Source organism: Typopeltis vanoorti, chromosome 15 (genome assembly GCF_054136105.1).
Source record: "Typopeltis vanoorti isolate ZY-2024b chromosome 15, IOZ_Tvanoo_1.0, whole genome shotgun sequence".
Lineage (NCBI taxonomy): Eukaryota > Metazoa > Arthropoda > Arachnida > Uropygi > Thelyphonidae > Typopeltis > Typopeltis vanoorti.
In genome coordinates, this window is record NC_143563.1 from 43588166 (window position 1) to 43860711 (window position 272546).

At 36.4% G+C, this 272546-nt stretch overlaps 2 protein-coding genes and 1 non-coding gene across 5 annotated transcripts; 2 read left to right on the forward strand and 1 right to left on the reverse strand.

Annotated features, from left to right (window-relative positions):
* The first annotated feature begins 32502 nt into the window (after positions 1-32502).
* Positions 32503-192933, forward strand: LOC150098713 (uncharacterized). Of its 3 annotated transcripts, none has more exons than XM_090404805.1 (8): positions 32503-32575; positions 52659-53197; positions 77416-77617; positions 90936-91222; positions 112527-112606; positions 141854-142170; positions 166319-167891; positions 192392-192933. In XM_090404805.1, exons 1-8 carry the CDS (start codon positions 32567-32569, stop codon positions 192409-192411), a joined length of 3027 nt encoding a protein of 1008 aa, XP_090260931.1. In that variant the 5' UTR covers positions 32503-32566; the 3' UTR covers positions 192412-192933. The 3 variants fall into 3 exon arrangements, with proteins under 3 accessions (XP_090260931.1, XP_090260929.1, XP_090260930.1); XM_090404803.1 differs by lacking the exon at positions 32503-32575 and adding an exon at positions 32653-32957; XM_090404804.1 differs by lacking the exons at positions 32503-32575; positions 192392-192933 and adding an exon at positions 32653-32957 and having other exon boundaries at positions 166319-168110.
* LOC150098714 (signal recognition particle RNA) lies at positions 98569-98859 on the forward strand. Its single transcript, XR_016549556.1, has one exon.
* A 3-nt stretch (positions 192934-192936) lies between the features above and the next one.
* LOC150098715 (carbonyl reductase family member 4-like) lies at positions 192937-236858 on the reverse strand. The gene is made up of 6 exons (XM_090404807.1): positions 236423-236858; positions 231180-231294; positions 223697-223843; positions 214994-215128; positions 209493-209632; positions 192937-193022 (listed from the first exon to the last, which is right to left on the reverse strand). Exons 1-6 carry the CDS (start codon positions 236573-236575, stop codon positions 192984-192986), a joined length of 729 nt encoding a protein of 242 aa, XP_090260933.1. The 5' UTR covers positions 236576-236858; the 3' UTR covers positions 192937-192983.
* Between the last annotated feature and the right edge of the window lie 35688 nt (positions 236859-272546).

A 272546-nucleotide genomic window follows, 5' to 3' on the forward strand; every position in this document is an offset into this window, starting at 1 on the left:
TTCTTCCCAATTCAAGATCTAGACTATGTACAAGCCTATTTTGGCTTTTTTTTTTTTTTTTTTTTATGATGGGCCTATATACGAGAGGCCGGCTGGTCAACGTATTTCCTTCGGACTCCTTGGAGGTATATCCTGATACCTCCAAGGAGTCCGAAGACTCATCGCGGGAGGACATCTTCAACTGTCTCTACACCTTACCTCTACTACGAATCAACGCCATCTACCGCCCACCTCCAACACCACCACAACTAGTAATTTTTGTCTGTAAATTACGTGTGTTCTGAAGGGCCGGTTTGTATGTATGCCGGATGAAAAACCCGAGTTTCCGGGAGAAAAAACCCTGCTACCTCCGTATGAGATCGGCTAACTCACCATCGATTGAAATCGACCAGATAAAGATTCCTCCCGTCGCGACGAGAATCGAACTATATCTTTCCTTCCCTTCAGGTTTGTATTTAATTAGTTGCATTAATTTTTTTTTCTCTTCCATTCGTTGTAGATGAAATTTCTTAGTATTTAACTTAAAATAGTTAAAGGATGCACAAGAATTGACAGAATATGAATTGGTAAAATAAATAATAAATTTAAATATTTAAATATTAAATTTCATTTCAGCTGTGTATATTCTACTTTCTTTTTTTTCCCCCTTTTCTTTACTGACAAATGTCCGAACCATATAGTATTGTTGGTATTCACCTTGATTTTATAAATTTAGTATTTCCTTTCCCTCCCCCACCTTACATTACCATAGACTGCTTGAAAGCAGTGTGATAAACTGTATTATCTACATCATCTATTTTAATTCTGAATATTATTATCAATTTTCAGTGTCTACATTTTTACATGAAAATGTAATTATATTGCGGATTCAGCACGTGCATTATGTCTAGCCAAGTAATGGTGTAATTAGCAAATTTTGTTTTATTAGCATTCATGTTTGATTAATCTAGTTTATTCCAGTTTTTAAATAGCGTTAAAATTTTACTATTTCAGAATTCCAATTTGAATTTAATTTAGAAAAAAAAAATTCGTTTTGTTATTTCTTTCTATTATAAAAATATAGAAGTCACCCCATTGTGTGAGAGTTCTATAATAGTTGCAGCCGACAAGAAAATGTTGTACATTAATAATTACATAAGTAAATTATATTTTATTAATGTAATTTATTTTAAATACCGACATTTAAAAATATTACTATTTCAAAACTTGAATTTACATTTTTTTTGTTTTAAATCAGCTAACGCCTTTTTATTCCCATATACGTGGAGTAGGCGAGGCTATTTAGCCCTATCTAACTTTTGGAGACTGAGTGGGCAGTTCAATCTCCACTGGTACCTATTCAGAGACAGATGGCCGAAGGCTATCACTAATTAAGCGGTACACAGTGAAGAGAGACGGCTCAAATGTGCCGCTATCTCGTGGTCCCTAACCCTAACACAATATATTTAATGTCTGAAATAAGATGGGTTCTACGGTCGATTTTCTTGAGTTTACAGGACGAAAAACCCGCTTGCCCGTGCCAGAGATCGACTAACTCAGGAACCGGTCGAAAATTGGCTTAGAAAAATTTCCTCTAGTCGCCGACCAGACTCGAAACCAGGTCTTCCTTCGTGCGGCCAAGCGCCGTGGTGTGCAGACGCCACATCCACTGAGCTACACAGGCTCTTTACATTTAATTCAGAAAAGAAAGAAAAAAAAAGATGGATTCGTTTTTGTTAGATTATTATTATAAAAATATAATAGTCAAGCGAAGTCCGCTAATTCCAAATCTGCAACATTGCAACTGCGACGTAATGCTTCTTAAGTAATACTATAAACTTGGTAATTTTTTTACAATAGGACTGCGTTCAAATATTTGAACATGATTATGTTCAACTCGTATATGCACAGTATCCAATTCAGAAAAAAAGAACATAATCTAAAAGCAAAGTACTGTATTTGATTTCGAGAAACACGTTTCATTATTGACGTCAAATATTCCACCAAAGATATTAAAATGTAAGTCAGTCAAACTTTTTACAGATGGCATGTAATTAAAATAGTGCAAACACCAGGAAATATGAATGAAACATAGTTAAAGAAACGTTGGCGAACAGGGACAGTAATCTAGTAACTTAAAAAGATCAAAATTTTGAGCTCTGATTTTTGGTTGTATGAAAAAAATTGCACTAGCTCTTCCCACCCACCTACGGTACCTCACTGGTTAGGCTATTGCAGGTGACTGATGCATGAGAATCTCTCTGTCAGCAGTAGCATCAGATGAGCACGAGAGCAATTTATTTTGTGAACTTGCATATCATTGTTATTGCTGAGATTACAAAATATATAATAAATTTTCTCAGAACGAAAGTGTGCAAGAACAAAATTTCAATTAATTCTGTTCCCAATAAAGACGGATATCACCGTTATGGTTATCACATAATTCCTCCATGGAGCCCGAGGTCTCATCGCGGAAGTCCATTTTACATTATACGATACTTCATCATCCACCATACACGTACAAAATCCATTCTTTACCACCAACTGTATTTTTGTTTTTTCGAAAAACAAAAGCTGTAGTTGGCAGACTGCCAAGAAGAGTCAATTCATGTTGAAGGGGAGAAAGAATAAGGTGATGTACGAACTGGTTACCGACACGCGAAATCATGTGCTTTATACGAAAAATTTTCAAACTGTTATACAAGCAAAATTGTTATCACAATTTTGTTGAGACAGTTGTAGGTGTCCTCCCGCGATGAGTCTTCGGACTCCTTGGAGGTGTCAGGAATAATAAAAATAATCATAATCACTTTAAAAACTACAATGATCATAAAAGATAAGTTAATTTTCCGACGTGTAATAAACGCTCATCCCACAATACGGATTGATTACCCTATAATCGGAATGGATTCTCCTTCTTTGGACATGCGCAGAAGTGTCGAAGGGTCTCGTATCTGTGGGCGTACTATAATTATGTATGACACCAGCTAACTCACCTTCATTTGAACAGTTCGTATGATAAAATGTCCTTGTAAGGAAAATCGAATTAGATATCTTCTGGTCGAAGACTGCGTGTCCCGTCGTTCTTCCAGTTGCACTAAGGAGCGCTTAAATTATAGGCTTTATCAAATATTGATGTTTGAATAGCCTAAAAATTAAATTAAATAAAAAAAGAAAGAAAGTTAAGTAAGTTTTATTCATATGAGACTTATGACCACATGTCACACCTTCCTAGAGTTGCTGTAGGTACAGAAGTCGAAGCAACTTAGGCTATAAAGCGATGTATTTTGTTTGTAAACTGCGTGCATTCTTTTATACGGTTTGTCAGTTTTACGGGATGAAAAACCGAGTTGACGAGAGGAAAAACCCTGCCACTTCTGTATGAAACTGGATAACTAGCGTGATATTATTTAATTAATGATCAAAATATTAATATAAATAATTTTAATAATTAAAATTATTTATAAAATAATTAAAATCAGGTCTGCATGCTCCATTTTTGGATTTAATTAAATAATTAATCAACGCACGTCACAAACTGTTGCTATTATTTGATAATTATGCGTTTTGAATTCAACTGGATATGGTTGTTGATCAATGGCTGCTCTTGTTCTTTCCTAATTAGAGGAAGCGGGTGGTGGCGGTGGTCATTCGCTGAAGAGCAACACCCATTTAAGTGTCAGGTAAAAGAGCATTATTCAGAAACAGAACGCCTATGAGAAGTGATTGGAGGGAATCTGTGAGATAGTGGCCATCTGTTTGGTGGATTGGCCACCTTTCTGGATACATTCCAGGATTGTTAAGGAGATTTTGCAATCACCATCCAAAATGTAAGAACAAGATTCTGAGGTCTGTTGAATATGGGATTTATGAAGTGTTAGGTGTTGAGAAGGAGAGAGAAGTAGTGTTCTGGACGAAAAACAATATGAGTTTTTTTGTCTTTTTTTGTGACTGAGAGAACTATGGATGTGATATGTTCGTGCCATGTTAATGTCAATCCAAGAAGAGAAAAACGTCTTAACTGAAGATCAGAACATCGTCAAAAGTAGGAGGAAGTGAAATAGGATATTTCTTCTGGCTAATTAGACAAGAACTGTGTTTAATAGCTTTGAAATTCACTAAGTTATCTTCACTTCACTTGAAAATGGTGAGGTGATAAGTGCTTAAACACTGATTATAGAAAATCTTGAAGATTTGAAAAACATTTGAGCGACTTACAAAAAGGGAAGTCAAATTAAATGATTGGCTTGGTTGGTACAAATGATTTGAGAGGCGAGAAGTATTCTATGAGGGAGGATATAAAGGAGTTGTTAGAAGAGGCAAAACTGAAGAGTGAGAAGGCGAAGATTGTAAGTCTCCTACTACGCTATGATAGAAGCAAACTGAGGAAGAGGGCATTGATAGCCAACGAGTCTAATCGTAGATTGTGCAGAAGGAATGATGTAGAATTTATGGATCTGTGGTCTGTATTTGACGGAAAGAAAGAATTATAAAATGCTGATGGACTGCATCTAAATAGTTTTGGTATTGTGTCTAGAAAGAGCTTTGGTCACCGAGCATGCTGTAGTGCAAATTCAGGAAAACTTAAGCAATTAGGTGGAAGCAAGTGAGTTTGTGTGACCCATGAAGCGAGTGAGTGTGAGAATGACCAAGTGAGGAATCTAGTCTCTCAAACAAAAATATTCAGTAGGGTAGTCAATTCAGGATGTAAAGGTGGGTGAGGGCCTGAAGGGATGCTGCAGATCTTATAGACTAATCTACATATTACATTATATTCCACATGGCTCGGGGGTCCCTGGCGGCCAGGTCCGACACCCGCTTCATCCGCCTCTGAGGATACTGGAGACAATTTATCTTTAGTAGATTGTAAGAAGGAAGACAACGTTTTTTTTAAAGTAGTGTACAGTTGTATTTGCAGAAAATGCTCGCTGTTTGTTCAGAAGTCCCTTTAATAAGATTGTAGCTTGGCTGAAGGATGAAAATTGTCAATTATTTTTTGGGTGGTGATTTCTTTATTTCCATTAGGCAACAAAGTAAAGGTGTCAGGAGAACAAATTGAACGTGCTCTGTGTACAAGACTTTTGAAAATTCCTGTCTTGTGTGAAGGATGATGATATGAAACTGGGTAGATATACATGCCAGTGAAAGAAGGCTTCCTGTAGATATAAAATTCAATATTACCTGCCGAGTTACGGATTACCATGGTATCCAAGAAGGGAAGACCGCTGTTAGATCCACATTCAATAGCGAACTTGATTGTATGTTAATCTAACGTTCTTTCCCTCTTGGATACCTTGGTAATCCGTAACTCTACGGGTAATATTGAATTTAAATTGAATGGAATATCTACAGAAACTGAAGTGATTCTGTTTCATAATGTACCCGTGGCCTTTCCTTCTATCTGCTGATACAATTTGTTCAGCTATGTGAAATATCTTGTTTTAATAATAAATTTAATCAATTTAACAACGTTCTCAGGAAAATCATCTTGTAAAAGCTAAAAAGTTTCTTGGAGAGGCATCTTTGTAAATAAAGTAACTACATCAAAAGATACCTTAATTTCAAAGTCCAGCCTTTAAGTTTCATCTTGAAGTGAATATTGTTTTCACTCTAAGAACTGGTTTAGCCACTAAGGTTTCAAAGACGGTTTGAAAGGTATTTAGCTAAATAATAAGAAGTGATGCAATCAACTGTCGGACGTAGTGGATAACCAGATTTATGTACCTTGGTAAAGACATAAATCTTACATGGGGGTCGATCACGATGAATTCGCAATTTTTCCACTGTTAGCATCTAAAAAATATATTTGGCCCAATAATTTATTTAACTTGTTTATTTGGCTTTAAGTACGAGGAACTGCTAGGATACTAGTAGGATATTGCTAATTATAGTATACATTGATCTGTCTCGTAATAAAACGTTCATTTTGCGATTATACTCGATGGTATCCATCAAAACAAAACAGCGGCATTACGTTTGTTAGCTTTCATAATGATGACATTGTTAGTATTTCTGCCAAGGGAAGGAAAATCATGTAGTTCCGATAATGGAATATTCAAAGAAGGAAGTTTAGCTTTATATAAAATCTGTGCAATTTCGATCCGAAATTTGTTAGCTTCATCTGTATGTAAGTCTGTAATTCCTTTTTCCACATCTACCATGAAGTCTAAATAGGGTATGGAATAATTAGCAGGGATCCAGACGATTTTCACACATTATCTTAAAGGGTTTTCTGAATTAATAGCAAAGATTCTCTGCAAATACAGTCTGTACACTACTTTCATACCAGCACAAAGTTATCTTTCTTCTTACCATGTACTAAAGATAATTTACCTCCACTATCCTTACCTGGTCTTTATCAAGTACTGTGTTCATGTCGACTTTGCTTTTTGAGCAGACTGGCCATACTTCTGGAATCAGAATCGAAGAACACCAAAATTACATATGATTTCTAGAATCAGAGGATTCAGACCTTGCTTCTCATGGCATCGACACTGGAATTACGCAAACATGTTACACTATAACAGATTTAAATTGGATCGTCTATTCCTTGAAATGTGGAAAAACACTACGTCACTGTCCTAATCTTAATCAAACAGACTGCATACATATATTCAAGTTTTGGGAAGTAATGGCAATAAGCTGTTCTGTTCATAATTTTTATTATTCTTTTTTGTTTTATTTCAAAACTATACCTGACCTGGTTCCATGGAACTTGAATAGTGTTGGCTCCTGTTCACTCAGCTGCAACCGAAACACATGAAAGTATGACTGTCTTTTTCTCATTCTTGTGTTAATATTTTGAATGTTGTAACCATTCTTTTGGTTTCTCCCTAAATGATGCTCATGTTACAATGAGCGAAATGCATATATGAGTTGTAAATAAATTCTAATTTCCTTTGCATGTGTTAAACCATATTTTAAAAGATATCACGATGTCTACCACAAATGTTTCTATAAAAAGTCTAGAAAATGCTTCAGATCATGGGTGGAGGAGGAGGAATGAAAAGGGAATGTTCCAAAAATAGTGCTACTCCTCCAATCTGAAGTTACGTTGGGTTCCTTTGGAGACCAGCACAAAAGCAAATGCAAGAACAAGTCAGTGGTTGAATGTGGCACGCCAAAGAATTAAACATCAATTGCTCTCTAATTAAGTAAACTCATTTTTATTACAATGACAGTATTTTAGGTGGTAGACAATTTTCATCATCCTTTGTGAAACCATATAGCGCTTTCTGGAGTCCCAAAAAGTGACATGAAAGTAGTGTTTTGGTCTCTAGAGCAGGATTCCAGTTATTGAAGCCTTAGTGCATCAATTATTAACGTACCATACGTTTACAATCTTTTGTGCGTGGAATTGTCATAAAAATATTACATACCTGTATTTCTATGATAGAAAAGTACTTGGTGAACAATCAGAACTAAACAATGGGTTCATAAGAAAATACAGTACAGCACATTTTAACCAATAGGTCCATTCGAATATGCTACACGTCCTTGACCGCCCTCTGTGAATAGATACGATGATTAGGAAATACTCCAGAGAGATCATTACTCCTTGTGAAAAATTGATATGTTTTCTCTTCATTGATTTATCATCCTTGTTTCCTTAACTTCCTATCATATTTTATCGTGGCCATAGACTTCGAAGTTAAAAAAAAAAGCAATTAAAGATTTTTACTGTTATTTGCAGTTTACTTTATAACATACGTATTATAAGAAATTTTTTGCACTCCCCACCTCCCCTACACAAAAAAAAATTCACGAAGTACTTAGTTTATTGTAACGCGACTCCTTTTCCGGCCACGTTATTGGAGTGATATTCGTGAGTCAAAGCAATCACGGAAGGCAAATTGTTAACCTTTGAACCTTTGTAACTGCAATCTGATGAGGGAGGTTCTCATATCTCTATGTGAGAAACTGAGCCAGAAAACAAACATCATGCATTCATGTTGTGTTAGCGTGCTGACCTCTCTTCATGGGAGAAGAGAACTTCAAATTAAAGACAGATGTAGTTTGAAAACCTGTAATATTTGTTATTTAAGAGTAAGGCCACCTACTCATACAGTATTTAACAATTATTTTAATCCTCCACTGTGTGACAAAAGCTTCCAAAGCTTCCTTTTTATTAGTCACTTACAAGAGAAAGAGTACAATAAATATCTCAATTTAAGATAATATACTAGTTTGTTATTATAATGAACTACTATTACATACTGCATATATGAGTGGCGGATATTTCCTTTATTAATGTTCTGAAACAGCTTTATTTTATAGGGAACGGTGTAAATTTTCTCAGAATCTTCCAATGTTGAATGTAGCAACATTTCATTTATATCTAGACGACTGATTAGCAGAAATAACAGCTAAATATACTGCGAGTAAAAAAGATAAAATAAAATAATATGTAAAAATGTATATGTATTTTTTATGTGGCTTCCACCCAAAAATAAAGATTTTTTTTTTCTTTTACAGCCAATGTCTTAAAATCATCCATACTAAATACGAGTATTTAGTGTGTACATTCATGTGAATACGTATCTTTCCAAAATAATTATGAATAGTAGATACTGAAAGAAAGCAATCGAAGAAAATAAGGAACAAGTTTTAGCCCTACTCATCTATCAATTTTCAATAGATAACACCAGTCATCTTTCAGAGAAAAAGTACAGTAAATAAAATAAACAATAAATCCGTTGAACTCTACTAGCATGAACTTTACTCACTTTTTGAACTTCTCCTAGTGGTATAGGTTTATTTCTGTATGTCCTCTATCGGCACATTTTTGAAAGAAAGAACGTGTTGTGCGTAATTTAATTCGCACAACACTTTCGAATTAAGTTAAACGGCGATTTAGGAAGAGTGTTCGAATACACTCCTCGAAGTTCTATGAGTAATAATGAGACTTTAGATAATCGTTTATGGTGAGTGGTGAATGAGTGAACTGCATTACCGGAGGTGGTGAACACTCCAACGCCGAATATCTTCAATGTTCGACCGCCCGGATGACTTTCTGTCTCCAGTAAGGATTGGAAGTAATGCTACTAATGAAATCCATTCTGTGTAGGACAAAGTTGGTTTTTAGGATAAGAAATCCGTCTTAGGACAAGAAAGAAGCTAGATAAGCAAGATAAGCAGATAAGCAAGCAGCCGAAACTGACCTTATGCGTGAAAAAGAGTGGAGTGAATTGGTAAGATAGTCATTAATCAAGAGTGATGCTACAGTTATCCTCAATCGCTATGATTGTGATTAAAAGTTGTCACTCCTGCTCTGAGGCTGACCTACCTATCGTTAAATTTGACTCTCTGATGATATCTAAACACAAAAGATCTCGCTTTAAGTTCCTGAAATTATTCAAGCTATTACATATGTAGAATTAAGTTTTCCATATTTTCATATTTCTATACCAGAACCATGGATGGATAAAAAAGTTGAAGAGAAAGAAGAATAAACAGTGGATTTGAAGACTACACTTGTCAAGAAATCCACAAGATTGGAGATTGTTTCAAAAGGCAGTAACAGAATGAATGGTTGAATGAATCAAGAGGAAGAAAATATGTTCTGTGAGTTTGAAGTTGAACTGTGAAAGAGTTGAATAGCTGCTACGTGTTTTATCAGATTAAAAGGAGAAGGGAGGAAACATCGATGCCATTCCTGAGGAACATTGACCATGGAAGTATTTGTAGATAAGCAAGCAGCCGAAACTGACCTTGTACCTGAAAAAGAATGGAGTGAATTAGTAAGATAGTCATTAATCAATCCAGTTGATCACTCTTCTGTACTGACCTAAATATTTTAGGGATCGCTTAAGGGCAAACAACCCAGAGAAGAGTATTACATAGTTGTATGTATTTGCAATTTGTACATAGTTAATACACTTAATTGTTTAGATGGTGAGGAGGCCATATTTGTAATTGGTCGTTTCAACGATACTTGTTGTCATAAGGTTTCACAAATTAACCTAAAAATATATTTAATAGGCATATATTTCAAGCTGCAAATGACAGACCATCATCAGTGGCATCAGGCAGTTGAATGCAAAGTAGAACACGAACTATGGATTACTTAAAACAGTAAGAGCCGGGTGATGTACGCTGATTTTACTTTGCCATTCACATACGTTATTTTCTTTGACAGAACAGAATCTACAGACAAGTTGAAAGGACCACTATGGGTGGTCCACTCTCTCTCACGCTCTCGCCAACTTTTATTTGGAACATCTAGAAGAAATCGTTTTCACAATGGAAATAGAAAAACAAAGCAAACTGCTTTCCTAGATACCCTACTCTCCCGCTCCTCGTCAGGTGAACTAATTACTTACGTTTATCGAATATTTACCTGTTGAATATGGACACTATATTCAACAGCAGTCTGCTTACCATCCTTCAGAAGATTAGAATTATTAAAACTGTTATATGGTGCTCACATTATATGCTCTAAACTGCAACAAGTACTTCTGGACATCAAACGGCATATGCGTCTATTTATGAAGTATTTGTAATATGTTTATTACAAATATAAGTATCGTTGAAACGACCTATTACAAATATGGCCTCCTCACCATCTAAACAATTAACTGTGTTAAGTATGTGTAAATTGCAAACCCATACAACTACGTAATACTCTTCTCTGGAATATTTTATACCAAGAAAGATTGTAGGTTAGAGCTATCCCCTGAAGAGAAATCTCCTCTAATTCGGAGATTTAAGGATGCTATCAAAAGTACAACTGGAAGAAAGATTTTTTTTCTTTTTGGAAAGAAATAAGACAGGATTTGGTTTAACTTGCATTGAAATGCATTGAACAAATTTATCAGCACTCTATTGAAGAATAGAAGTTTTGGGACCCATTTCTTTCAAGTGAGAAAGACAAGCAGTGCAGCGTACTCTCATCAGCAAACCGTGGATTGGATTTGCAGTTAACTGTTGAAGGTAGCTGATATACATATAAAATGGAGACGAGGGAAAATGAACAGAGCCTTGCGAAACCCCATCATCTGTTGCAAAGTCTGAGGATAAAAATCCACCTCATAATTATATGTGTGCGGTCCAGATAGAAAGCTGGAAGCCTAGTTGCTGAAGTTTGTAGATAGACTATATTGTGCGAAACCTGATGAAACGCCTCAGAGATAAAAGCAACTACTTAATATTTCCCAATCCTTTCCAAGCACTCGCCCAAAGGTAGGTGACATTAAGATCGACAATGGCAGAATTCATACTGGCGACAATTTTTTAGTTGAGAAACTCCAAGATAAAGTAAAAGTTGAGTGGTAATGTTTTTCTCTATTATATCAGAAATTAAGTGAGACAAATTGAATGATAAGTTGACGGTAAAGAATTGTCTCCCTTCTTAGGAATGGGCTGAATATGAGCTAATATTCCCAGACTAATATTCAGACTGTGGAACAGATACCAGTAAAGTTGGGATGAATAAAAACGCAACATAGAGCAGGAGGGAGTCAACTCAGAAAAACAAACCTTCAAAACAACTGGAAGGATGTCATAATGACCAGAATTTTTAGTATCCAGTTTGCGCAAGATTTTTTTTATCTCTCTATAGTGAAAATTCAAAGGGAAATTTGATAATTATGTTGTTTATTTGGAATTATGTTTAGATATTTACCAATATAATCAATGTAAAAACTGGAGGGAAATTAAGAAGCAAGAATATTTGATTTTTCATGAATGAAGATGCAATAGAACCATTCGACTGCAAAGGTGAAAGCATGGTTGGACAAAAATTACAACAAATAGCGAAAGCAAAAAAACAGAAAGCATCATTGTCATTTGGACATGATGTTGAGTTTTTTTGCTTTGAGCACTTTAACCCAGTTTTGGATGTTAGTAGTTTGACTTTGCTTGCAGCTATTTTAAGCTTTAAACAGAAAAGAAATATGAAGATTTCGACGAAAGCCAGTTAATAATATGCTTAGTTCTTCTCTTCGGAACACTTCTTGAAGAAGTAAGGCCTAGATAATGGACGAGAATTTCAATGGAACAGGGAATGAATTTTTACATACTGCTAAGAACTGCTTCAGCGATACGTTCAGTGAGGATATTTGAATCAGAATACTGACAACAATGGAGGGGGGGGGGTCATATATGGCAAGTGAGCTACGATAGAGTAAATCAAGCTATAAAAGATCATCAATTTTTAAAAAATAATAAAACTAAACGACAGAAATGCAACTATTGTTTATCCAAGTTTAGTAATATGAGCTTATTAACGCAGAGAGAGAGAGAGAGAGAGAGAGAGAGAGAGTGTGTGTCCATTGACTAAGCATTTGTGAAGCTTTTTTTTTCTCATTTCCCAAACTTTAAATAACTAGGGGCGTTTATTTTATTATTATTTTTTTTTTCCGGTTTGGTTTGGAGTTTGGTTAATTTTGTAATGCTGGCAAAAATATCTAATAGTTTTACTTGTCTCTCAACGAACCCGAACTAAACCTGTATTCTCTTATGTGTACGAGCTTGAATAAACGATAGTCATACATTTCTGTCGTCATTTGATTTGATTTTTTTTTAAATCATTTATAGCTTGATTTTCTCTATTGATGGCTGATATATTCATATCAGCCACCAAAAAACTCCTGCAGAAACCTGCCGAATGCTTAAAGGCGCGTTTGATGGCCACAAGGAATTGTCTACAAGGAATTCTTCCTCCCCAGTTAAACTGGTAATGGCAAGTTTTACTATGAAGTTTTGAAGCTAAGGGGAGCATTCAGAGAAAATGTCCAGACAATTGGAAGAACAATGCCCGAGTTCTATACCATGACAACTCCTCAGTCACACATTACTCATTGTTCGACAGTTCCTGATTTCCGAAAACAATAGTCATTTTCTATTACCCTATTCACTAACCTCCCTCCTGAGACTTTTTCCAGTTCTCCAACATGAAACATTCCAGCAGCAGTTGCTTCATTTCGACACGATCGAGGAGATCCAGGCAGAATCGCAGGAGATGCTCAACACAGTCACACTGGAGGATTTCCATGGGATGCACGGCATCATGGAAAAACTTCTGGGATCGATATATACATGCCCAAGGTGAACTACTTCGAAGGAGATAGTGGAAACTGTGTTAGGGCAAGTAATTTTTTTTATTGTCAGATAGCCCTAACTTTTGGGTAGCACCTCGTATGGATTCTACCACCTCGTTCTATAGTAGGTCTCCTAGTCAGCCTTACTAACTAACCCTTCAAGGCATTTGAATATCATCTCATTGTATTATTCTTCTTTCCCTTTGTGAATAGGTTTTCGGCTTTCTTTTATCTGATTTTTCAGTCAGTGCCACTGTAACCCAATGCTCTGAGCTTTCACCTACACCCTTCCCATGTACATCAATATTCTTTTCTCTGACATCCAATCATTGCTTTGTTGATGATAGCAGTCTTCACTCTTCTTTTTCATTTGCAAAATCTCGTAGCGTTCAGGTAATTCAATTTTTAACCAATGCCTTAAAAATGGATATCCATGACATTCTTAAGTATGGTGAGAATAACCTGATAAATGTTAATGCCACCAAAACGCAATCCCTCATTTCTCACAATATTCAACTGAACCAAACAGGATCAGTTTTCTCTTCTTGACATTAGAACTTAACGTTCTAATGTCGAGAAGATAGTATAAGTCCTCTTCAGCCTCCAAAAAAGTTTGCTTTTTTTTTCATTACAAACAGTACTTTTCTCCTGCTCTGCTCCTGACACTTTAGTTCCCATGTTTGGGATTGTATAGCACAGTCTTCCTCAGAATGCTTGATTTTATTCAGAAGAGAGCAGTTTGTTTGACTGATGACCCTCTCATTCTCGCCGACTTCCTATATATATATATATATATATATATATATATATATATATATATATATATATATATATATATATATATATATATATATATATATATATATATATATATATATATATATTGCTCCATTGAACTAGTCACTACTATCCCTCCAATTTATTCTAATCATGTGCAAACACCAGCGGCTACTGATCAACACTCATATACAGTTAAGCTTCCAAGTTATTAAACCAACTTCTCATCCTTCGTCTTCTTTCTACACATCTCTTTTCTTTGGAACAGTCTTCCACATTTGTTTTCCTCAATTATTTCAACCGACAGGTCTTCAAGAAACATCAATAAATTTCTTTCCTCTTTCTAATCACATGCTCACACACAACACTGTTGTGTCATAGATCTTGGGAGCTCTCGTGTGTAGTGTTAATATTATATTAAAATAAATATACCAGTATACTGTACTTTAGGGCTTTAATACAACACTTATAAGACGTCATATAGATAGCATCAGGGACCATCTATGCACACACACACACACACACACACACACACACACACACATTGGTAAGCAAATTGACTCGGTTTTCAGTGTTAAATATCATTTAATGACTAAATCCGAGATATAGGGAAACAAGAAAATTTAATATAACCACACAACTAATTTCGTCGGAATGCCGACTTCGTCAGGTGTGATAACATAAACACCAAATAAAAGACCGTAAAAAACATTGCACCATTACAACAACAGAGCATTAAAAACTGTAGTTATGTTTGAATTGAGTCCGAGCTACAGTTCTAGTGTTATGTACATCCGAGCGTATGACTTCGCGAGTTCGCCAATACCGAATAGCAGAGCTATGTGAGTCTGGGAGACTGTAACTGAGATTGCTGTTCATGTTGGAAGAGTGAAGGATTATTTCTTTTGATTCCAAGATCCGACGTTCTAATTAATCGTAACATATGTTAGAAGTTGAATTCCAATCTATTTGATGTTGGCAGCCTTCATCATTGGAGTTAACTGAGAACAAGACGTGGCTGGAGAGGGAGCTGGCTCTGGTTCTATTGTATGAGATGTCGCTCTTTTGTTCTTCGAGACGTAGAAACATACTTTTCAGTTTGGCCGTAATGTGGTTTCTCACAGTCGCATATAATTTTGTAGACATTTGAAAACTGAAGATGGTGATGATTTTTTTGGTGATGGCTTAGAATTGACCGGAGTTTAGGTATAGTAGAGAAACACGTATTGATATTGAACTTCTTCAAAATTGTTGCCAGTTTAGAGGAGAGAGAAGTGATGTAAGGTAAGGAAATGTAAGCTCTGGGGTTGGTGGAAGCCTCAACAGTGTTTTGATGACGGTGGTATAGTAGTTTATTAATACTTTTGGAAGAGTAACCATTATTTGTGAAGGTCCTTTTAAGATGTTTTAGTTCATTTTTGAGTTCTTCCTCGTCTGACACTGACCTGGCACAATGAGGGAGAGTGGATATGATGCCTAATTTTTGTGCTGGATAGTGGTGAGAGGACGCATGCAGGTATCTATCTCTGTGTGTGGGGGGGGGGGGGGGGGGGGCTTCAGAAGATTGAAATTTTTAAAGAATCAGACATCCTGCTAAGTTTGATGTCTATAAAGGGCAGAGAATCATTTACATCAAGTTCGGCGGTAAATTTGATATCTGGATGGATGTTGTTCAAATTATTTAGAAAAAGGTGAAGGTTGTTTATGCAGTGCTCCCAAATCAGAAAAATATCTTCTGTATAACGGAGCCAAATTTTAGGTTTCAGTGTAGCAGAAGAAATGGCTTTTTCTTCGAAATCTTCGAAAAAAATGTTAGCTAGTATCGGAGACAGTGGCATACCCATGGCCAGTCCGTTATTTTGTTTGTAATTCGTGTCTTCAAAAAAAAGACTAGTAGCCTGAATTAATACAATGTGAAAGTAAAGAGAACATTTTTTTTTTTTTTTGAAATCTTGTTTCTTAGAAGAGTGAGAACATCTTGAGTGGGAACATTAGTAAAAAGCGCTACTACGTTGAAACTTGCTACGATATCTGAATTCTTGAGTTTGAGGTTTTTAATCTTGGAAAGTTAACTGAATTTTTGATGTAAAAAGAAGATTTCCCCGTGAAGCCTTTCAAGGAGCTAGAGAGATATTTTGATAAATTATATGTAAAAGAGTCAAAACTTTCAACTATGAGCCTCGGCATTCCGACGAAACTAGTGTGGAATTCAGTCATTAAATAATATTTAACATGTCTAGAAACCAAGTCAATATGCTTACCAATAATCATATTCCTTATAACGAGGATAAATACCAGTTTATAAAAGTACATGAGAAGACCCTAGGGAGCATTGGACTTTTCATCAATCGGCTTATTTTCTTAAAACGTTGTAAATTTTATTCAATTATTCCCAATTTCCTACAATTCAAAGAAATCATAACAACAAAAAGGGCACATAGAAATTACCGAAAAGCAAAACTAGAACTCTTATCGGAAAGGATGGTTGATACGAAACGCAGTTTAGCTTCTCTTTTTACAAAAAAAAAATCAACTTTAGAAAGCCGTTTAGAGGTATCCTTAGACAATGTGTCATGGAACAATATTAAAGAAATAAGCATACGTTTTGCTTCGAGAACACAAAACATCAATAAATCTAAGCTTATTAATAAACTCAATTCTCTCAAACTTGTACAAGAACGATCCTCCTATACTAATCATCCTCACGGGCTCAAAAAAGTAGTCGTAACAAATCGTCCTATATCCTCAGTTCTGGAGAAGAAAATATCCCTTCAAAAGGTCTCAATTTCGTCCTTTCGCCAAAATCGATCCCTAGAGAATTGTTTCTCACTAAAATAGAAAAAGCTGCTTCTCTACTACTAAATTCGCATGGAAGCCATATTCGCGATCAACAACGCAAAACCCCCACAGACACCATTTCCCCTGGTGAAAGACTAGTCATTAAACAACTTAAGAAGAATCGAGATATTATCATCTTCCCAGATGACAAAGGAAATGCAACCGTAATCCTTAATAAAACAGAATACCGCAATAAAATCTTAGATTTGTTAGAGTCAGATACGTACTCTCAACTAGAGAGAGAGATCCCACAAGAGAGATACATAATCGGACCAACAATCTTCTTAAAACGATCACGGAACTACCAAGAAATATCCGTCTATCTCTACGTTCTCTTCATCAGCTAATTTCACGATTGTACGGCATTCCAAAGATACATAAAGAAAATATTCCTTTAAGGCCTATAGTTGAAAGTATTGACTCTCCTACGTATAACTTATCAAAATATCTCACTACCCCCTTGAAAGGATTTGAGAGAAATTTCTTCTTACATCAAAATTCAGCTGACTTTGTTTTCAAGATAAACAAACCTCAAACTCAAGAATTTAGGTATCATGACAAGTTTCGACGTAGTAGCTTTTTTACTAATGTTTCCACCTAAGATATTCTCCCTCTTCTAAGAAGCAAGATTTCAAAAAACAGATGTTCTCTTTACTTTAACATTGTATTAATTCAGGCTACTTCAAGTTTGAAGACAAGATTTACAAGCAAAATAACGGATTGGCCATTGGTACGCCACTATCTCCGATAATGGCTAACATTTTTTTTAGAGGATTTCGAAGAAAAAGCCATTTCTTCCGCTACACTGAAACCTAAAATTTGGCTCCGTTATATAGACGATATTTTTCTGATCTGGGAGGAAAGCATGAACAACAATCACATTTTTCTAAATCATTTGAGCAACTTTCATCCAGATATCAAGTTTACCGAACGTGAAGTAAATGGTTCTCTGCCCTTTCTAGACATCAAACTTATCAGGATGTCTGATTCTTTAAAAATTTCAATCTTCAGAAAACCCACCCACCCACACCCGCACACACACACACAGAGATAGATACCTGCATGCGTCCTCTCACCACTATCCAGCACAAAAATTAGGCATCATATCCACTCTTCCTCATTGTGCCAGGTCAGTGTCAGACGAGGAAGAACTCAAAAATGAACTAAAACATCTTAAAAGGATCTTCACAAATAATGGTTACTCTTCCAAAAGTATTAATAAACTACTATACCACCGTCATCAAAACACTGTTGAGGCTTCCACCATCACCAAAAAATTCATCACCATCTTCAGTTTCCAGGTGTCTACAAAATTATATGCGACTGTGAGAAACCATATTACGGCCAAACTGAAAAGTCTATGTTTCTACGTCTCGAAGAACACCAGAGCGACATCTCATACAATAGAACCAGAGCCAGCTCCCTCTCCAGCCACGTCTTGTTCTCAGTTAACTCCAATGATGAAGGCTGCCAACATCAAATACATTGGAATTCTTCCAACAAATGTTACGATGAATTAGAACGTTGTATCTTGGAATCAAAAGAAATAATTCTTGACTCTTCCCACATGAACAGCAATCTCAGTTACAGTCTGCCAAACTCACATAGCTCTGCTATTCGGTATTGGCGAACTTGTGAAGACATACGCTCGCATGTACATAACACTAGAACTGTAGCTCGGACTCCAATTCAAACATAACTACAGTTTTTAGTGCTCTGTTGTTGTAATGGCGCTTTTTATGTTATCACACCTGACGAAGTCGGCATTCCGACTAAACTAGTTGTGTGGTTATATTAAATTTACTTGTTTCCCTATTATCTCGGAATTCGGTCATCAAATAATATTTTAAGATATATATATACTGTATATATATATATAGGAAGATTGATTTGCTCGATTGATATACATTTTTATTTTTATTTTTAAATTGAATGACTAGAAACCGAGATAAGTGAAACAAAGTTTAATAGCACAACTAGTTTCAGTTTGTATCAGCCTTCTTCAGGTGCATATTAAAAAAGAAATAACCTATAAAAACATAGAGGAAATAACTATAAACACCAGGAAAAGCTAGTGTATATATTTCAACGTTGAAACCTTGAAGTCTGTGCATTCAAAACTGTTCTCTCTCGTTGGCTTCATTGTTGGGCGTATGCATGCGTATAGCATCACGTGAACGCCAGTATTTGATCTACAGCAGAATGACAGTCTGAAAGGTTGTGATTCAGGTTGTTGTTGAGATGTAGGGGGTTTAGAATGATTTCTTTAGATTATATTATCTTCCTTTCTAATTCATCGTAGCAACGGGAAATGTTATTAGACTTGTCCCATAGAACTGTATGGCGAAGGTTTTCTTCATTAGGACATTAAACTGACCCGTTTCTCAGAGAAATTAAAAATCTCGATTTACAGAAAACCTACCCACACCAACAGATATCTCTATGGAAAATCTCATCATTATCCTCCTCAAAAGTTTGGAATCATTTCTACACTAAGACATCGTGCTCGCTCTCTTCTTGATGATGAGATAGAACTTCAAGAATTCGATTTTCTCAAGTCTACTTTTCAACTGAATGGTTAGTCACAAAAAATAATTGACAAATTCCTATTAAATCCACCCGCTCGCCATAATGAAGAGACCAATACTGTGAAATGTAACATTTCTATACCATACATAAACTCTGTCTCAGCAAAATTAGCCACGGTTCTTAGGAAATACAACATAAGAACTTTACTTCTTACTGAGCCGAAGACGGGAGAACACGAGACAGTGCTCTGTCTAGTCATGTTCTGTTCCAGGGGCTGCTCGTGCATAGGCACTGTGGAACTGCAGCACCCCCAATTTTTCTCGATATATAAATATATTTATTAATTTATTTATATTTGCTAGTAATATTTAATTTTGTCATCAACAATTCTCTTATTTTGTATAAAAAAAGAATAAAAATCCATCTTGTAGCACTTAGGAGGGCGAAGGACGCTAGCAGCACTATATTTACAACAGTATCATATTGCTAGTATTTTCTACGAGCGCAAGCATAAGTACGTCATAGTGAGATACGAGCTATTAGCGTAATGCGGCACTGTCCGTAGCGCAGTTCCACTGTTGTTTATATGTAGTTTGCGCCAGTAGTAGTGTTCGTAGTACTTATCGTGTTTATTCCGTCTCTTTACATATTTGGAGATTACAATTAAAGACATAACATTCAGTGGTGTAGTCGGGCCAGGGCGCACCAAGGCGACGCCCTGGTACTTTTTTAAAACTATCAAAATTTTTAAATTCATTATAATAAATTAAGAATTATAATAATGAGACTTATAATGCATTTCCAGCTTTCGGTCAAAAAATAGCAGCTTGTCGCTCTTGTCATTTTCGTTTCAGAAAATAAGGCAATGCCGTCTATGTTCGGTTTAGAAGTTTCAAAATCAAAGAAAACTGACAATACTGCACCCCCCCCCCCCAATGCTACATTGCAGTTGGTCGTTTGTCATCCCTACACCCCTAACAAGTTCAATGGACCTGACAAGTTAAAACGTGTATAATCCGGCCACAGTATAGTGGTTGGCAAGCTGCCAAGAAGAGTCCATTCATGTTTAAGGGAAGAAAGAAATGAGGCGATGTACGAATTGGTCACCAACACGCGAATTTACGTGCTTTATACTTGTGACTTAAACTGGTGTGATGGAGATCCAAGCCCTTGGTTCTTACTCCCTTTGTCTTGTATGTGTGTGTCTCTTGAGGGAGGGGGGAGAATAGTTATTGAGCAAGTGCTCGCCCTATTCGGCCTGTGTGGTTTATGGTTAGCTTTGGAATAGCAGGATTGTTTTGGGGCGTTTGTGTTTCATTTTATCCTGTTCATTACAATCTGTCGCTGTCCTTATTAGTTGGTTTGGGTGGGTGGCTGCTTGTGTGAAGTAATTTGTGGCCGTTTGTTGGAGGTATGTGAGAATTGTCGGTATATTTGCTTCTCGATGGAGCTGTATGTTTCGTATGAACCATGGGGCGTCAAATGACATTCTTAAACATTTGTTTTGTATTGTTTGGAGTTTTTTGATGTTGTAAGGTGCTGTGTGACTCCACGCGGGTGATCCGTATGTTATTATGGGTCTTATGATTGATTTGTAGATGAGTAGTTTGTTGTCTATGCTTAAGCAGCTGCGTCTGTTGGTTAGTGGGTGTGTTTGGGCTATGACTGTGTTTGCTTTGGCGCATGTGTGTGCAATGTGGGTATTGAAGTGTAGTTTTTTGTCAAGTTGTATTCCTAGGTATTTCGTTGTTGTTACCCTTGGGATTATTTTGTTGAATATGTGTACTGCGTTGTGGGGCGATTTTTTCCTCCTTGTGAACAGTATTACTGCGCTTTTATCTCCGTTTACGTCGACCCTCCAATTTTTGAACCAGAGTTCGAGTTCATTTGCTGCGGTTTGTAGTCGTTTTGTTATCAGTTTTGGGCATAGTGATCTGGTTAAAATGGCTGTGTCGTCTGCGTAGTAGGCAGAAATCGTTGTTTTGTTCTGTGGGATATCAGCCATGTAGATGGCAAATAATAGGGGGGAAAGTAGTGAGCCTTGTGGAACTCCCGCTGTGACTTTGCGTTCAGTGGATATTATTCCTTGTATTTTCACTCGGAATTTTCTGTTTTTTAAGTATGAGCTGATCAGGAGGACTAGGTGTATTGATACTTTTGCTGTTATTAGTTTATGTAGGAGACCGATGTGCCATACTTTGTCGAAAGCTTTGGCTATGTCGAGAAAAATGGCACCGGTTTGTTGTTTCCAATTGAAACCGTGTGTGATGTATTCTGTGATTCTTTGTACCTGTTGTACCATGCTGTGGTGTGGTCTGAACCCGAATTGTTCGTCTGGGATGATGTTGTTCTTGGTGGCTATTTCTTGTAGTCTGGTCAGGATTACTTTTTCGGATATTTTTCCGACATAGGAGAGGAGACTGATGGGTCGGTAATTTTGTGGGAATTTCGGGTTTTTTCCTGGTTTGGGGATCAGGATTATGTCTGCAGTCTTCCAACGGTTTGGGAAATAGCTAAGCCTGAGCATCGCGTTTGTGATGGCAACTATGTGCATGAGCGCTTTGTGTGGTAGGTGTTTGATTAATTTGTTCGTGATTTTGTCTGGACCCGGCGCTTTTTTATTTTTAAGGTGTTTAATTATTTCGCGCATTTCTTTTGGGGATGTTGGGCGGATATTCGGTTTCTGGTTGTGGTGCCTTAGTGCATATCGCGTCTGTCGGTGTATTTTTGTGATAAATGTTAGGTCTACGTTCTTGTAGTTGGGGCTGAATTGTAGTTCTAGGCTGTCGGCGAAAGCTTCCGCTTTTTCGTCATCGCGGTAGACCGTGCCGCGTTCCCCATGAATGGGTGGTACGTAGCTTGACGTGTTGCGAAGGCTTTTGAGGAGTTTCCATAGTGCTTGGTCATTTGGTTGTATAGATCGGAGTGTGTTTTCCCAGTGTTGATTGCGGAAATCTTTGATTGCATAGCGGACTAGTTGAGTAGCTTTGTTGAGTTCTTGTCGGTCTTGTGGCGCTAGTGTTTTGTGATATTGTCTGCGTATTTTATTTTTGTGCCGAATGAGTTTTCTGATGTCTTCTGGGAGTTGGTTTGGTTTCGTGTTGGATGTAATCGAGGTTACTGCTGCTAGGCTTAGCGTTATTTGTTTTTCTAGGTTGGAGACTGCAGTTTCGATATCTTGTTTCGTGGAGATGATAGGTATGGGTCCTATGGTGTCCTTGATTTTTGTGGGTAGTTGTGTCCAGTTTGTGGTGGTAGGGTTTGTAGTTGTTTCGTCCGGTGTAGCGCCCAGCTGGAGTAGGACTGGGTTATGGTCTGAGCTTAGATCGTTTATTGTTATTAGCTGGTATTGATGGTTCACGTTTTTCATGATAACTATGTCTAGTACGTCTGGTCGCCCTATCGTGCCGTAGTGTGTGGGTTCGATCGGTCCTGCGACTACAATGTTCCTGTTGGCGATGAAATTGTGTAGGATTTTGCCGCTTTTGTTTGCAATCCTGCTGTTCCATGCTGGGTGTTTAGCGTTTAAGTCACCAGCTATTATTATGGTTTCGTTATTGTCTAGTAGCTGTGACAGGTCTGTGGTAGATATGTGTTTGTTTGGAGAGTTGTATGTGGCGTAAATTTTGAGGCTGTTTGTGTTGGCTAGGTGAACTTGTAGTCCTGTGACTTCTAGGGTTGTGAGCTGGGGGGGTTTTATTTCGTTAAATCTAAGTTGTTTCCTGATGAAGATAGCTGTTCCTCCACCTCTGGCTGTTGTTCTGTCGGTTCTGAATAGGGGGTAGTTTCTTTGTTTTGGGTTGTCTGATGGGCGTAGGTGAGTTTCGTTTATTAGTATTATGTCTGTGTCTATGCGTTGTATGAATTCTCTTAGTTCGTGCATTTTGTTGAGTATGCCGTTCGCATTCCAATATATTATCTGTAGTGAATTGTTGGTGTTGGTTGTGTTATTCATGAGTGAGGGTAGAGAAGATTACTTGTGCGTTTTTCATGAAGTGTTTTGTTGAGTCTTGGGTGGGGTTTGTCTTACTGAATGCCAGTAACATTTCGCCTAGGGCGGCTGTTATTTTGGCTGAGTTGGGTGGTTGGTTGTGGGTGGTGGGTTCTTGGTTTGTTCTTACTATGTCAGCATATGTTGTGTTTACTCGGGTAGTTGTGGGAATTGCTGGTTTTGATGTGGGTGGCGTGTGTTTGTGTCTGTTGTGGAACTTGGATCTCTAGTTTTCCGTGTTGTCACTTCGTTGGTTGGGTGTTTAGGACATCCCTTATAATTTGCAGGGTGCGGGCCGTCGCAGTTTGCACATTTTGCTGGAATTGTATGGGGTTTAGTACAGGAAGCTGTGGGGTGTTTGGCTCTACACTTCAGGCATCTGAACTCTGCCTTGCATCGGCTCTGGGCGTGTTCGTACTTTTGGCATCGGTGGCACTGTCCGGTTGATGCCCTCCTTCGAAGTGGTTCCATTCTGATGATGAGGTCGCACACTGTTCTTATATTGTATATTTCATGTTTGTCTTTATCTATCTCGATTAGGATTAGCGGCATCGGGGTTTTGTCTCCTCTGTGCATTCTCGAGTTTTATGGGTGCAAAGCCCTGTCTTGTGAGGTCTGCTTTAACTTCTTCTGTTGTGATTGATTCAACTACTCCTCTTATTACAACTTTCAAGTTTTTCTCGCTTTTTAATACGAATGTATGGTAAGGGATCAGTGAGTCGTCTAGTTTTTTAGTGAGGTTTCTGAAATCTGCTACTGTTTCGGGTTGTATTCGTATTCCCTCTGCTGTATTTCTTGCTGTAGAGAACTTGATCTGGCTGTGTTTCATGATATTTGCTGTCTCCGTCCATTTTTCCTTCGATCGGAGGATAACTGGAGGGATGCGTTCTTTTTTTGTGTTGGTTGATGCGTCCATTGGTGTTTCCTGTTCTACTGTGTCCGTGACCTTTCGTCGTTTGTTTCTGTTGTTTACTTCGAAATCTTCCGTCTTGTCTTCTGCGTTTGAGTAGTGTTCTTGTGGGGTAGGTTCTGGTTGTTCAATTTCTAAGTCGGTGGGGCCATGAGTTCCTTCGTCATTTGGTGCTGATTGTATGAGTGTTACAGTGCCCGGATATCTGGTTTCCAGTTCTGAACCTATCTTCCTGAAGAGTGTTATTAGTTCATAGCTAAAGTTTGTTAACGTTAATTCCTCCATTTGGTTCTGCCGGTATGCTAATGTGAGTTGGTAGTGGATGGGTAATAGTAAATAGAAAATTTACTTACGGTGTCCGGATTCTCTTCCATGCACCTTCTTTAGTTGCTTCGTAAAGACGATCCTAATCCACTTGTAGATGCGAATTAATTCACACACTCTGTATACTATATATCCTATTTGACTATCGATCATCCAAATTTTTCAATGCTTCAAAACACGTTAAACTGCTGCTAGAAGAAAACACAAACTCGATCCACATCGATATCTCGTCCAGCTCAGTACTTCTAAAAGCCTTGAACTGCTATACTGCTGCGTGAAGGACACACTCAAAACTCGTCCTCGATGCCGTGCTTTATACGTAAAATTTTCCAACTTTTATACAAGCAAAATAGTTATCGCTTTAAAAACTACAATGATCATAAAAGAGAAGTTAATTTTCCGACGTGTAGTAATAAACAACCCATCTCACAAGACGGATTGATTACCCTATAATCGGAATGGATTCTCCTACTTTTCACATGCGCAGAAGTGTCGAAGGGTCTCGAATCTGTGGGACTACTATATTGTGCTCTGTGTAACTGTGTCCTCACTATAGTTTGCCATATGCTGTTGAAGAAAGTATTTTAAGAAGAAAAGTGTAATAGTCTATCAACAATATGAAGAGAACTAATGAAAACAAATTAACCAATTACTTCTCAAAAATTGAAAAGAATGAAAATTCTAATACGAGTGCGGAATACGATGCCAAATTTCTGCCGAAAATTAAGAACAATGAGTGCGAGCGTGTTCCTTCTTCGATGCTTTCAGAAAAACCGGAAATGCAAGATAATTTGTGCAATGTTGCGAGTGTATCTTCAGCTATCACAGGACATCAAGTACATGCAGGTAATGCAATTGACACTAATTCTATAAATGTAGAATACACGGCAGTATGGTCAGAGCAACAGTGGCTTGACCGCAAGGACAAACATAAGTGGCTCATAGCAAATAATGGATATTTAGGTTGTAGGGATTGTTCAATAGTAGGGTACTTAGGTCTTCACAAAACCCAGGGGTTATCTCCCAGTAACGAATGGGTGAATTGCACAATTATATTTAACGGTACAGAAAAACTTTAGCCGAATCTAAAAAATCTCAGTTACAAAGTTTAACATTATAACAAAACGAGCATCATATCAGTGCAACAGAAAAAATTTTTAACACTGCTTATCACTTGGTTAAGAAAATGATCGACCATTCAGTGACCATGAAGATTTAATTCAATTGCAAAAGAAAAACGGACTTGATGTTGGGATAACTCTTCATTCACGTTACAGTGCAGCCGAAATAATCAAACATATTGCATCAGACTTTAAAAAGAGACTGATATCAGAACTTACAGGTGCTGATCATAAAATTTCCATTTTAATAGATGAGTCAAGAACATTAGGCAAGCAATCTGCTTTAATAGTCTATATTAAAACTTTCATACATGGCAAAGATAAAATTATATTTCTTGACTTAATTACTCTTGCAAATCAAAATGCTGAAACAATCACTAACGAACTTCTTAAATGCCTTTGCTCATACGGTTTCACTGAGTATTACCTGAAGAGAAACCTGATTTGCTTTGTATGTGACGGTGCAAGTGTCCTAGTTGGTAGATCCTCTGGTGTTGGGAAATTGCTTCAGAATAAACTGCAACAACCCAATATTATCATTTGGCACTGTCTTAATCATCGTTTGAAGTTGGCTGTTCTTGACTGTATTGCTGCCATGAATGTTTCAGAAGGTTCATTGACACTATTTATGCCTTATTTAGTCGATCACCAAAAATTATGACAGAGTTGCAAACAGTAACCTCAAGCTTGAGTGTCTAGTTAACTAAAATTGGAAGAGTCCTAGATTGTCGTTGGGTTGCTAGTAGTTTCAGATCTGTGTCTGCAGTATGGAATGCATATATAGCATTAATTGCTTATTTCAAAGAAGTAGCTTCTGATTCTAAACGAACAGCCAATGAAAGAAAAAAATTCACTGGGCTTTATAAACGCATGGAGTCTATCCAGTTCCTGAAGGACTTAGCATTAATGCATGATGTTTTGGAAGAACTGAAAAACTTGTCTCTTCAAGCTGCAGAGACAAATTGATCAAAAGAACAATTCAGTATATAGGATCACTGAAGGAAAAGCCAGGAGAAAAGGAAACAGAAGCCGAGAAATCATCAGAGAGCATGAATTATCTTGGGATCTCTTTGACGAATAATAAAAGAATAATAAGTATTGATAGACTTCAGTTCCTTACAAGCATTATTAATAATCTTGAAAGACGTTGCTTTACCACTGTTGCATCACACATCGAAAAAGTAAAGATGGCAACTACGAAACTGAAAGTTATAAGCAAATGTTGGCTGACTTTGAAATTTTAAATCCTGACACATGGCCTGAAGATGAAAAAAAAACTTACGATATGGCGAAGAAAATATTAGAAGAATGTGCACAAGATTCCGCCTTGAAAATGTGCGATCCATTTTACATGAATTTCGACGGAGGGAAGAAGATGCCCGTTGCTTTGGCCCTTTGTCAAATGCAGTTACAACTATACCATGCAGCACGGCTGAGTGTGAACGAGGATTTAGTGCTATGAACGTTATAATTACAAAGTTACGCACAAAACTCTTAATGAAAACGTTTCTGCTGCAATGTTTATCAAGCTTAATGGACCACCACTTTCCACATGGAGTGCGCTTCCTTACCTCAAGTCATGGCTAGTGCATCACCGCTCAGCTGAAGATCGACAATCGCGACATGTAGCAGAGAAGAAAGACGAGAGCAGGGAAATTTGGAAATTATTTTGACAAGTTAAGCCTAAATGTTAATAGTGTATTATTTACAATTTTAATTGTAATTGAAGTAACGCCTAAATGACCATCAATGCAGGCTACTGGGTGATTAAAATTATTCCAATGAAAGAATTACATAATGGCATGGTGTAATTTTGCATAATAATAATAATAATAATAATAATTTTTGTTTATGTACGGTACTGTCTGGGTTCTGGATAACCATGTGTTTAGGGTAATCCTTTGCCCACTATTATTTTGTTTGTTATTCTCTGTTAGTCTGTCAGATTATCCCACCCAGTTGGGTCGGGCCTTAACCACACGATCTCTCTCATCTCGTAGGGCGTACCACAAGCCTTCTTCTCCTCTCAGATCCAGGCCCACTACTCTGCCTTATGGCCGTCGCAATAATAATAATGCCGCACTTCGTGCTATGGATTTTTGTTTCCAAGGTAGAACCCTGGCACTATTTCTTTTAGGACTACACTCCTGATAACATTTGTTATATAGCATTTTAGAACATTATTGGGGTTATGATAATAGATTTTATTTTTTAAATAATTTTGAATTATACTTTTGAACTATAATTTTATCGATAATAAGCAATATTTTTTTTATGTTTAATTTTTTTTTAATTTTATCATAATTTTAATATTTTATCCAAACACGTATACACTGTATTTACAGTGTGTATGTATATTTCGAAAGTTGCAGCACACCCACGATTTCAAGCCACGAGCCGCCACTGTTCTGTTCTCGTCCAATCCTAATGAAGAAAACTTTAGCCATACAGTTCTATGGGACAAGTCTAATAACATTTCCCGTTGCTATGATAAATTAGAAAGGAAGATAATATAATCTAAAGAAATCATTCTCAACTCCCTACATCTCAACAACAACCTGAATTACAACCTTTCAGACTGTCATTGCGCTACGATCCAATACTGGCGTTCACGTGATGCTATACGCCTGCATACGCCCAACAATGAAGCCGACGAGAGAGAACAGTTTTGAATGTACAGGCTTCAACGTTTCAACGTTGAAACATATACACCAAATTTTCGCGGTGTTTATAGTTATTTCCTCTATGTTTTTATTGGTTATTTCTTTTTTAATGTGCACCTGAAGAAGGCTGATACAAGCTGACTAGTTGTGCTATTAAACTTTGTTTTTACTTTTCTCGGTTTCTAGTAATTCAATTTATATATATATATATGTCAACTTTTTTGAGAATGACGTAGTTTTTCCATACCAACAGGTTCCATGTCGAGTATCTCAGCCTAAAACACATGCTATTACCAAACGTTTTAAGTTCCAGTTAGCCTTTTTTTTTTCTTGAATTAAGAAAAAAAAAAAATAGAGCTTTACGCCACACCTTGGACTAGTTAGGGAATAATTATTAATAAATAGCCTGATAGGACAGTAACGTTGATTGGGTTATTTAGAATAAATGCAGACTCAAAATAGGGTAATTAAGATGGTATATTATATCTGTCAACTGCATGCGTTCATTAGCTAGTTTGTTTTTTTGAGAATGAAGCTCACCACTTCCACTAAAATCATTGATTCAGCTTCACTGAAAGTAAAGTGAGGAGAAATTCCGTTTGCTGAGAATAACAGACATACTACTCATTGTTTTTAGCTACACCTTCAGGAGTATATTCCACTGAGGATTTGTTGTTCACTAGCAGACGAAACAGAAAAATTCTACATAAGTCCTGTTTTCTGGCTTCTGATTCTGTTTCCTTTCTACGCATATCTGCAGTATTCATTACCTTCGTCATGTCTGTCTATCTATCAGTCCATCTGTATGAAACAACTAAAGAACAGATGACCTGATGAAACAATATTTAAAACATGCAAAATTATACGAATTTTAATATTTTCAAAACTGAACAAGAATAACTATGATTTTACACATGAAAATTAAAATGCATTTTTCTACGCCAGAGAAGAGGGCGACATACGCACTTAGGGCACGGATGATCTCAATAGTGTCCAGTGAACATAATCACTTCCTTGTCTTCTTGCCACTCATTTGTTAACAGTCACAAAACACGAACGCTATTACAACGTTACATTACATTAATTTCCTAACGTGTCATAATACTGATATTATTATTCAGGTGGCATTGGAATGCAGATTTTGAGCACAGCCGAGGTGATACTATCTATGCCATTAGACTTATCTGTTATCAGACTATTAAGGATTTTTCTGATGTCTTTCTGGAGGAAAAATCAGAGGAGCAATCAGTAAGATGTTTTTCTCTGTGAGAGGCGACTTTCCTTGGTCATCTATACAAAAGTAGAAGATCGATGATGCCAAAAGGTCTACCTTGTCTTTGGATGATGTGACCAAGTGGATGTGAGAATCCTGAAAGCAGAAAAGAACAGAAATTGCGCATAACCTTGAGTAGAGACCAGAAGACTTGAATGCCGTTCAAGCAAGAGGCTTTTTTTTGCATTTCGTTTCTTATAAGTTCGAACTGAAACTGCAAATTTATTTTTGTTTTTTCACTAGCTTCTGTAAGCTTATACTCCAGGCTGCAACATCTTCCAGACATCCAGGGTGGAGTGTAGGGAGAGTTGAAATGTTTGACTTGAATCCTTTGAGGTATGCTGAACTTTTGTCTTGGATTGCTTTGGCACACTTGTTGGTAAACAAATGCTTGGATAGTGGTCAGAAGTTTTGAAAGAGGTCAAGGCCCTTATTCCATGAAGGATTATTTCAGCTATTCGGCCAGAGAGTTGTTTCCATTAGGAGAACGGAAACAGTAATCAAATCACCAGATAAAGCAGGTATAGAAATTACGGAAGCTATCCTATTTGGTACTACGGCAGTATCAAACACACGAGAGTGACAATGGCTGAATGAAGATAATTCTGTAGAAAAGGACACGTGGGCAAGCTATGGAATGAATTAGCGAGAGAGAGAGAGAGAGAGAGAGAGAGAGAGAGAGAGAGAGAGAGAGAGAGAGAGAGAGAGAGAGAGAGAGAGAGCTAATATCTATATAGTTTGAAGGAGAACTCGTTAAGAAAAAGGTCCAGAATGCAAGAACGACAAGGATTTTCGGTATTCTGATGAACAACTGGTTGATTTGTGTTACATCATTCATAACAAATACCTTAAGCATCTTTTTACAGCTTGATATATTTAGTTATTAGAGAAAGAAGGTCGGATTCAGTTATGAGCATCAGTATCTAAAGAATATGATCTTAATGTTTAGATAATTAGATTTCGGAAATAAACCTTTACAAAAAAATAATGAGATAGGTCTGAGTAGTTATTAGAATTTGGAGAGTGTTGAAGACAACTCATGAATAATACAAAATTGTGGTTGAGTAAATTTGAGCACATTATAACGAGCGGATTTTAGTTTTACCAGTCTCTGACATAGATGTTAAATACGAGAAATGCACGTGTACCGTGCTCGTATTGTGTGTGTGTGTGTGGCTCCGATAGTTGAAGTTGACAATGTTGTAATCACCAGTCGAAGTTATTTGAGAAATTTCACCACGATTACTGGTGAAAGATGTGTGAAAGTTTTCTTCCCCTCAAGGATTTTTGTTGCTTTGTGTGATTTTTAGGATCTTTTTTTGTCATTTTTGGGGAAAATATTTTTTCTGATCATCAATATCAGTAAACATTTTAATGCTGTTTTCATGATTGGTGATGTCAAAGTTACTGAGTAAGACATGCAGCCTAAGATGAAGTAAATACATAAAAATGTCCCCCATTTCATGGATCCCTCATTTCCCACGCCATCAAAAGGATGAATCATCTCCCATGTTTCATCGGCAGATTGACTGTAGGGATCTTTGTAGAGATAAAGCTATATCCCTACTTTCCAACAGGAAGGTGGGGGGAGGGCTGAGATTTCGCGATAATTATGTCAGTGCTAATACGTGATATAGTGTGTGCGAGTCTTCGTAACCCACGAAGGAACTAAGGAAATTTCTAAGAGCGGCAAAATTTCACTGGAGAAATTGAATCTTGCATATAAAATAACTGTTATTTTTTTTATTTTATTTTACATATTTCCTTGAATTCGGGAGTGACAAAATATTGTTTGCCTAGAGGGGCATACACTCTTATAACAGGTCCTCTACACTCTATAGTCCTTGATTTACGACGGTCATCTCATTAATACATCCACCGAAGACCACCTCACACCTGCAATCCATGAACCAGGGTGTTATTACTATCTTCAAAGCTTTTTTTTTTTATTTTTAAGAACTACTTTTTCTCGTGTTATTTCTGTTATTGAGAACTACTTTTTCTCGTGTTATTGAGAACAAGAAAGCACTCAGAGACTTTTGGAAGGAATATAATAGTCTACCGTTCATGAAGTAAGGTGACAGCAGAGTGTATGAATGTTTGGAAGAAGCTGCTGAAAACATATGTTCATATATTCACAGGATTCGACTAAGCTTTACGAGGACTGGCAACAAGAGATAGTGCTGCTAGCTAAACAGTTGGAGGCTGACAATGGAGATAGAGAGCATTAGTTGGAAGCTGTGGAAGAGGAGCTCTCAAATGAAAATCCTATAGAGCTAGAAGCACAGAAAGTTGCAGGGGGGGGGAAGAAGAGAAAGTTGAGTCCTCAAAAATCTACAGTGAAAAACAGGTGGAGGCATTTGCCTCTTTTAATAAAGAAGCATGAAGAGATTTAGCAACGCAGAGAGGATGATGCATTTTGCAATACATGCAATACTAGTACTTCTGCAAGAAATTTATGCAAAAGAAAGAAAGAAAAAGTGTGCAAACTAAGTCAGACAAAATGTGCCACTTTTTAAAGACGTCTACTCCTGCTGTTACCTCCTTGGAAGATGAACCAAGACCTACAAGTTATGCATCTGGTGAACCATCCCCAGAACGCTTTGTTGCAGCTGCGTAAGAGCCATGCCGCTGTGCTATATTAAGTCTGTTAATTGCGCTGGCCCGTTTGCTTATTTTACGGAATGAAAAGCACTATCACCTCTCCGTATGATTGTGTTTCATGCATATTTTTTTATCCTTGTGGTTTTGGAGTAAACAAATCTGCTGTTCAGAACTCTTTATCGTGCTCAGACAGCTTTACTAGCAATAAGATATTTCTAATGACTGACGCATTTTATCGAAGAAGCATTCTTCATCTTATCAAAGGATAAACATTCCCACCATCTGGGATATGTATTTACAATATCTTCGAGATAGACATAACAACAAACGCTAGCATCCTCACGTATATGCCTCATTCTTAACCTGAATGAGAGTGACATTCTCAAATGTACGAATAAATAACCCTATATCGTCCTGGAAGTGTTGCTGTGATAGCGGGGGGAGGGGGAGGAGAGAGAATTGGTCCTTTTATTTATTCCGTTTTTATTTTTAATTCGTTAAAACTATAGTTGGAAAAATGATTAATGTAAGTAGCACCTTCAGTATTTTGCATGTCTACGCATTAAAGAAGGAAGAATAATTTTAAACGAGAGAGAGAGAGAATGATCACAGCATATGAAAGGCGAACTTTTTTCTTTTTTTGAACGAAAAGCTGAGATTTGATTGTTGCTTTCGCTAGATGTTTGCCACATGTTTATTTTTTTATGAGCGAAAATGCGATCGAATTAAAAAAAAAAAAAAACACCTTGTGCTTAACAATGTACTAGAACGTTAAACTCGTGACACGTTCACGCGTATAAATTGAAATCACTGATGTTTAAATTGCAACAGTTTGAAGTAAAGTTTTATTCAGCTAATAGAAGGTTCTTCCACGCCAATATTTCAAAATTATGGATTCAACAAATAAGGTAGTAATTTTCTTCTATGCTATTCTCCCCCCCCCCCATGTCTACGTTATTATTATTATTATTATTATTATATTTAGAAAAAAAAACTATACCGATCTGTATATTTAAATAAAATTATTTAACGTTCATGTTTATAATGTAGCACATCATTACTACTAACGATAAATAATGATCATGTTTTCGTACAATACTTTTTTTGTATAACGAATGTATAGCTATAGTTATTGTTCGGATTATATTTTGTGATTGATTAAATAATATCAGCTGTGTGCAGTCAATTTAGTTAATAAACACAGAGAAATAGACTGTGTATCGTAATCAGTAGTTTCGTGTATCTCACGTGTTCACGGTATTATATCATCGAGAAAATAAATAAATCCCTTCTGCTTTTTATTCTCCAAAGAGAACAGAGGGAACGCTTTAGTCATAAGATTTGAAACTGGTAGACAGACAAACTCAGTAAGTTGTGGTCGTCAGTAATTGAGCTCGTTGCAATTAACGGTTACAAGATAGTGATGAGTGAATTTTCTCCATAGTTGGAGAAAAAAGAAATTCCTCTAGATGGCGACTGGAATTGAACTTATAACGACTCTTTCTTTGGAGTTATGGACGCAAAAGAATGACTATAAGGTTAAGCAGCCACTCTTCCTGATACAATATAATGATTTCTGCTTACTTATTTTAAAACCTACAATAGCCAGAAGCGTTTCTGTTAGCATATGAAAAAAATATAAATAATTACTAGCGACCACCCACACACACACAGAGGAGAATCGTTCCAAGGAGATACACATTTTACATTTATTTTAAACCACTAATTTTACTTTTCAATGTACACGAACAGTGAAACAGCCAGAATCTTTTCTTTCAAAACTTACTTCTTTGATGTGAAAAATTCTTCATAACACTGGCACTGCTACTCACTGTCCTATCTCAGTATCGCGGAGTGTAGACGCAATTAATAATAAGAAGAAGATTTCGCTGCATATTGTACGAGAATGTGCTGATAAATTGACATTTTCAAATAATTGTTAAAATTGGAGATCCTTGGCCAATTATTTCTTGCATAAGTGTGGAAGCAAAAAAGCTATGTTAAATTACAGACTATTTGCATTTCTGGAGAGGTAACTGTGGTCTTGAAGAGATTACTAACCAATCTCCTCAATATTTTTGTATAGACTAAAGGATTAGCACATATTAGATTGATATATTGATACATATGCTGCAGCAAGTTGGTTTGAATTATCGTTCAGTTGACTAGATAGGCAGCTGTCTAATATAAATCCAAGGTTTGGATACAGAGCAGCTACCTTTGAGAAGAGGTCTCAGTAGAGTTTCAGAAAGTTGTCCTTGTATTGCTGCTGTAGTTAATGATATTGAGATCTGTAGTTAATGATATTGAATGTTTTCTTGCAAATCTATCGATTTGCAAGAAAACATTCAATTGCTTGCAGTTAACATAGAGTTGGGAAAACTATACATGTTGTAGTTGCTATCACAACGATTTGAATAGATTTGCTATGTGGGAAGAAGAATGGGGGATATATCAGTTCAACATCCATAATCGTGAAGTTTTACTAACGTCAAGCATATTATATCCACTAAAATTTCACAGCCGGATTAAACTTTTCCTGAGAGCTTATGAGAATATACCTTCGGCATGAGAGTCACCTTGACTTTCACTACTTAAAAGACACGAATTCAGTTCACGAACCCATATATTAGCCTTTTAGTAGTGCGTTTAGGTTTCACTGGCCTGACAGCTGTTTCAAATTGTTTCGTTCTCACCAGAGATCAGGAAGAAACTTAAGAGGTAAAAATCCACATCTAACTGTAGCAATCATATCATGTGGGAAAGTTATAGTTTTCATAAGTGAATTCTCGATAGCTGCGATCACAAATTACTAAAATAAAGTGCCTAAAAGACCCCGAAAGTAAATTATTTAAGTACAGAATATTATACCCGTTTAAATTTCGCAGCCAGATTAAAATTTTCCTGAGAATTTATAAAATGGCTGTGAAATTTAAAGGGATTCAACATCTTCTAAGCGAATAATTTATTTTTGCGAATGAAACCTTTAGGCTCATTATTTTTAGTATAGTTTCATATTTTCGAAATCGGAAATTTATATTTTAAAACATGGAAAACTGTGCCCCACATTGGTGGTGATGTGCTACGGGAAGTAGAAGAGACAAGGGATTTTAAATTAATGGTGAAATAAGGAGTTGATGTTCGGAGAATATATTGCAAAAACTGTGTAAATCAGAAAGTACTACTATAGTAAGAAAATGGAAATTCATCTTCCCTGAAAAAAGATAGAAGCGGTCATTTTAATCTGTAAGGCTTTGATTAGACTACATGGAGACCGCTTGAGCACAGATTTGGTTCCAGAATGTCGAAACCACGAGTAATGGTACAAAGGCGGACAAATAAGGACAATATTGGGCATGAGAATTTTGACTCTGAATACGTTTAGGTATTGTAATTCCAACAACGTTTCCTAGAAACTGTACAAAAGTGTGGTGATTAAGATAATGAGGTATATTTATTTATTTTATTTTATTTTTCCAGTGTGGTGGGTGAGAGGAATGTCAGATAAACTTATTTTTTGGAACTACGGTTTAGGCAACTAAGGTTATGAGAGTAATATATTGTCTGCTAATGCATATACTTCGCATCCTAGACGGAATTTCAATATAGGGCTTTCCAATCAAAGGATTGAGCTTTCATACATCAGTCGATACTGATTGAGCTACAGAAGCTCCTCTGGCGAGTGCAAATTGTGAATCAGTTTAAGATAATGACATATATGGAAATATGACCTGCACTAGTTCAACCTTGGTATCGCTTCTGGGTCTGGCTCCCTCTGATCAGGCCTTAATAAAGGTCGGAAGAACCGGTCTGGGTAGTGACCCTTCCCATAATGCATAGCATTATACATGTCCCTAAGGAGATGTGCTTTGCATTATGGGATACTGAAGTCAATAGTCAATAGTTTGATGATATTCAATAAGGATACTCACTAGAATTTCTTACATACGAGTATCAGTTTTGGTTTAAATCGAACGACTTTTAGTCATAAAATTATGCAGAATGATATTAAATTGATACAAAATTATGTACTGCATGCAATATTGCAAAAAAAAAAATAAAAATAAAAAAAAAATAAAAGACAGTGGTAATTTAAAAGTCTTCATCGTGTGATAATAAATTCTGTCACAGCACAAGAATACTGTTCAATAAACTGAGGATACATTAATTCAAAGTTTCAGTACAAACGAAGAAGTAATAGGCCGGTTATGAATTGGTAGTAGTAGCAGCAACTAATGTAGCCTCGGTAAAATCTGATCCTGGTTTTAACATCTACGAAAGGTTAAAATCCTGGCGCGAAGGCCAGTGCTAAAATTTTCGCCATCGTATGGAATCCATCAGTATTTTTTGTCTGTTCTTTTTCATACAAATGTCAAAAAAAAAAAAAAAAAAAAATCAGCTAACGCCTATTTGTTCCCGTATAGGGAGTAGGCGGGGCCGTTTACCCTAAACTCGGGTTTTTCGTCCCGTAAACTGAAGAAAATCGACCGTCGAACACACACACTATTTTCAGACATTAAAACTATTGTGTTAGGGTTATGGACCACGAGATGGCGGCACTAGCTTGCCGTCTTTCTCACTGCGTACCGATGAATCAGTGATAGCCTTGGGCCAGCTATCTCTCTGATTGGCTACCAGTGGAGACTGAACTACCCACTCAGTCTCATACAAATGTACGTTATGTATATATTTTTTTCTTATTGTATAACAGAGCTATTTCGTGAATATCCACTATTCCTTTACTTGTTTTTGGCATTAGCTGGATGCACTCTAAAAATATGACTTCAACTGGAACACATTTTAGAATTATTATTAATACCATCGTGGGAGATCATACTATTCTACTTCGCTAAATACATCTCATCATCTACACTACTACTTAATTCTCCAACTACGACACTACCACCATCAACGCCATCATCACCAACAACAGTTTTTTGCCTGTAAATTGCGTGTGTTCTGAAGGCCGATTTGTCTCTAAGCGGGATGAAAAACCCAAGTTTCCTGGAGAAAAAACTACAGTGTGAGATCGGCTAACTCACCTTCAACTGAAAAAGCCCATATAAGGATTCCTCCCATCATTACAAGAATTGAATCCAGGTCTTTTCCAATCGAAGAGCGCAATGTTCCACTGTTCTTCCAATTGCGCTACGGCGGCTATTTATTTATTTTTTTTTTTAATCAGCTAACGGCTTTTTTTTTTTTTTTTTCCCGTATACGGGAGTAGGCGAGGCCATTTAGCCCTATCTAACTTTTGGAGACTGAGTGGGCAGTTCAATCTCCACTGGTACCAATCAGAGATAGATGGCCCAAGGCTATCACTAATTAAGCGGTACACAGTGAAGAGAGACGGCTCAAATGTGCCGCCATCTCGTGGTCCCTAACCCAAACACAATATATTTAATGTCTGAAATAATGTGGGTTCTACGGTCGATTTTCTTGAGTTTACGGGACGAAAAACTCGAGTTTCCGGGAGGAAAAACCCGCTTGCCCGTGCCAGAGATCGACTAACTCGGGAACCGGTCGAAAAAAGGCTTAGAAAAATTTCCTCTAGTCGCCGACTAGACTCGAAACCAAGTCTTCCTTCGTGCAGCCAACCGCCATGGTGTGCAAACGCCACATCCACTGAACTACACAGGCTACTTGCTATGCAGCTTCAATTATAAATTATAATTAGAGCATATGCTTTTAGCGGGCTTACCTACTGATCATTTTTAGGAGAATTTCTCACAACGCATAGGATTCGTTTCGTCCGTTTTGCTCAAATGTTCGTTTATATGCGAGTTACTCTACGGTAGGGGTTCTCAACGCGTGGTACGCGTACCTCTTGGGGGTACGTGGTAATTTTTTTGGGAGGGGAGGGGGTACGCCGCGAGAGCTCAAAAGTCGGGAGATCTAGTAACAAAGTCGCTTAGTTGGTACGATTATTTGTTGTCTGATGTCTTCAAAGTCTGCAATCGTTTGCTCATTTTCTTTAAGAAATGAATCTAGTCGCCGAAATTGGTCACAGCTGTTCTTTTTAATTCCGTTTTCCCAGAGATAATATATAGATATTTTTTTACTATGGCCTCTATTTTCTTCTCAACATAGAACACATCAGTAAAATATTTATAATTTTATAAGATTTGTTAAATTATTTATGCCACTTTTTGTGTTTATTGATATATGTAATTTATGAATACAAAATTTAATATGTATGCATATATGTTTGATTTTATTTCCATTGTTATACTATAACTATAGTTTTATCTATCTATACAAGGGGTACGCCAGCTGCATACACATTTCCAGGGGGTATGTGAAGAATAAAAAGTTGCGAACCACTGCTGTAGTGTTCTGTCTAACCGGATTTGAAATTGGTATTTAGAATTTCCAGAACTTTGTTGAGCCACTTCAATTTTTGTTTTGACCAAACCATTTGTAGGAACAAAATCTGGCAAAACATTTGAAAATTATATAAAGAGGATAAGTTACCAAGCCTATAACATATGAGTATCGTTTGTGGAGAATGAGAAGGAATATACTGTTTCCTTGAAGGATTTGAGATTATTATTATTATTATTACATGACACCTCTAAGGAGTCCCAAGACTCATTGAGGGAGGGCACCCGTTCCACAGCTCTTCTCTGTCTCCATAATTCAATCTACCAACTATCATCATCATCTACACAAGTGCCACCTACTGCCCACCACTAGTATTTTCACAGATAATCAAAAACATCCATGCCCATGCTGGGATTCGAACCTGCAGCCTTTTGGCTGGAGAGTGGATAGGCTAACCACTTTGCCAACCAGGCTGGCATTATTGTTCTTCAGAGATAGAATGTAAGGTTGTTGTTATTGTTTTGGAATTACAGACCAAGACTATATTATATCCGAAATTTAATGTTTTTCTGACCGGTTTCCTGTTTTACAGAATATAAAACTCCTTCCCCATATGAGACTAGCTAACTCACTTTCAATTGAAAAGCCCTTCTTCTCTCCTCTCCTCAACCTAATGGTTGATGGGTAGCAATGCTGCTTTATAGATTAAACAAGCTTTTCTTGCCTTCCTTGCCCAATAAGTATTTTTTATTTATTTATTATTTTTTTTTTTGTGTGTGTGTGTGTGTGTGTGTGTGTGTGTGTGTGTGTGTGTGTGTGTGTGTGTGTAGATGTGTTTACAGGGCCAGTTTGCAATATGAAAAACCTGAGTTCCAGGGTGAAAAAAACCTGTCACCTGCATATCAGACTGGCTAACTCACCTTCAGTTAAAATGCCATGATAAAGGTTCTTTGGGTCCTAGATGGTATTCAAACCCAGGTCTTTCCAACCAAAGGGCTTTGCTTTGTCTATACAGACTGAGCTATGGACGCATGTGAAAAGCCTGTATACGAGGGTTGTTTGATAAATTTCCAATAGATGGCGACACAATTCGTTCATTCATACCAGTGTCGGCACGTATTATCTTTTTCATAACCCCTGACAAAATTTTAGCCACGTGCGACGCATAGTTCTCGTTTGGCAAACATTTGCCGGCAAAGGTTGGTAGAGCCTCTGCTACTAATGGCTCAGTTAAGTAAGTTTGAGCGCGGTTAGTAGTTGGAAGGGTCCAATTGTTCGATGCTGTTGGCACACTCTCCCTCGATGAGTCTTTGGACTCCATGGAAGTGTCAAATAATAATATCATGTCAAATTTAAAATGACCGTGTTCGCATTTTTCATAAAAATGGAGAAAAGCGAGTTTCGTGCAGTGATAAAACACTTTTATTTGAAGAAGTGGACGGCCTCGCAGTTCAAAGCCGAGTTAGATGCAGTTGGTGGGGACTCTGTACCAGCATTAAAGACTATTTATTTTTGGATAAATGTGTTTAAACGTGGTCGTAAGTCCATCGAAGATGAAGCGCGCTCCGGACGCCCGACTGAGATCACTATGAAGGAAATGATTGACAAAATCCATGGTATTGCTATGGAAGACCGCCGCGTGAAATTGCAGGCATCTGAACGGGTGTGTAATATCCTGCACGAAAAATTGCACATGAAAAACCTGTGCGCGCGATTGCTGACTGTCGATCAAAAACGCATGCGAAAAGACATTTCAACGCAGTGTTTGGCGATGCTTAATCGCAATTCGTAGGATTTTTTTGCGTCGATTCGTTACTATAGACGAAACTTGGATCCACCACTACACACCTAAGTCCAAGCAGCAGTCAAAACTGGACAATGCGCGGTGAAATTTCGGTGAAAGAGCACCGAAAAAAGCGAAGATCGTTTGGTCAGCTCGGAAGGTGATTACCGCTGTTTTTTGGGATTCCCAAGGAATTATCATGATAGCTTATTTGGAAAAGGGTAAGACAATAAATAACATGAGTCTATTATGCGTCATTGCTGGACCTTTTAAAAGAAGAACTGAAGATAAAACGGACAAGACTGGTGCACAAAAAAAGTGCTCTTTCATCAAGACAATGCACCATCCCACACATCGGAAGTCGCAATGGCAAAATTGCGCGAATTGAGGTTCGAATTGGTTCCACATCCGCCGTATTTTCCGGCCTTGGCCCCGTGTGAATTCTTCTTATTCCCAAACTTAAAAATTTGGCTCGGTTGGAAAAACTTTTCTTTGAACGAGGACATCATCAAGACTGTCAATGACTATTTTGCACAATTTGACAAATCTTACTTTTTAGATGGGATGAAAAAATTGGACACTCGCTGAACTAAATATGTAGACCTCGATGGAGACTATGTTAAGAAATAAAGGTGATTTTTTCCAAAAAAAAATGTGTTATCAAACTTAGATGGGGATAAAAGAGAGAGCAACTGAGCTGTGGGGGCTTTCAGAATGTGAGGAAGGTTATTGCAGAAGATAGAGCCATATGGAATGAAATCGGAGGACAAGAAACTGATTCAGTTGGACAGCAAATGGATATTGACTAGCAGCTGCTCTTGTTTTTACAGACTTAGGGGAGAGTGGAGGAATGCTGGAAACCACACTGGAAGAGGAACTCCATGAAAATTACAGAAAAGGCTGAAGACAAAACCAGAACATATATCAGAAAGCAATTAGAACAAACCTTTGTGTGTGTGAGAGAGAGAGGTTATCAATTAGCTGGATTGTCTGTAAATTAAAGATGCTGAGAAATTATATTCTTGGTTTAATCCTTTATCCAAGTAAGCAAACAAAGTTTGCTCCTGAAGTATTTGCAGGACAGGGCAACTCGTTTATAGAGGCTAATGACTTCACACCACTTGCCTTAGTATCCCATAATGCAAAGCACATCTTCTTAAGGACATGTATAATGCTATGCATTATGGAAAGGATCACTATCCAGATTGGTTTCAACCTTTACTGAGGTCTCATCAGTGGGAGCTTGGAGCCAGACCCAGAGGTGATGAAAAGGTTGAAGTATTGAAGAAGTCATATTCCCGAGTAGCCAAAAGGTGTCACACCTTATTATTAAAATACTCTGGATTAGAGATAGTTGGAAGTTTTTCCACTTGGTTATATTATAAATTAAAGATGCGAAGAAATTATATTATTATTATTACCGCCCCAAGACCTCATGGAGTAAGACTCATTTGGGAGGTCCTTTTATCACACACACAGCTCATCATACCGTGTTTTAAACACATTCAAACTCTTTGCAGACACCACATTCTCAGGCAAGGCATTCCAATCATTCACAACTCTACATGAAAAAAACCTGCCTCTCACTCCCCTACTCACACCCTCTTTATAGAGTTTCCAGGGATGACCTCTGGTTCTCCCCTGATCTCCCACTATTCTCTGTAAAACTTCTCCAACATTGATCCTATAACAACCCCTTACCAAATTGTAGGTCTCTATCATATCTCCCCTCTTCCTCCTGTCCACCAGACTCTGCAAATTACATCTTCTCAATCTTTTCTCATACTCGACATTCCAGAGGTCAGAAACTACCTTAGTCAGTCTCCTTTGGACCCTTTCCAACATCTCTTCATCCTTCTGAAAACCTGGTGACCAAATCTGGGCACAAGAGTCCATGTGTGGCCTAATATCAAAGCCTTATACAACGGAACAAGAATCTCCCTACTTCTACACATCAGTGTCCTCCGCATCATTCCCAGAAGCCTTTGTGTTGTCTTCACAATTTTGGTGATGTGTCCCCTAAATTTTAGATCCTTATCCACTATCACCCCCCAGATCTCTTATTTCCTCTACCTCCAACAATATATTCTCACCAAGCATAATTTCTACATTCCATCTTTGTTTTCCAAATTTTAAAACCTTACATTTTGCAACATTGAACTCACATTCCCATTTCTGTGTCCAATCACTCAATCTATCAAGTCTTCCTGTAAGGCCACAACATCTTCACTACACTTCATGGTTCTTCCCAACTTCGCATCATCTGCAAACAACTGAATATCTCCATCCAAATCTTCACCTATATCATTAATATACAAGTTAAATATTATAATATTAAATATTAAATATATTATTGGTTTAATCCTTTATCTAAGTATAAGCAAACAAAGTTTTTGCCTAAGTATTTTCAGGACAGGGCAATTCGTATATAGAGGCTAATGACTTCACATCACTGCCTTTACACATCACATCACTTGTCATTAGCCTCTATATATGAGTTACCCTGTCCTGACAATAATTCAGGTGCAAACTTTGTTTGCTTTCACTTGGATAAAGGATGAAACCAAGAATATAATTTCTTGGCATCTTTAATTTATAGTATATTCAAGTGGAAAAACTTCCAACATATCTGAATTGTCCTTTACAGCATAACATCAGGAGGTCTTAGGGAAGTTTTTGGTTTATTGGTGTACTACCCCGAATTGCCTAGATTGGCAATTTAGATAGATAGAGTGATGAGAGCGAGAACGGTCAATGCGTTTAAGGAGTGGTATGATAGACTTTGTGTTTCCTCCCTCGATGAGTCTTGATAGACTTGTGTTTTTTAGAAAGGACCTCCCACGATGAGTCTTTTGACTCCATGGAGGCCTGAATAATAATAATTTAAGGAAGGTGTGAGTTTTTAATGTTTGAGCACAACAGTTCACCAAATGAAGAAAGGAAATGGAATATACTGTCATCAAGAAACAATAGACCGGATATGAAATCAGTAGAATAAAGCTGTTATCTTCTTGTTATATTTTTATGGATTTTCATTTAATTATTTCCTTCTATATAAGAGAAACAGATTCATTTTCAGATAATAATGTAATTTTTCTCATCAATGCACTGTTAAACTTGATCTTAGGTTTAAATAATAAATAATAATAAATAATGTACAAAATTAGTTACTTTACAATGAAATAACTACATAAAAATTTACCACTATGAAAAGCATTAGCCAAATACACATTTTAGTATAGAGTATTTTTCAATATATTACTTATGAGACTCTTAGCTTGCTTAGTCTTTGAACTTAAATAATAACATAAAAAAAAGAATTCTAACACTCTCTCTCTCTCTTTCTTTCTTTCTTATGCAGACTTTTCTCCTTTTAACAAAATTCAGATCAAGAAATAATTCTCTCTCTCTTTTTTCTTTACATAAAATTTTACAAGCTGTTCCAGTCACGATGTGTCAGAAGGCAATTTTAAATTCTTTTCCTACAATGGTTGGAAATTTCAATTCAACAAATGCCTCATTTATTATTAAAGTTCCTTAGATATATATATTTTACTGTTTAACAGTGAAATACCCTCTCTTATTTCAAAAAAGATGAATTTTTTTAAAAAAATTTTGTCTCTTAAAGCAAAATAATATAGTCATCTAATCTAACTTACTTTCTTTTTTTAATATGCAGAACAGTAAATTCCTTGTAGTCTGAGCTTGGAGTGGTTTGCACAAAGATAAATAAACTGAAGATCAAAATTTCAAATTCCTTCATTTCACCCTTTTCATAAAAGAAAAACATCCTTATTAACTGAATCTTCCATCTTTTGTACAGCTATATGTTATATACCAGCTCGTGTCGTACGTGAAGCGGCCAAAGAATTGTCAGTGCCCTTGACCATTATGTTTAATTTGAGCCTCAGGACTGGGTCAGTCCCAAGGGGGTGGAAAGAGGGGAAAATAGTTCCACTGCACAAAGGTGGTTCCAAGGCTGCTGTTGAAAATTACCGGCCAATCAGCATAACAGGAATCATTATCAAGGTCTTAGAGAAAATAGTCAAGAGGAAAATACAAGATTGGATAGAAGAAAATGGGATACTGTATCGGGGACAGCATGGTTTTGTGAAGGGTAGGTCATGCCTCAGTAACTTGCTCACGTATTATAACACAGTGACGGCTGAACTGGATAAGGGTAATGGGTTTACAGTGATTCTGCTGGACCTTGCTAAGGCCTTTGACAGGATACCACATGGAATTCTAATCAGTAAATTGCAGCATATGGGAATGGACATAGGGTTGGTGAGATGGATAGGAGGGTGGTTGACGGAGAGATATCAGAGAGTGGTTTACTCAGGAGTAGAGTCCACTAGACGGCCTGTGACTAGTGGTGTACCACAAGGATCTGTTCTTGGACCACTGCTGTTTAATTTGTTCATAAATGATATAGGAAAGGATCTGAGAGGAACAGTTCATTTGTTTGCAGATGATGCGAAGTTGGGTAGGGCAATAGTGAATGCAGATGACGTCAAAATTTTGCAGGATGATTTGGATAGATTGGAGGTCTGGGCTAGGGAGAATGGATGTCAATTTAATGTGGCAAAATGTAAGGTTATGCATTTTGGGGTGAAAAGATGGGAGGCAGTTTACTGCATTGGTGGAACCGTGCTCCAGGAAATTGATGAGGCACGAGATTTAGGAGTGTTGGTGGATAAGGAATTGAAATTTAGGGGACACATTGCAAAAGTGGCCAAATCAGCTCATCAAATCACTTGGTTGCTGAAGAATACGTTGACAAGCAGAGACAAGCAGGTTATTGTTCCTCTGTATCGAGCCTTGATAAGACCCCATCTAGACTACTGTGCTCAGATTTGGTCACCTAGGTTTCTTTTTGATGGGGAGGAGGTGGAGAGGATCCAGAGGCGAGTGACCAAGATGATAGCAGGTCTGTGGAATGAACCGTATGAGAACAGGTTGAGGATTTGTGGGTTGCAAAAATTGGTTGATAGGCGGAGGAGGGGAGATATGATTGAGACATTCAAATTACTGAAGGGTTTCTATAAAATTAATTCAGAAGATATTTTTGAGAACAGGGCTGGTTGTGGGAGGACTAGGGGACATCCATGGAAACTGGGCAAAAGTGTGGTTAGTAAAGGTGTTAGAGCTGGGTTCTTTACTTTTAGAGTAGTGAATGAGTGGAATGCGCTCCCTGAGTCTGTGGTGGATGCTGTGACAGTGAATGAGTTTAAGGCGAGGTATGATAGATACTGTATGAATGTCGAATAGTTGTGATGAAAATGATTTGGGGCCTCCCTCGATGAGTCTAATGACTCCCTGGAGTTGCCCGTAATAATAATAATAATAATAATAATAATAATAATATATGTATATATATATCCAAGTTATAAGCAAAATTGGAGCAGATGTTTGTATCTAAACCATTTAGGGGTCTTTTGATGTTTTTCCGGCAAAGAATGGTGGCATGTCAACTTTATCACTGGATGATATTTCAAGGATACCACCTGGATGTGAGAGATGTAAGGCATGGTAGGGGAAGAAGTTGAATGAGGTGGCAATGGCAAGGGCTTAAAATGCACAAATGCCTTTTTAGCAGAGCCATACTTATGCAAAGGCTCTAGCTGAAGGGCCCCAAGAAATTAGTGTCAATTTAAGGGGCCCTGAACAATGAGGGAGGGGCCTAGAGCACTCTAGCATCTCAGGCTCTGGCTGCCTTGGGAAAAATGTAAGTACGGCCCTGCTTTTTAGTTTAGTAAGAGATATTACTACACTATTCAAAGTCAAATTTGTTTTTTTTTCTCCTATTGCAAACTATGTTGTAGGCTGTGTGAAAGTGGAGTTTTGTTTCAAGCCAGTTCTGGTATATTGACTCGGGTGCATGAACCATCCAGGCACACTTGTTACAGAACTAAGGCTTGGTTAGTGGTGGGTAAGGATCATTAATGGAATACATTATGAATATACTTCATGCAGGCAAGAATTACTTCAGTTATTCCATCAGAGAAAATATTTTGAGCGTTAATTGTAGAAATATGGATTTTTTAATAGTATTTATGTATAATGACACCATTCATTATCACTATAACTGAACCTAGAGCTTATTTGATACATGGTAAGAGGAGCTGAATGGAAAGGAGACAGATGTTGTTTGGGCACAGATCAAGAGATATTTAAAAGCAGCAATGTCTCAGTACATTCTAAAGGGGAAAAGGTTAAAAAAAATAGGAGTAAAAAAGCATGATATCTGAAAGGAAGAAGGCACTGTGGAGGTAGAACAAGATGAATATATAGTTATATGAAGAGTACAAAGAGAAGACCAGGCAGGCGATTTGGTTGGTAAAGACAGCAGTGAGAGTGTAGAATGACCAGAAATTAGACAAGCAAGCCAAGAAAAATCCTAGTGAGTTCTTTTGTTATATAACAACAGAAAAAAGAATGATTATGGGAGGATGATGTTAGTGGATGACAATGATAGATTGGCAACTGCTGCAGATAATATAGTTGAGGTATTCATTGGACAATTTATCAGGATATTTCATCCAGATGAATGTGACACTGTGAGAAGCTTGAGTGTAGAAGATATTATGGAGAAGAGACTGGGTAAGCAGGAGGTATATGAGGTATTAAGTAAACTGGATGTTAATAAGGCAGTAGGACTTACATATCACCACATGTCTTAATGGAATCCTCCAGGGAATTAACAGCATGCTTGACACACACATGTTTAACATGAATTTTGTAACAGGACAAGTACTAAAGGAGTAGAAGGTGGATAAATTACTCCACTTCACAAAGGTGGGGGAGGGATAAGAGTAAGGGATACAAATTATAGGTTAATCTGTGTGTCTTGGATTGTGGTTAAGGCATTACAGTATGGGTTTGTCATGTTTTAGCAACCTGCTTACAACAAGGTGACGAATTCACTGGATAAGTGAGATGCATATAGAGAGAGTGTACATGGATTTTTTTAAAAGTCTTTAATAGATTACCACATGACAAGCTTGTAGCTAAAATGAAACAAATGGGATCGGATAAGCAACTATTGACTTTGCTGATAGGCTGTCAGATAGGTATCAACAGATTATGTATGGAAGAGTGGCATCCCCAAAGAGGAAAGTAACCAGAAGAGTGCTGCAAGGATCCGTTTTGGGGGGTCATTATTGTTTAACTTATGTGTTAATGATATTGGAACAGGCTTTACATGAGGATCTGAACAAACTGAGTGGGAAAGTGAGTGGAGCTATCTGTTTCAAAGTGTAAGGTCTTGAAATTTGGTGGGCAAGGATGGGATGCAGAGTATACAATTAATGGGGAAATTTTACAGGAGGTAAAAGAGATGACTGGGAGGTGGCAGAGAGAGAGAGAGAGAGAGAGAGAGACTTGATATTTAGGGATCACATTGCTAGAATTGTGAGAACATGACATGGCAATGATGAGGACCTTGACATGCAGAAGCAAAGATGTTATGGTTTCCTTGTAAGGTTTTTATCAGACTGCACATGAATGACTACTTAGCTCAGACCTGGTTTTCAAGGGGGATATCTTAGAGACAGAGTCCAGATCTATTCGCAGCCTTGTAAACAGAAGAAGGAGAGGGGATATGATGGAGATGTACAAGTTGGTGAGGGATGTTATCAAATTAATGTGGAGGAGATTTTTCATACAAATAGGGACAAAAGAGTAAAACAAAAGGTCATCACTGGAAGCTGTATAAGGAGAGTGTAAACAAGGGAGTGAGGAGGAGGTTCTTTGAATGGAGAGAGCCTGGTGAATGGAATGCATTGCCTGGGAGTAGTGCCATAACTAGCTTTTCATGGGCCCTGTGCAAGATTTTATTTGCACAGAGCCCATGAAATGTATAATGTTAAGCATTAAGAATTGGCCAATCCCTTAATGCTTAATATTATACATATCTGCAAGGAGATGTGTTTTGCATTATGGGAGATACTAGGATAGGAGTGTTGGTATCTTGCTCCACCTTTGCTATGAGTTGCCTGGTGTTGTACTACTTACCCAGGTAAGGTAGTACAACACCATATTCAGTCCTGAAGATATTTTCAGGCACAAACTTTGTTTGCTCTCAATTGGATAAAGGATTAAACTAAATTTATTATATTTTAATTTAGAGCTGACACACAAACAATGACATGTAGCCATATACTGCCACACAATGTTGTGAAACTATATAATTGAGGGAAAGGAAAGAAAGAAAAAAGAAAGAGAAGAGAAGAGAAGAAGAAGAAGAGAAAGAGAGAGAAACAAAACTCAGTGAATCCGAAAATATGTGCTACACAGAGAGTGCCTCCATAATTCTGGACCAGAGAAGAAAGTTATAGGTGTACAGAATAGAAACATTGAGTGTACATTCACCATGCTGGCAACTTTTTAGCATTCACTGCTGCCATTAGATATTTGTGAAAGAAACCAAACTATCCTATACTTGTGATTGTTATCTCCATCTTGGTACTGCCAATTCTAAAATTATGTATAATTCAATTATACATTATGTGAAGAATGCCAATCTTAATTTCTGTTCCAGTTGCATATGTAGCCATGTGGTAGTGACATTTGGCACCTATAGCACTTGGCTGGATAAAGAAAGACCATCTAATGCATGGGAAAACCATCTAGAACCTCATATGCCAGAGATCCGTGTATGGGGGTTCTCTGGCACAGGCATGTAGTGTTTTCTCTCTCAGAAACTCTGATGTTTAACCTTGCATCAGAAAAAAAAAAAAAATCAACTGTAGAACTCACACTACTACTACTACAGACAGATAGATAGTAATATGAATGTTAGGGTTTAAGGCTGCAAGGTGGTGGTAATTGTCTGATGTACTCTTCCAAAAAGCTTTGATTCATTAATAGACTGGGCTTACTTTAGTGAAGGCTTGAAGCATGGAGACTGGGTGCTGACTGGTCTTTAAAAAATTTAGGGCTAAAGGAGCTCTGCCTACTCATAATTTTTTTTATATTAATTTCTATTGCTTAAATACAGTCAAGTATCTTTTATCTGAGAATCCATGGTTTGCTAATTTTTTAAACTTGTAAAAAAGGTGAAAAAAATTAGCTGTGGAGAAAATTTATTATGAAAGGTATTACTATGTTGGCAGCACATTTTGTCATTTCAGGTGCTCACATCTTAAGTTATGTTTAGATTTTCTATAATATGGAAACATGAGTTGCAAGTAGTTGATGCAATATGAGATTATCATACTGTAGGAAAAGAATATAGGTATCCCTGCTCTAGAAATACACATACTAGCTACTGAATTAGAAACTTTTATTTAACACCATGTTGGGCCTCCTTTAGCCCATATTACAACATATATGTGGTTTGGCATAGATTCCACAAAGTGTTGGATGATCACATCTATATCTACAACATATCAGGCATTCACTAGACAGTTCTTTAACTGGTTCAGACTTGATGGAAGAGGACTTTGCTCCCAGATCTGTTTATCTAACATGTCTCATACATTCTCAATGGGGTTCAGATCTGGGCTTTGTGATGGCCAGGGAAGATGGTGAAAGTCGCTGTTGCTTGCTGAACCACTGCTGCACAATTCTTGCATGATGGACAGTAGAACTGTCATCCATGAAACAATCATCATCTTCTGGATAAAAAGTCAACATTATAGGATGGACTTGATCGTCAACAATGTTTGGATATTCCTTGGAGGACACAAGAATTTCCAAGAATATCATGGGACCTGTTCTGTACCAACAGAACATGCCTCACACTATGACACCACCTCAGAACCTTCAGCTGTAAATAAATTATTATCATTATTATTATTATTATTAACATTTGACCTCCATGGAGGTCAAATGGCAGAGACTCATCATGGGAAGTACTCACTATTGCATACAATGTTCATCCAACCATGTCTTAAACTAATTCAATGTGTCCACATCCACAACACACTCAGGATGCATTCCACTCACCAACTACCCTCCATGCAAAGAACCTGCTTCTCACTCCTTTGCTCACACCCTCCTTATACAGTTTCCAGCAATGGCCTCTTGTTCTGCTCCCCTCTCCCATTCTATGAAAAATCCCTTCCATGTCTACCTGATAACAACCCCTGACTAGCTTATATGTCTCAATCATATCCCCCCCCCCCCTCCTCCTTCTCCTCCTATTCACGAGGCTCTGCAACTTACATTCTCTTAATCTGTCCTCGTACTCCACATTCCAAAGACCACTGACTACCTTTGTGAATCTTCGCTGCACCCTTTCCAACATATCCTCATCACCATGAAAACCTGGCAATCAAATCTGTGCACAATAATCCATATGAGGCCTGATCAAGGCCTTATACAATGGAATCATAACCTCTCTATTTTCTGCGTGTCAGGGTTCTCCGCATCATTGCCATTATTCAATGTGATTCAGGGGCTACATTGCACAAGTTGTGCAATGTAGCCCCTGAATTTCAGGTCCTTGTCCACCATCACTTCTAGATCCCTCATCTCCTCTACTTCTATGAAACTTTACCCACCAAGTGCACACAAAGTGTACAAAGTACACCAAATGTATACTTTGCATCCCATCTTTGCTTACCAATCTCAAAATTTTATACTCAGCAACATTGAACTGATAGTTCCACTTACCTGCCCATTCATGCAATCTATTCAAGTCCTCTTGTAAGGCATTAACATCAGCCTGACTGTGCATTGCTCTCTCTCCAGTTTTGTATCATCTGCAAACAGCTGGATATCACTAGTTAAACCCAACCCAATATCATTAACATACAAACTGAACAACAATGGCCCCAAAACTGACCCTTGCGGCACACCACTGGTGACCTTTCTCGTTCGAGATATTGCACCCCAAAATACAACTTTCTGATACCTATCCGACAGCCAGTCACTCATCCAACACAGAAGGCTGTTATCCAATCCCATCTGTTTCAATTTATTTAAGAGCTTGTCATGTGGCAGTCCAACAAAAGACTTTGCAAAATCCAAGTACACCACTGTATATGCATCTCCTTTATCCAAGGTATTTGTCACCTTTTTATAGTACATAAGTAAGTTAGTGAAACATGATCTCCTCTTAACAAACCCATGCTGATAACCACAGAGAATACTGTTGTTATCAACCCATCTCTGTATCCTACTTCTCACCAATCTCTCCAGGACCTTCACCACAACTCCAGATATACAGACCATCCTATAATTTGAAGCTACAGCCTTTATGCAGTGGAACAATTTTACCCTCCTTCCATTCCCTTGGAACCTGTGCTGTTGCAAAACTCTTATTAAACAGGCATGCCAATGCTACTGCCAGTTCCCTGCAACATTCCCATTAAAGATGCCAAGAAATTATATTCTTGGTGTAATCCTTTATCTTGAGTTGTAAATGTAAATCCTTGAGTTGTGGAGTTGAGTTGCAAATCCTTACAACTTGAGTTGTAAATGTAGAAAGTAGAAAGAGATGTGCTTTGCATTAAGGGTAAATATTAAGATTAGTGATCAGAGCTTATTCTACTTTTACCATGAGTTGCCTTGGTCTTGCACTACATGTAGGATCAGCTAGACTTGCAACACTTGCAGGTGCAAACTTGACTTGTTTGTCTGTTTGCTTACTTGGGAAATGGAGTAAAACCAGGTTTAAAATAGCTTGGTATCTTTAACATTGAGTTGTAAATGTTTACAAGGCAAGCTGGGTTCATTGCTTCATGGAGCTCTGCCAAACTCTTTGCCTACCATCACTATAGAACAAGGTTTATTGTGACTCATTGGACCACATGACTTTCTTCCAGTGTCCAGTTATAGTGATCCTGATGATAGTGTAGACGAACTTTCCAGTTCTTTGCAGAAATCAGTGGTTTCTGTATAGGCATGTGACTGCCAATCCCAATCCTCTTCAATTCCCTGCACATAGTTTGGTGAGATATGGGTTGAGAACAGTCTTCATTAAATGCTTTAGTCAATTGCTGCACACAAGAGGTCCTGTTTGTCCATACAAGCTTTCTAAAACAACAGCAATCTTGTTCCTGCAGACTCTCTTAGGACCACAATTATGTCTCTTAAATAAGCAATGCGAGTTATTTTTTCACTGAAAAACCCAGGATATCTCAGCAACATGGCTCCAAGGACATCTTTTGAGATATCCCAGGAGCCATGATTTTGAAAACAGCTTTGCTGTTTTTCAAAATTGTGGTTCCAGCCAGACAGGCACCCACAATAAGCTCTTTATCGAACTCCAAAAGATCCTTTGTTTTTCCCATTGTCATCAGCTATTGATTATTACTGACAGTAGCATTTTTAAATATTTGCCTAGAACATAAGATGACGCATGTGACTAAGTATTATATGCTGTGCATGTGACGTTTACATACACATGCATAAAGGTTTCTAATTCAGTGTTCAGTATGTGTAGCTATGACCTGGAACATCCATTTACTGCCATACTAAATATATATGAGCATAATAATGTAAAGGAGAATGATTTTGTTAATCGTGATACTTTTTTTTTTTTTTTGAATAGATTATTTGTGAGGAGAAAACCATTATCAGTGATACAGCTTCCAGTATCAATAACAATGCTGTGGTGGACATCAGTTACTCCTTATATGAAATAGCAAACCACCATATGTTTCTGCTCTCTATACCCGGTTGGAATAAAGGATGTGAGAATAGTTATAACAAGAAAGTACAGGAAGAGTTTGTGAAGTTCCATCGTGTAGAAGGTGCAATGAAAGAAACCACAATTGCTGATGTGATTGGCAGTGTTCGGTCAGTCATCCCTAACAGTCGGTTGGCAAGTTATGGTGATTATAAGTATGACTTTGTTGCTGAGTCCAGATATGCAATATCACCTACTGTTGATTCCAACAGCAATACAGAAAATACAGATGTGAAAAAAATGAACACTTCTAGTAAAGAACCTAATGAAGAAGAAGGGAAGCAAAAAACAATAACAATGAACAGAAACCAGACAGAAGTAAAACCGGAAATTTTTGAGTTACCCGAGGTGAATGATGTCATGAGAAAAATGGCAGAGAAAACAAAGACTTGCTGTGTAGTGTAAGTTTTTAAGATATTTTTCTAAAATAAGTTTCTCATAACAACTTTTAATTAACGTGTTACAAATCTTGATTAACAGTATAACTTAAAAAAAGTAATAATTGAAATACTTACATCATAAGCATAAAATAAATTTTGTAGACATCTCTTGTTTGGTTTACTGAATTTCAAACTATTTTTCTCTTGCAATTGCTTTTTGTTTCCTCATAATATATCCCATTAAAAATGAACATCTGCTTTTGAAACACACTACAGTCTGTTATACTCATTTTGTGTTACTCCTACTGAATTATTGGAACATATGATTCAAACACTGGGATGGTCTTGGATGAGTAAATGTTTTGTGTGACGAGTAGGTTTTGTATAATTTGTGGAATTTTGAATATTCTTGTTCACAAAAAAAAAAACAGTAACAATTAAAACACTTGCTTGGTAAGCATAAGAATAACTTTGTAAACATCTCTTGTACCTGAAGCTTAAGGTTAACAATGCACAAGTTGTGAAGTCTTCACATTGGATTATGGCAATGATGCAGATCTTGCCATGCAGAAATAAGCAGGTTATGATTGCATTGTATAAGACCTTGATCAGGCCTCATATGAATTATTGTGCATAGATTTGGTACCTGGTCTTCATGGGAGTCGGGATATACACATAAGGGGTCAGGTGGTAAAATGGTCTTTGGATGGTGAGGTATGAATACAGATTGAGGGAATCCAATTTGCAAAATTGAGTAGTTTGAATAGGTATTAGTAGGAGGAGAATGGAGAATATGTTGGTAAGGGTTTTTTACCAGATTAATGCAAAAGAAATTTTTCATAGAATAAGAAACAGGACTAGAACAACAGATCATCCCTAGAAACTACATAAGGAGAGCGTCAAGCAAAGAGTAAGCAGCAGGTTTTTTGCATGGAAAGTACTTCTCAGATAAGTCTTTTAATTCTATGGAAGTCTGGTATAATAATAATAATAATAAACAATTAAGAAAATGTTCATGCATTTTGTAATAGCTTACAGAGGCACTGTTTCGTTATCAGCCAACTGAAACAAAAAAACGTTTTGAGGTGCATTTCTCAAAATTCATATGCACTTTGATCTATTATCAGACAGACAGATGAAACGAATCGATCAGATTTGTTTTATCAGTCCATAAGCATTATATTAAAGAATCATGAATCGTCATTGTATACTTACAGCATACATTAATGGGCATTCATAATCATCTTGATATTTTCATGATTTGTCCCATGATCAACAGAAATACATAAAATTCATCACTGCAATTGAAAACCAGAATGCACTTCCTTTTATGGATATACTTGTCACACGTCTTTCATCAGGTTATTTACTCTTACTGCCACACACACACATGCATGTCATTAGCACTTGAAAAACAGAGACGTAACAATTTGCTACAATGAACAAGCTTTTAAGAATGAGTTACACAATATCAGCAGAATATTTTAAACAAATTAGCTACAAAAAAAAATAAAAATCCTTCACAAGATCACTAAAAGAATTAAAGTAAACCCATAGCCATTCCATATATTAAAAGCATATCAAAAAAACTGAGAAAAGAATATGAGAAAAACTGCAAGTATACTCTATTTGATCACAAAAGAAACGAAGAAATTATGAAAGAATTAAATCAAGAATCAGTAATAGAAAAAATTAAAAAATATAAATATAAATGGATGGAACACGTTCAAAGAATAAAAATAGAAAGATTACCAAAACAAGCCTTAAAGTACAAGCCATTAGGAAAAAGAAAACCAGGATGTCCTCTTAAACGATATCATGCTATTATCATGCATATATATACACACACACACTGTCATCCTTCGACTTACATCCGGGTTCCATTCCATCCGGCAGGACTTAAGTCGATACATTAAATCAACAGAGTTATAAGGGTTGGGGACTTAACCGTAATAAGTATACTGTCATTTTAATTTTTACACCTTATTATAAAACTGTACTGTGTGTTACTGCACTGCCACTATAAAACAGGAGAATAATCACCCAAATCTTTCTCCACAATCACATCTTCAATAGCTTTCCTGTGTGAACGATCAGGCTGTGGCTCTTCTGGTGTAACTTTTGTTTTTTTGATGAAAATGTCCAATGTGCTTTGCTTATTCCTCTTCTTCTTTTCATCATAAATTTGTTCATAGCAAGCAAATGCATCATGTACTTTCGTTTCTATTATTAAGTAGCATTCGACATTGGGATCCTTGTCTTCAGCCATTTTGAGAACATCGCAAACTGCAAAGAACATTTCTGCAAGACCCTTCACTGTAAATTGTTTAACGACCTCTTCCTGTTTCTCTTTTCCCTCTTCCTTTTCTTGTTTTTCCTCTTATGCAACAGTTGTTCCTCCAGTTCGACCAATTCTTTGTTGGTCAACTCTTCTTGGGAACTTTCTATGAGTTGAATTATGTTGTCATCATTCACTTCAAGATTCAGATTGTTTGCTAGGCCCTCTATTACAAACTTCCAAAATCATGCACAAACCATTTTAATGTCTTTTTCCATATGCCACTCATACATTGAGAGGTCACTTCGTCCCAAGCCACAACAATATTTTTAATTGCGTAAATAAAAATTAAATTCTGTGTGATGATACTGCATTTCCCCTTTTTACGGGAGTTCACAGTACCATTTAGTTCCCCCAAATTTTATCCGGGCTCTGGAACTGGCATAGGTTGGCGAATCAGACCTATGGCTGGGTGAGTATTCCTGACTATAATCGGTGTGTCCTCAGTCCGGTTTGCCTGCTTGCGGGATGAAAAACACCAGATAAATTGCCGGGAAAAACCCTGCTGTCCACACTCAAGACTGACTAACTTGGCTATGGCTGAGGAAGATCCTTAAGCTCCTCACGTCGTTGATGGGAATCGAACCCAGGCCACTCCTTTCCCAGGCAAATGGTTGTGAAGCGCAAAGCCACTAGGCTAACCACACAGACTTTAATAGCATGATAAATATTGAATGTTTTCCAGAATTGCATGAGAATCTGGTCATTTCATTCAGTGGCAGAAATGGCTTGAAAAGCCTTAAACACTGCAAGAACTCCCTGATCCATCGGTTGAATCAATGAAGTAGTGTTTGGAGGGAGAAACATGAACTTGGTGAAGATCACCACTATAAGACGTACAAGATGGATGACCGGGAGCATTATCTAGAATTAATAAAATTTTAAATCCACTCACATAACAGTTAATTAAGGCATCCTCAAACAATTTTTGAGTAATCCACGACTTCTTATTGCTCCCATAATGAAGTGGGAGTATGCTTCCTCAAATGGTTTCAGTTTATATCCAGCCACATTACCCGTAATAGAATCATAATATGGACATTAAGAGCTTTTAGGAATCTGCTTCCATTAAATGGAAGCAGATCCTTTCATAGCCTCTACGACTTTATCCTTATTTTTCAAAGTTCGAAGTCGTGTATCACATTGACGGGTTTACCAGCTTCATGTTGCTTTATAACTCTGTTTTAAGATCAACTGCTCACTTCTTTTACTGTGATTCTACACTAGGTTTTTTGATTTGATATGTAGGGGCCATGTTGCACAAAACATCACAAAATATTTAACGATAAATACACAAATAACCCATTTCTCAAACACAAAATCAACAGAAGAACTGTTCAAGACACGTGCTGACTGCCGAGGGAGGTTGCCGCTGAAAGCGTTGTTGCCATTGTGTATGTTGTACCTTATGCTCGCTTGCATCTTGTTCGAAAGTATAGCTGAAAATATAATTTATTCCCTTATGGGATCACGGCGTATCTTTGAAAGGATGTAACTCGAACGGACGTAAGTCGAGGGATGACTGTATATAATAAATAAATAAATAAATAATACAGCCTTGCTGTGACCTTTAAATCCCCTACAAAATTAAAGTATTTATTCATCTCCTCAAATCCTCTTCTGTCCTCTCTCCATGGGGAGTAGCAAATCCAAAGGACAAGATAGCAATATGAAAGTGCGATACAAAAGACATCACATTCAATAATTAATGAAACATCCGACCTTTCTGATCATACCCTGGATACATTCCAGACTGTTAACAAGAGAGGTGCCAATTTCTTATATTGTAACCAAAACCTGATACAACTTGCAGAAGCTTGTGAGATTCCAATCAACCACTGTAATCTCAACAGTAATGATGGTTTAGAAATCTCATGAATGTGGGCAGCCAGGGGCATGCCGACAATATGTGCAAATGTGTGCAATGCACACAGGCGCCAGGATAGTAAAGGCGCCAAAGATTTCAGGCGAGGAGGAAATACTTAAAAAAATATTATTCATTAATTATATCAAAATAAATTACATTTTTGTTTAAATTTTAATTATATTTTATGGATTTGTCTTAAACAAATTATTTATAATCACTTATTTGTTATTATTCCTTAAGATCTTATTTTATTCTGATCCTAGTTCTAACAAGTAGTTTAGCGTAAACAAGTAAAAACTTGAACTTGCATGAGTTTACTGTTTACAGAATGACATGCGTATGAATTTGTTTAATCTTGTTCACACTCGCATTTGCTCTAAACATATATAAGAAAATCTGCTGCAGTTTTTAACTTTATTCTATATTCTGCTGTTATCAGCAGAATATAGGCAACATCCTGCAATGTACCTGAATCATCATGAGAAAAATTTAAATCATTTGAACAATTACAAAAAATGGACAGAATTAATTACATCCTTAAAAAATAAAACTTGTATTGATGATTTGCAACAAACAGTTTAAGATAATGAAAGGAAACATTGTTATGAAGTTATAAAAAGAATAATTTTTGTAGTACAGTTTTTAGGCAAACAAAATCTAGCTCTTTGTGGTAAAAGTAATAAACTTTACGATCGCAACAATGGCAATTTTTTAAAGTGCATTGAGATGTTAGAAAAGTTTGATCCTTTTATATCGGAACACACACGTGACGTGTAGCTAATGATCCTGATTTTAAAAATATGCCCTCCTATTTAGGAGATAAAATTCAAAATGAAATACTCACTTTATTGGCATGAAATATTAAAAATAATGTTTTTATTTTGCAGAATATTTTTATGGGGGGGGGGTATAGGGGTGCCAACTAAAGTTTTGCACACAGGCACTGGACACTACTGGTGTGCCCCTGTGGGCAGCCCATATAACTGCTATTTCTACAGGCTAACAATGTTTCTTTTCAATTAATAGACTCTAAGTCAACCTAGTCAAGATATAAAATGTATGTTATGGGATATTTTAACTAAGGCAGTATAAACTGGGAAGAGGAAAATGCATGTAGTGAATAAGGGAAAATGGAATTTCTAGAATACTTGAGGGATAAATGTCTTCTCTTCCCAGTTGGAGAGAGTGACCATGTGGTTTTGACTTCGAAGATGAAGAGACATGCAGGAGTATCAAACAGAAGGAAATATATGTGGAATTATATAAGGTGGGTAATTATAATAGTCTTAGATATCAACTTAGGGCAGTTTCATGGAGGGAGAAATTGGAAGGACGAGATATCATTAGTGCTTGGGAAATTGTGAAATAATATTTGTTAGCAACAATAGTAAGCTGTATTCTACGAGTGAAGAAGAAGACACAATTTGGTTTAAAGTGGATGACAAACAATATCAAATAGGAACTGAAGGTGAAAAAGAGGTTATGGAAGAGATATAAGGGGATGGGAGAGGAGCAGATGCATGAAGAATATGAGACTCAGGCCAGGAGATTGACTAGTATGGTAAGGAAGACGAAACTGGAATATGAGAAGAGACTGGCCCTAAGATCCAAAGAAAATCCTAGGGAATTTTTTAGCTATGTGGCCAGTAGGATAAGAAATGATTGTGGAAGAATGACATTGTGGGATAAAAATGGGAACAGAGTGACTCATGCACAGGACATAGTGGAATTGTTCAATGAACACTTTATTAGAGTATTTGATCCTGGAGAAGTAGGTTTTAATACTAGAGGGTTAGGCAGGTTGGAGGTTTAGAAGTGCAAGAGGAGAGCGTGTTTCAAATACTGAGTATTCTGGATGTTAATAAACCTGTGGGACTGGATGGAATTTTGCCACAGGTTTTGAGAGAATGTGCTAAAGAACTGACAGCTCCATTGACCTGGCTTTTCAATGAAAGTCTAGCCATGGAAAAGGTACCAAAAGAGTGGAAGGAGGGTAAGATAGTGCCACTGCTTAAGGCTGGTAGCAGACTGAAGTGTAAAATTATAGACCAGTTAGTGTTTAACCAGTAGTTGTTAAGATCTTGGAGAAATTAGTGAGGGACCATATACATCGTTAGGCAGAGGAGGGTAATGTTATCTGTGAGAGTCAACATGGATTTGTTAAGGGGTGCTCTTGCTTTAGTAATATGATTGTCTTTTATAATAACATGACAAGAGCAGTTGATGGAGGAAAAGGAATATTCTGCCATTTTTTTGGATTTTGCAAAGGCATTTGACAGGGTGTCACATGATAAGCTGATATTTAAGTTGCAGCACATGGATTTAGATGTCAGGTTAGTCAACTGGATTCAAGATTGGTATCCGAGTGTTGTGTATGGCGGGGATTACAAGTGGTGTCCAACAGGGCTCAGTACTGGGACTTGTATTGTTTAACCTTTATATCAATTACATTGTCAGTGGATTGCAAGAGGATATTCAGTTGTTTGCAGATGATGTGAAGCTAGGAAGGGTTAGCAGTAATAGTGCAGATGTGACAGCCCAATCAATTTAATGCAGCAAAATGTCAAGTCTTGAAGTTTGGGATAAATCAAAGGGAGGCTGCATACTGTGTTGGAGGAGCTGCACTGTAGAAAGTAGGGGAGGCAAGAGATCTGGAGGTAATGATTGATAGAAACCTGAATTCAGGGAACATATTACAAAGGTGATGGTAACCCAGAGAATTGCTGAGAACACAGAGAAGGATGGTGACCTGCAGAGATAAAAGAGTTGTCATTCCATTCTATAAAGCCCTGATCAGACCACACTTGGACTATTGTTCTCAAATTATGTTCCCAGGATTTGAAAGGGACAAATTAACTGTGGAAAGGGTACAAAGGCAGATAACGAAGATGGTTTCAGGACTGTACAATGTTAACTGTCAGATTTTAGGGAAAGACAATGTATACTAGAACAGTAATCAAAAAACTCTTTAATTGTGCTCATACAATTTACGGGCCGCACTACTTAACACATAAAATATTCAGCCCACTTTAAAGCCAGTATAGAAAACCTCCCACTTCAACACACTGACACGATGGTCAGTTTTGATGTCTCCTCCTTATTCACCAATGTTCCACTCAAAGATACCTTAGACCTTATCCAAGCCAAATTTCCTCCCAATATCTCAGCCCTATTTCAGTTCACCATGAACTCAGGCTATTTCGTTTGGCAAGGAAAATTCTACAAACAGATAGAGGGGACAGCCATGGGTTCCCCACTCTCTCCACCCCTGGCTAACTTCTTTATGGAGACCTTTGAAGAAAATGCCTTAAACTTGGCCCCATATAAATTTACCATTTGGCTATGCTACATACATGATGTGTTTTCTATTTGGCCGCATGGCTTGGATACACTCCACGACTTCTTAACACACTTAGACAATCAACACCCCAGGATCCAGTTTACCCTGGAAAAGGAAAACAATAACTATCTCCCTTGCCTAGACACTCCGATTACACACCAGTCTGATGGATCCCTGGCTTTCTCTTTTTGCAGAAAACCTACACATACAGGTATATACATTCACTAGCAATTCCCACCCCTCCTCCCAACAATATTATTATTATTATTCAGGCCTCCATGGAGTCAAAAGACTCATCATGGGAGGTCCTTCCTAAGAACATAAAGTCTGTCAAGACTCATCAAGGGGAGGTCACCCCCCTAAGAAACACAAAGTCTATCATACCACTCCTTAAACTCATTGACCGTTCTCGCTCTCACCACTCTATCAGGCAATGCATTCCACGGTTCAACCACTCTCCATGCAAAGAAACCACTCCTCACCCTCTTGCTCACAGTTTCCTTTCGTAACTTCCAGGGATGGCCTCTTGTCATCACTCCCTCCTGCTGTTCAACCAAGCGAAAGAACTCCCCAGCGTCAACCCTGTAACCACCTCTCAACAGTTTAAAAGTCTCAATCATATCACCTCTCCTTCTTCTATCCACCAAACTCTGCAGTCCACATTCCCTCAGCCGATCCTCATAACCAAAATTGTACAGTCCTGAAACCATCTTTGTCATCCATCTCTGTACCCTTTCCACAGTTAATTTATCCCCTTCAAATCCTGGGGACCAAATCTGAGAACAATAGTTTAAGTGTGGTCTGATCAGAGACTTATACAACGGAATGATAACCCTTTTATCTCTGCAGGTCAGTGTCCTTCTCATAACTGTAGCAATCCTCTGTGTTACCTTCACCACCTTTGCAATATGTCCCCTAAATTTCAGGTTTCTATCAATCATCAACCCCAGAAAATATGGGATTATCTCTCTCTCTCTCTCTCTCTCAGATCTCCTCATGTCTGAGGACTTGTGATCTTCCTGATGATGCTTGGCCATTTCTTTCTCTCCTGTGCTTCTCTTATTGCTTGTTTAAGTCCAGTGATTCTTGATATTTGGTCAATCCACCTGTTGGGAGGTTTTCTTCTTTTTCTTTTCCTACACGGTTTACCCTGGATGATTATTTTATATGTGGCCAAAATATTGCACTATTCTCTTGTCAATTATGTTTATCAGTCTTGTGTGGATATTCAGTTCTTCTAGGATACTTTTGTTTATTCGTTTTTCTGTCCAAGACACTCTTAACAATCTTCTCCAGCACCAGAGCTCAAACACTTCAATTCTTCTTCTTCTGTCATCTTTTGTCATTGCCCAAGACTCAGAAGCATAGAGAAATACTGAAAAAAACTAAGATTTCTACAAGCTTAAGTTTGGTCTTTTTGGAGATGTGCCTGTCTTTCCAGATCTTAGTTAAATCAGTCATTGCTTTCTTAGCTAGTGCTATTCTTCTTTATTATCTCTTTTCCACATCCATCTTATTTTGTTATTATCACTCCAAGGTAGTTGAAATTGTCAACAATTTCAATTCCTTCTATCTATCTCTTCTGCATTGTTTTAAAATCATTATTTTGGTTTCATCTTGATTTATTTGTAAACCATGGCTAAAGCTTTCCCATTCAAATTGATTTAGGATGGATTTTAATTCCTGTTTGTTTGTTGCTATTATCACTGTGTCATCTGCTAATCGTAGGTTAGTGGTTGTTCAGCCACCTAATTTAATGCCTCCATTCCACTTTTCTGTAGATCTTTTCAGTAGCGTTTCGCTGTAAAGGTTGAATAGTAATGGTGAGAGTATGCATCCTTGTCTTGATCCTTTTTCAAATTGGAATGAAGTGGACACCGAGTTTTCAATTCTTACTGTTGCTTGATTTCTTTAATATAAGTTCTTTATGAAGGTTATTAGATGGTTTAGTATTCCTGACTCTTGCATGATATCCCATAAAATATCCCACCTCATATAGTCAAAGGCCTTAGAGTAATCTAGTTGAATTCCCTTGCTTTTTCGATTATTCGTCTGACATTAGATATTTGATCTCTAGTTCCTCAAACTTTTCTGAATCCTGCTTGTTTTTTTTGAGATCTGATGGTCTATAAAACTTTGTAATCTTCCTTAATAATGTGTAGTAAATGGAATTATAAAAACCCTATTTAACAGGCAACATTAATCAGCTTAGATAACAGTGCCCTACCTACTGAACTAACCATATTCTTAATACCTTCGTAGCCAATGACTATTATTATTATTATTATTCAGGCCTCCATGGAGTCAAAAGACTCATCGTGGGGAGATTCCCCCCTAAGAAACATAAAGTCTATCATACCACTCTTTAAACTCATTGACCGTTCTCGCTCCCACCACTCCATCAGGCAATGCATTCCACGGTTCAACCACCCTCCACGCAAAGAAACCACTCCTTACCCTCTTGCTCACAGTTTCCTTTCGTAACTTCCAGGGATGGCCTCTTGTCATCACTCCTTCCCGCTGTTCAACCAAGCGAAAGAACTCTCCAGTGTCAACCCTGTAACCACCTCTCAACAGTTTAAAAGTCTCAATCATATCACCTCTCCTTCTTCTATCCACCAAAGTCTGCAGTCCACATTCCCTCAGCCGATCCTCATAACTATCCTTGTACAGTCCTGAAATTATCTTTGTCATCCGTCTTTGTATCCTTTCCACAGTTAATTTATCCCCTTCAAATCCTGGGGACCAAATCTGAGAACAATAGTCCAAGTGTGGTCTGATCAGAGACTTATACAATGGAATGACAACCCTCTTATCTCTGCAGGTCAGTGGCCTTCTTATAATTGCAGCAATCCTCTGTGTTACCTTCACCACCTTTGCAATATGTCCCCTAAACTTCAGGTTTCTATCAATCATCAACTCCCAGATCTCTTGTCTCCCCTAACCCCCTCCCCAAAAAAATTAAAACCAATCTCCCCCCCCCCTTCATAACATAGATTACTCTAAATCTATCACCATTCCTTATATCTGGGGTACTTCTGAAAAGCTAACAAAAATCCTAAAAAAATATGACCTCACAACTTGTTACAAACCATATAAAAAATTGGCATCTCTTATCCTCTCCACCAAAGACCAGTGACTTTCCCTAGAGCTACCTGGAGTATACAAGGTCCCTTGTAGTTGCAAACTGTCCTACTATGGCCAAACAGGCAGGACAGCTAATATCAGGATATCTGAACATAAGGACTATATCTGGTTCCACCAATACAGCCAAACAGGACTTGTTGACTATGCTTTGCAGCAAGTATAAATGACATTTTATTCCTGGAATCAGCCTCAGCTCTAAAAAACCTCCCAAACCTCAACAAATTTTGATACATGAGACTGCCCCAAATATGGGAAGCTTGCATTCTAAGAACATCAGCCCAATAGCTAAGACAACACCCAATTTAACCTACTAAGGGACCTTTAGGACCAACTTCAGTTGTTTTCTTCAGCCATATTTGCTTAGTGTTAGTGCCTGCATGCACATATCATTATTTTGTGATCCCTGAAGATGGTAATGTTAGAATATTAATTAAAGCTTTTTAATTGAATAGTAATGGTGAGAGTATGCATCCTTGTCTTGATCCTTTTTCAAATTGGAATGCGCAGCAGACAATGAGTTTCAATTCTTACTGTTGCTTGATTTCCTTGATATAAGTTCTTTATGAAGGTTATTAGATAGTTTAGTATTCCTGACTCTTGCATGATATCCCATAAAATATCCCACCTCATAGTCAAAGGCCTTGGAGTAATCTATAAAGCACAGGCTGGCTGGCTGAGTGGTTAGCATATCCGCTCTCCAGCCAAAAGGCTGCGGGTTCGAGTCCCACCGTGGGCATGGATGTTTGTGATTGTCTGTGGAAATACTAGTGGTGGTGGTTGGCAGTAGATGGCATTGGTGTAGTTGCAGTCAGTTGTGGATGAGTAGTGGAGACAGAGTTGTAGAGCAGGTGCCCTCCCTCGATGAGTCGTTGGACTCCCCGGAGGTGTCGTGTAATAATAATAATAATAATTAATATTCTAGTATATTGTCTTTTCCTAAAATCTGACAGTCATGTATTACCAACGTATAAGTGTATCTACAAGAATATACAATGTTAGTTATGAGGACAGGTTGAGAGAATGTGGACTGCAGAGTTTGGTAGATAGAAGGAGAGGTGATATGATTGAGACTTTTAAGTTGTTGAGAGGTAGTTATAGGGTTGACACTGGGGAGTTCTTTTGCTTGGTGGAACAGGCAAAAGGGGGGGAATGAGTGGGGACAAAGGGGCCATCCCTGGAAGTTACGAAAGGAAGCTGTGAGCAAGAGGGTGAGGAGTGGTTTCTTTTCAAGGAGGGTGGTTGAACCGTGGAATGCATTGCCTGATAGAGTGGTGAGAGCATAAACAGTCAATGAATTCAAGGAGTGGTAAGATAGACTTTGTGTTTTCTAGGAAAGATCTCCCACAATGAGTCTTTTGACTCCGTGGAGGCCTGAATAATAATAAGAAGAAGAAATAAAAGCATAAAGAGAGCTGCAAAAGCTGATGAGAGAAAATATATTGATGAATTAGCCAAAGTGCAGCATACTGCAGAAAATGAACAACTTTATCAGATATAAAATGAATTAATGGTAACAAAAAAAGCAACTCTGTCCTCCATTAGAGACAAACAAAGAAAGTTATTGACAATTGACTCCAAAATCGAAGCAAGATTGAGAGAGAATATTTTGATGAATTCTTGAATGTAAAGGTAGATACAGGAATCTCAGCAGGCGCAAAATATCACAACTAGTGTAATACCCACATTGAACATTTCCGAAAACGAGATTTCATTGAGTGAAGTCAAAGATGCCCTGAGGGCACTGAAATCTAACAAAGCTTGTGGAAATGACAATATCAATGCTGAAATGTTAAAAGTTGATCTTAACACAACTACTACCAAATTACAAAGATTATATAACGAAATATGGAAGACAAAAATTTCCCAACAATGGAAAATCTCCTTTTTGGGAAAAAATTCCCAAAAAGGAGATTTGACCAAGCGAAAATGGGAGAGGAATAAGTATGCTTTCAATTCCCACAAAAGTTTTTACAAAAATTTTAATTAATAGATTAAAAAAGGAAATTGAAAATTTATTATGAGAAGAACAGACAGGTTTCCAAACTGATTGCGGAACCATCCATCAAATATTCACTCTTAGAAATATACTCGAACAATGTATAGAATTTCAAGGCCCACTTTACCTAAACTTCATTGATTTTAGTAAAGCGTTCGACTCAGTAGACAGAGAGAAACTTTGGAAAATATTAAAAAAGAATATGGAATACCTTATAAATTTCTTAACGTTATCAAGAATATGTATAATGGCATCAAGTCTTGCGTGAAAGTAGATGGAAAACTTACAGACTTCTTTATCACAGAAACTAGAGTTAGGCAAGGTTGTGTTTTATCTGGTCTATTATTTATAATCTTAATTGATTGGATTATGAAAAATTCAATTAATCATCAAAAGAGAGGAATATGTTAGAACTTTACATCCACACTAGAATATTCTGATTTTGCTGATGACATAGTGCTCCTGTCCTCCATTTAACTTGGAGGACAGGAGCACTATGTCATCTGTGGATCTTCATATAAATAAGAAGAAAACCAAGGTCATATGAATAAATGAAAAATCAAATAAAAAAATGAAGTTAAAAAATGAAATAATTGAAGATGTTGATACTTTTACATACCTTGGATCAATAATAAATAAACAAGGAGACACCAAAAAAGACATTCTACAAAGAATTGTTAAAGCACAAAATTGTTTCAAGTCATTAAATAAATTATGGAAAGCATCAAATATTAGAGTTAAAGTGAAAATTAATATCTATAAATCTATTGTGCAAGCAGTACTGCTATATGGCTCTGAAACTTGGAAACTTACCAAGGCACAAAGAAATAAATTGGACATTTTCCAAAACAAGTGTTTAAGAAGAATTTTAAATATCTTCTGGCCAAATACAATCACTAGTGAGGAACTTTTAAAGAAAACTTTCTCCAAGTCAATAGATGAAGAGATTTGCCTAGGAAAATGAAAATGGACTGGACATGTTCTTCACACGAGGATAAACAGAATTCCCCAAGTAGCAATGAGTTGGACACCAGAAGGGAGACACTCTAGAAGTCGCTCAAAATTAACTTGGAGAACAATGATGGAATCCGAAATGAAGGAGACAAAATGGGCGAGCTGTGCAGAGGCAAGAGCAGCTGTGAGGGACAAGGGCAGATGGAAAACCAGCATTGCAGTCTTATATGCCAGTAGGCACAGAAAGATTTGATGATGAACCATCTACATACTTTACACACCAATGTACATAATATGCATGATGTATCTAATGACACGCATGACTAATTACCCTATCATCAGTTGCTTTCATTTAAAAAAAACAAAACAAAACAGTTATTAATATGTTCAGATCTGGTTGTTCTTGATGATGCCATTTACTAACTGATGGCAAAACATCCTGGTCTGTTTAATCTTCTAATAAATCTACAAGCTCTATCTCACACTGTTTCTTTTTTTAACATTAGTACTTCCACCGTCAATCCAGAACTTGCTACCAACACCGTAATCAACCTTTCTTCAGTCACCCTGAAGCCTGAAGCTCTCAACGTGCTTTCACGTGGCCACAACTTCGCCATTGCTCCCAAAAAAATACCAAGTGAGGATATTATGATCCAGATTGAAAGAGGAATCCGCCACCTTCCACATCAAATCGCCAACAGTGTAAGACTAGATGTAGCTTGTGTCCTTTCCATAGCAAAACCACCCAAAACCAATATATCCAACAAGGAATTTGAAGCCCTACAGGAATTGAGAAATAATAAAGAATTAGTTATCACCAGAGCGGATAAAGGGAATGCAACTGTAGTACTTAACCAAAAGGACTACAAAGGTAAGCTGAATGCTCTCCTATTAGATCGGGCTACTTACCTCCCTATCAATTACAATCCCACCAACTCACAAATAAGAAAACTTCACAGCCTCCTTAAGAAAGTCACTTCTTGGCCTGTAGAAGTTACCAACAGATTAAAACCGTTTAACTCTATACCCCCCCCGTATTTACGGACTCCCAAAAATACATAAAGAAAATGTGCCATTACGTCCCATAGCGGATGGCATTGATTCCCCCACATACAAATTAGCTAAACATTTAGCCAAAGAGCTCACACACTATACTGGCAACACACCATCACACATAAAAAACTCAGCCCACTTCAAAGCCAGCATAGAAAACCTTACACTCCAACATAATGACATAATGGTCAGCTTCGACGTCTCCTCCTTATTCACCAATGTCCCACTCAAGGAAACTTTAGAGCTAATCCAAGCTAAATTTTCTCCCGATATCTCAGCCCTATTTCAGTTCACAATGAACTCAGGCTATTTCGTTTGGCAGGGAAAATTCTACAAACAAATAGAGGGGACAGCCATGGGCTCACCACTCTCCCCACCCTTAGCCAATTTCTTTATGGAGACCTTTGAGGAAAAAGCCTTAGCCTCTGCCCCACAAAAACCAACCATATGGCTTCGCTACGTTGATGATGTGTTCGCTATTTGGCCACATGGCTCTGAAACACTCCTCTCCTTCCTCACACACTTAAACAACCAACACGCCAGAATCAAGTTCACCCTGGAAAAAGAGGAAAACAACTGCCTCCCCTTCCTAGACACACTAGTCACCGGCCAGCCTGATGGAACTTTGGTTTTCTCAGTTTACAGAAAACCCACCCATACAGGCAGATACATCCACCAACAATCTCACCCCCCCCCTCACAACAATATGGAGTGGTAAAAACACTATACAACAGGGCTAAACTAATCTGTTCTAACGACATAGCCCTTAACACTGAACTAAATCACATCCTAAACACTTTCTCAGCCAATGGCTACCCCCCCCAAAAAAATCCAAAAAATATTAAAACCTACAAACCACAGCCCCCCTCCTCCCCCCCTCCACAAAAAAGATTACTCTAAATCCATCATCATCCCCTACATCCGAGGCACCTCAGAAAAAATTACCAAAATTCTAAAAAAACATGACCTCACCTCCTGTTACAGGCCTTACAGAAAATTGGCATCCCTTATCTGCTCTACCAAAGACCAACCACTTCCCCTAGACCTACCTGGTGTATACCAGGTCCCTTGCAGTTGTAAACTGTCGTACTTTGGCCAAACAGGCAGGACAGCGAATATCAGAATTTCTGAACACAAGGACTACATCCGGTTTTACAAATATAGCCATTCTGGTCTTGCAGACCATGCTCTGGATACTCGCCACAGAATACGGTGGAAGAAAGCAAAAATAATACACCGGAGCAAATATAAATTCGAAAGATTATTTATGGAATCAGCCTCTGCCCTAAGAAACTCTCCAAACCTCAACAAATTTGGTTGTATGTGACTGCCCCAAATTTGGGAGGCATACATCAGCAGACCTTCAGCCCAACGGCCAAGAATGCCTACTTAGCCCGCCAGAGGGCACTATCAGGACTTCTAGGAGAAAGATAGCTTCATATCTTCATTTCCAGTTATTAAAGTATTATTTAATTTATATTCAGATCTACGTTGTTTTAATTCCCTAAGTTATTTAGAAAAGGATAGCAGACAAAATGAAATGGATCTTATGCAGTTGTGAAATAAACCATAAAACAGCTCTACATTCAGTAGTTTTAACGAATAATGCCACTATACACACTTTGTGCCACTGCACAAAGGTGATACAAAAAGTAGACTGAATTACACGCTACTTTGCTGAAGTAATAATTCAAGTTTGGGAGAAATTAGTTAAAATTTGAATTTGTTGCAAGGTGGATGGAAACATGATTCTTCATGAAAGGAATGATGATGTTTAAGCAATCTAATTACTTTTTATAAAAGGGTAATGGCAGAAGTTGATAAGAGAAATCTATAAGGTGATATTTCTGGTTTTTGCAAAGGCATTTTGACAGACTAGCAAATGGCATATTAGTCTTTTAAAATGTTACAAATGTGCAGATAGTGGTTGGGGACTGATTATGAGAAAGAGAGGAGCTTGTCATATCGTTTCATATGGCAGACCATCATCTGAAAGGAGAAGAGTAACCAGTGAGGTATCATGGGACTCTTATATTATATTTAAATGATGCTGTGAAAAGATAGTTGTTTCCCAAGGATGTTAGGCCGGGGAAAGTTATGTTATCTGAAGTGTGCTTTTAATATACTACATTTTATCTAAATCACGTGGTGGTCTCTCAAGAAAATGTGAATGGACTGGTAGTGATGAGCAGGGAAATACCAGTTCAGTGCAGCTAAATGTAAGTTTTTAAACTTTGGAATTCAGAGATGGAAGGCTGAATACTGTATTGATAGGCTATGCAGCAGGGAGTAGAGGATGAAAGTGATCTTGATGTAATGGGGAACATGATGTACTGCTGTTTTGAGGAAGATGTTGGCATGTAGAGTCAAAATGGTAAGAGAAATTGTTTCCCTGGCTTGCTTTGATCAGACCACATCTGTCTACTGTGCACAGAATTAGTGACTTAGTTTTCATCATGATATGGAAGTCCTACAAAGAGTATAGAGATTCAGGTTATGAGGATAGATTGAGAGAGTATAAACTACTCAGCCCGATAAACAGGAAAAGAAACGGGGATGATATGATCAAGATATAATAAGTTACTGAGAGGAGCTTATCAAATTTGTAGGAATTTTTGAAAGGACTGAAAGAGTAGTAATGAGAGATTAGCTCTAAAAACTGCATAAAGATGTCATAAGAAAGCATGTCAGGAGTAGGTTTTCAGCATGTAATGCATTCTTGTACAGTTTTTTCATATGATTACAAAGTAAATTATAGCAGACAAGAAATTATATATTTTTTTTAATGCTCTACTCAAGCATAAGCCAACAAGATTTGTACATGAATTATCTTCACAAGTAGGCCACTTGTATATAGAGACTGTTGACTTCACATCAATTGCCTCCATATCCATAATGCACAGACACTCCCTTTTGAATGTGTGTACTGAAATGCATTATTATAAAGACCTAGACTGATTTCAACATTTTATGAGGTTTCATCAGTGGGAGTGAGATCCAGGAAGCAATAGATGTTTGGAATGCACTTATTATTATTATTATTATACACTTCCAGGGAGTCCAAAGACTCATCAAGGGAGGGCACCTGCTCTACGACTCTCTCTCCACCCACTGACCACAACTACACCAATGCCATCTACCACCGACCACTACCACTAGTATTTCCACAGACAATCACAAACATCCATGCCCACGGCGGGATTCGAACCCGCAGCCTTTTGGCTGGAGAGCAGATACGCTAACCACTCGGCCAACCAGGCTTATATAGAGTGTCAAATAAAAAATAATAATAATAATAAAGCTGAGTAAATTTAAGTGGTAGTACGAGCATCCCTTAAAGAATTCTTTGACTTATGACAGTAATAGTCAATACTAAGCCAGAGTATAATGGTTTGGATAACATTTTTTGTGAAAGATGATGTATTCAGGATATCGAAGAGATAGAAATGCTACAGCTTTCTGAATATGATTAAGATATTCTACCTTTTCTGTTTATTTTTGCACAAGATAACTGGTTCACAATGATAATTCATATGTGCCAATACTGTGAGGAAAAATTTGCAGATTTTACTCACCTTCCTGGCCAAGTGATTCTTAAGATTTAAATCTCACTTAAGAACCTACAGAGTCATCTATTTTGCTATTATACACTTATTATATATTAACATTCTGAAGAAATGGTTGCAAATCATTAGAAAGAAAGATAATCTGTTCACTTGATGGATTTAATACTTTGAGGTAGCTAACGTGACATTAGTAAATTCTGTAATTTTCTGTTAGGGGTATGTATATTGATATTTTTATTATTATTATTTATATGGGCACTCCAAGGAGTCAAAAGACTCATTGCAGGAGACCGACCCAATCTATTATTGAACTAATCTATTCACTTGGGGGTGCTCACAACCACCTCGCAATCCATTCCACTCATTCACCACTCTCCAAGAAAAGAACCTAGTCAGCACACTCTTAGACAGCTTCCAAGTGTGATGCCTTGTTTTCAACCTACTCCACATGTATTGAAAAATTTCTTCTGTATCAGTCTTATAGTGTCCCATTAGTAAGTTATAAGTTTCTTTCATATCCCCTATCCTCCACCTTTCAGCTAAACTCTGCAACCCTCACCCCCTCAATCTATCCTCATAGGGAACATTTTGCAGAACCTGTCACCAGCTTGTTCACTCAACTCTAAATCTTCTCCACCACCTCCTGATTCCCAAGAAACACAGTTGACCAAATCTGTGTACAGTAGTCAATGTTTGGCAGAATCATAACCTTATAAAGAGGGATAATAACCTCCCTATCTTTATTTGTGCTCTTCAGCATTCAAGCAATCCTCTGATCTATTTTGCCAACTCTTGAAATATGTCCTCTGAATTTCAAATCCAGGGCAGCTCGTGCATAGGCACTGTGGAACTGCAGCACCCCATTTTTTCTCGATATATAAATATATTTATTAATTTATTTATTGCTTGTAATCCATCAACAATCCCATACAATTCTCTTATTTTGTATAAAAAATAATAAAAATCCATCTTGTAGCATTTAGGAGGGCGAAGGACGCTAGCAGCACTGTGTTTACCACACTGTCATATTGCTACGCACGCAAGCATATGCACGTCATAGTGAGATGCGAGCTATTAGCGTAATGCGGCACTGTCCATCGTGCAGTTCCACTGTTGTTTATATGCAGTTTGCACCAGTAGTAGAGTGTTTGTAGTGCTTATCGTGTTTACTCCGTCTCTTTAAATATTTGGACATTACAATTAAAAACATAACATTTGTTATAGTTTTTATTTTAGAACATTATTGGGGTTTTTATTTTTATTTATGGATTTTATTTTTAAGTAATTTTGAATTATACTAAACTGTATAATTTTATCGATAACAAACAATATTTTTTCATTAAACAAAACAAGAAGAATATATTTTATTTATAAGTAATTTTGAATTATACCAAACTGTATAATTTTATCGATAATAAATATTTTTTCATGTTTAATTTTTTTTTTTAAATTTTAACCATAATTTTGATATTTTATCCAAACATGCATACACTGTACTTACAGTGTGTATGTATATTTTGAAAGTTGCAGCACCCCCACGATTTCAAGCCACGAGCTGCCACTGTTCAAATCTCTAGCCACCACCTCCAGATCCCTAGCCTCATCAATTTCCTGTAAACTGGTACCACCAAAGATTACACACTATGATACAAAGTGTGTAATCTTTTTCATCCAGAAGTGCATTACTTTACATTTTACAACACTGAATTGACAACCACTGCCCTTTTCCCACACTGCCAATTTATTTAAATCATCTTGTAAGATATCTACATCACCTTTATCAGCTATTACCTCCTTAGTTTTGCATCGGCAAACAGCTGAATGCCCCCCCCCTTCAAATCTTCTGCTATATCATTAATATACAAATTAAAGAGTAGAGTAGTAGTACAAATTAAATAGTAGAGCCCTGGGGCACTCCACTAGTCACCCTCATTTGCCTCAATTCCACTCCACCATCTATCAGCCACACCACTATCCATGCCACCAGAATTATGTCCATTCCTATTTGCTCCAACTTATGTTGGAGCAAATAGGAATTTGATCCATGCAGTATTCTGTCAAATGCCTTTGCAAAGTCCAGCAGTATGGTATATCCACTTCCTTTATCCAATTCTGCTGTCACATTATTATAAAATGTGAATAAATTACTGAGGCAGGACCTACCTGTTACAAAGCCATGCTGCTCTGTAAAGTATCATATTCCTATCCATCCTATTGCTGAATTTTACTTTTAATTCAGCAACTTTTCCAGTACTTTAACCACCACTCCAGAGATACTAATTGGTCTGTAATTTGCTACTTCTGTCTTGGAGCCATCTTTATGTAGTGGAACTATCTTACTTTCTTTGGAACCTTGCTAGAGCAGAGACTTAGATTAAACAACTTCATCAGAGGCACTGCCAGTTCACTTGCAATATTCTCATAGCACACGAGCAGACATACCATCCAGGCCCACTACTGTATTCACGTTGATAATTTTCAATATACTGAGTACCTTCTGTTCATCTACCTCAATGCTCATATCAGTCTCTGTCACCTTGGTAACTGCAAAGTCATTATCTAGATCAGTGCTTCCCAAACTTCTGGATGTCAGGGCCCCCTTTGCAAAAATTCAAATATTTCACGGTCCCCCTCGAAAAAAAATCGTAATAGAGAGATATATTATTATAATATTTATTGCATTTATATTCAATACAAAACATACACAGTGAATATTGCAAAAATCAAATGCATATATTACATTTTTTGCCTCTTACCGTTTGGTTCTGAAGACGATGTGGGCTGTTCTGGTAAAATATGAAATACTGTCCTTTTTTTTGAGTCTGTTTCTGCTTCTTCTGATTGTTCGCGGGATTTTTTTTTTATCAGCCACTTATCCATCTCAGGGTTAAATTTTTTAACGTAGAATAGATCAAATAATATCACCACTTACCGATACTGGCACACCACAGACTGATAACATGAAATTAGTGAATATTACCTGAATAAGGGAATCCCCGGACCAGGAACATTTTTCTCTTTTGTGACTTTTCTCCCTTTACAGTAATTAAGCCTAACGTGAAACAGACAGCAAAGGCAGGTTATTAAAATGTACATATGATTGGTGCGGTATTAACAAAAGATCGCGCAGCTGAAAGATAAAAGCATAACTGACAATTGAGTTGAAATGCTAACTCTCTTCAACCGAATTCCATATGGAAACTGCCATAACATTCATTATATATATAGATATATATATATATATAATGATTATATATATATATATTACTTAGTTTTAACACTTTTACGAATTTTAACACGTTCAGTGAATTTTATTGCTGCCTTGGGAAATCGAACTCACACACATCTAATTAATAACAATAGTTTTTAGTTAGATACTGTGTTTGCCCATGCAACATATGGTTTTGTTTCAGTCTATACAGCATAGTTTCTGTATGAGGGGACATGTAATTCATTAATTAGTGTGTTTTTATCCCAGTTGTCTCTAATTGCACTATTTGTTGAGAAATATATTACACAGACTCCTCATATCTTATTCACTGGCATAATAAAAGTACTTGTTTTTATTGCCTCTGCAGTATAGTGGCTGTTAGGGAGGGCGTGTTGTTTACCACTGCAAGCGAGTTACTATCTCCCCACATGAACTTGTTTAAGTTTTTTTTCATGTGTGAAGTACATGCGAAATTTTTATTAGTAACAGAAAACTAGCTCGGATGACAGTGGTAATATAAAACGAGTTTTGATATGTATATAAAGTCAATTTCAACAGTCCCTGATTACGAACGCCTGATGAAAGGGACAGGAAGATTTGGAGCTTCCCTGGAGAGCATTCGAAGTAAATACAATTAACCACTGCTTTGAAATGAAACATACGAATAAGCAATATTTACTAATATTCATTAAGTGCCGAAATACGCAGGAATCAAAGTTTGTGAACCGACACCAATTTGTGAATTTTTCCATTAAAATATAAAAAATAACAAAAAGGAAATAATAAATAATAAAAGTTAAATACGTTTCTTTTAAAATAAAAAAAAATCTACTTAGTCTTAAAACATTTTAAAATTGTTTTCATTATTTCACCCCCCCTCAACAAAACGTACGGCCCCAAGGGGGCCACGGCCCACAGTTTGGGAAGCGCTGATCTAGATGATGGATGATGTACCCTTACAAAGTGAACACTTAGTAACTGAACTACTTCTGCTTCTGTCACTTTCTTACCATCAGCAGAGAGGAAAGTTATTGTTTCATAATCATTCTTTCTCTTACTTGCTACGTAATGAAAAAACTCTTTTGGATTTACTTTGCCATGCTTAGCTAATTTTCTCTCAAAATCTGATTTAGCCTTCCTTACCATACTAATTAAACTTCTTGCTTATGCTTTATACTGTTCATGGGCATGCTGATCACCTTGCTATTTATATTCTTTCCACAACGCTTTCTTTTTTTGCAGCTCCTGCTTTATATTGCTAGTCATCTGCTTAATCCCTACTCTATTTACCCTCTTGACCCTGGGTATGCACTCTGATACTGCCTTGTTCAAACAATTCCTGACCACTTCCCATGCACTAATGACATTCATTCCATGTAGTTTCTTATGCCATGGCACTGCTCCAAGATGCCTCCTAACTTTGTCATAATCACCAGCTTTTGTAGTTCTGCATAAACTCTTTCTTGACTGAAATTTCCACCTTAAGCAACTTTCCAGGACAAGACTGCATGGTCACTTTTGCTGATTGGAGGTAGAATTGCTACTGGAGTTATAGATAGATCTTTTGATGCTATTACCAGATTCAACACTCTCAAACCACTGATCCCTTCTGTCATGTGCTGTTTCAGGTAATTATCCTTTAGTAACTGTATAAATTCCATTTCCATTTTACAATGGGCACTTTGTTCTTTCCAATGTATATCATCATAGTTGAAGTCTCCCATGATAATTGCTCAGCCTGCACTCATTGTGCTAATCTGCTGATGCGTGTTGTCCACATTTTCTTCTAGCAACCAACAATATATTTTGTCCAATTGGCCTCTATCTCACACACCATCAGATGAACCATTTCCATCAGATCCACTTCCTACAATCCTCCTTAACTTTTATTTTGTTGGTTGATGTTCTTCAGCTATCATTAATAATACCCTTCCTCCTGCCCTATTTCTTCTGTCTTCTCTGAAAATACAATATCCATTACATGCTCTGACAACTAGGGCTCGCTGATGCCAATAATTTTTGGCCAAGTTGAGGTGACCAGTGCTAAAAACTGCTCTCCTTTATTTCTGATGCTTTGGGCATTCATGTACATGCATTTCAACATTCCTTGGGCTCACAGTTATCCTTACATAATGTCATTACCTGCCCATTCTGATTTGAAATTTGGGAAACTGCATCCAGCTTTTCATAATCATTCCTGCATTCATACTTATCTATCTCAGGGGTGAGTAGATACATGCTGGATTACTTCCTCCCCTAATATCTTTCTCTAGTTTCTCTGGTTTGCATCCAAACTATCATTGAACAACACTTTCTCCTAACTCTAAAACCATTTAAGTGCAGTCCATCAGTCATATACAGGTCCTTACATCCATCAAATTCACCCCACACATCTATAAACTGCACACCACTCCTCCTGCACAATTTTCTCATTGACAATCATGGTCCTTCTTAATTCCATCCCATCATACTGAGGCAGCAGACTCACAATCTTTACTTTCTTACTCTTTACGATATAAAGAAATAAGATATTAAGGCTATCTTATGTTCTTCATTACTTACTGTATTCTCATAACTTTTTTTCAATCTAAGTTCACTGTAAAATCTTAGCAATGAATGGTGTAGAATAACAAAATCTATTCTACAAGTTGAGCTACAGTTTTGCGAAAAGTATAATAAAAGATTAAATGAATTTTAAAGTAAAAAAAAAAATTCAAGAACGAATAATGAATTTAATATATACATATATTTTTTATATTTACAACAGAACTGTTAATCACTGGCTAAAGAAAATAAACAGTTTAGTTGTTAAACTAAAAAAGGCAACTAATAGAACCAGAAGTAAAAAAAATGAATGGAAAGATAATCTCTTGCTGATGTGTGCTAGGTTTCTTGATGCAGTTCGATGGAATCCTCAACTTGGCATGCTGCTTGATCCTAACATGTCTTTAATGATCAATTTTGATCAGGTAAGTAATTATGCTATTAATTTCAGATTTTCATGAAATTTATTAACTCTTATGGTTATAGGTAAATTTGTATCATTATGTTTTTTTTAAAATAACAAAATGTATTAAATTTAATTTTAAATTCATTAATTAAATTAAGGGGAATTAGATCCCACATTGTTTTAAAACCGAATAAGAAACTCAAAGATTGGAATGAGAGAGTTTCATGCCGAATATAGTATAAAAAACTATAAAAGTATTGGCGAATACTAGCATGAGCTAAATACAAGTAGTCCTAGAACGTAGTACAAACACGGGCAGCTCGTTGCAAAGGTATTATTAAAGTCACCCATGTCCACTCTCCTGTTAGTCATCAGCCTGATTCACCTTAATAATTATTTAAAATCATCCTGCTAACTTCAAACTCACACCAAATGGGCTTGCCAAGTGGTTAGCATATCCATGCTCCAACCAACAGGCTACAAGTTTGAATCCTACCATGGGCACACATGTTCGTAATTATTATTGGTGGTAAATGAATTTCATCACCATATAAGACCACCACACCACCAGCTGGCTTATTGCAGGCGCCTGAGGCTTGAAAGTTCCATGTTTGGTCTCTAGCCAGGGTTTCTGAACCAGGTAAAAATAAATAAATAAACATACAAAAAAAATAATAATAATTAAATAGAATAAAAATTAATAAAAAAAATTTTTTTTAGCCCACCTACAGTATTAATGTACTATAGGTATACAGCCTTTCGTATACAGGAATTATTATTATTATTGTTATTACGTGACACCTCCAAAGAGTCCAAAGACTTATCAAGGGAGGGCACCTACTCTACAACTCTCCATCTCCACCACTCATTCCACCAACTACAGCAAACTGTATCATCTACACCAACACCACCTACTGCCCACTACCACCACTAGTATTTTCACAGACAATCACAAACATCCATGCCCATGGCAGGATTTGAACCTGCAGCTTTTCAGCTAGAGAGTGGATACACTAACCACCTAGCCAGCCAGGTGGCAATTATATAAGAAAAAAAAAATCTTCACTACTGCTTCCTTGAAGTTTCACATCAAGGAACTCAACTCTTCTCAGATCATCAGTAATACCTTCCCCCCTTTATTTTTTCTGTCTTTTTGAAAAACGCTATGACCATTATATTCTATTCTGATCAGTATGTCACCTATATTAACCATGCCTCACTGACACCAATAATTTGCAAACTAACTGTGTTGGTTGGCCAACTACTTTGTGGAGAATTTTGAACAGAACATCTTTTTGACAACATTCATCCCAAGCCTTCAGTGTGATACAGATATTATTATTATTATTATTATTATTATTATTATTATTATTATTATTATACATATATCTCCATGAAGTCAAAAGAGGTTCCAGTGAAAAGTGAATGAGTTTAAGGAGAGGTATGATACAATGAGTCGACTACAATGAGTCTTCTGACTACATGGAGATACTTGTTTAATAATAATAATATTAAACTTATAATGCAGTTAAGAACAGTCTTGGTATAATTGCCTCTGGAATTTCTTTAGTGTTTCTATTCTCATTTAGATAACCAGATCTGTGCATAGCGATCCAAATAATCCAATTGACCTGATACAATACATTGTTTCTTCCATATCACCACAACACCTTATTCTTATTTGGATTCTCTGATAATGATGTTTGTTGTTGTCAATGTTAAATTGATTCAAATATACCTGATCAATGCTTATACAGGCACAGATTCCTTGCCTTGACTGCTTCACGGAGCCAAATTTTATCAATATAATAGACTTCATTCCATCTCGACTTACTATTGTATATATGCCTGTAAGTGGCAACACTGAACTAGTATTTATATGCCCACAACACAATATCAACCTATTCAAAGCCTCTTTGCAGAACATTGCAGTACATCCAAATTTTCTGCCATTACCCTTCCAATTTAGTATCACCTACAAGCAACTTATCTCCCCAAAAACTCTAAACTATATTTATATATATATATATATGAATTGATTCTTCTCTGAGACATTAAATCTGCTGCACATGACTCACTAGTATCTATCATTCACCCATCTGGTCTCTTCTCAACTTTAACATTAAATTGTCAGGTGGTATTCTATTAAATGTGTCAGAAAAAGCTAAAAATTTAATATACATATGCATTGTATTATTACTACTTTGCCCATTACATTAAAGATGCCAAGAAATTATATTCTATTTTAATCTTTTGTTTACTTGCACTTGGATAAAGGATTAAACAAGAATATAATTTCTTGGCATCTTTTCACATATGCAAATAATATATTGCATATGTGAATTAATATTTTAGCTTTCTCTGACACATTTAATAGAATACCACCTGACAATTTAATGTTAAAGTTGAGAGTATGGTGATGGATAAAAGAGTGGTTGGTTGGTTGAATGATATGATACCAGTGAGTCATGTGTAGCAGATTCTAATGTCTCAGAGAAGAATTAATTGTGCATGAAGTATCTTTGTGATACTTCACACACTTGTATGTAGACTTCACATTATTTGCCTTAGTATGACGATTAACATTTCTGGCTAGATGGGTGAAGCAAAATTGCTTTTCATATTCCCCTTTGTCTGTAATGAAAGAACTTGGAATGGAGTGTTTGTGAGCTATATGCTCGCCCATTGTGGGCAGTGAAGTTAGCTGTGTTCAGCTGAACTTAAGATAGATTTTGGTGTTTTATATTTGTAACTTTCCGCTTCACTATATTCCGAGGCTTCCTTGATTAACAGGTTAGGATGAATGCTTGTCTTGATAAAGAACTTCTCAGCTAGATTAAGGAGAAGGGAAGAGATATAAGGGATATTAACTTCTCTATGGATCTGGATGTTTCTTATAAACCAAGGGGCATCCAGAATCATCCTCAGGCATTTATTCTGTAATCTTTGAAGTTATAGAATGTTTGAATTTACAGTGTGGCTCCATGCTGGGGATGCGTAAGTGACGACCAGTCGAATTACCATCTTGTAAAGTGTTAATTTCGTTTGCATGTGCAGTTTACTTTGTCTGTTGATCATAGGGTAGAGCTGTGCTAAGACTTTGGATGTCCTTGAGGTAATGTAACTTATGTATTTGCTGAATAGGAGTTTACTATCAAGAATCACGCCAAGATATTTAACTTCAGTCTGCCATGGAATCTTTACTCCCAATAAATAAATGTCCTCCATGGTATGGATTTTCTTTCTAGTAAACAATATAGCTGAGCTTTTCTGGGGGTTAACTTGGATCCTCCAGTCTGCCATTCACTTTTCTAAAGTGTGTATGCTGGTTTGAAGTCTTTTAGTTGCCAGTTTTGGGATCAGAGATCTTGCCATCGGTGCAGTATCATCTGCGTATAATGCAGTGAATGTTGTTCTTGGGTTCAGATGGATGTCCGCTACGTAGATTGAGAAGAGGAGAGGGGCCAGAAGAGATCCCTGAGGTACGCCTGCTGAGATCCTGTGTCTGGGCGAAACTGTTTCGCCGACCCTGACCTGCATATATCTGTCTTTCAGTGTATAATATTGAAATACAAAGCAAGTGATTATGACAAACTTAGGAGGAAGCTGAAGCTGTGTCATGGCATAAAGTCCTGCAATATATATTGAATAAGATAGTTACTAATGCATAGGAAATAGTTAAGGGGAATCTAGGGGAAGCAATACTAAATTATATACCTATGGTAAGGAGGGTATATCAGGTAGGAGTAGATGGATGAGTACTATTATTAAGCATGAGCTGCAAAAAAAGAAATTGTTGTGGAGGGTATATTATTATCTGAGACCTCCAGGGAGTCAAGGACTCATAGAGGGAGGCTATAAATCATCCAAACCAACTGTCATACCTTTCCTTAAATTCATTCACACTAGATGCACTCACTATTCCTAAAGGTCAATTATTTCACTCATTCACTGTTATGAGAGAAAAACCTAGTTCTTACCTCTTTCTTGACTGTGAACAAACTTAACTTCCATGGATTATCCTGTGTTCTCTCCACACCTTCCATATAATAAAAAATTTCATCAGACGATATCCTATAACTCTGGAGGTTTTTGAAGAGGCATAGAAATGGAGGAAAGAGTGCTGTAAAAGAAGTTAGAGATGATAAAGGTGACATGAAAACAGGAGAAAAAGATATCCTTGAAGTATGGAGTAATTACTTCGAAAAATTGCTAAATGAAACAAGCAGTGATAGCACAGTAGTAAAAAACACTCAACAGGCATACAGTCAGGAATACATATTCATACTTGAAGTAGAAAAAGTCATCCAAGGCTTGAAATGTGGAAAGGCAGTAGGAGTAGATGATATTCGACCAGCAATGCTGAAGTATGGTGATATAAAAGTCTTACAGTGGCTGTAAGACTTTTATACACTGCATAGTTCAGAAGGCCTGGACAGAGGGACGAATTCCTTATGATTGGAGCAGAGCTCTAATAGTACCCATATATAAAAAGGAAAATAAAACTGAATGTGAGAATTACAGAGGTATTTTCCTACTGAGTGTTCCTGGCAAGATCTATGCAAGTATACTTGAGAAACAGTTGAGAAGATTTGTGTGAAAAAAAGCTTGGTGAAGAACAAGCTGGATTCAGGCCAAATACAGGCTGTCAGGATCAGTTCTTCACTTTACGACAAATAGTTGAGAAAGCATGGGAATATAACAAAGATCTGAATTTAAGTTTTGTCGATCTGGAAAAGGCATATGACAAGGTGCCAAGGGAGAAGCTATTCAATATGCTACAGTTATATGGTGTCAATGGGGCATTATATCAAGCAATACTTAGTATGTATTTGAGTTGTAAGTCTGCAGTTAGAATTGAAGGAAGTACAGGAAGATGGTTTAATGTTAAATCTGGTGTGAGACAAGGATGTACATTATCCCCTCTGTTATTCATTATCTATATGGATCACATTATGAAGGTAAGTGGTATTAAACATGATATCAGAATTGGAGATGTTAATGTCAGCTCTTTGCTTTATGCAGACGATGTTATATGTTATACTTCTAAATAAATCCACTACAAGTTTGCAAGATTCCCTGACTAAACTGAATAACTGTTGTAATAGATATGGTATGAAGGTCAGCATTAAAAAGACAAAGACAATGAAAATAGGTAGAATTGTTGAAAATGTCAACTGTGTTGTGAATGGAGAACCTGTGGAACAAGTAAAACATTTCAGCTACTTAGGCACGATTTTTACTGAAGATGGTAAATTAAATATGGAAATAGACAACAGAATCAACAAAGCTGATATGGTGGGAAGTCAACTGAATAAATTCATATGGAATAAGAGAGAAATTAGTCGGAATACTAAATTATTTGAACACTGTATACAAGACAGTGTTCACACTAGTTTTATCTTATGGATCTGAGAGCTGGGTCAGAAGTAAAACACTTGACCAAAGACTAGCGACCGCAGATATGAGAGTCCTGAGAAAGATTAGAGGCATGAACAGATGGCATCAATGGCAATATCATATTAAAAACGAGGATATTAGGAAAGAACTTGACATTGTCGGCATCCAGGAATGTGTTAGCAAAGCTAATCTCAGGTGGTATGGTCACTTAAATAGAATGGGCGAGGAAAGATTAGCAAAACAAGTGTTCTCTGCCAGGTTGGCAGGAAAACAACCCAGAGGAAGACCAAGATATAGATGGATTGATACGGTACAATGTGCCTTAGACAATAGAAATATAAGATCTGATAATGATAATATTGGAGTCTTGACAAGTAACAGACTGATTTGGAGGAAAATTGTAGATAGGAAGTTAATTTTTCATGTAGTACTATCATATCCTGTACACCTCTTGAGGGTACATGTCAGGAATTTGAAGATGATGATATCCTATAACACCCATTCAAAAGTTTATAGACCTCTATCATATCACTCCCCTTTGTCCTATTAACAAGAGTCTGTAATCCACATACTTGCAATCTGCCCTCATAATCTAAATCCCATAATCTGGATATAATCTTTGTAACTCTTCTTTGCACCCTTTCCACAGCTTCTTTATCCCCTTGGAATCCGGGAGACCAACTTGGCACACAAACATAAGGAGAAAGCTGATCAGCAAGCATATGAAGAGTATGAGGGGTCAGGCAAGAAAGGTAAGCAGCATGGTAATGAAAGCAAAATCAGATTACAAGAAGAAACTAGCCAAGCAGGTCAAAGGAAATCCCAAAGAGTTGTTTCATTGTATGGCAAGTAAGAGGGAAAATAGCCATGGAAGAATAACCTTAATGAGTGCTGATGGTGATTAGGTGATAGAAGTAGATAAAATAGTTGGGTTACTGAATGAGCACCGTGTAAGGGTATATCATCCAAGTGTGGGTAATGCTGACATATGACAGGGACTGATGTGGGAGCAGAGGTGGATGAATAGGAGTGAAGGTTCTTAAGCTATTGCAGATTCTCATTGTAAATACAGCTGTGGGGTTAGACAGGATATCAGCTCGCGTTTTGAGAGAATGTACAAAGGAACTTGGCAATACCTCTGACTATAGGCTTTTTAATTTAAGTCTTAGTTCTTGTAGAGCTCCAAGGGATTGAAGAGAGAGGGGGAAGCAAAATAATTCATTTGCATAAGGAAGGTTCTAGGACTGCAGCAGCATATTATAGACCAATCACTATCTCAAGAGTGATTGTAAAAGTATTGGTCAAAAAGAGAATTCAAGAATGGGTGGATAAGAATATGGTATTCCATGAGGGGTAACATAGCTTTCTGAATGGTTGGTCATGCCTTAATAATGCATGACTGATCCTTCACAAAGCTATGTGAAGTAAATCAAATCCAGTAGAATCACCATGTAGCCATTCCTTTATCCATCTGAGTTGTCACTCTTTTAATAATAGAGCAACAGCTGAATTGGATAAAGGAAATGGCTATACGATGATTCTATTGGAATTTTGCAAAAGCATTTGACAGAATACCACATGAAACTTTTATGCAGATTAAAACAAATGGGGAAAGATATGACACTGTTTATGTGTATAAGAGGGTGGCTGACGGACAGATATGAAAACATGGTATGTGAAGGAGCAGAATGCAGTAGTGGCATACCACAAAGTTCAGTGCTGGGACCATTGCTGTTTAATTCGTACATAAATGATATAGAAAATAACCTGACAGGAAATATTCAGTTGTTTGCTGATGATGCAAAGTTAGGAAAATAATAGTTAATAAAGGTGATGTGGAAATCTTGCAGGATGATTTAAACAGGCTCTCAGTGTGGACAAAAGATAATAGGTATCAGTTTAATGTGAAGAAATCTAAAGTTATGTATTTTGGGAAAAATCTACTACAAGCTGTGTACCACATTGATGGAGTTGCACTCCAGGAAATAGATAAAGCTAGGGATTTAGGGGTGGTGGTGGTAAGAGGGTTGAAGTTTATAGGACATACCACTAAGGTTGCTAAGGTAGCTCATAAGATTACTTGTATATACTGAAGAATGCACCAACAAGTCGAGATAAGGAAGTTATTCCTTTTATCAGGCTTTGATATGCCACAACTGAATTATTGTGTTCTGGTCTCCAGGGTTTCTTGGGGATGTAGAAGTGGTGGAGAGGATTCAGAGATGAGTGACCATGATGGTGAGTGATTTGCATTCTGTGAGCTAAGGCCTAGGTGCTGGGTGAAACGCATGTCAAAGGCTTAATGAAACGAAACAGCACTGAGAAAGTATTAAAAATATTTAATTCTTCCACTATTTCATCTCAGTCACTGAGACATCATTGGAACAAAGGTTATAGGCTCTACTGGGTTAGTGTTTTAATGATACCATATTGTTGATAGGCAGGGAGGGATGGGAAAGTTTGTGAATGTATCTGCCTGTGTGGGTGGGCTACTTGTATATTGAAAAGGACAGGTTACCATTGGGTAGCAGAGCTTAATCACATTCACCACACCTTATCTAATGGCTACATTCCCACAGTATAAAAATAAAATAATCAATCCTTTCCAGAATCCTCGATCTTCTTTTCAGAAAGATTTTAGTAATACTATCAGTACCCCTATGTCCAAGGCACTTCAGAAAAAATAGCCAGAGTCTTAAAGAAATACAGTCTCTTCATGGCTTTCAAGACTCACCAAAAGCTTGCTACCTTTATACGTTTTACTAAAGATTAATTCCCTCCTCTCTGTGTGCCTTGAGTATATAAAGTCACCTGTTCCTGCAAGTTGGCTTACTATGGACAGACAGGAAGATCAGCCAACAGCTACATGGAAGAGCACAAAAAAACATCTGCAGTTATGACTATGGAAAATCAGGCCTTGAGGACCATGCTTTAGATATGGCTCAGAATCAGTTGGAAAAAGATCACCATGCTCCAATGCAGTAATTTAGAAGAGAAAGACTGTTTTTGGAATGTGCATCTGGTCTCAAAAATCAGCCTATTTTAAATAAATATGGTTGCATGAAACTTCCCAAAATATGGAAAACACTAGTACTTCGAAATCCCAGTTTACATCCTAGGCTACCAACAGGTGTCCACAGAGGGTGCTCCACCTAGTTAGGACTCTAGTCTTTTGTCCATGTGTTTCACTTAGTTTTGTGTTGCCTTTGTGTGTGTGGTGTTACCAGTATCATATTGCACTCCTTGACAATGTCCCAGTAACTGAGACAAAATATTGGAAGAATTAAATAATATTTTAAATCCTTTCTCGCTGCTGTTTTTCGTTCCATTAAGCCTCTAACATGAGTTCCCTATGAGGATAGATTGAGGGTGTGTGGATTGCAGAAGTTGGTTGATAGGTGAAAAAGAGGGGACATGATAGAAACTTATAAGTTACTTAAAGGATTTTATAGGATTGATGCAGGGGAAATGTTTCAGAACTTGCCTAGAGGCAAAACAAGAAGTCATCAAGTAGGGGGTGTGAGGTCTAGATTTTTTGCTTGGAGGGCAGTGAATGCATGGAATGGGTTGCCAGTATCAGTTGTGAGTACTCTGAATGTTAATGGGTTCATGGAGAGGTTATGATAGATTGTGTCGATAGTTTGGGTCTCCCAAGATAAGTCTTTGGACTCCATGGAGGTAGAATAATTGTACAATAATAATAATAATAATAATAATAAATAACTTTGTTCGATTACACTTGGATAAAGGATTAAACAAGAATATAATTTCTTGGCAAACTTTAATTAATTTAATTTATAATCAAGTGAAAAAATATCCAACTGCTCACTATAGTTGTTACCCTACTATATAACAATTATAGTGAGCAGAGCTCTCTATGTTGCTATGTAGCATAATGTAATAACAATACATAACTAGAATAAAGAACTTTTATTGTTAAAAGACCAGAAGATAAATGATAAAATATACAAAAAGCCAACAAGTTTCACTAGCTGTTTTCACCAGTTCAGCCTTGAAAATGCTAGACAGTGGCTAGTGAAACTTGTTGGCTTTTTGTATATTTTATCATTTATCTTCTGGTCTTTTAACAATAAAAGTTCTTTATTTTAATACATCAGACCAAATATGTACAATTTAAATACATAACTAGATTACTGAAATAAGACCATCCTCTAACAAACCCATGTGCTCCTTTGCAAAGCCTCTTATTCTTATTTATTTTAATTTTAAAATGATTTTAGTAAGTTTCTTTAACACCTTTAATAAATGATCTTTCAATATAGCAATTGCTATTATAACAAACTCACTATAATAAATTACCAAAATGTCTCAACCAGAGCACTTATAGATACAATTCTATGCTAAAAAAATTAATTACAGCAAACAACCCACCATAATAAACTATTCCCTAAGACTTTGCAATAGTGAGAACTGGCTGTACCACCAATGCCCAAAACACAAACCGCATATCATTTGCCAACACTTCTTTGGATCTGTTCCCACCCACCCTATATATGATGGTACTATTTTCCTCCACTTTCTATTCAAGAACTCTGATTATCACAAGACGCTTAATGAAAATAACCATACCTGAACAAAGTTAAGGGTACTGTTATCTCAATCATTCACTTCCTTAATAAATGCAGTGATATCATACCTAATCCAGCCAAAAGTCTTACTATTATTATTATTATTATTATACAGTATCTCCATGGAGTTCAGAGACTCATTGTGGGAGATCCAAACTAACTACTATATACACAACACACAAAACCTCATGTATACCTCTCCCTTAAACTCATTCAATGTTACAGAACTCACAACTAATTCTGGCAATCCATTCCACTCATTCACCACTCTCCATGCAAAAAATCTAGTCCATACATTCCTACTGACCACACTCTTACAACTTCCACAGATGGCCGCTAGTTCTCTGGTTATTTGTCATATATTGAAAAATTCTCTTTGCATCAATCTTATAAATCCCCTTTAATATCTTAAAAGTTTGTATCATGTCCCCTCTTTTCTGCCTATCAAGTAAACTTCGTAACTAGCCCACAAACCTTCAACCTATCCTGATAGGGAGCATTCCACAGACCTCTCACCAACTTAGTCACTCGTCTCTGAATCTTCTCTACCACCTCCTGGTCCCAAAGAAACCCAGGTGAACAAATCTGTGCATAATAGTCAAGATATGGCCGAATCACAGTATTATAAAGAGGAATAATAACTTCCCTATCCTTACTTGCTAGCACATTTTTCAGCTAGCGTATTTAAGTAATCATTTGAGCCAACTTTTATAATATGCCCTCTGAACTTCAATTCTCAGTCGGCCATTATCCCCAAATCTCTAGCCTCATCAGTTTATGCAATCCAGTACCATCAATATGATACACCATATGCAACCTTTTCAACTTGAAGTGCATAACCTTACATTTTGCAACATTAAATTGACAGTAATTATTCTTTGCCGACAATGCCAATTTATTTATATCATCCTACAGGATATCTACATCACCTTTATCAATTATTGCTGTACCCAGTTTTTCATCATCAGCAAACAACTGATGATGAAAAACTTATCATTTAGAGATAAAATGTTTGATTTTATCTCTAACCAACTTTTCCAATACTTTAACAACTACTCCTGATATATTAATGAATTGGTCTGTAGTTTGCTACCTCTGTCTTGGAACTACCTTTATGAAATAGAACTATCTTATCCTTCTTTCCACTTCCCCAAAACCCTGCCAGAGCTGAGACTTTGATTCAACAACTTCATTAGAGGCAATGACAATTCTCTTGCACATTCACATAGTACATGGGCTGTCATGCTATCCAGTCCCAATGCCCTGTTCACATTCATATTTTTCAATATGCTGAACACCTCCTCTTCATTTACCTCAATTTTGATATGCATCTCTGTCACATTAGCAAATGCAAAATCTCCACCTTGATGATACACCTTTGCAAAATGATCACTCACCAACTCAACTACTTCTTTTGCCTCTGTCACCTTCCTACCATGAGCACTGTTTAAAGTCATCCTACCATAGCCATTTTCCCTCTTACTTGCTACATAACAGAAAAACTCTTTTGGATTTACTTTGGCCTGCTTAGCTAATTTTCTCTCATAATCTTATTTGGCCTTTCTTACCAAACTAATCACTCTTATTGCTTGTACTTTGTACGAGGGGGATCCGGAAAGTTCTGATAAACATCTAGAACAAAAATGATATTAAAGTAACTGATATAACCACAAGAAAGAACATAGTAGTAGCAGAGTTATGAAGGTAACTTATGTTCTTATATCCTTGTATGTTCTTTCTTGTGGTTATATCAGTTGCGTTAATATAATTTTTGTTCTAGGTGTTTATCAAAACTTTCCAGACTTCCCTTGTCCTGCTCATGAGTATGCTGATCACCTTTTACTTTATATTCCCTCTACAGTGTTTTCTTTTTTTACAGCTCTTGCTTTATTTCTCTGCTCATCCACTTAATTCCCACTTGGTTAATCCTCCTGACATTGGGTATGCAATCCAATACTGCTTCTTGCAAACAACCTCTGATCACTTTCCATGCACTACTGACATTCTTTCTTTGTAGCTTCTCAAGCCATGGCATTGCTCTAAGATGACTCTTAAGTCTGCCATAATTATTATTATAACTCACCATAAACCCTTATTAACATCTGACTTACTTCAGCATTTTAAACGCTTCACATTCATCAACTTTTAGTGTTTTCTCAGTATTTACTATGATGGTCAATGTTGTTTCCTTCCGTCTCCCTCAAGCATGAAATATATTGGCAACATATTTGCTGATTATTATTATTATTATTAACACCAGACCTCAACGGAGTCAAAAGACTCATTGCAGGAGGCAAACACTGTTACACACAAAGCCATTTCTATTATATTTCTATATATTCTCAGCTGGAGTCACTTGTTATCTCTAGCAACATATGTTGTTTAAATTAATCTTATTGAAGGCTAACTTAACATCTTAAGTTAATCTTATATACTCACATATGTTGTTGATCTACATGGGTAACTACTCACAATAATTACAAAATTTGCTAGTGAGGAATTAATTAATTTGCCACCTCTTTCCTAGATGTTCATATTTCCTTCCTTATTACATGGATCATATTCCTTGTATTGTACCTTATACTTCTACAGTTGTTGACATCTTCACCTTTATACTTTCTGCATAACATCCTCTACAGCTCCTGCTTAATTTGCTGACTGATCTATTTCACATCCATTCAATTTATTCCATTTTAGGAATATATAATTTGACATTACCAGTGATGCTAGTAGTATCAGACTATATCTTAAATTAGGCCTCAGCATAATTTTTCCCTTCAGTTTTACATGCAATGAAGGTCACTAATTTACTTTCAGAGTTTGTCATCATAGTCTTCCACTTTATTTCACATCTACCTTTTCTTCAATGAAACTTTCAATTACCTAACCACCTTCTATATCAAAATTGCACGACCACTTTCACCAAGGTGGCAACAGAGTGAAATATAGAGATTAAAAAAAAAAAAAGTTTTATGTTTTTTCCAGGCAAATATCTCCATGGTATTTTCTCTGTACAAAATGAAAGTCAACAGTTAACTTATCCAAAACAATGCATGCCCAGATTTACTAAGTATTGCACTTATTTTCATTCCAGTTCATTTCTTGATAATTGTACATCTGAAACATGAAGTGCACCAAACTTATGCAAAGTAACTTTTGAACAAGAGAGAGAGAGAGAGAGAGAGAGAGAAAGAGAGAGAAATCATCTATGTGTGATTACCCTATTATAATTTGAATTAAATTGATAAAGTGAATTAGAAATACGTCTAAATTTGGCTCAATAATTTTTTTTTAAATTATGCATCTTTTTTCTTCCTTTTTTTCTTTTCTTTCTTTTTTTTTTTTCAGATTTTATATGAGCCAGTTCTTGAAATGGAGGTATGTTCTTTGCCATCCCCTTCATTAAAAGCAGGCCAAGTAGATTCCAAAGAATATAATAAGTTGTGGGCTATGATATCTTCACCAAATATAAGAAAGATCTGGTTTCCTTTACAGCAAGTCAGCATGTTTGATTTTTTGCCCCCTTCATTAGCCAATGCACTTGGAAAAACAAGCAGGGTAGTTACAGTGACATCTTTTCTTAAAGACAAAACATATACAGACAATATGTGTAATGAGGATGAAATTGATGTTAGGTGAGTTTTTCATGTCATTTTATAATATAATATCTGTGAATATAATAATCTAGTGTAAAATTGTAATTATGCTATAAGATCAACAGCATGTGACCAACATTGTTTCCTGATCACTGCTTTGGAAATTAAAAAAAGAGTTTCTTAACAAGTTAATGAAACTGAGCTCAAAAACAGTGTAATTTTCAATAATCAAATACAAAAGGATCATATTGAGATTGGCAGATATATATTTTAAAATCTTATCTTAATTTTTGTAATGCATTTTTATAAATGCATTACAAAAATTAAGAGAAGATTTTTATATATCTGCTTAAGTTGACATGATAATTATTATGCAGCATTACATTATTATTATTACATGACACCTCGAGGAGTCCAAAGAATCATTGAGGGAGGACACCTACTTTACAACTCTCTGTCTCCACCACTCAATCTGCCAGCTACTGCAACTATCATCATCATCTACACCAATGCCATCTAATGCCCACCACCACTAGTATTTTCACCGACAATCAAACACAATGGTTGGTTTCCTATATTTCTATTATCTAACGATAATAGAAATATTCTATTATGCAACAGGAAACCACTGTTGAAAATAACATGATCTTAGGATCTAATTTCTATATATATTTATACATGTTGTTCAGATATTGTATATTATTATTATTATTATTATTATTAAACAAGACCTCATGGAGTCAAAGCCTCATCTAGGAGGTCCTTTTATCTCACACACATCTCATCATACCGGGTCTTAAACACATTCAAACTCCTTGCAGACACCACACTCTCAGGCAAGGCATTCCAATCATTCACAACTCTGCACGAAAAAAACCTGCCTCTCACTCCCCTACTCACACCCTCTTTATACAGTTTCCAGGGATGACCTCTGGTTCTCCCTTGATCTCCCACTATTCTCTGTAGAACTTCTCCACCACTGATCTTATAACAATCCCTTACCAACTTGTAGGTCTCTATCATATCTCCCCTCTTCCTTCTCTCCGCTAGACTCTGCAAATTACATCTTTTCAATCTTTCCTCATACTCGACATTCCAGAGGTCAGAAACTACCTTAGTCAGTCGCCTTTGGACCCTTTCCAACATCTCTTCATCCTTCTGAAAACCAGGTGACCAAATCTGGGCACTATAGTCCATGTGTGGCCTAATCAAAGCCTTATACAATGGAACAAGAATCTCCCTCCTTCTACACGTCAGTGTCCTCCTCATCATTCCCAGAAGTCTTTGTGTTGTCTTCACAATTTTGGCGATGTGTCCCCTAAATTTTAGATCCTTATCCACTATCACTCCCAGATCTCTTATTTCCTCTACTTCCAACAATATATTCTCACCAAGCATAAATTCTGCATCCCATCTTTGTTTTCCAAAAATTTTAAAACCTTACATTTTGCAACATTGAACTCACATCCCCATTTTCTTGCCCAATCACTCAATTTATTCAAGTCTTCTTGAATAAATTGAGTGATTTTATTCCAGTAACTTTGCATCATATCCAATGATGCAAAGTTGGGACGAACCACAACATCTTCACTACTCTTTATGGTTCGTCCCAACTTTGCATCATCTGCAAACAACTGAATATCTCCATCCAAATCTTCGCCAATATCATTAATATACAAGTTAAATAGTAATGGCCCTAAAATAGATCCCTGAGGCACTCCACTAGTGACTTTCCTTTTCCTGGATATTGCACCCCCATACACAACTTGTTGATACCTATCAGATAGCCAGTCTCCAATCCAAAGCACTAATCTAATATCCAACCCCATCTGCTCTAGTTTGACTGTCAACTTATCATGAGGTACTCTATCAAAAGCTTTTGCGAAATCCAAGTATATTACTGTGTATCCTTCTCCTCTGTCCAAGGAAGCAGTCACTTTATTGTAATAAGTAAGTAGATTACTAAAATATGACCTCCCTTTAGCAGATCCATGCTGTCCATCAAAGATTATACCATTGTTGTCAACCCAATTCTGGATCCTAGTTCTCACAAGCTTCTCCAACAACTTAACCACAACACCTGACACACAGATAGGCCTATAGTTTGATGCTTGAATTCGATCACCTCTTTATGAAGTGGCACAATCTTGCCCTCCTTCCACTCTTTAGGGACTTGACCAAGTGCAAGACTCGTATTAAAAAAATATGTCATGGCAGGTGTCAACTCTCTGGCACATTCCTTCAGAATACGCGGTGATATATTATCAAGTCCCACAGCCTTATATACATCTAGTTTACTCAACTCCCCAAACACCTCTTGCTCACTTACAGTCAGTCTCTCCTCCCCATCATCAACTGCTCTTAATCTCCCCATGAAGTCACATTCACAAGATTGAAAGATCTTTATGAACTGCTCATTAAGTATCTCCACCACACATTCTGCAACAGCTGTCTTTATACCATTTCCTCCAATCAATGTCATCCTTCCATAATCATTCTTTCTTTTGCTGGCTACATATCGAAAGAACTCCCTAGGATTCTTTTTAGCTTCATTAGCTAACTGCTGTTCATACCTCTCTTTAGCTACTCTCACCAACCAAGTCACCCTCCTTGCCTGATCTTTGTAGACTTCATGAAATTGGTTACTTCCACTTCTCTTATGCTGCCTTCACAATGCCCTTTTTCTCTGTATTGCATGCTTAATCTCTTTATTCATCCATCTCACACCTACCTTATTTAACCTTCTCACCCGTGGTATACATTTAGACATTGCATCCACTAAATATTTTTTGAAAATCCCCCAAGCTGCATTGATCTCTTTTCCAGCTAACTCCTCATTCCATGCTACACCTGCAAGCTGTCTCCTGAGCTCTTCATAATCACCCCCCTTGTAGTTCCACATATACCCTTTTTTCACAGGGGTGCTTGCACTGCTGGCAACCACCCAAGTAATCACCTCATGGTCACTTTCACTAATTGGTGGATGATTTGATACCTCATTGATAATTACATCCTCCGATGAGATGACCAAATCCAAGACCCTTAATCCTCTTGTGCCCTCTGTTACATACTGTCTGAGGTAGTTATCCCTCAAAAACTCAAGAAACTCATTTTCTTTACTTCCAGTTGCTATCTCTTCATTCCAGTCTATATTGCCATAATTAAAATCACCCATAATGATCACCCTTTTCTTATTTGCTTGGCTTATTTGACTATACATTTCACTATCACCACCATCCACATTACCAGGTCTATAACAACATCCCACCAAGTATTTGATTCTATTCACCTCTATCTCACACCATACTGCCTCAAAACCACTGGCCCCATTTCCCTCTTGCATCTCTACCTTGTATGGACATAACTCTTTCTCTATCATCAATAGCACTCCCCCTCCCTTTTTACCCCTTCTATCCTCACGAAACACATCATACCTTTCCATCTCTATTCCTGTCAGGATGTCATCCTCATCTAACCATGTCTCACTTATTCCGACAATCTCTGGGTGCACAGACGCAATTAGTGCAACCATTTCATCCGCCTTGTTTCTTATACTTCTAGCATTGGTATACAAACACAACAGCTCATTTCTGGATCTACAGCGAGTTCCACTGATACCACTCACTCGATGTGATCTCTCCATGCTGGACTGGGGCCATTTCCCTTTCTGCTTCTTCATTTTAGAACCCTTTGCAATTCCATCTGTTTCCTTTTGATCCCTGATCATCCCATTACTTTCCTGCCTACACATGCTCTCACCTCCTCTTGGAGCATCCACCTTTCTCATGCTGTGTATCCCTGTCCACCCTGAGCCTCCCCGTTTCCCTGCTCCTCTTGCACACCCATTCTCTCATTTTCTATACTCATACCACTCACTTCCACATTCATTTCCACTCCTTCAATCTCTCCTGTCTTACTCTCCTGCTCTTCCACATCACTCCCCTCTCGATCTGATTCATTCTCTCTATTCACTTCTCCACTTTCCAGCAGCAGTCTCTCCAAGCGACTCACACCATAACCACTCAAATGCAGTCCATCGCTCCCATACAGCTCACTTCGTCCCTCAAACTCATTCCCACATTAACAAACTGTACTCCCATCTCCTCACACATTTCAGCCAGAATATCATTCATAATCTTTGCTCTCCACCTCATTTCACCACAATCATACCTAGGCAACACACTGACCACCCTTCCTGTCACACTATTCTCCTTTATCTTTCCAAGCAGTCTCCTGACATTCATTTTGACATGCTCTTTGTTCTCTCTCAAATCATTTGTACCAATTAATACAATTAACTCTTTTGCTCGTTCCCACCTCATATTCAATGCCTCAATCACTCTATTCATTTTACTGCCTGGAAAACATACCTTGTGCATTTTATCCTCTAGCACACCTTTAATAATGGAGTCGCCATACAACGCCACTCGCTCATCTTTTGTTAACTCTTTCATGCCATCATGATTTATTTTAATAGTTTTGACCTGAATTCTCTTAATTTCATTCCGCATCCATTTCATTTCTTGCTTCATCCAATCCAATTCACCTTCCGAACCTCGCGACACATTCACTCTATCATTAAATCTTTCTAACTCTCGACCCCCTCTTCTCACTTTCCCTCTCATTCATCCTTCTTTGTTTCCATACTTTCGGTCCAACATACGTCCAACTTTCACTATCATTCTTCTCACTTTCACTCTCACATATCTTTCTTTGTTTCCGTACTTTCGGACTAACATGCGTCCAACTTTCGCTATCATTCTTCTCACTTTTACTGTCATTCATCTTTCTTTGGTTCAGTACTTTCGTTTCAACATGCGTCCAACTTTCACCATCAGTCATTCTTTTTTCGCTATCATTCATTCTTTCGATTTTTTTTACTTGCGATTTCTGCATCACGCCATTTCTACTTTCATTCGTTCTCTCAATTTCGTTTCTTTCCGCCTCACTTTCGTCCCTTTTAACATCCGTTACGGTTGTAAAATCGCTCTTTTTCTTTTTTCCTGATTTTTTAACATTTTTTTGCCTGTCTTTCTCACCATCCTTCTCTTTCAAACGTGCACTCGCGACACAATCGGTATATAGGATTAAACTGTGGCATGATGTACAAGAAGACAAAAATCAATAACAGACTACTTTATAGCAAATGAAAAAGCAGCAAACCTCTTCCTAGATGTTAAAGTTAGGAGAAGACTAGATAATGATCTGTATCGAAGATACAGATCATTATTTAGTGCATACAAAATTAAGGTTTCCATCAAATTGGTTACAAAAAAATGCAACATAAGGAAACTAGAGAAACAAAATCTAATTACAAAGTAACACTACTAAATGATTTAAGCATAAGAAATTTATACTAATAGAGGATTCATAACTATTTAGAAAAAATACAAGAAAATGAAGACCCAGAAAGAATGGAATAATATGAAAGTCTAGGGGCACATAAAAAATACCATAAAAATAAAAAGAATTGCATATATGAGACAATGAAATAAAAACAATAACTGCAATTAAAAAGCTATTAAAAAGGCTTTAAAAGATGGTTAAGTAATGAAAAACAATTTAATCTTCTTGTAAGATTAAATTAAAGATTTTAAAAAAATGAGTAACTGCCAAAAGAGAAACTAGAAAGAGACACAGAGAAAACAGGAAAAAAATTGTATCTTACCTAGAAAATGATATATACAAAATAAAATGTCTATAAAGCATATGAATGCAGATATAAAAGAAACTGCAAATATAAATTGTGAAGTAGCTTTAAAAGAATTAGAATTAGCATAGTATTACTTTCAAGCTTCCATGGAGTCCAACACTCATCAAAGGAAGTCGAACACTCACAGACCACAATAACTACCATACTTTGCTTTGAACACATTCAATGTTGGAGCACTCTCTTTACTCACTCTTACCCAATCTAGCAATGCATTCTGCTCTTTAATTACTAGCCTGGGAGAGATACTAAGGTTAAAGTAATGCAGAAGTCATATATATCTCATATACAAATAGCTAAAGGTGCTAGACCTTAATAAAAATCTCTGGATGAGAGAAAGATGTTGAAAGTTTTTCTCCTGAGTCTGACTCCCACTGATGAGACCTCAATAAAGGTTGAAACCAGTCTGATTAGTGGCCCTTCTCATTATGCATAACATTTTACACATCCAAAAGGGTGTGTGCTTTGCATTATGGGATACATACCAAGGCAAGTGATGTGAAGTCATTAGCCCCTATATACAAGTAGCTCAGATGTGAATATATTTCACATGCAAAACATTGTTTTACTTCCTTGGATAAAGGATTAAAACCAAGTATATAATTTTGTGGCATCTTTAATGTATAGTAGAACCAAGATTATTATTATTATTATTTGACACCTCCAGGGAGTCCAAAGACTCATTGAGAGAGGGCATCTACTCTACAGCTCTGTCTCCACCACTCAATCCACCAACACCATCTGCCACCAACCACCACCACTAGTTTTTCCACCGACAATCACAAACATCCATGCCCACGGCGGGATTCGAACCAGCAGTCTTTTGGCTGGAGAGTGGAGAGCGGATATGCTAACCACTCAGCCAGCCAGGCTGGCTGGCCAAGATAAAAAAAATTTCAACAAAGAATAGTACAACGAATAGTACAAATAGGCAACAAAAAAAAAAAAAAGGCATGGAAAATAAGGAACTGTAGGACAGCAAAGATACAGCTTTAAAGCCACATTCATTCCTTTTTAATATGTTGCTAAATTGTATTATATGTTCACTGCTGTATAATGCTTTTAATTTATTTTACTCTAACAAATATGAAAAAAAATTTCCTTCATAATTACTTGTTTACATATTTTCATCAGATGGTTTTAGAATAGGTTAATTTTATATAATGACTGTAACTTACAGATAATGAAAGCAGAAGATATATATTCACGATGTCTAGGTGGGCAGTGCACACCCAGGAAATTCATGAAGAAATAATTTTTGAGCAGTTATTAATTTTAAATAAATAGCCATGAAATGTTACAAATATCAAGATATTCACAGTGTGACTGCAAATTACATAGGACAAGGATTATTGTTGAAGCATTAATTGAGTAGTTATATAAGAAGCAAGAGAAATGTGGCTCCCTATATGGAGTCTGCAGACAGAGAAAGAGAGACCACTTGCACAGTTAGCTTAGATCTTCTACTAAGTACATTAATGACTGGCAGATGAGAAATGAAGTGCAGTTAGCTATTCCTTGGGATTTCTGTTAGATAACTGTGGATTGTTTTAAAAAATGACATTTATTTTATCCTTCTCAACAACAGGAAACAGTGTTAAAGATATTTTGTGTACCTTTTTCAAACTGACAATATGAGGTCAAGTTAAAAGAAAAAAAAAATTGTTCAAGATGAGTCGTACATGGGTTCCTGTAATCCAGCTGAGTGGAGGCTTGAGTTGGTGTATAATTTGAGGACTGGAGTTCTGCTTCAGAATGATCTTGTTTTGGGCAGATATGCACACTAAGTATGGCATCAAAATGGTGGTTTCAAGTGATCTTAGAGTCACCAGGTTGAATAATGAGAAGTATACCAGCTCAGGGAGGAAATGCAGCAGGTGAAAGTTTCTGTGTTGTATGGTAGTGGGGTCACATCTGTGAGCAGGCATTGTGTAGTAGCAGAACAATAAACTAGACCTAATTCTAGACCCTATCCATACTACTGAATGAAAGAGATAATTTTTACTTCTAGACATCTGATACATTGTTCAAGGAGACATTTTTGAAACACAGAATGGTCATTTATTATTAACTTCATGAGACAATAGCATAGTTAGCAACAATATAACTCTTTGGTTAATAAGACCTGGGTTCAAATCATTTGTCTGTGATGCAAGGAACTTTTTTAAGGGTTTTTCAAATGAAAGTGAATTAGTCATCCTCATATGGAGGTGACAAGATTTTCCACCCAAAAAGTGGTGCTTTATCTCTGCAAAACAATGAAACTGGCCACAAAATATTCACACTCATAGACATACCATAGCAATAGGATTAACCACTCTATCATGATATGCATTAGGTTAATGAAAAATCTTAAATTGTCTACAGACAACATAACAGTTGTCTGCAATGTTTTGCCAGTCTGGTTGGCTGAGTGGTAAGCATACCTGCTCTCTAACAGGCTGCAGGTTGGTATCCTGCTCTGGGCATGAATGTTTGTGATTGTCTTTAGGCATGAGATGAATTTCATTGCCTGGTGTGAGACCACCGCTCTGCTTATTTGAGGCCTGAAGTGGCTTGCAAAAGTTCCACATTTGGTCTCTAGAGCAGGATTTCCAGACTATGTAAAATTAAATTAAAAAAAACAAAAGAAATATATAAAATTGATTAAAAAAAAGAAAAAAATTCTTAGCCCTCCCACGGCACAAAATGTACTATAGGAATGAAGATAATCTTTCATGGGTGGAAGCAATATAAAAAAAAAGGGGGGTGGTTCGTCTCCTTGTCCTTGCTTCTTCTTTCTGATCTACCCCAGTTTCAACCCTGTAAACTACCTCTCAACAGTTTAAATGTCTCAATTATAATATCTCTCCTTCTTCTATTGACCAAACTCTGTAGCCCACATGCCCTCATAGTTAACATTACAATGTTAACAAAATTATTAACCAATTATTATTAACCAATTATTATAATAATACCAATATTTACATTGTAAATATTGGTATTAATGTGAAGTTCAAATTATACAAATCATACATTTTAACTCTAAAATTATGCCTTAGCACAATGAGCCAATATTACCACCTATCAGTCCACATTGCTAGTTTCAAGTCGTCAAGGGATGGGACTGTATTGATATAATTTTTGAGAATTCTCTCCAACTTTAGATTACTTACAAATAAGTACAGTATCTTCATTAAAATATCTCGTTAAAATATAGTAGCCTGAAGTCATATCTCTGACATCCTCTGAACTACCATATGCAACTCTCAGATATCCTTTCAAACAGCCTATCAAAATCACTAACCAATTATCCATTTCATTTACTTTAATTCTTTCAGTGCTAATCTGTCAGGTGTCTGTCCAACACCTGTCCAGGGCCCAGAAATATGGTTTATGCAATCCTCTCATTTACTATAATCATTGCTTTATTGTAAATTGTAATTAAATTACTAAAAAAAAAAAGATCATCCAAGACTGCTTTCATTTTTTCATAACAGAATTTTTTAAATTAAAATACTAGATGAAACTTTAGGAAACTGTAGTGGTAGAGAATATGCGAGCAACTAAGCCTAATTTGAGTAGAAGCTTATTATAGTACTTTGTTGTATGCAACTGCTTAAGAATTTCTGTCGCTAGTACTATGCTGCTCAATTTAGTTAAGGAATCCTAATATAAGGGGAAGGTTAGCGAGGGGCCAACCACCCCTCCTGTAAAAACCCTATTGGTTACGAAACAAGCACAACAGAAGCCTTGGAATTCGGACGCCTTTGCGACTATGATTATTAATCGTTTTGGGACCCGGAATATATGTAGTTTGGTGAAAGAAGGAGCTCTTTTTAATGTGACAAATGTCTTACAACAGTATAAAATTGGACTTTGTGCTGTACAAGAAGCGCGTTGGCCGGGACAAGGCTCGACCCGCAATCAGGGGTACACGCTATACTATAGTGGTGACAACAGAGGACAAAGAGTCCTCGGAACTGCGTTTTTAGTTAGTGATAACTTTTTGTGTAATATTTTAAATTTTAAACCTGTGAACAATCGGCTGTACTATTAAAGTTAAGGGACGTTTTCAAAATGCGTCTATTGTGAACTGTTATGCGCCTACTGAAGAGAGCTCGGAGGAAGCTAAAGATTGTTTCTATAAAGTGCTCGAGCGTACTTGTAATAATCTACCATCCTATAACGTCAAGCTAGTGGTGGGAGATTTCAACGTGAAGCTGGGGAGAGAGCATGTGTGGTGCCCTTTCGTGGGTAGTGAGAGCCTACATGAGGAGTGCAATGATAACGGGATCCGACTTGCGAGTTTTGCCGCTGCTACAGGATGCTTTGTAAAGAGCACTATGTTTGCGCATAAAGACGTCCACAAACAGACCTGGAGATTGCCGGACAGTAGAACAGCTAACCAAATAGCCATGTACTAGTGTATCGATGTCACCACAGCTCCATCTTGGATGTGAGAAGTTTCAGAGGAGCAGGTGGCCTATGATTTTAGGCATAGAAATGCAGTTCAGAAGCCCGCGTGTCCTACCATACGATCGGCATGGGACCTGGACAAGTTGAAAACAGTGGAAGGCAAGCAGGCTTTCCAGTTAGAGTTGCAGAATCATTTTGGGGAGTTACAGGAGGAAGAGGATGATCCGGAAGGGATGTGGGACACCATCAAAAATACGGTCGGGTTAGCTGCCTCGAGAACTGTGGGAAAGAGAAAGAGAAGGAGAAAAGCATTGTTTATGTCCAGAGTCGGGTAAATGCTGTGAATGTGGCTTATTATCAGGTGCATCCCCTTTTTGCCTCGCGCTTGCTGTCTTGGACTACAAAGGTGGGACTATACAAGACTTTGATCAGGCCTGTTCTCCTCTATGGTGATGAAGTGTGGACTCTCATGGCGAGGCAAGCCGATCACCTGAGAGTATTCGAGAACAAGATGCTACGACGTATCTATGGAGGGGGTCATGGAGATGGAGTCTAGAGGAGGCGGTCCAATGCTGCCATACATGCTTTATACAACTTGGCAGACGTCTTGATGGAGCTGTGAGCCTGGCATCTTCAGTGGCTGGGGCACCTGTACCATATGGGCCCCGAAAGGACTGTGAGACAAGCGTGGGAGACCCGACCCCGATCAGGGAGACCAAGAAAGAGATGGGTGGATCAGGAGAAGGAAGACCTGCAGGCTGTCAGGCTGGAGACCAGAACATGGCAGACAGTCGCAGAGGACCGTGCCCAGTGGCGATTGGGCACGGTCACATGTGGTGCTTGAGGCTAAAAGTCCCCCTAGGCTGATAGTGCCTGGCTAATGTAATGTAATGTAGATCCTTCAACCAAGCCTAGCACACTAATTCACAACTATGACACTAACAAAGAGAAAGTAACTGACAGTTTGGTGCTAATATTATCAATTACAAAAGGCAAAACAAGTGATCTGTCAACAGACTTTTCCAAAATGACAACTGTCATTACTAATACTGTCTACTGTTATTTATTTATTATCCTGGTGTGGGGATACATAGATTGTGATTATGACTCATATTTTTGTCTATTGAAAGCAAAACATCTAGAAATAATAATTAACTAATTTTCACTTAATTATTGGTGACCAAGGCAGCTGTGCAAGATTAAATCTAAAAGACTGTTTTGGGGATCTGCTACATCTTTACAAAATTCTCCCCAACTTGAATAAATGGGACTGTTTCACAACACCAAAAATCTGGGAAATTATTATTATTATGAAACCACCAGACCAATGTTCAAGATCTCCTTACTATGCATATGCACCAAAGACAACTGGAGTATTGCCTTCCTCATCCAACCATGCCTTAAATTAAAATAAAGAAAAAGACACAAGTCCTGGCCTGTGTCTGCTCTTCACCTGTCTCCTTATATCTCTTCCATAACCTCTTTTTCACATGCAGTTCCTGTTTAATATTGTTTGTCATTTGTCATCCACTTTACACCAAATTGTGTCCTCTTCTTCACTTGTGGAATACAGCTTACTATTGTGCTAACACATATTCCTTCACAATTCCCAAGCATTAATAATATCCTGGCCTTCCAATTCCTCCCTCCATGAAACTTTCCCAAGTTGATGTCTAAGACTATTATAATCACCTGCCTTATAATTCCACATATGTTCCCGTCTTTTTGATACTCCTGCATGTCTATGTGCAAGACAAAAATAGATAGAAAGCTGAAGTTATGAATGTTGAAACAGACTGAGACAAAGCAAGAATTTGAGTCAGATCAGGTCCAAAGCCCATAAGTTATAGATAATGTAGATGAGGAATGGGAAAAGTTTTCAGGTTTAATGGTAGGAAGAAGAGAAGAGATGTGTGTGGAAGGAAGAGAAACACACTGATGGAATGACAGGGTTAAAGCAGTTAATTCAAAAATAAATCTTTTTTGGAAGTCTGTAAAAACAAGATCAAAAGATAGAATTGTTTATAATCAGAGAAAGAGCCATGCAAAAAAACTATATTATTATTATTAACATCTGACCCCCATGGAGTCAGAGACTCATCCTGAGAGGTGCACACTATCACACACAAAGCTCATCCAACCATGCCTTAAACTGATTATCTATACTGAATCAGTTTAAGTTCACAACACATTCAGACAATGCATTCCACTCATCAACCATTCTCCATGCAAAGAATCTTCTCACTCCTCTGCTCACGCCGATAAAAGTCATAATGAAATAAACTGGAATGATCAGGTCCAAAGTGATAAGAGAAATAATAGGGAAATAAGTCTGGCAGAGGGTAATCGTATGAGGTGTGACCTACAGTTAGTATGAAGTATGAGGTGTGACCTACAGTTAGTATGAAGTATGAGGTGTGACCTACAGTTAGTATGAAGTATGAGGTGTGACCTACTGCTTAGTATCAAATATGTACAATTTATATATCAATGAATATACTAATTAAAAGTAATGAAAATTTTATTGTCCTATTTATTTACATTAGACTATTGGCAGGATTTGCATATATTAATTGCCGAATGTAGCCTTGATGTCTCGAATGAATGCTTCAAATCTGTTCGTTGGGTTAAGTCCGTGCCACCAAGTTTCAATGAGGTGCCGTGGCAGAAGGTCAGAGGGTTGTCCCATGCATTTTTCTCAACATCTTCAGTTTCAGATCTCCCCACAGCCTTTCGATTAGCTGGCTATGTGCTCCAGTTATTGGGTTAACGAAGTTCTCACTATGGTTTACAGTTTGGTGTACATAATCATGAGTTTCTAAGCCTCTAAGCCAACCATTCGTCAGAATGGAGGGTGGTTCCAAGTGCAACCTCTGCCGTGATAATGGAGTGAAGAGTCTGTCTACCTCGACACTCAACAATCTGATCAGAATGTTTCTGGACCAGCCCAAAAACCCATGGCCCTTCCATCCTTCTGCCGTAATTTCTCCATCCAGGAGGCACTTCCTGAAGGAGAGCTTTCTGGTGACTGCCAATATCTTTCACACATGCAGTTTCACGGTACCCGAGAAACAATCTCCCTCAACTGCCTTTTCGCTTTCCTCGCAGTACAGTTTCATCCATCTGAATAACCATATCAGGTCCTCCCATTTTTGTCTCTCTTCTCCCAAAGTCAAAAGGGGACATCACGGCAGAGGTTAAACTAGTCTACTACCACTTGGTGACAGTGACTAGTAAATTCTTCCACTTATGCAATAGACAGGTCGTTACACCACAGAAATGCAACCTCCAAAATACTCCGTACAAAAAAAGTTGCCGTGAGCTCGGCCACGGCTATCTAAGTAGTGAAGAAGTTGTTGAAATGACAAATCAATTGTGTTGATTGGCACCCTTTCCTCTTGCACTTGAACCCAGGATAGCTGGTGACGGCCCCCATCTCGCCTTCTCTTCTTCCGAATGACCATCCTTGTCTCTCCTCCACATCCCAATCTTGTACACTGAGGCATAGCAGCAGCTTCATCTTGAAAAACACCCTGTTCTTGAAGTCAGATTACTGCGCTTTCCTCATTGTTGATGACTGAGTAAAATGCTCGGCTTCGTATCTTGACATTTACTATCCCTAGAGTAGATCCTCGAGTAGCTTGCCCTTATATATATATATACAGCCAAGTCTATCTCCTCTGACAATGTGACATTTGCTATCCTTAGAGTAGATCCTAGAATAGCTCGCCTTTATATATATATATATATATACAGTGAAGTCTATCCCCTCTCACGATGTGTCCTCTCCCACGGTAGGTCACACTTCATACATGACGTGCATTGGTAGATTACATGCCATACAGTATGTCACAAGTAATACTTGATACTAAGGGGTAGGTCACATGTCATACGATTACCCTGGCAGAGGTTGAAGAAGCATTAAGGAAGATGAAGAATGGAAAATCCCCTAGGATAGATAACACTTCAATCCTGAACAACTTCTGGCAGTTCAGGATTGAAATGGCTATATGAAATAATTATGATTTTTGTTGATTTATGGAGTGTTTTCTTAGATTAATGTGTATTTTTAGTATATTATTGTATCTATTGTACTAGAGCATTTAATAAGCTTTCTGGTAATAAGCTTTCTACATAACTGCAGAAATATTATTAGTATTTACTACTCTTAAGAATGGCACCAAAAACTCATCACAGCAGGGCAGTGTTTAAAGCACAAATTAAAGTTGTTACTACTGAGGAGAACCTTTGTCCCGACGAATGTAAAGTTATTCACTTTGGCATGTGAGATTTTAAGTGGCATATTATATTTGCAGGGTTATGCTACAAGAAACTGATGAAGTTAATGATCTTGGTATAATGGTGGATTGGAATTTGAAGTTTAAGGTCATATAGCAAAATTTATTATTATTATTTCCCCAAGACCTCACAGAGTCAAAGACTCATCTGGGAGGTCCTTTTATCACACACACAACTCATCATACCGTGCCTTGAACACATTCAAACTCCTTGCGGACACCACACTCTCAGACAAGGCATTCCAATCATTTACAACTCTGCACGAAAAAAAACCTGCCTCTCACTCCCCTACTCACACCCTCTTTATACAGTTTCCAGGGATGACCTCTGGTTCTCCCCCAATCTCCCACTATTTTCTGTAGAACTTCTCCAGCATTGATCCTATAACAACCCCTTACCAACTTGCAGGGCTCTATCATATCTCCCCTCTTCCTCCTGCCCACCAGACTCTGCAAATTACATCTTTTCAATCCTTCCTCATACTCAACATTCCAGAGGTCAGAAACTACCTTAGTCAGTCGCCTTTGGACCCTTTCCAACATCTCCTCATCCTTCTGAAAACCAGGTGACCAAATCTGTGCACAATAGTCCATGCAGTGGTGTATTTAGGTATTTCATGCCCCTAGGCCCGAGAAAGTGCCGCTCCCCATATTTAATGAACATGTCGATTTACATGCATAACCTATTTATATCGTAAATTCGTAATATAAATATAATTACAAAAATGAGAGCCCAGAAATTTCTGCTGCCCCTCAAAATTTGCCGCTCTAGGCCCGGGCCTATACAGCCTATACCTAAATACGCCACTGAGTCCATGTGTGGGCTAATCAAAGCCTTATACAACAAATTTGCAAATAAAACTCAGAGGATAATTTCAATGTTGAAACAAACACCTTTGCATATAAGGATAAGAATACCTTTTTCCTCTTTATAAGGCCTTGATAAGACCTCATCAGGATTATTGTGCACACAGATTTGGTGTCCCAGGTTCCAAGGGGATAAAGAAGCTGTAGAAAGGGTGAAAAGAAGAGTTACAAAGATTATATTGGGATTATGGGATTTAGATTATGACAGATTGCAAGTATGCAGATTAGAGATTCTGGTTGACAGGAGAAAGAAGGGTGATATGAGTGATGTGTATAAACTTCTGAATGGATGTTATATGATATTGTATGATGAAATTTTTAGTTATGTGGAAGGTGGGGAGAGAACACAGGGGCATCCATGGAAGTTAAGTTTGTTTGCAGTCAATAAAAGGATAATTATTATTATTATTATTATTCAGGCCTCCAAGGAGTCAAAAGACTCATCGAGGGAGGTCCTTTCTAAGACATAAAGTCTGTCAAGACTCATCGAGGGGAGGTCCCCCCCTGAGAAACACAAAGTTTATCATACCACTCCTTAAACCCACTGACCGTTCTCGCTCCCACCACTCCATCAGGCAATGCATTCCACGGCTCAACCACCCTCCACACAAAGAAATCACTCCTTACCCTCTTGCTCACAGTTTCCTTTCGTAACTTCCAGGGATGGCCTCTTGTCATCACTCCTTCCCGCTGATCAACCAAGCGAAAGAACTCCCCAGTGTCAACCCTGTAACCACCTCTCAACAGTTTAAAAGTCTCAATCATATCACCTCTCCTTCTTCTATCCACCAAACTCTGCAGTCCACATTCTCTCAGCCGATCCTCATAACTATCCTTGTACAGTCCTGAAACCATCTTTGTCATCCGTCTTTGTATCCTTTCCACAGTTAATTTATCCCCTTCAAATCCTGGGGACCAAATCTGAGAACAATAGTCCAAGTGTGGTCTGATCAGAGACTTATACAACGGAATGATAACCCTCTTATCTCTGCAGGTCAGTGTCCTTCTCATAATAGCAGCAATCCTCTGTGTTACCTTCACCACCTTTGCAATATGTCCCCTAAACTTCAGGTTTCTATCAATCATCAACCCCAGATCTCTTGTCTCCCCTACTTCCTCCAGTATAACTCCTCCCATAGAGTATGCAGCATCCCATCGATGTTTCCCAAACCTCAAGACCTTACATTTTGCTGCATTAAACTGACACCCCCATTCATTTGCCCATCTATCTAGCTTATTTAAATCCTCTTGCAGGGCTACCACATCTGCACTATTACTAATAATCCTTCCAAGCTTCGCATCATCCGCAAACAACTGAATATCCCCCTGCAATCCACTGGCTATGTCATTGATATAAAGGTTAAACAATATAGGTCCTAGTACTGAGCCCTGTGGAACCCCACTTGTAACCATCTGCTTCCTGGAAACTGCTCCACCATACACAACTCTCTGATACCTATCAGACAGCCAATCCTGAATCCAGTTGACCAATCTGACATCCAGACCCATGTGCTGCAACTTAAATATCAGCTTATCATGTGGCACCCTGTCAAATGCCTTCGCCAAGTCTAAGAAAATTGCAGTATATGCCTTTCCCTCATCTAATGCTCTTGTAACTTTATTATAAAAGGCTAGCATATTGCTAAAACAAGAGCGTTCTTTCACAAATCCATGTTGATTCTCACAGATAACATTACCCTCATCTGCCCAATGCTGTACACGGTCCCTCACTACTTTCTCCAAGATCTTAACAACTACTGATGACACACAGACTGGCCTATAATCAGACACCCTTATGCAATGGCACTATCTTACCTTCCTTCCATTCCCTGGGCACCTTTGCCAAAGCCAGACTTTCATTGAAAAGCCACGTTAAAGGTATTGTCAATTCCCTAGCACATTCTCTCAAAACTCGTGGCGAAATACCATCCAGTCCCACAGCTTTACTGACATCCAGAGTACTCAGTATCTGAAACACACTCTCCTCCTGTACCTCCAGACCTCGTACCAGTCCTATCCCTCTAGCATTAAAACTGACTCCTCTAGGATGAAATACTCCAATAAAGTGTTCATTGAACAATTCCACTATGTCCTCTGCATCAGTCACTCTATTCCCATTTTTATCCCACAATATCATTCTTCCACAGTCATTTCTCCTCCTACTGGCCACATAGCTAAAAAATTCCCTAGGATTTTCTTTGGATCTTAGGGCCAAACTCCTCTCATATTCCAGTTTCGCTTTCCTTACCACACGAGTCACTCTTCTGGCCTGTGTCTTAAATTCCTCATGCATCTCTTCACCTGTCTCCTTATATCTCTTCCATAGCCTCTTTTTCGCATGCAATTCCTGTTTAATATTGTTTGTCATCCACTTTACTCCAAATTGCGCCCTCTTCTTCACTCGTGGTATACAACTTACCATTGCTGATAACAAATATTCTTTCACAATTTCCCACGCACTGGTGATATCCCGGCCTTCCAATTCCTCCCTCCATGAAACTTCCCGAAGTTGACGTCTAAGACTATTATAATCACCTGCCTTATAATTCCACATAAGTTCCCGTCTCTTTGATACTCCTGCATGTCTATTCATTTTCCAAGTCAAAACCATATGGTCACTCTCTCCAACTGGTGGGAGAGACGTCAACTCAGTTATTATCAACTCTTCTGATGCTATAACCAAATCCAAAATTTTTGAACCTCTTGTTCCCTCTGTTACATGTTGCCTAAGACATTTGTCCCTCAAGAATTCTAGAAATTCCATTCCCCTATTGTTACATGCATCTTCCTCTCTCCAATTTATACTACTGAAGTTAAAATCTCCCATAACAATCATTCTTCTTGCACTTGCCAAACTTAGCTGTCTAAACATCTCCTGGTCCCCATCCTCTGTGCTCCTGGGTCTGTAGCAACACCCCACTAAATATCCTGTCTTGCCTACCTCTACCTCACACCATACGCTCTCAAAATCATTTGTCTCACTACCTTCCAAATTCTCCACTCTTAGAGGACATAGGTCATCACTTATCATAAGCAGCACCCCACCACCACGCTTTCCCCTCCTATCCTGGCGAAAAATGCTATACCCAGCGACTTCTATTCCTGTTTTTATATCCCTTCTGTCAACCACGTCTCAGTGATCGCAATAATTTTTGGCCAGGCTGATGCTATCTGCGCCACCAATTCCTCTCCCTTATTCCGGATACTCCTGGCATTATACAGCATATAAATGCCATTGTTTCTATACCCAGCATTATCCCTTCTAGACTCCACTGGGCTCAGTCTTACCTGACATTGTCTCCCTTCTCCCAAGTATCCATTCCCACAAGAGGCCACCCCTGCTATCATCCTCCCTGGGACACACTGACTCGTTCAGAACAGCAATCTCTCCAGATGCCTACGTCCTTCCTCATTCAAATGTAAACGGTCTCTCACAAACAACTCCTCTCTTTCCTCAAACGCACTCCAAGCATCCACATATACCAGTCCTCTCTTGTCACACATTCTCGCTATTATGCCATTCAATATCACCGCTCTTCTGCTCAGCTCATCATTATCATACCTAGGCAACACGCACACTATTTTTCCTCTCTCTGTCTTCTTCCGTACAGTCTCAAGCAAAAATCTCATATCTCTCGCTGCCCGACTTACATTACCACTCAAGTCATTCGTTCCTACCATCACAATCATCTCATCCACCCTTTCAATTCTCTTAATTGCCATAGCCACCCTTTCTATTGTTCCTCCTGGCAAACACTCCTCACGCATCCTATCCTGAACACCACGGATCATTGAGTCACCATACATTATACCTCTTACCATTCCATCGCTCCTATTGTTTCCATTCTCTCGCTTAGTTTTTCTCACACAGTGCAGTGAATAAGTGAATGGAATAGTTTGTCTTTAGAGGTAGTGGGTGCATTTAATGAGAATGAATTTAAGGGAAGATTAAACAGCTGGTTTGAGTGATGTATAGCCTCTCTCAATGAGTCTTTGACTCCCTGGATGTCTCAGATGATAATAATAATAATGATGGTAACAAGAATAAGAGATAAAATAGAGGAAGGTCAAAGAGAAGAGTAGTTGGTTTTAGAAAAAAGGTGATCAATTGTTGATTTGATTTTTGCTGTAAGATAAATGATGGAAAGACACTGGAAATTAAAAAAAAAAAAAAACACTTTATGGCATTACTTGATTTGGAAAAAGCCTTTGATTGGGTTCTATGAGAAAAAAATCTAAAAACGTTTGGAAAAGATGGGCATAGGAAAAGAAGAAATAGTTATGATCAACATCTGTGTGAAGACTAAATTTGGTAATTCCGTGGGGTTTACACTTACTAATGGACTACGACAAGGAAGTTTCTTATCTCCATTGCTGTTCATTGTGGTGATGAATAGTGTCTTAGATATGTTAATGACTAGAAAAGATAAACAGCTGTGTTTACATGTGAGTGGTGGTGGGCACATTCAGAAGAAGAGCCACAAAAGAAACTCACAAATGGAAGAAGAGTTAGGCACAAAATGATAGGTACATATTAATTGCAAGAAGAGGGAGGACATGGTTTTAAAGTGTAGAAAAAATGTAAAAGTTAATAGTGTTAGACTCAATGGGCAAGCCTTGAAGATTAGTGAAAACTTCAAATATTTGGGAAGTGTACTTTCTTGTGATGTAAATTTAGAAGGATTTCACTAGGCTAAAGATTTTTTTCACAGTATGAGTAATCTAGTTTGGGACAGTGAGATTCCACTGAAGTGCAAGCTTTTGATTAATAGAAGTCACTTTTTGTCCATTCTGTCTTATGCAGCAGCCAAATGGAAATGAAAATTTTAAGGGCAATGCTGGCAAAAACAAGGTAAGACAGAATAAGCAATGTGAATAATTGGAATGTTTTGAGACTAGAAAGTGTTCAAGAAATTCTTGTGAACTCTTGCTTAATTCAGAGGAAAATTTTCAGAACAAGTGTGTTGGTGGGAGAACTAGGGGCCATCCATGGAAACTGAATAAGACTGTAGTTAGCAAGGGTGTTAGAACTAGGTTTTTTGCTTGGAGAGTAGTGAATGAGTGGAATAGTTTGCCAGACTCTGTTGTGGATGCTATGGCTGTGAATGAGTTCAAAGCAAAGTATGATAAATACTGTGAAAAATTTTGAATAGTTCTTGACATGATGTTTAGGATCTCCCTCGATTAGTCTAAAGACTCCTTGGAGTTGTCCATAATAATAATAAGTGGGTTAGGTATAATAATAAGAATGAATTTAGGAAAATTGCATAACATGAAAATTGAGTAGTTGCGGGGGGGGGGGGGGGAGAAGAGACCAAGGAAAAGGTGAAGAAACCAATAAAAGAATATTTAGAAAAAAAAAAAAGAGAAAAAAGACTGATCTGCCCTAACATGACAGTTTCTGTCGAAGCAGTTGTTGATAAAAAAAACAGAAAGTTAACTTATTATCAGTAGACATCTCTTTTTTTCATTAAATGAAACATGAGACATAATTTGTTTGCCTAGAGTCCTAGATCTTCATTATAACAAACTAGGAACCAGAGAAACTTCAACCAAAACTACATATGAAGTTTTGGTTGAAACTTCTCAGCAGTTTGCTATTATGGCATTTACTATAGTAGAAGTTGACAGTAACATGATTTTCAACATCTGGTGTGAGACCACTACTCTGCTTATTAGAGTATTGCATTACTATGTTTGGTCTCCAGAGGTTTGCAGATTATCTAATCCTTAGCCTGACCACAGTACTAATGTACTATAGGTTCACATACAGCCTTTCATGGGTAGGATTCTCTCTCTCTCTCACACAAACTTGTGTATATGTGTGTGTGTGAGAGAAAGAGAATACAGTATATAGTATATATTATATTCATAGTATATACTATATTCATATGAATATAGTACACAAATTATTAAAAACAAGTCAAAACCTTTACATGCTCAACTGGATGTGACATCATAAAGCAGGACATCACAACCATCTCATTTACTATTGAACAAAAAAAAATTTTTGTACGTATAAAAGGTTTATTGCATTTTTATTTTATCCTTCAATGTTTTCATTGTATAGCATGGATTCAGAAACTGAAAGGCACTTATTAGGAACCTTGTTAGAAGATATCAACTTCGTTAAATTAGACAGTGATGTTGGTAAGGCACTATTATTTTGTCAATCTTGCAAAGTAATTATCGTTATTTCATAATCATAGACAGCATGTTTAAGCTTTATCTCTCCAAAATAGTTCTTTAACAATTATTCTCATCACTATCAGGCTGCCATGGAGTCATAAGACATATTAAAGGATATCCACTTGAAATATGATAACTATATTGTGTTTTAAATTCATTCTTGTATGAGGAGTTTCTTAATAAGGGTGAAAGGGAATGAATAAAACAAGGTGGACATATAGATCCATTAATAATGTTCAAAAAGACTGCCATTGCACTGTAGTGTGATTTTCACCTCACAGCTAATTCCAGTTGCAGGATGGCAGCTACCGTATGAGTGTGGTCCAAAACAGGTGTCCGTGAATTCATTTTACACAAATTATAGACTCTACAACCGTGTCATAAATAATTATTTTAATTTTCCGACATTTCGACCTTCATATTAAGGTCATCATCTGGAGTATACACACACACACACACACACACATATATATATATATATATATATATATATATATATATATATATATATATATATATATATATATATATATATATATATATATACAGAGACAATCTAAATTAGATTTCACACAGTTATGCTGAAGAGACAATGATTTGATCAACGGTTATTCTACTGGCCTGACCTCTAGTAAAAATAAAATTACAATAAATAAATGAAATAAAATAAATTAAGTACATCAAAGCTATATTCTATTTAAGACAACATCAGAGAAACATTCTTTCATATAGATCATAGGTGACCAACAGCAGGCCCGCAGGCCGCATGCGGCTCATGAGTGATTTTGTACGGCCCGCAGCAGGATAAAAACTATATTAAATTATATGTATCAATTAAGGTAGTTTCGACCACAGATTTATTGACTGATATACTGGTTATATTATTTCTGATGATGGAAACAATTTATATTCTCAACACGGAATGATCACCTTCAGGATTTGTTATGAATATTGCTATCATCATTGAAAATCGACTTTGATGAACTTGTTACCGCACATGAATGCCGACAGTGTTCTCATTAAGTTGGGTTACAAATTCTCAATCAGAAATATGTAATTAAATTTAATTTAACAACTTATATTTAAATCAATCAACTATTTTATATCGTTTTCCCAGTAGTAAAATGATTTAACAAATATAGTAATTCAATACATATAACTATTGCCTTGAAAAAAAAAAGCAGTTTATTTTTATTAAGTGTGCGGCCCGTGACGCTACCACTCATCATATATGGGCCCTCGTATAGAATGAAGTTGGCCACGCCTGATATAGTTTTGTTATAGTAAAAATGATGTCCTAATTTAGCATAACAATTGTTATATTAGATTTAGGATCCTTGATTACCTATGGTCCTGTTTATAATTAACTCTTAGGGAGAAAGGTTAAATGGGTAGAATATGTGCCTTCCATATGCTTGGGATTTTTAGATCATCATTACTGTTAAGATTAGGGTTATTGATAAGAATCCCTTACAGGCCTCCTTAAATTTACATTCATACCATGTTTTGGTGTGATGTAAACAACAGGTGCTTTTCCAGTCAATTCTATGTAAAGCACATATGGGCAACCTCTGGCCAGATTCGGCCCTCTACATCTTTTGATCCGGCACTAATCTATTTCAGCAAAGTTTGTCTGATTCATGGTGGGAGAAAACATGGTGTGTTCTATTAACTCACATTAAGCTGACGTCATATAATTTGCGCAAAACACACTATATTTTCTCTAACCAAGATCTCTTTCTCACTTTGACTAGCAGCGTGTGTGAACGTGTTACAACGTGTCAGTTCGGTACTTGCATTGGTGTTGTGCTTTGTTCAGTGCCTGCATTGATGTTATGTTCTGTTCTATGCCTGCATTGATGTTGTGTTCAGTGCCTGCAGTGTAGAAGATAGTTTTGTTTGACAGTTCTGAATATTGCTTATAAATTTGGGACAATGTCAGGAGTTATTGCAAACAAAAGAAAAGTAGATGCAGAGAATTGTCAATTTCAAGACAACTGGACAGAGGATTATTATTTTATTCTGAATAAAGGTTTGCCTGTATGTTTGCTGTGCAACGAATCCGTATCCATCAACAAAGAATACAACTTGAAGAGACACTTTACTTCGAGACATGCAGATCACCCAAAAATTGATGGACAACTACGAAAAGATGAAATACAGAAGTTGAAGAAGAACTTGGATACCCAGCAGCAAATGTTCAATAAGCAAAGAACGTAGCACCACAGCATTCGAAGCCAGCTTTGTGGTAAGCGAAAAAATCGCTAAGCATTCTAAGTCATTTGGTGAAGGAGAATTTATCAAAGAATGTCTGCTGGATGTTGCGAGTATAATATGTCCTGAAAAGAAAAACAACTATGAGAATATTCGTTTGTCAAGACATACTGTTGTCCGGCAGATAGAAATTATGGCTGATGATATCAAAAAAAGTTTAAAAGAGAAGATTGCTAGATTGGAAGCATTTTCAATTGCTTTGGATGACAGCACCGATGCCTCCGATACAGCACAACTAGCAATATTTAATTGAGGAGTTGATGCGGATTTCAACATCACAGAAGAATTATTGGCGCTTCGGCCGTTAAAAGGAACAACTACCGGTGAAGATATATTTGAAACAGTCAACACAGTCTTCGAGAGATTTGGGCTTAAATGGCGTTCACTATCTGGCATATGCACTGATGGAGCCCCCTGCAATGGTTGGTGCACAGAAGGGATTTATTGGAATAGTTCATGAAAGAGCAATAGAACTACAGATTCATCCGGAAAATTTAACAAATTTTCACTGCATTATCCACCAACAAAATCTGTGTGCAAAATCGATTAAATTCACAAATGTTATGGAAGTTGTAGTAGCCAGTATTAACTTTATTAAGTCATGTGCACTTAATCACTGCCAATTTAAGGTGTATTTGGCAGACCTATTTTCGGATTATGAAGATGTGTCTTATTATTGTGAAGTGAGGTGGTTGAGTAAAGGTAAAATGTTAAAATGATTTTATGAGCTTAGACAAGACATTGCAGATTTTATGGACATAAAAGGAAACACAATTAACCAAGTAAAAGATGATGAGTGGGTGTGTGATTTAGCATTCCTTGTAGATGTCACCGGATACCTAAACGAACTGAATCTTAAATTGCAAAAACAAGGACAATTGGTTCATGAACTGCATGGACATGTCAAAGCTTTTTGTAATAAACTAAGATTGTTGGAAAGTTAGATAAGAGCTAAAAATTGTTATCATTTTCCTACTCTAGCAACTCATAAAAATATCCCTTATAATTGTTATGGAGATGAACTGAAGGCACTAATAGAGCAATATGATACAAGGTTTGCCGACTTCAAAAACAAAGACTCCACATTCGCTATATTTGCTCATCGTCCGATGGATGCTGATGTAAATAATGTGCCAGAAAACTTACAGATGGAACTTATTGAGCTTCAGGTGGATTTAGTGCTAAAATCACAATTTAACAACATTGCTTTGATGGATTTTCATACATTTTATTTGGTGGAAGAAAAATATACAAATTTATGTGCCTTTTCAAGAAAAATCATTTGTCTTTTCGGCAGCATATATATGTGTGAACAGTTTTTTTGAAGATGAAATACAATAAATCAAAAATTCGGACAAAAATAACGGATGAAACCCTCGAAAATTCTATGCACTTATCCTTAAGTAATATTAACGTCAATCAGAGAGTTTCTTGCCGAATATAGTAAACTATAAAGTATCAGCGACACTAGCGTTAGCCAATGGAAGTGATCCTAGTACGTAGTACAATACCAGGCAACTCGTTGCAAAGGTGGAGGAAGTTCAGATCGCTATTCATAGGTATTTTCCATAATGTAAAAAACACATTTCCTAGGAAATGTATGCTGTTATTACATTATGGAGGGAGGTCACTACCCAGACTGGTTTCAGCCTTTTTTGAGGCTTCATCAGTGAGTAGCTAGACCTAATACCAAAGTGTATAGCGAAAAGAACTTATGTACTCTGCGAACGAGTTTTCCAGCATACATTTCCTAGGAAATGTGTTTTTACATTATGGAAAATACCTAAGAATAGCGATCTGAACTTCCTCCACCTTTGCAACGAGTTGCCTGGTATTGTACTACGTACTAGGATCACTTGCATTGGCTAACGCTAGTGTCGCCGATACTTTATAGTTTACTATATTCGGCAAGGAACTCTCTGATTCAGATCTTTGAGTTTCTTATTCGGTTTTAAAACTATGTGGGATTTAATATCCCCTTAATTTAAGTAATGTTTTCATTGCCGAAATGAAGCTTATTAGCTCTTTATACTTAAGTTAAATTAACGTCAATATTGATAGTCTCGTAGTTGAAGTATACAACGCCAATCTTCACATTAAATTGTTATGTCATTCATTATATTATAAAATTTATGTAGTGCTTTATACCAAAGCATTATATTATAAATAAATGAAATATGAAGTAGCAACTTGTTTTAATTCATTTAATATTAATTTATTTTATTTAATAATTTGGTCCGGCCCTTGACTTGGAGATAGAATGATAATTTGGCCCCCGAACTAGGAAAGGTTGCCCATGCCTGATGTAAAGTGTTCAGGGCATGATCAGAAAGACCAGCTTGACCATAGTTATTATATTTAATGTGTCATTTATGTTCCTTTTTTCTGATAGGAATTGTGTGTCCTGTTTCCCCTATATAGGGCAAATTACAGGTGCAATGAATACGGTATACTTCAGGGTGGGCCAGTGGAGGGAGTGGATCCTTGGATGAGTTGAGTAAGTTCTTTAATTTTGCAGGAGGTTTAAAGGTGGCTTTAAAGTTGTATTTTTGTAGTATTCTGTTTATTTTGTCTGATATCCCTTTAATGTATGGAATGGTTATAGTTTTAATGTAGTCTGGTTTATTTTTGTTTTTAAGTGAGGTCTTGTACAGAATTTTGTTGATAGTATTTTGGCTGTAACCATTTTTTTGGGAAGGTATTGCTTATAACTTTTAATTTATTTTTAAGTGCTTGTTCACTGGAGAAAATCTTTAAAGCCCTGTTTTTAGTGTATTAATGACCCCTAGTTTTGTGTTGGGTGGTGGTATGAGTTTGTGTGTATATATTGGCCAGTATGCATTGGTTTCTGGTAAACAGTAAAGGAAAAACTGCCAGAAAGAAGACATGTGACAAGTGTATCTAGAAATGGAAGTGTGTTCTGCTTTTCAATCTCAATTGTGAATTGTATGTGTATGTGTTTGTGTAGTTTGTTTAGGTGGCTAAGGAAAGTGTCTAATGTCTAGCAGCCATGGGGACAGATAGCAAAAACATTATCAACGTATCTAAGCCAGACTTTGGGTTTTAAAGGAGAGGAATCTAGAGCACGTTCTCAAAATGTTCCATGTAAAAGTTAGCAATGGGGGGGGGGGGGGGGGGGGACAATGGCGAGATATGGCTGTGCCTTCTTTTTGTAGGTAGAAAGTCTTTTGCGACACAAAATAGCCAGAACATAGTACATGCACAAAGAGAGCTGTGATATCAGGAAAGAATTTGTCCTGTAATAGAAGGATTGTGTCATTGATTGAGACATTTGTAAAGAGGGCAGAGATGTCAAAACTGACTGATAAATCATCTTTTTCCAGTGTGATGTTTTTGATTTTGTTTACAAAGTGTTATGTGTTTTTAATATGGGGGGGGGAGAATGACCTACCAACTCCTTGAGTGTTGATTGATGCTAGTTTCTTGGCTAGGTGATAACTGGGGCTGTCTATACCTTCAACTCTCAGCCAGAGTGGTGCGTTTTGTTTGTGAATCTTTGGTAGACCATAAATTCTCGGGAAATGAGCGTAGTGCATAAGTAATTTTTTAATGGTATTTTTAGGCCATGTGGTGACCGATTTAAGTAGTTTCTCCATTTTTTTTTTATTCAATTGGTAGGGTCATAGTTAACAAGTTGATAGATGCTTTGTCTGAGACTATTAGATTCATTTTTTCCAAATAAGTAGTTCGGTTTAGAATAACTGTGGCACTGCCTTTATCAGCTCTAGTAATTACGATGTCCAGATTTAATTTTAGTGATTTCGCCGCTGTCAATTCTGATTTTGTTAGGTTGCTGGTTATTGTTTTAATATAATTTAAATTTAAAATGTTAGCGGTTTCCAAACATACTTTATATGGTATGGTGGTTGGGAATAAATCTTGAGCTTCTTTCTATATGGTAAATAAAATTAAGTTTGTTAATCATTCTGGGTGCGACGGCAAAGTTTAAACCTTTGCTGGGTACTGCAAGTTCATCATTATTCAGGGTGTGGTTAGACTGGTTGACTATGTGACTGTTCGCTGAAGGCAGTTGGTGGCTCCTGTTGACCCTTGCTTCTGGTTGGTTGTTGTTATCACTGGCTTGTGGTTGGCTGTTTTCATTCATTTTGGGGGAATTCAGAGTCCATAATTTGTGTAAAATGAATGCTGATCACCATGTAACACTAAAGGAAAGGTGTCCATGAAATTATTCGTTTGTTACAAAAGGGGCTTCACCAAGTGACATTCACTGTAAAGTGGCACTGTAAAATAAAAATGTGATGTCCAAGAAGCAGATGTGTTTTTGGTGCGATGAATTTAAAGCAGGCTGTGGTGACATTGAAGATCAACATTGGACAGGCAGGTCTTCATCAAGCAAGACAGAGGACAACATTTTGTGCATTAAGGGAATTGTTCTTGAAGACTAGTGAGTGAAATTGCACAAGTGAGTCCACTGTTTACAAAATTTTATAATAAATTTAGTTTAATCCTTTATCCAAGTATGTGCAAACAAAGTTTGCGCCTGAAAGTATCTTCAGGACTGGGGTAAACTGGGGTAGTATAACACTGGGCAGTTTGCAAAATTGTTCACGATGTCCTTGGCTTTAGAAAAGTGTGCTCCCACTGGGAACCTTGACAATTTTCAGAGGAGCCCAAGGCAACACACACGCATGAGGATGTGTCTGGAAAATCTGTTGTGATATAGCAACAAAGGCAAGGATTTTCTCGCTCACCTAGTAACAGGAGATGAAATGTGGGTTAATCACTTTACTCCAGAGAGCAAAACAAGACTCCATGACCTGGAAACATCCACAATCTCCTGTGCGCAAAAAATTCAAAACTGTTCCCACTGTCCAAAAAGTCATGGTTGCAGTGTTCTGGGATCACTAAGGCATTCTGTTGGTGGACTCTTGTCATAGGGTGGAACAATCAATGCAGATTTTACTATGCAATATTGGACAAATTGAAAGCCAACATTCAACACAAATGACCAGGACTCTTGACAAGCAATGTGATTTTGGTGCATGACAATGCTACTCCACACACTGCACATACTACTCACGAGTGGTTGCGCTGTAATCGTTGGGAAACTCTGCCAGACTTAGCACCTTCAGACTTCTATTTGTTTGCCCCCCCCCGTCTCAAGAAACACCTCTGTGGAAGGCATTTCACTATAGATGAGGAAGTTCACCAGGCAGTGCAATGTTGGTTATTACTGGGTGTGGGCATGGACTCTTCAGTACTGGTATAAACTGGTCTATCATTGGAACAAATTCATGAGCAAATTTGGAGACTTTGTGGAGAAGTAGTGCATGTTCACTTATTTTTTGGTGTATAATTTCAACTTCCTGTTATTAAACATCCTAGAGAAAAAAAAATGTGTTACCTTACTTTTCAGAAACCCCCCTCATACTTCCCCTATGGCAGCAATGCATTCTGCTCAGTGTACAAAAAAAAAAACTTTTCTTTATTCTCTTACTTATCACACCTTTATTATTACTGTTAATGACAATTAGTTTATGTTGCTTATTAAAGCTTAGTAAAACTTTTCTTTCCATGGGACCTGGAACATAAGAACAATGAACCACTTTTTGCTTGATGTCCTTACTGAACAATTTCACAGGTACAGGTTGAAATTCTTGTCTACAAGAAGTAATATAGATAGGAAAAGGTGACATTCAGAAGAGTAGCACTGTTACTTAAAAGTAATGTATGTAATGCATTTCTTGGATATAACTGTATTCATGGAAAGTTCCTGACTGATACACTTAAAATTGGGATTAAAGCTCTGAATGTTTAGTTGCCATGCTCCTAAGCATTCAGAAAATGGAGAGAAAGAGTTTCTTTAACTAGCTACAAGACATAATAGCAAGTTTTAAGAAATGTGATATTTTATGGGATCTGGATGCCAAGGTTGGCTCATTCCAATTACAAGTCTGAAGTAACTGAACCATTTGGGACTGTCAATTGCATCTATAACAATGGTAATAGATTCCTCTAGTTATGCAAGCTAGATGGACTGAGAATTACCAACACCTATTTCAAGCATAAGGATATTTACAAGGCTCATAATTGCTAAATTGAGTCTCACCTGATGGTATCCATAGGAACATGACTGGTATGTTCTAATTAATAGTAAATGCGAAAACTCCATGCAAAACACTAGGACATACGAAGTGCTGAGATAGAATTGGCCTACTATTTTGTTAACATCATATTGTAACTGATGCTCTGAAAATGTACTCTGAGGTCTACCACTGTCTCTTTTAAACTGAAGCATTGAGAAGAGCTGATACTGTTAAAATTTACCAGGATGAGTTGCTCAGACCTACAAGAGTGTGATGTAAAAAGTGTGTGGTCTTTAATAGCATCTGAGCAACTCATCCTGGTAAATTCTAGCAGTATCAGCTCTGCTCAATGCTTCAGTTTAAAAGAGACAGCGTTAGGCCTCAAAGAACATTTTCAGAGCTTCAGTTGCAATATGATGTTAACAAAGTAGTGGTCAGAGTCTATCCGAGCACCTCTGTATGTTCTAGTGCAGTGGTGGCGAACCCTTTTATGTGCACGTGCCAAAAATTTACAAATCAAGTTGCTGACGAGCCAGCGAGTGCCAAAAATTTACCAATCGAGTTGCTGACGTGCCGGGCAGTTTTTAATAGGGAAAAAATTAATAGAAAATTAATCTAAGTTTATTTATTTATTTAATAAATTTATAAAATATACATTTATTTATATTTTATAAATAATTATTTATAATTTTATAAATAATATTTATTTATATATAAATTTATAATATTATTCAGTAAAATTGATTATTGTATTATTAAATTAATTTTAATGATGTTGGTTTGGAAAAAAAAAAAAAAAGGGTAGTGAGAAAAATTTTTATGCATTGTAACTTACATTCGAAGTTAGCTGAGCAGGGGAAGCAGCAGAAGGATGTCAACTTATCGATGAAACATTTACCATATTTCTTCGAAAATAACTCACCTTCGCGTATAACTCGCACCCCTGATTTTACTTTACGGTTGGGGAGGGCAGTTGACAACACGCCCTTCCTAACAGCCATTATACTGCAGATGCAAGAAAACAGGTAGTTTTATTGTATCCTGAATAAGGTACAGAGCCTTTTGCAGTCTGTGTAATATATTTCTCAACAAATAGTGCAATTACAGACAGCTGGAATAAAAACGGCACTAATTAATGAATCACTAGAAAAAATACAAGAAAATGAAGACATTGAGAAAGAATGGAATAATATAAAAGAAATTATCGCATCAGCAACATATGAAAGTCTAGGAACACACAAAAAATATCATAAAAATAAAAAATTACATATATGGGACAATGAAATAAAAACAATAATTGAAAATAAAAAGCTGGCTTTAAAAGATGGTTAAGTAGCAAAAAAAACAAACAAACAAGAAGATGAAATTGAATATAAAAAAAGACAAGCAATAGCCAAAAGAGAAACCAGAAAGAGACACAGAGAAAGCTGGGAAAAATTTGTATCATATCTAGAAAATGACATATACAAAATAAGACCCAGTGCGTACAAAATAATAAAACACATGAATGCAGATATACAAGAAACTGCAAATATAAATGGTGAAATTGATATAAAAGAATTCTTGGATTACTTTACAGATCTTTGGATGGATAATACTGGCATCAAAAATAATTACACCAGAAACTTACAAAATACCTTAAATGATATAACAATGAAAGAATTAAAGGACAACATAAAGAAAATAAAAAAATGGCAAATCAGCAGGAGAAGATGGGATAAACTCCGAACTGTATAAATTTGCTGGAAAAACATTTCATCAAAGATTACTAAAATTTTTAAATAAAATATATACAAATGGACAAATACCAATACAACGGAATACAAGCATAGTAATACCTATATTTAAAAAAGGGGATAAAACAAAACTGCTAACTACAGAGGTATTAGTTTATTGAATATATTCTGCTATATATTTTGTAGCATGTATGATAATGAAAAACTAAAAATATACAGTGAAAAAATATTATTAGAATGTCAAAATGGATTTAGAAAAGGATGCTCTACAATGGATGCAGCTTTCTGTTTAAAACTACTTAGAGAAAAAAAAGAAGAGAATTTTATTTGGAAACTCATCTTTTGTTTATAGATTACGAAAAAAAACATTTGACAAAGTAAAAAGATATATATATACTGATGATATATTACAAAGAATAAATATACCTAATATTTTACTACATGAAATATTGAATAAATATAAAGATAATGAAATAAAAATAAAAATAAATGAAAAGTTGTCTGAAAAATTCTATAAACCAAGGAGTAAGACAAGGATGTCTTCTGTCTCCAACATTTTCAATATTTACATAAATGAAATATTAATACAGAGGAACACCTTAAACAATCAAGGTATAGAAATTTACCGGAATAACAAAATAAATACGCTATTATTTGCAGATGATCAGGTAATAAAATCAGATAAGGAAGACAATTTACAAAGAGCAATATATAATTTAAATATTACTGTAGAATAGTTTGGAATGAAACTTTCCATAGATAAAACTAAAAAAACAATGGCATTTTGTGGACAAACTCCAGTTAGAAGCAAAATAGTTATTAATAATAAAATAATAGAACAGATAAATACTTTCAGTTAACTTGGATGTGAAATATCATAAAAACTTCAAACTTTTTACAGATTATAGGCCTGATAAATAGAACACTCAACCCAAATATAGTACAAAAAGAAAGACGCTTGAAAATATACAATACTTTAGCAGTGCCCACATTATTATATGGCAGTGAAATTTGGGCAATAAACAAACAAGATAAACAAAGAATAAAAACAAGTGAAATGAGATTTATCTGCAAAATACACATTATTAGATCAAAAAAGGAATAAAGACATTTTAAAAGAACTAAAATCAAAATCAATAGAAGAAAAACTAAACAGTTATAAAGAAAAATGGATTGATGATCAAACCGAATGGTCAACACCCGACATCCTAAACAAATACTAAAATATCAGCCAATTGGAAAGAAAAGGCAGGGTAGATCTCAAAAAAGGATACTGAATAGATAATGAGACCAGAACAGACCAATATGGTCTATACCCGTAATTAGTGTTATGATGATGAGTAATGAATCACATGTCCCCTCTCACAGAAACTATGCTGTATAGACTCAAGCAAAACCATATGTTGCACAGGAAACACAGTATCTAATTAAAAACTATTGTCCAATTTTTTAATTATATGAAATAAGTGTTTTTGCTTGATTGCATTTCAAATTCTCGATGTCATTATGACAGATCACAAAGACTAACTTCAAGTAACATTCTACCACGAATTGAAACATGCCATATAATGCTCAAATGCAAACAAGCAACAATAAAAATCAACTAAGGGTTGAAATTTTGTGTGAGTTTAGCCCGCCGGTAATGAGAAGTTACGTCGGAACGATAAACAACATCCCCGACGTGAATGTGTTAAAACTAAGAAATATATAGTGAATGTTATGACAGTTTCAGATGTTATGAAATTTGGTTGAAGAGATTTAGCATTTCAACTCAAGAATTGTCAGTTGCCTTTGTCTTTGGGTTGTGCGATCTTTTGTTAATATCGTACCAATCATATGCATGTTTTCATAGCTGCTCTCTGGTGTAAAACAAAATTTAACTTGTACGTATTGTAACAATTAAAAATAAATTCAATAATTTATAAATGTATAAAAGGATATCACCTGTAAGTTGTTGACGTGCCAGCAAAATTCTCGGACATGCCATAGGTTCGCCATCTATGTTCTAGTGTTTTGCATGGATTTGTCTCATTTTCCCAGAGAATGCTAAAAGGAGTTAGGGACAGTATTGCGTAAGAATTATAGGAAATCAGCTTATTGTCTATTCCAAGTATTATTATCCATCTGCATTATTATATTCCAGAGGATAAAGGACTTGGTTGACAAGCAACTCAGAGATGAGAAAGATGGATTCATAAAGGAAAGAAGATGAATAGACCAAATATATTCACCAAGGCAAATCCTTGAGAAATGTTTAGAAATCTGTAATCATGATTTTTTTCTTTATTTATATATTTTTTTCTTTTATGTGGCTGCCTCCCACAAAAGATTTATTTGTGAACCTATATATATATATATATATATATATATAAAATCAATTAAAATACAAAAAAAATCCTTAACCCATCCACAGTACAAATGTGCTATAGGTTCACAAATAGCCACGATAGCACACCCAACCAAAATGGGCAAGCTATTGTGGCTTATGCAACCCGCGCTACAAAATTCACGTCAGTTTGACTGCATGATTGCATTTTTATCAATGTATAAAAGTTTTAAGAGTGTGCAGCACATCAGTGCTGTACAGTTTTAAGAGTGTACAGCACATCAGTGCTTATCTTAATTCAAAGTTATCCTACAATTAATGCCATTAATTGTAGGATAACTTTGAATACTTTAATTTATCAATTAATTGTAACCAAATCTGTGCAGAGTGAGGTACAATGTATTTAAGATACTGTATATTAGTAAACAATAATGAAGGAGAATGCTATATTTGGTTGGTATATTTGAATTACTCAAAGGTGTAAAATTTGGAAGAGGAGGGCAAAGCTTACCTTCTTTGACTACAATACTGTTTCCCATTGTAAATATGGGAAAAAAAGTTATAAATTTATCGAAAATTATATATTAAAAATTTGTCTATATTATATATAAAAACTTGCCTACCACGTAGTTCACACTTCACGTTCACAAAACAGATATGAAACTCAGAAAACAAAAACAGTAACTCATGACAAATGACAATGTTCAATAGGATTGGTTGACACAATAACCATTAAATTTCAATAGTATTGGTTGACACAGCCTCTAGGTGCTATTGTCTCAGAGCTCACCCTGCCTCACTTTCCAAGTGGTTTAAAACTACTAGAACACTAAGAATTTTCTCCACTGCGACATCTGTACATCTTTTCAAAGGGCTTGAAGGTATATGTATTTTGAACACACATCCAGACTATTAATGCGAATGTGGTGCAATGTTTATGCATTGAAAAGTGTCTTCTTTGTGAAGCATTATTATATTGTGTTAACTTTTAGGAATCACGCAAAGTCTGGAAACAATTAGGACAACTAGGGGAGACTTTAATGGGAATAAATGCAAAAACATAATATTCGTGATTTATTATTTGGTGGATGAACACTGCACACCTAGCACATCCTGAATATTCGCCCCTGATATATATATATATATATATATATATATATATTCATGCTCATGGAAGGATTCAAACCAGTTGGTTGCAGGAGCAGATACCCTAACCACTCAGACAATCAAACTGGGAATAAAGACTTTTGATTCTTTTGAGATTGTAAGAGCTTATGGAGCTGAGACATGGGCATTGTGTAAGAGTGATAATCAGAGACCTGATGCTCTTTTATTCAATGATGTTTAAGGAGTATTTTGGAAATAAGATGGTTTGACTTTCTTGATAATGATGAGATATGTTGGAGGAGTGGTCAGCCATCTCTGAGTACTATCCTACATTAGGAAAGGCTATGATGGTTCAGCTATGTTGTCAGAAGCAGGACATTCAATGATCAACAAGATTATGTTGAGTGAAGTTCCAGAAGGTGTTAAGAAAAGAAGCAGGTCCCAGATGAGATGGATTGACACTGTCAAACAGACTTGGCATACACTGCTACTTCATGCCAGTGAATCATTGCATCTGTCTTTGCACACTAGCAGCATATTGTAGGAAGCTTCATACTGAAGTAGGAAGACATTCAATCTAGTTGGATCTCCAAAACTGTTGGTTACTTGATGAACTTGTATGTATATAAGTATTATTGCACAGTCATCTTCATGGAGCTCAGTGACTTGCTGCAGGATGCCCACTTTAGCTATATCCACACAATACCTCTTCTTAAACATATCATGATGAAATTCCTGATATGTTAATTCAAATTAGTCTTCATCAATCCACTTAGACCTTGGTTTTCCTCAGGGTCTTTTTTTTTATGACTTCTTGGAATCAAATTAAACATCAACTTTGCTAATCACTTCTATTTTGTTTAAGTGACCTACCATTGAGACCGACTCAGTTCACACATTCCTGACTGCTAACAATTGATTCCTGCCTAATCTCTTCTTTTTAATATGATTCTGCCATTGATAATATGTATTCATGATTTTTTTCACCAAATTAATAATAGTACCACTGCATAAGGGTGGTGATGGTAGAATGGAGGGTGCTGCTAGTGTGCAAAGACAGATGCAATGAGTGATACAAGCTGTTAAAAAAAAAAAGATAAGTATTAGTAGTAAGGAATTACTACTAACACTTATCTCTGCTTTGATCACTTGTGTTTATTTCGTGACAATACTGGTATTTAAGTTTGTGCTATTTGAATTCACAATTTTTTTTTGTATAATGTGTGATATTTGTTTAGTATTTAGTTTGGATTTTACAATCTCAGTACTGTCTCAACACTGCCAGTAGCAACTCATTTAGCAACTGCCAGTTTCCGTAACAGTCCTAGTCCTCCCCCCATTTAAAGACTAAATGGGGGGAGGACCTAGTTGAAGATTTTGTAGCTTGCTATGCATGTGGTATGTACGTGTCCCATTCTTTAAGAATGTGGCAGGTACAAGACTGGAATGTGCATGGAATGTAGGCAGTGGAAGGTGCTGGGAGACATGAGTGTCTTGATGTTGGCATTTAGCAGTGGCAGAGATAGTGCTTTGGAAACAGGCGATTTTCAGTTTGTGCATGCCAGTAGTCTGTTTTGTAGTATAAGAGAATGTTAAAGACCTACATATAGATTTAGCCTTGAGTAGTTTAGCAGATGGAGATAAATAGGAATGCTGAGAAATGAGATGGAGGGAATGAAGACTGAGTTGAGAAGAGTGAATAAAGATCTTGGGAGGATAGAGAGGTTGGCTAATGTGAGAAGAGAGTAGGTGTAAGAGAACAGCATCAGAGAGCAAGGAAGAGGTGAAGGCAAGAGAATGGGAGAAATTGCATAAAGATGACTGAGTGTGGGAGCAAGGAATAGAGAGGTGAGAGAGAGATGAGGGAGAGAAAGGAGAGAGAGAGAGAGAGAGAGAGAGAGATTGCGAGCTATAAGAGTCAGGGATGCCGTCAGGGATAATGAATCCATTCGGAGTGTCATGTATGGAGATTTGATGATTCGGGATGTACAGAGTAGAGTGCCAGAGGAGTGCTTGCCTGGCGGAATGATAGTGTGTGTGTGGCAATGACAGTGAAGAGGGATGAAAATATGGAAGAGATGATAGTAATGACTGGGACGAATGACCTGAGAGGTGGCATGAATTGTGTAGCATGAGATTTCAGGTTGATGGAGATAGTGAAGCAGAAATGTGTCTGAGTAAAGATAGTGAGTATGTTGCCCCAGTATGATAATGCAGACTGGAGGAGAAGAGTAGTAATGACAAATGAGATGATAACAGGAAAAGGGGTCTGGAATATGTGGATGTGTGGAGTATGTTTGAGGAAAGAAGGATGCTGTATGCAAGACACAGATTGCATATGATTGCAGAAGGGCACAGGCATTTGGAGAGACTGTTGTTTTCTGAGCAAGTGAGTGTGTTGGAACAGGGAAACTGGAATTACACAGATGGAATGTGAGGGCCTCATGTGGGGGTGTAATAAGGGGGTGTAAACTATATCACAGAGCCAGGTGGAGTATGAGGAGAATAATAATGGCTATAAGAAGGCTGGCAAAACACTGGTTTTTCTGTATACAAATGCTAAGAGCATTACAAATAAAGTTAATGAGTTTGTAGCATTGATTCAGTCTCTCTGAAAGTTGTTGGTATCAGTGAAACTGGTTAAGTGAGGATGATGTTTTAACAGGGATAGAAATCGAAGGGTATGGCACATTTCTGCAGAATTGGTTAGGTAAATATAGTGGTGGAGTGTTACTCGTGATAACTCTCAGAGTGGAGAATCTCAGTAGAAATAGCACAAATGGCTTTGAGATTATATGGTGTGAGATAGATATTTATAAAACAAGATATTTAATGATATGTTGCTACAGACTAAGGAATATAGATGGTAATAAGCAGGAAATGTTTAGGCAAATTAGTTTGGCAAGTGCAAAGTGAGTGATCATTATGGGGGACTTCAACTATAGCAATATAAACTGGACAGAACAGACAGCATGCAGTAATAAGTGAACTGAAATTTTGGATTTCTTGAGGAACAACTGTCTTAGGCAGCATGGAGTGGAGGGAACACAGATCAAGAGCTCTGAATTTGATCATAGCATCAGAGGATATGATTGTGACTGAGATGGCATACTTGCTCCTTGTTGGCGAGCATGACCATGTAGTTATGACTTCGAGTATGAATAGGCATGGGGAGGTATCAAAATGTAAGGAAGTTATGTGAATTATAAGGTAGGTGACTATCATAGACTTAGAAACCAGCTTGCAGTAGTGCAATGAATGAAAGAATTTAAAAGATGAGGGGTCATTAGCACATGGGAGATATTTAAGAAAAAATTGTTGACAGCAATGATAGATTGTATACCTTGAGTGAAGAAGACAAAGTGATTTGTAGTCAAATGAATGAGAAAAGGAATAAAAGGGGCATTGGAGAAGTAACAGAGATTATGTTAAGCAAATAAAAAGAGAGGTGGAGTGCAGTTGCATGAGGAATATAAGGCTCAGGCTGCTTAGGAAAGTGACTAGTATTGTAAGGAGAGAAAATTTAGAATATGAGAGGAGACTGGCACTGCAATACAAAGAAAATCCCGAGGAGCTTTTTCGCTATGTGATGAGTAGGAGGAAAAATTATAGTGGATGGATTATCTGGCAGTATAGAAATGGAAATTGAGTAACCAAAGCAGATGACATAGTTGAGTTATTTAATGATCACTTTATTAGTGTTCCATCCTGGTACTACAGGCTTTATTCCTATAAATTAAAGATACCAAGAAATTATATACTTGGTTTAATCCTTTATCCAAGTGTAAGCAAACAAGTTTGCACCTGAACTTTTTTCAAGACTGGGGCAACTCGTATATAAAAGCTTATGACCTCACATCATTTGCCTTAGTATCCCATAATGCAAAGCACATATCCTTACAGGTATGTACAATGCTATGCATTATGAGAAGGGTCACTACCAAGACTGATGAATGATAGATCGGTCTATCATTGGTCACTACCCAGACTGGTCTGGGTAGTGACCCTTCTCATAATGCATAGCGTTATACATATCCTTATGGATATATATGGGATACTAAGGCAAGTGATGTGAAGTCATAAGCTTCTATATACAAGTTGCCCCAGTCCTGAAAATATGGTAGCTTTAATTTATAATATAACCAAGTGGAAAAACTTCCAACTGCTTTATTCCTAGAAGAATAATGAGTGAAAGTGTTAGAAGTGAATGAAGAAGATGTATTCTGAATACTGAGTACACCAAATGTCAAAAACAGGGTGACTAGATGGTCTTTCACTACATATTTTAAGGGAATGTTCTATGGAACTGACTGTGCCATTAACTTGGTTGTTTAATGAAAGTCTTGTAATGGGGTAGGTTCCTAAAGAGTGGAAGGAAGGTACAATAGTATCATTGCATAAGGGTGGTTGTAGACTGAAGGTATCAAACTAGATATATGTTTGAATTTCTTCTGTAGTTAAGATTCTGGAGAAATTTGTAAGAACTCATATACAGAAATGAGCAGATGAAGGTAATATTATTTATGCATGCCAGCATAGATTTGTTGAAAGGGTGCTCTTGTTTAAATAATCTGTTTAAATGACTTTTACAATAGAGTAACAAGAGCAGTGGATGGAGGTAAGACATATACTGTCATTTTTTTTTTTTAAATTTTTCCAAGGCATTTGACAGAATTCCACATGACAAGTTGATTTTTAAATTGCATCATGATTTTGGATATTAGGTTAATGGATTAGATTGGTAATTGGCTCTCTGACAGACATTAGAGAGTTGTATATGGAGGAGCAGTATCAGGGTGTGAATAAGCTGAAAAGGTGGGCAAAGGCATGGGGATATCAGTTTAATGCAACTAAATGTAATGTTTTAAAATTTGGAATTCACAGAAGGGATGTTTCAAACTCACTTGGTGGAGTTATACTGGAAAGCAAGGAATCTTGGGGGGACTGTGGATAGAGATTTAAAATTATGGGCACATATTGCAAAGGTTGTAAAGACATCTCTCAGAGAAATGCAACAATGCTGAGGAGAGCATTAACCATGAGAGATAAAAGTGTGCTGGTCTCATTGTATAAAACTTTGTTTGTGGATTCTTTCAAAACAATCTTCAGAGCAAATTATACTAAACAAGAAATTATATTCTGCTTTACTTAAGTGTAAGTAAACAAAGTTGCTTGCACTTGAGTAAAGGATTAAATAAGAATATAAGTTCTTTCAAATGGTCTTCATACTGTTTTTCCCAATGATTACAACCTTCAGGTCTTCAAAAAACACACCAATAAATTCCTTTCTTTCTTCTAACTATCTCCCCACATGGAAATTTAATTTTTTTTATTCATGAATATAGCATGGTAAAAGGTTGGGTCAGTATGTCAGCATTATCTTATCATGTATTTGGTGTTAAGCTTGGGGTATTACTTCAACTAGAAGAGGAAGGAGATTAACCAGGCACCTCCAGTTTTCCATAACTAAGGTGGCTATACAATGCCTCCAATTGGGGAAAGTGATCACGTCGTCTTAACATGGGAGGTACCAAAACATGTATAAATTCCAGTTAAAAAGGGGTATATGTGAACCTATACGGCTTGTAATTATGATACACTTAGAAGTAGCTTGAAGCAATACCATGGCATAAAGATCTGCAAAGGAAGGATGTTCACAGTACATGGGGATAATTGAGGGATATCTGGAGGAAGCAATATGACACTGTATACCCATGGTTAGGAGGTTAATTCGGGTAGGAGTTAAATGAATAAGTTGTAACATTAAGCATGAGTTGAAAAAAAGGAAATTTTGTGGAGGATATAAAGAGAAGGGTGACCAGCTAACTCATGAACAGTACAGGGATTAGGCAAGAAAGGTGACCAGCATGGTAAGGAAGGAAAAACCAGATTATGAGAAGAAATTAGCCAAAGATGCAAAAGGAAATCCCAAAGAGTATTTTTTTTATGTGGCAATTTGGAAGAAGAATGAATACAGAGCAATACCTTTAATGAGTGCAGATAGTAAAGAAGTAACAGAGCCAGATGAAATGTTGGCTACTGAGTGGCCATTTTGCAAGGATATTTCATCCAAGTGAAGATGTTGTTATCGCAAAGGTGACATGGACTGATGTGGGAATGGAGATTGATGAATTAGAGGTAGCAGAATATGAATGCAAATACAACTGTGGGATTGAATGGGATATCGGCTTGCATTTTAAGAGAATGCAGGGGAACCTGGTTATGCCTTTCACTAGACTGTTTAATTTAAGTCTCAGCTCTGGCAAAGTCCTAAGAGAGTGGAAGGAGGACAAAATAATTCCTTTGTAAAGAGGACTTAAGTCTGTGACAGTAAAGTGCTTCCGTAACGCAATTGGAAGAACGACGGTACATTGAGCCCTTCAATTGGAATAGGCCTAAGTTCGATTGTCGTCACGACTGGAGGAATCTTTATCTGGACGATTTTCAATCGAAGGTGAGTTAGCTGATCTCATATGGAGGTAGCAGGGCTTTTACTCCCGGAAACTCGGGTTTTTCATCCCGCATAGAGACAAATCGGCCATTCAGAACACATGCAATTTACAGACAAAAATACTAGTTGTGGTGATGATGGTGGTGGCGGTGGAGGTGGGCGGTAGATGGCAATGATGGAGATGATTCGTAGTAGAGGTTCGGTGTAGTGGTTGAGACAGTTGTAGGTGTCCTCCTGCGATGAGTCTTCGGACTCCTTGGAGGTGTCAGGAATAATAATAATAATAATAATAATTATAGATCAATCAGTATTTTAGGAGAGGTGGTAAAAGTACTGGAAAAGTTGGTCCAAAAGAGAATTCGGGAATAGGTGGATAAGAATATGATACTCTATGGGGGGGGAAGCATGGCTTTGTGAAGGGTAGGTCATACCTTAGGTATCTATTGTATAATAAGGTGACAATTGAGTTGGATAAAGGGAATGGCTATATGATGAAACTGCTGGATTTTGCAAAGACACTTGAAAAGATACTACACGGAACTCTATAATGTAATGCAAACTGCAACAAATGGGGATGGATGTGACACTGGTTATATGGATAAAAGGGTGGGTCATGGACAGATACCAAAAGGTAGTATATGGAGTAGAATCCAGGAGAAGGAAGGTGACAAATAGTGTGCTACAAGGCTCTGTTCTTGGACTAGTGCTGTTTAATTTGTACATAATTTGTAAAAATTTGTACAAAAATTAATGTGGAAAAGTGTAATATTATGCATTTTGGGATACAAAGATTACAAGCTGTGTACCATATCAAGGGAAGAACTGTCCAGGAATGGTGAAGCCAGGGATTTGGAGAGGAAGTAGTAGTAGATAGAGAGCTGAAGTTTAGAGAGAAAATTGCTGAAGTAGCCAGGGCAGCTCACTGGATTACTTGGTTATTGAATAACACACTAACAAGCAGTGATAAGAGAGTTATCATTCCTCTTTATAAAGTCTTGATATGATGACATCTGAGTTACTGTGCTCAGGTCTGGTCACCCAGGTTTTTGGGGATGAGGAAGTGGTGGAGAGGATCCAGAGGTAAGTGAACAAGTTTGAATGGCAAATGGCCTGTGGAATGCTCCTCTGAGGATAGATTGAGGGTTTATGGATTGCAAAATTGGTTGATAGGCAAAAAAAGGAGGATATGATAAAAATATTTAAGTTACTTAAAGGATTTTATAGGATTCATGCAGGGTAAATGTTTCAACACTCTGCTTAAGGGAGCAGAACAAGAGGTCATCCCTGGAAGTTGGGTAAGAGTGTGGTTAGCAAGGGCATGAGGAGTAGATTTTTTGCTTGTAGAGTGAATGAATGGAATGGGTTGCCTGAGTCAGTTGTAAGTGTTTTGTCTGTTTAAGTGCTCCACATCACTGCTATAATCTGATGTGAGCACTTCACAACTCATGCAGTGTGATCTCTGAACTTCAGATTCTTGTCCACCACCACTCCAAGTCCTCATGTCTTTTCAACTTCTTCTAAAATTTCCCCACTAAGTGTACACTTTGCATCCCATTGTTGCCTACCAAATTTCAGAACCTTACACTTTGCAACACTGAACTGTTAGTTCCATATTGCTGCCCACTCATACAATTGACTCTAGTCTTCCTGTGAGGCTACAACATCTGCTTAATTCCTCATCACTCTCTCCAGTTTTGTATCATCTACAAACAGTTGTAAATCATTAGTTAAACCTATCCCAATACCATTAATATACAAATTAAATAACAATGATACTAAGGCATATCTCTCTGGCACATCACACGTGACTTTCCACTTCCAGGATACATCACACAACTTGCTGATGCCTATCTGAAAGCTAGTTGCCTATCCAGTGCACTAATCTATTATCCAATCTCATATATTCAGTTTAACTACCAACTTGTGGCATGGCAATCTATCAAAAAGTTTTAAAAGAGGTATACTGTGAGTAGACATATCGATACAAAATTAATAACAGAAAAAACTCACGTACAATCTTTGTACATGAGTTTTTTCCGTTATTAATTTTGTATCGATCTATCAAAAGCCTTTATAAAACTTAAGTATACTACTCTATATACATCTCTCTTGTCCAATAAATTCATCACCTTGTTATAATACATAAACAAATTTGTAAAACACGACCTCAATTTAACAAACCCATGCTGACAAAGAATACCACTGTTACCAACTCACTTTTGTATCCTATATCTCACCAACCTCTCCAATACCTTAACCACAACTCCAGATATACAAATTGGCCTATAATTTGTTGCCTTAGCTTTATCACCATGTTTGTAGATGGGGAACAATTTTGCGCTCCTTTCATGCCTTTGGTATTTGTGCTGTTGCAAGACTTGTTAAACAGGTAGGCTAAGGATGATGCTAACTCCCTGGAAAATTAACTCAAGACGTGGTGATATATCATCAAATCATATTGCCTTATTGACATCTAGCTTACTTATCTCCTCATATAACTCTCGCCAGCTCACCATTAAGTCTTCTGTCATCTCATTTCATTGCACTTGAGCTTCTGATTCCTCATTGAGGATGAAGTGCTCGTTGAACACCTTGACTATGTCCTCTGCAGCAGTCACTAATCTTCCACCTTCATCCAGCAGCATCATACAATAATCATTCTTCCTTCTACTTGCCACATAGCAAAAACACTCAAGAGAGTTTTTCTTAGTCTGGTTTGCTAATTTCTGCTCACACTGCACTTTTGTTGTCCTTACCAACTGAGTCATTCTTGTGCTACCTCCTAATTGCTTTCTCCTTCTCGATTTCATTTTTAATCCCCTCATTCATTCATTCATTTGACATCCGTCTTAATCAGCATTTTGACCTTCAGAATACTTCAAACATTGATGCTGTTAAGTATCTCTTTGTCAGTTCCCAGCAGTATTTATTTCTTTATCGCTCAACTAATTATTCCATGCTACAGCTCCAAACTTCCTCATGATCTTCCAAACCTGAACCAATCAGACCATATGCCAATATCCAAGTTTTGGGAAGTAATCACTATTTATTGTTCATAATTATTTTTTAATTAATAATTATTTTAAATCATTTTTATCTGCGCAATTTACTACAATATATACTTCAGTTGTGACTGAGACATGATCTAATATGCGAATGATTTATGACTTATTATTTTGATTCATCTTTTGAATGTAATTAACAGTCTAATTTCCTGGTGATGTCCACATAATGTTGGATGAAATATTATTATTATTATCATTATTAAGAGATACCTCCAAGGAGTCAGAAACGCATTGAGGGAGGCCTTACTATTCGCACTAGCTGTCATGCATGTTCTTGAATTCATTCATACTACTTGCGCAAACAGCATCCTATGAGAGAAAAATCTAGCCCTAACTACCCTTCTTGACAGCATTCATTCTCAACTTCCATGGATTCCCTCACTTCCTTTTCCCCATTCTCCATAAAATAAAAAATTTCATCTACTGAAATTCTGTATAACCCTTTCAGAAGTTTGTAAGTCTCAATCACATCACCTTTCGTTTACCTGTTTGCTAGTGTCTGCAGCCTACAAATTCTCAATGTGTCTTCATAATCTGTAGTCCAAAATCCTGATATCATTTTTAACACTTTCCTTTGCACTCTCTCTCTACTGTATCAGTCACCATGGAAACCAGGTGACCAGACCTGTGCACAATAGTCTAAGTGAGGTGTTATCGAGGCTTTGTAAAGAGGCAAAACGACTTCCTTATCTTTACATATCACCGTTCATTTCATTTGTTGTTTTAAGGATACTTGCGACATAAGACTGAATGATATAATCACGTAATCACAAGAAAGATATTTATTTAACCAAATATTTCGGTCTGGAAATAGCAGACCATCGTCGGTGGTATTACAAGAACAGTTTAAAAAATATACAAGCTAGAATACTAACAATAGATCGTTGAAATTAGAACATGCCGCGTGATGTTATATCACTAAGTATGAAACGAAATATTTTGAAGTAGAAACATTTTTCAGCATTGCTGAAATGAACAGTGATGGCAATGTATTTACAGCATTGCTGAAATGAAGAATAATGGCAATGTATTTACAAGTTGTATTTACAATTTTTGCTATATGACCCTTGAACTTCAACTTCCTGTCTACTAAAACTCCAAGATCTCTAGCCTAATCAGTTTCATCAAGCATAATCACACCAATATAATACAACATGGGATATCTAATCACACCCAAGTACATGACTTTACATTTATTAACAATGAAATGCCAGCCATTTTCACATGCCCGTAATTCCAGCCTATTCAAATCATTCTGTAAGCTGCATATCAGCAGCACTCCTGATTACCTTACCTATTTTTGCATCATCAGAAAATAGCTGTATGTCACATGTCAAATCTTTCTCAATGTCATTAACATGTTCGCTGCCACGCTCCTCTGGCATAGTTTGTTACAGCACGCCAAGCACTTTCACTTCTCCAAGGTCAGTACGAATAATCTCATTGCTGGCGGTAATCGACATACAAGTATATTCATAGTTGGCTTGTGAGGCACATATACCAACTACGAGTATACTCGTAGTTGGCAGCAAATGTGTTAATGCACACATTGAATAACAATAGACCAAGGACTGATCCTTGAGGCATGGCACTGGTTACCTGGAATCTTGAAGATTCATCCCCCCCCATTGCTAATAGTTTATAATTCATCCCATATTCTCCAATTAATGCAACAGTATTCCATTCTGTATTCTGTCAAAAGCTTTAACACAATCCAGAAGTATCATGGTGTATCCATTCCCATTATCTAACTCAGTGGTAACATTATTATAGAATGTGAGTAAGTTGCTAAAACATGACCTTACCTTAATAAACTCATGCTGTTCACTGCAAAGTAGAGATTCTCTGTCAACTCATTTCTGAATGCAATCTCTAAACCACATTTTTCCAAAATCTTCACCACTACTCAAGAGATACTGAGTGGTAAATGGTTGCATGCATCAGTTTTTACACCACCCTTATGCAATAGGATTACCATACATTCTTTCCACTCCTGCAGAATCTTCCCTGTTCTGAGACTCAAATTATATAGCCTGGTCAAGGGAATAGCCAGTTCAGCTGAACACTCTTTTAGTATCTGTTCCGATATCCCATCAGTTCCTATTGCAGAATTTTTATTCAGTTTGTGCAACAGCTCTAATATTTCCTCCTCATCCACAAGTTTCCTCATACAGTAAAGAGGTAGTGGTGATTTCAATGTTTCATATACCAGGTTGATAGCTTTTAGCAAAATGGCTGCTCATTTGTTGAACAATCACTTCTGCATCTGTCCCCTGCATACCATCTGAATTCAGTAGAGTTATTCTTTCAAATTCAATCTTTCTTTTACTTGCAGTACAATGATAGAATTCTCTTGGGTTGTCTTTAACTTGCAGAGCCAAAGCACAGTTTCTTTTCATACTCTGATGTAGCTTTCTGTACAACACTTGTGACTCCTCCTGCCTGATACTTATATTTATTGTAATTGATATCATCCTCATGCACACAATATTCCTTCCACATTGACATTTTCTTACGAATCTGCTTAATTATATTACACATTCATTTCACTCCTACTTTATTTATTCTTCAAACTCTAGGGACACATTCTGATATCGCATCATTTAAGTATTTTTTAAACACTTGCAACATACTGCTGATATCCTTCCCATCCAGTAACAGATACCATGGAACAGAACCCAGCATACCCCACAGGTTGTCATAATTTCCTGCTCTGTAGTTCAGCATTTAATGAATGGAACATTCATAAACTTAATCACTTCCCAAGTGAGTACTGCATGATCACTGTCACCAACTAGAGGCAGAATAGTTACATCATTAACTGATGTACCTCAGGGGTCTGTTCTAGGGCCATTGCTGTTTAACCTGTTTGTTAATGATATTGGCGAAGATTTGGATGGGGATACTCAGTTAATGCAAAGTTGAGAAGAACTATGAAGAGTAGACAAGATGTTGTGGCCTTACACGAAGACTTGAATAAATTGAATGCATGGGCACGAGAATACGAGTTCAATGTTGCAAAATGTAAGGTTTTAAAATTTCGGAAACAAACATGGGATGTAGAATTTATGCTTGGTGGGGATATATTGTTTCAGGTGGAGGAAATAAGAGATCTTGGGATGATAGTGGATAAGGATCAGAAATTTATTTGACACATTGCCAAATTGTAAGGACAACACAAAGAATTCTGGGAATGATGTGGAGGACACTGACTTGTAGAAGTAAGGAGATTCTTGTTCGATTGTATAAGGATTTGATTAGGCCACAAATGGACTATTGTGCACAGATTTGGTCATCTGGTTTTCAAAAGGACAAAGAGATGTTGGAAAGGGCCCAGAGGTGACTTACTAAGGAAGTTTCTGATCTCTGGAATGTTGAATATGAGAAAAGGTTGAGAAGATACAATTTTGAAGGAATGTGCCAGGCAGCTTACATCTGCTTTGACATATTTTTTTAATATGAGTCTTGCACTGGGTTGAGTTCCAAAGGAGTGAAAGGAGGGCAAGACTGTGCTGCTTCATAAGGGAGGTGACAGAACTCAAGCACCAAATTATATGCCTATCTGTGTGTCAGGTGTTGTGGTTAAGTTGTTGGCGAAGCTGGCAAGAACTAGGATCCAGAATTAGGTTGACAACAATGGTATTATCTTTGATGGACAGCATGGATTTGCTAAAGGGAGGTCATGTTTTAGTGATTTACTCACTTATTACAATAAAGTGACGGCTTCCTTGGACAGAGAAGTGGGATACACAGTAGTATACTTAGATTTTACAAAGGTTTTTGATAGATTACTGCATGATAAGTTGATAATCAAACTAGAGCGGATGAGGCTGGATATTAGATTAGCGCATTGGATTGGAGACTGGCTATCTGATAGGTATTAGCAAGTTGTGTATGGGGGAGCAATATCCTGGAAGAGAAAAGTCACTAGTAGTGTGCCTCAGGGGTCTGTTTTAGGGCCATTGTTGTTTAACCTGTATGTTAATGATATTGGTGAAGATTGGGATTGGGATACTCAGTTGATGCAAAGTTGGGAAGAACTATGAAGAGTAGACAAGATGTTGTGGCCTTACAAGAAGACTTGAATAAACATTGAGTGAATGGGCATGGGAATGGGGATGCGAGTTCAATGTTGCAAAATGTAAGGTTTTAAAATTTTGGAAACAAAGATAGGATGTAGATTTTATGCTTTGTGGGGATATATTGTTGGGTTGAGGAAATAAGAGATCTTGAGGTGGATAAGGATTTGAAATTTATTTGACACATTTCCAAAATTGTGAGGACAATACAAAGAATTCTGGGAATGATGTAAATTCTTGTTCCATGGACTACTGTGCACAGATTTGGTCACCCGGTTTTCAAAAGAACGAAGAGATGTTGGAAAGGGTCCAAAGGTGACTGACTAAGGTAGTTTCTGATCTCTAGAATGTTTAATATGAGAAAAGGTTGAGAAGATGCAATTTACAGAATCTAGTGAATAGGAGGAAAAGGGATGATATGATAGAGATGTACAAGTTGGTAAGGGGTTGTTATAGGATCAATGTTGGAGAGCTTTTATAGAAAATGGTGGGAGATCAAGGAAGAACCACAGAAGAAGCTGTATAAGCAGGGTGTGAGGGAAGTGAGAAGCAGGTTTTTTGCATGCAGAGTTGTGAATGATTGGAATGCCTTGCCTGAGAGTGTGGTGTCTGCAGAGAATTTGAGTGTGTTTAAGGTGCGGTATATGGGCTGTATGTATGATAAAAGGACCTCCTAGATGAGTCCTTGACTCCATGAGGTCTTGGGATAATAACAATAATAATTATGAGAGGTCTACAATAATCTGGAATTCGATAACTAATATTTAAGGAATTGACAGCGTATACTAGAAACATAGATTAAATAAACTTTAATATATACTTTCCGATATTTCAGCGAACGTCACGTTGCCATCTTCTTGGGAACTTACTACAAAGACACGTGCACACAAGTACTAATAACAGCAAATGAGACTGAAGCTAGGAAGCTGGCGTTTTCCTAAAGTCCTGATGGTGCCCCTGGCGGGCTATATTGGTAGTTCTTTGTTCTATATTGAAGAACTACCAATATAGCCCGCCAGGGGGCACCATCAGGACTTTAGGAAAACGCCAGCTTCCTAGCTTCAGTCTCATTTGCTGTTATTAGTACTTGTGTGCACGTGTCTTTGTAGTAAGTTCCCAAGAAGATGGCAACGCAACGTTCGCCAAAATATCGGAAAGTATATATTAAAGTTTATTTAATCTATATTTCTAGTATACGCTGTCAATTCCTTAAATATTAGTTATCATGTTTAACCAGCGTATAAGCCTCTCAACAAGAAGAATCTGGAATTCAAAACTCTGATCAGTCCTGAATTATGCAGTGCAGCCACTGCAAAACTTTTATACATCCACATTTAAGCATTTCAGGTTTGTGATGCTTTCTCTATGTCAAGTAATGATTTGTATTCTGAATGGCATTCCTGTTGATTCTTTTCTACCACCATACTGTCATTGTTTGTTTCATTTAGCAATCTTTCAAAGTAATTACTCTAGATTTTCAGAACATCTTTATCTTCAGTTTTCAAGTTACCTTAATAATCTCTAATACTTTTTATAGTACTCTCCTCCAATTCTAAGCTTTTTTTTTAAATAGCCTCCAGAATATTTTGCCACATTCCTGATATTTATTTTCTATATTCTTATGAAAGTCTTCCTATGACTTTTCTTTATCTCCTTTTACACAGTGCTTCACTTTCTTACAATTTTTGATGTATTCTCTAAGAGTGCAAGTCAAGGTATTTACCATAAACTTTTGATATGCTTTCTTCTTTTCTTTCAGTGCTTCTTTAACTTCCTGAGTCCACCATGGGGTTCTACTTTTTCTATCCTTACACACAACTTCGCTACATGCAATGTGGCATGTAGTGAAGTTGTACACACACACACATATATATATATTTGCTATATATAAATGCTACTTCTGTTTTTTCATAGTAACTGACTTTATTCCCACTTTATATCATATGTTTGATGATGCAGACTGACTTCTAACTTTACCACCAAGGTTCAGGGTATTATTATTCATCTCAATCAAAATGAAGAGTTGTTTTGTAAGATGTCAATTTTATATCATCTGAATATATCCAATAAATTCAAATATTTAAAAAAAATTATTATTACAGGTGATAAGCCCAAGCACTCTGAAACTATGAAAGAAACATCAGAGTGCTCTCCTCAAGCCCCGATAAATTTTTTCTTTCCTCAGTCTCATGGGTGTTGGCATAAAGAGCTCTTTCCCTATTGTCAACAGTCAACTAGACAAAATTTATCAACTTCATGGCTTCAAGCTGATAGTGGCAGTCAGACAGTACCATTATGTTCTACAAACAGTCAGGTAATTCAGGATTGTGTGCAACATCAACCACCAATACCACCATTGTCTCCTCCACCACCACCACCACCCCTTCTGAAGATAGCATGTCAGACACTGTTTCAGCAGGTAACAATTTTTTTAAAAAAAATATTTCTTAATAGCAGTATTTATGGAGTCAAACTACCTTTATTATTATTATTATTATGAGGGCACAGAAACAAATTAACATAAGCAATACCATGTAAATCTTTGTAATATAGCTGTGTTAATGCAATGTTTTTCTGTTTTAATGGAAAGCCACCCATGAGAGATTGTAAACCTATCATTCATTTAATACCATGAATGGACTAAGACTTTAAAACAAAATATGGCTTTTTATTTCAAACTGGAGTGAGAACAAGACATTTTGTGATAGCGAAATCCTTGGATAAGGTGGCTGCAAGACATCATTAACTGATAAATTCCGAGTCGCACTATTGAAAGACTAGATGCTGGCCAAAGTCAGGTAGAGGTTGCTTAATTGTTGCATGTGAGTTGTTCGGTGGTTCACTGACTGTGGAACTTAGGTTTATTTATAATTTCTTGGCAAGTATAATTTACTAGTATTCAGTTTACTTTCTACCATACTAGCTTTGCTTATTCTGTTGTCTATTTCCACTAAATTTTCCATCTTCACTAAAAATATCCATATATATCCTATATATATTCATAGCAACCACAAAGAAAAATCTCAATACAAGAAGTGTTCCCCCCCCCCCGAACATTCAATAGCAACCTGTACTATACAAATCCAAAAGATAATCATAATATAACAACATAAACTGTATAATTCCAGAAGAATCCTAGTATGTGAGGACTTTAGCAGAGTTTATTGTAGTTTTTATTGGTAATTTTTTTTTTCGGAAATTTAATCACTAGAGGGCAGGCTAAGAAAAAAAGATTAGTTAACAACGTAGATGTAATTTACCTGTATAGAGTGCAACAGCATGTAGCTTGGTTCTTATACACATGTATCCTTCTGATGATGACCTCAATACAGGGGTCGAAATGTCAAGTTATTATTTTATTATTAATCAGTAAAATAATCTTTTCAACATGTGTGTTTTGTGTCCCTAAATTCATAAATATGGATTCACTAAAAATATGTCTAAATAGGAGAAATGTTTTACTTGTCATATAGGTTCTCCACTCAGAATGCAGTTAATACTTTCAATTTTCTGCCTATTTTCACAGTTTTTGTCTTTTTTTATTGCTGATTTTTATACCAAATTTATTATACCAGTTATTCAATTTAGTTAGGGATTCATGTAGACTTGTACTGGATTTATTTATTATTATCCTAAGACCCCAGGAGTCAAAGCCTCATCTAGAAGGTCCCTTTTGTCATACACACAGCTCATCATACTGCCTTAAACACATTAAAATTCTGTGTGACACCACACTTTCAGGCAAGGCATTCCAATTATTCACAACTCTGCATGCAAAAATCCTGCTTCTCACTCCCTTGTTCACACTCTCCTTATACAGCTTCCAGGAATGATCACTTGTTCTCCCTTGATCTCCACCATTTTATGAAAAACCTGTTCAACATTAATCCTATTAACAACCCCTTACTAACTTGTAGGTCTCTATCATATCACTCCTCTTCTGTCTAATGGCTAAACTCTGTAAACTGCATCTTTTCAACCTTTCCTCATATTCGACTTTCCAGATATCAGAAACTACCTTAGCCAGTCACCTTTGGTAACCCAATTTTCATCCTTTTGAAAATCAGGTTACCAAATCTGTGTACAGTAGTCCATATGTGGCCTAAACAATGCCTTATACTGTACAATGAAACCAGAATCTCCTTACCTCTATAAGTCGGTGTCCTCTGCATCATTTCCAGAATTCGTTGTGTTGTCCTCATAATTTTGGCAATGTGTCCTCTAAATTTTAGATCTTTATCCACCATCACCCCAAGATCTCTTATTTCCTACACCTCCAACAATATATATACCCACAAATTCTACATACCATTTTTGTTTCCCAAATTTTAAAACCTTACATTTCGCAACATTGAAAGGACATCCACACTTGTATGCTCAGTCACTCAGTCTATTCAGTTCTTCTTGTAAGGTCAACATCTGCTCTACTCTTCAGTTCATCTCAACTTTGCACTACAAACAACTGAATATCCCCATCCAAATTTTCCACGATATCATTAACACACAGATTAAACAGCAATGGCCCCTAAAACAAATCCCTGAGGACCACTAGTGACTTTCCTCTTCAGGGATATTGCTCCCCATACACAACTTGATGCCTATCAGATAGCCAATCTCCAATCAAATGCACTATTTTAATAGCCAATCTCAAACTGAATGCACTAGTCTAATATCCAACCCCAACTCCATAAGTTGATAGTTTGACTATCAACTTATCATGTGATAATCTATCAAAAAGCCTTTGCAAAATCTAAGTATACTACTGTGTATCCATCTCCTTTGCCCAATGAAACCATCACCTTATTGCAAGTGAAATAAGTAAGTAGATTACTAAAACATGACCTCCCTTTAGCAAATCCATGATGTTCATCAAAAATATTACCATTGTTGTCAATCCCATTCTGGATCCTGGTTCTTACCATCCTCTCCAACTTTAACCACAATAACTGGTACACAAATAGGCCTATAATTTGATGCTTGAGTTCGTCACCTCCCTTATGAAGTGGCACAATCTTGCCTTCCTTCCACTCCTTTGGAACTTGACCCAATGCAAAACTCATATTAAACAAATATGTCATTTAAGAATATAACATCATCTGTATAAAGAGCTGAGATTAATGTCTCCAATTTTGATATCAGGTTTGATGTTAAAGTGGAGATAATGTGCACCCTTGTCTTACACCTGATTTTACATTAAACCATCTTCCTGTAATAACTCTCAATTCTGACTGCTGACTTATAACTTAAATATGGACTATATATTGGCTCAATATAATGTACAAGTTACGATAAAATTATAGCATTTTGAACAGCTTTTCTTTTGAAACCTTTTTATATGCCTTTTTCCAGATCCACAAACCTTAAATAGATATTTTTATATTTCATGATTTCTCAACTGTTTGTCTTAAAATGAAAATCTGATACTGGCAACCTGTATTTGGTCTTAAAACTTGTTCTGCTCCAAGTTTCCTTTCCACAATTTTTCTTAGCCTTTTCTCAGCTATGCTTGCATAAATCTTTCAGGAACACTTAATACAGAAGGTCTTCTGTAATTCCCACATTCAGTTTTATTTCCCTTTTTTATATGGGGAATTCAACCCTGACCAGGCCTGAATTATGCAGCTTAATCACTGTAAAACTTTTATACCTCCATATCTCAATATTAATATTCAAATATCTACTCCAGCTGCCTTTGCACATTTCAGGTTTTTTGTGGCTTTTTCTACGTTGAGTATTGATATGTACTCCTAAATGTATTCCTCTTGAATGTTTTCTACAACTGGGCTGTCACTGCTCATTTAATTTAGGAATCTTTCAAAGTAATTACTCCAAACATCCAGAATATCTTTATCATCTTTGATTTCTTTAACAGTACTCTTTCCTCCTTTAGTATTGATATTTATTTTCTCTGTTCTTACCAAAGTCTTCCCATGACTTTTATATAGCTAGTTTTGATTAATGCTATACTTAGATTTTTCTCTGTATTCCAGTTTGCACAACTCAGTTCCATGTGGTATTTGTACTCCAGGAAATTGATGAAGCCAGGGATTTGGAGATAGTACCAATAGACAGAGAGTTGAAATTTAAAAGGCATATTGCTAAGATAGCCAGGGTAGCTCACAGGATTACATGGTTATTCAAGAACACAGTAACAAACAAAGATAAGGAAGTTATCATTCCTCTTTATAAAACCATGAGACGACCACATCAGGATTTGCTCAGGTCTGGCCACCTTGGGGATGAGGAAGTGGTGGAATTAGCAAAACAAGTGTTCTCTGCCAGGTTGGCAGGAAAACGACCCAGAGGAAGACCAAGATATAAGTGGATTAATATGGTACAAAGTGCCTTAGATGATATAAATATAAGATCTGATAATGTTGGAGTCTTGGCAAGTAACAGACTGATTTGGAGGAAAATTGTAGATAGGAAGTTAGTAATGATGTAAATTTTTCATGTAGTACTATCATATCCTGTACACCCCTTGAGGATACATGGCAGGAATTGATGATGAGGAGGAGGAGGAGGAAGTGGTGGAGAAGATCTAGAGGCAAGTGACCAAGATGGCAAGTAGTCTATGATGATTGATTGATTGAGGGTTTGTGGATTGCAAAAGTTGGTTGATAGGTGAAAAAGAGGGGATATGACAGAAATATTTAAGTTAGTTAAAGGATTTTATAGGATTAATACAAAGGAAACAGTTCAGCACTGGTCAGAAGGCCATGGAATATGTTGTAGAGTCAGTTGTTGCGAGTGCTTTGTCTGTTAATGGATTCAATGAGAAGTACGAAAGATATTGTGTGGATAGCCTGGATCTCCAACAACGAGTCTTCAGACTCCATGGATGTGCTCATGTAATAATAATAATAATTCTCTCAGAGCACATGCTGACTTACTTGAAAAGAATTTTTGATATGCTTCTGCCTTTTTAACTCCCTGAGTTAACCATGGAGTTCTGTAAATTCATTGTTTTTGTTAGCACACTGATACAACATGATGCTGAAAGGCAAAATGATAAAGTGTTGTGAATGCAGTATGTATGTATGGGAAGATGTCACAGATATTTATGTAGAGGGGCTAAATAAGAGAAAAGAACGAGTGTGGGTATGTAGGAAATGCAATATTCTGATGGACCATGAGGCTTGCTTAAACATGAGTTTAAACAGTTTAAATGCAAGTAGAGAACATGGAGTCATAGCTGACATGGCAGTTGAAGACTGCATGAATGTTCAGATTGTGGAAATGATAGCATGAAAAAAGTCTGATTGATGATCAAGTGGGCGATAATTTATATGGCGTTAAAAAAACAGAGTGAAATTAGCAATAAAGACATGGAAAAAACAGAGTGCAGTCAATGGTAAGGTGATGAGTGGAACTGACAGAAACAAGTGTGTGACTAACTTTAAAATAGCAAGAGTGAATGATAAAAAAACAGGATGCAAGATTTGAAAGCTGAGTTGGTGAAATTTAGGCAAGAGATGAGGAGGATGCAGAGTGAAATTAATAGAATTGGAGATATATATATGGAAGAGTGAAGAAAATGAAAACAAATGATGTCAGTATGAAAAAGGTAACGAAAGATCAGCAAGTGGCATTGTATGGTAATTCGATTATTAGAGGTGTGGTAAATGAGAAGATGCACTAGGTTTGTTTTCCAGGAGATAAAATGAATAGAGTGATTGACGCAGTGGATATGAGGACTAAGCGAGCAAAGGAGTTGGTAGTGGTAGAAGGGACGAATGACTTGACCGGGAACAAGGACAATGTAAGACTGGATATCAGAAGGTTGTTGAGAAGGATGAAAGATAATAGTGTGATAGGAAAGGTAGTCAATGTGTTGGCCAGGTATGACAGTGATGAGATGAAGAGGAGAGCAAGAATGATGAATGACATGTAAAGAGAAAAGAGTGCAGTTTGTTAATGTGTTGAATGAGTTTGAAGGAAAAATTGAACTGTATAAGAGTGACAGACTGCATTTGAATGGTTTTGTGGATCATTTGGAGAGACTGCTGCTGGAAGGGCAATAAGAAGCGATGTGAAACAGCAGGAGAGTAAGGAAGGAGAGATTGAAGTAGTGCTTATGAATAAAGAAGTGGATAGCATTAGTGTAGAGAATGAGAGAAGAAGTGTGTAAGACAAATGAATGTGTGAGCATCAACCTTTCTCAGGCTGTGTTCCCCTGTCCACCCTGAGTCTCCCTGTTTCTCTGTTTGTCTTGCACACTTTTACACTCCTATACAGTTCAATTCTTCCTTCAAACTCATATAAAACATTAAAAACTGCACTCCTTTCTCTTCACACATATCATTCATCACTCTTGCTCTCCTCTTCATCTCATCACTGTCATATCTGGGCAACACATTGAATACCTTTCCAATCACATTATTATCTTTTATCCTTCTCAACAATCTTCTGATATCCATCTTGGATATAGGCAGAACAACTGGATTTAAAGATGGTCGTGGGATGGGTAAGGAGAAAAGAAATGGCTCAAAGAAGATATAGAGAAGTGACATCTAATAAATGGTACTGGTGAAACTTGTTAGAGATCCAGGAATGAGCTGTTATGTTTATATACAAATGCTAGATGTATCAGATACAAGGGAAATAAAATGGTTGTACTGACTGAATTCATTCACCTAAAAATTGTTGAAATAAGTGAGACATGGTTGGATGAGGATGACATCCTGACAGGAATAGATATGGAAGGATATGATGCATTTCATGAAGACAGAAAGAGTAAAAAGGGAGGTGGAGTGCTATTGATGATAGAAAAAGAGTTATGTCCATATAAAGTAGAGATGCAAGGAAAAATAGTGGTAGTGGTTTTGAGACAGTATGGTGTGAGATAGAAGTCAACAGAATGAAATACTTTGTTAGATGTTGCTATATAGCAGTGGTGTTCAACCTTTTTTACTACGCGAGCTACTTTTCTATAAAAAGTAGCTCGCGTTATTTGGCGATCTACTCTCTTATACAGATCACATTCCCCCAACCTGATATCTGATCACGCACAAATAAATAACTAAAAAAAAATACACAGCTAAAAACTTTATTTGTGTATTTAAAAATTTATTTATCACTTTTAATTATTTTAATACAACAAAAAAAAAATATATATATATATATATTGGAATAAAATATTTATTTCTCTATTTTGGAAAACCAAAGTTAGAAAAAACAACAGATTGATTACAAACTCACAAGTTACAGGAAATGCTGGTTGATTAAAAAAAAAAAAGAAAAGTTAACGTGAAATTTGGCATTGTTTGAACTTCGCAATATTTTCATAGTCAAGTTGATACGAAAAAGTGGCCAATTGCAGACAATCATCCAAATGATCATTTGTAATTTGGTTTCTTAATCGATTTTTTATGACGGTCATATTTGAAAAAGTGGATTCTGACAAGCATGTCGATCCGAAACACGACAGAATTTTTCGCGCAATATCAGTTAATATTGGGAATTTTTCATGTGCATACTTCCATATGACTTCATTGTTTATTGATTTGAAATGTAAACTATTCTGAATGTTTATTATCTCAAGTTCTACTTCAGCTTAGTTTATATCAAACAGCCTACTAATTTTATTTGAAATTTCTGTGATGTTTAAGTTTTCTTGAAATGGATTATTGATAAAAGATGCAATAATTTCAGTTTTATTAAAATTTTAAATCTTGAATTTATTTCTTCTACAACTAATTCTATTTCACGAATAAATTCTTTTAAATCATAGCGAAGCATTTCTTGATTTTGTTCAAAAAACTTTTAATAAATATGGGAGATGTCTAAATTCGCAGTCATTTATATTTTTCTTTAATAAAAGTAAGTATTGTTGGAAAGTTTTTATTGAACTCAACATGTCAATTAAATTTTTATCTCTACCTTGTAACTCTAAATTTAAATTGCTTAATTTCAAACAGAAATCTACTAAAAATGATAAGTGTAACAACCATCTTTTATCACTCAATTGTGGATAAATATCTCCTTTTTCATCGAGAAAAGTTTTTATATCGTTATTTAATACAAGAAATCTTTCTAAAAATTTACTTCTGCTGAGCCAGCGAACATTATTGCACGACAGAAGTTCCCCATCATCATCTGCCTGTAATTTAAATAACCGCTGTTGCAGGGCTTTTCCTCGAACAGAATTTACAATTTTAAATGTAATATCCAAAACATCTTTTGTGTTTAATCTTTTACTACACAGTACTTGTTGGTGAACAATACAGTGGTACGTTAAAAATTCTGGATATTTGTCATTGTTTTTACATAATGAAATGAAGCCTGATTTATTATGAGACTGAGCAGAAGTAAGACCGAGTATATGTGTTGCAAAGTTGATGGCAGCCAGGAGACAGATCTGGAGCTGGAAGGAAATGTCATCAGGAAGGTCAGTGACTTTAGATACTTAGGTTCAACAATGAAAGAGGATGGTGAGGCCGACAAGGAAGTGGGATGCAGGATACAAGCAGGATGGAGGAACTGGAGAGAGAGATGGCTGGAGTGCTATGTGATAAGAGGGTGCCGATCAAACTAAAAGGCAAAATCTACAGGACAGTAGTGAGACCAGCTATGACACATGCTTTGAAAACTGTGGCCCTGAGGAAAAATAAAATAATAAGGGGAACGGTGAAAGTTACGAACTTGGGAGCAAAGATACAGGAGGCAAGGTTGAGATGGTTTGGTCATGTGATGAGGAGGGAGGAAGAGTATGTGGGAAGAAAGGTCATGCAGTTGGATGTACAGGGGAAGAGGAAGCGCGGACAGCCAAAGAAGAGATGGAGAGAGATGGTGGAGGAGGACTTGAGGATGAAGAACTTGGATGTGGCTGCAGCCCAAGACAGGAAGTTGTGGAGGAGACTCACCACAAACAGCAACCCTAATTAAGTGGGAAAAGCTGCAGAAGAAGAAGATTGCAGGAGCACCATCAGAAGTAATAGACACAAATTTAAAAAGCAGAAGTTTGTGTTGTCACAAATTCATCAAATGCCGAAAAAATGTCTTCTCCCCTAGTCCTTCCCAATAATGGTATAATTTTCAAAAGTTCTTCTTTACTTGAATAATCTTGAAATACCATGCTAATAAATACCATTAACTGAGCAATATCAGTGAAGTTGTTTGATTCATCAAATTGTAATGAAAACACAACACACTGGTGAATGTTTGACATTAATCTGGCCTGGAAAATTTTCTCCGGCAATTGGAACTAATCCTTTCAATAATTTGAAACCTTGTCTGCGGCCTAGACGTAGTCTCTCTCTAGTGATGTCTCAAACCGTGAAGCTCCTTTCTGGAAATGGGAAACTCCTCTCTCAAGCGACGTGGATCCGGGCAGTCTCTCTGACAGTGACTCTGGACCGAGCGGCCTCCTCTCTGACAGCAATTCTGGAACCGGGACCCCCTCTGCTTGCTTCAGTCTCTTTTTATTAGGCCTCGCATGAAGTTTGACAACCCCCAAAGAATCGGTGAGTCTTTCATCTTAAGTTTCAAGTTCGGCACACCTTTTGTTCTTCTCCGCTTTCTTTTGATTGTAAGTTGCAGGCCATTTGAACTCTTTCTGACTGACTTCGGAGATGTATACACTTAGAGCCTGCAAGCCTTTCTCATAAATACAAGTTTCAATAACAATCTTTCTAATGCCGCCATGTACAGCTTAAGTGATAAAAACACTGCTTTTGTTTTTAACACTCTAACATATTCTTATTACAGCAGTATATACAGTTAGCTTCAAAAGAGTTATTTACAAAAACATCTAATACAAACTATACCGAGACAAACATAGTTTATTTTAACACTCTAACATATTCTTATTACAGCAGTATATACAGTTAGCTTCAAAAGAGTTATTTACAAAAACATCTAATACAAACTATACCGAGACAAACATAGTTTATTTTTTTACAATATTCACATGTGACTTAACCTAAGTAAAAAATCGATGCAAATGTACTTTGGAATATTAAATATTTAAGCTACAATCGAGTTTTTACACTTTGCTTATAATCGTATTCACTCGGCTCGCTGTTTGACTTCCAATGATCCAAATTAATTCATTTACCCGGACTTATAAGAAAATTACTGATTTGACAATTTTAATGAAAAACAAACAATAGCAATAGACTTAAAGCAAATTAAAAATACTACAAAATAATGATAAATAAAATATTATGTTTTCAGTTTTAATTAAATTTGTAAGTAAGGAGGAATACACAAGAGATCGACCAAAAATCGCTCAACAATCGACGGGTTGAACACGGGTTTATAAGAAAATTACTGATTTGACAATTTTAATGAAAAATAAACAATAGCAATACACTTAAAGCAAATTAAAAATACTACAAAATAATGATAAATAAAATATTATGTTTTCAGTTTTAATTAAATTTGTAAGTAAGGAGGAATACACAAGAGATCGACCAAAAATCGCTCCACGATCGACGGGCTGAACACCCCTGCTATATAGTGACTGGAAATGGGTAAGCAAATTAGCCAAGAAATGGGAAATGGGTGATCATTTTGGGTGATTTTAATTACAACAATATAGACAACTATTATCTCAGGCAGTATGTAACAGAGGACACACGAGGATTGAGGGCCTTCGATTTCATCATCTCATCAGAGGACGTTATTATAAATATGGTGTCAAATCTTCCTCTAGTTGGTGAGAGTGACCACGAAGTGATTACCTTAGTGGTTGCCAACCATGTGAGGACTTCTGTGAAGAAAGGGAATGTGTGGAACTACAAGGCTGGTGATTATGAGAAGATCAGGAAATAGTTTGCAGCTGTAATGAGGAGTTGGGGGCGAAAGGAGATCAATGCTGATTGTGTGATATTCAAGAACTATCTAGTAGAAGCAATGTCTAAATGTATTTCCAAGGTCAGAAGGTTAAATTAGGTGTGAAATTGATGAATGAAGAGATTAAGCATGCAATACAGAGAAAAAGGCATTATAGATTATTACTACTCATAAGATGAGTAGTAATAATCTATTCCATGAGGAATACAAAGAACAGGCAGGAGGGTGACTCAGTTGGTAAGGGTAGCAAAAGTTCAGTATGAGCAGCAGTTAGCTAATGAAGTAAAAAATATGTATATATATCCTAGGGAGTTCTTTCAATATGTAGCCAGCAAAAAAAAAAAAAGAATGATTATGGTAGGATGGCACTGATTGGAGAAAATGGCATAATGACAACTTCTGCAGAGGATATAGTTGAGATATTTAATAAGCAGTTCATAAAGGTCTTTCATACTTGTGAATGTGACATCATGGAGAGTTTGAGAGCAGTGGATGATGAATGTAAGTGAGAAACACGTATGTGATGAATTAAGCCACCTTGATATTAATAAGACTGTGGGACTTGATGATACAATCACCATATATTTTGAAAGAATGTGCCAGGGAGGTGATATCTGCATTGACATATTGGTTTAATATGAATCTTACAATTGGGTCAAGTTCCAAAGGAGTGGAAGAAATGCAAGATTGTACTGCTTCATAAAGGATGTGACAGAATTCAAGCAACAAATTTTAGGCCAATCTGTGTGTCAGGTGTTGGTTAAAGTGTTTGAAAGGCTGGTAAGAATCAGGATCCAGCATTGATACACAGCCTGGGTTTACTAAAGGGAGGTCATGTTTTAGTAATTTACTTATTACAATAAGATCACAGCAGCAGCATTATACATGGGAAATGGACACAGAGTAGTATACTTTAGACCAGTGGTCGGCAACCTTTTTCATATGAAGGATGCAATACTGCAGGTGCCATGATGCTCGTGGGTGCTGCATTGCCGACTCCTCCTGATTTAAATAATTAAACTTAAAATTAGAATTGGCATGAATGGTTTTGAAATGTCTTTCTATATTATTTTTTTTAGAAATAGCCACACTATTATTCCATAATAAACAAATACATTTGCCATTATGATTGATAAAGCAAAGTGCTCGCATCTGATCTGACAGATACATGCTAATTGTTAACATGAATATTCTTTTTGTATTCATTTTTTATTTTTATTTTTTATGGTATTTTGTATTCATTCATATGTGACAAAAATATGTTGTAAAAGTGAGGTAAATAAAATAATGTTAAAATTTGAAATCTCATTTTTCTTAAAAACAACTAATCATAGAATATCTAAGCCTGAAATGAGAGAAAAAATGCCTGTGTCATGAGCCCTCCGTAATTTTCAAATTTTATATTGCACTCTTCATATTAAAAAGTTGCTGACCTCTGCAAGATGTGCTTTATATTTATGGAAAATACTAAGGAAAGAGATCTGGAGCTTGCTCCACCTTTACTACGAGTTGCCCATAAGGCACTGCTTATGCTTGCATCCTTCGAAACTTTTAGTTTCTATATATTCAGCATGAAACTCTTGTAGTTATATTGGGCTATGAAATAATGTTGGATTCAATATTCACTTATTTTGTACTATCATGTATTATATTTGCAGTGTTTTTTTCTTTATGTTTTCTTGCATTTTAGCACCTACTAGTAATGAATGTGTCTCTCAGATATACTGTGATCTACTCTGCAAAATTACCGCTGCGAGCTCGAAAGCAGTTTACAATAATTTCTCTGAGGGCACACTAAAAATTCACTGTGGGCACTGCATTGACAACCTTTGCTTTAGACTTTGCAAAGGCTTTTGATAGATTACTGCATGACAGTTGATCGTCAAACTAGAGTGGATGGGGGATGGCTATTAGACTAGTGCATTGGATTGGAGATTGGTTGTCTAATAGGTATCAACATGTGTCTGGGGGAGCTAAATCCCAGAAGAGGAAAAGTCACTTGTGGTGTGCTTCAGGGATTTGTTTAATGGTATTGCTGTTTAACCTGTATGTTAATGTTATTTGGGAAGATTTGAATGGGTGATATATAGTTGTTTGTAGATGATGTAAAGTTGGAATGAACTATGAGGAGTAGAGCAGATGTTGTCTTACAAAGAGACTTGAATAGGCTGAGTGAATGGGTATGGGTGCGGGGATTCCAGTTCAATGTTGTGAAATGTAAGGTTTTAAAATTTGGAAAAAAAAGATTAATTTGTAGAATTTACTCTTGGTGGGGATATATTGTTGGAGATGGAGGAAATAAGAGATCTTGGAGTGATGGTGGATAAAGATCTAAAATTTAGAGGACACACCCAAATTGTGAAGACAACACAACAAATTCTGGGAATGATGCGGAGGACACTGACCTCTAGAAATAAGCAGATTCTGGTTCAATTGTATAAGGCCAAATTTGAATTTGAAATTTGAAAAAAAAATTGAAACAATGTTCAAGTTGGAAATAGTCCATTGGCAATTTACTGAGGTGGTTTCTGATCTTTGGAATGATGAATATGAGAAAAGGTAAGAAGATGCAATTTACAGTCTAGTGGATAGGAGGAAGAGTAGCGATATGATAGAGACATACAAGTTGGTAATGGATTGTTATAGGATCAATGTTGAATAGGTTTTCCATAAAATGGTAGGAGATTAGTGGGAGTATATCCCTAAAAGCTGTATAAGGAGGGTTGGAGCAAGAAGCAGCTTTTTTTTGCATGAGAGTAGTGAATGATTGGGATATTGCTGAGAGCATTGTGTCTGCGGAGAATGTGAATGTGTTTAAGGCACAGTATGATGAGCTGTGTGCATGACAAAGGAGATCTCCTAGATGAGTCCGTGACTCCATGGGGACTTAGGATAATAATAATAATTAAAGATGGTAAAAAATTATATTCTTGGTTTAATTCTTTATCCAAATGCAAGCAAACAAAGTTTGCACGTGTTGTATCTTCTTCTCGACTGGACTACTTGTACATAAAGGCTAATGACTTCACATTAATTGCCTTAATCTCCCATAATGCAAAGCATATCCCCCCCTTTTTAGACATGTATATTGCTATGCATTATGGGAAGGGCCACTATCCAGACCAGTTTTGACCTCTATATACAAGTAGCTCATGCGTAAACTTTGTTTGCTCACAATTGGATAAAGTATGAAACTAAAATCATGTTGGAGGTTCAATGGAATATTTTCAGCACTGGAAAATTATTAAAACTAATTTTAATGCTTCCGATATTTTGTCTCAGTCACTGAGACATCTTCAGGGATTACAAGTAACTTTTGTAACAACACACTGAAACACAGGGTGACTTTAAAATCCTATCTAGGTGGTGCGCTCTCTATGGGCATTTGTAGGTGGCCTAGGATATAATGTAGGATCTCTGATAATTAGAGTTTTCCAAATTTTGGGAAGTTTCATGCAACCGTATTTATTTAAATTCGTTTGATTTCAGAGTGCCGCAAATTCTAAAATCAGTTTTTCTTTTTGAATTTACTATGGTGGAGCAGCCGGTTTTTCTCCAGGAGATCCCGTGGGTTATATCCAAAACATGGTCTGCAAGGCCAGATTGACCACAGTCGTGATTACAGATGTATGATTTGTGTTCTTCTAAACAGATGACTGCTGATCTGTCTGTCTGTCTGAAGTAAGTCAGCTTGCAAGAAAGGGTACTCTATATACTCCAGGCACTGAGAGAGGAGGGAGCTGATCTTTGGCGGTACAAATAAGGGTAGTAAGTTTATGGGGGAGCTTAAACACTGCGTGGAGGCTGTACTCTTTTAAGGATTTGGCTATTTTTTTCTGATGTGCCATGGATGTAGGGTATGGTGATGGCATTTCATTCCACAAACACATGGATTAAATGTGTTTGTGGAATGAAAAGCTTGGCATGTTTAATTTATAGTATAACCACCTGAAAAAACTTTTAACATCAATCTCTAATCCAGAGTATTTAAATAATAAGGTGATACACCTTTTCACTCCTTGTATAAGGGAAATATATACTGCATTACTTCAGCTTGATACATGTGACAAGGTCAAATGATTAGTTTGAGATTAAGTGACTCATCATTTCTGATTATTCGCATTGCATCATATTGTGCATCTCTCTTGGATTAGTTTTTGGTTTTTGGATCTTGATACAACATTCTGTCAACTGTCCAGCCTTTGGATATAGGTATCATTTTTTTTTCTCTTTCTTTCCTTACTTTAACCATTCCTGACAAAACAGTAGTGAATGACAGATCTGAACTGGTAGCACTTGGACTATGAACAGATGCTCAAGATGAGCAGACTAAGATGGTCCTGGAGCAGAATGGCCACACCCTTTCCAAATGCAATGCCAGACCTGTATGCCAATATGCCCAACAAAAAAACAGGAACAGACCACAGAAGAACCTGGCACAGACCTAAAAGGAACCCATATGTCAGCCACAAAAATACAACTAATGAAAATACTAAAACACCCAAGGACTCAGAGACCAACAAAAGGGAAAGAATACCTCCTGTAATAGACAAAGTACAGTGGACTGCATTATCCTCAGTTCTAAAATATAAAATAGAATTCAGTAAAAATGAAGACATCTGCATTCGACCACTGTGCAATCACCAAATTTATGGTGATTGCACAGTGGTCGAAATCCTCAGTTCTAAAATATAAAATAGAATTCAGTAAAAATGAAGACATCTGCATTCGACCACTGTGCAATCACCAAATTTATGGTGATTGCACAGTGGTTGAATATTTAACAAAAAAGAGTGATATCACACTGAATCGGTGACAACCAAAGAAATGGCAGCCGATCACTAGAATTGCAGAATACAGCATATCAAAGTAAGCTGCATGTTGAGAATGGACAAACAGCCAATGCTGCATATGTTGGTCAAAATCAGTAAAGAGCAGAGCGAGATCTTTTACCTCACGACTGTGTGTGACTTGATCATCAAGTCAGAATCTCTATGCTGAAGAGTATGCAATGGCCAATGTCATGAATTCCAAAAATTTGGCCATTCACAGAGCTGTTATAAGGCAGAGTTTCATTGCATTGAGTGCAGAGGAAAGTCATGCAACAACTATATGCAAAAAACCAAGAAGAGCAGAACAAAATGTGCCAACTGGGGCAGACTACACCCTACCAACTAAAACGTTTTAGAGAATACACGATCTCCAAGAAACTGGCAAAACTAACTCAGTCCCAGCCTGACAACAAGACAGGAGAAAACCTTCCACATTCGAAAAATCCAAAGACACACCAAAACCCACATAGGCAAAATCCTCATACGTGGAAATGGTGGTGACTAAAAAACAACAACAAAAGCTGAACCTCGGCAACCCAACAGATCCGATAAAACTGCAAAGGTAGCAGTCATTCTGGCAGACATGCTTATTGGACATTACAAATCCAACCCTGTCAAAAAGCCACAAATTTGTTTGTGAGACAAATGCAAGCAATTCTCACACTAATCAATGATGGTTAACGAATATAGAAGTTACTTCATTTATTCAAGTTGTTTTCTGGAATGCAACCAGCTTAGGGAAAAAAATATGAGCTTCAAGAATGTGATACGTCGTGACACCTACCTAATCCTACTACACAAAATGCACCTCTGCTCAGCTGATAATTCAAGTCTCAGAAACAATATCTTATATTGCGACAACAGACCAAATGCCAGGGAAGGTGGAATGGATACCTTTATCAAATGCAACATTGAGCACATCAAAATTGAAAAAAAAAAACCTCAACAGCTAACACTGAGATCGCACGAGTGGAAATCCAGACAGCCAATGCAGGTAGCCTGGAAATCTACTCTGTGTACAACTCTACCAGCAAATGGCTACTTGAAACCAACTTAACAAAGATAGACACAAACCAAGCAGTGCTGGTAACTGGCAACTTAAGCACCAAGCATCCAGCCTGGAATAGTAGGACCACTAATCGGAACAATAAAATACTCAACAATTTCACTGCCACAAGAAATATCATGGTTGTGGGACCTCAAGAACCCACCCATTATTATTATTATTATTATTATTATTATTATTTCGGGCGACTCCAGGGCGTCCTTAGACTCATCGAGGGAGGCCCTAGACATCATGTCCACACAACTATATGACATTCTCACAGTATCTATCATACCTTGCCTTGAACTCGCTCACCATCATAGCACCCACAACAGACTCTGGCAGCTTATTCCACTCATTTACCACTCTAAAAGTAAAGAGCCCAGCTCTAACACCCATGCTAACCACACTCTTGCCCAGCTTCCATAGGTGTCCCCTAGTTCTCCCACCACCAGTCCTGATCTCAAAAATATCCTCTGAATTAATCCTATACAAACCCTTTAGCAATTTGAATGTCTCAATCATATCTCCCCTTTTCTGCCTATCAACTAGTTTCTGCAACCCACAAATCTTCAACCTGTTCTCATATGGATAGACCTGCTATCATCTTAGTAACTCACCTCTGGATCCTCTCCACCTCCTCCCCATCAAGAAGGAACCGAGGTGACCAAATCTGGGCACAGTAGTCGAGATGAGGTCTTATCAAGGCTCGGTACAGAGGTACAATAACTTGCTTGTCTCTGCTTGTCAAGGTATTTTTCAACAACCAAGTGAGTTGATGAGCTGATTTAGCAACTTTTGCAATGTGCCCCCTAAACTTCATCTCCCTATCCACGAACACTCCCAAGTGCCTGGCCTCATCAATCTCCTGGAGTACAGTTCCACCAATGTGGTATACTGCTGCTAATCTTTTCACCCCAAAATGCATAATCTTACATTTTGTCACATTAAATTGACATCCATTCTCCTTAGCCCAGAACTCCAATCTATCCAAGTCATCCTGCAAGATTTTGACATCTTCTGCATTCACTATTGCCCTACCCAACTTTGCATCATCAGCGAACAAATGAACTGTTCCACTTAGATTCTTCCCTATATCATTAATGAACAAATTAAACAGCAGTGGTCCAAGAACAGAACCCTGCAGCACACCACTAGTCACAGGCCATCTTTTGGACTCTACTCCTGAATAAACTACTCTTTGATATCTCTCCATCAACCACTCACCTATCCATCTCACCAACCCTATATCCATTCCCATATGTTGTAGTTTATGGATTAGAATTCCATGTGGTATCCTGTCAGATGCCTTTGCCAGGTCCAGAAGTATCACTGTAAACCCATTACCCTTATCCAGTTCAGCCGTCACCTTGTTATAAAACTTGAGCAAGTTACTGAGGCATGATCTACCCTTCACAAAGCCATGCTGTCCCCTGTACAGTATCTCATTTTCATCAATCCATTCCTGTATTTTTCCCTTGACTACTTTCTCCAAGACCTTGACAACGACTCCTGATATGCTGATGGGTCGGTAATTTGCAACTGTAGTCTTGGATCCTCCTTTATGCAGTGAAACTATTTTCCCCTCTTTCCACACCTTCGGGACTAAACCAGACCTGAAACTCAGATTAAACAACATCAGATTAAACATAACCTGCGCATAATGTCAATTGCAATTATGGCCCTCCTTCTAAACTCCTCTCTGTCATACGATACATTATAACATGATAAGACGTCCTGACATTTTAGGCATCGTCATATTCTGAAACATTGCTCACCAATACAGGCTGAATACGATAGATAATCTCAATTCCGATTCCAACCATAATCCAGTACTACTTCACTTAGTTTCAGAACAGGAAAATACTCCTGACTACTTATCAGTAATCAACTGGAGAAAGCTATCTAACACTCCTCAAGTTTAAAGGCCCAATAACAACTATCAAATCTAAAGAGATGATTACATAAATTTTGATAAACAACCTGGAAAAACAGATGACAACAATACTTCAAGCCACTACCTCTTCAATACCATGCTCAAACAGTGACTACTTCCAAGAAAAAATCAAGAATCAAAAATCATTTCTTATTTTTTTGTTTAGATCTGTAAAAAAAAAAAGAACCGACTTTTCCTTTGAGTCAACTCCTTCTCTTGAAAAATCTCCATTTCTTCCTTAGTTGAACCTTCTGTTAAACCATTAGCACAAATATGTCTCATTCTCCAATTCCCCATTCTGATATTTGCCCACATCACTTTACTTGATATTGAAAGTCATTCAAGAAGATTATATGCATATTTAGTGTTGAATACTATGGCTACTCTTTTCTCTGAACAATTGCCTGAATATAACATCTTGTATTTGTTGCTTGGAAGAATCTCATCTGATTTTATTTCTGATTTGTTTTGTTAATACCTATTATTGATCTGGATTGGTTAGCTGAGTAGTTAGCATATCCTCTCACCAATCAACAGGTCATAGGTTCAAATCCTACTGTGGGCCCGAATGATTGAGATTATGTTTAGGTGATAGAGGAATTTTGTCATCTGCTGTGAATTCACTGTCCTGCTTTATTGGAGGTCTGAGTGGCTTGAAAAAGTTCCATGTTTCATCTCTAGAGCAGAGTTTCTGGATAATGTAAAAATAAATAAAAACTACAAAAAAAAATTACAAAAATTAATAGAAAATAGAATAAAAAAATCCCTAGTCCACTCAATGGTGCTAATTCCATTTCTTTTCCATTTGTATGCTTCTTATTTTGATGGTGTTTATCTTGAATTCTGCTGCTTTGAGTTGGAGTTTGTTTCAGTAACTAACTTTTGCTGTTCACCCTTGTTTCCTGAAGAAAACAGCAATGGCCTTGTTTAACCAGACAATGCCCCAGGCTTTCAGGAAATTCTGTCATGTTGCACCATTTTATTTTGGTTTAAGCTAATAAGAATACAATTTGTCAGCTAAAGTGTTTTATTTGTGATAAAGGTGACTGGGCATGGGTAGGTGTAGAGATATTACAGTTGAGAGGGAGCATAGATAGGACTGGTTATAGACCTAAAAGTGAATTGCTGTTTATTTATGAATGCCATGATTTAGAAATATAGGGGATGAATTGTTTCACTGATTGAAATTACCTGTCCAAAACTTGTTGTAATAAGCAAAACATGGTTGGATGAGGATGATATTCTGATGAAAACAGAAATGGAAGGGTATAATGTTTTTCATAAGGAATGAAAGCATAAAGGGGAGGGGGAGATGCTTTTGATGATAGCAGGGGAATTACATCCATACAAAGTGGTGATAAAAAAAAATAGTGGGAGTGGTTTTAAGGAATAGGAGGATGATAGGAAGAGATATTTAGCTGAATGTTGCTATAAGCTAAGGAATGTGGGTGGTAATGAAACATATAGGCAAATTGGGTTTAGTGAACAAGGGAAGACAGATTGTTATGTCCAATTTTACTTATGGTAATATAGATTGGAATGAAGCGATAGCATCTGGGAATAAGAAATTTCTTGAGACACAACTATCTTAGGCAATATGTATTTTTCTTCATTCCAATCTGTTCTGCCATATTTAATTGATTGTTGCTAAAGGCAAGAGAATGCAGAGAGTAGTGATGAAGAAATGTATAAGCAACTTGGATTAGTGAACAAGGGAAGGGTGATTATTATGGGTCATTTTAATTACGGCAGAACAAACTGGAATGAAGAGAAAGCATTTGGCAATGATGAAATGAATTTCTTGAGTTCTTGAGAGACAACTATCTTAGGCAGTATGTAAAGAAGGACACATGAGAATCAAGAATCTTAGATCTAATCATTGCATCAGAGCATGTGATTATAAGTGGACTTTTACACTTCCCTCCAGTTGGTAAGAGTGATCATAAAGTGATTCTTGGTTGTGACTAGCCATATGAAGACTTCTGTGAGGAAAGGATACATATGGAATTACAAGGCTGGTGATTATGAGAAGCTAAGAGACAGCTTGGAATAAGGAGCTGAACAGAAAAGAAATAAATGATGCTTGGGAGCTCACAAAGATACTTAGCAGCATCAATGTGTAAAGGTATTTCGAAGATCAAAAGGCTGAATAAGGTAGGTGTCATTTGGATGAATGAGATTAAGCATGAAATCTGAAAATAGAAGAAGGAGGAACTTTGGAGGCAGCACAAAATGAATATTCAGTGGTATAATTAGCTTTTGCAAAGGCTTTTGCTAGATTGCCACACCAGAAGTTGATAACTAAATTGTAGCAGATGGAACTGGATATAGATTAGTACATTGGATAAGCAATATCTCAGGTAGGTATCAGCAATTTTTGTATAGGGTACAGTATCCCAGAAGAGTAAAACTAGTAGAGTACCACAAGTGTTTTGAGACCACTGTTATTAAATTTGCATATTAATGATATTCAGATAGTTGTATATCACCAGTTAAACCCATTTGCAGATTTTGTGGCCTTACAGGAAGACTTGAATAGATTGTATGAGTGGGCAGCTATATGGAACTGTCAGTTCAATGTTGCAAAGTGTGAGATTCTAAAATTTAGTAGGCAACAATGGGATGCAAAGTATACACTTGGTGGGGAGATTCTGGAGAAAGTTGAGGAGACAAGAGAGCTTGGAGGCACTCAAACTTGCCTCTAAAATTTAGACAAGGATCTAAATTTCAGAGGCAAGTTTGAGTGCGGTTAGTAGTTGGAAGGAGATCAATCGTTTGATGCTGTTGGCACATTCTCCCTCGATGAGTCTTTGGACTCCCTGGAGGTGTGTAATAATAATAATAATAATAATGACGCTATCACATCAGATTTTGGCAGTGATCCTGAGGATCTTAATGTGCAGAAATAAAGAGGTTCTAATTCCATTGTATAAGGCCTTGATTGTTGCCTCATATGGATTACTGTTAACATATTTAGTCCCCTGCTGATGAGGATATATTAGCAAGGGTCCAGAGTAAATAACTGACTAAGGTGGAAACTGATATGTGGGATATAAAGACACATTGAGAGAATACACAAATGTTGCGAATAGGAGGCAGAGGGAGGAATACGACTGAGTCATTTAATTTGATAAAGGTTGTTATCGGGTTAATGTGGAAGAAACTTTTCACAGAACGGGAGAAGGAAGTTGAACCAGGAAACATCCCTGGAAGCTGTATAAGAAGTTTGTAAGCAGGGGCATAAGGAGCAGGATCCTTGTATGAGGGAAATGCATTGCCCGACATTGTGGTGAAGGCAAATATACATATTGAATGAGCTTAAATATCACTTTTATTTAACCACCTGTGATGAATCTTTTGACTCCATGGAGGTCTGTTGTTAATAATGATAATAATAATAATATTGGGAAATTGAGTAAACTTAATATCAAGGCTGTGGGACTTGATGACATATCATTATAATAACACATATGTTTTGAGGGAATGTGCCAGGGAGTTTACATCTTAATTGTCATACTTGTTTTACTTGTTTTATATGAGTCTTACATTGGATCAAATTCCAAAAAAAAAGTGAAAGGAAGGCAGGATTGTACCCCTTTATAAGAGAGAGAGAGATGGCAGAATTCAAGCTTTAATTATATGTAAATCTCTGTGTTGTGGTTAAAGTGTTGGGAAGTTAGTGAAAAACCAGGATCCAGAATTTGACTGACAACAGCAGTGTTCTCTTTGAGGGACCACCTGGATTTGCTAAAGGAAGGTTATGTTTTAGTAATCTGCTTACTTATTACAATAAGCTGATAAATGTATTGGACAAGGGAGATGCATACACAGAAGTATATGTCGTATTACAAAGGCTTCTGATATATTTCCATATGAGAACTTGATAGCTAAACCAGAACTGATTGGGTTGGATATTACATTAGTGCACTGGATTGGACATTGGCTGTCTGATAGGTATGCAAACTGTGGCATGGGGGAACAATATCCCAGAAGAGGAAAGTCACTAGTGGTTTGCTGAAGCATCTATTTTGGTGCTATTGCAATTTAACTTATATGTTAATGATATTGTGAAAGAACTGAATGGGGTATTCAGCTTTGTATCATCTGTTTGCCGATGATGCAAAGTTGGGAAGAACTATGAGGAGTTGAGCAGATGTTGTGGCCTTACAAGAAGACTGAATAGATTGAGTGAATGGGTTGCAGTTCAATGTTGCAAAGTGTATGGTTTTAAAATTTAAAAAATAAGGATGGGATGTAGAGTAAACATTTGGTAGGATATATTGGAGGAGGTGGAAGAAATAAAAGATCTGGGTGTAATGGTGGATAGGAATCTAAAATTTAGAGGACATATTGCTAAAACTTCTGCTGAAGTTGTGATGAATGCATCTAGTGTGAATAATATTAAGGGAAGGTATGACAGCTCATGTGGGTGATGTATGGCCTCCCTTGAGGAGTCCTTGACTCCCTAGAGATCTAATAATAATAAAATTGTGACAACACAATGAATTCTGTCAATAATGATGAGGAGAAGACTAACTTGTAGAAGTAAGGAGATTCCAATTCCATTGTAGATGGCCTTGATTAGGCCATATATGAACTACTCTGCACAGATTTGGTCACCTGGTTTTCAAAAGGATGAAGAGTACTGGGAAGTGTGCAGAGGTGATTCACTAAAAGATGGTTTCTAGTCTCCGAACATAAAGAAAGGTTGAGAAGATGCAATTTAGAGTCTAGTGGACACGAGGAGGGGAGATGATATCATAGAGACATATAAGTTGGTAAAGGATTCTTATCAGATTCACATTTAAGAGGTTTTTCATAGAATGTTGAGAGACGGGGAAGAACAAGAGGTCATTCCTGAAAGCTGTATAAGGAGAGTGTGAGCAAGGGAGTGAGAAGCAGGTTTTTTGCATGGAGAGTTGTGAATGGTTGGAATGTACTACCTGAGAGTGTGGTGTCTGCAGAGAATGTGCTTACAGCATGGTATAATGAGCTGAGCTATATGTATGTATGACAGAGAGACTTCCCACTATGAGTCTTTGACTCCATGGAGTCTGAGATCAATAATTACAACTGTATAAGTTGGCAAGTGAGTGGAACTATTAGTGCAGTGTTCATACTATAAGGTTCTGAAATTTGGTAGGCAAAACCGAGATGCAAAATATACACTTTGTGGAGAAATTTTGAAGGAAGTAGAAGAGATGGAAAATCCTGCAGGGACTTCAAGTTTATGTTTCATAATGCAAAGTTGTGAAGTCATCACATTAGATTATGGTGTGGATGATGACGTGGAGGATCTTGATATATAGAAATAAAAAGGATATGGCTGCATTGTGTAAGGCCCTGGCCTCATATGGATTACAGTGAACATATCTGGTCACCTAGTTTTCATGGGGGATATGGGGATGAGGATATATTAGAAGGAATCCAGAGAAGAAGAAGAAGAAGGGGGGGGGTATCTGGTCTTTGTATAAAAACAGATTAAATTAATTCAATTTGCAGAGCCTCATGAATGGAAGAGAAGAAAGAATGTGGTTGAAATGTATAAGTTTATAAGAGGCATTACTTGATTAATGTGGAAGAAATTTTTCACAATGGAAGATGGTGGTAGAGCAAAATGCCATCCCTAAAAACGATATAAATACAGGTTGGTGAGTGGAATACTTTGCTGAGTGTGTGTGGTGAATACAGACACATTGAATGAGTTTAAGGCATAGTTTGATTTGCTTATGAGATAATGCACACCTCATGACGAGTCTTTTGACTTCATGGAGGTTTAGTGTTAATGATGATAATACCAATATAAAGTGCAAATTGTATGTAGTATGTTAAAAAAAAAATACTGAACTATGAGTGCTAGAACAGATTATTTTTATCTCCTATTTACAACATAGATTTTTTTTATACTGATTGACTATATATTAACAATACATATGTATTATATAAATCTTTTCAGGCTTGTCCAGTTGCGCCTCCAATTCAGCAGGTTCCCTTTTTTGTTCGATATCCACCTCCACCTCTACCATCCAAATTTAGAAAGCAGCAAAAAAATAATCAACATCATGTATTACCTCCACATCTCCTGCAACCTAATGTTCAAAATGTGACAAACAGTAACTTATCGCCTATGAAAACTCATTCTCAATCAGAACAAAGGACAACTTTTCCAAAAGCATTCTTAAATCAGCAGCAGCAACAAGATGAAGCAGCATTTTTACAGGTGCATCATGGACATAGCAATGAAAATACAGAATATGTAAAATATAATGAAAGCAAACAGCAAAGTGATAATGCAAATGCCGAACAAATTCTCAATACTCACGAACAGCATCCACCACTTTGTATCAGTACAACAGAATTACAACCACAGCAAAAAGAACAGGAAGAAAGGAAGCTTCCCTTTTTTGTTCGATATCCACCTCCACCTCTACCATCCAAATTTATAAAGCAACAAAAAAATAATCAACATCATGTATTACCTCCACATCTCCTGCAACCTAATGTTCAGAATGCGACAAATAGTAACTTATTGCCTATGAATACTCGTTCTCAATCAGAACAAAGGACAACTTTTCCAAAAGCATTCTTAAATCAGCAGCAGCAACAAGATGAAGCAGCATTTTTACAGGTGCATCATGGACATAGCAATGAAAATACAGAATATGTAAAATATGATGAAAGCAAACAGCAAAGTGATAATGCAAATGCCGAACAAATTCTCAATACTCACGAACAGCATCCACCACTTTGTATCAGTACAACAGAATTACAACCACAGCAAAAAGAACAGGAAGAAAGGAAGCTTCCCTTTTTTGTTCGATATCCACCTCCACCTCTACCATCCAAATTTATAAAGCAACAAAAAAATAATCAACATCATGTATTACCTCTGCATCTCCTGCAACCTAATGTTCAAAATGCGACAAATAGTAACTTATTGCCTATGAATACTCGTTCTCAATCAGAACAAAAGACAACTTTTCCAAAAACATTCTTAAATCAGCAGCAACAAGATGAAGCAGCATTTTTACAGGTGCAACATGGACATAGCAATGAAAATATAGGGTATGTAAAATATAATGGAAGCAAACAGCAAAATGATAATGCAAATGCCGAACAAATTCTCAATACTCAAGAACATCATCCACCACTTTGCATCAGTACAACATATTTACAACCACAGCAAAAAGAACAGGAAGAAGTCAAAGTAACTTTAATAAATAATTCTACTGAATGGCCCAGTTTACCTCCAGTTAAGGATTCATCAGTTTTTCATGGTATTACTTCTCTTTCCATGCAACAACAGATACAAACAAATTCAAACAGAGATTCTTTCAAGAGTCCAGAAAAAAGAATTCAAGTTATCGTGCATAATAGGAAGCAAAAGAAATATAACAGAGAATTTGTAAGCAATAGGTTTCTAACAGAAATTAGACCAGGAACCAGAGCTGAATATGTACAAAGCAGAAATCAACAACTAAACAGTAAAAAGTTTAAATATCAGACTGAAAAGAATGGAAGATTCAGAGGTAGGGGTATCAACTAAAATACAAATTTAAAATTCATAATACTCTGAAATGTTAACCAGATGATTTAAATACCCAAATATATATGAAGACAATTTATGTTGTAATCATGATTAGAGTGTGTTTTTTTTTTTTTTTTTTGTTATTTTCTAAACATCTTGTTTTGTAACATCATGTTTTGAGAATGTCTATTCAGCCAATATTTTTGTTATATGATTTTAATACAATGAGTGGAGTTAAATTATGTAAATTCACTAGGTGTCATGTCTAAACTCAAATATGATTAAACCACATTTAAATCACACAGGGAGGATAAAAAAATGTAAACAAATATACTTTCTAAAACTCTATTTCTGAAAGAGAACAAATATTACAGAATTAAAGAAGAATATGCTTGTGTGACTATATCGCAATATGATTACACAAATATACACAAGTTTTTAAAAAAGAATTAAATTCATATCTTTTAAGCTAAAGATATAACAAAGACATTAAAATATGAATGAAAAATCTCTATTCCTCAAAGATTTGTAAAATGAAGTGAATGATATTCACTGCTGAATATCATTCACTTCATTTTACTAGTAGAGAAAATGAGCAATTCTTAAAGATATTTCATCCTTGTGAATGTGACATCGTGCAGAGCTTGAGTATAGTGGAAAGGGAAGAGGAGGATTTTAGAACTGATGGGTGAGTGAGCAGGAGATATATGGGGAAATGAGCAAACAATGTTAATGAAGTGGTATGACTTCATGATATATCACTGTGTGTTTTGAGAGAATGTTCCAAGGTTAATAACTGCCTTGAAAGACTTATTTAACATGAATTTCACACTGGGCCAAGTTCCAAAGAAGGAAAAGGAAGGCATAATTGATCTGCTTCATAAAGGAAGATCATGTTCCAGCAATCTACTTACTTACTTTAGAGAAGAATGTGCTTGTGTGACTATATCTCTGATATGATCACAAAAACATACACAATTTCTGATTATACCTCCTTCTTACTGTATTTTGTTCATAGTAGGCTTCATTATTGGCTAATTGGCTCATCTATCTCTTTTCTGATGATTTGATGCAATTTTCATGTAAAAATATATTCCTGCTATTATCTCTAGGAAGATCCTGAGCCAGGAGGCTTCTTCTGCTAGGTGCACAATACAAATCTTTTCCTCCAGATAAAAGATGTGGATTTTACTTCTGTAAAATCTACATCTTTGTACAATTGGATAACCAGATTTCTCTCTGGATGATCATGGTAGATGACTCTTCAGATCCCAACTAATGTATACATGCTATAGGGCTCTGTTCTATCACCTGTCCTCTTTCTCATATATAAATAATCTTCTCTTACTGACCAATAAATCTTTAGTTTTGCTGATAATAAATTTCATTCCTCTTACTCATTTGAAAAATCTCACAGTACCCAAACTTTCCATCTCTGAAGGTTTTCTACAACCAGTGCCTTAAATGCAGACTTGCATGTTATTATTCACTAGGATAACTTAGTCACCTCAATGCCAGCAAAACATGTCATGATTTTTTTACACATCCCTCCCTTTCCAAAAAAAATCAGTTCATCATACCCTATCCTTGATAATTATATAGAAATTGCCAAACAGGATCAGATCTCTCTCCTAGAATGAATCTCTCTGATCTCTCTCTCTCTCGCTCACCTCTAGTATTTCCTGACACAAACACATTACATCTGCTGCTGCTCCAGCTTCTAAAGCACACTTAGTATCATTCTCTGCTCAAAACATTACTTTTCACCCACATATCTACTAACTTTGTACAAATCTCATATACACCCAACCTTACAATACCGTTCTTATATTTTGGACAGTGCACAGGGACCTCTCTAAATATAACATGCTGTGCAGAGAAGAGTGATCCATCTGATTAATGGTCCCTCTCTCACTATCAAAGTGTTTCTTCTCCAGGTACTTCCATGGGCACTGCTTCACTGAGCTGAAATCTATCATTCCTCCACTTTCCACCAAGTCTGTTAAAATATGAGTGACAGCAGCTGCCCACCATCCATTTACAGTCAAACTTCAAACCTACTGAACTTGCTCTTTTCCTTTTCATGCTGTCTGCCTCTAATCTCTGGAACAGCCTTCCTCATAAATTGTATCCAAACAACTAACCATTAGCTCTTCAAAAAAATTATCAATAGGTTCCTCTTCTTTAACTCTTAGCTATGCAGTGCGTGTGCTACATGTTCTGCAACCTCTTGTTTGTGTGGTTTAGAAGGCATATGTAAGTTGAAAAGCAGTGCATAATGTACCTCTGAATCAGAGTCTAGATCAGTGGTTCTTAACCGGTGTTCAATCAGTGAAAGATGTCGCATGACACAGTTCAGAGTGTAATTGGCTACTATGATCCTAACAACTGAAGACTGCTATGCGCATTGACTTTTAAACCAATAGAATATCTATTGGTTTAAAAGTCAATGGTTTAAAAGTTTATATGTCAATGGTAGGCTCCATTAAAGGATTTCTCACCCTTGCAAAGAAAATAAATCCAAATATTATATCCATGCACTGTTTTTCACACAGAGAATCCCTAGTTTCAAAAACATTACTGGTAATATTAAAACCTATACTAGAGCAAGTTGTAAATATGGTAAATTACATCAAGTCAAGACCTTTAAAAGCATTCCTTTTAAAAAAAAATTTCACATCTATGGAAGCCAAGTACGAATCTTTGCTTTTGCACACTGAAATAAGATGGTTATCCAGGGTTGAAGTGCTATTCCAAATTTTAGAACTTAAGAATGAATTCTTGGCCTTTTTTTCAAAATGATATTTGGTGTGCTAAAATGGCATATTTAGCAGATATTTTTAATTAATTACTTAAATAGAGATAATACAAGTATCCAAGGGAAAACTGAAAATATTTTGACATCCACTGAAAAATTGTCAGCTTTTCAGAAAAAGTATCTCTTTGGAAAAACCGCATATCAGAAAAAAATACAGCAGATATGTTTCCTTCGCTCCATAATAAAAATGTCAAAGAAATTATTTCCGTTATAACAGAACATTTAACAATATTGGAAGAAAAGATTTCAAGTTACTTTCCTTCCTTAAATACACACAATTATGTCTGGATACAAAATCCATTTGGCACAGTTAATACATCGAGTTGTGAATTTTCGTTACAAGAAGAATTAGTTACCTTGTCAACGGATTGTACTCTAAAAATGAAATTCTATGAAATAACTCTTGAGGAATTTTGGATTTTTGTCCAAGCCAAATACCCAGCTCTCTCCATAAGGGCACTGAAAATTTTGTTACAATTTTCAACATTATATTTGTGAGAAATGTGAGCTCAGTTTCTCAATATTAACCAATATAAAAACTAAAAAGCATGAAAGACTTATTAATATAGACAAAGAGATGAGGGTATATCACATATTAGACCTGATATTGCTGAAATCTGCAAAAGCTGACAAGCTCCAATATTGCATTAAAATGAGTTCCATTTTTATAAAAGGCAAGTCCATGCATATTTTTATTGTTAGTTTACCCTAATGCTTTTGGTGTTCCCTGAATTTTTCTTATAATCAAAAGTGTTCCATGACTTCGAAAAGGTTAAGAACCACCACTGGTCTAGATGAAGAGGCAATAGTGCATTCAAAAATTTATGGCATTACTGTTCAGATTGCAATACCTGTTATGAGCAAAAAGAATGCGATATTTTGCATTGAATATCTATTTTGTAGATATATGGGATATGATTTTAAGTATCAATATATGTTACCATCTCTGGTGCACATTTGTAGAATTTTTTGGAATTATTGAATGAGCACTTTATCAGCGTATATCATACTGGTAAATGATCTGACAATATATAGAAGAGAGGCAAGTATTAGGAGAAGTCGGAAGTGAAAGAGAGAAAGAAAGGTATATCAGATGTTGGCTGGGTTAGATGTGAATAAGGCTGTGGGAATGGATGACATATCACCATGTATTCTTAAGGAATATGCACCACAGTTGGCTATGCCCTTGATCTGGTTATTTAATGAAACTCTTGAAGTGGGTTCTTGTAGGAACTCTTGTAGGGTTTCCAAGGAGTCGAAAGAAGGCAAAATAGTACCACTCCACGAGTATGGTTCTAAGACAGATATCTCCAACTATAGGCCAGTCTGTATAACTGCGGTTATGGTCAAGGTGTTGGAGCGATTGGTAAGGAATAGAATACAGAATTAGGTTGATGGTCTTAGCATAGATTTGTAAAGGGGTCAATAGTGTATTCAAATATAAGAGAGAATATATTAAGGGAGAATCATATACAGTGATATTCTTAGACTTTGCAAAAGCATTTGATAGATTACCACATGATAAGTTGGTGTACAAGCTGAAAAGGATGGGAATAGATAGTATATTGCTTAGATAGATCAGAGATTGGCTCTCTGAACAATACCAGCAAGTTGTATGATGGAGCAGTGTCTCAAAAAAGGAGGGTAGCCAGTGGCGTGTCTCAAGGTTCTGTTCTTGGGCCCCTGCTGTTTAAATTGTTTGTAAACGATATATCATGTGGAACAACTGGGGATCTTCAGTTATTTGCTGATGATGCAAAGTTGGGAAGAATTATAAGTAGCACTACTGATGTTAATTCCCTTCAGGAAAATTTGAATAGACTTTTTACTTGGACAAAAGAGTGGGGGTTGTAGTTTTAATATCAATAAGTGCAATGTGTTGCATTTTGGAGTGCAATAATATAAGGCTGTGTACTATATCAATGGTGCCATACTGCAGGAAGTGGATGAGATTAGAGATTTGGGAGTGATGGCTGACAGTAGACTGAAGTTTAGAGGGTATATTGCTAGTGTTGCAAAGGCTGCACATCATAGTGCTGCTATGATAAGAAGTACTCTAACATGTAAGGATAAGGAAGTGGTTGTGCCACTGTATAAGGCACTGGTTTTCAATGTGATGTGGAGACATTGAAAAGGATCCAGAGACGAGTGACTAAGACAATATATGACTTTGGAATGCTGGCTATGGAGAGAGGTTGAAGAAATGTGGATTGCAAAGTTTGGTGGATAGGAGGAAGAGAGGTGATATGATAGAGACATTTAAATTAGTGAGAGGATTTTATCAGATTAATCAAGAGGGGGATTATAAAAAGAGTAGAAGGTGAGAGGGGAAGAACCAGAGGTCATTCCTGGAAGTTATGTAAAAGCACAGTGAAGAGGGGTGTGAGGAGTAGATTTTTTACATGGAGAATTGTCAGTGAATGGAACATATTACCAGAATGTGTTGTTAATGCAAGGAGTGTTAAAGATTTTAAGATTCTATATGATAAAGATGTTGTCAGTTGAATGAACCTCCCATGATGAGTCTGTCGACTCCATAGAGGGTGTAATAATAATAATAATTTAATTTTTTTTGTCAGTTTATTCTCTTTTGTCATCATCTATTCATTGGACATCATCTGATGCTGTATGGTCACTCAGTTGCTCAGTGATGTGCCACACCAGTCCTTGCCAGATGGTCTTGTTGTATGCTTTTCTAGAAGCTTCAACTCTCTAAAGATCGGTCATTGCAGACAGACCATCCATCCATCTCATTGACAGTCTACCCCTTCCTCTTTTTCTAGGGACTTTAACTTTTATTACTATTTTGAGAAGTCCTCCTTCCATCCTTTCAATGTGTCCAAAGTATTTAACCTTTTTTCTGTCAATATCCTTAGCCTTAAAGTTCTATCGATCCTTTCTATACCCATTCGTTTCTCTACCTTTCAGTATATATCTTCAACAGATTTTCATCCTTCCATATTTTAGACAAGTCTCTGAATGTTGTTTTCACCATTCCTAATCTTCTTTTGACATCTTCACATTGCAACAGAAATTCTTCACATTAATAATGGATCCTAGGTACTCACACTTGCTGATTTCCTCAATTCTTTCTCCATTGCAGTGGCAAGAAACTGCATTTAGATTAGTGCTTCCTGTCTCTTTCTATATACATATATATCATCAAATGATGATAAGAGAATTCAAATGTTGTTAGATATTATATTTTGGTCTTCCAATACACTTCTAACTGCATCAATCCACCTAGATCTTGGACTTCCTCTGAGTCTTTTTCCTGTCATCTTAGCATTAAACATCTCCTTTGCTAATATTTACTCCCCATTCTATTTAAGTGACCATACCACCTGAGATTAGCTCTACTTACACATTCCCAAATGAAGATTAATAGGAATAATATCATCATTTTTAATATGATTCTGCAAATGATGCTGCCATCAGTTCACTCCCTTAATTTTTCTTAGAACTCTCATATCTGTGGTTTCCAGTCTTTGATCAAGTGTTTTATTTCTGACTCTCAGATCCATAGATCTGAGAGTCAGAAAAACTAAATCAGTTAATTTTTTTTTTTATGTTGGGTTCATACACGAGAGGTTGGGTTAACCTATAGTATGTTGGTACCATGTATGGGAAGAGATTCAGAAAAGAAGGAGCTTGTTCACATTAGATTTGAATGCCTGTGCAATGTATTCCTTGGAAAACACATAGGAGGGGGAGGGGACTGTTTTGGAGTAAAGTAGCAGCAGCAGCAGTAATGAAGGAGGAAGAAAAGAAACTTCTTCTTCTGTGATATGGAGTTGGACTATGAAGAGGTAGTGGGTGTGGGTGCATATGTTTCAATGATTTGGTAGAGAGAGAGAGAGAGGGAGTTGTTAATGCTAGTTTTGATGAACATTTACCATGAAAATATTTACAGTTTATTATCTATAGGGAGTAGTTAATAAACATCTGTGCAAGCGTGGTTGCTGAGCTGGTAAGAGTTGAGTCATTAATCAATTTGACTGCTCTTTTCTGTATTGCACTGAGTATTTTTTGGGAGCTCTTGGGGGACACCACCCCAGTATATGTGAGTAGTATTTGATGGATGAGCAGATTTGTGATTTATACAGGGATAAAATAATGCCTTGAGTGAAAAAGGTCCTAATTTTTTGAATGCCAGGGAGGTAATGGCTGTAATGTGTTTATGCCAAGAGAGAGTCTTGACATCAAAGTAATCCCAAGGTGATAAATCTCATCTTGTCTAGAGATTTGGGTATTGTCAAAGGAATGGCAATACCCTGCCATGAGTTTAGAATGGCTGGGAGAATATGGTTCTTTTTTTTGTGGGAGAACTGTAATTTGCAGGCATTGATATTGACAAGGTTATTTGAGCTCCCATTGAAGAATGGTTTGGAGATTGGAATTTAGGGTTGCGAAGTTTATCGTTTTGTGAGTTGTGGTAGTTTGTGTAGTGCAAAGTTTGTTAAGTAAAAAAGAAGAAGAATGTAGTGTACTGTCATCAGCAAAACTGTGTATTGGATTTATATTCAATAGGAGCAAGTCACTGATGTATAGAAGAAAGAGGGTGAATAAGAGGACAGAACCTTGCAGGACCCTGCCATTAGTTGCATAGTTAGTAGATAGGAAACCATCCATCGTCACATGCAATGTGTGTGACAATGGGCAGTCCCTATCTTTGATAGTGAATGAACAATGTATGTGTGTCCAGTGGGAAAACTGGCAACCCAGTTGCAGAAGTCATGGGATAGACTGAATGATGGGAGGGTACTTAATAGGCCCTCTTGCCAGACTCTGTCAAAAGCCTTGAAGATATCAAGTGCAACCGCTTGGGATTTGTCAAACTTTTTCTTGATACGTATTCAGAGGTGGGTGACATAGGATCCCCTGTTGAATGGCATTGGTGCAATCCATACTGGCAGTCATTATTAGTTTGAGTACTTCAAGGTAGCATAGTAGATGGGTGCTGATGGTTCTTTCCAATACTTTGGAGAGAACTATGAGATAAGTGAGAGAGAGAGAGAGAGAGATTAGGCAGTAGTTTAATTTGCAAGGATTTATCATCTTCTTGAAAATAGATTGGACATGGGCTAATTTTCAGAGTGTAGGGTGGGGTAGATGCCAGTGGAGTAAGAGGCATAAAGAGTCATAACAGAACAGGAGTCAGCTCTGGAGCACAAATCTTCAGGACAATTGGAGGAATGCGATCATGACCAGGGGAATTTTTGGTATCTAATTTGGCCAGTTTTTTTTAATGATCATTTTCTGGTGAAAAGTCAAAGGAGGCATTGAGTATTGGGTGTTTGGAATGGTTAGAGGATATTTACAAAAATCATCTATGCATGAATTTGGGGAAAAAGTATGATGGACTAAAATTATGGCCAACTGCAATGGCAAGTGACCAAAAGGTGTAACTGTTATTTGGGCATGATGCAAGCTTCCTGCTCTTGGCTTTTTGGAAATTGTTTTGTGATACATTGATGATTTCCTTACAGCTGTTTTGGGCTTTGGTATAAAAATGAGATAAGCTAGAGTTCTTGATGACAGCCAGTTGCAGTAAGCTTGGCTCTTCATTTGTACAGCCTTGGAGCATCTTTTGGCAAACCAAGGCTTACTTAGGAGATGGGAATTTAGTGTGGAAAGAGGGAATATATGCTTTCATACTGGAGAGGATTACTTTACTGACATGTTCAGTGTATATGCTTGGTTAGGAAGGCCAAAAGCAATAATCCAACCAAGGGATGAGGCACAGAAATCTCAGAGGTCATCCCACTTGGCTTTCTTATAAAGTCAGACAATTCTTGGTTGAGAATGACTATGTGGTTGTTGCTCGACAGGAGAAGAGATGAGCACAAAGTTGTGGTTTGAATTACCTAAGGGAGATACAACCGTCATGGTATATTTGGTGAATCACTAGTGAGGAAGAGGTCCAGAGTGTTTGGGGTTATCTGGCACTATGGTGGACATGTGAAGAGTTTGTATAAGGTCATTTGCGAAGGCAAATGTTTCATCGTTTCTACCTGCCTGCAGTTGAAGAAAGAAAGCCAGTGAAAATCGCTGAGAAAGATTACCTCATTGTTAGTAACTTTGGACTGAAGAACACTGACTTTCAAGAAGAGAAAGTCAAAGAGTTTAGAATGGTTGGTGACATTGGGAGAGTAATATAGACAGCATATGAATTTGGCAGAATGGAGCAGAGAGAGAGATTTTCAGCCAAAGTAGATTGTGACTGGAAGATTCTAAGTTGAATGGTCATAGTATGTCAGAGCGACTTGATGCACAAATGCCATCTTTGGGCCAAAAGGAGTTGAAGAGTGTACTTGGGGAAGTGATGGGCGGTGCTTGGACAGGCTGAAATTGGGTTTCTGTCAGGAAACACAAGTGGGGTTTGAACAGTGTCTTGTATACAGATAATTTAATGTTTTTACTAATATCTCTCTTATTCCACATAAATTTATTTAGTTGACTACCCAGAATACCAGCTTTGCTTATTCTATTATCTATTTCCATATTTAATCTGAATCTTCATTACATTCAGAAAGCAATTAAAGTGTTCCATGTACCTGCCTATTTTCATGGTTTGGGTTTATTAATTGCTGATTTCCATGCCATATTTTTTACAGCAGTTATTCAATTTAGCAAAGGAATCCTGCAAACTTGTACTAGATTTATTTAGGAGTATAACATCATCTGCATAAAGTAAACAGCTGAGATTAGCATTTCAAATTTTGATATAAAAGGCTTAAGTGCTGGGGAAAACTTAAGCCTTTTATATTATATATAAAAGGCTTAAGTTTCAGAGGTTTAACAGAATGAACAACACTAAGAAAGGATTAAAAATAATATTTAATTCTTCCAATATTTCGTCTCAATCACTGAGACATTATTGGGGAGTACAATATGAGACTTGTAACAACACACATACACACAAAAGGAACATAAAATTAAATGAAACATGTCAAAAGACTAGAATCCTAACTAGATGGGGTGTCATCTGTAGACGCCTGTTGGCAGGCTAAGACACAAACTGGAATCTCAAAGTATTAGTCTTTCCCATATTTTGGGAAGTTTATTTATTCAAATTAGGCCGATTTCTGAGAGCTGCAGATTTCAAAAAGTCTTTCTCTATTAAATTTACTGTGATGGAGCATGATGGTCTTTTTTCAATTGATTCTGTGAGCTATATCCAAAGCATGGTCTGCTAGTCCAGACTAACCATACTATCTACTACTGGATGAAGAGGTGCATTAAGTTTGTGAATTTTTTTTGGGAACCATATATCCAAGATGGTTTGACATGATAAGGTGTAAGCTTTTTGAGAATTTCTTTGAATCAAGATGTGACTTTTTTTAATAATTTATACTTTTTTCCTTTTGGGATTTTGTAAGATCTCAATCTATAATCTGATAAATAGACGAGTCTTTAAGAAGATGATTCATTTTTCTTTTATAATATAACTTTTAAAGTGCTGATATTTCTTAGGGGGAATATTATTCTTTGGAAGGTTTGGAATTTCTTAGAATACTAGTTGCATCCAAAAAAACGTTATTAGCTGCTGTGGATGCAAATTAGTAGATACCACATTGTATGCTAGTCATGATTTCCAAAACTGGTACTTTTTTGGGTGCAATGGTGAAATTATGCCTGTGACAAAGTGCGTTGATTGTGTCTTCTGAGAGTGTTCAATGATAGATTTGCCACTATGCGTTCCTGTCATAGTTGCAGTTAGAAACAGCTTTGCTGTTGAAGAGCTGCAAATTTTTTCAGATGGCAATTCTTAACCATTTCAAATTCTTTACTAGCAACATTTTCAGAGATGGCAAAAGGAAAAGATCACAGTTCTGGATTAAGTATTTCCAAAAGCTCTTCTTGTAACACGGTGATAGTGTCATTGATTTTAGCCAACTCAATGCAAGTGCTGCTGATCTGTTCTCGAATTAAGGGAGGTGACAGAACTAGATCATCAAATTATAAACCAATCTGACAGGTATTAGCAAGTTGTATATAGGGCAGCAATATCCCAGAAGAGGAAAGTCACTGGTGATGTGCCACAGGGATATGTTTTATGGCCATTGCTGTTTAACCTGCATGTTAATGATATTGGGGAGGATATTCAGTTGTTTGCAGATGATGCAAAGTTGGGAGAAATTTGAGGAGAAGAGAGCAGATGTTGTGGCCTTAAAAGAAGATTTGAATAAACTGAGTGAGTGAGTGAGGTTGCCAGTTTAATGTTGCAAAGTGTATGGTTTTAAAATTCAGAAAATAAAGATGGGATGTAGAGTAAACATTTGGTGGGAATATATTGGAGGAGGTGGAAGAAATAAAAGATCTGGGTGTAATGGTGGATAGGAATCTAAAATTCTGGATTAAGAGGACATATCGCTAAAACTTCTGTGGAAGTTGTGATGAATGCATCCAGTGTGAATAAAATTAAGGAAAGGTATAACAGCTCGTGCAGGTGATGTATGGCCTCCCTTGATGAGTCCTAACATCTCCCTAGAGATCTAATAATAATAAAATTTTGAGAACAATACAATGAATTCTGGCAATAATGATGATGAGGAGGAGGCTAACTTATAGAAGGAGATTCCATTGTAGAAGGCCTTGATTAGGCCACATATGGATCACAAATCATATGAACTACTGTGCACAGTAGTTCATATGATTTGGTCATCTGGTTTTCAAAAGGAAGAGGTATTGGAAAGTGCCCAGAGGCAATTAACTAAGATTATTTCTGATCTGTGGAATGTTGAGAATGAAGAAAGGTTGGGAAGATGCAAACTGCAGAGACTAGTAGATAGGAGAAAGTTGGGTGAGATGATGGAAACATATAAGTTGGTAAGGGGATTGTTACAAGATTAATGTTGAAGAGGTTTTTCATAAAACAGTGAGAGATTGGAGGAGGGGGGGGGAACAAGAGGTCATCCCTGGAAGCTGTATGAGGGTGTGAGCAAGAGAGTGAAAAGCAGGTTTTTTGCATGGAGTGTTTTGAATGATTGGAATGCATTGCCTGAGAGTGTGGTGTCTTGCAGAGAATTGGAATGTATTTAAAATATGGTATTATGAGCTGTGTGTATGACAAAGGGCCCTGAAGTGATGAGTCTTTGACTCCATTGGGGGGGGGGGTCTTGTGGTAATAACAATAATTAGCAATAAGCCTGCTTGAATATAAATAGATAAATAGATGAGTTAACATCTGCCAAGAACACAAAAATTGCATCAGTGAACATTTGTATTGCAAGTCGAGATTGGCAGACCATGCACTGGATACTCCTTCACATAGGATCAGATGGAGGATGATGACTTATGGTTTTAATTTGCAAGGATAGCAAAGGTCATACTGAGCCATATCAAAGGTTATAGCACTACACAAGGTAAGACAATCACAAACATCCATACCTGCAGCAGGATTCAAACCTGATGAGTCTCTCAACCTGTTGGTACACTAACCACTTGGCCAATGGTATGGTCCACCCATATGGAGAAAAACATCTATATCACATAAAAGTTGTTATAGGTATAAGATACTATTTTTAGAATCAGCATCAAGCTATGAGGCAATCTCCCAACCTTAAGAAGTATGGTTGCAATAATTTACCAAAGATCTGGAAGACCATTATTTTAAGATCTGATAGCCTGACTTCTCTAAATTAACTTTATGATTATCCAACTCCATAGATGGCACCATGTAAGGACATTAATTTTGTTTTCAGTTAAAATTTAAATTGTTTTCCACAATTATTACTTCAGTGCTGTGTGCCTGTCACAGTTATAACTGTGCTCTGATGATGCTGGGTAGAACCAGTGAAATATTAGTGAGTTTAATAAATGTATTTTTCCTCTCTTGGTGTTGTTTATACCATGAAGCATTATCAATAATATCTAAACCTTTCTATACATATTAAATATTGATTGCGTGCCACTTGGTACAATGTCCCAATTACACCACAATAAGTGTAATGTTTTGAACAGCTTTTCTCTTGGTACCTTGTCAGATGCCTTTTTTCAGATCTAATCCCCACACTTAAATATAGATCCCTGTTATATTATTATTGAATCTCAAGGGAGTCAAGGACTCATCAAGTGAGGTCTTACATCACTCACACCAGCTGTTATACTTTCTCTTAAACTCATTCACACTAAATGCATTCATTACTTCAACAGGCAAGCTGTTCCACTCATTCAAGGTACTATGAGAGAAAAATCTAGCTCTCACCCATTTATTAACTGCACACAAACTCAATTTCTATGGATGTCCTCATGTCCTCTCCTCACCTTCTATTTAATGAAAAATGTTATCACAATCAATATCCTATAATGCCCCCTCAAAAAGTTTATAGACCTCTATCATATCACCCATTGATATATTCACAGTAAAGAATTTATGGAGACACAACACACGTTAAAATAATTACTTTACTTACTATTAAGAAAGTAACATTCGACATTTCGACATCTGTATTGAAGTCATCATCAGGAAAATACACATGCATAAGATCCAAGCTACATGCTACTGCACTTTACAAAGGTAAAATGAATTTAGAAAAACTAAATTAATAATATTAAATTAAAGAAAACTTATAAATAGATTAAAAATAAATAAATTTTAAAAAATGGATAAGTATAAAAATAAAATTAAAATAAAATAAATAAAAAATAAACACAAAATATTAAAAATAAATAAATTAAAAACAGAACTACATTAAACATTTCTAAAGTTCTCTTGTATTGCAATTTTCTTCTCGACTTGTTCCAGTTGCTATAAGGGTTGCAGATGGGTCCTCTATATTCTTGGAATGATTAATCCATCATTTTTGTTCAGGTTTGGATAGTGTTTTAGCATTTTAGAGGCTTCTTTGAATTTTCTCTCAAACCAGATTTTGGTGTGGTGTAGGGACCTGGTGCCTTTCCAGTTAATTCTATGGTGTGTTTGGAGTGCAAGGTCCAAGTCCCTACACCACACCAAAACCTGGTTTGAGAGAAAATTCAAAGAAGCCTGTGAAATGTTAAAACACTATCCAAACCTGAACAAAAATGACGGATTAATCATTCAAAGAATATGGAGGACCCATCTGCAACCTTTATAGAAACTGGAACAAGCCCAGAAGAAAATCTCAATACAAGAGGACTTTAGAAATGTTTAATGTAGTTCTGTTTTTAATTTATTTTTTAAAATATTTTAAAAAATAAATTAAATGTTTATTTTTTATTTATTTTAATTTAATTTTAAACTTATCTGGGTTTTTTTTATTTAATTTTTTTAATCTATTTATAACTTTTTTAAATTTAATATTATTATTTTAGTTTTTCCACAAGAGGTCAGGCTAAGTAAAAGATTAATAAGCAATTAGATTCATTTTACCTTTGTAAAGTGCAGTAGCATGTAGCTTGGATCTTATACATATGTATTTTCCTGATGATGACTTCAATACAGAGGTCGAATTGTTACTTTCCTAATATATACCAATATATATATATCAATGTTTGTTTCAAGATCGCAATTATCTGTGAGTGGTATTTGCAATTTTTGTTATGTGACTTCTGAACTTCAAATTTCTATCTACTATAACTCCAAGATCTTTAGCATTCATCAGTGACTCCAAGCATAATCCCACAATATAATATGCTGTTGGATACTGCATCACACTAAAGTGTACAGTATAACTTTACATTTACTAACATTGAATTGATAACTTTTATTCTTTACCCACACTTCTAGCCTATTCAAATCACTCTGTAAATGATGTATATCAGTAACATCACTGATTGTTCTATCTATCTTTGCATCATCAAAAATCAACTGAAGATTTATCAGCCCCTTTCCAACATCATTAATGTACAGATTAAACAAACAACAATGGTCTAAGGACTGATCTCTGAGGCACACCACTCGTCACTTTAAATCTGGCAGATTCACTCATTCCCCCAATGTCAGCCACTCACTTAATATTCCAATCCCATATTCTCCAGTTTATGTGCAACAGCCTTTCATGCTGGTATCCTATCAAATGCTTTACCAAAGTCCAACAGTCATAGCATATCCACTCCCTTTATCCAACTCAGCTGTAACAGTATTATAAAATAAGTGCAAATTGCTCAGATATGATCCTTAAGTAAACACATGCTATTTTTTGCAAAGTATAGCTTGTTTGTCTACTCGTTTCTGCTGTGAGTTCTTACCAACCTCTCTGAAATCTTTACAATTACTCCAGAAATGCTAATTAGATTAACAAGTTAGACACATCAGTCTTTGTGCCATGCTTGTGTAATGGGAATATCATACATTCTTTTCATTCCTGTGGGATCTTTTCTGAGGTAAGACTCAAATTATACAAACATGTCAAGGACCTAGCCAATTCAGCTGAACATTTCTTTAGTAGGCATGCTGATATCCTATCTGTCCCAATTGCCAAATTCTTATCCAGGTTATGCAACAGCTCTAGAACCTCCTTTTCATGCACCTCTGTCTCTTCATCCAATGTAGTGGTAGCACTGTATACTATGTTACATACATCAGTTTGATAGATCTTAGTAAAGTGAATACTTATTATTTGAACTACTTGATCTGGTTCTTATCTTATCTGCATCAGTAAAGTTATTCTTCTGTTGTCATTCTTTCTTTTACTTGTAGCATAACAATAAAATAAAATTCTTTTGGGTTGCCTTTAACCTGTGAAGCCAATTTCTTTTCATACACTAACTTAGCTTTTCATTCAATACATGTAATTTTTCTGGTATATCATCATCATCATCATCAAATTCCTGCCATGTACCCTCAAGGGGTGTACAGGATATGACAGTACTACATGAAAAAATTAAATCATTACTAACTTCCTATCTACAATTTTCCTCCAAATCAGTCTGTTACTTGTCAGGACTCCAACATTATCAGATCTTATATTTCTATCGTCTAAGGCACTTTGCACCGTATCAATCCACCTATATCTTGGTCTTCCTCTGGGTCGTTTTCCTGCCAACCTGGCAGAGAACACTTGTTTTGCTAATCTTTCCTCTCCCATTCTATTTAAGTGACCATACCATCTGAGATTAGCTCTGCTAACGCATTCCTGGATGCTGACAATGTCAAGTTCTTTCCTAATATCCTCATTTTTAATATGATATTGCCATTGATGCCATCTGTTCACGCCTCTAATCTTTCTCAGGACTCTCATATCTGCGGTCTCTAATCTTTGGTCAAGTGTTTTACTTCTGACCCAGCTCTCAGATCCATAAGTTAAAATTGGTTTGAACACAGTCTTGTATACAGCTAATTTAGTGTTCCGACTAATTTCTTTCTTATTCCATATGAATTTATTCAATTGACTTCCCACGATACCAGCTTTGCTGATTCTGTTGTCTATTTCTATATTTAGTTTACCATCTTCAGTAAAAATTGTGCCTAAGTAGCTGAAATGTTTTACTTGTTCCACAGGTTCTCCATTCACAACACAGTTGACATTTTCAATGATTCTGCCTATTTTCATTGTCTTTGTCTTTTTATTGCTGACCTTCATACCATATCTATTACAACAGCTATTCAATTTAGTCAGAGAATCTTGCAGACTTGTAGCGGATTTATTTAGAAGTATAACATCATCCGCATAAAGCAAAGAGCTGACATTAACATCTCCAATTTTGATATCAGGTTTAATACCACATTCCTTCATAATGTGATCCATATAGATAATGAACAACAGAGGGGATAATGTACATCCTTGTCTCACACCAGATTTAACATTAAACCATCTTCCTGTACTTCCTTCAATTCTAACTGCTGACTCACAACTCAAATAAAGACTAAGTATTGCTTGATATAATGCCCCATTGACACCATATAACTGCAGCATATTGAATAGCTTCTCTCTTGGCACCTTGTCATATGCCTTTTCCATATCCACAAAACTTAAATACAGATCTTTGTTATATTCCCATGCTTTCTCGACTATTTGTCGTAAAGTGAAGATCTGATCCTGACAGCCTCTATTTGGCCTGAATCCAGCTTGTTCTTCACCAAGCTTTTCTTCCACAATTCTTCTCAACCGTTTCTCAAGTATACTTGCATAGATCTTGCCAGGAACACTCAGTAGGGAAATACCTCTGTAATTCTCACATTCAGTTTTATTTCCCTTTTTATATATGGGTACTATGAGAGCTCTACTCCAATCATCGGGAATTCGTCCCTCTGTCCAGGCTTTCTGAACTATGCAGTGCAGCCACTGTAAGACTCTTATACCACCATACTTCAGCATTTCTGGTCGAATATCATCTACTCCTGCTGCCTTTCCACATTTCAAGCCTTTGATGGCTTTTTCTACTTCAAGTATGGATATGTATTCCTGACTGCATGCCTGGTCAGTGTTTTTTTATCACTGTGCTGTCATCACTGCTTGTTTCATTTAGCAGTTTTTCAAAGTAATTACTCCATACTTCAAGGATATCTTTTTCTCCTGTTTTCATTTCACCTTTATCATCTCTAATTCCTTTTACAGCACTCTTTCCTCCATTCCTAAGCTTCTTCAACAACCTCCAGAATATTTTGCCACCTTCTTGATATTTTCTATATTCTTGCCAAAGTACTCCCATGACTTTTGTTTAGCTAGTTTTACACAGTATTTAGCATTCTTGCATTTGTCTCTGTATTCTGTAAGTGTAAAAGCTGACTTATTTGCCAGGAACTTTTGATATGCTTTCTTCTTTTCCTTCACTGCCTCTTTAACTTCCTGTGTCCACCAGGGAGTTCTGATTTTTTTATCTTTGCACACAACCTCACCACATGCCTCTTTGGCAGAATCAATCAATGTTTCCTTCAGAGTTTGCCACTGAATCTCCAAGGTTTGATTCCTGTTCTCAAACTCTTTCATTTTCTTTTCAATAATATTTCTGTATTTTAGTCTACAGTTTACATCTGAGAACTGCTCAACTTTTATTCGCTTTAAAACTTTCTTACATGTTATTCTTTTCAATATGAAATTCAATTTTATCCTGCTCAAGACTAAATAGTGATCACTTCCAATTTCAAATCCTCTGTACACTCTGGTGTCCTGCACCAGGGAGAAAACATCACTATCAACAATAACATAGTCAATGAGACTTTTCTTATTCCTAGCCTCTTCTCTCCATGTGAATTTGTGCACATTTTTATGTTGGAACATGGTGTTAGTAATAACCAGTCCATGTCCTGAGCAGAAATCCAACAGATATTTGCCATTATTATTAGCTTTGCTCTTTACTCCAAATTTTCCCAAAATATTTTTGTATGTCTCACAATCATTTCCTACTCTACTATTTAGATCCCCAACAAGGACCAACTTTTCCTTTTTCATTGTGTCAGTTGCTTTTTCTAAAGCCTCAAAAAATTCCTCCACTTCTACCTTAATAGAACCTTCTGTGGGACCATAGGCACAAATAAGTCTCATTGTCCAGTTCTCCATTCTCATATTTGCCCACATTACTCTACTTGAGACTGACTGCCATTCAAGAAGATTAGCCTCGTATTTTGTGTTGAATACTATGGCTACTCCTTCTTTTCCTTGATTGTTATTGCCTGAATATAACATTTTGTATTTATTGCTCAAAAAGATCTCACCAGTTTTGGTCTTTTTTGTTTCAGTCACCCCTATTATGTCGATCTGGTACTTATCTAATTCCTCAGCTAGCTCCATTTCTTTGCCATTCAGGCTTCTTACGTTGATAGTACCGATCTTTAACTCTGGTGATGTTGAGTTGGGGTTTGTTTTCAGATTTGTTCCAGTAGCTGACTTTTCGCTGTTCGCCCTGGTTCCCTGGCGAAAACAACGGGGGCCTTGTTTAACCGGGCGACGCCCCAGCCGGCATGAAATTTTGTCATGTTGTACCATCATTTTTTATTTTGGTTTAACCAATAAGAATACAATTTGGTCGGCTAAATCCCAAATTGCCTTTTTCTGGTATATTATATTAATATTCCCATGATTTCTCAACTATTCTGTTGTAAAGTGAAAATCTGATTCCAACAACTGTATTTGGCCTGAACCCAGCTTGTTCTCCTCCAAGTTTATATTCAGCAATTTTTTCTTAGCCTCTTCTTCGGTATGCTTACATAAATATTATATGCAATACTTGGTAATGCAATTTCTCTGTAATTCTCACATTCAGTTTTATTTCCCTTTTTTTTTTCTTTTTACAGATGGATAATATGAAAGTTCTACTCTAATCATCTGGAATTCAACCTTCTGAACCATGCATTCTGTATTAATGCAGTACAGCCACTGTAAAACTTTTATACCTCCATATGTGAGCATTTCTAGTCAAATATCATTCCCTTCAGCCTACCTTTTCCCACATTTCACGTTTTTGATGGATTTTTTTTTTTACCTCAAGCATTCATCATGTACTTTGTACTTATGCATTATGTACTCCTGATTACATTCCTCTAATATTTTCTACCACCTAATTTGTCACTTCTTGTTTCATTTAATAATCTTTCAAAATAATTACAAACATATAGGATCTCTTTATTTGCAGTTTCTATGTCACCTTTATCATCTCTGATTTCCTTTCACAGCACTTTTTTCTCCATTTCTGAGCTTTCTTTTTCATTAATTTTAGAACATTTTACCATCTTCCTGATATTTGTATTGTATATTCTTATTGAAGTCTTTCGAACACTTTTATTTAGCTACTATTACACACTTCTTTGCTTCCTTACATGTTTCGCTATATTATCTCAGAGCACAGGCTGACTTACCTGCTAAGAGCTTTCAGTACAATTTCTTCTTTCCCATCTGCAACTGATTAGTGGTTCCATGAAAATTCATCGAAAAACAATTAATCGAATGAACAATTCATCAAAAAAAACAATTCATGAAATTAAGTTAAAATTTTAACTAAAATTTCATTAAATTGCATCAAATAGTGAATCCAAAGCGGAATTGCTAATATCATTTTGAGCCTGCGTAGTTCAGTCGGTATAAATGAAGCCGTTTAGTTAGAAAGACCTGGGTAGTTGGAATTCCATGTACGATGCACATAATTTTTATCAGTCATGTTCAGCTGAAGGTAAGTTAGCAGGCATAATATGTAGATGGCTGGGCTTTTCCTCCCAGAAACAGACAAATCAGTCTCATGAACAGACACGAAACAGTTATCGAACAAGAAAGACAATAAGTTTCACAGGAATTCAGAAATTCCTGTGAAACAAAAGAAAACAGAACGACTCCCACCTCACACTATAGAGCTATTGAAAAAGAGAAAAGAACTGAAGAAATCTGAAGGAAATTTTCTAGAATACAAAATTATCTGTAAGTTACTAAGGAAAAGAATTCCAGAAGACTACAAAGCTTTCAGGATACAAAAACTAAGAGAAGCAGTGCAGGAAAAATCCATCCTGAACAAAATAGAGAAAGACTTAAATTTTAAACAGTCAATTCCATCTGCTTTACAGGATCAAAATGGAGAAAAACATACTAATAGAAAAAGGATAGAAGAAATTGTGCAGAATTTTTATATTGATCTTTATGCAACTAAGTGCCAAGTCTCAGAACCTATCATTCCAAAACCAAGCAATATACCAGATGTACTTCCAGAAGAAATAGAACATGCCCTTAAAAAAATGAGTAAAGGTAAAGCCTCAGAACTTGATCATATTAAGGCTGAAGAAATCCAACAAAGTGGACCAATTATTTTCAAAGCCCTTGTTGCCAGATTTACGTGGTACTTCAAAGAAAGAAAGAAAGATTCCGGAGGAATGGAAGACCTCAAAAACCATACTTCTATTCAAAAACAAGGAACAAGTAACACATAAAAAAAACTATCGCCCAATCTGTCTACTCCCTCACATATATAAAATCATGAACAGAATCCAAAACATTCTTGAAGACAACTCCAGTAGAGAGAGAGCAGGCAGGATTCAGAAGTGGCATCTCCACAATAGATCATATCCAGGTCATTTCACAACTAACAGAAAAATGCAGAGAATATTGAATCCCTCTATATTTCCTCTTTATTGATTTTAAAAAAGCATTTGATACCATAGAACACAATGCAGTCATCAGTGCCTTACTGGAAATAAATGTGGACCCTACTTACATCCATATGATAAAAGAAATTAATAAAAATCAGACCACACAAATAACCTATTTGATCAACCTATAAATATAGATATAAAGAGAGGGGTGCGCAAAGGCGATGTGATCTCCCCAAATCTATTTACTAGCACTTTAGAATACATTCTGAAAAAATAGACCTAAATGGAAGAATAAGGATAGATGGTGAAAAACTACAAATCCTTATGTTTGTCGATGATCTAGTACTAATATCCCACAACCAAAAGACCTAGAAGAAATGGGTGAAAAAATATACACAAATAGCAGTAAGACAGGCTTAGAAATGGATCATAAACATCTACACAAGTGACAGTCACCTATGTATTAATAACATCCCTATAGAACAAGTTGACTCCTACAATTACTTAGGACAAACAATAAAAATGAATAACAATTTATCTGAAGAACTAGCAAAAAGAAAGAAAGCAGCATGACTATCATTCAACAGACTAAAAGAAACACACACTGATCCAAATCTTGACATCTCTGCAAAGGCAAAACTATTTAATAGTGACATTCTTCCATCACTCACATATGGATCAGAAACATGGAACACAACAAGAAAAGAAGAAGAGACTCTTAGAATAACTCAGCGTGCAATAGAACATGGAATTTGTAACATCGGCAAAATGGAACATGTTAGAAACACGGAACTAAGAAAGAGATCATCAGGCATAAAAGATGTGGCAACTGCAGTATATGAAAGCAAAATGATATGGGAAGGTCACATAGCCAGAATCAGGGATAACAGATGGACATATAGAATACTCAACTGGCAACCAAGAATAAAGAGAAAACCAGGAAGACCACTTATAAGATGGAAAGATCCACTTACATAAAGAAATCTATGGATATAACATGGAAGAGAGAGGTTCGAGATCGTTGGAAGCATCTTTGTGACCTGTACTCATGGAGAAATCTTGAGTGAAACACAGGTCCATCAAAGTAATTGTTCTAAAATTATTCCCTATTAAAGTAGCATTGCTATCTCACTCTGCACGGTTCAGTTTTTGTTCTAAATGAATCACTTTTATCATAACATTTTCGAAAAGTTAAAATTTTTCGTGAATTGTTTTTTCGATGAATTGCATTTTCGACAAATTGTCGTTCGCTGAATTGTTCATTCAATGAATTTTCTTTCGATTAACTGTTTTTCGATGATTTCTTCAGATACCCTGATTAGTCTTACTAATGATATACAATATATAAAGACAAGAATTTGAAGAATGCAATCACATTTTCAAACTCTTCAGCTGTTATTATTCCAGAGAATTACTGGGAATCTTGAAAACAGACTTGAACTGTGTCTTTAGTAGAACACACAAGCATATGTTATCAAATGTTATATTTTAAATGGTGAGCTTACATAATATTTTTCATCTTAAAAGCAAAAATCTTAATACATGTTACGTTAAGAAGAAGAAAGTTTGGTTGACTATAAGTTAACCAAACTCTCATCACATACAGAGGGAATGTTCCAGGGAGTTAAGAAAGTTTTAACTTACCTTTTTAACATGAGTATTAGATTGGCCTAAGTTCCAAAGGAGTGAAAAGAAGGCAAAATTGTTTTGCTTTATAAAGGGAGTGATAAGACTAGGACTTCAAATTATAAGCCAATCTGCTTGTCTGGAGTTGTGGTCAAGGTGTTGAAGAAACTAGCGAGGACAAGGAATTCAGAACTTGGTTGACAGCAGTAGAATTCTCTTTAATGGACAGCATAGGCTTGCTAAAGGAAGATCATGTTTTAGCAATCTGCTTACTTATTATAACAAGGCGATGAATACATTGGACAAGGGAGATGCATATACAGTAGTATATTTATATTTTGCAAAGGCTTTTGATAGATTGCCACATGACAACCTAGTAGTTAAATTGAAAACTGATGGGGTTGGACAGTAGATTGCATTAGATTGGAGATTAGCTGTCTGATAGCTATCATCAGGTTGTGTATGGGGAGTGATATCCCAGAAGAGAAAAGTCAGTAGTGGTGTGTCCCCCAAGGATCTGTTTTGGAGCCATTATTGTTTAATTTGTATTTAAATGACATTGGAAGGGGCTTAAATTGTGATATACAGTTGTTTGCAGATGAGAAGTAGTTATGAGAAGTAGAGCAGATGTTGTAGCCTCAAACAGATTCTTTGAATGGGCAAGTGAGTGGGGATGTCAGTTTAATGTAGCAAAGTGTAAGGTTTTAAAATTTGGGGAGTAAAGATTGGATGCAGAGTATAGGATTGATGAAGATATTTTAGAAGATGTGGAGAAGATGAAAGATCTGGTAGTGATGGTGGACATATTACTAAAATCGTGGAGAAAGCACATCAAGCTTTTTTTACTGTGCACGATTTGGTTACCTGGTTTGCAAAAAAAGATGATGAGTTTTTAGAGAGGGTTCAGAGACGATTGAATAAGTTGGTTTCTGGTCTCTGGAATGTGAAATATGAGGACAGAATAAGAAAATGCAAATTACAGAGCCTAGTGACAGAAGGAAAACGGAGACATGATCAAGACGCATAAGTTGGTAAGGGGTAATTACCAGATTAACATGGATGACATTTTTCATAGAATATCTGGAGATTTGGGGGAGGGGGAACTACTGGCAATCCCTGGAAGCTGTATAAGTGGGTGTGAGCAAGGGGGGTGAGGAGTAGATTTTTTGCATGGAGAGTGGTGGGTGATTGAAATGCACTGCCTGAGAATGTGGTCAGTGCAGGGACAGTGAAAAGTCAGTGCATAATGAAAATAAAAGAAGAAAAAAAATCAGTAATTTCTCACTTTTCATAGGAAAATGTCCTGACCCCCAACCTCATACAACGAAAACTCTAATTTGTATGAAATTTTGGTTAGATTCCTAATCTGCAACTGGAACAGTCAGCTCAAGAAAATATATGAAAAAAACAAATTATTCAGAATTACAAATCAACACAGAGCATTATGAAATCACAAAATTAAAACATGAAAATTCAATCATTAGGAGTAAAAAAAAATAAAGAAAGAAAAAAGGAAAGTATTGTTACTCATCTGTTATGAAATCTACTCACATATAACTTCTAAAGTGCAAGCCAAGTCATAATCACAAGGTTGAACTTCTGAATGGTTTTGACATGGTTTTTAATGTTAGAATTTTCTTATTTAAGAGCAAAAATATTTCTGATTATAAACAATGAAAAATAAAACAAATTAATTCAAACTTTTATTAGCAATGAAAAACTAGAATTTAAATTGTAGAACAAAATGAATCAGTATATAAAAGAATAATAAAAACAAAATCTATCAAGTCCAGATTGTAACTTTGCTTTCAGCATTAAAAATAAAAATTCATGTCTCATTTGCATACTGGCATGAAAGATCATTATGAAAATAATACAGCTTGGTAAATGTATAGTTACCAAAAATAAATTTGGATGAATTATAATTTTTGACAATAGTAATTTCTGAGTTAATAAGTTTTAAGGACTAGAGAAACAGATTGGTTTTAATTTTTAACGATCAAAAAAGTTTTAAATAATGAATTTTCATCTCTTTAATTAGGCATTTTTTTATAATTTAGTTCTATATGCTATACTACTTTCCACAGTTTTATACGTAAGAATTACTTTTTTCCCTTAGCAACCAGAAATTCTTCATAAATACCTAAAGGGGCCCTTTGAGATAACCCAAGCTATATATATTTGGATGTGTATATGAATTTAGTATAATTTACTAACTAGGAATAGCAACAATTAAAAGTTGTTATTTTTTTTAAATTCCATAATAATCCAAATTGACAATTCTTGTAAATGTTTAAGTAGTAATGTACTCAGAATATTGTTCATTTGAAAAAAAAAAAAAAAGAAGAAAAAAAAGTAAACAACTGGCAAATCAATTTTATGTAAAACCATGAATTTTTTCCTTTATCATGACTCCTAAATTAAAAATTTTCTTGTTGTTTAAAAGTAAATGTATAGTTACCAAAAATGCTTGTGAACCTGTGAACCTGTGATGATATTGTAGCATATGCTTCAGATTAATCTCTGTGGTACCAGTGGGTGATTGTAAATTTTCAAAAAAATCAGCACAAATGAAGTACAAAATCAGGAAAAATGCAATAAAATTTGATGTATTAGGGTACTTGAGATGTAAAGAATTAAGATGCAAAATAAATAATGCAAGAATTATTTGTTTTTTTTAAAAAAGTCTTTTTTTTTAATTACCAACAGGATTACAACATAAGCTGCAAGCCACCATCAACTATCAGAACCTGAAAAAAATATATAAATAACTGCTATAAGATTGACAGTTTTAATATGATAAGTGTAACAGCTATTAAAATGCTATTAATCAATAAATTTAAGCGTATCATAAGATTTTTAGTATTATTAAACATTTATTGCTGCAATATACTGTAGAGTAAAGATTGTGTCTGCTACAAAAGAAAGGTGTGCAACTTGTAGATGAATGGAGTGAATTTAATAGACTAGACATTCACTCTATAAACTGATGAATTACACTTGATTTTACTTGATGGCTTTGGAGTTAGGTATTTGGAAAAACTTTTGAGTGAGAGAATGGAAGTACAAAATCAGGGACTGGAGCTAGTGATAGGAAGATGTAGGCCCCTTGAGGTGAGCAAGTGAGTGAAAAAATGGAAAAGATTGAGGAATACTGAATGTACTTTGAAATCTGAATGGGAGAGTCATTAAAAGATGCACCTGTGATCCTAAGGGAATTTCATCATGAAGATAGAGTCAAGAGAGGGAGGCAGTGCATTTGAGGTTATCTGGTGTGAGATAAAAGCCAAAAGCATAACATACAGCTTTCCTGTCATAGGTCAGGGAGTGCGAAGGAAAAGATGCAATGATGTTCATGCACTGATAAATAAACTAAATAAACACAAGGTGGGTAATCATTGTGGGGAACTTCAATTATGGGAACATAGTTGAGGGTCCTCATAATAATTGCTCAATTCACCATGAAGGACTTCAATTGGGGAGAAGGAAATTGAATTTATGCAGCAATCGTACACCCACACTTTGTAGAACCAACCTTGGCTTTGTGCCAAGAATAGGCATTTCATGCTGAAGGAGGAAAAAGAAATAAAGGATGTATGAAATGGCCACCAACATGTGAAGTCACGTGCTTTATACATAAAGTTCAATTTGCTCTTACGGTTGATCAATGGGTAGAGCTGAGCTATGACTTTGGAAGATTTGGAACAAATGAGATTGATGTGTTTATTGAAAAGGAGTTTCTTATCCAATAATACCCCAAGATATTTGGTCTCTGATTGCCATGGGATCTTTTGACCAGAGAGCAGGATGTCTTCTTTGTTTGCAGATTTTTCTTCTTGAAAACATTATGGCTGAGCTTTTGAGGGGGTTCACTTGAATCCTCCAGTTTGTACTAAGGAACTCGAATCGTTGGAGAGGTGCATTTTCCGTAAGCAAACTCTCAGTCGGTGCGTAAAGTATTTACTAAAATAAAGAGCCAAAAGACTTCACTTCGGCGATGCAAAATATCTAAATTAAGTGGATATTAAATCCTACATCATTTCAAAGCCGAATACAGAAACTATAAGTTTCATGCAGAAACTATAAAAGTTCATCATCATCATCAGCAGCAAATTTCTGACATGTACCCACAAGGGGGGTGTACAGGATACAATAGTACTACACGAAAAATTTACATCATTACTAATTTCCTATCTACAATTTTCCTCAAAATCAGTCTGTTACTTGTCAAGACTCCAACATTATCAGATCTTATATTTCTATCATCTAAGACACTTTGTACCATATCAATCCACCTATATCTTGGTCTTCCTCTGGGTCGTTTTCCTGCCAACCTGGCAGAGAACACTTGTTTTGCTAATCTTTCCTCACCCATTTTGTTTAAGTGACCATACCACCTGAGATTAGCTCTGCTAATGCATTCCTGGATGCTGACAATGTCTAGTTCTTTCCTAATATCCTCGTTTTTAAAATGATATTGCCATCTGTTCACGCTTCTAATCTTTCTCAGGACTCTCATATCTGCGGTCTCTAGTCTTTGGTCAAGTGTTTTACTTCTGACCCAGCTCTCAGATCCATAAGTTAAAACTGGTTTGAACACTGTCTTGTATACAGCTAATTTAGTGTTGCGACTAATTTCTCTCTTATTCCATATGAATTTATTCAATTGACTTCCTACCATACTAGCTTTATTGATTCTGTTGTCTATTTCTATATTTAATTTACCATCTTCACTAATAATCGTGCCTAAGTAGCTGAAATGTTTTACTTGTTCCATAGGTTCTCCATTCACAACACAGTTGACATTTTCAACGATTCTGCCTATTTTCATTGTCTTTGTCGTTTTATTGCTGACCTTCATACCATATCTATTACAACAGTTATTCAATTTAGTCAGGGAATCTTGCAAACTTGTAGTCGATTTGTTTAGGAGTATAACATCATACACATAAAGCAAAGAGCTGACATTAACATCTCCAATTCTGATATCATGTTTAATACCACTTTCCTTCATAATGTGATCCATATAGATAATGAATAACAGAGGGGATAATGTACATCCTTGTCTCACGCCAGATTTAACATTAAACCATCTTCCTGTACTTCCTTCAATTCTAACTGCTGACTTCTAACTCAAATAAGGACTAAGTATTGCTCGATATAATGCCCCATTGACACCATATAACTGTAGCGTATTCAATAGCTTCTCTCTTGGCATCTTGTCGTATACCTTTTCCAGATCGACAAAACTTAAATACAGATCGTTGTTATATTCCCATGCTTTCTCAACTATTTCTCGTAAAGTGAAGATCTGATTCTGACAGCCTCTATTTGGCCTGAATCCAGCTTGTTCTTCACCAAGCTTTTCTTCCACAATTCTTCTCAACCGTTTCTCAAGTATACTTGCATAGATCTTGCCAGGAACACTCAGTAGGGAAATACCTCTGTAATTCTCACATTCAGTTTTATTTTCCTTTTTATATATGGGTACTAGAGCTCTACTCCAATCATAAGGAATTCGTCCCTCTGTCCAGGCCTTCTGAACTATGCAGTGCAGCCACTGTAAGACTTTTATACCACCATACTTCAGCATTCTGGTCGAATATCATCTACTCCTGCTGCCTTTCCACATTTCAAGCCTTTGATGGCTTTTTCTACTTCAAGTATGGATATGTATTCCTGATTGTATGCCTGTTGAGTGTTTTTCAGGATTACAGTAGAGAAGATGAACTACGTTTACCACTTGATCTGGGAAAATCCATCTGCAGTGTACTCCGCATATTTAACTGATGACCTAATGGAATTTATAGTAACAGAAATGCAGATCAGTGCTTATCTGCAAATCAGGATTGTGAAACTGCCGGTAGACAAGTGAATTCTAAGAATTAAGTTTATTAAGAACAAAATTATTTATGTATATGTTATACTACTGTGTAAAAAAAACACTGATCATAATTAAAAATACCATTATCAGAAAATAAAGTGAAATATAAGAAAAAAGTGAAAACAAGTGAAAAAAAGGAAAAAGAAAAAATACACATAACAAACAAAATAAATTGTACAAGATGAATTGCTCCTCCATCAACCCACATGTATTCCTGCCACACCTACAAGAATCACCTGATCAGCATTATTAGATCCTAGGATAAGCCCTTCCCTATAGTTATTTACTGAGCTAGCAATGTATACAGTCACTGTTACTTAATGGTTAGTGATTTAGATTTTGCAAAAATGCCTTTCCATCTTTATAAGTGTTTTTTTTTTTAACTATGCCCATCATAAATGCAAACACAAAAGTCTAGAGTTTATAGGATCACGTATTCTTCACTCCATCCCCAGATTATTAAAACATAAGCGCACATATAATATCACAGATATAAATTATTCATAATCCAGTATACCGAAAGTATTTTTTATTCATGCCTTTCTCTTTCTTATATTTGCTATTATTTACATCTTTTAGTAAATCAAGTATAGTAACTAATAATCAAATATATCATTCTTTCTAATTATTTTTTTTTAACATATTCTGAAAAAGAATGTTTAGTTTCACCTACCTGACCTCCCCCCCCCCCCCGGTATGCAGGATTAGTTACAATTGTAACTAATCCTGCATACCGGGGCATAACTGTCATGAAAAGTGATGCAAATATGTCTGATGAAATAGAAATTGCTGGCAATTTTGCTGACTTTGCCAAATGGTTAGGTTTAAGGCAAGAGAGCTACGATCGTTCCAACGTGACCGTGTTAACTATCTCTTTCAAGAAGTCCAAAAGGAGTGGAAAGAAAACAAAATTCTCTTCGCAAAGCAGGTGATAAGACTGCATCTTTTAATTATAAGCTGATGTGTCTGGAGTTGTGGTTAAGGTGTGCAGAAGTTAGCTGAGAGCCAGGATACAGAACTTGTCTAACAAAAGTAGCATTCTTTGTGATGGTTGGAATAGGCTTCTTAAGGAAGGGCCGTATTTTTCTTTTTAGCAATCTACTTATGCAGTGCAACAAAGGTATAAGCATTAAACAGATGATTTCAGAGGCAGTGTGAATCGGGTGGAGAGAGATCTGAGGTTCGTGCTTGAGAATGTATGGAAGAAGACAGAGAGGAAAGATGGTGAGTTTCTTGCCCAGGTATATAATTCAGAACTATGGAGAAGAGCATCAATAATGAATGGTATGATAGCCAGAATATACCAAAAGTGAGGCTTTTGGTATATTCTTGGATTACATGGATGCATAGAGGGCATTTGAGGACAAAAAGAAACTGTATGCGAGAGATGGTTTGCATTTGAATGAGGAAGGACATACACATCTGGAGAGAATGTTATTCTCCAAACAAGTCAGTGTGTCGATGCAGAGAAACTAGAATTATCAGAGTGAATGGTAGCAGGGGTGGCCTCTTGTGGGAATTGCTTGGGAGAAGAATACATCATGTAGTGCTGAATCCAGTGGAGTCTGGAGAGGATAATGATAGGTATAGAAACAGCAACAGTGCCTTGATCATTCTTTATACAAATGTCAGGATCTGGAATAAAGGAGATGAATTGGTGGTGCTGATAGCATCAGCCTGTCCAAAGATTATTGGGATCACTGAGACATGGTTGACGGGAAGAAGATGTACTGATAGGAATAGAAGTAGCCGGGTATAGCATTTTTCGGCAGGATAGGAAGGGCAGACACAGTGGTGGAGTACTGCTTGTGATACAAGTTGTGTCCTCTCAGAGTTGAGGATTTGAATAGTAATGGCACTAATGGTTTTGAGAGCATATGGTGTGAGGTGGAGTAGAGGCAGGACAGGATATTTAATGAGGTGTTGCTATAAGCCAGGGAGCAATAGAGGGTGAATAGCACCAGAAGCTTATGCAGCTGAGCTTGGCGAGTGCATAAAGAATGATTGTTTTGGGAGATTTTAACTACAGTAGTATTAAATGGGAAGAGGAAACTGCATGCATTAGTTAGGGAATGGAATATCTGGAATTCTTGAGGGACAAATGTCTTAGGCAACATGTATGACAAAGGAACATGAGGTTCAAGAATTGTGGATTTGGTCATAGCATCAGAAGATCTGATTATAACTGAGATGGCATCTCTGTCTCTATTTGGAGAGAGTGACCATGTGGTTTGACTTGGAAGATGAATAGACATGCAGGTGTATCAAAGAGAAAGGAATGTATGTGGAATAAGGCAGGTTTTTATAATAGTTTTTTTTTTTATCTGCTTGGGGTAGTTCCATCGATGGAGGAATTGGAAGGACAAGATATCATCAGTGCTTGGGAACTGGTGAGGGAATATTTATTAACAGCAATGGCAAGTTATATATCACGAGTGAAACAGAGAATGCAATTTGGTATAAAGTGGATGACAAACAATATCAAATAGGAACTGCAGGTGAAAAATAAGTTATGTAAGAGATATAAGGAGTGGGGTGGAGAGTAGATGCATGCAGAATATAAGACTCAAGCCAGTAGAGTGACTAGTATGGTAAGGAAGACAAAACTGGAATATGAGAAGAGACTGGCCTGAGATCCAAAGTAAATTCCAAGGAATTCTTTCATTATGTGGCCAGTAGGAGGAAGAATGATTGTAGAAGAATGACATTGTTGGATAAAAATGGGAGCAAAGTGACTGATGCAAAAGATATAGTGGAGTTGTTCAATGAACACTTAATTGAGGTATTTCATCCTAGAGAAGTAGGTTTTAATACTAGAGGGACAGGGCTTCGAGGTTTAGAAGTGCAAGAAGAGTATGTGTGTTTCAAATACAGAGCACTCTGGATGTCAATAAAGCAGGGGGACTGGATGAAATTTTGCCATGGGTTTTGAGAGAATGTGCTAAAGAATTGACAACTCCCTTGACCTGGCTTTTCAGTGCAAGTCTGGCCAAGGGAAAGGTAACCAAGAATTGGAAGATAAGATAGTGCCATTGTATAAGGATGGTAATATAAAGGAAGTGTCAAATTATATACCAGTTTGTATTTCATCAGTACTTATTAAGATTTTGGAGAAATTAGTGAGGGATCATTTACAGCAATTGGCAGATGAGGGTAATGTTATCTGTGAGAGTAAGCATGGATTTGTTAAGTGGTGTTCTTGTTTCAGTAATCTGGTTGCCTTTTATAATAAAGTGACAAGAATGGGTGTATGGGTTGATGAGGGAAAGGCACATTCTGCCATTTTTTTGGATTTTACAAAGGCATTTGACAGAGTACCACATGATAAGCTGATATTTAAGTTGTAGCACATGCCAGGTTAGTGAACTGAATTGGGGATTGGCTGTCTGATAGGTATCAGAGAGCTGTGCATGAGGGGCTGTATCAAGGAGGCAGAAGGTTACAAGTGGTGTCCCACAGAGCTCAATACTGGGACCTGTATTGTTTAACCTTTATATCAATGACATTGTCAAAGGATTGCAGCGGAATATTCAGTTGCCTGCAGATGATGTGAAGCTGGGAAGGGTTATTAGTAATAGTGAAGTCGTTGTAGCCCTTCAAGAGGATTTGAATAAAATGGACAAATGAATAGGGAGTTTCAGTTTAATTCAGCTAAATGTAAAGTCTTGAAGTTTGGAATACATCAACGGGAAGCTGCATACTTTGTTGGAGGAACTGTACTGGAGGAATGGGGGAAAGCAAGGGATCTGGAGGTGATGACTAATAGAAACCTGAAATTCAGGGAATATCAGGGAAAATGCAATTTTATCTCTGACTAGCAGAGATAAAAGAGTTGTCATTCCATTGTACAAAGCCCTGATCAGACCACATCTGGACTACTATATATTTGAAGGAAATAAATTAACCTTGGAAAGAGTGTAGAGGCAGATAACAAAATGATATCAAGACTGATGTACGTTATGAGAAAAGACTGAGGGAATGTAAATTGCAAAGTTTGGTAGACAGAAGGAGAGGATATCCCTGGAAGCTGCAAAAGGACATCATGAAAAAGAGGGTAAGGAGTGGTTTCTTTGCATGGAGGGTAGTTGAACCATGAAATGCATTGCCTCATAGAGGTGAGAGCATGAATGGTGAATAAGTTCAAGGATTGGTATGATAGACTTTGTGTTTTCTAGGGTGGGCCTCCCTCGATGAGTCTTGCACATGGAGGTATTGAATTATCATCATCATAATAATAATATGTATCATTTTATGCAATCTCTCAAAGTTTATATCAACATCAAGATCAAAGATGTTAGTGAAGCTGTTAGGAGGCAGAAGGGAGAGGTGAAAGAGTTGAATGTTTTGTCAGGAACAAATAATTTGAAAGGGTAGAAATATGCAATGAAAGAGGAATAAATATGAAAGAGTTGTTGAAAGAAGTGAAAATGAAGAGAAAGAATGTAAAGATTGTGAGTCTGCTGCCTTGGTATGATAAGAAATAGTTGAGAAGAAGGGTCATGATTGCTAATGAGTCAATGAGAAGATTGTGCAGGAGTAATGGTGTGAAGTTTATCGATGTATCGAGTGAATTTGATCGAAAGGAACTTATATATGCCTTGGATTACATCTGAATGGTTTTGGAGTTAGATGTTTGGAGAAAGCATTGTTTAGTAAAAGTCTGGAAGTGCAAAATCAGGGAAACTAGAGATATTAAGGAGGAATGCAAATTATGGAATGCTCAATGCAATTTTGCAGGTTTCAGATTCAAATGGGTTGGTAATGACATTACACAAGGGTGACTGTGGGCCCAAGGAGATGGTGAAATGCATGTACACAAATGCCAGAAGTATCAGAAATAATGGAGAGGAGTTTTTGGCATTGGTGAGCTTGACTTGGCCCAAACTTATAGGCATCAGTAAGAACTGGTTGACAGAAAATGATATAGTTACAGAGATAGAATGTAAAGGATATTGCATTTCAGGGAGGATAGAGGGAAAGAAGGAGATGGGATACTGATGATGACAGCTGAAGTACTACAACCAACAAAATTAGAAGTTGATGCTTTTTAGGTCTAGGTGAGATGATTTATTTGAGACTGTCTGGTGTATGATAGATGCCAATAGGACAAAATATATTGTCAGTTGTTGATAGAGACAAGGGGGGGGGGGGTCACAGGAAGAGCTAGATGCCATACATCAGTAGATTAGTATAATGAATGTATGTCAAGACAATATTATGGGAGACTTCAACCATTGGGGTCATAGACTGGAGGGCGGAAAGGGGGCATGGCAAGATGGAAATGGAATTTATACAGTTTCTAAGGGATAATTACCTGAAACACCATATTATAGAGGCGATCAGGGATTTGAGAGTGCTAGGTGTAGTAACAGCATCAGAAGATATATCCATAACCAAGGTAGACACTCCATCTCCAATTGGGGAGAATAATGTGACCATGCAATTGCAATCTTGTTCTGGGAAGTTGCTAAACAATTTGGAATTCTCTATCAAAAAAAAAGGGTTTTGGTTGAACTATAAAACTAGTAATTATGACAGGCTTAAGAGGCATCTTGGAGCATTTCCGTGGCTTGAGAAGTTTCAAGGAAAGAATGTCAGTAGTGAATGCAAAGTGGTCAGGGACTGTTTCAGAGAAGCAGTATCAGTCTACATATCCAAGATCAGGAGGATAAACCAAGTGGAGATTAAGTGGATGAATACAGATATAAAGCAAGAGCTGGAAAAAAAAAGAAAACACTGTGGAAAGAATATGAAAAAAAAGTGATCAGCAGATGTGCATACTCATGAGCAGTACAAGGTGCAAGCAAGAAGGGTAATATGGTAAGAAAGGCCAAATCAGATTATGAGAGGAAATTAGCTAAGCAGGCCAAACTAAATCCATAAGCGATTTTTCATGATGTAACAAGTAAGAGGGAAAATGATTATGATAGGATGAATATGATGGTCTGGAATCACCTATGGAACTTTTCTTTTGTTGTAAGTTCTGTTCCTCCAAATTTTTTCATTAGGGACCAGCTTTCCAACTAGATTTAGAGAAGTCAAGTTCTTCCATGACTGATAGTCATCTCTCTCTCTCTCTCTCTCTCTTTTCTATTGTCATCCAGGAGCTTTATTAGTTCTTTAACCACTAATGAGTCACCAGATTCCTCGTGCAGGGCTAGCATTATCTTCAAGCTCTTTGTTCCAGCATTGTGTATAATGGGGCCAGAAACCACGGGGGATGGTTGTTTTGGCTATTGTTTTTACCAATTTGACAAATCTGGTGTAGTTTTTGGCACAAAAAGGATGGTATTGATGGTTTGATCAATTTTTTTTCACCAAACTCCCTTCAATTGGCTTTTCATATGTTCCCTCCAGGGATTGGAGCAGTTTTAATAAGTGGAATAGATAAACCAATCTCCAGAAGGAAACAGCGATGTTGGCTTTTTGGAAAGTTTCCAAGGATAGATCTATTTATTGGTAGTGGGTGGTTGTCAGTGTCTTTGGAGGCTATCCATAGGTTGGGAGTATATGTCTTTCCTCATCTGGCAGAATGAAAGGTTCCTGGTTGTTTAGCATCGAAGATCAGGTGAAGGTTGTGGATATCCATCTAGTTGGCCAATTGTTTAGCAGATTAGTACCCCACATGGAGTGGTGGGAGTTGAAATCTGAGACCAAATTGCACTTCTTATCCATGTTATTCAAAGGGTGTTACAGAATCGTATCTAGGTTTAGCTGGACGTCTATAGACATCATGGCCAGTTGGGGGGGGGGGGGTAACATAACTAAGTTGAGTTAAGCAGGCCTGGGTGCATGTAAATGGCAAAACCATGACTAGGATGTAACCTCTGGGCCATTAAGATGAGGCCAGGGATCTTGAGTCTGTTTGTGGAGGTGTCAGGCATATGGGTCTCTTGAAGTACATTGATGTTATTTTTTTGGAATATTTTTCCAATGAAAAATATCGATGAAAAAACTAATGAAAAATTGGTTAGGGCTCCCATTCAGAAATGGGTTTACAGTGAATCTATACTTTGCAATGAACAGCATGGGTTTACTAAGTGAATATCATGTTTTAGCAACTTGCTCACATTCTGTAATAATGTTACCATTGGACTAGACAAGGGGAATGGTTACACCATGATACTTTTGAATTTTGCTAAGGCTTTTGACAGAATGCAACATAGAAGACTGTTTCATAAATTGGAGAATATTTGTTTGGATTATAAAATATTAGTGTTTATAAGGTAACCAGTGGTGCACCACAAGGATCATCCCTTGGTCAACTGTTATTCAATCTGTACATTAATGATATTGGGAAGGATTTGACAGGCGACATACAGCTATTTGCTGATGATGCAAAGATAGGTAGGGTAATCAGGAATGCTGCTGATTTGGATATCAGTTCAGGATCTTGGATTGTTAGTGAATAGGAAGTTGAAGTTCAGGGACCACATAGCAAAGATTGCAAATACAACTCAAAATATAATTGCAATGGTGAACTGAACTTTCACATGTAAAGATAAGGATGTCATTTTGCCTCCCTACAAGGCCTCGTTAAGACCTCATTTGGACTACCGTACACAGGTCTGATCTCCTGGTTTCCATTGTGATTCTGATATAGTGGAGAGAGAGAGAGAGAGAGAGAGAGGGAGGGAGGGAGAGAGAAAGTGCAAAGGATAGCATTAAAAATTATATTAGAATTATAGAATACTGATTATGAAGACAGAGTGAGAATTTATAGACTGCAGACACTAACAAATAGGTGCAAGAGAGGTTTTATGATTGAGACTTACAAACTTCTGAAAGGGTCATACAGGATTTCAGTTGATGGAATTTTTCATTTTATGAAGGATGGGGAAAGGACAAGAGGGCATCCTTGGAAGCTGAGAATGAATGTCGCCAAGAATCTAGATCTCACCCCTTTTTTTTTAAGGGATGAGATCTAGGTTCTTCTCTCATAGAGTGGTGCATGATTGGAATGGATTGTCATTGGATGTTGTATGCGTGCAAGTAGTGGGAATGAATTCAAGAACAAGTATGATAGTTGGTGTGTGTGTGTGTGTGTGTGTGTGTGTGTGTGTGTGTGTGTGTGTGTGTGTGTGTGTGTGTGTGTGTGTGTGTGTGTGTGTGTGTGTAGTATGTGGCCTTCCTCAACGAGTCACTGACTCTCTAGAGGTCTTTATTAATAATAATAATAACACACACACACACACACACACACATATATATATATATATATATACTGATAAGTTGAGTATTATTATTGTTATTTATATGAGTACTCCATGAAGTTAAAAGACTCGTCATTGGAGACCCACACTATCCATTAACACAATACCTATCATATATCTCCTTAAACCCATTCAGTGTTGGGATTCTCACAATGACCTCTGGCAATCCATTCCACAATTCACCACTCTCCAAGTAAAGAGCCTAGTCCACACATACACGTACTAACCACACTCTTAGACAGCTTCTAAGTGTGGCCCACTTGTTTTCCCCTACTTTCCATGTATTGAAAATTTTCTTGTGTCAATCTTATATAATCCCTTTAGTAACTTATAAGTTTCTATCATATCCTCTCTCCTATGTCTGTTAGCTAAACTCTGCTACCCATATCCTCAATCTATTCTCATTGTGAAAATTCTGCAGACCTGTCACCAGGTTGGTCACTCATTTCCGAATCCTCTCCACCACCTCCTGATCCCCAAGAAAATGCAAGTGACCAAATCTGTGCATAGTAGTTATGTGGCTAAATCATAGCCTTATAAAAAGGGATAATAACCTTCCTATTTTTACTTACCTGTGTTCTTTAGTCCAAGTAATCCTCTGAGCTATTTTGCCAATTCATGAAATAGGTCCTCTGAATTTCAGTCTCTATCCACCATCATCCAAAGATCCCTAATCTCATCAAATTCCTGTAAACTGGTACCATCAATATGATACAAAGTAATCTTTCCATCCAAAAGTGCATTACCTTAAATTTACAACATTGAATTGACAACCATTGTCCTTTGCCCACACTGCCAATTTATGTAAATCATCATGGTGCATCACTTTTATCAACTATTGCCCAGTTTTGCTTCATTGACAAACAACTGAATATTCCCCTTCAAATTTTCCATTATATCATTAATGTAGAAATTAATGAGTAATGGTCCTAGTACAGAGCCCTGGGGCACTCCACTAGCCCACCTTATTTGCCTTGATTCCACTCCACAATACCACTCTCTGATGTCTGTCTATTAGCCATCCCCCTTATCCATGTCACCAGCCTCATATCCATTCCCACTTGCTCCAACTTATGTAGTAGTTTTCCATGGTATTCTGTCAAATGGCTTTGCAAAATGTCCATCCCTATCATGATGTAGCCATTTCCTTTATTCCGTTCTGCTGTCACCTTATTATAAAATGTGAATAAATTACACTAGCAAATAGCTGAAAGAGGGATTTTATGATTGAGACTTACAAACTTGCAGTACTTACTTTTTACAAAGCCATGCTGTCCCCTGAAAAGTATCATATTCCTATCCACCCATTCCAGAATTTTACTTTTAACCAACTTTTCCAATAATTTAAGCACCACTCTAGAGATAGCAATTGGTCAGTAATTTTCTGCTTCTCTTGGTGCCACTTTTACGTAATGGAACAATCTTACCCTCTTTCCACTCCCTTGGAACCTTGCCAGAGCTGAGACTTAGATTAAACAATTTCGTCAGAGGCACTGCCAGTTCACTTACATATTCTCATAGCACATGAGCTGACATACCGTCCAAGCCCACTGCTCTATTCACACTGATATTTTTCAATATAATATACTGAGTATCTCCAGTTCACGTACCTCAATGCTCACATCAGTTTCTCTCACCACAGTAACTACAAAATCACAACCTGGATGATATACTCTTGCAAAGCGATCACTTAGTAACTGAACTATTTCTTCTTCTTCTGCCACTTTCCTACCATCAGCACTGAGTAAAGTTATCTTTCCATAATCATTCTTAATTAAAAGAAACACACGTATTAACCACAGTGAAAATTATTTACTTGTAAATATTTCATCCTAAGTATCTTAGGACATCATCAGTACAGTAGTTTAAACAATAATAGGAATAACAGAGTTAGGGCGCATGATTACAATAGAATCTCATTAAACGTGTGTAACGTGTTACAGAAGTAAAAAAAAAAATTTAAAAAAATGAATAATAATTATTTTACACAATTTTGTATGACAATTTCCCATACTTTAGGAATAGTACGAACGTCATTGCAGTTTAAATTTGGTCTGTGTAGTAGGGCTTCAGAACTTTCTTTATATAAACGTTCATGTTTATATAAAGATCTATGTAAAAGTTTAGACTTTTCCCAATGGATTGTATAGCTTGGATTTTCAATTCCGTGTTGAGAGAGGCCAGATTTCTGCGGTTTAAAAAGACGAATGTGGTTGTGATGTTCCGAGATGCGTTTCTGAACAGACCTACCTGTCTGTCCAAAGTAAGATAATTTGCATGAGCATGGAATCTCATAAATGCCAGGCAACATCAAAGGTGAGAGTTTGTCCTTAGGAGAAGGTAACAAGTTGTAAATTTGGTTGATAGGTTTGTAAGTAGTGGCAAAATTGTATTTCTTCATAATTTTAGAAAGATGTTCAGAGATGCCTTTGACGTAAGGTATGGGAATCCTATGGACTTCTTCTTATCTGGTTTGATGTGTGGGAAAGTGACTGATGATTTTTTGAGTTGTTTTAGGATTATATCCATTTAGGATGGCTGTATTTTTGATTACTTCTAATTCTTGGTTTAGATATTCTTCAGAGGAGCTCTGGAAACTAGTGATTTAATAATGCCAGATTTCTGAGATGGATGATGAGTGTAAGAATTGTGAATGTAGCGACCTGAGAATGTAGGCTTGCGAAAGACAGACATAGCGATGGAACAGTCTTCTTTTCTTTGAATGTGTAAATCCAAAAAGGAGATACCCTGTGGAGATTCTTTTTCTAACATAAAGTTGATGCGATGATGAAAAAGGTTAATTTTATCTAGAAACAGTTGTAATTCATGTTCAGGATGATCCCAGACTGCAAATACGTTGTTGACATATCTAAACCAGATTTTTGGTTTGGGTTCAAAAGTGAATATTTTTTCCTCAAGGTGTTCTAGAAACAAGTTTGCTAGGTTTGGTGATAAAGGAGATCCCATTGCTGTTCCTTTTTCTTGCTTGTAAATTTGACCTTTCCAGGTGAAGTAACCTGATGAAATAACAAACTTGAACAATTCAACTATATCAGACAGAAATTTTTGAGTTAGTAATTCTATTGTTTCTTTATGGGGAATGTTCGTGAAGAGGGAGACAATGTCGAAGCTGATTAACAAGTCAGTTTTTGACAGTTGAATGTCTTTCATTTTTGTGTGAAACTCTGTAGAATTTTAATTTTTTTTTTTTTTTTTTTTTAACTTCTGTAACACGTTATGCACATTTAATGAGATTCTATTGTAATCATGCACCCTAACTGTATGTTATTCCTGTTATTGTTTAAACTACTGTACTGATGATGTCCTAAGATACTTAGGATGAAATATTTACAAGTAAATAATTTTCACTGTGGTTAATATGTGTGTTTCTTTTAATTATGATCTCACCACAGGTTTCATTATTTTAAAAAAAAAATCATTCTTTCTATTACTTGCTATATAAGGAAAAAACTCTTTTGGATTTACTTTGACTTGCTTAGCTAATTTTCTCTCAAAATCTGATTTAAGAGAAAAGACAATTTTTCTTATTATACTAGTTTCCCTTCTTGCTTTATATTAGTCATGGGCATGCTGATCGTTTGTTTATATTCTTTCCAGAATGCTTTATTTTATTGCAGATCCTGCTTTTCATTGCTTGTCATCCACTTAATTCCTACTTGGTTTACCCTCCTGATCCTCAGTATGCACTCTAATACTGCATTGCTCAAACAATCCTTGACTGCTTGCCATGCACTAATGATATTCATACCCATGTGGTTTCTTATGCCATGACACTACTCCAAGTTGCCTCCTAAGTTTGTCATAATTGCAAACTTTATAGTTCTGCATAAACCTTTTCCTGGCTGAAATTTCCATATGTTGAGCAACCTCCGAGAACAAGACTGCATGGTCACTTTTCCTAATCGGAGGTAGAATTGCTACTGTAGTTATAAGATCTGATGCTATCACCAAATTCAACTCTCACACCCCCTGGTCCCTTCCATCATGTGCTGTTTCCCTTAGTAACCTTGTTTCCCTTATAAATTCCATTTCCATTTTGCCATGTGCCCTTTCTTTCTTTCTGCCCTATTTCCTCTATCTTCTCTGAAAATACAATATCCATTACTTTCTATCCGTTTAACTACACCATTCTCTGACAGCTTTAGATTGAAGTATTGATGAATAAGGTTTCCTATATATATAAGGCCTTAGTCTGATCATCATTATATGATATCTCCAAAGAGTCCAAATACTCATCATGGGAGAGTATACCACTCCGGAAATCCACTTTCTCCAGTACTTAATCTTCCTCTACACAGAACATCACTAACCATCACATACATACAACATCAACCTAATGTCCACCAACAGTATATTTTGTGTGTGTGTGAGAGAGAGAGAGCGTGCATGCATGCGTGCTATGGCTAATTTGCCTATATGCAGGACGGAAAACCTGAGTCTGCAAGAGAAAACCCTACTTACCCATACCAAAGTTCGACTAACTGAGGAACCAGCCAAAGAAATGCTACAAAAGACTTCTCTAGTCAGTGACTAGAATGAAACCTATAATAGTCTTTGAGCAGCCTGTGCTATGAAAACAAACACCATTTCCACAGGCATTACAAAGGTATCCTCATTCCATTAAATGAAATTATAATTTCATATGAGGGGAGTCTATGCTTCATAAAAAGTTCAAATCCCAAAATACATCCACTCTGAATTTATTCTATAACATAATTGCAGATGCAAACAAAATTATATTTGTCTGCATCCGCAATTATACAATACTCTATACAATTATATACAATAATCCCTCATTTATCCAATCAAGTGGGAGGGAAATTTGTAAGTTGAATAATTGAATTGTTGGATAACTGAAGGTACAATTATGTGGTGCTTGACAAGACATCAGTTCATGCACTAACCTATTCAAGATGCAGTTAACTGAAGGTTCATTCATTTGAAGATTGGATAATTCAAAGATCACTGTTAGTTTCAATGTATTACTGGGAAAATAAAAGCATTCTGAAAAATATGAATGTTTTTTTTTTCAAATACAAGAAACTTTCTATGTGAAATGCTTATATTTCATAATAATAACAAACAAATATGTTTATCATTACCTCTCCTGTAATGTATGAAGATGTGGAAATAAACCATATAGCTTCTGCTATTTCTTCTGGAACACCTATTCTTTTCAGTGGAATAGACTTTTGAATATTTTCTATGTTTAAGGATGCCAACATATCTGTCTGTACAAAACCTAATTAAAAATTGACCTATTTTAATTATCATGATAACAGCAATAATTTAAAATTTGTCTTTTGCTATATTTATAAAGGAAATAAATGGGGGGGGTGGAGAAACAGAGTACTGACAATGAGTCTGAAACAATTTGACACTAGATGAACAAACAGAGCAAAATCCAGTAATACAGCAAGGTGTAATTATTATTACTATTAGGCTTCCTACTTCTCCTCCAATTCTTGTACTGCTGATTTTTGGTAAATGTCCCATCCCCCCCCCACCTCAACCGTCCCATGCACTCTACACTTGGGATGGTATCCCCAAAGGACAGTCAGACTGATCAATGATCTCCCACTCACTGATACACTTCACTCACTTTCACACAAGCACTCAAGTTTCCACTGCTTGCACTTCTACAAATACTTCTATAGCCACTGTTCATCATAATTAGCATTGATAATACCTGCCACTCTTTGTCAAATCAGTTTAAATGCATGCAGTAACTAAACACTCCCTCACAATACATCTCCAACTCACAGAACAAATTTCTCCTCCTCTTTGTTCATCCCTTCCAATGCTGCCCTCTGGAACAATCTGCCATCTTATGTGTTTCCCAAGTAATACAATCCACAGCCTTTCAAGATAAATGTGAACAAGTTCCTTGTTGTCCATCTGTGGTATTAGCATACTATCAGTTGACAACCTCTCATGGATGGGTTTCCCCATAAAAAAAAAAAAATAAATAAAAAATATAAAAAAATTATCATCATCCCTCCATGGAGTCAACACTCATCATGAGAGATCCCAATGTTATATACACATAGTTCATCAAACTGGGTCTTAAATGCATTGACCATCTCTGCACTCCCTATCCTCTCTGGTAATGCATTTCAGTTATTCACCATTCTGCATTCAAGAAGCCTACTCCTCACTCATTGCTTACACCCTCCTTATACAGCTCTCAGAGATGGTCTTTTGTTCTTCCTCTGGCTTCCCTATTCTATGAAAAACTTCTCCCACATTCATCTGGTAATAATTCCTTAGCAACTTATATGTATCAATCATATCTCCTCCTATTCACTAGATTCTGCAAAATTGCTTTTCCTCAATCTTTCTTCATATTTAACATTCCAGATGACCACATCTGTGAACAGTAATCTATATTCAGCCAGATCAAGGGCACATACAATGAACCAGAATCTTCTTACTTCCACATCAGTGTCCTCCACATCTTGCGCAGGACAATGATATGTATCCCCTAATAATAATGAGCAATGATAGTTCTTATAAAGCAGAACAATTTTGCTAGTTTTTCACTACTTTGCAACTTGGCTCAAATCTAAGATTCACATTAAAAAGCTATGTCAAAGCTATTGTTAACTCCTTGGGACAGTTTCTTTTGAATGATGCAGTAACATACGATCAAGCACTGCAGCCTTATTAACATCAAGTTTACTCAATTCCCATATACCTTATGCTCACTCACCATTAGTTCCTCCTCCACCCTTCCCACTGCACTCAAGTTCTTCATGATGTCACATGAAGTACGAGGATGAAATATCTTTATGAACTTCTCATTTAATATCTCACTATATCCTTTGCAGTCATTATCCTCTTATTTTCATCACCCAATATCATCCTTTAATAATTATTCTTTCTTCTACTGGCTACTTTTATTGGCAACATAATGAAAGAACGCTCTAGTTTTTGTTGTTGTTTTTTTTGCTTCATTAGCTAACTGCTGCTCATACTGCTTCTGCTAACCTTACCAAGCAGATGACCTTCCTTGCTTGGTCTTTGTATTCCTTGTGTAGTTGATTGTTATCACTCATCTTATGCTGCCTTCATAATACCTCTTCTTCTTCTAGACTGCAAGCTCAATTTCTTTGTTCATTCATTTTCCACCTAAACTTGTTTAACCTTCTGACCCTTGGAATACATTTTGATAGTGCTTCTGGTAGACAGTCCTTAACTAGCACTCAAGCAACATTGATCTCCTTTCCACCCAACACCTCATTCCATGAGATAGCTGAAAGCTGTCTCCTGAGGTTTCCATCATCATCAGCCTTGGAGTTCCACATATATCCTTTCCTCACCTCATATAGCTGGCAGCCATTGAGGTAAATCATTTCATGGTCATTCTTATTCAACACCTCATTTATAATGATCCTCTGATAGGATGATCAAATCCAAGCTCCTTGATCTTTGCATACCCTCTACTGCATACTGATGAAGGTAGTTATCTCTCAAAAACTTTAGAAATTCATTTTTCTTTACTTCTGGATGCTATCTTCTCATTGCAATCTATATTATTATAATTAAAATCAACCATAATGATCACCCTTTTCCTATTTGCAACTTTGCAACTAAAATTTGCAACTAAAAGAACTTTACAACTCATTGCGGGTGGGACTTTATAACTTTGTTGTGTGTGGAATACACATAAAAAAAAATCTCGCAATCAAATTGAAGTATGAGAGAATGTGAAAAAGTAAGAAATATACTGATCTTTACAATGTTGTTCCTCGTGAGTATGTGGGTGTAAAGTTTTGGTCATTCTAAATAAACATTTTTTTTCTTTATTCCAAGTGAGTCGAGTGGTTCCTCCCCCCATTTACTAATAATTTATTAGAGGGTTTTTGCCAAATTATGCAAAGTTATTATTATTATTACAAGACTCATGGAGTGTAAGGGCTTATGCAGGCCACTAACTACATTACACTATATGATCAACACTGTCAACAAAAGTTGAAAGTTAAACTAAATAAATTGAATATTAATGCATTTTCTAACCTAGAAAAATTAAAAAAAAAAAAAAAAAAAAACAGACAGTTTTAAAACAGTTAATATATAATTAAGAGAAAATGTGATACTGTAACATATAATGATGACTACCTGCAATAAGTCTAATGACTTCATGGAGATCTAAAATCCTATCCTCCCTTTTCATGTTAAATGCAATGGCTTGTCATGCCAAGTAACTTGGCTTTTTAGAAACCTGCTTATGATAGAGCAGTTAATCCTGTCTGCTATGTCCGTAAATTATGTGTCTTCTTCTGGGTGGTTTGCCTGTTTTGCAGGATAAAACAATCCAAGTTTTCAGGAGAGAAACCCTGCTACATCCATATGAGACAAGCTAACTCACCTTCACTTGAAAAACATTTATAAAGGTTCTTCTTTCCTAAACATGATTCTAAACCAGGTCTTTCCAGCCAATGGACATTCAAAAGTAATAAAGAAATCCACACAAGAATTACTGAAACAATGAGGATACATGACATGAGAAGGAGAAGGAAGGATAAAAATATTATTTCTTTGTATAGGATACTGATCAGGTTACATCTGAATTATAGTGCACAAGTTTGGTCATCCAGATTTTGGGAGAATAATGAAACAGTGATGGTTTAAAGACAAGTAAACAACATAATATCAGGACTGTGGAATAGTGACTCTGAGAACATATTAAGAGACTACATCATACAGTTTTGTAAACAGCAGGGAAAAAGCATGTGGAGAAAGTGAGAGGGAAAGGGAGAAAAAGTATCTTATTCAGGATACAAAGAAAATTTTTCAAGAAATAGCAAGGAAGAGATGGGAAGGTTGCATCCCCCAACAGTTTAATAGAAGTGTGGTCAACAATAAAGTGAAAATAAGATATGATAAATACAAATACAATAAACAGGATAGTATAGTGGGGCTTCAATGATGAGATCCAAGTAGTGATTAAATTCCATTAATATATTCTACACTGGTGTCCAAAATCTAAGGACAAACTACATTTTTGCCTGTATATGAAAAGTTTTTCATGACTACAGCCAAACTGCGGACATAAATTTATTGCTAACATACCAATAAATTATATTACACAAAAATTATGTTATAAATTTCATACAAATGAAATTACAATATGGTTTTGGCAAAGTTACAAATTTCCTAAGGACGAAGTTAAGAAATTAATGTACAGTGCTTACAGAAAACTATGCGGAGAGACATTTCAGTATGGAATATGTCTACCCTGAATTGTGATACAGCACTCACAACATCATACCATGCTTAGCACCACCAAGTGATTCAGGAGTTATTGAGGCAATCTGGCCCGCTCCTCCTTCAGAGCAAGGATAAGGCCTTGTTTGTTTGCTTGTTTTCTGGAGAGGAATTTCAAGTAGCAAAGCATCTTCCTATTGTCCAAACATGTTCTATGGGATTGAGATCTGGGGAGCATGCTGGCCACTTGATTCTATTAACATCCTTGGTCTGCAGAAATATCTCCACTGCTCGTGAACAATGTGGTGTGGTGTGGTATTGTTATCCATAAAAATGAATTCTTCTCCTACAGCACCACAGAAAAATTGAACATGATGTTGAAGAACTTCATTGCAATATCGTTCACCAGTCATAGTCCCTTTTTCCAGATCAGAGCATGCAGTAAGCCTAATGCATCCCCATATCATGACCACAGCACAGCCATATCTATCCCTTTCAAGAACATTCTCATGAGGTAAGTGGTACTACTTTCACGCTAGATCAAGTGTCATCTAGAATCAGAAGAAAGACTAAAACAACTCTCATCTGTAAAGTGTACGTTTCGTCCATTGGTGACTTTTCCAATTTTTATGGATACAGTGCCACAGTAAACATGCTCTATTATAAGCTGTGGATAAAGGGACACAGACTACATGTCTTCAGGCATGTAGGCCTACTTCTCACAGACATGTTGCCACAGTTTGTTGAGATATCCATGTACCTATGCTTGAATGGAGCCGACTTGCAAGCAAGCTGACCTGCCATGGTGCATTGATTATGTTTTGCTGTTAGAACCAAAAATCTGTCTTTGTGCTCTATAGTAGAGTAAGGACAATCTCTTAACAAACATCTGGAACCTATTCCATTGAAACTCTGCCCAGAACCTTATACAATGCTATGTGTGATTCCAAACTCTCTGGCAATATCAGTAGTTCTGCAGTCTTCTTCAAGCTTTCCAATAATTGTTCTCCGTGTGAAATCATCTGGATATCTTTGAAAAGAAACATAAAAAGACATCCAAGGTTTGCAACTTTATTCCTTCACAAAAAGAGCTCCCTTCAAGCACAATTCACTTAGCACAGTTTTTTGCCCTTTATCCTGTTGAGTGCTACCACATTATTCCTTAGCATGCAAATTTAAAAATTTGAATGTGTACCTGCTTTCTACTTGAAATGGTTAGTTATACAAATTGCCACAAGCTGATTTGTCTGCATTTGTGGTTGTAATCTTCTGAAATAGTGTTCATCCTTATTTTCTGGACACCAATGTAGTAATAATAAATAATAATATAAATTAAACTCTTATTGTAAAGTAAAAAAAAAAAAATTGTCTCAAAACATGCTTGCAAATTTACCTGGAACCACTAAATTAACTTTAATGTTCTTTGAGGCAACTTCTTTTGCTAATGATTTTGTAAATCCTATAAGGCCTGCTTTGGCAGCGCTATATACACATTGTCCAATATTACCTTTTATTCCTACAATGCTACCTAAAAAATACAAAGATGTAACATCTATTAACTCATGGATGCAATATAAATTATAATATTTTCAGAGTTTGAAAAGAAATTATGAGTGAGTGAGTAAGAGAGATTTTTAGATCTCTCTCTCTCTAAAATATGTTTTTATCTCCAGTGAACTATTCATCATGCAAAATCAAATCTGAACATCACAAACACAAGACATCTCTGAATAGGACACAAGCATAAAAATTCTGAAAGTATATCTTACCTTCATTTTTTTCACCCAAGATTACACACTTATAGACAATACTGCTAAATGGCAGTCTCTAAAGAAATGACATCAATCATTCTATAGATTAGGAAATAATAAGCAAAAACCACCACCACTCTGAAGACGCTATCAGATATTTGCATAGTGAAACTCATTGGTTATATTTCATTCAGCATTGTTTAATATGACAATAAACTCGGTTGTTTTCAAAAGAAAAAAAACTTTATCATAAAGAATTCATAAAAAAAATACACACCTAATTTTGTCACCAGTTGGTGACAGTGATGTCTTAATGACTTGGGAAGTAGCCAACTATATGGATGTTCAGTACAGGTTATATGCTGAACTACAAATCTGAAAATTATAACAAACTCAGGAGAATGATGATGTGATGAAGATGATGTGGAATTGTAATATTGTAAGAATTTGGGTGAGAGAAGTTATGAAATATAAAATCTCAGGTTCCATGGTATCAGTTGTGGAATGGGAAATATATCAGTAGTGCATGCGATACTTTGAAAAGATGCTTAAATAGTGTGGTATCTGTCATTCCTACAGTATGAAGAACATATAAGATGGGAGTGAAATGATTGTGCAATCTCATTAAATAAGAGATCTGTAAGAAGATGATGTGGAATTGTAATATTGTGAGAATTTGGTTGAGAGGAGTTATGAAATATATAAAACTCAGACCAGAAAAGTTATGAGCATTATACAGAAAGCTAAGGACAGGTTATATCCTCCCAAGTAGTAGCACTATAGTGTACAATGCTACCACTAAGTTGGAGTATGAAAAGAAATTGGCTGCAAAGGCTAAAGGCAACCCATAAGAATTTTATCATTATACCATAAGTAAAGAAAGAATGAATGCAGAAGAATAACTTGACATAACTTGACTGACTGCAAAGGCATTGGTGCAAAAAGACTGATGTGTCTAACTATTGACCTATTAGTATCTCTGGAGTAAGTTGGTAACAACTCGCATACAGAAACAAGTAAACAAACAAGATATACTTTGCAAGGAACAGCATGGTTTTACTGAGTGGGGGGGGGGAGGTCATGTATGAGCAATTTGCTCATATGTTATAATAATGTTACGGCTGAGTTAATAAAAGGACACACTGATACAGTTTGCATGCTATCAATCTCTCATTACTCTTGGGATTATCTTGAGACTCTACACTGCAGAGCCTGAGATCATATCTGTTATCCACTTCTATACCCTTTCCAAAGTTACTTCATCACTTCAAATCCCAATAACTAGATATAAGCATAAAAATCCAGATGAAATTGATCAAGGCTTTAAACAATGGAATCACCAGCCTTTTATCTTTTCTGATCCTTCCAGAAAACATTCTTCTCAAAATTTCATGGGCTGTTCTTAACAGCCTTTGCAACTGCAAAGCCACTGCATCATCATCAAATTTCTGACATATATACCCCCAAGGGGTGTACAGGATATGATAGTACTACATGACAAACTTACATCATTACTAACTTCCTATCTACAATTTTCCTCCAAATTAGTCTGTTACCTGTCAAGACTCCAAAATTATCAGATCTTATATTTCTATCTTCTAAGGCACTTTTTACTGTATCAATCCACCTATAACTTAGTCTTCCTCTGGGTCTTTTTCCTGTCAACTGGGCAGAGAACACTTGTTTTACTAATCTTTCCTCTCCCATTCTGTTTAAGTGACAATACCACCTGAGATTAGCTCTGCTAATGCATTCCTGGATGCTGACAATGTCAAGTTCTTTCTTAATATCCTCATTTTTTATATGATATTGCCATTGATATCTGTCCATGCCCCTAATCTTTCTTGGGACTCTCATATCTACTGTCTCTAGTTTTTGGTCAAGTGTTTTACTTCAGACCCAACTCTCAAATCCATAAGTTAAAATTGGTTTGAACACTGTATTGCATAAAGCTAATTTAGTGTTTTGACTAACCTCTCTCTTATTCCATATAAATTTATTCAGTTGACTTCCTACTATACCAGCTTTGTTGATTCTGTTGTCTATTTCTATATTTAATTTACCATCTTCACTAAAAATCTTGCCTAAGTAGCTGAAATGTTTTACTTGTTCTATAGGTTCTCCATTCACAATGCTGATATTTTCAATGCTTTTGCCTATTTTCATTATCTTTGTCTTGTTATTGCTGACCTTCATACCATATCTATTACAACAGTTATTCAATTTAGTCAGGGAATCTTGCAGACTTGTAGTGGATTTATTTAGAAGTATAACATCATCCGCATAAAGCAAAGAGCTGAGATTAACATCTCCAATTTTCATATCAGGTTTAATACCACTTTCCTTCACAATGTGATCCATATAGATAATGAATAACAGAGGGGACAAAGTACATACTTATCTGACACCAGATTTAATACATTGCCCAATGTAATGTTAAAAAATTTTGTGATCCCTGGGCCAACTTCTTTTTGTTTTACAATTTGCTGAAAGTAACATAAAATAATCATATTTTATGATTTTTTATCTATTTCATTCAGTAAATAGATTTGTTAAGTGTGAATCACGTGTGCACCGAGTGCCTGAGAAGAATTTTTTACTGACTGGGCCAAGCGGTGCACATGTGATTCGCACTTCGCACAAGGTCAAACTTGCATATCTATGAAGCGTACAAACAGTTATATGCGTTCAGTGTTTTGTCCGGTGGAATAAATTTGTTATAGTGATAAATATTGTTATAAATTGCCCTAATATGGGAGACTACGAAAAGAGCAACGTCATTTAGAAGCCTTGATAAATGAAGTTCTATCTGATGACGAACCATACGAATATTCATCGGAAAGTTACAACGGAAGTGATCTTAGTTCTGAGTCTTCAGATTCTGATTCTCTCATTGCTAGAAAGAGAATAAAAGTATCTACAACTAGTAATACCGAAGTTTTCGCTCCTAGTACATCTCAGTTTACTGCTGCTCATTCTGTAGAACAAACAATTGATGATGTTATAAGAAATCTGCATTTGACTAATGATTCTTCCTCAGATGAAATACTTGGAAATGTGAATTCAACCGACCTACAATGGAATGAAATTACAGGTAATATTACATTACTAAATCACTTAAGGAATTGATAACATAGATACAAATATAAATTAAATTACACTTTAATAAATATTTCCGATATTTCGGCAACGTCATGTTGCCATCTTCAAAAGGAACTTACAAAAAAAGGCACGTGCACGTAGGCAGTATAACACAGTAAATGAGAAAGAAGTGATGAAGCTATTGTTTTCCTAAAAGTCCTGATGATGTCCCCTAGTGGGGTAAGTAGGTGTTCTTGGCCGTTGAGCTGAAGGTCTGCTGATGTAAGCCTCCCAAATTAAGGGCAGTCTCATACAACCAAATTTGTTTAGGTTTGGAGAGTTTCTTAGGGCTGAGGATAAATAGTCTTTTGAATTTGTATTTTCTACGGTGTATTACTGTAGCTTTCTTCCACCATATTCTGTGGCGTGTATCCAGAGCATGGTCTGCAAGACCAAAATGGCTGTACTCGTGAAAACGGATGTAGCCCTCGTGTCCCAAAATTCTGATATTCGCTGTCCTGCCTGTTTGGCCAAAGTAAGACAGTTTACAGCTGCAAGGGACCTGGTATACACCAGGTAGGTCTAGGGGAAGTGGTTGGTCTTTAGTGGAGCAGATAAGGGATGCCAATTTTCTGTATGGTCTATAGCAGGAGGTCAAGTCATGTTTTTTTAAGATTTTGGTCATTTTTTCCGAGTTGCCTCGGATGTAGGGAATGGTGATGGATATTCGTATCTACATTGTCAATTCCTTAAGTGATTTAGTAATACATAACCAACATATAAGCCTGTCTACGAGAATTACAGGTAAAATCTAAAACATTTTCAGTTTGTGGAATAAAATTTTGGAATAAAATTTTGGAATAAAACAAAATGTTATTGAAAATATGCACGATAAACAGCCTGTAGACTTCTTTTTTATGTTTGTTGATGAAGGACTGCTGGATCTAATGGTGCAAGAAACTAACAGATATGCTCTTCAAAAACTCAGTAAGACAATTTTACAAAAAGCTTGGATAAGAAAGTGGAAAAACACAAATCCCAATGAAATGAAGATATTTTTGGGTCTGCAAATTTGGTTTGGTTTAGTGCAGATGCCAAAATTAGAGTTATTGGTCGAATAACGTCCCCTATTCTACAGAAATCAATCAAGTTATGTCAAGGAATCAGTTTGATCTTCTTCTCAGTAACTGGCACTTCACAGACAATGAGGGTGGAAATACTTCTGAAAGACTTTATAAAATTATACCTCTCATAAATCATATAAGAAAAAATTTCCAGAAAATAATGACGCCTTCGAGTAATATTTGTGTAGATGAAACTTTAGTTCCTTTCCGAGGTCGTCTTGCCTTTCGTCAGTACATCAAGAATAAACAACACAAATTTGGCATAAAACTATTCATATGATTTACATATGAATATACATATGGATATACATATGATTTCAAAATATACTGCAGCGTAGAAAAGACCAATACCACTAATAGTGTTCCAACTTCAATTGTTATGGAACTTTGTGAGAATCTACTTGACCATGGATGCACAATATATGTAGATAATTATTATACCAGTATTGAATTAGCGCACAAACTTTTGAATAGACAAACACACCTTGTAGGCACTTTGAGAAAAAATCGTAAGGGAATTCCACAGGATGTTACCCAGAAGAAATTGAAAAAGGGTAAAATAATTGGTAAAGAAAGTGACACAGAGGTGGTGGTAATAAAATGGTGCGATAAACGTGAAGTGCTTATGTTATCAACAAAACACACAAACAAAATGAAATCTCTTACAGCAAGAAATGGTAATGAAGTGTAACAGCTGGAAGCTATTATAGACTATAACAAAAGCAAAAGTTTTATTGATCTATCCGATCAGGTAAAAGCCTATGCTTCTTGTCTTCGAAGAAGTGTGAAATGGTACCGAAAACTCGCAGTTGAAATTCTTTTAGGTTCTGCTGTGGTGAACACTTTTATAGTATATAAACGAGTTACTGATAAAAACATTAGCATCACATAATTTAGAGAAAAAATCGCAAAAGAGTTATTAGGAATTACACCAAAGGAAAATAATGTCACTTCGACTTCAGACAAGAAAAAACATATTTCAGAAGAGGTTGGTACCAGTAATGGGAGAAGATGTACATCTTGCTACAAAAAGTTAACCGAAGAACATAATAGAAAATATGCAACATCTTAGGCCACACAAACACGGTGGAAATGTGTTCAGTGCAAAAAATTTTACTATGTTCGCTGTTTTACTATTGTACATAACTGTACTTTGCAATTGTTTAGTAATAATTTCACCCAATTATTTTTTTCATATCTATGTCTATTGTTTGTTATTTTTTGTTTATTAGTTTTTCAATTTTTTACAAGAAAAATTTATGATTTGGCACATTTATAATGACGTATATTATAAATAAATATTTAGCACCATTGTTATTGTTTTATTCAAGATTAGAAATTAGCCTAAATCTGGTAAAATAAAACCCCTATAATAGGCCACCTGTTGTACATGTAGTTGAAATTCTACCGGACTAACTATATAAACCTGTTTACCAGGCCCCACATAAGCATTTCATTTAGATATGAATCATGGGTGAACTATGCGGCCTGAAAGAAAAATCTTTATGCAAAGCAAATATGATTCACACAACACATTGAAAAAAATGTAGTGTGAATCATATTTGATTCATAAGGCGGTCAGTGTGTTAACATTAAACCATCTTCCTGTACTTCCTTTAATTCTAACTGCTGACTTAAAACTCAAATAAAGATTTCAGTATTACTTGATATCATGCCCCATTGACACCATATAACTGTAGTGTTTTGAATAGCTTCTCTCTTGGCACCTTATCATATGCCTTTACCAGATTTACAAAACTTAAATACAGATCTTTGTTATATTCCATTGATTTCTCAACTATCTGTCATAAAGTGTGAAAATCTGATCCTACATGGCCTGAATCCAGCTTGTTCTTCACTCAAGCTTCCCTTTTCCAGTCTTTCTCAACCATTTCTCAAGTATACTTGCATATATCTTACCAGGAACACTCAGTAGAGAAATACCTCTGTAATTCTCACATTCAGTTTTATTTCCCTTTTTATATATGGGTACTATGAGAGCTCTACTCCAATCATCGGAAATTCGTCCCTCTGTCCAGGCGTTCTGAACTATGCAATGTGGCCACTGTAAGACTTTTATACCTCCATACTTCAGCATTTCTGGCCAAACATCATCTACTCCTGCTGCCTTTCCATATTTCAATCCTTTGATGGCTTTTTCTACTTCATGTATGGATATATTTATGGATGATGAACATGTAATCATACAAACAGGCATACAGTCATCCATACATGTATGGATGACTGTATGCCTGTTGAGTGTTTTTTTTTTACCACTGTGCTATCAGTGCTTGTTTCATTTAGCAATTTTTCAAAGTAATTACTCCATCTTCAAGGATATCTTTTTCTCCAGTTTTCATGTTACCTTTATTATCTCTAACTCCTTTTACAGCACTCTTTCCTCCATTCCTAAGCTATTTCAACAACCTCCAGAATATTTTGCCACCTTCTTGATATTTATTTTCTATGTTCTTGTCAAAGTCCTCCCATGACTTTTGTTTAGCCAGTTTTACACAGTGTTTAGCTTTCTTACATTTGTCTCTGTATTGTCTAAGAGCACAAGCTGACTTATTTGCCAGGAACTTTTGATATGCTTTCTTCTTTTCCTTCGCTGCCTCTTTAACTTCCTGTGTCCATCATTGAGTTCTGATTTTTCTATCCTTACAAACAACCTGACCACATTTCTCTCTGGCTGAATTAATCAGTGATTTCTTCAGGGCTTGCCACTGAATCTCCAAGGTTTGGTTCCTGTTCTCAAACTCTTTCATTTTTTCTTCAATCATGTTTGTGTATTTTAGTCTACAGTTCATATCTGAGAGCTGCTCAACTTTAATTTGTTCTAAACCTTTCTTACATGTTCTTCTTTTCAATATGAAAATCAAGACTAAATAGTGATCACTTTCAATTTCAAATCCGCTGTACACTCTGGTGTCCTGCACTAAGGAGAAAACATCACTATCGAGAATAACATAGTCAATGAAACTTTTCTTATTCCTTGTCTCTCTCCATGAGAATTTGTGCAACATTTTTATGTTGGAATATGGTGTTAGTAATAACCAGTCCATGTGCTGAGCAGAAATCCAACAGGTATTTGCCATTATTATTAGCTTTGCTCTTTTCTCCAAATTTTTCCAAAATGTTTAGTGTCATTAGCCTCTATATACGAGTTGCTCAGTCATGAAGTTACTTTATGCACAAACTTTGTTTGCTTATGCTTGGATAATGGGTTAGACCAAGGATATAATTTCTTGCATCTTTATTTAAAGAACAGGCAAGAAATGTTACTAGTATGGAAAAGAAAGCTAAATCAGATTATGAGATGAAATTAGCTAAGCAGGATAAATGAAATCCCAAAGATTTCTTTGTGCTATGTGGTAAATGAAAGCAAGAATAACTATGAACAAATAAATTTAATGAGCACTTATGGAAGGGAGATAACAGCAGCAGACGAAACGGAATGGTTCAATATCTGAGCAAGCATGTTTCACCCTAGTGGAGATGTATCATCTCCACATCAAGCATGTTTCATCTGGGTAGGCTAATGGGAGAATACAGGTAGATGAATGGGAGGTGCTTAGGATATTTCAAAATCTTAATGCAAATACAGCCATGGGATCAGAAGACAGCATAGCAGTGTACATATTATGAGAATATGCAAGGAAACTGCCAATGCCTCTGACTTTGTCAGTTATTTAAGTCTCAGCTCTGACAAGATCCCAAGACAGTGGGAAAAGGACAATGTGGTTCCATTTTGTTTTCTTTCCAAGACAGAGTAACAAATTATATACCAGTCAGCATTTTAGGAGTGGTATTAAAGGTAAAATTCAGAAATGGATGAAAAGAAAACACTCTTTGGGTGGTAAAATGGCTTTGAAAAGGTACTTGCCTTTAATTCAATTTAAGTGAAACTATTTTAATGGAAGAATTAAAAAACACATTGAACTCTTAATCAAGTTATCTCTGTAGGGAATGGTGGGAGATACAATAAACAGACAGCCTGTTTTTGTAATTAATAAAAGAATATATAATATAAGAAAATAATAATGGTAATTGATGGAGCTAATCAAATAGGAAATACTATTTAATATTTATTAATTATTTGCATTTATAATACTTCTTTTAAATAAATTTAATATTTACCCACATTAACGATGCTTCCACAATTTCTTCGTAACATTAATTCAACTGCTGCTTTTGAGGTTATTAAGGATCCTAAAAGATTTGTCTGAAGGTGAGAAAGGATTTCATCAGGATGAGTTCGAACCAACAGCTGGTTGAAGCTGATTCCTAAAAGATGTCCAAACATAAATAAGATATTAAGATACATACACATATTCTTTCCTATATACCTTTCTCCTCCAAAAAAAAATTGCAGATAAATTACTGATAAGCATTTAACTATAGCCAAGTAATGTGTGCAGATTTCTGAGCCAACTGGCAACAATTTTCAATTAAATAAGGGGACTTGGGAAAAAAAGCTATTACTACCAATAATTTTGTAAGATACCGTTGATGATAAAATGATATTTGATGATAAGAAAAGTGTGATAAGTGAAAAAAGTGCACAAGGTCTGTTTTCTGGGCAGTAGAATGAGTAGGGTGATTGAAGCATTGCATAAGAGGCAAATGGAGATGAAAGAGTTGGTTGTGGTAGTTCGCATGAATGATTTGACTGGTAACAAGAAGAACATAAGGATGTCGAGAGGCTGTTAAGGAAAGTGAAAGATAACAGTGTGGTAGGTAAGGTAGTCAGCATTGCCCAGTACGATAATGATGGGAGTTGAGAAAGCAAGTGAAGATTATCAATGGTATGCTAGCAGAGTTGTGTGAGGAGAAAGTAGTTCATTTTGTGAACATGTGGGATGAGTCTGAGGGGCAGATAGAGATTTATAAAAAAAAAAGATGGACTACATTTGAATGGATTGGGTGTGAGTCAATTGGAGAAAATGTTGCTGCAACAGAAAATGACTGAAGCGAACGTAAAACCTGAGGATGCAAGAAGTGTTGTGGAAGAGCAGGAGAGTAAGATAGACAGGTTTGTGAATGGAGAAGTGAGTGGCACAAGTGAAGAGAATGAGAGAGAAGGAACACAGAGTGGACAGGGAAACAGGGAAAGTCAGGAAAGAGCATAGATGATGGTTTCAGGAGTTGATGTGTGAGTGGGCAAGAAATGATTAAGATAGTCAAGGATGTGGGAGTGACATTTAGGTCTGGGGAGGGGTGTAATATCAGTGATGATACACAGGAATGGACAGGGAGGAAGTGGAGATGTCATATCTAAGAAGTGGGGTCAGTGGGACTTGTTATAGATGTATGTATGTATTGCATGTATGTATGTTTACAAATATCTACATTCTGACAGGAATGGAGATGGAGGGATATATAGTCAGGATTTGGAGGGATATATATAAAGAGGATTTTGATGTACCACCCCATCACATGTGAGCAATATTCTATGGTTGGGTGGATTTGTATAGAATTAATAGCTTGTATAGCTTTCGGCTGAAGAAGCTATGGTTGAGATGTGTTTTTGCCAGGAAAGATGGGGGAGGGATGTAGGTTAGTCCAAGAAGCAAAATCTGCTCCTATATGGATATCACACTATTATTGAAGATTATGGGAAGGATTGTGAACTCTTTCTTGTGAGAGATCGGACAGCGCCGAGTTTTGGTGGCATTGAAGCCAAGGGGGTTGTTCTTGCCATACTGAAATACAGCTAAGAGATCAGAGTTCACAACATTGGTTATGATGGATCTTTAGGGTTATAACAACTGGACACTACAATGTTTGTGAAAGAAAAAAAGGAGGAAAGGAGTGTTCAGTATGGATCTTATTTTTCCAAGTTGTTCAGTACAGATCTTATTTTTACAAGTTGTTCAGTACAGATCTTAATGTCATTATGACTAGTATCTTTAGCTGAAGTATTACAGTTACACAGTTGGTATAGTTGCAAAGTTGTGTTAAGTGTCAAAATAGCATCATTAATGTATTATTATTGTTAGAATGGTATATGGATAGAATGAAATGGATAGAAAAAGGAAGACAGCAGAAAATGAACAATAGAACAAAAACTCATGAACAAGTAAAAAGAGCTAAAATCATTTTTTTTATAGTTATAAAGTAAAGAAATGGTAAATAAATAAAAATAAAGAAATAAAAGAAATGGTAAATCTTACAAATTCTTATTCTCTTCTGCTCATGGCAGGTTGAGTTCCTCAAAGACGAATTTTTGCCATTTCTTTCTGTCTGCTGTCTTTGTATGTAGTTCTATTATAGAGTTCAAGTGGGTGCTTTCTTTAATGTTTTCATCTTCTCCATTTCTTTCTTGGGTTTTCCCTGCTGGGCTGTCCTTCAATTCTACCATTTAATAATATGTTTGGTAGTCTTTCTGGGTTCATTCTTGAAACATGTCCAAACCAGCTTAGTTGGCTCTTTTTTAGTGCTATAATTATTGTTTCTTTAAAGTTAAGTTCTTCTCTGATTTTTTCATTTGTTTTTCTTTCTGTCCAGTTCATTTTATTGATTTTTCTTAGGCATTTCATTTCAAAAGCATTGAGTTTATCCATTTCTTTTTTTCTTAAGATCCAGCATTCTGAGCCATCAAGTATTTTGAGAATTATCATTGTTTTATATATCTTTAATTTGAGTTCTTTGCTTAATCTTTTATGGTTCCATATTTTTTGTAGTTTGCCCATTGTTATCCATCCATTATTGATTCTGTGTTTTATGGTTTCGAAATAGTCTAGATCTTCGGTGATCATTGCTCCTAGGTAATTGAATTGCTTTACTTGTTCTATATTATTGTTTCCTATTTTCATTTGGATTGCTTCCCATTTTCTTCCTATTACCATTGGCTTTGTTTTACTAAAATTGATTTTCATATCATATTTGTTACTTGATTGATGCAGCTTGGTCAGGATATTTTCTAATTTTTCTTGGCTGTCTGTAGTGATAACTATGTCATCAGCATACTTTAAATGCATTATATTTCTTCCATTTACATTATGCCTTCACATAACTGTAGTCCTTCGTCTACTACTTTGTTTAGGTACAGGTTGAATATGGTGACAATATGGTGCCTTGCATATCTCCTTTTTTTTTAATTGCCATTTGATCTGTTTCTATGTTTTTGTATTTCACTACTGCTTACAAATTCCTGAATTTGTAAAATAATGATATTAATAATCCTTCTTTCCTGATTTATGTTCATGCATAGACCCTTTACCGTGAAGGCACTCAAAACCAAATCTGATGGAACAGGTTGGTTAATCCTTATTCCAATAGTGTCCTATGTCTGTAGATTATATGTGTTTTTCTGGGTTGCCTGTTTTCAAAGATGAAAAACCCAAGTTTATGGTGAAAAAAATTTTAACTTCAATAGGGAAACTAGCTAATTCACTTTGATTGAAAATACCTGATAAAGGTTTTTCACATCATAGATGTGATTTGAACCCAGATCTTTCCAACCAAAGGGCTACTCTATACCAACTGAGCAATGGAGGCTCATCATCATCATCAAATTCCTGCCATGTACCCTCAAGGGGTGTACAGGATATGATAGCACTATATGAAAAATTTACATCATTACTAACTTCCTATCTACAATTTTCCTCCAAATCAGTCTGTTACTTGTCAAGACTCCAAATTATCAGATCTTATATTTCTATCATCTAAGACACTTTGTACCATATCAATCCACCTATATCTTGGTCTTCCTCTGGGTCATTTTCATGTCAACCTGGCAAAGAACACTTGTTTAGCTAATCTTTCCGCGCCCATTCTGTTCAAGTGACCATACCACCTGAGATTAGCTCTGGTAATGCATTCCTGGATGCTGACAATGTCAAGTTCTTTCCTAATATCCTCGTTTTTGATATGATATTGCCATTGATGCCATCTGTTCACGCCTATAATCTTTCTCAGGACTCTCATATCTGCAGTCTCTAGTCTTTGGTCAAGTGTTTTACTTCTGACCCAGCGCTCAGATCTATAAGTTAAAACTGGTTTGAACTTCTTGTATACAACTAATTTAGTGTTCCGACTAATTTCTCTCTTATTCTGTATGAATTTATTCAATTGACTTCCTACCATACCAGCTTTGTTGATTCTGTTGTCTATTTCCATATTTAATTTACCATCTTCACTAAAAATTGTGCCTAAGTAGCTGAAGTGTTTTACTAGTTCCACAGGTTCCCCATTCAAAACACAGTTGATATTTTCACGATTATTCCTATTTTCATTGTCTTTGTCTTTTTATTGCTGACCTTCATACCATATCTATTACAACAGTTATTCAATTTAGTCAGGGAATCTTGCAAACTTGTAGCGGATTTATTTAGAAGTATAACATCGTCCGCATAAAGCAAAGAGTTGACATTAACATCTCCAATTCTGATATCATGTTTAATACCACTTTCCTTCATAATGTGATCCACATAGATAATGAATAACAGAGGGAATAATGTAGATCCTCGTCTCACACCAGATTTAACATTAAACCATCTTCCTATACTTCCTTCAATTCTAACTGCTGACTTCCAACTGAAATAAAGACTAAGAATTGCTTGATATAATGCCCCCATTGACACCATATAATGTAGTGTATTGAATAGCTTCTCTCTTGACACCTTGTCATATGCCTTTTCCAGATCGACAAAACTTAAATACAGATCTTTGTTATATTCCCATTCTTTCTCAACTATTTGTCGTAAAGTGAAGATCTGATCCTGACAGCCTCTATTTGGCCTGAATCCAGCTTGTTCTTCACCAAGCTTTTCTTCCACAATTCTTCTCAACCGTTTCTCAAGTATACTGGCAAATCTTGCCTGGAACATTCAGTAGGAAAATACCTCTGTAATTCTCACATTCAGTTTATTTCCATTTTTATATATGGGTACTATTAGAGCTCTCCTCCAATCATCAGGAATTCGTCCCTCTGTCCAGGCCTTCTGAACTATGCAGTGCAGCCACTGCATAGTTCAGAAGTGCATAGTAAGATTTTTATAACACCATACTTCAACATTTCTGGACGAATATCATCTACTCCTGCTGTCTTTCAACATTTCAAGCCTTTGATGGCTTTTTCTACTTCAAGTATGGATATGTATTCCTGACTATATGCCTGTTGAGTGTTTTTTACACTGTGCTATCATTGCTTGTTTCATTTAGCAATTTTTCGAAGTAATTACTACATACTTCACGGATATCTTTTTCTCCTGTTTTCATGTCATCTTTATCATCTCTAACTCCTTTTACAGCACACACTTTCCTCCATTTCTAAGCTTCTTCAACAACCTCCAGAATATCTTACCACATTCTTGATATTTATTTTCTATGTTCTTGCCAGAGTCCTCCCATCACTTTTGTTTAGCTAGTTTTACATAGTGTTTAGCTAGTTTTACACAGTGTATAGCTTTCTTACATTTGTCTCTGTATTCTCTAAGAGCACAAGCTGACTTATTTGCCAGGAACTTTTGATATGCTTTCTTCTTTTCCTTCACTGCCTCTTTAACTTCCTGTGTCCACCATGGAGTTCTGATTTTTCTATCCTTGCAGACAACTTTACCACATGCCTCTCTAGCTGAATCAATCAGGGTTTTTTTCCAAGGTTTGCCACTGAATCTCCAAGGTTTGGTTCTTGTTCTCAAACTCTTTCATTTTATTTTTTCAATGATCTTTGTGTATTTTAATCTACAGTTCACATCTGAGAGCTGCTCAACTTTTATTTGCTTTAAAACTTTCTTACATGTCATTCTTTTCAATATGAAATTAAATTTTATCCTGCTCAAGATGAAATAGTGATTGCTTCCAATTTCAAATCCTCTGTACACTCTGGTGTCCTGCACCAGGGAGAAAACATCACTATCAACAATAACATAGTCAGTGAGACTTTTCTTATTCCTTGCCTCTTCTCTCCATGTGAATTTGTGCACATTTTTATGTTGGAACATGGTGTTAGTAATACCAGTCCATGTCCTGAGCAGAAATGCAATAGGTATTTGCCATTATTATTAGCTTTGCTCTTTTCTCCAAATTTTCCCAAAATATATTTGTATGTCTGACAATCACTTCCTACTCTGCTATTTAGATCCCCAACAAGGACCAACTTTTCCTTTTTCATTGTGTCAGTAGCTTTCTCTAGAGCCTCAAAAAATACCTCCACTTCTACCTTAGTAGAGCCTTCTGTGGGACCATAGGCACAAATAAGTCTCATTGTCCAGTTCCCCCATTCTGATATTTACCCACATCACTCTACTTGAGACTGCCTGCCATTCAAGAAGATTAGCCTCGTATTTAGTGTTGAATACTATGGCTACTCCTTCTTTTCCTTGATTGTCATTGCCTGAATATAACATTTTGTATTTATTACTCGGAAAGATCTCACCAGTTTTTGATTCAGTCACCCCTATTATGTCGATCTGGTACTTATCTAATTCCTTAGCTCAGTGGCACACGCAGAATTTAATCTGGGAGGGGGCTGAGCACTCAAGATTTAATCTTTGGGGTGGGGGGGCGAGTTGAGTAGACGATTTGAGAATACACACTATGCATCGCATATGACCTATGACTGAGCATCTGCAATTGATCGCTAATTCATAAGTAGTATAAAAATAGAAGACACGATGCAACATAAATAAAAAAAAAGAATTTTAATTAGGAAAAGATTTTTGGAAAATTTTCTAGTGTTTTTTTCTTTTTCTTTTGGAGGGGGCCAGGGCCCCTTGGCCCCCTCCCTGGGTGCGCCACTGCCTCAGCTAGCTCCATTTCTTTGCCATTCAGGCTTCTTATGTTGATAGTACCGATCTTTAACTCTGGTGATGTTGAGTTGGGATGGTCAGCTAAATTCCAAATTGCCAGCCCATCCTCGTTCATTCAGCATCCAGGTAGATACCCAACAGGGTGCACCACATGAAGGTGAGGATTGGACATTAGGTCAGAAGCCCTTGTCGGTTCTCCACATTCCTTTAAAGGCTATGTGGAGGTCTCCTCTCAGTTATACAGTCCTTAAGCACCCCTGGAGGCTAATGATAACAATAGTCATGATAAATGAAGAAATGATGAGGCAATGTAATCCAGCTGACTTCAAGGCTAGAATGAGCATTTATGAAGAGAGAACAGGATTAACATAATCTATTTATGTTATCTGATGTTTGCTTATGAATAAAAGAAAACATCAGACATTTTGATGTTTGTTATGGTGGTTTGTATGTGTTATATGCAGTGAATGTCATCTTTTGCTCTATAGAATAATATTTGTTATTATACAGTGAGCATGGGATTAAGTACATGTTTTACAAGAAAAATTGTGGTTTGTGTGGAATATGTTAAGAGAAGGTGTTATGAATGTGAAGATACAATCTGAGATATATTGCTGGTTGAGTGAGACTATGATGAATCTACTCAGTAGAGAGAGAGAGATCTGTTAATAATAAAAATGAAATAAGGAAAGATGCTTTTTGTGATTATACTTTCTTTACATCTTGAAAAAAATTATATTATTTTAATTTAAAGAAATTTTATATTTGAGAATTTTTGTTTCTTAAAAAAAAAAAAAACATAAATAAGTTTAAAAATCTATTATTTAATGTTCTTTAATAAAAATTATGTTAATTTATATTTCTACCTGCTGCATTAATTACTACATCCACTGGCCCAATAGTTTCCTTAACATGCTTCATTGCCTCCTTCACTGCTGATTCACAATTCACTGTACACTGTAAGCCTACAACTGTGCTTCTCTAGAAAAACAATTGAGAATGAAAGAAAAGATAAAATACAGCTGAATCACTATAACTAGAGTTGTGAAGGCTCTGCTATCCAATACTATCAGAAAAGACAAGCATCAGAAAATACTTCATTGCATATTGCTGTTATATAATCCCATTTTCTAGTTAGTATAATATCAAGTATAAATAAAAAAAAAACCCACAGGGAAAAAAAAAAGGGAGGGAGCAGCATCACATATGATTAGATAATTAGATACTTATGGAAGGGTGCAACTGGGTGTTGCACCCTTCCAATGGAAAAGACTTCAGACAAGAGGAATCTTTATTAGTATGCTCACAATAAATTTATGCCCACATTTGACTATAGTCATGAAAATTTTTTCATATTTCAATTTTGTACCCTTTGATTGGAAAAGACCTGGGTTCGATTCTCGTCCTGACAAAGGGGAATCCTTATATGAGCTTTTCAAATTAAGGTGAGTCAGATGATCTCATATGGAGGTACCAAGGATTTTTATCCCATAAACTCGGGTTTTTCATCCTGCTTACAGACAAATCAGCCTTTAGAACACACGCAATTCACAAACAAAAAATACTGTTGTTGGTGATGATGTTGATAGTAGTAGTAATGTCATAGTAAGAGGACATCTCACCATCTCCACTAAGTAGTAGTGGAGACGGTGAGATGTATTTAGAGAAGTAGAGTAGATTGCCCTCCCATGATGAGTCCTTGGACTCCCTGGAGGTGTCATGTAATAATAATAATATTATACAGGTAAAAATGTAGTTCATCCTTAGCTATTGGAATCCAGTGTACATACTTGACAAGAAACTGTATTATTGTTTTCATTCATGTTTTACCATGATGCATGGAAAGTGACTATCATCATAATATACAGCATTATACATGCTCATGGTCTGTGAAGGAATTACACCATGTCTTATGAACATACAAATAATTCATGATTAAATTTAATGGAATAAATACAGCACACAGAAATGATTTAAAAATAGGTTTAATCTCTTATTTTAGTGAGGTATAAACATCATTCATACCTCACTCCTCTGCTCTCCTAAGGATCCTCTTCCTCCCCCCACCTCTCTCTCTCTCTCTGTTTCACATGTTTACAAGGTTCCTTGTTCTTGTGACTTATCATATTATTGCTGAACTGGGAGATATGCCAACATCCACCTAGAATAACACAAGAAATACGTTTGCTGGCAGGTCTAGGTAACTTGCCTTGAACACCTTACACAGGATCGGTTGGGAAAAAAACTACTATGCTCCATCACAGCAAATACAAACTTGAAAGACACTTTTTAGAATCAGCAGCAGATTTAAAATGCCAGCCTAATCTAAATAAATATGGCTGTGTTTTCAAGAGTTGGGAAACTTTAATTCTTAGGTCTCCTGCCCAACAGCCAAGGATAGTCAACAGCATTCATAGAGGCATCCTTCAAAAAGGCTTTAGGCTCCAAATAGTCTAATTTCTTTTACTTAGTGTTGTGTGTTTTTGTTTGTGTTATTACAAGATGTCACTGTGATATAGAAGAAATATCAGAAGAATGATAGACCTGTTGTTTAATTAGTTCTCTGTGTTGCATTTATTCCACTGAAGCTTTTTTCAATTGAAAGCAAGTTTGATAATCTCATATGGAGGTACCAGGGTTTTTTCTCACATACAGGCAAGTCGGCCATGAGCACACATGCAATTTGTAGACAAAAATACTATTGTTGTTGTTGTTCATGACTTATTTTTCACGGTATTAACAACACCACACACACACTTTTATCACAAAGATGTTTTATTAACGCTTATATTTCGCTGATTTTCAACTCAGCATCATCAGAGTACAACACACTTGTAAACGTGACAGTGAGTGAGTGAAACAATATAATTGTAGAAGACAAAAGATCTAAAGTCCTATTTTTTGGTGCCCTCTAACGGGAAAAAAAAAAAAAAAAAAAAAAAAAAAAACAGCAGCTATCCAGGAGTTTTTCTTAGGATAACCGTCTCCCAAATTTTTGGCAAATTAATGCAACCATATTTGTTAAGGTTGGGAGAATTCTTCAAAGCCATTGCTGACTCAAAAAATAATCTTTCAGATATACTGCGTTATAGATCTGAAAGATTATTTTTTGAGTCAGCAATGGCTTTGAAGAATTCTCCCAACCTTAACAAATATGGTTGCATTAATTTGCCAAAAATTTGGGAGACGGTTATCCTAAGAAAAACTCCTGGATAGCTGCTATTTTTTTTTTTTTTGTTAGAGGGCGCCAAAAAAATAGGACTTTAGATCTTTTGTCTTTTACAATTATATTGTTTCACTCACTCACTGTCACGTTTACACGTGTGTTGTGCTCTGATGATGCTGAGTTGAAAATCAGCAAAATATAAGCGCTAATAAAACATCTTTGTGATAAAAGTGTGTGTGGTGTTGTTAATACCATGAAAAATAAGTCATGAATAACCATCAACACCTAAGCTTATCTGTTATATTGTTGTTGTTGGTGGTGGTGGTGTGATGGGCAGTAGATGATGTTGTATGTATAGTGGAATTAAGTAGGGGTGCCCTCCCATGATGAGTCCTTGGACTCCTTGTCACGTAATAATAATAATAATAACTTCTGTTTACTTATGTCAGGATAAAATATGGATGAAAACTAGAACCTTTTTTTTTTTTCTAAGAACATAATTTCCAATCTAGCAAAAAAAAAAAAATTTTTTAAAATGTTGGAACTGATTCTAAAGTTGAATTACAATTTATGCTAAATTATGCAACAATTACATAAATACACCCACACCTAAATAGTTTCAAAAACATATAATGCACTAGTACTATAGAAGAACTGATGGTTGGATAAAAAGGCATTTGACATTTGATTTAAATAAGTGAACATGTAATTTCTGGGAAATACTGATGAGACTATGTATTTAATAGGATCGCAGTAAAGAGACAAACATAATGATGCTATGTTAAATCTGATGGATAAGCTCAAACTAATAGACAATAGTCTTTTATAGTCATTTTTTTATTTATTATAGTCAATTAATGCATTGACCAGTCTATGTTTTAAGTGAGGTTTGGCAATAGCAGCAGAATTATAGCAGCCAATTCAGATGAAAATGCTCATAGAAAGTATTAACAGAAAAGGTACAAAAAAAAAAAAAAAAAAAATTGAACATCTTTATAAGAGAATTTCAACTAAAAAAAAAAATAATAATAATAATAATAATAAAAGTAATCAATCTTTGATTATTATTATTATTATTTGACACCTCCAGGGAGTCCAAAGACTCATCGAGGGAGAGTGTGCCAACAGCATCGAACAATTGGTCCCCTTCCGACTACTAACCGCGTTCAAACTTAAGCAGCATCAACAATTTTTAAAGTTTTATGACCACCTCGATAAGCATAGATACTGTATCTCATCGTATCCATAGTAGAGTGAATCTGAATGCTGGAGGTTAGTAGTGACATCATCATCTGTTCATTGGACATCCACAGATGCTGTATGGTCACTCCAATGCTCAGTGATGTGCCACACCAGTCCTCTCAATGTAGTCCTGTTGTATGCTTTTCTGGAGGCTTCAACTCTCTGAAGATCAGTCATTCCACACTCACTATCTATCCATCCATCTCATTAACGGTATACCCCTTCCTCTTTTTCCAGGGACTTGACCTTCTATTACTGTTCTGAGAAGTTCTCCTTCCATTCTTTCAATGTGTCCAAAATATTTTATCTTTCTTCTGTCTTTAAGGAGCCTTAAAGGTTTACTCATCTTTTCTAACACCTTTTGGTATATGATATCCTCAAGTTAGTAGTGACAGTGATTCTAAAAATGCTACTGAAGTGAAAGAAGATACTTTTTTTCGTTTTTTTTTTTCAGATGCTGAGATAGTACTAATTGTCATAAGGTCAGCAAAGAAGACGTGAAATTTTTCATTATTCCAAGATGCAAAATGTTCTCTCTTTCTTGCACATAATGCTATACACTAGTATCACACTAAATTAGCAAAATGCAAGCCTAGAACATTCACAGCTGTTATTTCTGCTATTCCCAATGTGAATGTTGCATTCATATTGGGGATGGCACAAATAACAGCTGATTAATGCTGTCACTTAACGTAGCAATGTCGAACACTTTTTAATGTATATATGTATATATATATATGTATATATATATATATATATATATATATATATATATATATTATAATTATCATTTAATGATGGTTAAAAAAGGTTAATAAAATAGTTTAGATTTTTTAACATATCTATAAGCATAACTGAAACTTGTACAATTATTGTATATACTTATCCAATATAATACATAAGTATGAGCAGGATTCCCCATTAAGGTCTGCTAATTTGACATGCTTTGTAGTAGATTAATTTCTTCTATCATAATAACAAAGAATCTGCATATAACAAAGAATCTGCATAAAGAATCTACAATGTTGAACAGTGATATTACATCTTTTATTTATCTTATTTTGTGTGTGTATGTGTGTGTGTATAGCCTTCTATAAACTAAAACGGTATTTGAAATTGCACAAATATTCCATAAGTCATTGACTCCATGGAGGTCTACTAATAATAAAAAAAAAAAACCTGGCAGCTTGTCATTACAATTACAGGCTATTGAAGTAGTTCATCATTAATGTCCTCTCATTTTCAATGCATCCATGATAATTTGTATTTCAATATCAAATATTCAATTATAATTATTGAAGAGGAGTAGAATAATGGAGTAGAGTGCCCACCTGCCTTGAGTCCTTGTAGATTTCATGTAATAATACTAATAAATATAAAAACTGCTTCGTTCTGGCATTGGAAACTATAAATCCATTGATTGCCAACTAATAATAATAATAATAAGCAATTAACCCTAAGCTTTTTTTTTTTTATTGGTAGAAACAAGTACTATTGTGAGTAGGACAGTATAAAGTAAGTATTCCATATGAAGGCACATCCAATCTTCTCTACTGAAAACTAACAAGAATGTCCATACTTCTATCCTTATACCCATTAAGAAATTTACAGAATGAAATGTATTGAATATGATGGTAGTTCTTATTGATTTATTTACAACACCTGCTTTAAAATTAGGTATTGCATATATGATCATCTGACCTCAAATTTGCTTCGTAGTTCATCAGCTGCCTGTGCAACATTCATTTCATTCCTTGACAGGACAATTACGTTGTATTGGTTAGCCAGAAATTTTACGGCTGTTGCTTTGCCAATTCCTTTTGTTCCTCCAAATATCATTGCTATTTTCGACATGACCGATTTTTTTTTCTTTTTTAAGTAAATTTTGCAACCTATACATTTACCACACTCGAACTACCATCCACGAACTATGCGTGATTGCTTACGCTGAGCTAAATTAGTATCGGAAATATATCAAGTTACCAAATAAAATTCGTAGATCAAATAAACTAGTTATAAATCCTTGATAGGGAAAAAGAAATATTTGGATATTTCTTTGCCAACCTTCTTCGCTGACAATTGTAAATCATAAAATAAAGGAGAAAAACTAAACATAGCTCGCGACAGATAGCGTTTAATGTTGATATTGGTAGCGTTGCACGTGTTGGAGAATTAAGTAGGTGAATTGTGTTTAATGTGTCCTCCTGCGATGAGTCCTTAAACTCCTTGGTGGGTCACTTAATAATAATAATAATAATAATAATAATAGTAATAATAATTATAATAATACCAATGTTAATTTTCTAAATGCACAGTTTTTGTGATGATTTAAATGGCACCGCAGGGAACTCTTACTAATGTTTCAAGACAAGTTATTATTCTTTATTAGTATTATTAATGACATTATACCTCCATGGAGTCAAAAGACTCATCGTGGGTGGTTACACACACACACACACACACACACACACACACACACACACACACACACACACACACACACACACACACACACACACACACACACACAGCTAATCATACTATGACTAAAATGCATTCACTGTTTCCTCACTACACTTTTAGGGTATGCATTTGAATCATCTACCACTCTCTCTCTCAACCTACTCCTCATCCCCTCGTTATATAGCTTCCAGGGATGCTCTCTCTCTCTCTCTCTCTCCTTGTCTCCACTCACTCTATGAAAAATTTCACGGACATTAATCCAATAATTACCCATTACCAGCTTATAATACTGTTTCAACCATATTCTTCCTAACCCTTGTCCTCCAACCAGACACTGCAAATTGCGTTCGTTCAATCAATTTTCATACTCAACATTCCAGACAGTAACCACCTTAGTCAATCGTATCTGCACCCTTTCCAACATCTTCCCATCCTTATGAAAACCAAGCGACCAAACCTGCTCATAATAATCCATATACGTTCTGATGAAAGCCTTGTGCAATAGAATCATAACGTCCTTACAAGTTTGCCAATCATTACTATAAACCTCTGTGCTGCTAGGACCGGATTAAATACAACTGATGCTCTATGCACAGCCCCAAATTCCCTCCTCCTCGTCAGATGTGGGATCTGCCCTATGAACCCAACTGTTGTTGGGTTCGAACCCAACTATTGTTGGGTTCATAGGGCAGATCCCACAACTATGTTAATTAAAATACTTTTTTCTAAATTTTATTTAGCACTAAACAGCAGTAAACAATATAAGAAAATTATTTCCTCATAACCGGGTAAACAGAAAAAATGCAAATTTTCAACACTCTTTTATGCATGTCTAATAAATAAGATATATTATCTGAATTATAGGTCGATGGCTGACATCTTCAAACTTTAAACTTTACTCAATAACCATACAAGAGAAATCATTTTTTAACATCTCAAATTAAAATCGAACGCGGCAGATAAGGACAATAACAAAAAAAATCGATGAGGTGGCGTGTGCTAGTGAAAGAGTTGAGAGGTACGAGCAGTGATAGCTAGGGTGAAAAACTCTGTGGTACCTCCTTCCCTTGTGGCCAAAAGCACATGTTTATTTTGCTTAATGGTTAAACCAGTGTGTGTGTGTGTGTGTGCTGCCCTCACAATTTTATTAAAATATTTCTGTAAGTTCAGGTCCCTAGTCCCTATTCACCATCACTCCCAATCTTTCATCTTCTTCACCTCCTGTTTCCACCATATCCCAACCAATCTTATCGTGTGTATGCATCTAAATATATCAGCTAACGCCTTTTTAATCCCGTATAGAGAGCAGGCGAGGTCGTTTTAGCCCGATCCGACTTTTGGAGACTGAAGGGGAAGTTCAGTCTCCACCGGTAGCCAATCAGAGATAGCTGGCCCAAGATTATCGCTAACATCATGCTATCCGGTGAAGAAAGGCGAATGACAAGTGCCGCAATCTCATGATCCCTAATCCTAACATTATGTCTGCTGTCTGAAAATAGTGTGGGTTCTACAGTCGATTTTCTTGAGCTTACGGGACGAAAAACTCGAATTTCCGGTAGAACAAACCCTCTTTCCCATGCTAGAGATCGACTAACTCGGGAATCGGTCGAAAAAAAAGCTTAGTAAAAGTTCCTCTATCCCTATTCCTATATCCCATCTATGGGTCCTAAATTTTTGAACACTATAATTTGTTATATTGATCTGAAAGCCATAGTCATCCATTCACCCAGTCTATCCAGATGAGAGACTGGGTGAATGGCTGACTTTTCCAGGATGAAAATCTTTGCATTCTTGTAAGGATGAAAATCCGTGGTATTCCTTATTATTATTATTATCTTACGATATTTCCATGGAGTCCGGAGATTCATCGCGATAGACCCAAATCAACCATCACACACACATAAATCCTATCAAACCTCTTTATAAATCTATTCACTGTCACGGAAATCACAGCTATGAGGACAACCCATTCCACTCACTCACCGGTCTTCATACAAAAATCTTGGTCCTTACACCCATACTAACCAAACTCTTACACAACTTACACATATATTGAAAATGATCACTTGTATCAATTTAAAAAAACCATTATTATGTTAAAAGTTTCTCTCGTGTCCTCTCTTTACTGCCTAAATTTGTAACTAACAAACCTTCAACCTATCCTCATAGGAAGTAGTCCACAGACCTGTCACAATCTTGATCACTCATCTCTGAATCCTTTCCACCACCTCCTGGTCTCTAAAAAACTCAGGTAACCAAATATGTGCGCAGTAGTCAAGATGTGGCCGAGTCATAGCCTTGCCATGAGAGATAATAACTTTCTTATCTTCACTTGTTTTTCAACATCCAAGAAATTCTTTGAGCTATTTTACGAAGTTATGCAATATGCCCTCTAAACTTCAACTCTTTGTCCAAATTATCCCCAAGTCCATAGCCTCATCAATTTCCCGCAAATCAATAATACACACCATTTGCAACCTTTTCAACACGAAATGCATAACCTTACATTTGGCAACATTAAATTCACCATCATTTTCCTCTGCTTACAATGCCAATTTATTAATATCATCCTGCAGGCAGTGGTGTAGCTAGAGCTTTTCGGGGCGGTCCCTGAGTTTTTCGCCCCTCTCAATTCACACCAAAAATACTACAAAAAGTCAAAACGACGTATAGGGAAATAAATTAAAACACTATGTTTATTTTTGAAGTAAAACTTTAATTTCACCATTCTAAAATGATATTTTTCTAGCTTATCTGTTAGCAAAATCGTCGATGACATTGGCGAAGTCTATTTCATAATAATGTAGATAATTCGTAATCAATTTTATTTAGAAAAACTCCTCTCACAACTAGCAACACTTACAACAATTGTGAGGAAAATTCGCAGTAGTGTTACAATCTTTGGAAATGAGTTCTCGAGACTGTATTTTAGAGTTAACTGCAAAAGTTCAAAAAAGTTCAAAGTGCCGCCCGGGCCGGACTGCCCCCCTCCTCCCCTCCCTATCAACTCCTCTGCCTACAGGTATCTACATCACCTTTATCAACTATTACTCTTTGCAATTTTGCACCATCAGCAAATAACTGAATGTTCCTACTTAAATGTTTCCCTATATCATTGATATACAAATTAAAGAGTAGTGTCGATAGTACCGAACCCTCTGAGGTAGTCCACTAGTCACTGTCATTCTCCTACACTCCACTCCACCATATATTACTCCTAGTGTTTGTCCATCACTCACCCCTATCCATGCTACTAGCATCATACCAATTCCCATCGTCTCCAGTTTTTGTAACAGGTTTCCATATGATATTCTGTCAAATGCCTTGGGAAAGTCAAGCAGTATCATGGTGTAACCGCTTCCATTACCAATTCCGCTGTCACTTTATTATAAAATGAGAATTAGTTACTAAGACAGGATCTATCCTTTATAAAGTCATCGTGCCCACTATAGAGTATCACATCCCTATCCACCCAATGTTGCGTTTTATCTTTCAGCAACTTTTCCAATACTTTAACAACCACTTCGGATATATTAATTGGTCTGTGGTTTACTGTCTTTGTCTTGGAGCAACCTTTATGCGGTGGTACTATCTTACCTTCTTTCCACTTTCTTGGAACCCTGCAACACCTGATACTTAGATTGAACAACTTCGTCAGTTATCTTGCACATTCACGGAGTGCATGGGCTGATTGCCATCCAGTTCTACTGCTGTGTTTACATTCATGTTTTTATATACTGAACACCTCCTGTTTATCTACCTGAATGTTGATATGTATCTCTGTAACATCAGCAACTGTAAAATCATCACCTGCTTGATACACCTTTGAGAAATGAATCATTCAGCAAGTCAACTATTTCTTTCGGCTCGGTCACCTTCTTACCATGAGCATTAATTAAAGTCATTCTACTATATTCATCTTTCTTCTTACCTGCTACATAACGAAAAACTCTTTTGGGTTACTTTGGCCTCTTTGGCTGATCCTCTCTCTCTCTCTCTCTTTCATAGCCTGATTTGACCTTGCTTACCATAATAGTCACCTTCTTGTTTGCACTTTGCACTGCTCATGAGTATGCTGATCACATTTTTCCTTACATTTCCTCCATCATGTTTTTTCTTTTTGTTGCAGTGCTTTCTTTATATCCCTACTCCTAATTTGCTTCCACTAACAGCTCGTTAGTGGAACAAATTAACAATTAACTCGTTCGCTTCTTCAATCTTTAGTGACATTCTTATCTTCGCATCTAAAAAGTGTGCATTCCTCACTTTCTCATTAAGTATACCTCTTGTGATCGAATCCCCACCAATACTATCTCATTTCTCCAGTTTCTCACACTTTTATGCTTTTTCCATTCACTCTTTCTTTCATTCTCCGTCCTTCCTTACTACACGCCAATCGTTCTTCAGTCGCTCAAGCTCATGTCTTATCCCGTGGAGTCCGCGTAAGTATGCAATTTGTTTCCGCTAGCATCTCATCATGCACATTACTCTCACCCACTTCCTACAAACTCCCATTCGTATTTTGTGCGCTGTCCCTCACTGCTCTCGTTACATTATCGGCAACACCTTGACAATCCTGCATTATATGCTTATTATCAGTCACTTCATTCTTTCTTATATTCGCTTATAAATGTTGGGCTAGATGGGTAGTGCTCCATTGCAACACTACCCAACTAGCCCAACATTCAAACCCAAGAAAGCGGAACGCTCAAAGGGAACCATTCAGGACATTGGTCGCGTTTTTTCCGAAAGGCTTCGCTTGCGTAGCTCAGTGGAGGTGGCATGTGCCTTCCGCGGCGCTAAATCGCCCGAAGTGAGAGCGTCGTAAGTTCAATTCGAGTCGCCGACTAGAGGAACTTTTAAGATTTTTTTCGACTGGTTCCCAAGTTAGTCGATCTTTGGCACGGTTAAGTGGGTTTTTCTTCCGGAAACTCAAGAAAATCGACCATGAAACACACACTGTTTTCAGACAGTAAACATCGTGTTAGGATCAGGGACCATGAGATCGCGGCACTTGTCAGTCGCCTATTTTTACCGACGCCATGTATAATTAGTGATAGTCTTGGACCAGCTATCTCTGATTGGCTACCGGGGGAAATTGAACTTCCCCCTCAGTCTCCAAGAGTTAGATAGGCTAAAAACAGCCTCGGCACCTCCATATATGAGAATAAAAGGCTTTAGCTGATTTTTTTTTCCCCGAAGGCTTACCAAACAAAATGCCGCTATAACGATGTATATAGATCATTATTTTTAGATAATAGTCTCACTCTGATCTCTGAGGATTCCATGACTTAAGAGAAAAATTAGGTGAAACTAAACATAGTTTATCTTAATCCTAATAATGTTGTCTTCCATTAAATGAAGACAACCTCAGATACTAGTATATAACCAATGTACTCGGGAACGTTATGATGAATATACCGATTTTAACGATCCATAGTGATATTACCATGTAAAATGAACATTGACATACTTATATATATATATATATATATATATATATATATATATATATGTTAAAATATATATGTTTAAGATACCAAGCTATTTTAAACCTGGTTTTACTCCATTTCCCAAGTAAGCAAACAGACAAACAAGTCAAGTTTGCGCTTGCAAGTCTAGCTGACCCTGCAGGTAGTGCAAGACCAAAGCAACTCATGGTAAAAGTAGAATAAGCTCTGATCACTAATCTTAATATTTACCCATAATGCAAAGCACATCTCCTGAAGGAGATGTATGATGCTTTGTATTAAAGGCAAGGGGCCACTACCCAGACCGGTTTCGACCTTTATTGAGGTCTCGAGGTCTCATCAGTGGGAGCCAGGCTAGAAATACCAAGATTTTAGTAATACAGAGCTTATAAGTATTTTACCAAAAGAAGTTACCATAAGGTGTTTTAACCTTATTAAATAAAAATCTCAGGAGGAGATATAAATGTAGAAAGTATTTTACCTTGGGTAAAATAAATGTTAAAGACACTAAGCTATTTTAAACCTGGTTTTACTCCATTTCCCAAGTAAGCAAACAGACAAACAAGTCAAGTTTGCGCTTGCAAGTCTAGCTGACCCTGCAGGTAGTGCAAGACCAAGGCAACTCATGGTAAACTTGCAATACTATATATATATATATATATATATATATATATATATATATATATATATATATATATATATATATATATATATATATATATATATATATATATATATTGACACATCTATGTTATTTAAGTTCCGAATCTAAGAATAGTCTGTCAGGTATAACGTCGTAAAATGTGAACTGTTCCAAGTAATGCCATCTTTTGTAGGTCACATGGGATCATTTCGTTGATGTTTAATTCTCGTAAATAGTTGGATAGCTTTTTCGAAATTCCACCAAGTGCACACCGATAAATATTGGGATTGGGGTGACATTGGTGTGTTTAAGCCGCAGCGGGCCAACTTCGATTGCCAGATTTCAATATTTAGAATTTTTTTTTTTTTTATGATATTATCGCTGAATACTGCAATATCGATAATCCAAACCTGTCGATATTCGATAACTGTGATGTCGGGTCTATTGTGTTTGTTTTCAAATTCGAATGCTGTCTTTCATATTTGTTTTCGTTTTAGAATACTGTCTCCATTTTTCGCAGCCACAAGTTATAAGCAGTTGGAAAGCCTTTTTTTTTTGCATGCATGCCAATGAATTATTTTGGCTACTTGATCATGATGGTATTTATGGTCAGTTGGAGCTATCTTACTGCAAGCACTGATTAGATGTTCTACAACCTCATCTTTCTTCTTCTTCTTATTATTATTATTATTATTATTATTATTATTATGGGCACTCCATGGAGTCAAATGCCTCATCCAGTGAGATCAACCCTATCTATTAAACAATACCTATCATACATCTCCTTATAGCTATTCACTGTTGGGGTACCCAACACCGATAAATATTGGGATTGGGGTGACATTGGTGTGTTTAAGCCGCAGCGGGCCAACTTCGATTGCCAGATTTCAATATTTAGAATTTTTTTTTTTTTTTATGATATTATCGCTGAATACTGCAATATCGATAATCCAAACCTGTCGATATTCGATAACTGTGATGTCGGGTCTATTGTGTTTGTTTTCAAATTCGAATGCTGTCTTTCATATTTGTTTTCGTTTTAGAATACTGTCTCCATTTTTCGCAGCCACAAGTTATAAGCAGTTGGAAAGCCTTTTTTTTTTGCATGCATGCCAATGAATTATTTTGGCTACTTGATCATGATGGTATTTATGGTCAGTTGGAGCTATCTTACTGCAAGCACTGATTAGATGTTCTACAACCTCATCTTTCTTCTTCTTCTTCTTCTTCTTATTATTATTATTATTATTATTATTATTATGGGCACTCCATGGAGTCAAATGCCTCATCCAGTGAGATCAACCCTATCTATTAAACAATACCTATCATACATCTCCTTATAGCTATTCACTGTTGGGGTACCCAACACCACCTCTGGCAATCCATTCCACACATTCACCAATTAAAAGATCCTTGTCCACACATCCCAACTAATCACACTATTAGACACCTTCCAAGTGTGACTCCTTCTCCCTCCTCCCCATATATTGAAAAATTTCTTCTGCGTCAATCTTATAAAATACCTTTAGAAACTTATAACTGTCTATCATATCCTCTCTCTCCTTCACCTGTCAGCTAAACTCTGCCACCAACACACACCCTCAATTTATCCTCATAGGGAACATTCCATACACCATTTTCATTATCCAGTTCTGTTGTCACCTTATAAAATGTGAATAAATGACTGAGGCAGGACCTATCTTTTATAAATCCATGCTGTCCTTATACAGTTACATATTCCTATCGACTCATTCCTGAATTTTAATTTTAATCAACTTTTCCAATACTTTAACCACTACTCCAGACATACTAATTGGTCTGTAATTTTCTTCTTCTGTTTTGGAGCCACCTTTATGTGTAACCATCACGATATTGGTCACTCGTGTCTGAATCCTGTCCACCACCTCCTGATACCCAAGAAACGCAGGTGACAAAATCTCTGCACAGTAGTCAACATGTGGCTGAATCATAGCCTTATAAAGAGAGATAATAACCTTCCTATCTTTACTTGTCTGTGTTCTTTATTCCAAGTAATCCTCTGAGCTAGTTGCCAAGTCTTTAAATAAGTCATCTGAATTCCATATCTCTATTCACCATTACCCCTAACATCATCAAATTCCTGTAAACTAGTACCATTAATATGATACGAAGTAATCTTTTCATCCCAAAGTCTTTTCATCCCGTTACCTTACATTTTACAACATTGAATTAACAACCATTGTCCTTTGACCCCACTGCCGATTTATTTTTAAATCAATCTGTAAGATATCTACATCACTTTTTTCAACCACTGCCCTCCCCAGTTTTGCATCAGCAAACATCTAAATATCTCCCCCCCCTCATATTTTCCACTATATAATTAATGTACAAATTAAAGAGCAGTGGTCCTAGTACATAGCCCTGGTGCACTTCATTATTCACCCTTATTTACTTTCATTCCATTCCACCATACACCACCCTCTCATGCCTATCAGCCACCCACCTATCAATGCCACCAGCCTCATATAAATTCCCCTTTGCTCCAATTTTTGTCAAATGCCTTTGCAAAGTCCGCGGTATCATGGTGTAGCAATTTCCTTTATCTTATTCCATGTCACCTTATTATAAAATGTGACTAAATTACTGAGACAGGAACTACCTTTCAAAAGCCATGCTGATCCTATAAAGTAACATATTCCTATCCAACCATTTCTGCATTTTAATTTTAGCCAACACTCCATTGATACTAATTGATCTGTAATTTGCTACTTTTGTCTTGGAGTCACCTTTATGGTGCAGCCATTGCTTATCCTATGCAACTATCTTATCCTCTTTCCCCTCTCTTGGAACTTGCGACTTAAATTAAACAACTTCGTCAGAGGCACTGACAGCACAATTTGCACATTCTCGTAATACATATCGCCCAAGTCCACTGCTGCATTTGCATTGATATTTTTCAATATACTAAGTACCTCCAGTTCATCTACCCACAATGCTCACATCAGTCTCTGTCGCGTCAGCAAATGCAAATTCACCACCTGGATGATACTTTTACAAAGTAATCACTTATTGACTGAATTATCTCTTCTGCTTCTGTAACGTTCCTGCCATCAGTAGTGAGAAAAGTTTTCTTTTCATAATCATTCTTTCTCTTACATGCTATGTGTAGAAAAAATATTATTTGGGGTTTATTTTGGCCGGCTTAGCTAATGTTCTCTCAAAATCTGATTTGGCCTTCCTTATCATAGTAGTTACCCTTCTTGCTTGTGCTTTATCCTGCTCTTGGGTATACTGAATACATTGTTGTTTATATTTCTTCCACAATGCTTTCTTTTTTTGCAGCTCCTGCTTTATATTGATATTGATGCACTTAATCCCTACTCTCTTTCATCTCTTAACCCTTGGTATGCACTCTGATACTTCCTCGCTCAAACAATCCTTGACCACTTCCCATGCAATCATGACATTTATGCCATTTCTTATGTCATGACACTGCTCCAAGTTACCTCCTAAGTTTGTCATAATCGCAACCTTTGTAGTTCCACATAAACCCTTTCTTGACTGAAATTTCCGCATGTTGATCAACCACCCAGGACACTACTGCATGGTCACTTTTCTTAATCTGAGGTAGAGTTGTTAATGTAATTTTAGAAAGATCCGATGCTCCTACCAGATCCAACACTAGTTCAAACCCAGGTCCCTTCCATTACATGCTGTTTTAGGTAATTATTCCTTAGTAACTGTGTAAATTTCATTTTCATTTCGCCATGTGCCCTTTCCTCCTTCCAATCTATATCAGCATAGCTGAAGTCTCCGATAATAATTGCTCTGCCTGCACTAATCTGCTGATGCATATTTCTTCTGCTCTATAGCAGCAACCAATATATTTTGCCCTACTGGCCTCTATCTCATACCAGATAGCCTCAAACGAACCACATCCATCAGATCTACAATCTTCCTTAACTTTTTTTTGTTGGCTGAAGTTCTTCAGCCAACAAAATTTTAATAATATCCCTCCTCCTCCTCCTACCATATTTCTTCTGTCCTGTCTAAAAATGCAATATCCATTACATTGTATCCCTGTAGCTAGATCATTCTCAGACAACCAGATCTTGCTGATGCCAAAAAGTTTCGATCAAGTTGAGCTGAGCAATGCTAAAAACTCCTCTCCTTTGTTTTTGATACTCCGGCCATTCATGTACCTGCATTTTAACATTCCCTTTGGCCCACAATTACCCTTACATAGTGTCATTACCAACTCATTCAGATTCGAAACCTGAGAAACTGCAGCAAATTCTTCACATTCATTCCTGCACACATACTTACCTATCTCAGGGGTACTATTTCCATACGTTCTTCCTGCACTAACGCTCACACTCATTCGTGCGAGGGGTGGCTAGACACATGCTTGATTGCTCCCACCTAATATAGTTTCACTAGTTTGCACTTCCATTTTTTTATTGAACAACGCTCTCTCCAAGAATCAAACTCCAAAATTATTTAAGTGCAGTCCATCAGGCATACATTATATAGCTCCTTTCATCCTTAACATGTTCATTGCCAATCACGCGATATCGCGGGATGCAAGTTCTCACCAAACGGCCAATCACGCATTATCGCGTTGACGTCGCTAACTAAATAAAAAAATAAAAAAAATTCGGCCACCACACGAAAATCCAATTTGCAGCTTGGCAATGAAAGTGTTAAAATTCACTCCATACATCAATAAACTGCACACAATTCCTCTTGTACAACCTTCTCATTGAGTAATTAGCAATTATGGCCTTTCTTCACAATTTTGTCCTATGATACCGAAGTATCAGACTCATAATCTTTACTTTCTTATTCTTAATTTTTTTTTTTTTTTTTTGCTTCTAACACCTCTTTCGTATATTCTCTAATTGCATATTTCTCACATTTCAAATATTTTTTGCCTTCCAAAAAAAATTATCTCGTTCTCTTCTTTGTTCTGCAAACTTAAAGCAAACTATGATTGAATCCCCATACAATACTATCTCTTTTCTCCCAGTTTCTCGTACTTTTATGCTTTTCCCATTCACTCTTTCTTGCATTCTCCGTCCTTCTGTACCACACGCCAATCGTTTGTTCAGTCGCTCGAGCTTACGTTGCGTAAGCTTGCAATTTCTTTCTGCACTGGATTCTCATCATCCATATTATTACTTTCAACCGCTTCCTTCAAGCTCTCATTCGTATTTCGTGCACTATCATTCACTGCTTCCACTAAATTCTCCACTGCACTTTGACAATCTTTGCATATATCCATAATATCAGTTACTTCATTATTTTGCTCTCGACACGACTCTCATTTCTTATACTCACTTGCGAAACATTTCCGATAAATATTTTCTCCATACTCGATCTAATACCACAAGCCATCATTCACTCTCGGTAACGAAAACATTAAACACTCGCTACATCGCACTAAATCACGGACGTTGCTATCAGTGAACATCGATGCTTTCGTCACCTTTTTTGGTCTCATACGCATCAGTGCCATAACGAAGAACGTTTTTGAAAGAATATCGTGTAATAATAGTTGCCTAAACAACACCACTTAACAACACAGCCAAAAAGAAACAAAATATCATCAATTTTATATAACAATATCGCTAATATCTACTAAAAAATAATGACTCAACCAAGCAACGGGTGTACTGCAGCCGCTACTAAGGACGATGCTAGCGCCTTTATGGAAGCTCACCCTAACTTTAAAGCTATTATTATGTTAATACTCAACTTCTTCATTTCTATGGAAACGGCGTAGTTTAATATTAACATAAGAATGCAGTATATCAGAATGCAGGCAATCACGATTTCTGTAAATATGAGTAAATTTAATTAGACTGGCCTATTTAATTAATTAGACCAAACATGGAACTTTTTCAAACCACTTCAGTCCTCCAATAAGTGGGGTGCTGGCCTTACACCGGGTGATGAAATTCATCTCCCACCTGAAGACAATCACATACATCCATTCGCACTGTGGGATTCGATCCACGACCTGTTGGTCGGAGAGTGGGTGCGCTGACCACTTGGCCAACCAGACTGTCAAAGAAAGTCAATCCCGAAAAGTGAAATATGTAATAGAATACGAGAACCATTGGTCTATTTGAGTTTGTGGAATGCTATATCATTTTTGCGACACATACGCATGCAATCCATTTTACCTTGTATTATTATCTTCTTCTTCCTAAGATGGATTTAAGGCCAGGTGGCCTGTATCGGTCTCATGTCATCTCTTTTTTGGTGTTCCGATTCTTTTTTTCCCACTTATTTTGTATCTGTATAATTTATTTGGTAGTCAGCTGTTGTCCATTGGATTTAAATGTTCTATCCATTTTGTTTATATTGTCTTATGTAGTACGAGTAATTAAATTGTTTTATATTCAGGGATTGTAAAATTTCTTCATTTGTTTTATGGTCCCACTTGATATACCCAGCTATTTTTTTTTCTTTTTTTCTCAGAAACTTCATTTCTGCTGTTTGAATTTGTTTTTCATCTCTCCTTTTTATGGTCCATGTTTCAATTCCCTATAGAGAGTTGGTTTTGAAAGACATTACATAGTCTCATTCTAGTGTGCTTTTGTATCTATTATTATAAATTGAACACCTCCATGGACTCCTAGAATTCAACACAGCTGACCTACAACAGTCATAATTCTGTTTATAATCATTCAGTATAAGTGCACTCATTACTTCCTCCAGTAATATATTTGCTTTTCAACAATCGACATGAGAAAAATCTACTTCTTACTTCTAAAAAAGGCTTACCCATCATCAAATGAAGATTCCCTGTTCTTTCTGTCCTACCATATATTGAAAAATCTCCCATGATTTTATCTTGTTAAGTTCCTTCATCATCTTAAGGCTATATCATGTCCTCTCTTTTTCTTGTTTGAAGTCTACATGCCTATATTCCATCCGCGTATTCAACATTGCATAACACTGATATCAGTAATAGTCCTGTCACTCTGAACCAGATGAAGATCAAGATAAGATAAAGAATCGTGACGTGATTGGTTGTTGAGCTGATGACGTCATTGTGTGCATGATGTTTAGAATTTTTCTGGGCACCATCTGTGTGTGTGACGTCACGTTGCTTGTTTTGTTCGCGTATGGAATTATGGGTGATGGTTAAAGATAAGGAATCGTGTCGTAATTGGTGGAACATTCTGAACAAGATCAAGATCAAGATAAGATAACGAATCGTGACGTGGATGTTTTGTTGTTATCAGATGAAAATAAGTGACGTAATTTGTTAGTTGTAAATAAGTGACGTTATTGATTTGAATGGAAAAGATAGATGTATTAGTGGATAAGGATTCGATTGGTGGGACACTCTGAACAAAACAGAGGTAGGGTGAATGGAGGAAGCAATGTTAGTGTGTGTTTTGAGATGTAAATAAGTAAATGGTTTACATATGGCATTATGGGTGATGGACAGTGATAAGATAGAGTTGGGATTTGTTTGGAATTTCGCTGGGGGCCCCCTTTCTGTCACGGACATCACGTGGTGTATTTGGGGAACATACGTCTCTGTAATATCAGGTGATGTCTTGGTTTGCCTATGGAATTGTGGGCGATGTTTTTGAGAAAAGATATCTTTGAATTTTCCCAGGGTGACACACATCCGTCAGTCTCGTCAAGTTTTGTCTTTGGATGTCTATAGATGACGGTACTAATTTTCCAATACAATTTGGGGTCTTTCTTTCCTGTTAAAGGGTGGGAATTCTTAGAGTAGAGTTGTGATGGCGGCAGTGATTAGGTTTTTCTGAATAATTTAATTATATGCTGGTGTCCCTCAAACACCCACTTTTTTTCTCATATACATAACTCATTCGAATGTTTTGATCTGTCTACATTTAATATCTTAAACTTCATTACTTTTCTAATTAAAGTTATCTTTTTTACAAAATGTTTGGCTATTGATATTTTGTAGTTTACAGTCAAGAGAAAAACTAAACGGTATTTTAAAAATAAATTAAATTAAAGTTATCTTTTTTACAAAATGTTTGGCTATTGGTGTTTTTTATTTCACATTGAACAGAAAAACTAAACGGCATTTTAAAAATAAATTAAAATAAATGGACTGTTAAATGGATTACAAAACCTTTTGTATGTATTCTAGAAATTCTAATGATAATTTAAATTACTTACAGTCTTTCCAGAATGGCGCTTCTAAATGCGAATATTCCAAAATAGTTGAATTTTATATCCACAGCACAACACAAACACTCACACATGAGTTGAGAGAACAATATTTCTGTAAATAACTAGAAAATCTAGTTGATTATATCCTTGAAATTTATTAGTCTTTATTGAGGATTAGTCATTAATTTCCTCCTCTTTCAGTTCCCAAGGTGACTAACTGATTTTAGCATTCACGTGAGTTTTACAGTAGAGGCAACAATTTTCCATTAACTCAACATGTCTTTTCCTGATTTTGTTCGTTTATTTCCTACACTCATGGTGGGTCAATCTATGTTATTGTTTTTTTACATGGTAGCTCAATGTGTCTTGTCATTGGTAATATTAATCAGTGATGGTATTCGCCAAATTATTGTGTCTACTTGTGAACGTTTCTGACAGGGGGAGGATTTGAATTCTCCTGGTCTTAGTTGAGAGTTTGATAATACTTCCCACACGAAAATCTAAACATCACCTTTTTTATGACTCATCTCCTCCCTTTGATGTTTTGCACGGTATTATCAGCTTGCATGAACAAACAAGACTTTTTATTCATTGGGTGGATACTATGATTTTTAGATAGTTCAACTATGTAAAATTCATTTCCGTTAGTCCCAATTGACTGTTGTGTAATAGAATCAACATGCAAATATCAAATATTGCTCGCCAAAGGAAGAAAAAAATCAAAAACATCAACAAAGTTAATAGGGAGACCTGTTCTTTATTTAAATGAACTTGGATGCCCAAAACGTGAAAACATACCATGTACTTTCAAATGTTTTTTTAAACATTACAAAACTTTCTGTGCTTTTAATAATGCACAGAAATATATGTATTGGTTTAAAAAAATAATAAAAATGTGACTCTTAATTTTACTACTGTAACAAGTTCCCAAGTACAGAAATGAATAAAATACAAATGAATTAAATAGTGATAGTTTTTTGCTATATCTGTAGGTATTACCAACATGCTAATATATTTGTTCATCAGTTTGAAATCAAAGTGTGACTGGCAGCATTTGGTGATTTTATATTTCAGTAATTTAAAATATGCATTTGTAACTTAAATGAACAAATATATGTGTGTTGTTGTTGTGTTTTCCATAGTGAAACTTTATTCAGGTATTCTGATTACAAGTTGATATATAAATCATCAACATTATACCTTAATACAATTTTGATTAATTATTGTAAAAAAAGTGGGGAAAACTGATATACTGTAATTAATTATTTTAGAAAATTGTCTAATGCTACCTATTGACATTGTTTAAATTATTTGTAAACATTCTTAATTTTACTACAGTAATATGTTCTCATTAACAGAAATGAATAAACTTTCGCACAATCTTGGGAAATCATATCCTATGACTGCTACAATAATAGTAAGGAACTTAAATGGAATACACTTTTCCCTTTATTTAATTTCTGAATGTTATATTTTAAAAAAAGACAACATTGCAAATATTACATTCAAATAAAATGTGTAAACTTAAATGAAAAACTGGGTGTCATTGATGTGTTATGCAAATTTAAGTAAGACCATATAGATATATTTTTTTCAAATCACAGTGACCTCACACACAATTTATTTATTTATTTCACAAGACTAGAAGAAAATCCTCGTACTAAATTCTAACAGCACGACTGTTCGAATTTGATTATTTTACAGAGAGACAGGAGATATTTTAGAGGAACTGTGTGAACTCTTGGAAAGCAAAAGGAATCAGGTATTAAATTAATATCCAGAATTTTAGTAAAGAATATTTCACCTCTAAAGTGACAATTTATTTATTATATATGTAGATACCTCCAACAGACTATAAAAACCAGTCATACTTAAAGTACGACTGTTAGAATTTTGTTATTTTACTTTGAGCTAATTTTCATTTGAAATAAGAATAAATAAATATTTATTTGTATTGGAAAGAATATCTAATATAATAATTGTGTTAAAATATATATATATATAACTATCCCTACTGTGAAATAAATGTTGGGCTGAGAGGACAACAGTCATTGGGACTAACGGAAATGAGTTTTACATAGTTGAACTATGTAAAAATCATAGTATCCAGTCAGTGAATTAAAAGTCTTATTTGTTCATATAAGCTGATAATACCGTGCAAAACATCAAAGGGAGGAGATGAGTCATGAAAAAGGTGACGTTTGGATTTTCGTGTGGAAAGTATTATCAAACTGGAAAGTATTATCAAACTAAGACCAGGAGAATTCAAATCCCCGCTTCCATCAGAAAAGTTCACAAGTAGACACAACAATTTGGCGAATACCGTCACTGATTAATATTACCAATGACAAGACACATTGAGCTACCATGTAAAAAAACAATAACATAGATTGACCCACCATGAGTGTAGGAAATAAACGAACAAAATCAGGAAAAGATATGTTGAGTTAATAGAAAATTGTTGCCACTACTGTAAAACTCACATGAATGCTAAAATCAGTTAGTCACCATGGGAACTGAAAGAGGAGCAAAAACTAAGACCGGAAATTAATGACTAATCTTCAAGAAAGACTAATAAATCTAAAAGATGTCAACTAGATTTTCTGGTTATTTACAGAAATATTGTTCTCTCAACTCAATTTTATATCTCTCAACACAACACAAACACTCAACTGAGTGTTTGTGTTGTGCTGTGGATATAAAATTCAACTATTTTGGAATATCATTTTTGGAATATTCGCATTTAGGAGAGCCATTATGGAAAGACTGTAAGTAATTTAAATTATTATTAGAATTTTTAGAACACATACAAAAAGTTTGTAATCCATTTAACTGTCCGTTTATTTTAATTTATTTTTAAAATGCTGTTTAGTTTTTCTCTTGAATGTAAAATAAAAAACACCAATAGCCAAATATTTTATAAAAAAAGATAACGTTAATTTAATTTATTTTCAAAATATGTTTAGTTTTTCTCTTGACTGTAAACTACAAAATATCAATAGCCAAACATTTTGTAAAAAAGATAACTTTAATTAGAAAAGTAATGAAGTTTAAGATATTAAATGTAGACAGATCAAAATATTCGAATGAGTTATGTATATGAGAAAAAAAGTGGGTGTTTGAGGGACACCAGCATATAATTAAATTATTCAGAAAAACCTAATCACTGCCGCCATCACAACTCTACTCTAAGAATTCCCACCCTTTAACAGGAAAGAAAGACCCCAAATTGTATTGGAAAATTAGTACCGTCATCTATAGACATCCAAAGACAAAACTTGACGAGACTGACGGATGTGTGTCACCCTGGGAAAATTCAAAGATATCTTTTCTCAAAAACATCGCCCACAATTCCATAGGCAAACCAAAACACCACGTGATATCACAGAGATGTATGTTCCCCAAACACACCACGTGATGTCCGTGACAGAAAGGGGGCCCCCAGCGAAATTCCAAACAAATCCCAACTCTATCTTATCACTGTCCATCACCCATAATGCCATATGTAAACCATTTACTTATTTACATCTCAAAACACACACTAACATTGCTTCCTCCATTCACCCTACCTCTGTTTTGTTAAGAGTGTCCCACCAATCACAACACGAATCCTTATCCACTAATATATCTATCTTTTCCATTCAAATCAATAACGTCACTTATTTACAACTAACAAATTACGTCACTTATTTTCATCTGATAACAACAAAACATCCACGTTACGATTCGTTATCTTATCTTGATCTGGTTCAGAGTGACCGCACTACTACTGATATCATCTTATCCATTTGTGCACCTCTCTCTCTCTCTCTCTCTACATTTTCCATTCCTCTCTGAATCTCACTCGATCAGACCTATGCACTGTAGCCCAGATGTGGATCAAGGCTGCGTTAACTTATGGAATGGATTTATTAAATAACTTCTGAGTACTCATCATTGCCTATCTCAATACTAGGAAGAAGGAAACGTTTATAAGAGCCTTTTAAGCAAGAGTATGTTTATCGAGGCAAAGTTAGCAGGAGTTTTCTTTTTCCAGCCAGCTGGAAACTGAATGCGATTAAAAGACATAATAGATTAACGCCATAGCCTTAGTTGCACGGGTGTTAATTCTAATCAAACCAAACCTCACCGTGGCGTTATCTTCTGCATTGTCTTTACTGAACTTAATAATGTGTTTATCACAACTAGAGCCCGAGTTTTCTCAGCCCCATGAAATTTAGTCCAAACATTATGAGACAGTCTGTAGACTATCTCATAATGTTGGGACTGAACACCTACCTAATTTATGATGTGTGAAATGGTTTAGGGTGTACTCTTGTCAATATATTATTTGGAGATTCCTTTATTTATTACATTTTTTTCTCTCTCTCTCAAAAAAAAACTACACTTGGCAACATTAAATTACATTACTTCTCCTCTGCTCATAGAATATATTCAAATCATCCTGAAGTGATATCATGCAAGACATTTCTTATCGCTAACTTTGCATTATCAGAAAACAACAGTATTTCTTCCAACCCCTTTAAACTATCCACAATATCGTTAATATACAAAACATACAGCAGGTCAAAGGATAGACCCTTCAACACCAGGTGGATTAAATAAATAAATAAATATATATATATATATTTATTTATTTAATAAAAACACAAACGAATTCAGTCTATTTCGATTATATCACATGGGAATGATTGAAGTTTTGGAGATTCCTTTATTTATTACATTATCCAAAAATAAATTTAAAAAATACAAGATAAAAAAAAAAGGATCTAATCCGATGACTTGCTGTACAAAGAATGAAATGTATTACATATGTAGAAATACAGAAACTTAATACAGTTTCATCTTAAATATGTTACTATGTCTTACTTACAAAGCTGCTTGTTTTTTTACTTGATTTTAGAAAGGTATATGGAGTACTGTTATCATCACTCGGTTATTTTTGGTTTTTAGCTAAAGTAAATTATCTGTAAATATGCTTTGTGGAAGTATAGTTGCTATCCAAAGCATCTTTGGATTTGTTAAAAACAAAATCATTTACGGCGTCATCTGCTCTTCATCAAATAGAAGCAGACGAGCTATTCATGTCAAAGAGGCTGAATGGGTTTATATAATATACGACCATTATTCAAGAAACAGAAGTTAGGTATGCCCTTAGTGGTATATTTGGATGAGTCTTGACTTATTTTCGAAAGTAAACGCGGTCAAAATTAAACCACTCAGAAATGGGACAGAAAAGGCATGTTGCAGAATGATAAAAAGGTTTTTTTTTCCCTCTCTCACTTTTTATAAAGGATGACTTCGAAATATACCATGTTTTATGCTTGCTGTACAATTAACAAGAATGAAAAATTCTCTCTGCTATTGAAGCAGATTGCTTTATTTGATCCGCTAGGAGACAGACCTACCGGATTGCGAAATTATTATGTACTTATTGCCCTCAGATTATTGCAATTTTCACAGTGTTCAGTCGAAAACTTAGTACAGTAAACCCTCGATTTAACGGACAAAATTTCCAGTCCGTATGTCACATGAAAATTAGCACTCTGTTAATTTTAAAATGCTTTTAACCAAGGTTTACTTATAAGTAAATTAACAGGGTTTTTTTTTGTAATTAATTTCCTGTTATTTTAAACAAATTTTGGCGAATAGGAAATCATATGTTAGAAAAACACTGTAGTGATTTAGCCGACATGAATGAGTTACCGCTCATAAAACATGTTCGGCGAATGATTAGGACGTGATCATACCAATCGCACTGTAATTGGTTCTTTTGTCGCGTGGCGTGACTTTCTGTGGCAGTTTTATTACAGACATTTTCATAATTTTAGGGAGTTAATTATAAAAAAAAAAACTGCAGAATTCAAAAGTTCAAAAAAAAAAAAAAAAAACGATAGCTTTTTCAAAGCAGGATTACCTAAACCAAGCGCCTCAACATCAAACATTAGCTTCACATTAACTTATCTAAAAGTGTGTGTAAAACATTTTTTTGTTGTTGTTGTTTTGTTATTACAGTGTTAATATTGATAAAATCGCAGTATAATGTTATAGATATTTTTATTTTAAAAAATTCACGATTTAACGGACATCCCTTAGCCCCTATTAGTCCGTTAAATCGAGGGTTTACTGTAATTAGATTACATTTGATCCATCGACAATAATATCGAATGGATTATTATCGATTCAAGCTTGATAAAGAAACTGAATAGATTTGAGAACCGTATCCTATCGCACACCACAACCCAAAAAGTATTTTAAACATGAAAATGAAAACTAATCAAAACATAGAAGCATAGGAATAATTTGTACAATCTGGGGTTATAACCAAAGCAACTAAGTCTATGTGGAAAGTGTACTTTAACCAGGGACTGCTCGTGCATAGGCACTGCGGAATTGCAGCATCCCCAATTTTTCTCGATATTTAAATATATTAATTTATTTATATTTGCTTGTAATATTTAATTTTATCATCAACAATCCTATACAATTCTCTTATTTTGTATAAAAAAATAATACAAATCTATCTTGTAGCACTTAGGAGGGCGAAGGACGCTAGCAGCACTGTGTTTAACACAATGTCATATTGCTACGCGCCCAAGCATATGCACGTCATAGTGAGATGGGAGTTATTAGCGTCATGCGGCACTCTCCGTCGCGTAGTTCCACTGTTGTTTATATGTAGTTTGCGCCAATAGTAGAGTGTTCGTAGTGCTTATTGTGTTTACTCTGTCTCTTTAAATTAATTAAAAGATTTAATTGTAATGTCCAAAAATTGTAAATCCATTTCTTTAATTACAATTAAAGGATTTTATTTTTAAGTAATTTTGAATTATACCAAACTGTATAATTTCATCGATAATAAACAATATTTTTTCATGTTTAATTTTTTTTTTAATTTTTACCATAATTTTGATATTTTATCCAAACACATATACACTGCACTTACAGTGTGTATGTATATTTCGAAAGTTGCAGCACCCCGAAGCCAAGAGCCACCAGTGACTTTAACTACGTGTATTTCTGGCCAGTTTGCCTGTTTTGCAGGATGATAATCCCACCACTTTCGCATGAAACCGGCTAGCTCACCTTAATTTCGGAAAGTTCTCAGAGCTCTGGGAATTTGTAGCAAAAAGCATCCATAACTCACTCTTTAATGACAATGCCGTTTAATTGAACAGACATAATTCGAATCCTATCTAGCATGAAGAATCTTTATAAGGACTTTTCAGCATAGTTGAGTTAGTAATCCTATGAAAGTAGCAGGATTTTATTCTTCTGAAAACTCGAGTTCAAACCCCGAACAACAAAAAAAACCGCCCCGGAGAATGCATGCAGTTAGCAAACATATGAACTTTGCACATAGGATTCTATCGAAGTATTAATTAGATTTCTATGAAACCAATCGAGCACAGATGAAGAAGACCACGTGAGAGAATTAAAAGAAATTGTTCTTGAATGGCATTTATATTTTGTGGATATTTATCAGAATTCAGTATTTGTTGTCGCTGTGCTCAAGGCCGGTTCGTTACCATTTAGGCAAACTAGGCAACTGCCTAGGGCACAAGCCATGAAGGGGCACAAAACTTCAAGCTATGCTTTATTCATACTTTACTAAAATATCAAAATTAAATAGTGATATATGATTTAGGTATCGATTCTTTTTCCTTATCCTTCACACTATTTTACTATTTAACTCTTGGTTCTTTTTTGTTCCTTACTTAAATGATTTGAACTTACCGATATTTAAAATTCAGTTAAGATAAATATTTTAAGACGTTAACATTTTAAAATATTAAATTTCGGTATTTTATAACTTTTTATTTATTTATTTATTTTTTTTTTGTAAATGAATTATTACAGAAAATTTTCAAATTAATTAAAAAAAAGAAAAAAAAACCTATTAATTTACCTATTAATTTAACCTGAAAGACAATTTTATTTTGTTTAATGTTCAATTAGAAACATTAGGGGCGCATTTGTAAACTTTGCCTAGGGCGCAAAATTACCTGGCATCGACAGTGGCTGTGCTAATCTTGTGAGTGTGTTTGCTTTTTTTTTTTTTTTTTTTTTCTCGAAAATGCTTAAAGAAGTCCTAGTGTTGGGAAGAGGACTAAAACTTTTGACTTCCGTATCGCTGGACGTACGTTGAGTCTGTCAGTTTGCAAGGAATCTCATTTGTTTCAAGTCATTTCCTTTTTCTACCTTAAATCAAAACTTAACTCCCCTGTTGCCAGTATGTTATATCCTTTGTGTTCATTGCATGGTCCGATTTTGTTTAGCTTTCCATTAATGCTATTTCGTCTCTGCAATCTGCGTGTGCTTACAAAAAAAGATGAACATTTCTGTAATTCCGTGCTGTTCGAATAGTTTCGTCTTCTTTACGGTAAACATTGCGGTATCCTTCACTGTTACCATAGCTACAATAAAATTTAGCGCAAGGGAGAAAATGATTGAGGTATTATCTTGTGCGGGTGTGTCTGGATCGATTTCGTTTTGCCTCTCCTTATAATTGTAACTTGCATATGTGCACCTTGTCCTTTAAAGCAACTCTGACAAAGTAGAGTCTGTATAGTTTTCATGTTTCCCAGGTGACGTAATCTCCTTCAGTGCTAATCTTTTTTCTTTCTTTTTTTTTTTTTCAGAAGTGGCTATCTATTGTTCGGGATGTAGTAAAAATTATATTACTCGTAAAGAAATGTGTAAAAATATTATTTTTGTATCATATATTGATATTTCCAAACTCTGGGTTGGGGAGAATATTAGGAACCATTTGCTCTAAACTTTTATTAGGAGTACAAAATCACGCCTGTTTCATGAACGACTTCTACCTCGATAACAATGATAATAATATTTGTACAAAAAACTATGAATGGACTGTCAGAAGATCGAAATAGTTTTCTTTGCAGTAAAAGTGAAACTAATATGTAAAATAATGTAAAATAAAATATGTTTTTATAATAACGTCACAATGAAGTTAGATAAAAGAAATGGCTACTCAGTGATATTGCATTTTGCGAAGGTATTTGACAGGATTTCACATAAAATGCTGTTGCATAAATTAGAGCAAATGGGGATGAATATGAATCTGGTCATTTGGAGTAGAGGGTAGTTGATAGACAGATATCAAAGAGTGGTTTGTAGAGGTGTTAAGTTCGTCAGAAGACAAGTGACCACTTCTGTACTACAGGGCTCAATATTTGGTCCTCTGTTATTTAATTTTTACATTGGTAATATAGGTAATGATTTCAGACGAAATATTCTGTTGTTTGCTAATAATGCTAAACTAGGAAGAGCCATGGTAAATGAATGTGATGTATAGATCCTACAGGAAGACTTAAATAGGCTAGCAGTATGGGCAAAAAAAAAATGACAGCCAGTTTTATGTGGCCAAGTGTAAGGTGAAGAGATCACAAACTCTGTACTATATTGATGGAGCTGAACTGCAGGAAATTGATGAGGCCGAGGACTTGAGGGGAGGAGGGGAAATTGATTATGGACAAAGAATTGAACTTTAGAGGATATATTGCGAAGGTAGCCAAAACAGAACATCAAATTACTGGCTGTTGAAAAATGCACGAACAAGCAGGAATAGAGAGAGATTATGGTTTAGTCATATAAGGCTGCATCTGGAGTACTACACGCAGATCTGGACATCTGGATTCGGTGGGGATCAAGAAGTGGTGGAATCGATCCAGTGAGCTAGTAACAAATATCGTAGCAAGTCTATGGAATTGTCCCTATGACGCAAAATTGGCAGTCTTCTTCTTCTTCTTCTGCAGCTTGTCCCACTTAAGTGGGGTCGCGTTTTTGGTGAGTCTCCTTCACATCCTCCTGTGTTGGGCTGTAACAACATCCAAGTTCTTCATCCTCAAGCCCTTCTCCACCAGCTCCCTCCATCTCTTCTTTGGCCACCCACGCTTCTTCCTCCCCTGAATATCCACCTGCATGATCTTTCTTCCCACATATTCGTCCTCCCTCCTCATGTGATGAGGAGGGAGGACGAATTATAAGTTAAACATTTCACCTATCAGCTAGATTTTAGTATTTTGAGGGAACTCAAAATCCATGATAGAAGCATATAAATTATTAAAAGGGGTTTTATAGGATTGACATTGATTACCTTTTTTCAGTACATGGCAGGAAGGGAGAGAACCAGGGGTCACCCATGGAAATTGTGTAAGAGCTTAGTTAACAGAAGTGTTGGGAATAGATTTTTTGCTTGGGGGGGGGGGGGGTGAATGAGAGGAATTGGGTTGCCAGAGGTAGTTGTAAGTGCTTCACCAGTGAATGAATTTAAGGACAGGTATAATAGGTATTGTGTGTGAATAATGGATCTCCTGCAATGAGTCTCTGACTTATAATAATAATAATAATAATAATAATAATATACAGTGAGCTGTTGTACAGAGACGTGTGGAACCAGCTGTTGCATTCCGAAAATTTTTCTTTGCAGGCTATTACTTGATTAATTGCACCAGAATACCAGACATTGTGTATATTACATGTTTGTACTATTATTTAACAATATATTTTTTATGTGAATCCCGTCTTTAAGGTTATAAACTTATTAGTATGGACACGCTAAGAGTTAAATAATCCAGAAGTCTTTCAAATCACTAATTTCTTTGTATCCATCAGAGAGAACATGGACTTTTTTTATGAATTCTTATCAGATGTGTGTGTGTGTGTGTGTGTGTGTGTGTGTGTGTGTGTGTGTGTGTGTGTGTGTGTGTGTGTGTGTGTGTGTGTGTGTGTGTGTGTGTGTGTGTGTGTGTGTGTGTGTGTGTGTGTGCGTGCGTGTGTGCGCGCGTGCGTGCGTGCGTGCGTGCACATTTCGTCGTTTTTTTGTCCATCCATCAGCATGTAGGGATTTAAATTTCTTGGTAACATCGAACAGTCTTCAAGCTACCACTTGAAGCCCAGAATGCATTTATCACTGAGGGCGTGACACAAGTACTTCCCTGACAGCGACATAATCTCGTCCTTATCATCTCATAATAATTTCTTGCATTGTTACGTTGTAAGTACCTTTTTAAGTTGTTATCTTCTAATAAAAAAAAAAAATGTACATGTAAAGCTAATCTTCTGGCATACTTCAAACACGAGTGTGTTATCGTTCTTAATTGGAATAATAAACGTTTTCAAAATAACGAGTTGGTGGATTTAAGCTTTAGAGACTTTAACTCATCAAGCGATGAGTGTAACATCTTGTATGGAAATATTTTGAATATATCCCATGGTCACCTCATTCATCTGTTATTTAGATCGCCTTGATTGTGAAAATGTGGGATATTGTATAAAATAAGAATTGATTCGCCATTGATTACAGAAAGGCTAACCTTATTCTTTTTCAGTCGGAGAAATACCGTTTTTTTTCCTTTCAGTGGTTTCCGACCGTAGGTGACTTTGTAGGCATTGTCCACAAAGTTTACATGGCCGGTTTGCCTGTTCTGGGGGACGAAAAAACCGAGTTTGGGGATGAAAAAAAAAACAAAAAACTCTACCTCCGTATGAGACCGGCTAACTCACCTTTAGTCGAAAGAGATCAGGTAAAGGTTCCTCAAGTCACTAACGGGAATCAAATCCAGGTCTTTCCGAATTGTAAAAAAAAACCAGGAACATAGTAATCAGGAAACCTAAAGACCGAACATGGTACTTTTTCAATATATATATATATATATATATATATATATATATATATATATATATATATATATATATATATATATATATATATATATATATATATATATATATATATATATATATATTCTTAGATTCATTAAAAGTCGTATTAAAAGAAAAACGTCAAATTTTAACTATATAGTAATAACTGACTACCACTTCTATGTGATATAAAATACACATATCAGTGGAATATTTGGGATTGTATATTTGCAACATTTTTTATAAAAAAAAAACTAGGATTCCAATGATACCATTTCGCAATAAACAACGAAGATAATCATCTCTAAGTCTCAAGAACAAGAAATAAGAACAAATAAGAAACAAAAAAACAAGAAAAAGACCAAGAAAAAATTGTTCTTAAATGTGTATTACTACCATAGAAATATTAAAACTAAAACGGAAGTCACAAATAATTATTTATAATTCATATCTATAAATTAAAATACCTTTGACCGCCTACTGATGTTTCTTAACCAATATCTGAATAAATAATCGGACCGTATTAAAATCATTCTTAGGTCATTAGTGGATTTGAATCCACTAATTTAATTCGATTCAATCTTTCTAATTCAATCTTTCCATTAATAACTTTGGCAGGGATTCGACAGGTGACATACAATTGTTTGCTAGTGATGCTAAGATAGACGGGGACGGGAGGGGGATAAAAGGATTCCGAAATGCAGCACTTACAGAATGATTTGAATAGGCTGGAATTGTAGACATCATTAGGTAATCCCAACAATATAATAGGCCGCTGGACGAGATATCCAGTGAGGTATTACATTAGTGGAGTTATGCTAGAAGAAACGAATCAGAGGAAGTCGAAGTTCATGAATCATATAGCAAACGCTGCAAATACAAATTAGAGAATAATTGCAATGCGGAAACGAACATTGACCTGTAAGGATAAGAAGGTCCTTTCGCCTCTTTGCAAGGTTTTAATATGAACTCATCTGACCTAAGAGAGAAAGAAAGAGAGAGAGGAAAGGAGAAAAAATGATTTTGATATTGTAGAATACACAATTATATCTCTGTCTTCATACAGACTGAGAATGTAGTGGACTGCAGACATTAACAAACAGGAGAAGGAAGAAGTGTTATGATTGTGACTTACAAACTTCTCAAAGGGGAATTTTTCATTTTCATGAAAGTTGAAAATCATTTCAGTCAAGAAGGGTTGAGAATTAGATTTTTCTCTCACAGACTGGTGCGTGATTGAAATGAATTGTCTTTGGAAGTCGTGGGCGCAGGTAGTGTGAATGAATAGACGAATACATCGAATTCAAATTCGATGGGTCGAATATGAATCCTGATTCCCTGGAGGTCTCTGATAATAATAATATGCTATTTCTCATATTCGGGAGTGTACGCAATAAATTTATTTTCAATTTCATCATGATCGGACACTCCAAACCACGATATAAACGATGTGTATATTAATGATCGTCATATCTTATTAAATACTGGGTACAGTTTTAGAGTCATTTCTAAGAAAGGTAATTGATAACGTTAAACGTACATCGAACTCTTTTCCTCCACCTCCTCTCTTTTATTCCATCTGCTTATGTTCTCAAAAATAGTATTCTTCATAGTGCTTCAAAAAAGAAGTGTAACTTCCTTGTATATCAGTACCTTCTCCCAGTCTTAAACTCTACCCCCCACACACACACACGGCACAAATAGGTTCTGCAACCACTGTTCCAAATTGATAAGAAAAAGCAACTTGGATTCATAAAACAGTCCTACAATAGGACAATTAATCTTATTTGTATAGTGGACTTTGTTTGTTAATTACGAATTTCTCTGTTTGTCTCGAGGGAAGAAAAACCTTGAATTTGGTATCCTAAACGGAATTCGAACGCAGGTCTTTTCATTCAAAATGCATCATGTTTACCTACTGAGCTACGAAGGTTCAACAATCACAACCATCTTTTGGATATTTAAAATAATTGTTTGTTCGTTGTAAATACAGAAAATCAATATGAAACGACACACATTAGAACAGTACATTCAAAACAAAAGCATAGCAACTTATCGTTCATTGTGCAAAATTGCTAAGCGTTAGTTTCATCATCATCATCATCATCATCACGAACCATGGGCTCACTGCCCATCGATGTCTGATGCCTGTTTCACTATCTTCTTCCACCTTTCTTTGTCCAGTGCACAGTGTCGCAGTTTTTGTACACCCATTCCACACCAGTCTTTTATATTGTCTATCCATTCTCTGTATGGTCTACCTCTTCTGTTTAAACCATCCAAAATACCAAACATAGATGTCTTTATCTTCCGGTCCTCACTCATTCTACAGATGTATCCAAATAATTGCAGCTTCCGTTTTATAATCTTCTGCATTGATTCTCTTTTGGTTGTATCTTCTGATAGAGCTCTTCATTGGTGATTTTCTGTACCCATCCTATTCTTAGAATCTTCCTGTAACAAGTTCTTTTAAATGCCAAAATTCTTTTTCTTGATTCTTTATTTATTACCCACGTTTCAGATCCGTACAGTACACCGCTGAAGATGCATGTTTCCAGTACTCTTAGTTTCGTTTGCAGATGATCACTTTACTTTTCCAGATGTTATCCATGGGCTTCAGATTTGTTCTTCCCTTTGCAATCCTGATCTTTATTTCTTTTTTACAGCCCAAGTCATATGTCAGTTTACCACCTCCCAAGTATGTGAATTGTTCTACATTTTCTATATCAGTTCCATCCACTTGTATCTTTTGTTTCATGTTCTTCTCACCAAATACCATTGTCTTTGTTTTTTCCAAGTTCATAACAAGTCCAAATCTCTTCTCTTCCTCATTTAACAGTTCCAGTGTTTTTTGTAGTTCTCTTTCGTCTTCTTCAATAATAACAATGTCATCTGCAAATCTCAGATAGTTAATTCTCATTCCGTGTACAGATATTCCTTTGGCATCTTCCTTCAATTTGTCCATTGCTCTTTCTAAATGTGCGATGAAAATGCTTGGTGATATTGGGTCTCCCTGTCTAGTACCTCTGCTTGTTTTAAACCATTTCCCAAAATCATCACCTATTCTAACTGCTGCAACTGCATTCTGATAAACATTTTTTAATATAGCTATTAGTTTTTTATCAATTCCATAGGATTCCAGAACTGCTAATGTCACTTTCTGGTCAATATTCTCCAATGCTTTCTGAAAATCAACAAAGCAAGTATATATGTTTTTGTTTTTTCTCCTAGCTTTCTCTGATATTAACCTCATTGTCAAAATCTGTTGAATTGTAGTTCTATCCTTCCTAAATCCTGCTTGCTCGTCTGCAAGGTATGCTTCCAATTGTGTTCTCAATCTTTCTGTTAATATGATCATCATCACTTTACCAAGGTGACTTATCAAGGCAATTGTTCTATAATTTTTACATTCTAGCTTATTTCCTTTCTTGTATAGTGTCACTAATATTGATTTCACCCACTCCTCTGGCATTTTCCCTTCTTTCCATACCATATTACATAGTTGGTGCATTTCTGTAACCATACTTTCACCACCATATTTAATCATTTCTCCAATAATGTTAACGTTACCAGGACTCTTGTGTTTTAGCCGTCCTATTGCTTTTTCTACCTCTCCTCTTAAAATGTCCATATCATGCTCATTACCTGGTGGTGATATTTGCTTCAATTCTTCAGTCAGTTTCCCAATACTATCTGAATCTAGTTTTTCTTCATATAACTCACTACAGTATCTTGTCCACCGCTGTACAATTTTTTCTTTATTCATCAATACTTTGCCTTTTTCATCTTTAATTGTGGTCTGTTTTATAAGTTGCCACTTTCTATTAATGGTTCTGATCATTTTGTATACCTCTCTTGTTTTATGCTCTCCATAGTACTGTTCTATATTGTTGCATTGGGCTTCTAACCATTTCATTTTATCCATTCTGACTGCTTTTTTCACCTCATTACACTTTCTTCTATATTGCTCTTCTATTTGTTCTGATGTATCCCTTCTTTACGCGTTAGTTTAGTGTGCAATAATGTAAGAGTTGCACCTCTCTCTCTATACTTCTCTTTTTTAATGTATTATTTATCATGAAACCTCGTCAGAACTTGACAAACTTCATTCTACAAAGATATCAATAACAGTATTTAAAGCTTTGGTGATAAATTTTAAATCATTAGGAGATTAAACCTGTGCAAGCAGGAATATAATGATGAAGGAATATAAGAGCAGATCGTTTTGTTTGATATTCAACAGTCAAAGAAAATAGCTTTAGAAATTTACTGGATCTTCTGAACCAAAGAATACAAGTGATAATAGATAAATCTTCACAACTAAGATTAAAAAACTTCACAAGATTTTGCACGAGTGGTTAAATAATAATAATAATAATGGATATGTTAAAAAAAAGAAAAAAAAAAGAAACAGAAGTATTTATTCCAGCGACTCAAGAACTGGCATTACAAACCAATGCAACGAAAGCAAAAATTTTGAACATCAATATTTTAATAACAGCAAATGCAGATTATGAGATGAGAAAGATGAGACTGTAGAACATCTAATCAGTGCCTGCAGCAAAATAGCTCAAACTGACTATAAATACCGCCATAGTCAAGTTTCCAAAATAATTCTTTGGCATGCATACAAAAAATATGGCTTTTCTACGTCTGATAACTGATGGCAGTATAAAATAGAGACAGTATTGGAAAACGAAACAGTGAAAATTCTCTATGACTTTAGAATACAAACTGATCGGCACTTGGAAAACAAATGTCAATCAGTTTGTATTCTGAAGTCCAACTATTTACAAGATTAAACATTTTCTATTATTCTAAAGCTATCCTACTATTTACAAGAATTAAACATCAACGAAGTGACCACACATGATCTACAAAAAATGGCATCATTTGGAACAGTCTTTATTTTACGACGCCACCTGACATCACAATTATCGAACATTGAGAGGTTTGGATTACTGATATCGCAGTATCCAGTAATAGCAACATTAACAAGAAAGAACTGGAAAAAACTACTAAATATCGAGATCTGGCAACCGAAGTTGAACGGCTGTAGCTTAATTACACCAAAATCATCTCAATAGTTATCAGTGCACTTGGTGTAATTTTAAAAAAGCTATCACACTATTTTCAAGAATTAAACATCAACGAAGTGATCACATATTATTATTATTATTTTTTTTACGGGAAACTCCAAGGAGTCAGACTCATCGAGGGAGGCCCTAAACATCATGTCAAGAACAACTATTCAGCATCCGCACAGTATCTATCATACTTTGCTTTGAACTGATTTACAGTCATGGCGCCCCCAACAAACTCAGGCAGCTTATTTCACTCATTCACCATTCTCCAAGTAAAAAACCTAGTTCTAACACACCCTTGCTAACTACACTGTTGCTCAGTTTCCATGGATGGCCCTAGTTCTACTACCACCAGACCTGTTCTGAAAAATTTCCTCTCAACTAATCTTGTAAAAACCCTTCAATAATTTGAATGTCTCAAACATATCACTCTTTTTCCGCCAATCAACCAATTTCGTTAACCCACGCATCGTCAACCTGTTCTCGTAAGGTTCATTCCATAGACCTGCTAGCATCTTGGTCACTCGTCTCTGGATCCTCTCCACCTCCTCCCCATCAAGAAACCATGGCGCCCAGATCTGGATACAGTAGTCAAGATGGGGTCTTATCAAAGCTCGATAAAGAGGAACAACAACTTGCTTGTCTCTGCTCGTCAAAGTATTCTTCAGTAACCAAGTGATCTGATGAGCTGATTTAGCCACTTTTGCAATGTCCCCCCTAAACTTCAACTCCATATCCACCAACACTCCCAAATCCCTGGCCTCGTCAATCTCCTGGAGTACAGTTCCACCAGTGTGGTATACTGCTGCTAATCATTTCACCCCAAAATGCATAACCTTACATTTTGCCACATTAAATTGACATCCATTCTCCTTAGACCAGTCTTCCAATCTATCTAAATCATCCTGCAAAATTTTGACATCTTCTGCATTCACTATTGCCCTACCCAACTTTGCAGCATCATCAGCAAAGAAATGAACAGTTCCTCTCAGATCCTTTCCTATATCATTATTGAACAAATTAAACAGCAGTGATCCAAAAACAGAACCCTGTGGCACATTACTAGTCACAGGCCTTCTTTTGGACTCTACTCCTGAATAAACTATCTCTCATGTCTCTCCATCAAGAACCCTCCTATCTATCTCACCAACCCTATATCCATCCTCCATATACAGCAGTTTACTGATTAGAATTCCACGTGGTATCCTGTCAAAGGACTTAACCAGGTCCAGCAGTATCACTGTAAACCCATTACCCTTATGCAGTTCAGCCGTCACTGTGTTATAAAACGTGAGCCAGTTACTGAGGCATGATCTACCGTTCACAAAACCATGCTGTCCACCCATACAGTATCCCATTATCATCTACCCATTCCTGTATTTTGCTCTTGACTACTTTCTCCAAAACCTTGACAACGACTCCTGATATGCTGATAGGTCGATAATTTGCAACAGCAGCCTTGGAGCCTCCTTTATGCAATGGAACTATTTTCCCCTCTTTCCACCCCCTCAGGACTAACCCAGACCTGAGACTCAAAGTAAACAAAATGGTCAAGGGCACTGACAATTCTTTTGCCGCTCCATGTAAGATGCGAGCTGGTATACCATATAATTCCACAGATGTATTCACATTAAGGTTTTGTAATATACTATTCACCTCCTTTAGTAATATACTATTCACCTCCATTTCATTCACTTCAATTCCTGTATAAGCTATTGGTTCCCTCATTCCTGCAATATCACCACATGGATGATATACTTTTGCAAAGTGCTTGCTTAGTAATTCTACTATTTCAACTGATTCAGTTACCTCCCTACCATCGGCATTCCTTAAAAATCATTCTACCATATACATTTTTTGTTTTACTTGCAGCATATTGAAAGAACTGTTTGTGATTCTCTTTAGCTTACGTTGATAATTCCTTTCATAATCTGTTTTTGCTTTTCTTACCACACTAGTTACCCTTCTGGCCTGTGCTTTATACTGTATGTGTGCCTGCAGGTAGGGGTGCGCCGGCCATATGTGCAATGTGTGCGACGTACACAGGCACCAGGACAGTAAAGGCGCCAAAGAGGAGGAAATACTTTAAAAAAAACGTTTTTTTAAAGTGATTTTTTTATTGGAGGGGGGGTGCCAACTAAAGTTTTGCACACAGGTGCCGGACACTACTGGCGCGCCTCTGCCTGCAGGTCACCTTTCTCCTTAAATTCCCTCCACAGTTTTTTTTTTGCAGCTCAATGGGGTTATTCATCCATTTAACCCCCACTTCATTTACTATCCAGACTCTAGGTATGCAGTCAGCCATTACCTCCTTCAAACGCTCTTTTACCACTTCCCATACACTATCAACATCCAGCCCTTGCAGTTTTACATGCCATGGCACTGAACTAAGCAATCTCCTAAGTTTGTCATACTTACCAGCCCGGTAATTCCACATGTATCCCTTTTAATTGAAAATTCCACACATTTAACCACCTCCCAGGTCAAGACCTTATGATCACTCTCACCAATTAGTGGTAACGTGGTAATATTCATTACAATCAAATTCTCAGATGCAATTACTAGATCAAGCACTCTCGAACCCCAAGTTTATTCCATTACATGCTGTCTCAGGTAGTTATCTCTTAATTATCTACTGAAATGTACATAAAATAACTGCATAAAATCCATTTCCTTCCTCCCATGGGTCCTCTCCTTCTTCCAATCAATGTTACCATAGTTGAAATCCCCCATAATAATTACCTGTCCTTCACTCATTGAATCTATTTGTATATGATCTATAAAAAACGGCATTATTTGGAACAGTGTATATTTTACGACACTACCTGACGGACTATTCTTAGATTCTTGGGTAGATTCTGAATTGTTCTGTTACACCAGTGAAATTGTTGTTTAAATGATATCTTGTTTGGACTGTGTATTAATTATGTGAATATAATAATAATAATAATAATAATAATAATAATAATAATAATAATAATAATAATAATAATAATGTTAACGCCTTTTTATTCCCGTATACGGGAGTAGGCGAGGCCATTTAGCCCTATCTAACTTTTGGAGACTGAGTGGGCAGTTCAATCTCCACTGGTACCCAATCAGAGACAGATGGCCCAAAGCTATCACTAATTAAGCGGTACGCAGTGAAGAGAGACGGCTTAAATGTGCCGCCATCTCGTGGTCCCTAACCCTAACACAATATATTTAATGTCTGAAATAATGTGGGTTCTACGGTCGATTTTCTTGAGTTTACAGGACGAAAAACCCGAGTTTCCGGGAGGAAAAACCTGCTTGCCCGTGCCAGAGATCGACTAACTCGAGAACCGGTCGAAAAAAGGCTTAGAAAAATTTCCTCTAGTCGCCGACTAGACTCGAAACGAAGTCTTCCTTCGTGCGGCCAAGCGCGGTGGTGTGCAAACGCCACATCCACTGAGCAACGCAGGCTCATTTTTATTATTATTTTTTTTATTTTATTATTATTATTATTATTATATTTTTTTTAACGGTGTCTCCATGGAGTCGAAAGACTCATCGCGGAAGACCCGACATTATATAATAATCTATTATATCTGTGCTGATATAATAGATTATTATATAATGCACTATATTATTATATAGTGCTGAAAACTGATATAATAATAATAATAATAATAATAATAATAATAATAATAATAATAATAATAATAATAATACGATCAAAAAGTGGCTATTTTAGGACCAATGATTGCTACCAAAGCAAAAGACTTTAAAGAATAAATAGCGAATATACAGTGTATTGCTGATGTACATTCTTTTACGTACGGTAGAAAGCAATGCGCAATGAATAATAAAAGAGATGTGAAAAAAAAAAAAAAAAAAACACGGTTAAAGTTAATTCTCAGAAGAAAGTATTTTACAACGAATTCTGGAATCGATCGTGATGGAACATAAATAAAACTGTCTGAAGAATATTTAATAAGATTTTTCATATGACTTTTTGTTTTCGAAGTTTCTTATTAGAAATATATATTTTAACAGTCGGGAGGTCGCGGTGGTAATTTTGCAGCGTAGGACGCGTTATATCTGAGAGATAACATTCATTACTAGCATGTGCTAAAATGCAAAAAAATAAAGAACAAACACTGCAAATATAATACATGATTGTACAAATTAAGTGAATATTGAATCCAACAATATTTCATAGCCGAATATAGAAACTACAAGAGTTTCGTGCCGTATATATATATATATATATATATAAACTAAAAGTTTCGGCGGATGCAAGCATAAGTAGTGCCATACTGGGCAACTCGTAGTAAATGTAGGGCAAGCTCAAGAGCACTGTCCTCAGTATTTTCCATAAATGC

Excerpts from the sequence above, each read along its gene's own strand:
- LOC150098713 (XM_090404803.1), top strand. Across the intron at positions 77,618-90,935 it reads TAATGATCAATTTTGATCAG|ATTTTATATGAGCCAGTTCT; the intron begins GTAAGTAATTAT and ends TTTTTTTTTCAG. Across the intron at positions 112,607-141,853 it reads TAAATTAGACAGTGATGTTG|GTGATAAGCCCAAGCACTCT; the intron begins GTAAGGCACTAT and ends TTATTATTACAG.
- LOC150098715 (XM_090404807.1), bottom strand. The coding sequence starts at position 236,575 with ATGTCGAAAATAGCAATGATATTTGGAGGAACAAAAGGAATTGGCAAA. Across the intron at positions 231,295-236,422 it reads AACTACGAAGCAAATTTGAG|AGAAGCACAGTTGTAGGCTT; the intron begins GTCAGATGATCA and ends TTGTTTTTCTAG. Across the intron at positions 215,129-223,696 it reads TGGAAGCATCGTTAATGTGG|GTAGCATTGTAGGAATAAAA; the intron begins GTAAATATTAAA and ends TGTATTTTTTAG.